The sequence below is a fragment of the Lathamus discolor genome, chromosome 1, assembly GCF_037157495.1.
Source record: "Lathamus discolor isolate bLatDis1 chromosome 1, bLatDis1.hap1, whole genome shotgun sequence".
NCBI classification, from domain to species: domain Eukaryota; kingdom Metazoa; phylum Chordata; class Aves; order Psittaciformes; family Psittacidae; genus Lathamus; species Lathamus discolor.
In genome coordinates, this window is record NC_088884.1 from 99,719,058 (window position 1) to 100,007,415 (window position 288,358).

Here is a 288,358-nt window from a genome sequence, read left to right on the forward strand (position 1 = left end):
ATAATAAAATTTATTTGGAGATTTATTTCTGGCATAGTGGGAGAGGCAGAGAGCACGAGTAGCAGAGATGTTGAATGAGTTGGGTCTTTCCCTTTTAATTGAATAGCGGTTGGGATTGCCCTGCGTGTCATTCTCCTTTTGTTTTGTTTGGGTTTGGGTATTTATACGCACGCAGACTGACCAGCAAGCCCTGCCTCGAGGGGCTCATCGCCGGGCCCTCAGCCAGAAGGGGAAGGACGGGTGAGGGAAGGCACCCCCGTACACCCCCGGCTGCCAGCGGCGGTGCCGGCTGAAGGCAATCCCCGCCGCCGTCTCCCGGCAGCCGGACCTCGCCTCGCTCGGGAGAGGCGCGTCCGCCGCCGGCGGGGCCAGCTCGGGGCCGCCCCAGTACCGGCGGCTGCGGCTGTTCCCCAGGGAAGAGCAGCGGGGGCCAGGCTCACAGCCCACCGCACCCCACTTAATACCGCAGATCAATAAGCAGGCACGAGCAGCCGAAACTTTATTATTACTTAGTAGTTTTTTCTGTAGGGACCAGTGCTGTGGAGGGATTCGGGGCGAGGGGTGGGTGCTGGTGGTTACAGAGGAAGTTTGAAATCCTTACGACCTTCCATCCTAACGAGTCCATCCTGCCGTCACAGGCCGCCCCTCATGGCACCTCTGCATTAGGGGAGCGCGGTCAAGCCCCAGCCCGTGGTCTAGCTTGGGAAGGACGGAGGACGGCCCGCCGCTGGCATTGCGTTTTTCCGCTCTCACACCCTGACTTTGTAACTCCTTTTAGTGCTAAGGCAGTTTCAGACGGCTGGAAGGAGTTTACTTCTGCCGAGTTGCTTATAACAGTTCTCACAGGGTTTTGGGGTCGCTTTTGGTGGCTTCCCCCCCTCGCCCTCCTTTCCTCCGCATCTGCAGAGAACGATTTTGCAGTGGGTTTCAGAGAACCACCACTTCAGCTGCGAGTTCGGTACCGGTTATTCAAACCGACACCCGCTCCCTCGTCCCTCGGAACCGAACAGAAAACGATCCGCCGCCCGCCCGCGCGCGGGTCGGGGTCAGTCCCTCACCCCCTCTCGCTTCCGCAAGCGCTCGGCGGTGCGGTGCGGTGCGGTCCGGTCCGGCCCGGCCCCTTTTCTCCTCCCCCCCTCCCCGCCCCGCGCCCCCCTGACGACCGCGCCGCCGCAGTCCCCGCCGCCCGCCGACTACAGCTCCCAGGATCCCTCAGGGAGGCGCCGTCCCTTCCCTCCCTTCTCCCTGCCGGCCCTTGTTGTTCGAAAGGGCTCCGGCGGAGTTTCGGGAGGAGCCGCCGCGCCGCGGCAGCTCTGCTCGGGGCGGCGCGGGGCCGACGCTGGGGGCGGGAGGGGAGGCGCTGTGGGAAAAAGTAGGCTGGGGGACAAGGGGGTGGGCACGCCGCCGCGGATACCAGGGTAAACCCCTCCCACGGTCGCCGGGAGCGAGAGAGCCCGGCCCCGGCTGCGGGGTGCGACCCAGCCGCGGCCGCCCCCCGCCCCCCTCTTGGAGGTGAAGGCGAAAGAGGCAGGAGCGCTGGGCGATCCCCTCCTCCCGGCGCAGGGGGAGGAGGGAGAAAGAGAAGGGGAAGGAGAGAGCCCGAGGAGCTGCGGCACCCGGCGCTGAGCTCGGCTCGGCCCGGCCGTGGGGCGAGTGGAGGGGACGGGAGGGGAAGCCCCCCGCGGCCCTTCCCCGGCGGGAGGGTCCCGGCGGCGCGGGGGGCGGTGCCACTGACGCGGGGCGGTGGCTGGATCCTGCCCTGGGACGCTGGATCCGAAGTTGCGGCGGGGCGGCGGCTGCCCTTGTCGTCTCTCCCGATGTTTGTGTGACTCCGCGACGGCAACAAGGAGAAGGAGGAGGAGGAGGAGGACGGGGTGAACCCCCCGCCTCAGCCCCGCTCGCCGCTCCGGCTCGTTGTTGTGCGTGAGAGACAGACACACTACACCGCTCCCCCGTCCGTCCCCTTCCCTCGCCCCGTAACCCCGGGAGGCCGGAGCGGGAGCGGTGCTGCCGCCGCGTCTCGGGGCTGTCTCGACTCGGCCCGGCCCGGGTACTGCTACTGCCGCCTGAGGAGGAGGACGAGGACTGCCCCGGCGGGCAGACGGCCCAGCCATGAGCGGCGGGGAGGTGGTCTGCTCGGGCTGGCTCCGAAAGTCCCCACCGGAGAAGAAGTTGAAACGCTATGTGAGTGCCTTCTGCTATTCGCGGTCCCCCCTCTCTTCCCCGCTTCTTCCCCGGCGGGGGCTCCCCGCTCGCTTCCCGCTCCCGCCCGTCCCGCCTCGGCCCGGCCTCCCCGCGCGGTCCCTCACGGCCGGGCCCGGTGGCGGCGCCGCGGACGAGCCGCCCTCCCGGCCGCCTCCCCTGTTAGCCAGGACTGCTGCCCGCGGCGTCCCGCGGCGCTCCCCGCTCCTTTATTTCACTTTTGTTGCCCATTATTTTCTTTACCTTCCCCTCTCCCTTTCTCCTTTTTTCCCTTCAGAAAAGGGGCGCCGGGCGGTCAAGATGTTTCTGCGCTGCTTTTATCGCCTTTCCGAGGGAGTCGGGAGAGAGAGAGGGGGGCGGAGTTTTTCCGTCTTCCCTTTGGATCCGGGCTCGGTATATATGTATTTTTAAACGTAAACACTTGCCGTCCCGGTGCTGGTGCCCGATGGAAGGGGAGGGCTCGGTGCTGCGGGCCCAAAGGCGCAGCTGGCGGGAGAGCTGTCGGAGCTGTCGGCCCGGAGCCGGTGGGCGCCGGGGATGCCCCTCGAGCCTTCCTCGCTGGGACTGGGGGGCTGTGCCCTTGGGACTGGAGTCCTCCGCATCGGGGGAAGGAGTGGGGGGTGAAGAAGAGAGTTGCAGGAGTTGCGTTTTTGTTACTTGAAGTTCAGCTTACTGTTGCTCCGAAGTAAATATGTTGGCAGAGGCAGTAGCGGAGCTGACACTGAGTTCGCAGGAAAATGGAGCGCATTTGCTGAGAGGGCAGATTTCGTGACAGGGCAGCGGCGGTGCTGGTGTGCGCCGGGGCTCTCCGGTGCCGGCGGAGACGCTGTTAAGTCACGTAGGAGGAATGGGTGATGCCAAGAGTCATCTCTGCGGAGCCCTTTCCCATGGGCACCCGGCTTCCTTCTCGGCATTTGTATCAGTGGGACAAAATGCTGTGTTTGTTTTTTATTCTTTAATCTTTATTTAGCCAGTTAGGTGGTATTTAAATACAAATGGCCTTTGCAGCTGTCAGAATTTTTATTTTTTTTTTTTTAACTGCTAAACTTTCAGACTGATTTTAGAATCTGTGCATGTGGCTCTTAACATGACCCTGTTAACTTTCATCTGTTTACTTTTAACGGCCACTTAGAATCATACAATCATAGAACAGTTAGGGTTGGAAAGGACCTTAAGATCATCTAGTTCCAACTCCTTGCCATGGGCCAGGACACCTCACACTAAACCGTGTCACTCAAGGCTCTGTCCAAGCTGGCCTTGAGCACTGCCAGTGATAGAGCATTCACAACTTCTTCCTTATATCCAATCTAAATTTCCTCTGTTTAAGTCTGAGCCCCTTGTCTCATTACTACAGTCTCTAATGAAGAGTCCCTCCCCAGCATCCTTACAGGCCCCCTTCAGATACTGAAGATACTTCTTGAAGAACTGTTGCTGCTATGGATGCTTTTTTTTTTAAATACCAGGAAGTTGGTAAAATTACATTTTTTTAATTTTTTTTTTTTTTAATTAAAAATAACATTTGGGATAGCCTGTTCTCTGGTTCCTAATGGCAAAAATCCCTTTTGTTTGAAAGACACAGGCTTAGACTTGCAAAGAGAATGTCCTGGTGGGTCATGGCAGGGCTGTGGACAGACTGTGTTTTTGGCCTATCCTCCATGTGTATGTGTATATTCACAGAATGCCTCTTCACCAGTATGTAGGAATTAAAAACAGTAATGTTTTTAAAGTTTCAATCAATTTCCCTCTCAGACTCTAAATCATGTACAGTTACACTGTCTGTTAATGGACCAAGTTGTAAGCATGAGTTTGCCCTCCTCAACTGATACCATAAATCAGTCCCCGAACATGCTTGCTTTTTTCCATGTAACTGACATTTCCAGTGTATTTATAGCTCCACTTCCATACTGGAATAACATCAGAACCTTTGAGGGGAAAACCCTGACTACAGTGTTTGTCGTGGTTCCCTGTCCTTAAGAAGTAATTCGATAATTTTCACTTGAAAGGGGTACCTGCTTTTTGAGGTGGCAGAGTATTGGAGTGATGGTACGGCGAGTTTATATGAGCATAACTTGGTTTAGCATCTTCGTGCGCTGTAGACCATAAAGCAGTAAGTTTAAATCTTGACCATTGTTTCAGACTGTTTTCTGCTTGTATAAAAGAAAGATACCATATAAAGGCAGACTTAAGGTAAAATTCCTCCTGCTTGTCAGTGGTACCTTATCAGTTGCAGGCTGAAGGTTCATGCTCGCTTCAGAGACCTAAAAGTGACCTTGACATCATGATTGCCGTCTTCAAGCAAACCAAGAGTTGATGTACTTAAGACGATGAACTTTAACTGAGTGCACTGATTGAAATGTTGGCTTATGCTCTCTGTAATTCTACGCTTAGGCACAGGCACAGAAGAGCTGTGTTTTTTAAAGCTGTATTTTATGCTGGTGATATTTCAAGAGACTGCAGCACCAGATGAAAAAATGGGAAAGTGATTTCAGTAGGAAACTGCTTTTCTGGCGCTCATACGCTCATATATGAAAAATTGTACCTTCACGCTTTATTAGTTTTTGCATGGAAGTGTTGGGGCAAACCCAGGTTACCATCTGGGAAGGGAGATAAAAAGTCTAAGATTGCAGTTAAATATGGTTTCAGTTCTTAGGAGGGGTGAAAAGGAGCACTTTGAAGCTAGTACATAGACATATGTTTCACAGGGACTTCAATTTTTAGTTTGAAACAGTTGGACATGGTATTAAAGCTAGGTTTGCAATCATTTTGAGGCTAAAAAAAGAAGAAAATAACCCCCCAACCAACTATGTCCTGCAGGTGGAAAAATCTGATATCCTTGAATACATGCCTTAATGCCATGGCTTTCTTTTCACCGCTTTAAAAGGAGTCCCATTTTCAGGTCTGGTTTGTATGACTCTCATACAGAAGTAGCTTTCTGATAACCACTGGCACCTGTTGTTGGTTCCCTGGAGCTGGTATTCAGAACAGTTTGTGTGCTGGAATAGACTGGTGGTCTCTGGGGAAAACACAAGAAACATTAGGTGTATGCTGGGCATTCAAGAGGAGGATGTGGAGTTAGTAAAGAAGGGAGCTAGGGCTAAATCCTGCTCAGGTCTCTGCAGCCTGTGCTGTGGTTGCACAAGTACATGAAAGAACTTGTTTGTGCACAGGGATGGAGCACTGCTAAACTTAACAGCTTCTGCTACCCTCTGTTGATTTCTTTCCTCAGTTCTGTTGCCTTCAACTTTGAAACATTCATGCCCATCTAAACCCTATTGTACTTTTTCTGCGGTGGTTCCCCTTACTTTTAAAGATGTAATGAGCAAGCCCCGTTCCCCCATGTGTCCTTTAAGAAGTGATAGTAAACCTTGGCTTCGTGTTTTTCTGTTACGTTGCAGTTCTGCTGTGCATGTGCCAGTTAAAATAGCTGATTCTTTGTGGTAGCAGCATAGAGGATTTTTTTTTATTGCCATTATGCTAAGAAGCCACCAGATATTTAAACACAGCTGTTCTTACTAAAGCAAGTGAGAAAAGCTTGAGGGAATGGGACAGGTCTTCTAAATTCTCTCCTAGAACTACTATCATTTGGGGGGTGGCCAGGGCTCAATATGGCAACTGGATGTGCTTAAAATCAGGCTTTTAACATTGATGGTTGGTTTATGGAACTGTTTGTAGAAAGTCTACTGATGTAATACAGTAATTCTTAGTATTCTAGCATGTCCCACTTAGACTGAAATACCTTTTATTTGATAAAAGGTAAAACTTCATCACAAACATCTCTCATAAGCTATATTGGGAAAGGAGGTTTGGGTAAGTTGGTTCAGTTTTCTTTTGTATCTGATAGGCTTCCTTGTACTTCTAACAGGTTCATAAAATGCTTTTGAATGTAAATTAGGAAACCTTCTTTTGGATGTAATTACTGTGAAAAATCCTATGGTTATTTGACTTTCATATTGATTATGCATTTAAAAAACAAGGGTTTGAAAAGGAGAAATAGGCTTGATCTTCCCAGGACATAAGGAGCACTGATATAAAAGGCTGCATATTGCATTCTCTTACTTATTCTAAATTTTTCAGTTGAAGACAGTGACTAGAAAAGTGCCAGACTATTAAGCTAGTTCTTGATATTTGAACTATACACTCAGACATACAGGTACAGAGGTAATAGAAATGGAATATTTTACTGTAGTTTTGTTTGGCAGTTGCTCTTTGGCACTAATCACATAGGTGCTCTTCTGTCTTGAGTAATACGTGAACGTGCTAAGATATGTAATGGTGTTAAGAAATGTTTTATTCAGCAGAATGGCTGTAATCAGGTAGAAGCTGTAGTGCCTGACAAAAGCCTTTTTTTCTGGAAGGCACCTGTTTGCATGAAAGCTTTTTCTTTATTTTTTTGTTTTTGCATCAGCCTAGTGAGCAAATTTAAGAAGCCAGTTGGTTTACAGAAAAAAAAAGCCCAGAACAAGATAAGCTTGTTCGACATCATTCAGTGTTGTCCCTGTAGAGCTGGGTCAAGTTAACTCAAGATAGATGAGTGTAATCAAGTAGCATTATGTGACATCTTAATATTCTGAACTTTATTGTTAAGAATAAAGTTGTGCTTCTCCAGGAGCTGCTGAAGACCTTGAAGGAATTAGTGTTTGTTCAGAAGCCTTTCCTTCTGGAAGGAAGTCTGTCCTTTCCCTTCTGCTATGCATTGTTCAGGAACCAGTATTTTGACTTTTTTGTATTTTTGAACGTGGGTTAGTAAACCCTAAACAATGAATTCAAAAGCATGACTAAACGTACTGGTTTTGTTGATTATAGAAGGAAATTGTGTTGTCTTGTGTGCCGACTGAAGATGCTGAGATGATCTCGGGTACGATTCTGGGGGTATAACTACATCCTAAGCTTGTTGTTTGGGTGTAATGCTCACTTGAGCAGGATGGAACTCATCCTACAAGTATTTAGCATCTTTGACAGGAGATTAGCAGCTGATGTTGACTTTGCTGCCAAAGCTCCAGCGCTGTCGGTGCTTAATCTATGGTATATGCTCTGAATTAACCACCAGTGGATGGTTTCAGAGGGTAAAAGCAGATGACAGTATATAAAACTGATTAAAAAGTCTAATGTACATGTATTAAGATAAGTATCTTCCAGTAGTTATTCTAAGTTTCATGTAGTATACCACACTGATGTACACTGTTAATTTAAATGTTTCTGAGTTTAGATGATTAGACAGTACCTGAACTGCTTGAATGCTTTTGTTCTTGGTGTAGATAGGAAAGCCAGAGTCTCAAGTAACAGAAATAGTCCTGTTCCTCTTGAAGTGTGGGTGACTACTGGGCATATGAAACGAGACAGGTATTCTAAAGATATTTCTTGGTGTAAACAATTCTTCTTAACAGCTATCAAGTAATAATGCTTAGTTTGGGACCAAAACAGCTGAGAGATGAGGAAATAGTCAAATTCTGACTTTGTGATCCAGAAGATCATTTTCAGTTGGATGTATAGCAGCTTGTGGATAACCTTTCACTCTGCTTGTGTCTTTTGGTAGGTGTGTTAGTAAGATTTGGTACAGCTAATTGCAGGGGATTACAAGTCAAGAAGAACTAATGAGGAGCAGGGGTAGGAACTGGAAAAACAAATTAATATCTCCCAGTTTCTTGATGCTGCATAGTAACTTCTACGTTTATGCACCAAGTCTTGCAGCATTGAACATTCAGTATAAGCAACATATGTACTAACCAGAAGAAATAATGAAATACCATGAATTTAACTTCCAATTATACGCAGATGACCTTGTTTTGCATGCCTCTTACTCACAAGCCTTATGCAGCTGTGTGAAATGTGAATTGGATGTATTGAGAAATGAATGTTTTTATTGAATAGTTTAACTTAATTTTTTTAAAAATTATACACTTTGGCTGTCAAAATGAGCATCAATTCTGGAGGCCTTTGGTTGACCACATCACTCATAAAGATGAATGAAAATGGAAGGGTTATCTCCTGGTTTTATTTTGGTATTCAACAGTCTCTTATTTGGAGAGAGAGGAAAGTGACAGACATAAAACTCTCTCTCATTAAACTTCTAAAATCTTGGAATGATGGTTTGGACACTTCAGAGGCATGGATTTTTTTTTTTAATTTTTGTTTTTTCTTTTATCATGACTTTTGGATCAGATCATTAGAATCAAATGGAAAAAAAATGGAGAAATTTAGAACACATTTCCCATTAAGTTTGGCTCATGGCTTTGACAAAAGTCTTGGCAAAGACTGAAAGGAACACCAGTGATTCAAAATACAGTAATTTTAAGGGAGAGTGTAATTTTATATATTGTGGATGGCTCTGGGTTGGGTATCTCAGACTTCTTTAGTCTTCCTCTCACCTTTTTCTAGTCTAAAAGTGGATGTCACCAACCTATGTTGGGTGAAATATTTTTTTAAATCAAGAAGGGAAGTATAACTGGTGAAGTGTAAATTTTGTTTTGACGTAGAGCAATTAAACACAAAGCAAAGATTCACCTTCTTATTCTTTGTAACTTCTTTTGTAGTGTTGCAGTGACAGACTTATTGAGGCTTTTTCAAACTGACCTTTTTGTCATTTTTTTTTTCTGTGCTCCAATGACTAATCATTTTATTGCCAATAGAAGAAATTTCAACTGTTGCAATTTCATTTCAGTATTTCAGTTGCAGCAACAGACCTTATGTCATGCAAATTACTTGAGCAAGGCATGCAGAAAGGGATAATCTTGTCAAGGCAGGTATGTGTTGTGTACAGGTGAATATTGTTAGTCCAGTGTATTTTGATGCTGTTTTGGGGACTCTAATGTGACTTCAGCTCCTCATACATGCAAACAAGTATTTCTAAGGCAGTGCTATATTTTTCTGGTTTTGAGAGGTGTCCAGTGTGTCTGCCATCTCTAGACTGAAAATGAAGTATTGTTTATTCTCAATTCCCCCTTCATCAATCCTTGGTTAGGTTATTGCGGTTGTTCTTTTGTGAATTCTCTGGCTTGTTTACTTTAGGAAAAGTGTTCATAGTTGTACAGCTAGTGTTAGCTTTGTAAATACTGCTTGGTGCAATATGTTAGTTGTATTTTGGGGCTTTTTTTAAAACAAACAACAAAATCCAACCAACCTGGCTTCCAATAAAAGGTTACATAGTCTGGGTTTTGTGCTTGCATTTGGTCTTGCTTTCAGCTGTTGACCAAAGTTTGGTTTCTCATGACTAACTTTTGGGGCTCTTTGGAACATGCCACATAGCCTTTAGTTGTAAAAAGTAATCTTGCATTCTGTAGTATGTGACTCTCTCCTTAGCAGCATCCAGTAGGGAAATGCTTATGATGTAACTTTGTGAGATGAAAGCAATTAACTATTGAACTTTTTAACCTGTTTTATTTTTTTTAACCCAGGAAGATATTTAATTGCATTTTATACACCAAAATTATAACTTTAGGACTAAACTCTGAGGTTACACTGACACATTTTTCTTCCTTCTTTTTTTTTTTTCTGGTAAATGGTGGTTATTTAGGGTAAATGACAGCATGATAGATGTCTCTCTTGGAACTGGTGGTATAACAACATGTAATTAAAAAAAGTCAGGCAGTTATGTCCATATGGTTTGTGTATTATTACACATAATATATGTTCACAATAATACAAATATTTTTGTGTAAAAGCATACCATGAAAAAGAGGTGATACTTCTTCTAGGAGATTGTATCAAGTCAGTACACAAGCTTGTCTGAATATTGTATTCTTATAAGGACTTCTGGACAGCTGAATTTAGGCCCCACATCAAGAACTGAACTAAATGAAAAGTTTTTGCTCGTTCTTATTTTGTAAACCAATTTATTGGTGGAGTGATTTAAAAAACCGCACATATATATGTATATATGTGCTTTTTCAGGAGCTGTAGGTGTTCTTTTCTCTAAGAATTGTTAGGAAGCCAGAGCAAAGCTTTGCCTTCTCGGCTTTTAAAAAGGAGGTCATTTTCGGGTTTTGCCACACACTGGCTAGCTCAGGTGGGAAATCTTGATGTGGGGCTATGTGCAGACAAGACCTGGCTGAGGATGGCGGCCAGGTATTGGGTTGACCTTGCCTGGCAGACGGAGTGCAACCTTGTCTCTTAGCCTGTTTCCCACACAAGAGTTTTCCAGTCATGGAAATGGTCACATGTGGGTTCTCCTGCTGCTTTATAAGTGAAAACAAAGCCAGATAAACCCTTCATGGCAGTGGAGATAGTGGCTGTCACATACTAAATCTGCTTCCCCACCCACTTTCCAGCACAGCCAGCCTTGGGGCAGGGTGATGGCAGATCTGCTGCCTGCCTTCCTCAGGGGTAAGCCTGTCTCCACCCCAGGAGGAATGTGATGGGTTTCAGTGGTGCAGGCCAGGATGTTCCTCCCTCTGGGGTTACAGCTACTGCCAGGTTCTTCAGTATTTCTGTCTCAAAATAAAAAGGGGTGGGGGGGAGAAAACCAACACAAAAATATAGGGACTTCAGTTTATTTTTCTACGTTGTCTGGGGCTTGGGATTTTAAAACAAACTTTCTGTAGGTGTTTCTTGCTGACAATAGGAGTTCACAGGGTTAGATTTGGGGTATGAAATAAAAATACAGGAAGCTATTCATACACAGTTAATACCCCTGCCTTCAAATAGACCTTTGATGCAATCAACACATAAGAATTACAGTACATTTGGGAGAATTATTAAAAGAGTAAATGCACACATGATATAAAATGAAAAAATGGATTTTAAGTTTCAAAATGGAGTGATACCCTTTTGTAAAAAAAAGGAGCAGTTCTGAAAATGTGTCAGTTTGTCATTTTACCTTTGTATGAAGAATAACTGCACTGAGTCACATAATGTGCTAGACAAATGCTCCTGTTCACACTTAATGCATGCTTCTTTTACAGTTTTCTGGCATTTGTATTTCCATGTAGGTTCTTAAGCAGGATCAGGTGTAGCAGTGAAGCTGTGCCTGGTTTTGGGATAGTGCAGGGGAGGACTGCCTTTTGAAACTTTTACTGTAGAGCATGTGAGCAATCATTAATCTTCATGAACTCCAACATCCGTATACAGAATCTAGCAAGCATTCATGTTGGTTTTTTTTTTTCCTTTTTCCTCTAAAATACATGTTGAAATACATGTAGGAAGTCTGACCCTTCCCAGCACACACTGAAAATAAGGAGTGTATTAGGGAAGAGAGTGATAGGGCTAACTTATCTGGTGCTCATAGTGGTTATTGTAAGGATTGGCATCAGGAAGCCAAGAGAGAAAACACTGAAGTGATGCATGGGCTTGAGGTGAATTGGGAATTTGTCCTTGCATAGTTTTATTTATTAAAAAAAAAAAAAAAAAGAGAAAGGGGGAGCATGGGAGAGAGGAGGGTATGGGGTGCAGTTTGAAATAGAAGAGGCTGGAGTTTTCCAGGATGGATGAGCCAGTACAGCACTTTGCCATGTGGTGTCCATGTCAGGAATGCAGGAGATTCCACAGGGCTTGAAGAGAATACCCAAGCTGTAAGTGTGAGTGTTTGGAGGACTGGGGTGTGATAAGAGGAGACTTCTAAAATGTAGTGTTGTAACTGGTTCCTTTGTTTTACTTACATGATCTAGTCTCTTCCTAGTTCTGCTGATGTGCTGGAAGTGTCAGAGGTAGGCTATGGGTGTGATCCCATCTGGCAGTTATGATTTCCTAGAAAATAGTGATATGTGTGGACTTGATTTGAGATTTAAAGGCACAAGCTGACAAAAACTTACCCCTTGGAATGTATCAGTTGTTTGATAATTCCATGATTTTTTGTGGTGCTCTTCATTAAAGAAGTGCTACTTTCTTCCAATTATGGGTTATACTGGGTGATGTTCTCATGATGACATTAGATGAACTTTTTCTTTACAAAATCCTTTCCTGTTGCTAAGGGAGATAACTTTAAGAAGCATAAGAGTAGGTAAAAGATATAACAGTATGTTCCCCAATCTTGCATGTTCTAATACATTCCCATTTACTGTTTCTACAGAATTATTGCTGAAATTGTTTGTATCATGCTGTGTGGATAAGTTTTGCAGTCTAATGACTTGTTACTCAGTGTGAAATAGTGCCCTTAAAGCTCACAGCTGAGGTCATGTCATACTCTTAGTTATGACCTATCTAACACAGTTGTCTGTGTGCACAAATGAAATTAAATTGTATAAGCTTGTCAGCAGTATGAAAAAATAACAAGTTACTCTTCACTGCTGAAGGTCTGTTGGCAGGCAGAACATGTACACACTCAGGAGTCAGTCATTACTAAGATAAAGCCTGTTTTTTTCCTTTCTGGAGTTTTCAGGAAGGGAAGGGAGTAAATAGGGTAGGGGGAGGCTATAAAGTGAAGAGTAGCATTGAAGTGACACATTAGCATAAATTGGGAACTTAACCCTGGTTTCCTCCAGAGTAGTTTTGTCCCAGGACAAGTAACTACAGAGTTTTCTGCTATGGTGTGTGCTTCAGTGCTGAGTTAATACACACTCCTTTGCATTTTCCTTGACCTGACATCTCTGTTTAATCTGTGAATCTCTGCAGCTTCAGGAAAGAAAAAAAGAACAAACCAACAAACAAACCAGACAGAAGGAATTTATTGTCTGACTTGTGAAGAGAGTGACAGGGAGATCTTTAAGGGAGGCACCATAATCATGACATAAATTTGATAGTGTTCTTTTGGTGACATTTTCTTGCAGTGTGGCTATAACTGACTGCAACTCAGATCTTGTTTGCTGTTTTAGCCTTGGAATGGGCATGTTAATTAGGCAGACTATTACTGCAGTTTAAGAAACTTAAGACTTTTGCTGGACATGTGCTGCTGAGAGTCAATCCAGCAAACTGTGGAGGGGAGGTGCAAAGTTGTAAGCAGCACTGCTGAAATGCTCGATTGCTTCCAACAACTGCTGGGAAGGCAGCGCTATTCCCATCGGAGTGCTTCTCCTGCTTTCTGCTTACGGGAAGAGGTTTTCCTATCAGTCTCTGCAACTAGCATCCAACAGAACTGAAATATGTTCCTACCTCCCTCAGCTGGCTGCAAAAAAGCGCTCTTTCTGTCTGTGTTTCAGTCCTTTGCTTCCGGTAGCTGTTGTTTAAAGGGAGGGCAGGTGGAGTTCTCTCTGAAATCTCTGCTTAAAGAAAATAATGAATAAGGAAGACTGTGATCTGTCTGTTCCAACTGGGAGACCAAGCTGGACAGATGTTTCTCACTCAGTGCTAAAGAGGAAAGTCCCTGGCTAGGGGCTTTAGGATGAGGGTTAAAAGGTGAAGAAGTCCTACGGGGGGCCTCTGGCTGCAATGATTGCTTTAGCCCTGCACAAACAAGGGAGAAGATCCAAAACTTCCGTGTCTCATGTTCTTTCCTCCTCTTCCTTCATCTCATTGCAAATATTTTGTGTTTATTTTCCTACTTTTAAATTGCATAATTTAGTCTTTTCTGTCACTTCCTAATGTCTGAATCATAGGTAGCTCTTCCTGCCTCCAGTAAACAAACGTTTTACTCCTGGCACCTTTCCAAAGGTTGACATTTTATTTATGGGATTGGGGGGGGGGGGTGTCCCTCTGGCAGTGTGCTTGGGAAGCTAATTCACTTGTGTACCGGTTGGATAAGCTGTTTACCACACGCCTCTGTGGCCAGCTGATTTCCTTGTCTTTCCAATCTTCTAAATTGATGCAGCTGCTTGGCTGATCAGGACAAGCAGGTGAGTGGTAGCAGATGATAAAAACAGTATAAACAGTGGGTTAGGAGCTTTGAAAGTTGGTAACGGGAGCAGCTAGGTTGTCTCAAGTCTTCCTGCTGTTGGTGTTGTTTCTTCTCTCCTTCATACCTTGCATATATGTAGTGCTGAGATACACAATGTCTGCCTTTAACCAATCACTTGTGATAAATGCTGTCTGGCCTAATGTTAGGGCTTTGCTCATTTTTTGGATTCTTTCACTGCAAGGCAGGAAGATAACACAGGGCACTTTGGGACACGTGGTCTGCCTTCATCAGTCTGTTGGACCTCTTAGGCCATATTTATAAAAGCTGTAAAGTGAGTCTGTCATCCTCAGTTTTTCTATTATTAAGCTTATTTCTAAGCTTTGATAATCCTTCATGTTATTTTTGAATTGTCTGTGACTCCAGAATGATGTATGGAAGACACAGCTAACACCCATGGGGGCTTCCCACCTTTCCCAGTGCATTCTCTTTCTACTGGTTTCTGTCCTTTCTGGGGTAAACTTGTCTTGAATTATAATAGGTTAATCTCAGAAGGTGCTGAACACTATGCTGAAACTACATGTGGAACTATTAAATGGACTTGGTAAATGGAGGCAGCAGAAGAAAGATCCAGTTCTTGTTTTGGCAATTTTGCATTTGTGCATTCCCATGAATCCGTGCATCCTGGGTTCCCTTAGTTTCTTATTGCCCCTACTAATATGAGAATAATGTGAGAATAAGTCAAATATATTTAGGACAGACTAGTTGAGGTAAGAACAGCCTGAATGTTATATTGACTTCTTCGTTGTCCTTCCTTGTAAAAGAGAGAGAGCACCTTCTTTTCAACAGTTGCAACTTAACCTTGATTTTTGAGTGTGTTGCATATAGCATGGGAAGCACATTCTCCATACAGATGATTTAAAAAATAGTAACTTAGCACGTTGTGCCAGTAGAACTAAGCAACAGGATATTGCTTTAGCCTAGTTTAATACCAATTTCAGAAAAGGCAGTTGAAGGAAAAGAACCCTGCTGTTACATGCCATAGGAATGTCTCGTGTTCCAGTTTCTTCTGGCTGAGGTTGCATATGCATGGGGGCATGGGGTTTTCCCTTGTGCTATTTGGTCTCATCTGGTCAGTAAGGAAAGGATGGAGTTCCTCCAAAAGGTGACTTTGAGAAATTCTGGACCTGGTTTCTCATCTTAGAAGTTGTGTATGGGTTGATACCTTTTCTGTTGTCATTGTCTACTTATGCTATTCGCTTGTGTGTAATGAAAGAATTTACATTTCTTTCCACAACAGTGGGAGGAGTTACTAATTCCTGTGGTTGGGTTTGAAATGAGTTTTCTGTATTTGGAGTATGAAAGTAATTTTCTTGGGTGTGCAGTTTGAATAATGAACAATGCTAGGGAATTGGAAAGAAAGAAGTGTGACAGAAGACAGTATCCTATTTATAATATATTCTAGTCTGAAATGGTCTTAATAACTCTATACCATGTTGAGTATGGATACAACCATATGAGATAATATTATCAATTTACTTAATGCATTTTGGAATTCTTGAAACCAAATAGTACATACTCAAATAAATGCCATATTAAATAAAATAGAAAATATTTTTGTGTCCTTTGTACACTGGGTGGTGAAAATTTTGCTGAATCAGAAGCAAAAATGTAAGGGTTAGGTCCTGTAATTATAGTATTACAAGACTTGTCTACTATTGCCTTTTAATTTAAGCTTGTAATATAAAGTATTTTGGTTAGAATGAAGATAGGACTGACCGAAGTATAATGAAACCCATTTTTTCAGTCATTTGCATTACTTCAAGCTGTCTTGTAATGTTCCACAATACTATTTTATCAGTTCCAGTCAATATCTCAGTGGTGTGCAAATCTTTTCATTTGAACATGAGGTTATTAAGTTATACTCTTGCATTGAATTTCTGTGATTGCATTATTGTCATTCATTTAGGGAGATGACAGTGCCTCCTCAAAGGATGTTGGGCTTTTTTTTTCTTTAAAAAGATGTAAGTTGTACTAAAGTCAAATCTGGTGGAGGGTTGAATGGTTGGGGTTTTTTTTAGCAGATAGTTAAGCAGTGCTTCTGTGAGTTGCTCATGAAATTCCAGTAAGTCTTAATTTAAAGTGCAAATATTTCTCTAGGCAATTGAATTACATAGCCTTAAGTTGCTATAAAGCACCTTTCTAATGTTAGGAAGAAAAAATCATGCTAAGCTTTATACCAAAACTTGTAACTCTGCAAGCAGGCATAAGCCAAGGGAATCATTGAGACTGTAGAAGAAATGTGCTTTCCCACGAAATAAAATCCAGGGATGTAGGCACCGTAATTGTGCAATAAATTATCATGAATGTGATGTCATAGTCTCTGCAACTTTCTGAAGGGGTAGTCTGATTTTGAAATCAACCAAGTAGTGAATAACAAGCCTCTGAATTGGCCCAGACAACAGCAGACATGTTTGCATCATTTGGGGAAAGCAGTCATCTCCTTGGAGAGTTGAACTATTTCAAAATAGAAGTTGTTGACTCAATGTGTTAATCTTGGCTTTTCACGGAGAAGTGCAGAGGCCCACACTGATTATTTTATTTTTTTTTTTTGACAACTTCCTAAACTACCCGCTACATAAGTATAAAGATACTAATTGTAAGAAAGTTCACTGAGGGCACTAAATGTAGTTCCTCTGAACTGCAGTTATTCCCTAGTAGCATTCAAACATCTTATTTTCTGTGGAAAAAGGTCCCCAGATGCAGACACGATTGAAGGATTGTAGCTTCTGATTTACGAGGATAATTTCATCCAGGTTTGCCTAAGGGTTTATCCTGAAGATTAGGCACAACCCAAACATCTTTAAGATTTCGGTAGCATAATTCAGAAACTTTGTTTCAGGTAGTCATTGTATGTGATGACAAGGATGTATTGCTTGAACCTTAGCTCTTAGTCATGTATTGTCATAACATAAAAAGACAACGTGAGAGAGTCCTCTAAGTTTGTTACTGCTCTGGAAAAAAAATCTAACTATTGTTAATTAAATGATTTGAAAGAACATGTTGAACTTCCAGTAAGTGTGGTAGAACTTATGTCAATATTCAAAAAAGTATATATACATTGTGCTTTATTATATTTAGAATATTTTTCAGCTTTTAACAAAACCTATCAGTGTGTCTATAGTAATTAAATCAATTTAAACAGCTTAGGAATTAGTGATGTGCCAACAGAAGATCTCTGTGTGCCTTCCTAGTAGGAAAATCTTCACAGCCTTGCAGTATGCCCAGAAGGTCATCTGTAAAGGGGAGGTGGGAGCAAAATTCAGATCCAAGAGCCTTACCAGAAAACTATCTACTGGTACATTTCCATGTTTGGGAAGCCTTGGCTTCTGCCTGGTTCAGTCTTTCCTCATGACTTACAGATGTCTGCAGAGGCCTAAAAGTGACTTTTTCTAAGCTGATTCTTGTGTCAATAGTTTTTTCAGTGTTTGTATTTTTTTTCCTCTTTCATCTTCATTCAGAAAGGATCAATTACTCCTTGCTTGCTCTTGTATTTAGCCTTGTGACACTATACCTTACTAGTCAGGTAGCTTGATTAATGTTTCTACTAAAAGGTAGTATTGTTGTTTGGTTGGGTTTTTTTAATATCACCCCCCACTTTTTTTTCTCCTTTTTCTTGCGGTCTCACTTTCTCTACAACTTTTGTGTTAGCTTGTATCATCCTCTTTAACCTTTTTGGTTTGTTGTTTTGGTTTTTTTTTTTGTTGTGTTTTTTTTTTTTTTGCCATTGACCTGTCCATGGATGTCTTCCCATGCTCATTTTGTGTCAGCTTTACATCAATAGCATATGCTTCAGTCTCTGTGCTCCTAAATGTCTCTTCTCTGACTTGTCTTCTGTATGCTGCTATCATTAATGTTTTGCTACTAAATAAAGCTTATCTTCTGGCTCCTTGGAAGTTGTCTTTGCCATTCACGTTCTCTGTTCCTTTAAAATATAGCAACATTTTCCACACAATTAAGTCTCTTGACCACTAGAGTTGCCTGTTCCAGGAACATGTGGATGACATGGCCCACGTTTACCATGTAGACTTTTTACAGGCAGAAACAGCTATAGCTGGTGTCATGGTTTGTTTTGCTTTTCAGGCTCACAAGCCATATTGTATATCTCTAAATGCAACAACTGTTTCCTTCTTGATGAATTTCAGACTACTTGAAGTTGTGTTTAAAGTCTTTCATAATTGCACTGTATATATCAGTATTTTTCCTGTCTGCTCTAACAGATTTATCCCTTTGGTTTTATACTCTGTGCTAAGGTTGGGGTGAACCAGTCAAACTCTTTTCTGAACTATAAGACCTTGAGTATTTTTTCATTTAGTTCCTAATTAAGGCTAATTTCTTCTGTTACGTGTACAAAGGTTTTCCAAGGTTATTGTGTTCACTTGCATATTTCTCTGAAATGCTCGTATATCTAGAAGAATAAGGTTTGGTTTTGGAAGGAGTATGTTAGCATTGAATATACTTGTTAATCTGAGCATGTTATTTTTTTATGTTATTATCTGTCAAGTTTAGAAATTACAATTATCGTTCCCTTCCCCCCCAATAAGCCCCCCCCCATGCTAAATAAACATACATATACCTTATAGAGCAAAAAGCCAACATAACTTTTCTCCTTTTTCTTGTCTTCAATCTTTTTGAGATTATACATTACCAAGGGAAGGAACTGTGGATGATGTTTTTCGGAGAGTTTCATGTTTCAGGAGAGTATGCTGAAAAATGGTTCCGTCTCCCTATCTCTGCTTGGAAAGCATGTAGCAGACTTTAAACGTAATTGCTCTCTTTTAGTCTAATCAGGGTAGAAGGAGGGATTCTTTTTTAGCTATGATTTTGCCTGTATGGAGACCCACCAGGGCCAAAATGGCTTAAATTTGTGCATAGAAACAATTGACAGAATACAGGCTGAAGAGCATGGGAATTATCTGTGCTCCCTTAGGAGTGCTGCCAAGATAAGCTGCTGTCTTCTGTATCAGCTGTAAAGTTTCTTTGTGGTCATCCTTCAATAAAGCCCCAAATAGCATACATGATTCGAATTCCATGGAGACATAAAAGCAAACACAAATATGAAAGTTGACCCTTGAAACAATGCCATTTTAGCTGTAAAGCTAAATTTTCTTTCATCTGATGATCTCACTAATAATAAATTTATATTCTTTCTAAAGAAAGAAAACAACAAACTGCCGTTTTCACCCCCAAAAACCCCCAATAACAACAACAAAAAACCCAAAACCCACCAAAAAAAGCTGAAGCCAGCAGAATTTGACATATACATTCCCTCATCTGAACAGGGTAAAAAGCTTTGGTGTCTTTGAGGGCTTCCTACAACATCAGTCTTGTCTTCCCTGGACTGAGCCTCTGTTGAGTACTGTTCCCCCAGCCTGTGTCAGGCAAGTCTGAAGGGATTTGGAGCTGGCAGATAGTTTTACAGTCGTGATAGGAGCACTGGGGGGTTTCTGCTTTTTGTTTTCACAGGTCTTTAAAGATGCTCTGAAAATGATGTGTAACAAACCAGAATTAACTGCTGTGCGCAGGAGGGAATCTCTGTATCCCGAATACCAGAATCTAATCTAAGCCTCTTGACATCCAAGAAGTAGTTGTGTGAGCCACCTCACCAGGGTCCTGCATGTCCTGATGTAGTTCAGGGTACCAGGGGCTGCTGCTGATCGAGTTAAAACTAATCAGTCTGTATGTCTGAGTTTTGCAATGGATGTGCTTAGGGAGAATAGAGCTGTATGCATACAGATGTGAAAGTAAACTGGAAGTGGTCCAGAGCTGTGTGTGCTCTCTTACAATTGTCCTGCTGCATCTCTCTGTGCAAAGTATTCCTGGAACAGGGTTGATGGAAAAGGTGATGACTTACTATTTTGTGATCGTGCTAACCTGCAGTGTTCTTAATGGGAATAACTGGAAATGAAGAGGCTACTCAGTCGTAATGAGGCTTAACTAATGTAACCAATGTTTCAACTTGTTCTACTGCATGTTTGCTCTAAGGCTTGTTTACGTATTGTATAAGCCAAACTTGCCTGTCTTGTTAGGTGAGTGTGGTTCAAGTCTGCAGAGCTGAGTGAACATACTGTAATATCTTACATAGCATTAACAAAATATGCCCCTGTGGTATGACACATAAATGGCATACTAAATCTATATGCTTTTGAGACACACCTCGTAATGGTGATACCACTTTTTTGCACATTGTAGGAAATCAGATTTACTCAAAAAAAAATCATAATCATCCTTATGAATTTAAAAAATAAATCAAAGGCAGAGGGAAGTTTAAGGAAGGTAAATGGAAGTTGAAGGGTTTCTTATTGATGGTCTTCGGGCTTGTTCTGAAATGACTGGAAAATGTTTATATTGATGGACAGCTTCTATCAAGCAAGGTGGTTTTTTCCTTTTTCATCCACCCCTCCCACATCGCCCACCAGTCCAAGCTCACTGCCTTCTTGGTATTTTGGTGAGCTTTTGGAGTTCATCACAGGAATTTTTTTGGTATTTCATATAATATAGCTACTATGAACAGCTTCTTTCTCTGAGAAGATGTAGTGTGAAAAGATTGTAATAGTCATTCAGCGCAACACTTAACAATGCTAAGGGAAACTGTTCCAGTTACAGTTTTTTTTTCTTTCCCCCTTGGACTAAGTTTAATGAGTTAATACTAAGTGAAACTTAATAAAGAATTGTTCAAGTCAGACAGTTAATTAGAGCTACTGTAAGTTGATCCATATTCTGTGAAACAGAAAACATGAAATAAGTCTGGGTTTGAACCAAGTTCTGCAGTTAATATAATTTTTTTTTGCCAGTCTTGTTCATGAGAACTGCTTCAGCTATGAAATCTTGTCTGTTGTAAAAGTTTTGGGTTTGGGTGTTTTGTGCTTACAATTGCTTTTCATTGTCCATTTTGAACGTTAGCATGTACCATCTGTGTGTCTCTAAGAACCTGATGAATTGAAATATTTCATTATAACCTTTTGATTTTATGACCTTTGTAGAAAACTGTTTTGATAAAATAGAAATATTTAACTCTTAACTTCTGTCCAAGTAAAAAAACCTGGATATTTTAATTTTAACATGAAAGCAATAATAAAATTTCTTTGTAAGGCTAAAAATACAGCTGCACTGAAACAAAGTATTTCTCAATTTATTTTTTTCCTCCTGCTCTCCTCACTCTTCCAAAAGGTTGGAAGAAAATAAAGCTTCATAATCTTGGGGTTTCCTGATTTTTTTTTTTTTTTCCTATTTTGATAGCCTTCCTAATATGCATGTCATGGTTTCCTTAGGCTACATTGTCCAGAGTTTTTCAGGGTAATTTAAAGCAGAGGTAGTATACGTATACTCATGTATATCTTACCTTGTGGCTTGTATCTCAATTTTTCCATGTGGTAATCTGACCTGCTTAATCTGTGTTATTGAAAAAAGGTTTGTGGAAAATGCTGGCTTTTATAACAGGAGAGGCCATGACCCATAGTGATTTTTATCTGGAAATAGTGGCTAGAAGGGACTTCCCAGTAGCTATGTTTTTTGTTTGGTTTTTTTTTTCTTTGTTATTTCTATTTTCAATCCAGTTGTTTTGAGTGTCAGGTAAGAAACCTGTGTTCAGAGTACACTGATATTAGCCCACTGTGTGGGTACTATAATGATGAAAATTTGGCTTTCCCATGGGATCTGGAGGTGATGGTGGGACCAACAAAGAGCTTGGAGCACTGTGAGGATACTGGACTTCATGCTGCTTTATCGCACTGTGACATCTCTGTGTGTCTTGGGTGGAGAATACTTCAAGGCTGACCTTCTGACTGTAGCAAAGGAGATTGTCACTCATAAACTTTTGTCAGGAGTAGAATAGGTTTGTTTAGCAAACTGGATGTGAACGAAGGAATTTCTTGCTCTTATTGCCTGAAATTGAGAAGATGTGGAGAACAGTTGAATAATATGGGCTGAATGTGCTATGGGTGATGGGATGGCCTTGTATATTTACATTTGACTTATTATAGTATAGTCATTCTTCTTCGTCTTCTAAAATTAGCAAAGCACAGCACAATTATAATACTTTCAAGCTTCAGGATAAGCTTTGCATTTCATTAGTTCATTGGTTCTTATTTATGCTACGTCAGTTCAGGAAGAGAAGAAAAATGTTAAACTGGAATAACTTGTTTTGAAAGTTCAGTACAAGTGTGTGCTTTCTTAATCTCTAATTTTGAATCTCCCACCTCTTCTCTTAATGTGAAAGTCTGCTTGCCTCGTCCTCTATGCTAAGTTGTAGACTTCACCATGGAGCAGCTTCAAAGCACTTTATTTGCCTTCGAATACATGTATGTATTTGATTAGAAGTTTTCAGTTGACACCCTGCTAAATCCTCCTCTTTTTTTTTTTCCTCCTCCCCCACGCAAATATTTTTAGGGCAAGGTTTACTGGTAAAAATAGTAACAAGTTAGAGGCACCTTGCTTTAGGTTGGTTACACTTTTCACACGAAGCTAGTGTTTGTGCATCTCTGAGGCATGGTGGTGGTGTTCGCGCAAAGGGACGATGCCAGGCCAGCAGTCCTGCCCTTCAGTGATGATGAAGCATGCAGGTTCCTAACTGTTTTGGGGGAAATTTGGTTGGTAATCTGAAGGTAAGTTTTCTTCTCACTAAACCCTGTCCCATGTAGGGCTGAAGGCTGCTCCCTGTTCCTCCTTCATTCCCTAAGGCCTCGGTGAAGGCCTGGCTTACCCTGGATATTGCCTTCTGAGGAGACCACTGCAGAGCTACCAAGTGCAGCCAGATGTCCAGAGCTCCCTGGGTGTGCCTGCTCACCTGCTTTGGGCTGGCAGTACTGCTTTGCTTCTGTGCTTTGTTGTGTCTGCCCCACCTGGGCTGGATTTGCCCTTTGCTGATGGGAATGGCAGGCATGGAAGATGCCCATATTCCTATGGGAAGGCAGGCTGTGGTGTTTATCTTCGTTGAGCACCACTTTAAAGGTAGCTGGCAAGGAATGCACGCTCTTTAAACATCACAGTCTTGTAGTATTTTTATGGATACTTTGAAAGGCAAAATAGTGTTCAACTGGGTTAGCGGGCAGGTAAATGTGTGTGGCCCTGGGGCCTCTTGCGCTGTTTGAGGGTTGTGCTAATGCACCTTTCAGACAAAACCAGAAGGATGAGATAGGCAGTGGTCACATTTCTCTTCCTTCGGTGACTTGTTGCAGAGACTGGAGTGAGAAACTAAACACTTGCACTTCAGACCACTCTCCAGAGTGTGGACGTGTGTGTATGTGTAATCTTAGTGTCGTTCCTTGCAGTTGATGTTAAGGGAAGTAACCTTTTTCACCACACATTTTTCTTGTCCACAGGCTTTTATGTGACCTTGTAGTGAAGTCATAAAAGCTTGAATCTTTGCTATCGCAATCCTTGCCATAGCAACATGCGTCACAGCCATATAATTATTTATTTAATGGGTTTAATTATGAAAACTGGGAAAGGCATTTATGAAAACTGGATCAGGTTGGGGGAAAAAGGCACTAGTTTAGAAGCTAAAAAAACCTCAACAGTTTCACGATAACCTGAGACAGGAAAAAGTTAAGTATTGGAGCCTTTGTTTTAAACTACATCACTTTCTTCCCTGTCTGCCTTTTCCTCCATTTTTTTAATTGTGTTTTTCTGCTGTGCAAGAACCATGCAGCTGCTTCAGTGATCCCCCCCTCCCCATTTGCAGACCTATAAATACACTTCCTTTGTCATGTTGTTTCCTAAGAGCTTTGCTTCCAGATAGCTTTGCTATTTAAAATTTTTCATCTTTGAATTTCATACTATCATGTAAAAAATAATTAGAAATCCTGAAAAACAATTGCTCTCTTTTTTTTAGTCTTTAAATTTGTCTACAGCTTTTCCTGCTTGTGTTTAGAACTCCATTTTGCTATTGACAAACTTTCGCAGAAACAACTGTCTACAGGAATAAAATTTAAAGTATCGCACTTAGAGAAACTGCGTGTTTTTTATTATAACTCTGTGTTGTGCTGTGGAGGGTTTCTTACCACTGTATACATTAAAAGTTACATTGCATGACCCACAGCGTCTTGTAGTAGTATACCAGTAGATTGATCCCTGATTAATAGTTGTTCCTTTTCCTTCATTCACGAGGGAAGAATGAAATGAAACGAATAACTTTATTGATTCCCCTTCAGACTTACTGACATGTTGTGAATCTTTCAATTTAAATCAATAGATACCTCTGTAGATGTAGCAGAAAAATACCTGGACTCCTGGTAGAAGTGCCCTTTCCTGTGTCTCTTTCTTCAAGCTGCGCTGGAGTCTTGAATGGGAGTGGGAGCATCAGAGCAGGTCTTGGCAGCTTAGGATTTTATAGACGGTTCTCGCCACAAGTACATTAAAGGCTGATTGCGAAATACAACTCGGTGACAGAGCAGTGAACTGTTAATCCAGGACAGGGATAGAATTTCAAATTTGTGAACTTTTGGCATGAAGGGAGGAGTGGGGTTTTGGAAGGAATTTCGTGATTCGGATTGTGATATAAAATGCAAAGATTTTTAACTGAATAACTCTAAAACTAACTTGGAAGAACTTTTCTGTTGAAATTATTACTTGACTCAGAAGCCTTCATTAGTGAATATTCCTGCTCAGGCCTGATGCATGGAAGCAGAATTTCCTTTTTTGTTGTGTTTGTTTGGTTTTTTTTGCAATGCTGAAATGTGAAACCTTTCCTCTTGGCATGCTGGCTGACTTAACCGCTTTCTTTGGTAGTCTTGCTGTGTAGGAAGAGGAGACATCCACTCCTCTGCTGTCTGCAGAGAGCTTTGTGGGACAATCTTTTGTTTTTTCCCTTGGAAAACTACATTTTTGCCTTTTATTCCACAGATGTGATGCAAGGCTGTGTATAGGACCCACAGACTGGTAATACTATGTTGGGAGAAAAGTCTTGCGTTTATAGTTCCATCTGTTTTGTTCCTCTTGTATCTTGGCTGCCTGTGGAAAATCTGCATTTTGTAATTGGCAGTGCTTATGAGAGAGTGCCTTGGTCCTGGGAGTCATCACTCTTCATCAGTGGAATCAGCAAACCCCTTTTGGGTTTAAAATGGGCAAAAGACCCACCAACAACTTAGTTTGAAAAGTAGGCTGTGAACTATTGCACGTTTATTGATCCAGATGCCATGACTGATGTACTTTTTAACATATGGCTGCAAATCACATGAGAACCACTTCACTTGTCCTCTGTGCTACAACAGTGGAGCCTCAGAAGTATGGTTCTGGGGCTTTGTGAGGATCCCAGGTGGACTTGTGGTGGTCCAACAAAACATGCTTTTATATTGCTAATTGATCTTTACCCCATGTTGAATCCAAGCATAAACTTAATGTTCACAGTATTACAATTTAAGTTTCTCTAGGCCTTCAAAGAAAAAAGCCATACCAAGTTAAAAATACTAAAGCAAAGGCATACAGAAGTGTGTGAAACTTGTAATGTGTGTATCTCTGCAACTGTTTTGACCTCAGCTCATACTGTCTCCCTTAGTCAAACATCCAAAACCTGGAGAAACTTGAAGTGGGAAGTTATCTGTTAGAAATAGTACGAGAACTCCTGTTGGAAATCACTACGCAGTGTTGTCAAATTGGGTAAGCAAGAGCTAAGGTCTTCTACAGCACGTTGTGGGTATTGTCACTGTTGCTGAGGAACTCAAAATATCTTGGTGGTTGGCTGTTATCTCCAGTAGATACTTCTTTGTTAGGTGCTCCTTTGTTGAACTTACCAGAGCTCAAAAGCTTATTTGGGTTGAGTGCAGCCTTTGCATTTTTAAAGGCAGACGAAGTTCTGGCAGCGTCCTTTCTTCGTAAGCTTCTCCTCCCTTTTCTGGAGCAAAGTTGTTCCTCTAGAAGTCTGTCACCGCACTGAGTTTGTAGTTGCTATGGGGAAATGTGCATATATGTATTTTTTTGCTGCAGAAGAAATGTAGCACATCTACAATGGAGCTTTTTGCTGGTCGTTGAATGACATGTGAAGAAAAAATGGTTTTTGTTGAACAAGATATGCAGACGGACTTCTTTCTCTGCTGTTGCTCATCTCCGCTGGATTCCTCTTCTCTTGATGTGATGAATGTTTCTTCTTCAGGCAGAAGCTTTTGTTCTTGGTTTGAGCTCTGAGTATAGAAACTTGGAGAGCAGCTGGCCTGCAACAGCAGAAGGGCTGTGCTTGAGATGAGAGGTGGTTTACTGGGAGGTTTAGAAGAGAACCTACACCTGTTGAGAAGGGAGTGGCGGGAATAACTTGCACCTAAGAAAACAAACAAAAAACCCCGAAAGGAATAGGAGAACTTTGTAATGTTAGTCTCTTCCATCTGCCTAAGGCAAGGTCACTAAATTTGCCCTTTGCTTCCATAAAGCTTTCACTTGGCATGAGAAGCTTCAGCCTTATAATCCAGAAACTACTGAAGAAAAACTGTTTCTTCTATTTCTTTCATTCCAGTTTTTATTTTTTTCCCTTGCCTGTATCTTGACAATTAAACTGTATTTCTTCAGAGGAAGATCAGATGTTCTTTTAATGTTGCAGCAAAACTGTACCACTTAACCATGTTTTGATGCATAATGTAATCAGCCTGATTGCTTTTTAATATGTCATTCAGACCTACACTTGCTGTCAGCTGGGTTGAATCTGTTTGCTTGGGGAATTTCAGTAATACTTTCTGGTAGAGCATAGCACCTGATGGTAACAGGGTCATTTTGAGGGGGGGCTAAACTTGTGTCCCCAGGGGTAAATGGTGACCTTAGAGGGGAATGCTGAAGCAAGTTGTGAAAAGGTGCTGGGTTCTTAATCATCTGCTGCTGCTGTAGTGGGGAGATAAGGGCTGAATGCAGTTAAGGCTTTTTGTGTCTTGTGTACCAGGCAGCACAGCTGCGCTGGGGTATGAGAGGTGTAAGTAATGCTGTTTCTTACCTTGCATCTTTTCTGAGGTGAAGCTGAGGGGCATAGATTGGCAGCTGTACTACTGAGAAGTCTTCCTTCTTAGATACTAGTTGTGCATGGCTCAGTATTGTTTGGTCATTCCCAAACTAGTATTAAGCTGTAACAGCTTTAAATGCTGTTCTGTTTACTTTGCAAATCACAGTGCCAGGTTGTATTAAGTCAGGGTTTTCCTTTTTGAGTGTTTTGAAGGACTTTCTTGGCAGTATCAAGTGTGAAAATTAGGCATGCATGTGGCTGTACTTTTATATTTTTTTCCTTCCCCATCTGAATGTGGTAGCATATCAACTTTAATATGAATGTGATCTCACTAAAACACCAGCTGGTTGAATGTGGGATTTTTTTAACGTTGTGCATGCTTGATTAATTGTGAACCAGACAGGTTTGAATAATTAAGATTTTCAGTTTGCTTATTGGTATATGCTGGTTCTAGAAGACACAGGTGCTTCCATTTTTCCTTCATTAGAAGGAAATGTAACAAGCCACCAAACACCAAATATACCCTATGTGGGCTCACTAGAAATTTGCAAGTGACATAGGTAATAAATTACATTTGGCATTTTAAAGTGTTTGCTTACTCAAGCATATTATTATAACCTATGCATTCAGAGATTTTTCTCTTAACAGCAACGTATCTAGTTTTATATTTCTGTGCAAGATGCTTGGCTACAGCTTGAATGAGTTAAAAATGGCGAGTAGCTGGTTTATATATACACTGAGGAAAAAAAAATCTGACATAATGAAGTACTTGTGAAGTGTCCTTAAGGAAAAAAAGTTCTGTGTGGGAGTGTGAGGAAGGATTAAAAGTGAGACAGTCAGTAATCCCCCTCCTCTCTTTTTAAAGAAAGAAGGCTTTCTGAGTAGCACTGGAGGATAGAATAAGTATCACTACTTGGAAAGACTTAAAGATAAGAGAAAGAATATTGGTTAAAGCAAGACTAATAACTTGCCTCTTCAAGTTGATTCTGTACTCCCTGTGACTTCATCTTATGTAAAATATAGATACTGTTTTCGTATTGTCATGTCTGCTTCTCTGGTCTGTCCTCCTCCTCTCTTTTCTCTGCAGAAAACTTCTTGGCGAGGCTATTGATGCAAATTTGACCTTTAAGTTTTTGACTGAACAGCTCGTGTATCAGGAAATAGCTCAGAATGTGCAAGAAAATGTAGTGCAGGAATTTAGTGCATTTTATCACTCTTTGAAACTTTCAAGGCCTTTTAAAAAATCAGTCTCTTTAATCTTACCCTTAACTGTGAAGTTCTGCTTGTCAAGTGTCTATGTGAGGTGCTCAGTCCTGTGGTGGGTGCACTTTGAAGTGCTTACTGCTGTGGTGAGGCTGATAAGTCTGGGTCTGATTGCCTTGTAAATACCTTGGGGTTTGAACCGTCACAGCTACCCAGCAGGGAGAGGGGCATGTGTGGATGTTTGTCTGGTTTTGTTGTTTTGAACCAAACTGTGGCCTGTGTTAGGTGGCACAGCAGGTGCTAGCATTGATAATGCTTCAGGTGCTGGTCCCACCTGAGAGAGCTGGTTTTGTGCTCAGCTGCCTCCTGGCAATGGTGGTGGCTGAGCAAAGGGTGCAGCCCCCTCCATTTTCTCTCTCTATCCCCTGCCTATTGCTTCTGCAGCCGTATTAATATGGAGCAGTTGAAGTCACTCAGTTGGCTGCAGGCCAACCTGTGCTGTATGTGCAGCTTCTGTGAAGACCACTCTAATGCGCAGACCGGTGATGTGAGTCAGAGATAGAGAGAGGGGTAGCGCCAAGGGAAAGGTATGTCTTGTCTGTCTGTCCTGCCTTCTTCAGCATATCCAAACCCTGCTCGTGCGCCTGACATTTCCTTTCTTCTCCTTAGTAGCCTCCCTTTCTATCCCATTGGGATAATTTTACTTTCTTTCTGGTTAGACAAACCGACGCTGTTTTGTAAGCTAATGGTCTGTCTCCATAAAGTCATTAAGCAACTGCGTTTCATTGATGAAAGTCTCATTCAACAGACTTGGCGTTTAAGGTCGGCAGACTATCTCTGTGTAACAAAAGGGCAGGTGTGCAGCTATAAGCATATCATACAAGCCAGATTTTTTTTTAAAACTATAGCAGGGGTTCTTTGCATATCCCAGTTACTGGTATGATAAATAGAAATAGCAACTCGGTTTGTCATGGCAGTTTTTACCTTTTCTTTTTGGAAACAGTCAAGCTTTTGCAGTCAAGCCTTTTACCCAAAATATTGCAGAGGTTACTAAACTGATGAAAAAATACTTTGTAAACTGAAGTAATATTGACAGGGATTTTATGTCAATTTGAGAAACCAAATTCAGAACCTTAGAACTTGGTGTTTCTCTTTGCTTGTAATCTCAGTGACTTTTTACTTGAATGTGAAGAGACTCCAAACGTATGTTTACATGGTGTTTAATATGCTTTTGCGTGAAACTGTGTTGGTAAGCTTTTAGAGAAAACAGGTCCTTGTAACCTTTTTATGAGCTCTCCTCAAGAACTATAATAATGAAAGAGAATGTCTGAAAACATACCACAGAAAGCTAATGAAAAACCCTAATAGGTGATGCTTCCTTAGAACATTCAGCTTGGAGGGAAAAAAAAATCCTTCTGGGGGTTTGCTAACCACCCAGATTCTCCTAACTATCTGAAAAAGCCTGATAAACAGTTGAAATAGAGTTTTTGCTAGTAAAATAAGTTAAAAAAAAAAAAACTTCTGTGATACTGCAGTGATTTGTGATTGTGTTTAAATCTGTGGCTACCAGATCGAGGCTGCTGGAAAAATGTATCTGACAAGTGACTGACTCAGTGCTTTTAAGAAAAACTGTGATAGGCAAAGAGAAAAGAGGAAGGAAAGTGTGTTTTGGAGATACCCTATACACTTTGTCTTTCTCCTTGTGAAGAACAGACTTCTTCCCTAGAAGGCTTGAACACACACTTTTCTCTGGCAGCATTTTAACTATCCAGTTAAAAGCGTAGGAGAATAATTCGAGAAGTATTGTTCTGAGTATCAGGTCTTTATAACAGTCCGTATGAAATGCAACTAGGCTTTCTGATTAACTTGTCAGGATCTGATTGTAATAGGAGAATAGCTGTAGAGTGAAGTGAAATAGTTTCCAGTCATTTATTTCAATGTGACTTAGTCTTTCTGTATGCTTAATAAAAAGTAATACAGAATATGAAATGGCAAAGCAGAGGAGTCTGGGGAGATGGCAAGGCGTTTCATGTTCTCTGTCAAGCTAGATAGCATAAAACTGAGTGAGCTCTTTTGTGGGTTTTAAACCTTTTCTGTGTTCATGCTTCTCATTTTTGTGCATAAATACATATTATAATAGCTATTATGAGTACCAGGAGTATCCCATGATCTTTATTACGAATAGTCTGTGTACTCTTGGCATAAATACCAGGCTCGTTGCTTCATATCAATATGGATTTGTCATCGAGAGAGATTTCTGTTTATATTCTGCTCTTATCCATAGTTCTTTATTATTTGTAGCTCTCTGATTATAATTTCCTGTTAAAACACTTAAACCACATCATTCCTATTGAAATATTTCTTCCTATTGAAATATCTAAAGACAAAGGAAATGTGATGCATAACAGGAGTTGGTGCCTTCTCCTCAGGAACCAGTGCTTTCTCTGTGTGTTGACTCCTTTCAGTTGCTTGATCTACAAACCTGGTTTTATTCTGCATTAACAGCATTGCAGTGACAGGGTAGGTTCCGTCTTTTGTAATGCATCCCTTGTAAGTAAGATGTGTGTTTCGTAGAGAAATTAGGCCAATTGGCTAATTGGCCAATACCATGACAGCTGAGAAGTATCTATCCAAGTGTGAGAGTTTGGACTCTGTGTGTCACCTTTTCTTTTCTCTGTTGATACGCATGTACACCCAAAGCCAGTGTGGCAAATCCGTAGTAAAAGCAATAGCCTATAACCAAAATTTTGGAGTTTGCAGGTATGGGCATTCAGAAGGTACTTGCAAAAAATTCCTTGCATTTGACACAAAAGGGAATGAACAGTGTATAAAACAGTTGCTTGAATGTTTTTGCATGTGTATTGCCCATTGAAGAGTTGTCAACACTTTCCCAAATGTATAAACTTGTTCAAGTTATTAGAGCTTGTTTTTGGATAAGCTATTTGTGGAACTCCTGGTTGTACTGCACAGAAACCGAGAGGGGTTCTGAAAACTCAAATGGCAAATAAACCCCAACCAGACATTCACAGTTAGTCCAACCCCTTTATCATAGCAAGAAGTATTTTCTATGCTTACTAAAAAAAAAGGATCCTTAACTTTTATATGTGGCTTAATTTTTAACTCCTTGAAGCATTCTTGGTTTTATCCAAGACCAAGATTGTAACTGGAAAAAAGGAATGCGGTGCTCTACTGTCACTAGCACATACTGTTGTAAGCCTCAGCAGCACTGAATTGCTGAGTGTAATTCTGATCATTTTGATTAGTTATTCACCATTTTTAGAGGACATCACTCCTGGACTGTTTCCTTCTTCTAAATTCTTCTTCCGTTATCATTTAGTCTGAGGAAAACAGTCATCCTTACTGGCATGAAACTGAGATAATTTTGATTCCATTCTTCAGAAAGAATTCAAATTTCTTTCTAACGGGACACTACTGTGAAAAATTACTTTTTAAGTACTCTTTTTGTATTGCAGTTTCAGCTGGGCCTTTTAATCAAAGGTGGTTTACTGAAGTCTGTATCAGCTTTAGTCCATGAAACTTGCCTTTGTCTTCCTGAATAGTTGGGACTGTGTGATAAATTTTTCTATGACTTTTTACTACCATTATTATTAGAATACTGAGGGGATGAACAATTGGGGCAGTTGCCAAAAGTAGCAGTTGGTTTCTTCTGTAAATGATAGTCACAGTGCTAAAGTACTCCAAAAGCAGTCCAAAAGAAACACATCAGTAACAAATTAAAGTCACAGTACCACATCTTGATGGCTTCTTGTTTTCTTAATGGAAGAAGTGTCATCAGCATCTTACTGGACCAATCTATTCACTCACTTTTACAAAATGGTAGCAGAAGACTTCTAAGATTCCTTTGTTGGCTCTGAGATGTAGGACACAGCTAATTCGCAAGATCCTTCATTTGAAGCTTCTTCATTAGAGATAATGCATAATCATGGTTAATGACAGTATTTATTATAATAGTGTATAGCCTAGAACTGCATCACATAGTGATTTGTTACTCAATTCTGCTGGATAATTGGGTTGTTCCAGTAATCACCCTGTCCATGGTTATTTTCTTGCAAGAATGTCTTGTATTGGAATAGTTCTGTCTGGCTTGTCATCTGTGCACTGATAAAGCTATAACTTGATCCTTTCTTGGACACATGAGAGGCCTAGATGATACAAACCATCACCCTGTTTCCTGGCTCTTGCAATTCAACTGTTGAATATTTTCTGAACCATGCCAGGAGATAGGACCAGTCTTAAAGAGTTCAGCCATTCTGTCTTGCCAGATCTGTAAAGTTGAGGTAACATGTGCTTTATTTTCCTTTACAAAGGATTTGTGCTATCTCCAAGCAGGACTAAGCTTAGGCTTGTGTGACTCTGTAATGGTAAAACTTACTGTGCAGAATTTAGCCACTTCTTTTTCTATACACACCCAATCATTACTAGTGTTTTGTTCAGTTTACACAATTATCTTATGTAGATAAAACGAATTACTTTTTATAAGTATAATTTAATAAGCATTTACACAATATGGTTTAGCTTAGATGACCCTTAATCACTTGTGATTCAGCTTCTTGCATGAGCAAATTTGACAGTACTTATTTTACGGAAAACACAGAAATGAAACTTTAAAATTAGAGTGTATGTTAGCACAACTGCCTAACTCAGACAACTGTGCGTCATATTGAGCAATGCCGGGAGGACAGTTGATTGCAGGAAGTCTAAAAATACTTTGTATAAGTTCGTTGCCTCATACACACTTGAAGTGGCTGGAAACTCACTCAAATGTATGCTTGTTAATGTCCTACAGCTTTCAATTCCAGGATTTTTAACAGAGAGCCCATATAGAAAAAGCAGCAAAGCTTTGAATTTTCATTTACAATAATGTGCTTAGGCAGTCGACTGTCTCATCCTATGCAATGTTACTACAGTTTCTCTTTCCCCTTGTAAGCATCTGGGATTGTAATAATTCTCTAGATCACCTCAGAAAAATAACAGGACATTACAGTTGAAGGAAATCAATTATTGTTCTCCTCCTTTCAAAATACGTGTTTGCAAGTGTATGTGCACCCATGCACAGCTGTTGGGAGATTCTTGAAGGGTAAGCAAGAGTTGTTTTCTTTATGATCTTAAGAGGTGCTTCTGATCAAGTATAAATAAATAGCACTAGGTTTCGCTCTAGAGACAGAATCGTGATCAAAGATACAGCCACATGCTGTCTATACAGAGAGCTTTCCTACAGATGGCCTCTGAAAACTGCAGCCCTTGAAGTATGTTTAGTAGGTGGCAAGGTGTGTGCTGCAGCACATCTCCCTCCAGAGCAGGAGAGGGCACAAAACTGGTCTTGTGTAGGCAGGGCTTTGCACAAATCCCCAATGGTAATACTACTTGTTAATGCTAAGTTATTTCATCAGGTCATCTGGGGCTGAGTAATCAGTTTTCCCCTCTTCTTGCAGGTCTGTTTCTTCCACCTGGAACAGCTTACCATCGCTATGTCTTGTCTCTTGTTTCATGCCTACACTTTAGTACTTTGCTCTCTTCCATAAAACCCACTGTAATTCATGGAAATATTTCAAGTGTGCTTTTAATCAAGTTAAATTAATGAGAGTCTTCTGTTTTGCTTTTTGACTATAAATTTATACCATAAAAGCTTATGTAGTTTCAATTCATATGTTAATGAACAACTGCTTGGGAGTCTTGGACCAATGGTTGAAATCACTGTCTTGCCAAATGTTGGTAATTTATAATTGTAAATCGTGTTGTTTCTGATGTATGCATACCATATCTCTGTACGTAATAATGTATAACAGAAATTAGGGGCAGGAGGCAGAGTCCGAAAAAAGATGTTATCCTTATTTTCAGACCTGAATCTGTACTACAGAGATTAGAAGATATCGCAGGTTGCTTGTTAGCAACTTCTTAGGTCTGTGGTTCATTCTGCCGGAGCTCTGCTGCCTCTGAAGACTTGTCTAGGCCAGCTTTTTATTTTGACTATTAGTAAGACAACGCCCTGGAGCTTGTTACTCTTCAGATGGTCTGTCCCTTGATAATGGTTGTTCACTGCTTGCCTGTCTGAGAGACTTGGTTGGGGGGATAATATCAGAAGTAGTGATCAGGCTTCCTTGCTCTGAGCTGTTCAAATACGGTATGTTTATCAGCCTGTATATATATTCATGTGCGTGTGTGTGTGTATCTTGTCTAGTGCTGTTCACTTAGTTTTTTCGGTATACTAGACAGGAACTGCAAGGGCAGGCTGAGATATGCCTTTTTACAGCCGTGGTCTTGGAGGTGCCATACAGCATATATGTTGAGGTTTGTGGTTCTGAACTGTATCCATTGCAAATCCTGTAGGTGAGGTTTGAAAGCATGCTGGCCTAAGGAGCACCTGCATTTTCCCAGGACAGGCTCTTTTAAATATGCAAAATTACAAAAACACCCGAACAATCCAAGTCCCATACGTAATGTGGTCAAATGTCCATCTCCAGAAGCATTTTCTCATCTTTAAAGTTTTCTGTGGGTGTAAGTTCCAGTACAGCTTCACACTCTGCTTCATCATAATGGAGTCAGAAAGAAATTACTGTCAGGTGGGAAGATATTTCTTAAAACCTTCTTTCAACATTTGTACCTATTGCAGTGCCTTAGTTAGAAATGGAGCAATCTGTAGGTTCTGACCAACAAGAAGCTGTTAGAAATACCATGTTTTCATGACCCCAAATGACTGTCAGACATCAAACATCATTACAGTCTTATATGCCAAGCTTGAGATAATAATTTCTTGATATATGGCAGTAATTGGAAAATTTTTTAAATTATTTGTAAAACTGCAGTTCACAAATCCCTGTTTCCTGCTCATCCCGTGCTGCAAATCAGTTTCTTCCTGTTTTTCACTCTTTTCAGTTCACTGTTTGCTTATGTGCTTGTACAGTTTTAACGTGTTTATAGAATACCGTGCACTTGGAGGAGTATTTTAGGAACTACGAGATCAATAAAAATAAGCAAATTCAGGGATGGAATGAATCTCTTACTTAGTTTCTATCAGAAAGAAGACTATTTCTTAGTTTAGTCTTAGTCTATCCTGAATTATGTCACCTGCACAAGTGAGTTCTTGTCCCCATACCTCCTGGCCTTCCAAATCTTCAAAGAGAAGGAGCAGAAAGGTGAGTGATGGCTTGATGTATGTTTAAAAAAAAATAAATATATTTATATTTTTTATTTTTTTTTTTATATTTTTATTTTTTTTTTTTTTTTTATTTTTTTTTTTCAGGGCAACATATTTTTCTTTTCCTTTTTTATCCTTTGAGCACTCCTGGTGATTCACTGGTGTTTTGCCTTTATGAACAAGTACTGGGATATCTGTATGATGCTCAGACTGGATTTAGTCAGCAATATAGTGTGCTTGTTTATATGCCTTTCTGTTGTGAATAGCAAAAACAATTGTGGGAAAATAATGGTGGACTGATAAATGAATGACGGAAACCCAATGAAGTCTGCACTCTACTACTAGAAATGAATTCTTGCATCCTAATGCAGCTTCTCTAGGCTTAATGTGAATCTCCTACCTGGACTTAGAATTACTTTAATCTAAATGACAATACTATAGAACATCAAACAGAGACATTAAGCAAACTTGGGATCCACGGTAAAACAAACTTCATATGAAGTTGATCTCTGTTTAGTATTTTTTTCCACACTGAGAGTGCAACTCATACTTTTTTGACTTTCCATTTAATTAGCATTTTGGATCCCTATGGAAACTAACATAATAACATCAGGAATCTTATTACAGATAGACCAACCAATGAATTTCAAGGTTTTAGGTTGCCTAACATCTCCCATTATAGTATTGTCTTAGTTAAATCATGTTTTAACTGGTTGTGTTAATGAGTTTTTGTCCTGGATATCTGTTGTAAGCTGACTGTGTGTGAGAAAAGGAATGAAAATGAGATAATTATTGGTTTGTTTAAGGAAGATGTCCTTCCCTGTCCTCCCCTCTTCCCTCCCCTTTTCCCCCTCTGAAAGAAGGCAAGGCTAACCTTTTGTGGGGATTGGGAAGAAATGTCTTGGTTTCAGAAGGCTGTTAGTGGACTTACGGAATATTGTTCAAATTTGGAAGCTATGTAAAGTTGCTGGGTGAAACAGAATTCAATATTCTGGTCTATTAAAAGTGTAGAAGTTTAAAAACAGACACTTGTGCATTGCCAGTGTCCCATGATTACAGAGACTATGTTGATTTTTCTAGGTAGATCTCAGCGCTATGCTAGCGGCAGAATAATAATGCTACTTTTAATGTCAGAATTTGATACTTTAGATGGAGTAAAACATTATTAGGTATTTATTTTTTTCCCCTACTCTTATTTCTCTTTGAAGCTAAGACAAATGTATTTTCCCTCCTCTGTCCTGTCTCCTTTCTATAAGCACAGTTATTTTGACAGAATTGTGTCAAATAGACATTAGACAGAAGCAATGCTGATTTGTATCTAGAGTTTTGATTTTATGCATTTCTTAAACTCTATTAACAGTTTAACCACCAAACAGGGAGAGATCAGTTTGTGTAGCAGCTTGTCTATCTGTCTTGTTTCAGCTGTATTCCCTGTTTGGGATGTCTCACAGAACATTCAAAATTCCTTTATAAACAGCAAGTGAATTTATTGTTTCCAGAAAACTCTTGCTCAGTAGATGGTGTTTCAAATGGGAAGGCGTTTGTAGGTCTTTGCTTATGCAAGCTGCCCTTTGGTTTGTGTGTTTGTGGTAAATATGAAACTTCAAAACAGTCAACAAATACAGTGTTTGACAGTTGCTTCATTGATTATATATTCACAGAATTACTGAGAATGGAAGGCACATCTGGAGATGTACTTCAGCTCCCTTGCTTAGAGCAAAGGCAGTTACTCAGCGCCATGTCCATTTGGGTTTTGAGCACCTCCAGGGATGGAGACCTCTCTAGGCATCCTTCTCCAGTGTTCAATCATCTTCACAGTATAAAGGCTTTTCTTATGTTTAATGAAATTTCTTGTATTCCAGTTTGTACCCATTGTCTCGTATTCTCTTACTGGGCACAGCTGAGAAGAGTCAGATACCGCTGTCTTTACTTCCACCCACCAGGTATTTATATGCATGGATAAGATCCTCTAGGCTAAGCAGTCCAAGCTTTCCTGCCCTCTCCTCATGTAAAAGATGCTCCACCCCCTAATTATATAGTCATTCTTTCACTGCATCTTCTCCAGAATGTCCATGTCTCTCTTGCAGAGCTCAGAACTGGACTCAGAGTTCCAGATGTGTCTTACCAGACCGACTAGAAAAGAAGGATTACCTCTCTTGATGTGCTGGCAGTGCTCTCTGTAATTCAGCCTAAGAAGCCATTGGCTGCCTTTGCTGTGAAGGCACATTTTTAACTTATGGACAGTTTATCTGCCTTGGCCTTCCCTACAAAGCTGCTGTCTAGCTGGCTGTCCCCCAGCCTGCACTGATGTCTGGTGGTATTCTTCCTAGGTGCAGGACTTTATTTCCCTTTGTTGAACTTCATGAAGTTCTCATTGTCCCATTTTTCCAGCTTGTTGAGGTCCCTCTGAGTGCCAGCACAGCTTTCTAGTGTATCAATTGCTCATCTCAGTTTTCTATTGTCCTCAAACTTGCTGAGGGTGCACTCTGTGCCATTATCTGACCTCCACCTGGACTTCATGCTGCTGACTGCAAGCCTGAGTCTAGAAGTTAAATTCAGCCACTCTTCAGTCCACCTTTCAGTCCACTTCTCTAGCCCATATTTCACTGGGTTTCTGTGTGAGAATGACATAGGAGGCAGTGCTGAAAGTATTCCTGAAGTCAAGATAATTAAAATTCACTGCTCATCCATACTCTCTTAAACCAGTCGTTTCATCAGGTTGGACAGGCATGATTTTCCTTTCATAAATTCATGCTGACTGCTCTTGATCATAGTCTTGTCCTTCATTTATTTGAATGTTTGAGAAATCAAAAGTGTTAACTCAGTATGAAAGTAATCAGGTCTGGGTGAGAGAATCAGCATGACTCAGTTTCATACTCTATTCTGGAGCTTATTATGCAGTTTGGGTAGCAAGGGTAAGTTATTTGCAAGTCTGTTTTCTTCTTTGTAAGAGAGAGCTATATGCCTTCACTTGGGATTTGCAAAGATTATATCCTATAAAAATGTGAAGTTATCAAATTGTTTTGGTTGAGTATGCTTGCAAAAAAGCATAGGAGAAATGTAGGTTGTTTTTAAAATATGATGTGTTTCATCTGGAATGTCAAATTGCACAGGGTTACCTTTTGGTATCTCTTCAGCAAGGCAAGAGTCCCAAGTCAGATCCTGGCTTCAGCTGGGCCAGCCAAGCCAGTGGCTTACAAGGCAGTTAATTTTTGGATAACAAGATCAAAAGACTTTTTTCCCCCTGTGATTGCTGTGCTGGTTTTCCGTTTTTACATTCCCATTTTAAATGAAAATCCTGGAAGTGGATTGAGATGCTTTCAGAAGAGTTTAGGGATACTTGGTCTAGCAGAACGGGCTGATGAGCAATAGGGTTGTAAAGGCCTAAAGCTGCTTCATCAGTTGTGTGTGTTTGGTTTTTGGCTTGGGTCTTTTGGTTGGGTTTTTTATTTTTTGCTTTTTACAGGTTGTGTCAAGTTTTAAGTGGTTCTGTATATTTTCAACCTAAATATGAGAAAATTATAGCCTTATGTGCTCGTTTTGTCTCCTTTATTTAATTTCACTTCCCTTTCTTGCATGTTACTGAAAGCAGCTAATGGCAAAAGGATACACTAGAGATGGTGCTTTGGGTTAGGGAGGCCTGTTTCAGAGTCTGCGGTCTAGTCTAGATATGTGTAGCCTTTAAAAAAAATCATAATCTAAAATGTTTAATACCTGTGCTTGTACTTGTGTGGTTTTTTCTTCCACCAAATGAAGATGTGTTGAAATTCTGGTTACACTAATGTTTTCGAGTTGTTTTGGAAAAGTGTAAGAGATAAAGCCGGTGTGATAAAGCAGTGCTAATTTCACAATTGTGTCTTAGGTTTTTGCCTAAGCACAATTCTTGTGCTGATTTGGACAGGCTGCTTAATCTCTCTTGTATAAAACATTGATACTAGAGGGGCTTGTTTTGTTAGTTTTTCCATCTGTGCAGTGTGCTTACCCTTTTTAACTGTGTGTACAACAGCTGGATCCCTGTGTTACCTAGGAAGAATCTGAAAGCAGGGCTGTTTTTTCCCTTGCAAACAATAAAGAAAATAAGGCTATGTTTAGTTTAATATTTAGATTTTCTCATTAGCCTCAGCTGTCAAATAGAATTAATTTTATTGTTACTTTGAGGTTGGATGCTACTTGCTTCGGTAAATGGATGGCATTAATTACTATAACATTTTCATGTTGGTGACAGTAAAACAGTCAGTGTGCTGTGCTTTGTGAGCTCCGTTTGATACCTGGGGAAGCTTGTGTTTCAGAAAAGGCAGCTACTGATGTTCTATGAAACATTATGATTTTTCTAATGTGGAATTTATTAGCTGTAAATTGTTATACATAAACTTCATGTTCCCCATAAGGGAGCTGTTGTACTTTGTTATGATTGAGCAGAAAATTTATGTAAAACTTAAAAATGGAACATGGCTCATAAGTTGTTTGAGTAGAAGTGACGTTAATTTTGAGATCGGAGCTAGCAATGCTGTCTGTACTGTTGTGGCAGTACTTTGTTCACAATTTCTTTTTATCCTGTGAGGTAGAAACTCTTCATGGGTTTGGTTTCTGTGCATGGCAGTCATCTAGCTGCAGGAGAGATAGAGTAAGCCGATTAGCATGATTGATACTGCATGTCAGGGGACTGGCATAATGGGCTGCCATTGAGACTGCATTGTGAAACCACACACGGATGAGGTAATCTCATTAGATGATTAAAACCTTCATTGCGTATACCAGATTGCAGAGCTTTTTGTTGTATTGCTGTTGGGAACTGATGCTAAATAAGTGTAGTGCTCTCCTGAAATGGAGATCTTGCTGGGTTTTTTGCCTGGATAAGTGTCGCAGCAGCTGGAGGCTGGTGAAGGATGTTCCATCTTTCTGTGTTTTAAAGTAAGATTTTAAAGTAAAATTTTATTTTAAAGTCAGTGACAGGCTTGTGGTAGTTTAGTTTTTACCATGCTTTGTTGTTCTGTGTGAAAATCTGTAGTATTAGTGTTAAGGATATGTTTCTGCTTTGTGTAACTTATGGTCCCTATAGCAAAGGGGAGTATCACAGTGCATTTCTCAGCTCTGTTTTTATAAAGTAACTATGTTTTTTTTTCTGGAGGTTGGCTTTGGCTTGACCTGGAGTGAGGTGTAGTCTCAGTGGCAGATCTAATCCTCTTGTCTGTCCTCTTTACAAGTAGCATGGCAGGCAACACATGCTCAAGCTAGAACTGGTTGTATACAGAACTCTTACCTGACTTGGTCACATGCTACTTGTTTTAAGAAGCTCACTGAAACGCACTGAGTTTCTAAAGAAAGTTAGGATACTTGACTGGTCCCCTACTGGAACCTTGTTTTCGCTAGCAAGGTAAAATGAAAAACAAATGTTACTAATTCTGGATCTGTTACAGTATTTATAATGCAAGGGTTACTAGAACACAGTTTTTGGAAGGTCAAGGCTACTACTCTGAGACTGGCAGTAACTATGGCTGCTGCATAGACAGATTTTTTTGTATTAAATAGCCCAGTTAATCTTTTTTTGGGGGGGAGGGTGGGGGTGGTGTTGGTGTGTTGGAGGGGTTGGAATGGGACAATCGATAGAAACATTTCTAACTTCCGTTGTGTGTTGTGAACAGTTGGTCTATTTCTGTTCCTTAGGGAAAGCGCTATATGACAATAATAACACCTGTGTGTATCCAGTGGTACAAGCCCAGATACACTGTTGTTTTGGCAAGAAGCCCCAGCAATGTAGTGTCTTCTGAACTCTGTCAAATGTGGTCTATTTATTCAGCAGTTCTGCAAGGAAGTGATCTTTGTCTAAGAGCTGTTCAGGATCTGGTGTCGAAAACCCTCCAACCAAGCAAAATATAACAAAAAAACCCCAAACCCCAAACAACAGAAAAACGAACCCAGAAACCAAAGCCCACAACAACAACCTGTTCCGGCATGTTGAAGAACTGGGGAAATATGCACACTGTGAGAAGAATGCTCTTTCATGTGTATTTGACAAAAAAAGCAACCAAACGAAGTTGCACAAGTTACTAGGGGGTTATGCACAACAGTATTCTGTAAAATGTGATCAGCAGAGCAAGCACAAAACAAGTTTTCAGGTTTAATTTTTCAAGTTTAGTAAAAATGGCGTAACTTGGTGGTAGAAGACATCATCTCATGAGGCTGATTTTAAAATTCAAGGCTACGCTGGATATCAGTGATACGCAAATAAGAGGCAGGCCAATAATTTATATACAAAGTAAAGCTGAATCTCATCAAAAACTAAATGCTTAAGGAAATAAATGAACTGTCAAGTATTACAAATTCGTTTATTGCCTTTTTTTCCCATTTAAACTGTTAACAAAGCATTACTTTTGTGTAGCTAACTATATCTTTCTGTGTAGCAGACTGAAGTAAATTATTTGACTATTATGCTGTTATGTATAGGTACGGAAATGCTTTCCATTCCAACTTTAACTTGCTCAACCAAGTGTGCTGGTTGAGCTGAAGTACCTCAGGATCTGCTATTAGGAGACCTGGGTGGAGTCCTGACATTTCAAGATGTTTGAGGGTACTCAGTTAATGGCACTTCTCAGCAGTTACTTTTTATTTTATGGGCTAAGTAAATCCTTGGTACACAGCTGTATTTTTGCTGGTGAAGGACCCGTTCCTCCAAATAGAATTAAAAATACATTGGAGTATTTCCAGTGAAACAAGGCAAGTATTTTGATAATGAAAATAGACACCTCCTTTGTTGGTATGACTGCAACCCATCTTAGTCTTTCCAGAGTGTCTGCCGTGAACAGAGGAGAGCAAATCATAAATGGGAAATCTCACAAGGCCCTTTTCAAAGAGACCAAGTGACTGGCTTTACTTCTTCACATGGTTTTCTTCTCTCTGCGTGTTGAGTGTACTTAAAAAATGAACTTGCAGGGTGATATCCCAGCCCTGTTGGCAGTTGGAAAAGATAAATTACTTCAGCTTCACTAAGGTGGAGAGTAAGCTGGGGAGATAAATTGTATGATTGTATGTTACTCTGCATTTCTTACTTGAAAGTTGTAGCTCTTTTTCTGCTTGCATAGGCTGGTTGTAATAGCTGAAAAATCCATAATATCTGGTTCATATATACTTGCTTTCAACTCATATCTGTAAACTGAGTGCCCCGGTACAAAACTTTAAATAACCTGTCTCAAAACGTTTCTGCTTTGATTGAAATGAGAAAAAATATATCATCTGTTTAAATCTAATTTTTTAGAGACATGTTGGGTGGAATGAAAAGTTAGGGTCAAGTGCTTAAGCTGTTGCAGAAGAGAGAGGGGTAAGACTGAGCCCTTCTCATTAGTGGCAAAGTGGGAGATCTGGACTATTCAGATCTTTGTTCATAAAGAAAACAAATAGTTTTCTCTACTGAGTAAACTTTTGCTGATGGGTGATTTGTGCTTTGAGCACTAATTTTCTTTTTACTCTAAGAAATCTATATCCAGTGCTTCTTTGTTGCTTTTGCCTTGAGTGAAGCACACTGATTGATACTGCTTGATGTATCTGTCTCTGTAGGAACTATTCAGGAGGTATTTTGCTGAGTATAAACCAACTCTTGAGCCTTTTTTGAAGAAACCTTCTACACTTCTTAAAATAGCATTTTCACAAAATATTTTGCTCAACTGTTGTTCTGCACTGTTTTCTTCCTTCCCACCCCCTGCTTCCCTCTTCTTAACAGCCTAGTGAGTGAACCTGAGCAGCAGCTCTTTGCTGTTCCTTTTGTAATCTGTTGTTTGAGCTGGCTGGCCTGCCTCCAAAAGCACATGAGTATGTTTATACATCTAGCCTAACAATAGTATCATAACACCAATTTGTTTAACCTGGGCTGGAAATAACAATCTAAATATTGTGAATCAAAGAGAAAGCAGTCATTTGTATATGCTTCTCTACCCTGCCAGCTCATGTCTGATAAAATCACTGAAACTTCTTTTACGTTCTGTGGGAATTCTATCAATTCTGTTGGTATGATGTGATACCTCTTTTAAATACTCAGAGAAGTTCAGCTATAGCTTTTCCTCCAAACAGTGTCACATACTGTCGTCACCTTGCTCAGGCAGAAGGTGTTTAGTTTGTATGTGTAGTTCAAGCACACATTACTGCAGAAAATCATCTATCCCTGCCGCTGTGGGGTGGGCATTCATACTATAGTGAGTGAATCAACTGTTTGCTTATGCTGTTTATGCTTATTTGTTAGTCACAAAGTGACTAACAAATTGATCAATTGGTATATTTTGGTTAAGGTGCCAAGACTTTGGTGTAAGTACTCTTTATTGTTACTTTGATTCAGTGACTTTGTTCACCAGAATAACTTTCCACTGGATTGAAACAATTTAGGATGGTGTCCATCAGTAGCTGATGTGAGCGGTCCTGGCAGTATTTAGACTCCTAGCATGCCGTGGGGCCTCATACTTCAAAGTTTATAGCTTCTGAAAGAACAACAGCAGAAAAAAGCAGTGCATGTTTTTGAATCGGAATGAAATTATACTAAACTTTAAACGCTCTGGCTTTATCATCCCATCCTCATAATCTTCTGATCTTCACTGTGAAGTGATATGATTTTTCTTTAGTAAAATTTGAGTTGACTTTCCCAATCTGCTGAAATCTGTCTTTTCCTCTGAAAAAAATTTATAATGGAGAGTAAGAATGGATGTTATCACTGCTCTGACACATCAGCCTGTTATCAAAAGTGAGAATTATTTGTTTCTATATTGCTCAGTCTCTGGCCTCCCTGCCTGTCAAGAGCAGTAATAAGTGCTCTCAAATCATGTAGCTTCAGTGAAGTGGCACCTGCCTGATAGGCAGCTGACTGCAGCAGTACAAATAACATGACGTTAGTAGGTGTCTTGTGTTCGCAGTCAGTGATAGTGAAGATGTAATCATTCTAAATCAGTGACTACGAAAATTGTCATTTGACATTATTATTGGTCTCACCAGTTCTTCTGTCATGATTCACGTACTGAATAAGCAGCTTCAGCTCTGCAGCTTTCTAGAAGGAAGGGGCTTGCAGCAGAGGCAAACTCAACATGTTTGAATATGAAGGTCATCTGAGTATTGCTTAGGGTAGCCATTTAATTTATTACACACACACACACACACACACACACACACACACACACCGTATTTTTGTGAGCCTTTCAGGTCTGAAAGGAGGGTGGATGAGTTGCATTAGGGGAGCCATCCACTTGTAGACTTCAATATGTGCTTTACATTTATCTAGTTTTGGGGGTAAACAACAGCTTAGGAAACCTATGTGAGACCTGATGTTGGATGTACAAGTGTGCTTCTCTGCCGAATCTCACCTACTTGAAACAGAACACTGGCCTCTCTTACATCAGCACTGTTGGAAGTGCTGGTGAGCAGGAGGAGGTGTGCTCAGAGGATCTGGTGAGTGACACCTGGCCTAGCTAGCAGCACCCCTCTCACTTTGCTGTCCCCCATAGATAAGGGGATCCTTGTCACACCACCTAGTGCAGGTGCACTAGAATTCCCTAGGGGAGGAAAGACTTCGATGCTGCTTTAAGTGATGGGGAAAATGAGACAACTCCTTTTTATGCTTGAAGTTTGGTATATTATTATAGTGGCTTTTTTTTTTTTTTTTTTACATCTGTGTTTAAAATCAAGTAAATTGTGTATCTTACTGGGTTCATGTAAATGGTGCTGTGAGATACGTATATGAAGAGCTGGAAAATTCTGTACAAGATATTAAATCTTGTTTCTGATTTCAGGGTTCTTGCAGTTGCCCCAAAGCTCTTTTCATTTTAAGGACTGAAAAATGGTAATCTTTAGAAATAGCATGCGCTTCTTCAGTGTTATTATGATACAGATACTGAACAACAATCAGCATTGTAGAAAATCTTGTGGTCACTATTACTTAAAAATAGCTCCAGAATGAAAAGGGTTAAGTTATGAGTTCAGATGAAATACCTGCTGAATAGGTTGTTTTGTCCATTTGAGGTTACCAGCTATTAAAAATGTTTTCAAACTCGTAATGTGTACCTTATAGTTCTGTGAGATGACAAACAATGTAGAAAAACATGTTTTCCCTTTTCTACAGTCATTGTTCTGAAGTGCTGGCAGTAGTAAGAGCTCCTAGTCAGTAAACAAAATAGATGTTGTTTAGATGTATAGAGAGCCAATAAGTAAAGTAACAAGGTGTCCAGTTTTAGAGTTCCTTTGCTGCCTGTGAGTTAAAAATTAAACATTTTCATAGTAAGTGAAACTAGTTATGAAACTCTCGCAAAAAGGTGTAAAAGCAGTTGGATAACGCATTGCTTGCTTTTCATGTCGAGCAAAGCTTAAAAATGTGAAGTACTTTTCAAGCCAGGTAAGGTAAATGTACTTGAATATGCTCAAAACTACAAAATGAATAATAAAAATCTGATTGGGTTTAAGTTCTCATAGCTGTGTTGGTGGTTTAATAATATATTAATTTTTTTATTTAATTTTTTTTTTCATGTTTTTCTCTATTCCATGCTGTGATCTGGTACAAATGAAGGCATGAACAGTCTCACTGGACAGAGCAAACAGCAGGCTAATTGTTCACTTTTTATCTAGTGCACAAAGGAGGAGGGGAATAGTTTGTGATGAGATCAGAAGTTCTAGGCCATTTTTGTTTTACATGATTCTGTTAGTTATTCATCAGAAGGATGCTGTTATTAAAAACAACAACAAAAAACCCTCCAGAAGGATAAATGCTCATATGAAGAAATCCTTCTTAGCACTGAAGGGTGGAGATGAATGGTAATATTTAAAACTTCTCAAGTTTCTGGGCATTTCTTAGATTAAAATGGTGATTTTTAAAAGGTCTTTTGCCTCATATTGTTCTTTATCCAAAGAAATGACTGGCATGAGATCTGCATTTTCAGTGCATTTAATATTGAAATGATGCCATTTAAATTATTTACCCATAGATGATAAAAAGGTGTTTGTATTTATCATCTACCCAGAGGCACAAAGTAGGACTTTGCTTATCATGCTTAGATGAAGCCTTAGATGTGGGATGCTTTTAACTGAGCTAAATGTGAAACACTGGCCATTTGGTAAACTAAATGCTCTTTGTCTGTTAGGTGGTGAGATGTAGGGAGCCGTTCAGCTGGGAGCTGCAGCACAGCTGTGATAGCCAGTCTTGGAAATTCAGTCTGAGAAAGAAGTTCTGTCTTTCATGATACATTTACATAAAGATATTATTCTTTTAATGTTTATTTACTTTTTGTCATATGATACAGCAGAGGTGTATTAGTCAAAATGACAAGAGCTGTAAAGTAGGTTTTCTCCCAGCAGTTGTTGAAGGAAATGCTTCATTTTTAGTGAAAACAACACAAAGCTTTCTCTCTTCACTTACTTTTCTCTCTTTACACATACTTAAACTAAACATACAAACTTTATTCAAGGTGAATCTGGGAAGAAGCATGATTGTATCTGCCACCTTCTCATTCTTTTGTTCCCCCCTGCCTTTTTTCTTTCTCCCTCAAATATGCTAACTCCTTAATTATTTTTTTTTTTAATACTTTTTTTAAATGAAGGCTTCATGGACCCTGGGGGTTGGCCATTAATTTTAGGCTATTGTGTGAGTGCTAACTACTTAAAAATAGTTGTGGAGCCAACCTTGCTTCCTCTCAGGGTTTATCAGTTGGAAGCATCTTCTTTTTATCCTATGTGCAAGAAAAGACCTCTCTGGATTGATGATTTGATCTGTATAATGGAAAATCTAGGCAGGATATCCTTTCTCTGTTACTCCTTGGTGTGATGGCATCAGGTTGTGTTTTAAAATGGGGGAAGGGAAAAGGAGGATCCTATTGGCAGACAAAGTGGTTTCAAGGGACTCTTAAACTGCAGGCTTGCAGAGAACCTTGTACTTAGTATCCTTGTTGAACCATTTGTACTTCAAGCTCCTGTTACAGTGTGTCGGTGATGGCTTCTGCTGATGTGCACAGAAGCTTGCTCATATGCAGTATGAATGTCCGTATATTTGGAAGTTGTTGTGAATACCATGCTGATGTATATTATGAAGGCTTTTCTGTAGTCATTTTGAGCACTTGCAGATCTTAATGAAATACTTCATTGACAAGGTAGATCTGGTTTTATCCTGCAGAAATGCAGTGCCTGAGCTTCCCTTGCCAAGAAAAGAATATTTCTACTGTAATTCCATGATGGAAATGCCTCTAAAAAGAAACCCAAGCAGCACCGAATGTGCCGTAGATGGACAGTGGATGCTTAATAAAAGTGTGCTTGGGCTAGCAAACATACTCAAAATTTTGCTTGGCGTTTACAAGGCGAAGGACATTGCCAGCTTTTGTGATTGTGAAAGGACCTTTGATTTAGTCATCTTGTGTTAGGGATAATTAATCTGTGTAAAAATGACACTGACTCGTTATCCCCTCCATTCCCTTCTCCAGATGACACAGTATAGCTCTTAGACAAGAGGTGAGTCCCTCTGAGGTAGTTCATTCTGCTCTTATCGCCATGGCCCGTATCTGTTGTGGTGTAACCGCAAAGGAGGAACCTGAGGGCTCTGGGGAGGGATGACAGAAGCAGGATGTGATTGTGGGCTTTCAAAATAATAACCAGCTGGTACTTGGGGTACAAGACAAAAAAACCCCACCAAAAACACTTAATAAAAAGAAGCACTCTTAATTGCCTATCTGGACTTTGGAATCTGTAACCTTCACGTGTTCAGGCCAAGATGTTAGTGTAATTTAAAGCATGTGAATTTTTAACTGGTAATGAAGCTATCTTTGGGTTCATTGCTTTGGGCTTTTATGTGAGAAGATAAAAAGTCCTTTCGTCTACACCACAGAGTGTACCTCAGCTACTTAGAATCAGCAGATATTCTTTTGTATTAGCAAGTTGTTCTGTGGCTTTCCATCACCATGTATTTTTTTTTTTTAATTAACAGCTTTAACTGCAGTGTTGAAATGGACTGGTGGCTATATTTCTTACCAGAACATCATATTATTCTATGGGACGTAGTTACCGGTTACTGATCTAAAAGCTCGGATAAATGAAAATATTTGGAAAAAACCCAACCCCACCAAAAAAAAACGCAAAACCATAACGCTGCAAGAAACTTCTATTGCTGTTTACACTGTCAGAAAATGTAGTTGCATATAATAACATAGTAATAATAAATATATATGTGTAAATATGTATATAATAGCCTAATAGATGCAGAATCTGAACATATACCAGAATTTGTACCTGTGTGCTCTTAATTGTAAGTTTCAGTCTTTAGCCTGGTTCTCAAGCTGGGATCTCTAACAAACGTAAGCCTGTGTAGATAACGTGTTTCAAGCAACTGTTAAAAAACCAAAGCAGGGGAAGTTTTCAAAATCTTAAGCCCACCCCTTGTGTATTAAATCATTTGAAATCTTACAATTGCTGTTATTTTCAGTCCATTGTGTCTGCTTCCTGTTGGTCAAAGGTTGTGAGGATAGGGTGGTGTAGAGTGAGGTGGGAAGCCAGCAGGAAAAAGAAAGCTTTGCTTATTTTGGGGTAGACACAACTACAGAAATGGCCAGGACATTGCTTAAATTTTTTGAAGACTTGAAGAGGTAAACTAGAAAAAAACCCTGTTCTTGTTTACTTTTCTGCTTTGTAGCTTATGCCTATGGAAAATGAATTGGAGTAAGTAAACAGGGGCTTCCTTAAAGAAAGTTATCTTTTTGCTTGAAACTGTTTAGGTTTTGGGGTGGGTTTTTTTTTTTTTTTTTAATTTAAAAAGAGGTATAGCTTTTGTTTTGACAGATTGACTGGGTAAACTGTGTTTCTGAAGCACGAGTGTAAACCTCTGTCTGCTTGTTATCTTGTGTCACTAACTCAAGAAAAAAAGGAAAAAAAAAAAAAAAAAGAAGCATACCATGAAGTAAGTAGAAGCTCTGCAATGTATTGCTTCAGTTTGTTACGAGCATACATGGGCATGCATAGGTGTGTTAATACAACCTTCTAAAACACTTAGTTTATCTTAACATTTGTATGGTTATTGAAGAACCATCTGTGCTTTCTTGGCTGTTAAGACCCCGCTGTGAGGACTTCACTTTTGTCATCAGGGAGGCTTCCAGGGAGTTGCTGTGAGCAGACCAGGGCTTGGTCCTAGTACTCAGGTTCCTCTGTGTTTGTGGTGAGCAATTGCGGCAATGCTGTGTGAAGGATTTGGTTTCAGAGCAAATCCCGATTCAGAGATTGTGTTGGGGCGGGGAGGAAAAAAAAGATAAATTAATTGGTTGCGGTGGTTAAACTCTACAAAGCTGTTGACCTTAATAATATACAGCATGAGGGTACTGTTACAGTCTAGGAAACAGTAGAAAACTTAATGTGAGTTGATGAGAGCAAGAGGAGTCTTTTGTAAGCTAATCCAAGTAATTATACCAAAGCATCTTAATTTTGCAGCGTGCTGGTATGTAGGTAAATATGCTATTGGTGTGTGATGGCACAGGTTTTTTTTGAGTCCTTAACCATTTTGCTACTACTCAGTGAGTTACTTGAATCTAGAAGTGTATTTGCCCTGTTGGAAAAACCATTTTTGTTATAATGGACTCAGTTTAATTAGCATAATATAAGCAATTTATATATTGTAATGTCTTGCAAAGAAGTCTGATTTTGTGCTTGCTTGGTTTGAAATCAGTTTTTCTCTGTAGTTCTTCAGGTCAGTTTTGTTCAGAAAAAACTCTGAGCCTAGTTGGCAAATATTTTCAGTGATGTAAAGTGAGGATGCGTGTATCAGATACAGTGCTGACTTTTGCTTTACCTTAGCTTTTACTTTTTTTTTTAGCAGCTCTTCTAGCCATATCTAGTCATTTGGTTCATGCACATTGCTGATCTGTATATTTGTAATTGAAAAGCTAGTAATTTTAGTCCTAAAATATAAACACTAAGCATGCCTTTCCTTAGTTCATCCCCTTTCTCACAATAAGGAATTCCTTCCAATGCCTTACAGTATTTTAAAAGTACTGTGTTGATTCTCCCTGTAATACCTTGTCAGAACAATAGATTTCCTTTAGCTTTACTGTGTCTGAGTAAAGAGGCTTGAGTAAGTGTCAGTCCTTTCATTGCTGTAACAGTGGCTGGCTCATTTACAAGAGAGGCTCCTGCTTTGGTCTACAGGTCCTCAATTTGCAAATATGTCAGCTGGTTTACAGCCTTTCTCGCACAAGGAATGGATAAGGATGGAGTGTCAACATGTCCTAAATTTAATTTGTAGGGATTATTTAAAACATTGTCTGGAATTTCCTTTGGAGACTTTTCCCTGTGTGTTTGATGGATGTGTAGGAGATTCTTTCATTATGCATACAACTAGTAGGTTAAACCAGGCTGGTTAGTTGGGAGGCGATTTGTAGAAATTAAGGGGTATCTTTGCTCTGTCCTCCTTAATTCACTACTAAATACCCCTTTATTCATCATTCCCTATTGAAGCTGGAGACACTACTGCTTCTGTAGCTCAAATCCCCTTTCTTTTATGGGGAGTACAAAACAAAGTATTTAAGCCTATGAATATTTTGTTGAAGAGGTGATGTGCAGAATGCCTGGCCACTGTCATCTGTAGAAGTCTCTATTTTGCATGCAGCATGAGCACGCTTGAGTCATCCAAACATGAAACACTGAAGTGTGTGTTATATGTTTGTTGAAACTGCGTGTGCTTTAAAAGATCCACAATAGTGTCAGGATTGAATGTTTTTGCTTTTCCTTCTTTATAAGTGTTTTGCAGGTGATAGATACCTACATGGGCAAGTAAGAAGGGGGTGGGGGAGGAAAATTGCAAATCTGTACAAAATACTATAAAAAGCGCTGGGCTTGTTATCTGGAAGAATGGGTTTTTTTTTTTTCACACTTTGGTACAAGCACGACTTCAAAATGACTGTCCTCCTAGGGAACGAGAAATGAGTAGACAGAAATTTATGGTAGAGTGTTTCATCCCTGACCATTAGTGGGAAAGATGTTGGTATCCATAGAGTGTAGGCTTGACCTCTCAGCTTTAGATTTATTGTGTCTTTTAAATCCTGAAGTTTTTATTTTTCTGTGCGTTGCTCTAATGCCGCTTGTCAAAACGTACACCATGAGCTCGCAATAGTGGAACCTGACTCAAAACAGCACAGCTGGTGTTTTCTCTGGTTGCCTTGTTAAGGGGGTTTTGTCAGCGCTGTAGCAATCCTTGTGATAGCTAATGTTAAAAAACAAATTTTAACACATTAAAATAAAAAGGGCATAACCTGTCATGAATGTTTTGCTTTCTTAGGCTAAGACTTGTGGGGGAGGAGTGACTTCTAATTAAGAGCTGATGAGCAGACTGAAGCAACTTTAAAACAAAACAACAAACTGAACTTTGTCTGATGAAGACACAAAAGCATTACCTTTTAAATAAATCCATCTCATGCAAGGCTAAATTGCAATTTGGTTTGGGTGATTGTAAGTACTATCAAAGAGGTTGTTCTTTAGGAGGAATCTGACAGAAGGAGGTGTCATGCTCTTGCTTATTGATTTGGGGAGCCTTCAGAAGTTGAAGAAAGATGAGAGGAGTGGGAGAGAAGTTAAACCAAATCTTGTATTGGTGGTAAAGCAAAGCAATAGGAGGTGACTTGCAAGAGGGAGGCAATCAAGTAAGTGCATTGACTTTGCTAGCAAGAAAAAGCGTAAAAGTGGGAAAAGAGGCTCAAAACTGCAGTAAAGCAAGTCAATAAATTGAGAACTTTAAAATGGAAGGTAATGTGATCAGGATGAGAGAAAGGAAATTGTCCTGGCAGTATTTTAAATAGGATGCATACAGGAGAGACTAGAGAGGGAGATGATCAAAACACATTTGTGATCAGGGAGGAAAAGACCAAAGTTTGGAAATATTCTGAGAAACAGGGCAGCAAACCAAAGAGCATGTAGATGTGTGGGTAAGGGACCTGCAACAGATACACTTCTCCTTATGCCGTGACAAGTGTTATATTTTCATTGCTGACAAAGCAGTGAGAAGGGATGGCAAAGCTAATATCTGGGAACATGTTGCTAGCAAAACTGTTAGGGAGATATGTTTTAGCCACATAGGGTGGGTGGTGTGAAACAGAGCAACTAGAAGTGAAAAGGTAAGTTTGCAAATGACCAGAAACAGCATAATGTTATAGGCAGAAGTAGATGAGATAATAAAGGGAGATTTGGTATAGGATCCTAACTTGGAGTTAGTGAAATGAAGGCTCAGGGTCCTGGCTCTGCTGCAGATCTGCTTTATTGTTCTGTGTAACTCTCTAAATTCTGGTTCTGTTTTGACAAAAAAAGGATAATAATTCTCTGCTGTGCACAGTATGACAGAGAAAAATTTGTGTTTGCCATTAGAAAATCTCTAACATACTGCAGAAAAAGTAGGTATTTATTAAAGTGACTGATGCTACCAGACTGAATAAGGATCAGTTCAATGTGAATTAGGTGATGCAGACCTGGCAGCACAATTACACTGGGAATAGGCATAAGGCTTTAAAAAAACCTAAAGAAACAAAAAACAAGGCAGAAAATAAAGGCAAGAAGCCCCATGGAAAATGGAAAATAGTTAGTTTTAGATTCACAAAATAAAGCAGCAGGTAGCCCTACACTGTCTTAATTGTGTTTTGCACCTTGACACTTTAATTGGTGGCGTAACGCTGGGAGACTAATTCACATGCTGAAACGTTGGTTATGAAACAGTGCTCACAATGAATCTGTGTGGAAGTATCATTCTGCTGTATTTTCAGTGTTTTGTTTATTTGACAAGCTAAAGTTAGAATCAACAGCACAAGACTAGAAAATGGTGACAATAGTTTGAAAACAGGAAATTTTGGCCTTGTGTGTATTCGGAACAGATGATCAGGATGATGGCCAGGAGAGTGGAAACTTCCATTGAAACTGTTTTTTCCTTATTTTGCTCAGTGAGAAAAGATGGTGCTTCCTGGAAAAACAAGTCTTAAGTATTTAAAGAAAGTCATAATGTATTCAGTGTTTTCCTCGTATCACATTTGTTTTGCAGTAATCTGTTTATGCTTCATAGTATTTATGCTGCTAAAAGTAGAATGTTTAGACTATTGTCAAATCTTTAAACAGCAGAAACTGCATTTCCAATTAAGACACTAAACATGCTTTTTTTTGGTGCTCAATTTAGTTCTGTCTTATGTTCAGGAAAGAAATAAAAGAAGGAAAAAAAGACATAATTTTTAGGGAAGAGGAGGATGGCAGATGCCAGTAAGTGCTATGACAATGGCTTTCAGAAGTAAGTAGTAATTATGTATTTTTCAGTTCAGGTGCTCATGATATGGCCTTTGGGGAAGTGGGGTGTGAGAGGGTTTTAAAAAGATTTGCAGAAAATGCTTTCTGAAAAACAACCCTTTATTTATTTCCATGTAGAAATACCCAAGTGTCAATTTCTCAGGTGAAACTTTGAAATCTCACAATGTTGGAGTTAGTTCTGCAAACCACAAGAGTAGCAAGTGGGAAAAGTTAAGTTCTGTACTTGAAGCACTGTTACCTAATGTGACCTCTTTTGGCTTCTTTCTGGCAGTCCTCCCAAGTACGTGCCTTGTGGGATGAAGCTCATCAGTGACAGTTGTCACCGGTCTATGCCTACCACAAACAGGATTTAAAAAGAAGCATAGTGTGAAAGAACACTTATTTTTATTTTGTTTGAGCTTCTAATGGGATGCTGAGCACAGGTCAAACGTATGAGTCAGTGAAGCTGTGCCAGAGCTGTGTTTGACTCCTGCGATGAACAAAACACAGGACACTAGAAATCAGGAGGCAAAAAGAAGAAATGCTCGCCTTCTGTTGTGATCCTTTCCCCTGTTTGTCAGAGACATCTAGCAATTTCACTATTGTTTAACCTTTGCACTGGAAAGAAAGTGAAAGCAGAGGGATAGATGAAATAGATAGGAGCAAAAAGCATTAAGAAATTAAGTCTTGATCCCAGCAGACATGTGAAAAACACCTCAGCAGTAGATTCGGGACTTAAATGTCCAGGAGAGCATCCTGAAGTGACCTTGGACTGCCTTGTTTATTTTCCTCTGCTTTTCTATGGTTCATGCTATGCATGTCTTCTACTTACTTCGTACATTCTTTTGGAGCAAGGAAATGTTTTGTTGTGTGCTTGTAAAACATCGCATGTTCTTTTCAATCCTTCCCTGTGCCCCTTGGTAAGTCACTTCTTTCTTCAAAGTCTTTTTTGACTTCTCTGGGGAAGAAGTATGCCAAATACTGCCCTTTCAAAGTAGTCTGTGGAGTACAGAGATGAAAACCTAAGCACAAAATGTTTGCACACTTAAGAGATCAGAAGGCCCGAGATATGTAGTTTTCTCCTGATCGTTCATTAGGGATATCACCAGAGTGGGATATAAATGATACCCTCTTTGCCTTAGCTCAAGAATTTTGTAGGTTTTTGACTGGATGCTACCCAAGAGAAGAAAGGTTGTAAATGTGATAGAGGAAAACAAGCTTTAAGTGACATGAGGACTGTGGCTAATAATACTTTGTAAACCAAAGAAGGATGGTTGACTAGTTTATCAGTAAGTAGAGTTACTTGACCACATGGGAGCAAATGCTGGAAAAAAAAAAAAAGGGAAAAAAAAAAAAAGAGGAAAAAGTTGTCTTTGATTTAACCTTTCTAAGCTTTTATTTAAACATTTAATGTAATTTTTTTGGCGTCTTGAGCAACAGCTTGAGGGGATCCAAATGGAAGGTTAAATCTTTCTTAAAATATAAACTATCCATTTTCCTGCCCCTTCCTCCTTCCTTTCTTTCTCCATTTAAACATACATCCCCTATTTCCTGCATCTTTGAGCTACAGCCACCAGCTGAATGAGGTACATCTTGTATATATATGACAAGGGAAGAAACAATCCATAAATGTAAAGATTAAGGGAGGTATAGCAACAACTTCAACCTCCTTGTAAGGAAGTTACGTTGTAAATCCTGTGTACTGCATACAGGTTTAGTGACAGTACGGGTTTTGTTTTGTTTTGTTTTTTGTGGGTTTTTTTGTTTGTTTTTTAATAAAAAAGCCAAAAAAACCCAACAGACCCCTTTACTGCTAAATGCCGCTTTCTGACAATTTCTTAGCTGATTCACTCACTTTTAAATCAGCAGATTGCATATATGTGAGTGGAAAAACTAATAACTTGAGTTTCTTGGGCTTAGTTTGTAAGCTACTCAAAATTCTGTGTGAAAAAAAGAAAATTCCACTATTCCTTTGAGCATTTGATGCTCTGTGGGTGAGCAGCTTGTCACATTTTAGCCTACCTCAAAAACAAGCAAACAAGCTTGTTTCTGTAGTTATGATGGTCTCATGATACAATGGTCTCATGATACAAACAGGACAATGTTTGGCAAGAATGGTGATGTCCTATGTTAGGCCAGCTGATATGCTTTGTAGCTCAAAGCAGAAAACAAGCCGAGAGGCACACAAGGCCTTTATAGTCTGAAACAAAAGCAGCAAACCTCGTTAAACCTTGTTTTGTAAGAATTCACAAAGCCTGCACAGGCATTTGGTGAACTTGATTCCCGTGACATTTGCTGTACTACAGTACTACAGTTTTACAAGGAAAAATTTTACTTTTGAGTTAGGTATTTGATCTGCATGCAGTGTTTTCTAACTAGGTGTTAGCATATTTATAAAACATGTTTTTAAAACTCTATTTATATTGGTAACACATTTTATATGTATTTCTAAATCTTTCATTAAAAAAACCTACCCTTTCTCTATTTGCTCAAATATCTTTCCATAATTAAATGATAATGGCATTGGAACAAAACGTTTAAATCACATACTGGCTATTCTTTTACTTCTCAAACTTAACGCAGTTGACCTTTGAGCACAGAAAACCAGTATTTGATACTGTATGGCTGATAACATCGCTAATGTGACAGATAGTTAGTGCCTGTAATTTTCTTGTGACTTAAACCGGTCACAACATTTTAGTGATCATGAGGAGTAGTCTGTGACAGGGTCTGTCAAAGCAAATGCATAATTTTCAAACAAAAATGGCTAAGGGTGGTCGTGGGTATTAAATTTATGGCAATACATATTTGCACGTATGCATGCTTTCTGTTAGAGATTTCTTTCTTGGAAAGCCATTATAGAAGAAGCTGTCTTGCTTACACATATAGCACAGTATTGTATGCTTCAGTGAGGCAGTATACAGCTTTCGTTACAATGACAAATACTGAAATGTTAAAAATAGATCAAGCTTTAAGAATCCCAGATATTTTCAAATAACAAAGAGTGATTTATGTGGGCTCATTTTGCACGTTGAGAAAATATAGAGGCGCTTTTGTACTATGATTAGCAAGGGTGCTGATGTCAGTTCGCTTGTCTAGCTTTAAGCTTTATTCTGCTGCTAAATTGTGCTTTGTACTGTAATCCAGAGAACCTTTGTATCTGCCTTATTAGTGTGTAGTTTATGGAATTGCTTTTGTTTTTGAATATAATCTGTGCCAGTTTCAGTGAGTGTGACTCATTATATGACTGAAATAAATGTTCACATACGCACTATGTGAAAACTCTTCAAAAATAGTAGCAGGTGCTGGTAGGCTAAATGCAGTGTTTTAAGTACTTTGTAGTTCCTATTTTGTAGCCCGAAGGGCTGAAAACAAATTGTGTTTAGCTGGTTGATTTTTCTGATTTTTTTTTTTTTTAAGAGACTTATTTATTCATTAATGCTCCACAGGGACTGTCAGGAATGCTAAGAATCTTTCATTCCTTAACAGTACTAGAAATAAACTTGTAGAAGAGGGATGCTTGGTTTATACAGAGTTTATTATTTTTTTGTTACATGAATTGTGAGACAAAGTGCATTGTGCTTCTCAATTCCTCTTGTTCCTCTCATCTCTCTAATCAATTTCATCTGAATGACTGAAGGCTAGCTTCAGAAACCTGCTTTATCTTTAACCTCACAGAGTTTTGTGTGGTTTGGTTCATAACAGTTATCTGTGATCGACCTTGTGTGGAGAGAGAGCCTCCGATACTGAAATTTCCTGTTATCCTAGCATCTAGGTTGTCACTTGATTTGGAAACAGGAAACAAAACAAACTTTGCTAGTGTTTTTTGGGTTGCTGTTGAAGAGTGCTTATCAGCTGTGCTACTAGAAGGTATTCACATTTGAAATGTAAATTAGAGGGGTTCCTACTGAGTTTTATTGCTCACCCACTTAAACTTACTGATACGTGGAAATAGTTACATGAGACCTCGACTTGATTCATGGAATTCAGTATTTAAAAGCAGATACTGTACTCACAACTGCAATAAATATACTTGGTTTATAAAGCATAGAAGTTACCTTAAAATCACGTAACTTTTAGAGGTGTGATAGTTGGAGAATGGATCACAAATCCTAATGGAGCTGTCTGGCATTTTTCGCGTTCTCCTGTTTTCTGTATTATCTTTCCATAACAGCTTCCTAAGCTTGGTACCCAAAAAAGGCATGCCCAATTGACAATGAGGGGTTTGTGAGTCTCTAGCACAAAGCTGATGGTGCTGATTCAGAGCTGGAAGATGGTGGTGTAGTTCTCACTCTTTGTCCTTTATGTCTTTTCTCCAGTAGCTTGTTTGAAGGGCTACATGAAAATGAAATTGAAATACTCTTGTGCCTCAAGAAAATGTGATGTCCTTTACACACTGGGATGTAGCTTTGAAAACAAGAGTTTCTCACTACGTATTAGGAAAAGATTCAGACACGTCTTAATGTCTTCTAGGACCAACCTTGCTGATTTTATTCCTTCCCTTGGTTTCATGTAGCTGGGACTGGCCAAAAGGAGATCTCATTCACCTGTGTTTGGTTTTGGTTTTTTTTTTGTTTATTCTGTTGGGGCTTTTTGTCCTTCAAAGGACTTGCTGGCAACCATGTCTGAGTATTCTAAAGAAGCCTTAAACAGGGTGCTTTGGGGCACGGTGTGAGTCTGCATTGTAACGCACAGTGGCTTGGCTACTGCATTGATTTGCCTTGGTCTCCAACTTTGCTGTAAAGCATAAAAACAAATGGATAAAACAGTGGTGTCTCCCCACTGTGTCCAGGCTCTAATTTCACATTTCTGATTGTGTGTGCAGTACAGTTCTTCTAGGGGGCAATGGCAGTACATCTGGTTTCTTCTGTTGTGCCTGTTATCTGGACTTTTGGTGTATACGGAAGCTTATAGCATAGAATGCTGTATTGCTGATAGAGTGGAGGAGCCAAAATGCAGTTAAGTTGGGCAATCAAGATGCTGTTGGTAGTGCCAGGGCAGTTGTATGCAAACCTTGGTTTCTTGTTTTGAGTTACCATTGGCAAGAATTATGCCAGGAGACAGAGAATGAAATGGAAAATGAGGCATTTTAGTTGTGCTTTTCTCTTGGACCAGTTTCTTTCTCTCTGCAGTAACAAGAAGGCTGGTAAAACAAGAACATGCCAGATTGTGAAATATATTTCTTCTGTGGATATACCTTTCATAGAAACTGTGTTTATGTGGTAGAACTATAGTGCTTGGTCATTCTTTCTATTCCCATCAATAGTTTCCAAAATAATAATGTAGCTTTTTCTGTAAGAAGTGCTATTGTAGAATATTATAAGTGCAGAGGTCCCCTAACAGAGGGAAGCATATGATATGCACATTGTCTGTTCTCTAAATACAGACTGCTGTCACTGATCAACCCGAAGTAGCAGATATCAGAAACAAGATGCTGTGGAGCACTTAAAGATATGTTTCTTTTTTTTTTTTTTTTTTTTTTTTTTTTCCCATGTCTACATTGGCTTCTTTCAGAAGCGTTTTGTGTGTATGTTTGGGATTTTTTTCCCTCTCTTGGTCCCTTCCCTCCTTTTTACTTTACTAGATTCATCCTTTCTCATTTTGTAAACAGTGATTTAAGTCTGTGTGTTCTCTTTTTTAAAAGACAGCTCAGATACAGAAGAAATAAACTTTAAAATACAAATTCACTAATCCTCTAGTCCACTGCTCTAACAGTATGTAAATACATTGTGTTAAATGTAGGTAACTGGTGTGTAATTTCTTAGAATTCTTATTGATCTTTTACTCAGCTCACCGCAGGTTGAAACAGTGCAGAAAAGGTAACAATCTTTAAAGTATAATTTCTTCTTAGTAATTTTTCTCCCCTTTTTTCTCTCCAATTTTCAGGCATGGAAGAGGAGATGGTTTGTACTTCGCAGTGGCCGTTTAACAGGTGATCCAGATGTATTGGAATACTACAAAAATGACCATGCCAAGAAGCCTATCCGTATTATTGACTTAAATCTGTGTCAACAAGTGGATGCTGGATTAACGTTCAACAAAAAAGAGTTTGAAAACAGTTATATTTTTGATATCAACACCATAGACAGAGTTTTCTATTTGGTAGCAGACAGCGAGGAGGAGATGAATAAGTGGGTTCGATGCATCTGTGATATCTGTGGGTTCAACCCTACAGATGAGGGTAAGTTCTATTGTTGGAGTTTGGTTTATTTTTCTGAGAAAGTGTGAAGTGTGTATGGGAAGAATGTTTAAATGATCACATGATTACCTTTAGTGGGTATGTGTTTTTAAACTTGTATGCATTGGCTACGAAACCTCCTTGTGACTCTGAAAAAAGTAAGCATAACAGAGGGAGGTACTAAAAATTTGTTACAGATTAAGTGCCTTGAGAGTTTCCTCAGTATAGGAAAAATCTTTAGGTAAAATCATACAAAACAGAAGATCATCATAATCATCAAAGGATTTCCATTTGGTATAAAAAGTATGGTTATGCAAGCAGGAATGAGTGCAAAATGTCAGGTTTCTAATATTACCGTTTCTCTGTCTGCTGTGCAACTGGGAGAAAAAAAATTCTGCCTCCCACCGTCTGAAACAAACAAAAAACCCCAAAAAACTTTTAGCTTTGCACTACCCAGCTTCTAATCCTACCAAAATAGACACTGTGTGAAAGCAGCTTGTATAAAACAGGATGTGTGTTTAATTCCTACAAATACCTTGTGGCCATTGCTTGTCCTGAATACATCTTTAGTTATTTACTTATTCCTGCATTCTTTGTGAAGATTAGTGGGTTGCATGACTTGCTGTAGCTCTGTGCACAGTCCCAAGAAAAGAGTAAATAGGAGTGGTAAGAGGGTTATAAATGAAGCATGCCTGAGTGAAGGGGCTAAAATTAAATATCTGGTTTTTGTAGGTTTGTGGGCTGAGGGAGGTGGGGAAGAAGAAAAGGGCTTGTGTCTCTTCTACTCCAGCCAGATCTTCAAAAGTATCTGGAAAATACTGTTGCTTTCTGAAGAGGGTCCCTTTTCTTTCTCTTTATTGCAGTTTTGAGACAAAAGATTGTCGTAAAACTCTATTAATTATGGTTCTGATAGTAAATTCAGTGAAAGGTACTTGTTTTGACAGTTCCAATGTGTTTTCATGACATACTGAACATAACCGGGAAAGCCCACAGCACGTTTCTGTGAGCAGTTGCCATGCGATTAGTATTCAATCTGCTAAGCATCTGTTAGGTATGGGAGAGTGGTTGTTCTTTTGTGGGTAAAGTGCACCACTGGTGCAGCCATGGGCAGGAGGTACTCAGAAATCATTGGTTCTGGGGACAGAGTAGGACCCTGGCAAATAAGGAGGAAATGTGTGTACCTCATAGCTCTTGTGTGTATGTGAGAGCGTAAAGGAGCATGTGTCCATTGCGTGTAATGGAGAGGTAGGGTCCCCTCAAGGCTTATGAGGCCTTCCCTTGCTGAAAGTACTACTAAACCTTAATTTTCTGTTAATGTTATATGTGTTGAACTGAAGGTGAAACATATGGATATCAAGAGAACTAACTATGCCCTCACTGGCTGTTTGGACCAAAACCGGTTTTCGCTTCTGTCAATTTTGTCAGTAACTTATCCCCATTATACTCTGATTGCATGTTTCACTGTTGGCTTTTTAGCTTTGTCTGAATTATCCCAGTGTCGTTACTTAACTGGGAGCTGACAGTATTGTCTGTTTTATGGGTTTAGTTATGTCATGCAATGTGTTGAGGAGGAATTTAAAAAGGAAAATGGAAAAATCAGTTGCTGGGTGTCTGTTTATTCCCAAGTTCTTATTTTTAAAAGATAATGGAAGAGCAAGTCATAAACATACTTCATAAAAATCTGTGTTAACCTGCTGTTTATTTTGAGAAGTTAAAGAATAGGTGAAGCTCACTGCAGAACTTCCCAATGGAAGCTGTAAAATGCTTATTTCTGTAGCACCTTTCTTTTTAAAATGCATATGCAGAGGTGGGGGGGAGCTAAACATGAGCATGGGTTTTAGGTCTACCACCAAGTTTCATACTTCACTTTTAATAGTCATATTTTCCCTCTAAAGTCATAATATAATAGGTCATATAGAGGTTAAAATGTTCAGTGTTCAGTTTTGTGCCTTTTGAACTTAAGTGGTAGACATTCTGGGATGGAGAGACTAAACGGACATGGGAAGTGACTCTTCTTCTCTGCCTGGTGCTGTGGAGACCTCAGCTGAAATACTGTGGCCCGAGCTTTCATAAAGATGAGGATAAATGTTCAAAGAATGGTAGGAAATAGAGAAAATGGATTTTTAAGTGATCAATGAGAACAAAAGTTGAAGGAGTTGTGTTTTTTTTTTTTTCTCTCAGGAAGAAAATACTGAGGGAAGAGTTGACTTTCAAAGTATAAAAAGCTGCGATACGCAGGATATAGATCAGTTCTCTGAAGAGAGAAGTAACTTGTTTCAGCAAGTGATGTAAGAAAAACCTTCTAAGGATAGTTAAGCACAGGCTGTGAAAGCCGTTGCTTAGAACTCTGTAGACATCTGTGCTGAATGTTTTATACGTGATCCAGCTGCATGCTTCTGTAATTTAGTGAATTGCGTGCTTGGCAAAGCAGGGGAAGAAGGAAATAATCTTATTATATGCAAACATGTTACTTGCATGTATTCATTTGAATAAAGATAGCAATAACAAAGTAAACCAGAAGAAATAACAAAGTGTAAAGCAAAAGAAAGAAAAGGGAAGAACAAGATGTTGAAATCTACAATTACATTTACACGAATAATTGCATGTGCTAAAGAAAGCTTTTCTCTTCATAAAGACCATACTTTTAAAGAGCTACAGCTTGCTTCACACGCAAAGCTATCAAAGTTAGCAGTATTTCTGTTCAAGCAGCTGCTATCTGGTATGTGCCTCTCATGCCTTCTGCATTTTTAACAGGAAAATTATTTTCAGATAACCTTTTTTTTTTTTAAATTGTGTTCTGATAATACATGCATAGCAGGTTTATCATAGTTTGGGTGCAATATTGCTGACTAGCAGGATGAACATAAGTCTGACTCCTTGTGTTCTCTGTGATGCTGCTATGCTGTGTTGGAGATCCTGTATCAGATCAGGGTACCCCTGTGCTGCCTGTAACAAGTGTGTAACAGAAAACAGGCTTTGCCACTGAGAATTTAGTATCTGCAGTGAAAGGCATCAATATAGGAGCAGAGGCATGAGAAAAAGCGAAAGCAAATAAGGTGGTTTGACCATTGTGACAGATAAGTGGTCCTAGTGGACCACTGTTGGATTGTTGTTGAACTCTGGGATGTTTTGAGAAGAAATTTTCAGGCGGTCTTTGATAAATAGTGGACATGAGAGGCGCTTAGGGTGCCTTTCCTGCATAGTCTGCCTGTAAGACATAAATAATGTTTTCCTTTGACAGCTTTAACAAGCAGATGACAGAGGCTGGCACACTTACCAGATCAAAATCACCCTCTTAATAACACATGACAATTATTAGAGACCTTGGTCATGAAAGGGCTCAAAAGTGAGGAGAAATAGTATGAGCTTTTAGATAAAGGAAGGGAGGCTCTGGAGGGGTGTGAAGTGCAATGACAGGGTAAATAAGCTTAGAAAAAGTCTTTGCAATGAAGTTGTGCTGTAGAGATTATGTACTTAAATAAAAAAAATCTCAACTTGTCATTGTCTCTTGAATATAATTAACTAGAAGGTAAGTCAGCTCAAAGTTGACTTGCCAGGAGGATGTATGACTGTGACCTGGAGTGCGCAAGACTAGCATCACAGGACCAAGTTAAGCATTAGGAGAGGGACTCTGTGGATAAAGGCTGTTATCTTAGAAGTGAGGCAGTAGGTTTAGAGGGAATAGTGGCACAAAGGCATCTCTTATTGTGGAGGATGTTTTGGTTGGTTGCTGTGAGGAAATGAAGGTGGGAGATGATAGCTAATGAGCTGTATAGACAAGATTATTTTTTTGAGGGTGGAATTGCTCAGAGGAAGGTGAGGATAGGCTGTGAAAGGACGCTGTCAGAGCTGCAAGATTTCATCTGGCAAAACTGAAGAGGAATAAGAAAATTAGAACAAAAGGGACCAGAGAAAAACCTGAGGTTTGGCATAGCAGGTTTGGCAGAGGTGATAGCTGGTGGCTAAAGAGCTGAGTCAAGGGAGGGAAAGCTGGGGTAATTGTTGCCTGTTATTCAAAGGAGAAGAAGAAGACAGCAGAGAAGATTAAGATATCTTTTGACTTCAGACGATGTGGTTAAAAGATGGATGAGTGAGGTGGTGATGAATAGAGCACAAAATCTGCAACAGTAGGTCTTCCCTTACAAGTGTGTGAGGAAAAAATACATATATTAAAAAGATATAACTTACTGTCATGAGTGTTTAGGGTTATTAACTGAAGCTGCCAGCTGCATGTGACAAGGACTCATATAGGAGGTGATTCTCCTCTTCTCTGAGGAAAACTAAACTTACATACCTAGGCAATTAACTTGATTTTTCCCTGGTTCCTGCTGGACACCTTTTGTGGCGTTAACATCACCTGATAAGTTGCTAGGAGAAGAGGTTTGCAAGAGGGTGGGTTGGAAAGCAGTTCGGCAGATTGCTGGCTCTCAAGTCGTGAGGTGCTGTGAAGCAGTACGTGCAGCACTGAAAACTTCTCTGAAGTGCAGCCTTATGGTTCCAGACAGTGTGCTGCAGCCCCAGCTGGGTAAGCTCACTGTGTGGCTACAGCAGCCTGTTCAGTAAGGAGAGCTCTGGGCCTTTTTAAAGAAGGAACCCCCCTGAACATTTTAATGTGGTGTGCTGCACTGTTTTTCTTCATAAGCACCTACAGAAGTTTGTCTATGACAGGACTCCTTAATTATTTTTTCCTGCATTACCCAGCCTGTGTACCATCTGAAGACGGAGAGAACAGGCTACAGATGTTTCCTTTTTTTCCCCACATTTGAATGAACTGTCTTCAAAAGAAAATTGCAGGTGGAGAGGGGGATGAAATTCTGAGTGGAAATGCTTTTGGTAATTTCAAATTTAAAATGGGTAACAAAAAGTGTAGCTTAAAATTACATATGAACTGCAGATAGTAAGTATTAAGTTTTAGATGCGAGCTCTGGAAGCCAGAAACTTCAGCATGTGATGGGAACTTGAAATAGTCAGCCACATTTCTGGTTTGGATGTGGGAGGGAGGCTTGTCCTGAGCATAATATACAACAAGCAACTGCTGAATTCTTTGTTAGTGTTCTTTAAATAGGCTGTCTTGTATGTCTTCAAAAAAAAAAAAAGATACTTTTGAGAATATATTAAACTAAGAAACGAACTTGCAAAATGCACAGATGTTTATTAAAGTAATTAGAAGTATTTTCTGTGGGTATAGCAGAAAGGTTCAGAACTGAGGTCACTGCATGAATTTCAGATTGATTGTAAGCTTATCACTGGTGCTGAAAACCAAACCCAGACTAATGTGTCCATGCATCTTGAGTTAAGTGTGTGAATGAATCAAGTGCCTGTTTGTCTTTGCCTGTCAGTGTACACATTGTCATGCTCTGTGTGTGCACATGCAGACGTGGCCCTTTGATTCCAGGATCTTTTACTTGAGATCATGTAGAAGCTGACACTAGAGAAAACTCCAGCAGTTATTTCAGGATGTATCTCATTACATGAAGCAGCACAGATAATGCCTTAAAAGACTTGCATCTTTATAGAAAAAGTCGTTTTAAGGATTAAAGTGAAGAAGTTGTGGTGGTGTGGTTTTTTGGTTTTTTGTTTTTTTTTTTTTAATGGCTTCCACTGTTGTATCTGTAAATTTTTGTTCTAATACTTTGTTGGCCCTTGGTTGTTTTAATGAATAGTAAGAGCATGCTATTGCATATCAGTTGCCGATTCACAGTTAGAATGGGGAAAATCCCATTTCTATTTTAGTCTTTCTACCTACAATCTGCAAAGAAGGTGTGGAGTTTTGGGTGGGATTTTTTTGTTTGGTTGGTTGGTTTTTGGTTGTTTTTTTATTTTACTCGGATTCCCATTTTGACATTTGAAGAAATGCTTGCTCTAATGAGGTTTCTGTGTTTTGGTCACTGTGAGAATATTTAAAGTACTAACGTAATTAGAATATTAAGGAACTATTTATAATTAGAAATTATTATAATTAGAAAACAATTAGATTTTGCTCTCATAAGAAAACACAAAACCAACCCTTAATGCAAACTCCCACACTTAAATCTTCTGGATTTTTCATAAAGCATATATATAGGAGCATGTGGAATAAAGAAGCTTTTTATAGTTAAGGAGGAAGAGAGGGGAGCCTTTTATTGTTCTCGTTCAGAAAATATTCTTTTTGCTTCATTAATCCTATAATTGTTTTATTAGCGAGGCAAATACCAAAATGGCTATGAGGAAAAAGCGAAGGATGATACCTGTATCTGCTCTTAACAAACCAACTGAGAAAAGATAAAACTCTTGCCCTGTTTTGAGAAATCTGTTTGTTCTAGCTGTACTGAATGCGGGAATTATAAAAACAAAATAGGATTCTTGTTGTGCTCGTTTGCATGGTAAATATTCTGAATGTTTTTCCAGCTCCCAGTTATTTCAAAGCAGTCCGAGTGTCTGAGCTCTGGGAACAAACCAAATGACTTGTAACACTCTTTGGTGTGCAGATGACCCCTTCCCTAAAAATCTGCTAGTCCAAAGTGGAGCAAGTTGATGATTATGCTCTTTGAAATCATAATAATATGCTGGGAGAAACATTCCTTCATATCAGCTTCTGAAGTACGTGGCTAAAGAGAATATTTGAGAGGGTACAGATAAGCAAACAACATTCATTTGCTCAGTGATGAAAGTCATTAACAGTGCTGTTTTCTTCATAGTCAAATTTGAAATAGCTGGAATGTGTAAAGCAAATAAGAAGTAGCCTAGCAGTGAAATGCTTTGCTCTTTAAATCAGGCATTAGCCTACATTATTTAACATGTATAAGATGCCTGTTTCAGGATGAATTTCAGATCAGAACTTTGGTATTTTAATAGTTTAGTGCTTTATCCACTGCAAAAAAATGTCTACATACAAAAATACCCCACAGCAGATATGTAGGAGGACTTGGGGATTTTGTCAAGTGGTATCTGTGTCAAAATAAATGAGGCTGCTCATCACAAGAGAAGTATCCCTAATGATCCATTAACATTCACGGGCCCTGAATCCTTGCTCGGAGAACAGATCGTGAACTTTCTGGACACTGGGACAGTGTCACCTTCAATACTCGGTAACAATCAAGGGTAAATGGTTAGGATAGGAATAGAATGAGTTGGTTTTGTGTCTTTGTAAATAATCAGTGAGTGTCCCAGGCTTGCTTTTTTTTTTTTTTTTTTGCACATTTTATGCAATCGTTAGTTTCCCTTTTCAGAAAGGAATTGGTAGAGCTAGGAAAGGTGAAGAGAAACCAGATCTGCAATGAAATGGCTCTGTACCAAGAAAAATTGAGCAGAACCAACTCAGTAAAGCAGTGACAAAATTATGTAAAGTTGGGAATGGGGATTATGAATAGGAGGCAGATGTTCTCTGTTCCTCTGAAGATCGGAGCTGAAGGGTATCAAGTGAAACTCTCAGGTACCAAGTTTACAATAAAGGAAGGGTTTTTTTCATGCCACACATAATAAGGTGTGGAGTTCACTGCCACAGGATGGTAGAGGTCAAAAATATAAATGTGCTCAAAAGAGGTAGGATGAATTTAGAGAGGTTGGACAGCATAGACTATGGATGCAGCCCCTGCCCTGAGGAGCCCCAGAAGCAGAAGGCAGTGTGGCATGCTTGCCTTGCTGCTTCTGCTCAACCTGTCCGCAACAGGCTACAGTCGGAGATGGCATTGTGGGCTTCAGAGGCTACAGATCTGAGCCAGTATAATTAGCCTAATGGTCTTTGCCACCTTGCCTCCTTTCAGCAGTTACAGGTTATATCCAGTGTTTAATGTCTTTCACACATTCACACACTTTTTTCTTACTTCCCCAAGAAAGTAACTCTTTCTTTCTCCAAACATGGTGGGTACATCAGTTCTTTTTCAAGCATCTTGATTTTATTTTTCCCTGGAAAGTTACCTTTGGGTCTTCTTACTCTTCCTGGGAATGCTAGTGTGTGATCTGTTTAAATGCATCAGCCTCATGTAGGCATGCATCTTACTATGTACCTGTCGAGTTCTCCTGACTACGTGTGGTCTAATTGACACACCCATCTTCCCTGGAAGCTGCAGGGACATCCTCTTTGATTTCTTTTTTTCCCCTTGTGCGAACTTGGCACCGAGCAGATCTAGTGATGTGAAGACAAGGAACAGGTGTAGGGATTGTGGTACACCAGAGCTCTTGAGGATCTTGTAAGTGTGGCCAAAGAATGATAGGTTTCCTTCTGAATATACTATCTGCTCCACTTTTGCTCATGAATAACTTTACTTGCTTTTCTCAGTTCTGGAGGGGACAGGACAGAAAGCTGCTTGCCCTTTCTCCCACTACCTCTTTTCCAGGAGCAAGAAATCCATGCCTAGTAGGTCCATTCAGCCACCTCTCTGTTCCAGTTTTTAAGCCCCATTGTTAGGGGCATGAAGAAATATCTGTAGGTGCCTCAAATGGTCTCCTCCAAGCCCTTTAAATTCCTAAATGATAGAAAATTGTCCATATTTTAATATTTTTAGCATGTAATGAAGAAACCATTTTATTTTTGTATGTGGGTGCAGTCTGGTTTTGCCTTTGTTCTTCTAAGTAGTTTGATGGATAGGTCAGGCACAAGCTTTTAAAAACTTTTTTAGGTTATCCTACCTTTTCAGGTAGGTTGAGTTGAGGAATTTTCATACACCTAGACTTCTTCCACCCACATGGGTGTGGTGGGATTTAATTTCTGAGCCTGTGTAAGTACCATGGGAGTTCAAAGCAAGTACTGCTGTGCCTATTTCCACGTTTAAATCACTTGTACCTAGCGTACACAGAACTGGAAGCAGGAGGGCTGTGTTCTGGTCTGCTCATCTGGTTCTTCCAAGGATAGTCCTGGGAAGGAGAAGCTGGATGAAGTTAATTGGTTAGGGCATAGCTAGCCTGTAAGTCTAACAGGAGCAGCTTGCATTGGATAATAATATGTTCATTTAAACAATGCTAATAAGAAGTGTCCATTCTTGGGATGTGCGAATTGGAATGTACAGTGAGTTGCAAGTACAAGGGAGCCTTGATAATTGAGGAACAATTTGCTTAATGATGTTGGTCTTAGTCAATGCATCATTACAACAATGAAAAAGTTAAATGATCATTTAATGTTTGTCAGTCAATATTTTCCAGTCTCCCAGGTAATTTAATAGTCAGGATACATATATTTGTAAGGAAAAAATGAAGTACTGTAGAATACAGATAAGTAGGAATTGGGTAAGAATTTTAAAGACTATTTAAAAAACAAAACACCTTCTCTCTCCTTCCCCTCTCTCCCCCCTATCCCACAGACCAAACCAAACAACCACAACTACTTCATTTGTTGCACTAAAGTAAAAATCTGGGGTACTTAGTGGAACATGGTACCTCTATTGTATCTCTGCATTATTTTTATAGTTGTGAGGGCTCTTCCATTGCAAAAGCAGCTTTTTTCCCTGTTGTTTTTTAGATCTTGAGAGAGGCCAGTTCTTAACTGGTGACTAATCTGAAATGCTGAAGTGACCTTGGTCAAAAAGGGATGAATACGTGCAAGTGCTGACTCAGGTTACCATATTCAAGTAATAACCTATGGGCCTTTGTCTGCCCTTGATTAAAACAGATTTGTGTTCTTAGCTGTCTCACTGCAGCTGTCAGCATCTTTCTTCTTTCTGTGTCTGGAAAACAGTCATTATATAAGGCATAACCTCTATTTCCAAGGTATACTTAAGAAATTGATTACAGTTTGAAAAAATATAAAGGTATTATAATATATATGATATATATAAGTATAAATACTCTGAAAAATATTAATATCCAAATGTTCTTATAGCCACTGATTTTACAGTTTTGAATTAAACCCCTGACTTTTCTCATCCTCTGTTAATAACTTTTTATGTAGCAATGTAAGACTCCATTCTTCACTCTAAAAAGAATGCTTTGCTTACATGTTTGCAGATGCTGTGAAGCCACCAGTCAGTTCTTTACAACCATCGGCTGAGTTACCCTTGCCCATCAACACTTCACCACCTTCCATGCAAGCAGAATCTTCCCTACCTCCTCCCTATCAGCTTATTAACATCCCTCCATTGGAGTCCTCCTCTGGTCAAGAAGATCCTCAAGACTACCTACTGCTAATAAACTGTCAAAGTAAAAAACCTGAACCTATGAGGTAAGTGACTTTTTTTTTTTTTTCCTGAAAACACTTATTTGTATTACAGGCCAAGAATATCTGGTTAAAAGCACTTTTTTTGTTGCTGAGTCATTGAGCGTTTGGGTGCATATTTCTGGGGGGAGTGTTTGGGGGCGAAGCTGCCTGTAGCTCCTTGCTTTGTTTCTTTCTATGCTTGAACTCTTTGCAGCAATAGTAAGTTGTTTGATCAGTGCTAGACCCATGCTGCATTATTGAAAAGTGCAGACAGAAGTTGCCAATATGAAATGTCAGATAAATGCAGTGATTCCAAGAATTTCATTGTAGTGGTACGTGGCACAGAACAGATAAGTGCCCTTTCTTTAACACAATCTGGTGTTTTTAGTCCAGCCAAGGACTAGAAGAAGCTGGAGAAATTTAGCCTTTCTCCCTTCTGTGATTTAGTGCTCCAGTTTTGCCAGTTAAAGCTTTCATGGAAGGGATTCAGTTAAAACATGCTGGTATTTATCATCACCTGCCAGATTACCACATCTGAAAATAGCAGTCCTCAAATGGTATTTGTTGACTATTACTGACATGGTCCAGATGCTCACGCATGAGTTAAAAGACAATTATTTTATGACATTTTAGAATGTATGAGACTTAAACCACTCAATTTCTGTTTCCTGAATTTTAACTTATTCCAAACAACAGAGATTTAGAAACAAGCTTCAATAAACCTTATTTCTTACTGAATGAAGAGTAACCATACAGTCAGTTCTTCAGAGAAGTGTGCAATAGGAAATTTTAAGGAAAGAATTGAGAACTTCCACTGAATTAAAAGTATATTTATTCCTCCAGCTAATGCTTCTAAACTAAATAGACATACAGCATTTTCTGCATCAGAGGGTATTACTTCTATGGTAGCTACCTGGGAAATATCGATATGGTTTTTCAGAATAGTGTCTATCCCTGAAGCAGGCTGTCCAGGGACTTGGTGGAATCTTCATCCTCTGAGATTTACCAAAAAAAACCCAGCACACAAAACAACCACAAATGAGCTTGGCTGTACAAGCTCCTGAGGAGCCTCACCTGACTCTGAAGTTGGCTTTGCTTAGATGTATTGGAAGAGCTGGACCAGATAATGTCCAGAGGTCTTTCTTCCAACCTTAAATTTTCTGTGGGAGAACCTTATACATCTGTCTGGCAAGCTTCTTTCCTGCAGTAATTTAAAATAAAATCTGCTGGAATATTTCCAGGAAATTAAACATAAAATGTCATATTGTTTTTGCAGTTGCAGACAAGTACATGGGACACTGAGGAAAGCTTCCTTTGAAAGAGTTTGCATGAGTACTTCACGTACTGCCTCAGGGCCATACCTTTTAGTGGTGGTGCCTTCCTCATCAACACCTTGATGCTTTTCCAGTTTTACTTGTGCCATGTGCTCTTCGTTCTCTTGGCGTTTTTATCTTGCTCTGTTGTGCCTAAGGAGTTTCCTGCTCTGTTTACTGATGATTGCATGGTAGAAAAGTATCCACCCTTTAAAATCTTTCTTATAAAATGGAGAAATGAGCCTCCAGTTTCCGCAGAGTATGAAATGTGCAGGTTATAGGCAGGACAGCATGCCCCAAAGTGTCCTGCAAGAGAAGGAGAAACCCAGTAGCTGCTTTTTCAGTGTTAAAAGTTCAAGTGATTAGTGATGTTTAGAAGCTGATGGTGCCTGAAAGGTATGTTCACTGTTCCTGCCAGTAGTATTGTTTCCTGAATGGCTTGGCAGAGAAATCTTGACTTTCCATTTTGGCACCCTTGCTCATGAGAAATGTGTCCGCCTGTTTGCTTCTGCAAGGGGTGGGCACAGAATGGATTTGTAACACCAGCACATGAAGCATGTTTTTTGCAATGATTAAGGCTGGGATGTGTAACTGATCTTCTCACATGAGTTTGACAGTTGTGTGACATATGGGTTAAGTAGGAGGAGTAAATAAGGGTTAAGTGGAAGGGGTCCCCTTTCATGGTCTCCTTACACAAAACATGGCAAAATATAGCGTCCGGGTAGCCTGCAAGGTTTCTTGAGGAAGACACTGGTGACACAGGAGAGAAGGTATTTTGGTGTTGGGGAAGGCATAAGGTCCAGGAGACATAAAATGCCAAGGGAACTGAGAAAAAACTGAACAAAGCCTTTGGGAGTGTAGAGGTTGTTTAAATAAATGATGTTTTTTATAGGAATATTTGAAAACAGTGCAACATTGGCATTGTGATTACTGGGAAATTGTGTGGGCTTAATGTATTATATTTAACTAAATTCACTAAATAGCTATGTCCCTTTATTAAGAAGGCTGTAATAATGAAAATTCAGAATAATAGTTACGCTGGAGTTTCAGTTCCACCTAAAAGGACTACTTATGTTTCATGGTACAGTAGGTGTTCTGCTGGATCTGGGACAGAGTATAGGGGATATAGACCTTTTCCTAAGGAATTAGAGCTTTGTGTATCTGTGTAGCGATGTTACTAAGATGATCAGTTAGAGGGCACACTATGTACTACCCCAGTCCACATCCTTACAAGTGAATTAAAAATTAAATGGTTGCATCACTTTCCTGTTAATTTTCAGACTTGGTACAATTTATCTGTATTTCTTACAACCTCTTTTCCTTAGTGTAAAGTGCAAAGCTTAATAAATGTAATGAAATAGGCAAGTATTGTTACTCAAGTAGTAACAATACCTGAAATAAACGATAGTTTATTTCAATGACTTTTCCCTTTAGACTTCAAAGTTGCCAAGAGGAAACTCTTCTGTTCTAATTTTGCATGTTGCTTCATAAGTAATCTGGGATTTTTATTTCAAGGCTTTGTGGTTCTTTGCCGGGTGAGGCAGGGAACTGTGGAATGTAAGGGAAGTATCCAAACTGCCTCTCTAGAAATCTTTAAGAATTGTGGTGTTTCAGAACTAAGACATAATTTGAAATGCTTCATTAATGGTGTCATGGAACACAGCATGTGCTGTTGTGAGAGTATCTTGGACACAGCACTTTACAGCTGTAATAATCGTGCTGTATTTTGTCTAAAATAGTTTTGTGCTCTGATCACTGTTGACTTGAGAAAAAGTATTGTTGGACTGCAGCGTTTAGTGAGATTTGAAGGTTTGTATTTGAATTCTAAATAAAAAAATGCAGCCAAAGACTATTTCCAAACCCCTTAATGTTCTGGCTTATTTGAGAGGTGTATTGAAATACTAAATGCTGTCTTCCTCATCTTTCCTGTGTTTATGAACCAGCCAAGGGTCACCCTTTCTCTCAGAAGAAGGGCAGGAATACCTACTATTAGAAGATTTTGAAAGTAAAAAGATTCCACTGCAGTGAGTGAACAGTAGCCGTTCTTGGAATGCGTGTGAGAAATTAATCACAGAGCCATTAACTTGCCTGAAAATATTGTTTGTTTGAGATGCATCTTGCATGGTGTTCTGTGAGTTTTAACAGAAAAACTGTGTAACTTCGACATCCATGGAAATAGAGCTGGCTTCTTATTTATTTATCTATCTAGTCACATTTTTACTATGTTACTTGTTGCTGCCCCAGGTTGTTGGCTCGCACGAGCAGTTCTGCTGCCACTTTCTTCACAGTATTCTGTTTAATTGGTCATATCGATTCCTGCAAATGGGATGAGTGGTTAAGCCAGACTGAACTACAGCATAATCAAAAATGGGATGATTACTTCTTGGGCTAAAACACTTTAAAAACTTTCTTCCCTGAGTCCTTGTCAGTGAGTAGATTTTGGTATGTGGAGACGGGCTTCTTATTGGGCTCCCTCTGCCTCAATATCCCACCTCTTCTCAGTCCTTGTAGCTCAGCAGGCTCTACAGTCATCTCAATGTGTGTAAAGAGGTATCCAGTCCTAGCACTGAGTAAGGAATAGTTGGGTCACTTAGCAGAATTTGCAGTCGTATGATGCCAGCATGAGATAACGCTGAATTCATGTCACAGTCATCCTCTGCTTATAAATAGTGAGGTGTTCAGTGAGTTATATCCAACTTTGCCATTATTTTAAACTGAGGTGTAAAAAACAATCCTTAATAACCAATTGTTAATGGAATATTGAAAACAGTTGATTTTTTTGTGTTGAGCTCTTCTGAAGTATGTGTGGAAAATTAAGTTAGCTGAAGCTTTGTGCAGAAGTCACCAAGCATCTTGTATCTGAAATCCTTCTTTTAAAAAATATCAGGAGTCAAGTCAGTCCCTGAACTCTAGTCCCAACCTTGAGGTAGCAGGAATCAGCTACGCGTTGTACGTCTTCAAAATTGTGCATGGTGTTCCCATCACCATCAGCGGTTAATACTGACTTTTGAAAACCAGTTAAACTTCAGATGCTGAATTCCCTGTCTTTATTTGGCATACATAGCTTTCTTGGTCTGTGTTTCAGACTGCCTTCAAATTTTTGGCCTTTCAAACTCAGGTTGGTTACAGCCCATTCATATTTTGATAACTGTTTCAACAGACCAAGAAGTTGATTCCAAAAGATTAATTTTAAAATAATGAATTACATCAGAAATGCTGTCTTATAATGAGAAATTTAAGTTGTTGCCAAATAACAGGCCTGGCTGCCTTGTGTGTCATGGTTTTTGAAAGTCTTCTGCTTTTGCAAGTGCTTGTGGCCAAGAGAGAAGCAGCAGCATTTGCTTAGACCCAGGAAAACTCCTAAATTTAAAAATGTCAGCATTTGTTGCTTACATATCATGGGTAATCCCTGAGTACTGGCATTGTACATGTGCTGTTGTTGCATTTTGAACTTTGGTTATAGCCTCTGCATGTTTTTGTAAGATAATTATAGTGTTTATATTTTATTTCTGTAGTTTTGAAAGTTTTCTCATTTCCAAGTATATCCTAGTCAACTGGAACTAACAATTTTGATCCTACAATTGACTGACAGTGTCCAGCTTCTCTAGACTGCCCAGTTTATTTTTATAGTATATAAAATGCAGATCACAATCCTTGCCACACTTGCTCATATAAAACACACGTGACTTTTGATGAGACTTTGGTCTGAATGAATACCACAGAACCAGAAGAGTACATCTAAAAAGCGAGGAACTACTGAATGAACCCTTCAAGTAAAGAGCAAAGGCTACAGCAGGGGCTAAGCTCGGTGTGTTACTAGTCACATGGTATGTTCACAATTTATTATGTGCTCTGTAATCTCATGTAGTCCCTCCTGTACTATGTGTTCTATTTTTGCAAGTGTGCTAAGCTTCCAGTGGCTCAATAGTGAGGCAAAAGAAGTAAACTGTTAGCAAACAAGATATATTTCATGGTCAGCATCATAAGGAATGTAGGAACTCTCACTTCCTCAGTTGTGCCAAGGATAAATACTTAATGAGAACAATCCATTCTTTTTTGGGGTCTGGTAAACTAAATGCAGATCCATATTCAGAGTCACCTAGAAACCAATTCCAACCAGTGAGAGACAGAACTCAAATCAATGTAGAAAATAATAACCACAGCAAAATTGTTGTACTTTTTCTAGTGAAAGTAAACCAAACCACACACACACAAAGCAAAGAAATAAAACCAAACAGCAACAAAATGCAAAAAAAAAAAAAAAAAAACAACAACAAAACACAACTGAAAAAACCCTAATAACAAGCCAGTAAAAAAAGATGATATAATTAAAGCTGGAGAAGAACTGTCATAAGCCATTTGGACTGATAGAGATTGTATATCTGCTATTGAATAGAACAAAAACCAGTTGGTTAGGTGAATGACATTTTTCTTTATTGCAGATGTCCAGTCTAAGCTAATCACATGGGCTCCCTTGATAGCTGTCAGAGAGGCACTTTGGGAGTGATTCGTCAGGTTTAGATGGATATCTAGGAAGAACAGATTGTGTTTCACACGGTCTCCATTTTTCCAGTAACTGCCAAGGAAACCTAAATGAATAGCTAAACTGGATTCCTTTCTCCTCAGGTTACCAGAACCCATGGAGACAAATCCAGCTGTCCCCTGAGAAGTAAAGTTTTGTGTGATCTTGTTGCCAAATTGAAATTTGAATAATAAATTCTGGTTGTGATCACTTTGAGGTAGAGAGCCTCTTAAGAGGAAAAAGTACTTCTTGTGGCAGTCATGCTGTTGAATTTTACGTGTCTTATTCCTCAGAAGTTCTGTGAACTGCATGGTCCATTTGCTTAATAGAGCCTGTTAAGAGCTGTATAGCAGCTATTCATTGATGCACACGCATGCTAAAATATTTACACGTGTGTCTGAATTAACACATTGGTATTGTGCTGTGGTAATGAAAACAGGAAGTATGGTATGATTGATCAACAAGTGTATGGACTGCATTAACCACTGTGTTAGTATTTTGCCACTGTCTTGACTTTCATTTAAGCAAGGAGTCAGACTGGTAACAGAATTTCTTGAATTTCCCTGCCTGGAGCAAGGTAACTGGGGAAGTTAGGGAGGGGGGGAAAGTGCAACGTGTTTACTTTCCATGGAAGTTTACTGGTACTAGTTAGTGCCAGTATTGCAGTGCTATTCTCATAAAAGAGAATTTCCAGAGAAATCAAAGTATTAACTGCTGTGCAGTTTCATCTAACAACACTGCCTTAATTTACATTTAAGGAAAAAAACACTCTTTTGCCCATAGATCCTGTGAATTACACACACCCCAAAGAACATGCTATCGTTCTCCTATTTCTGTTCTTATCTCTTACTTTTCTCTCCTTTAAGTATTTCAACCCTGGATTTTTTATGGCCAGTAGGTAACTTCAAGTATGAACGTAAGGGTGTTGCAGCGGTATTTTTTTCCTCTAACATTTTTGCATACTGATTAGAACTAGCAAGTTCTGTAAACCCAAGGTTTGTGTATTATTTTTGCCTTTAGCAGTGCCATTAAAGTACTGCTAGTTTGCAACATGGGTTAAAAAAAATACAGAATCCCCCAGCCTCAAACAAACTCTGCTGCAAATTGGCATTGTGGAAGTCACTTGCTTTATGAAACATAAACTTGTTGTTTAACTGCTTCTAAAGCTCCACGATTGTGTTATGTGTTTCATGTGCATGGATTTATGTGTATATAGTTACTTAGGTTCCTTAAAAAAAAGAACTGGAAGAGACTGATAGACTTAATTGTTTACATTTTCAATGTTATTTTATTATTTGTAATGTTTGTTTTTCTTTGTATGTTCATCAACATTTTAATCTTACAATCTTATTTATGTGTAGATCTCATGCTGACTCGGCAAAATCCAGCTCTTCTGAAACAGACTGCAATGATAACGTGCCCTCCCACAAAAATCCCGCTCCATCAGCGAGCAAGCATGCTGTGAATGGCTTTTTTCAGCAGCAAGGTGTCTACGACTCTCCTCCTTCTCGTACTGGACTGACACTGGCAGACTGCAGCCTTTATAACCTGCCTAGGAGTTATTCACAGGATGTTTTACCGAAGGCAGCGTCTCCATCTGGGACTGATGCAGAAGGAGAGCAACATGTTTTCAATACCCCATCAGCAACATCTTCATTAGATGCACAGTTGAGACACATCTCCATTAGCTATGACATTCCCCCCACACCTGGAGGTACTTACCAGATTCCACGAACTTTTCCAGAGGGAACATTGTCTCAGACTTCAAAACTGGAGACTATTCCAGATATTCCTCCACCTCGGCCACCAAAACCTCACCACGCTGCAGATCGATCTCCTGTGGAAACATGTAGCATCAGTCGCACTGCTTCAGACACTGACAGTAGTTATTGCATCCCTACAGCAGGAATGCCGCCCTCACGCAGTAATACCATTTCAACTGTAGATTTGAATATCTTCCGCAAAGGTTAGTATTCTATATTTTATCCTGCTCTTCCAGAATTTTGTGTTAAATAATGTGATCTTGTGATGAATGATGTGATAAGAATTATATGAATGGGCTGAATGGTATGGGAGGCATTTCTAGCCTTTAAAAACAAGTGTGTAGCCCTTTGCAAAACAGTCTGTGGTTGCGGTGCTTTAAGTATGTGAGAAGAAAAGACTATTAAAATAAACCATCAAAACAGCAAAGCATAGAATGTTGATAAGGGATGTGTATTGTATTGTGGCATTCAGTCTTAGCTACGAATGTTTGAAGACCTAGCAATACTTAAGGTGTTACTTGTCTTTAGAAAACAGCAATGAAGAACACATAATCTTACTTTTTTTATTTTTTTTTTCTAACAAACTCATAGAGCTAAATTCAATATTTCTGTTCCAAGTCTTTCAGAATAACCAGAGTAATGTTGGCAGGTAGTGGTCCAAATGTGCAGAAGCTGAAAACGTTTCACGAAGGTTAATGGCACTTGGTGTATGCTCAGAGCTTTGAGATCAACCGTCATCTGGTGATCATTGCCACCAACCTTTATTTCCCTCCTTGTAACAGATGTGCATATGGCAGCTTTTAAGTAAAGTTATTCCTTATAGTCACCTAAATGCTTGTATTCCAGATGTGCTAATGCATTTTTTTAGTGTTCTTCCTTTAGCAGATGGGTGTATTTCAGGTCATAGCAAATTTGGTGGAGCTACTTTTACTTGGAGAGTTTGGCATTTCTTGTGGTTTTTCCTTTTTTCATTCCTGTTCTTAACTCTCTCAGGTGCAAATTCAAGAAATGCAGCATACAGGTTGGAAAGCAGATATTTATTGTTATATAGAGCGGTTATTATAGTATTGCTAACTGCTCTTGGGCTAGGAGTTTAAATTTTTTCAGGTCCCTGAGGCAGGTGGGCATTACAGTGTTATTTCTCAAGTGACATTTTAAACTGGTTAGAGTTGATGCTAAATGTTAGAGGGGATTTTAAAGGAGAATTGTCTGAGTTGTGCTAAGTACGGGATGGGAGGATGAAATGTGGAAGGGGATGGGGACAGGGCTTTTAGAGGAGGCGATACACATAATGGATATGATCATACAGGCACTCAGTAATATCCTGTTTGCCAGTCATTATGTAGGCTAAGCATAATAATATTGGCGGTTGTTAGTGTTTTAAAATGACAGAGTAACACCCTGAAAGAGCCTTATTTGCTCTGTTTATCTTCTCTCACTTCGCTAAGTTTATAAGTGACTACTCCTACATTCTGGCTGATATTGTTGGCCTCAGGAAGAGTAGCCTTTCTGAAAATACTGTTTTGATTTGGCTCTTAATAGCAAAGTGTTTATTGTTTGGTTTGTTTTGTTGTTTTGTTTTGGTTTTTTCTCTGAGGTGGAAATGTCAAAAAAGACCCCAAATGTTTCTGTCTTTTCTTTTGGGAAAAGGCAGTGTTAAACCCCAGAGTTAGCCCACAGTCTGTTTTGGCACCAGGAGGAGGAAGGGCATGCCTGCTGCAGGGAAAGGCAGCCTGTCTCCTACATGGGTGAGCAGGACCTGGGAGACAGATGTCTCATAAACATCACTGTGCAGCAGAGAAACAGTCACAAAGCTGAGGACTTTCTTAATGGGGACTGCCAAGACCCAGGCATCTGAAAATGGAGAGACGTATGTTTGTGTAGTAGTTTGTTCAAACTGAAAGCCCCTGGAGACCGTACTGAAGAACTGAGAGCAGGGATTCACCTGTTCCTGCAACAGATCAAATGCTGTTGAGTCAACACCTTCAAAGGGAAGGCTGTTCAGTCAGAAGACCTTTCTCCCAAACCTGAAGTACATCTGCTGTTTATTTTAGAATAGGTTTTTCATGAGGGCCCTATATCTCAAATTAATTTTACACTTAATTCTTGCACCTGCGTATTTGAAATTAAGACTTAGCTGCTGCTTTAAAAGGAGAAATTACTTTTTTTTTTTTCTCACATTTCTTTTCTTGCTATGGAAAAAAGCCACTGTAAGATCTTCGGGTTGTGACTGATAAGTGCTAAGTTTGTTTGTGAACACAGTCCTCTCAAGTATATAGATAAAATCTATATACTTCAGGAGGAGTATTTGGATGCTCTCAGAAGCAAACAGTAAATAATAACAGACTCTGGATGCCTGGTGCCAAGTGACAGGAACAGGGTTGATAAATAGCCATTTTCTCTTCTTGTTTCTTTAGAAATTAGTTCTCAAGACTGTTATGATATTCCACGAACGTTTCCGAATGACAGATCTAATTCATTGGAGGGCTTCCATAACCACTTCGTAAGTATGACTTGATCTGATGAGAGGCAACAGTGACACTGCTTGAATGCTTTTTGTTCCCATGCTAAAAAGCGAGCTGTACAGCATTTGTGATGTTTCAGTTTCAGTAGAATGTATTAATCTGAGCAGATTAGGTTAAAAAACTCATATGATTCACAGCTGATTGCATAACTTATTTTGTTAAAGGAAATGTATGTTAATTCTAGAAAAACAGAAGCATGTTGACAGTGGGAAGTGTTTCAAGTGAAGAACTAGATGAAAATTATGTCCCAATGAATCCCAACTCTCCTCCACGACAGCATTCCAGCAGCTTCACTGAACCCATCCAGGAAACAAACTATGTACCCATGACACCAGGCACGTTTGATTTTCCATTATTTGGAAAGCAAGTCCCTCCTCCTGCTCACATGGGTTTCAGGTCCAGTCCAAAGACACCTCCCAGACGATCAGTACCTGTTGCGGAATGTGAGCCACCACCAGTGGATCGGAACCTCAAACCAGACAGAAAAGGTGAGGAAAATCTCCAATAGACATTGATTTTTATCATCTAAAAGCATAACATAGCTCTCCTGACTTCTGGTTGGTGAGAATTATCTACTTTTAAAAATTCTAACAAAATAATTTTTATCCTATGAGATAACCATGACACAAAGGAATCCTAGCATTATTTTTAACCATATTAAAGCATCACAATAACAATGCCACATCCAAGCATAGGTTTAAAGTTTATTACTGTACCTACTAATGCAAAAATGGCACAGAATTACTAACTCTCAGAAGTGTGAGGTTTAGTCTTTCTATGTAGAAGACAGCCTGACTTGTGATGAAGGGAGCACACAAGGCGTTGGATAGAATACAAATTGATAGCCATAACAGTGCTTGGGACAGGATCAGTACATGTTTTCATTGTATGAAGTAAAAGTTTTAAATAACTTAGTTAAGTCTCTGAGGTATTTGCTTTTGATGTAAACATGCTTAGAAGAATCATTACTACAAGAATGAACTGTATTTTGTGCTGCTTTTTTAGTCCTAAGCAAAAGTATGCAATAGTCTCACAAATTCTTACCTAGAATAATTCTTACAAATGAAGGAAGAATTATATGGAAGAGATAGCGTTTACTACTAAGTATGTTAAGTTCTCATTTCGGTCTGTGAAAGCAAGGAAAATCACTTGTTGGAGCTGCTTAGCTTAAGTGTTAGTGGCCACATGGGCAGTCACAGGAAGATGTTTAGTATGTGGGCTGTGAGGTTACCACGTAAATCTTTTCCTTGGGATCTGAATGGGAGGAGGGAACTGCTAATTCAAGCCTGCTCTAAAGATATGTTTACTTTATCACAGCAGCTGGGTGCCATGCTTATATTGAAATTTGTATAAACTGTAGTAGGTGATAATTTCCTTGACTTCATAGAGTGTGGTAGATTAAACAAAGTCATACAGCAAAAGGAAAACTAGCCTTATGTGGAAATATTTTAAACTGCTGAGTATGTGTAAGATGACTGTTATGAGTCTGAGGAAACTGCAACAACTGCAGTGGCAAACTTGAAAAAACAAAACAAAACCCAAACAAGTCTTAGGGGGCCCCCTCAAAGCTGTCCTAAAAAATCTCTTAAATATTGTGTGTACTGGGTTTACTTTTACATAAAATAAGGATTATTTGGGTGACAGCTGTTCTTAAGAAACAAAGAAGATACTGTTGTGATGTGTCTGTAAAATATATTTATCTAGAAAATCACTAATAAATAGCTTAGACTTTCCAGTTTATCTAAAATGTTTTATCAGCCAGCCTATCAGAAATACAGGCAAATGCTTAACTTATTTCTCTACCATGCAGTTTTTCAGACAAGATAACTTTCTTCTAGAAGTGAGAACCAAAGAACATTAGGTCAAATGTCTGTACTATTCTATATTCAAGTAATCCAAAATAATATGCTTGAACAAATAGGATTTACACTGAGAACTGATGAGTTCATTTCGGAGAAGACTAGATGGCATAAATTCAGATGACCTAAAATATCTACTAATTAAACCTTTAATTTAGTATTCTTACCACTAAGTGAAAACAGCCTGTAATTAAGTGAAATAGATAGTATCACTGTGATATAGATGAGCTCAGTGTGAAATGGGAAGTATGACATCTCATTTTGGCTGTCTATCTTCAGAAAACAAGGCATGGCCTTTTTCAAGACCTTGGCTTTCTGCTTGTGTCTAATTGCTTCTGTGTTACCAGACAGTAGTTTTGTTTAGTTCTTAAGAAATAATGGACAGTAACAGATTAATGAAAGCTGATACTGGAAAATATTCTTAAGATAAACACTGGACTGCTTTAAAATGTTTTCCTCAACTGGCCAGTTTGTGTACTTTACCAATAAAATGTTTGACCCTCAAAAGTAGTAAACCTACATGTTGAAAAGCTGCTTACTTTTGCTGAGGGCAGTGCAAAGCAGTCACAAAGATGTCTGCTGGGGCAGCATTGTTGTTCTTGCATCTCTCTTTCGAAACGAATTCACGTTCCACGTTCTAAAAGCCCCTTACCTAACTGAAACAAGTGCATGCTTTGTATTCTACCATATGGCTTTTTCAGCTTTCAGATTCTTGTAGCAACTTCTATTATCAGGTTGTTTTTGATTATATAAATGTACTACAGTGGTCTTCTGCTATGAGTTAGTGCATAGAAAAAAATCAAGTTGGCTAGTAGATTCATTAAAACTTGGGCAGAAATGGGAAAGGAGGAAATGGTACATACAACAGTTACCTTCTTAGTCTTGCTCCTTTAAATATTGGGAGGATTTTAATATGCTATTAGTTCAAGAATTTCTGTTTCACACCACTGTGGCTTCTCTAAAAGATGGTGTTACAGCAGAGGTCAGGTGTGTTGGTGATAAGGCCTTCAGGTAGATTGAGGGCCCATCTCATCTTCTGTCTGAAGAAGCTGCTGTTATCTTTCTTATTTGTTAGATTGCTGCAAAAATACTGTTTGCACTGCCTCCAAGTGACAATTCCTTATTGGTGGCCAGCCTTGCTAGTGAGAAACATCATTATCATCTTCCACAGGAGCATTAGCTGCAGCTCAATAATGTTTCTGTGTGGACCAGTGAAGTTTGTTACATTCAGTGTTAAAAATGCATTTGACAGAGAAATAATGCAGTGTAACTAGCACATAAAGAAATAATTCACTGCTTTTTTTGTGGTCAAATTGCTTAGCATCTCCTCTATTTTTCTCTGCTTTAAGGGCTAACTGCTTACAGGCAGTATAGTTTGCCCAGGGTAGAAAATGGAGGACTGGGTGATGGCAGTGCCTGTTGTTGCATATAGCCTGCTCTCCCCTCTGCTGTTTCTGTTTTGTAAACCTGAGATGAAACAGATACTCCATTACTTCTGGTTCTGCTGTCTTTGAAGAGTAATGTGTCAGGCAGCAAGGATCTTGGCAATCTGTCTATCAGTAGTAGTGACTATAATGTATATGTCTTCAGAGCTCTGATATAAGCACTTGATGTTCTGGATAAGTTGTAAGACTGTTAAAGTTCTCCAGACTTTTCAGAAATAGGTATGGTTATATAGAAATGAGTTATGAACATCAGTAATATGGGTAAACTAAATGTAGGTAATAGGTCTAAAATTCACTGAAGTACATGGACAGTCTTCTGAGGAGGGTACTTGTACTGCCCTGCTGTGAGAGCCTGAGGCTCTTCAGTCTAACCACCTGCAGGAGTAGCCTGGGCCAGGAGCCATAGTGAACTATGAGATACCCAGTGTTTTTTCCCCACCTGTTTCTAGAAGAGCTTTGCTTTAGAAAATGGATAAAAATAATAACAAATGAAAGAAAATATTTATAGCCTTGAAATTACACTACATTTTCATGTAGTTTCGTTTTTCTAGCTCACAGCTGCTTCTGTAAATGCTTACAGTACTTTCTGGAAGTCTTGAAAATCATTTCAAAACATGGTGTTGGCTTCCTGCCCTTGTAACTTTAATTCAAGTGCTTTACTATTTCTTTAGGGAAGCGTACCAAAAGGTAAGTGATCTATTGCAGGTGCTTTTTCTGCATTCACCTGTAATTGAATGAAAAAGATGTTTTTTTTTTCCTTTGTTTTATTCAAGGTGCTATGTATTTATGATAAAGAACCATTGTCTATATTGATTTTGTATTTCTGCTTTTTGGCTGCTTTAGCTTGCCACGGTTGCATGTAGTCGTAATGCTAAATTGGAAGCATTGTTGCTGCAAAAGGCTCCAAGTGGAAGAAATATTGCATCCATCCATGCAGTTGGGTCTTGTTCTCTTAATTGTTCAAAGACACTCACTGGTTCTGAGACAGAACAATCATGTGACATTTGTTTGACAGTCACATGTTGCTTCCTCAAAAAAACCATTTATCCAAGAAGGAGCAATAGAATTAAAGGTGCCCCAGTGCACCCAGTGTACCAGTGTCTAGGGAAGTGAAGACCCCCTGGACAGGGAGGGGCAGCAAAGAAGAGCCATGTTCTCTTGTGCTCCACCTTGTACTTTCCCTGAAGCTCTTCAGACTGTTTGAAAAGGGTTGTGACATGAGGCAGTGTATCCTGTGATCTCCATCCTGCTGACAGTTTGTAAGACTGTAGTGAGCGTTTCAGTGCACTACAGGGAACTGCTCTGTGTAGGAAGGCAAGTCCCCGGTGCCTGTGCTGGCAGTCCATGAGAAGGCTTTACGGCCTGACAGAGGTCTGTGGGTCTAGACAGCTTTAATTTTCAGGGCAAATGTGACGTAAGTCAGAGATCAAAGAAAGCGCATGGTCAAAAATAAAAGGGGTAGGGTGTGAGTTGGTTTTTCTAGGTCAGGAGGAAGCATTTGAGTGATGCAGCATTTGGGAGATTGGAGGGTGTTTGTACAACTCATCTGCAAAGTTCAAAGCTCTTAAGAAGTACTTGCTTGCCATCTCAATTGAAAAAACATAGTTTTTTCTATCTCTGAATCAAACAGTTAAGTCAGTGATGAAATTGGTGGAGGAATTTAGTTCTTCAAAGTCTTGGTTTGATGCTTTTTGCTTTCTGTAACTTTATAGCCTCTATTTCCTAAGAGGCAGCAAGCATGTGTCTGTACCAAAGTCGTTCTTTAACGTTTTGCAAAGAAATATATGAACTGTGGGCATGTGGCTGAGTTAACAATTCACTACCATGATGGAATGAAAAATCAAAAGCTAAATCTCGTTCATTTGAATGTAGTGTAACACTGCCATTTTTGTAATGCATTTGACCAATAGTACTTGAACTCTCTGGTAAAATGTTTTTAGTTTAGCACAGGTCCTAGTTCAGGGTCGCAGGAAGCTGTGATAAAACTCAGGATCACCAGGTGGATCACAAACAGACACAGTAAAGAACTTAAAATTCCCAGTTTATAACTTGGTACTGGATTTTGCTCCACTTGTCTTGAGTAATAATTGTATTTGTTTAATTGCATTTAAGATTATTTTAAGCAATTCTGTCCTAGTTTTGCATTGGATTGCACAGGTTATTTAGCAATGCACTAGTGTAGTGCATTTTCACCTTTATTTTTTTACAGGAGGCTTACCTTTCAACAAAACATATTAGCTTTTAGCATGAGATGCTTCCTGCAACTTGAGTCCATACAATTGCTTTTACAAGAGACTTCTGCTTGGCCTCGGTAATTGTCGGCCCAGCAAGTGGTAAGCTAGGATTTAGAGATAGTGAATGACACAAACATTTCTTTTCATGCCAACAAAATACCCTGTTGAACCTTGAAAAAGAAAAAAAACAACAAAGTAAATCAAGGGAGAGGAATAAACTTCTCATGGTGCTGGGACTTGTGATTGTTTTAAAAAAAAAGTTTAAAAAAAAAAAGAAAAAGAAATCGGGTTGGTTTTTCTATAGATTTTTCTCATTTAAGATGTTATAAGACATAATTTGTGTTGTTAAACCACAAATACATGGCTTGCCTATAAAATGTGTCTGTATCTTTGCCGTGGCTACTCACGAGCATCTCCCAAACAGGTTAACTTCATGGAAAATTACAATTTTCCTTATGTAAGAGCATAGGCCCACTTTGAATAGGTAATTGTGTACAGGGCTTTCACGTGGCCGCATCCTGAAATGCGTCTGGATGACCAGCATAATCACCTGTTGTTGCAGTATAGTATGATGCTGTAAGAAATCCAAGCAAAGTAGGTAGTTAAGGAAATAAAGACCCCTCACTAATTATGGCATTAGTTACAAATAGCCTAGTGAACAGTTTCCTTCTTAAATATTTACATGTTTGAATGTCTGTAGTTGGACAGCGTGAATATATATTGCATGTCCTGATACAGCAGGAGCACCACACCATCCTGAAATAAAACTAGAGAGAAACAGTTAAGGCACTTGTGTCAACAGGAGCTGACATTTCTTTAAAAGTAATAATAATTAGAAGTTGGCAGCACTGCAGTGTTCTGTGCTATCATGATTGTCTTGCATATTCTTAAACAAAGGATCACTCATTTGCTCAGGCTTTAAGGACAAGTAGGCATTGAAAAACTGAGTGGTGATTTTAATCAGCCGCAAGAACTGAACTGAAGATCTGCTGAAAAAGAAACTAATTTTCATTATGACTTCTCTGAGCAGAAGTACTGTTCATTTTGCTGTTAAGAAATCCATGCATTTCATCCTTCCATTTACTCTTGGAAGTTACACCTCCTGTTCATTTCGCTTAGGAATAAAAAAAAAAAAAAAGATTTTGGGGGCTCTTTTGTTGCTTCCTCAGAGTTCTGAAAGCAGGCTGAGTACTAAATTATTTTTTTTTTTTCCTTCTTTTTCCCTCCCCACCCCGAGCTCCAGAGACTTCCATTTAGCTGAAAGTTACACTTCCTCCATGGCTATACTGAATTACTTCTGCAAGGCTAGTTTTTACTTAATAGCTTTAAAGGAAATTTATATAGCTCCTTGCTATGATACACCAGTCCTTAACCTGCAGCTGTGATTTGTCTTACAAAGCTTTGAAACAACAAATAATTTCAAGTAAAGATTTCTTTTGGATGGCTGTATCACAGCTGCAAAGGAAGCTATGGTTTACTGGACAGAATGGTTTTAAAATTAAACATGAGTTTTCTGAACATCAACTGCCAGACTTGCTCCGATACTAGCAGTGGAGATGGTAGTGTTGAACTCCAAAGGTGCTAGAGAAAGCAGGAATAAACGAACATGGATAACAATGGCCTATTTGGGGTTTTTTTTAATCCATACAATTTTTCTTTCCTTCCCTGTGTGCATTAAGCACATTAAGCAGGTTTTGATGCACATATTGTCATGCTAGTCCATTGGCTTTTTCATAGAGTTAATGTTAAGCTTGATTTGTCCAGTGAACAAGTTAAGCTCTATTAATTTTCTGTGTTTTGTTCAGATAAATAAAAACCAAACCAAAAACAAACAAAAAAGGGTGGAGGAAGTAGCATCCCTTGGACTTCATGAATATTAGTGCAGCTTTAAACTACTAATCAATAAACACTTCAGAATACTGCTTTTGTCTTGAAACACTGGTTTTGCTACTAAATGCTTTTAGTTCATCATGCTTTGATGGCTTTTTAAATACAGACTTGTAGAGTTACTCACAAATTAGAGCAGTCAAATAGTATTTGTATGATTAATAGTTTTGGTATTCTCTGAATAGTTTTTATGGCATTTGGCAAATATATTTTGAATACCAGTGAACCTCAGCTGTCAGATGCTGTTGGACTTCTTTATAATCAGATACTTTTTCCAATTAATTCTTAATTTCTGGAGCAGTCAAAGTACCAGTGCTCTGAGGAAGTACTTCTGAGAAGTTAAAGATGTGTAAGAAAACTGAAGAGTCTCTCTTTAGATGACTGATTCTTATATTTCAGAATATTAAAAGACTAAGTTTATTTCAGTTTGGTTTTACTGTCCTGTCCTGGGTTGAGCATCAGCAGTCATTTTTCTCCTTCTTAGGAGCTAGTACAGTGCTGTGTTTTGATCTTTTGGCCTTGGAACAGTGGTGATAACGCCGATGTTTTCAGTTGCTGCTCGAATGTTTGGTCTGGCCAAGGACTTTCTGAGCCTCATGCTCTGCCAGGGAGGAGGGGAGGCCGGGAGGAAGCAGAGACAGGACACCTGACCCAAACTAGCCAAAGAGGTATTCCATACCACAGCACGTCATGCCCGGAGAGGGAACTGGAGTTACCCGGACGGGTTGGGACTGCAGGGTTGGAGGAGGTATGGGTCGGTGCTCGGCTGGGGGGAGTGGGGTGAGTTATTGGTCAGCTGGTATTGAGGTGTTGTATTCTTTCCTCTTGTTATTTCCTTTAGCACTATTATTATTGGTGGTAGCAGTAGTGATTTGTGTTATACCTTAGTTACTGGGCTGTTCTTATCTCAACCCGTGGGAGTTGCATTCTTTTTTTGATTCTCCTCTCCGTCCCTCCAGGAGCAGGGGGAGGGCAAGAAGGGGGGGAGTGAGTGAACGAGGTTTGTGGTTGGGTTTAAACCACGACATGTCCTTAAGATACCATCCACATGGTATCACTGGCCAGAACCAAGCATATTCTTGATATTCCTATTTGTTGCTGGGTACTAGTATGGAAATGGATATGGATGTTGTATAACTAAATACATGTTTCTAATTAGAAGTACCTTGGCAGGAAATAGTAGTAATAAAAACAGAGATGAAAAAGCAATTCAGGATATTTCTAGAGCTCTTGTGCTGAAGACCGTGTACTCCGGAATCAGAGCTCACTGAGGTGAGGAAGAGAAGGAAAGAGGGAGGTTATTCTGCAAAATTGAAAACCAAATAATAAACCTTGTGGGAATGAAACCATGAGGTTTAACCTTGTTTTTTAAGGAAAAAATTTACAGTGGTTCTGAGTACTGGAATTTTGGGACCTCGGTGCTAATTTCAGTTTCCTCTGATTATGGAGAAGGTGGGAAAACTTGCATATTTTTTAGATGGAAACAAGAAACTGCTGTTAGTTATGTCTGTCTGAAAGTACTTCTGTGGATGCAGGACACTTGGGTGGCTGGTTTTGCTTTTTACTCTCCCCTTCCCATTCCAAGTAAAGCACTGCTCTAGCATTCCTGTGTCTGATCTCCTTGTTTCATGAGGATTAATCCTGTTGGCCAGGAAACAGCATTAACAGATTGCACATGTCTTAAGTTTCGTATCACATTAGTAGATTTACCTTAAAATTGTAAGTCCTAAATAGCTGGTATTTAAATAGAGCATTGGTCTCTTTTGTTGAGGATATTTGCAGTTTCCTGACATAAAATCCCTTGCCAGCAAGCAGCTAGTCAGAAAAGAAGTGTTCTGAACAGAAATCTTGCTTAGCACTAGTGCTTTAAGGCCAAAACCTGAAAACAAATGAGCCTCTTCAGCAAGTGGCTTACGTTTTCAAACCCAAAAATGTTAGGACCCACCTACTCTGATGCAGGAATTTGCTGTGGTGGAGCTCCCTTTCCCCCTATCATTATATTCCAAGTCTTTTATGGAAAACAAAAAGAGAGAATACATTAGCTGATAGAAAAACCAAAAGGATTCTCAGTTTAAACCACTATTTGAAACAAAATCAAACCATGTGAAATGGACTCTTCTCCTGATGACTCCTCAGACAAAGGCAGCATTGACACACACCAAGATGCCAGGAGCAGAATTCATGCCATCTGAGTGCACTCTAGTGCTAGATCCGTAATCGCTTGTTCTGCTTGGCAGTTTTTACAAGCAGCCATTTGTTAGAAAAATAGACTTCATTAGTGATTTTTCAGCTCAGAGTGCCCTTGACAGAACGTGCAGAAGCTGAGCTTCTCTCTCTCCTGGCTGTAGTGCTTTGCATTTCACAGGTGGTAACTTGACTGAATGGTGAAAACATCTAATTTTCACTACTTGTTTGGTTAGTTTCACTTGGCATAACTTATTTGGGGTTTTTTCTTTTCCCTTGTAGGTTTGCATCCAGTGGTATTACAACACAGTATATTTCCTTTTCAGTTAAAACAAAAAAAAAAAAAACAAAGCACAAACATTCATTTTACATTTTATTTTAAACCCAGATTTATCTTTCCCAGAATAGGTAAATTAATACTGTTATCTTATGTGAATGCCTAAATATTAGATGAGGTGGATTTGGGCCTATGGGCCTAAACCACAGGAAATGCGTTCCACAGTATTTCTGGCGTTGGGATGCCAGCTTTCCAGTTGGAGCCAGGCTTTCCATAGAGATCTACTGTCCTTCCACCTTTACTAAGCTGATTTGAAGAACAGCCTATGACACTTACTTCTAGTGATTATTTCTGAATAGAATAGATGTTGGAGAGCTGACTGCTGTTCAGGTGTGAGGCATTTTCTCCTCCATCTTACATTCAGCTTGTTGCTTCTCAGAGGTATGAGAACATGCTCTTGGTGAAAATTAGTGAGGTTACTTGGGAGCCTCAGGAATTTCAGTCACAGTGCTTAAGTTATAAAGTTCTACAGAATGTGTTTTTCTGTTCACAAGTCTGGCTTAAGTTAGTGATGGAACTGTAAATTTTTAGATAATGATACTTCTAAAATTTCTGATGGATTTATTAAAGTATGTGTTCTGAGGGGGAAAGGGATATTATTAAGGGCTTTCTGTGCCCTAGCTTCTGTTACTTTATCTTCTTAAATGGGTAAAAATGGGGCGCGGGAATTCTGTACTGCAGACACAAATAAGTAACCTCAGTTTTGTGATTATGATCTCCCCTAGCCTTTTCCTTTACCTGTTGTCAGGTCTTCTCTGTTGCATGGTATAAGGTTCTTAACAGAGATTGGGACTTTTGGTTTTTGTTTTGTAGCGAGGAGGGGAAAAAATAACCCTATGCAAACATTTTAAGTCTGTGTGACATACTAAACTAGAGAAATTTCATTATCCTGGCTGGTTGGTAGCAGCAAGCTGTTTTGACACCAAATTTATTTAGGTTGAACAGTCTTTCAGCAGCAACAGAGGAAAGCTTAGTGAGTTTATTTTATACTGGAACATCTTGTATGTTCTTGTTTGGTGCAGAAGAGAAATATTATAGGGACCTGCACTTACTTTAATAGCTCTTCTGAAAGTCTCAGAACAGTTTGTAAGTGCTAAATTAAGTATGGTGTAGGCAGTTATATAATGTCCACATTTTACAAATGGGGGATAATCATAGTTTATGAAGGTTAGCTGCACGAGACCACATAGCATCATTAACAAAAGTAGAAATAATGAATCATAGCCCTGAGTTCCTTATGCTTATCTTCTCTATTGTGGGTTTCAGGCACTTCAGTGTATGTTTGGCTGTAAGAGCAGAGAGGTTGTAAAGTACACACTGGTTAAATAATTTCATTGACCCTGTTACCTGCTGGATTTCTCACTGTACTTACGAACTGTGCTCACAGGTCAATGCATTGATTGGAATTTTAAATTGAGTTGTATTGGGCCAAATTTCTTTCATATCAGATAGTTTTGTATTCCACAGTTCTATAAGTATGATTAGGTAATGATATTCATCATCAAATTGTTTTTATAAGAGGTGTTTGAATTTCAATTTCTACATTTGTTCAATCACTTTTTAAGATCATGGCCTTTTTATACAGGCAAGCTTTTATCACAGTATTGTAGGCAAGGTACTTAAGAATATCGGATCAGCTCAGAATGAACTATACCAACACGCTGGGTCGTGCTTTTGACTTGGCTCCAGTCAGCAGCATGCTTTATAGAAATGCTCTGTGTACCACTTCACAATCTGGGTCTTTGGTCAGCATTGCCCAACTGCTTGGCCTTGTCATCAGCACTTCAAGCCATCTGATTTGGAAATTGGAAAAGAACTGTCTGTGTGAAAATCATTTCATGCCCTTTTCTTTTTAAGGAAGTTGCTATGCAGCACTACTAGTCAATTAATACATTTTGTCTTAACTGCATGTTCTCTTAGTAGCACTGTGTGTAGAAGTGAAGATACCATACCAAACCTTTCTTTTTATCTATCTTGTTGTTACTTGATTATTCCCAATACTTCAGCGATAACATTAACAGAGCACTTCATATGCAAAACCCTTGGGGTAGAGATTTGCAAACTTCTGGTGTTTGTTGCCAAGTCTGTGAAGTATATTTCTTACAAAGCATTCTCACTCAGTGCTGTTAACACCAGCCCACGTCTGGGTCTGTACCAGTCTTTTACCATTTTGTGCTGTAGGGCAACTTTCTAACATAATCAGACTTAAACTTTTCATTTGGTTTATTGTAAAGATTTACCTTTCACATGGCTTCTTGGTGTACCTCTTGAAGGCACTCGCCTTTTCCAATATTAACTATTTGTTAGACTTTCATGAAAGGTTAGGGTTATTATGATTTACTGATCTTATTAATTTAAAATAGACAGCGTGACCTGAAACACTTGCAGAGTTTGGTCAACTAGGCTAAGAATTTCCTTGTTGGAAGAGGGGTTGTATTACTGCCTATGGGCAGCTTATTAACTCTCATGTTCTCTTAGTTTGTACTCTCACCTTGTTACCAAATTCAGCTGAAGTGTTTCATTGTGTAGTAGCACAACACAGGAGAATGTTATGCTAAAACATGATAGCATCAAAGTGTATGATAGTATTACATGCTGGGGAATTATTAGTGCCTCTACTGTACTTGCATATAATTATATACAATTAAAAAGTTTAGAGATGCCATTTTATGACAGGGTTGTTTGTGGTGGAGGTTGGGTTGTGCTGTCGTATGGGGACAGTATATAGGGGGAGCTTGGAAAGAAAGTCCCCCTGTGTCTGCAGGGTTGGAGATCTTTTGGTACAAACAAATGTAGTCCTCTGGGAACAAGTACAATGAATTCAGTGCAGGAAAAGATTCTTGGGGCTTCTCAAATGGGAAATGCATGGTGGATAGAAGATGTCCCAAGGGTATCACTATTTCCAAACTAATACAGTGACTAAAGAGGATTTAATTTCTTTGAGGGTACCTCAACTTGCATCTGAAACATGACTGTTCTCCTGTCATGCTAGGTATTTTTAAAATATGATTTTTTTTAATGTAATGCAACTTGAAAGTAGGTAATAGTAGTAATCAGTTATGATATTTGTAGAAGGACTATTTAGCTTTTTTGCATACCTTTTATGCTTGCCTCCAACAAATTACTTGCTTGCAGTGTTTTCTTTGTTTCTGGTTTGGTGCTTAAGCCGTCAGTGTGAGACCTAGCTCTAGACTGTAAAACTCTCCTTCAGCAGCTTGCTTATGCTTGTGGTGTTAACCTTTTCTGCAGGGGGTTGTGCTGTTTATTTACAAAATTCAATTTTCCAGTTACAAACAGAATATTATTAAGAGAGTCTTCTTTTTACCAATTAGGTCAAAGTCCTAAAATTTTAAGACCTAAACCACATGGTTTAGAGCGAACTGATTCACAAACCATAGGTGACTTTACTGCAAGAAGAAAGGGTATGTACTTTAGCACTGTATGTATATGGAGCTTTATAAAAATAAGTAAAGCAAAAAATAAGAAAACTGTTATTCTAGAATAACTTAAACTCTCGTATAGTCTTTTTTTTTTTTTTTTTTTTTACTTCTGTTGTAATCTAAGATCATGGATGCACTTTTCTTACTAAGCAAAAACGCTTCCTATATAAGAAATTAAAGTCTTTCTGGCTTGAACAGCACATGGAAACGTTTCCTTGACATTAACATGGGTGTTCTGATCTTTTAAGTTATAGCTGTTCATATTTTGGATTTGCTTTTGTCTGTTTAGAAGCAAGTATGTATGATTTACCTGTAAGTTGCTTGAAATAACTTGTTTTAGGCAATAACTTGAAAGCACAGTTTACTTGGGTCTCCTGCTGTTGGGTAGACACTGAAATAAGGGGAAAATATTGATCCTCTAAGCATTTACTAGTAGATTTATATGCATCTTAATGAGCATTGCAATTAGCACCTTCAGTAAAGCCCATCAGACTAAATTGGTGCCTTATATAGTCACAAGAAGTAGAGGAGATTACAAATAATGGTAAAAATCTCACAGATGTGTCACTGGTCATAAGTTTTGGTTGCTAAAGCCCATTGCAACTGGATGAACTATTTCTCCTGTTTTCAGTGGGCTTTGGACAAAGTCCTCACTATTTCTTCTGGAGCAGTACCTTGCCTGCTGTTTATACCTGGCCAGGTAGTCTTAGGCCTTTACAGAGGACTTGAGCCAAGCTGATCATTTTTGTGTCACTCATGCTTTAATATCATCTTTCCTACATCAAGGTCAGTTCTGCCACTCTTATCTCACATGGTACCTTATATCTTGAGATAGATAAGTTGTAGTTCTTCTGAGTCCGTGGTGACAGCTTTTTATGAGCAAATAAGTTTAAAGTGGCAGAATTGCTGGAGTAGGCTTGATGTGCGTAATTGTGACTTCTTAACAGAGAAAAGGAGAAAACTGTTAGGGGTAAGGACTGATACTTACCCAGAAAATTTGAATCAGGAGTCCTTATGTTCAATATATGATAACTGACTTTTTAATAAACTCAATCTTGAAGAGTGACTATAATGAAAGTATGAGTACAGTTCTGCTTTTTCCTTGTAAGACAACCACACTGATTAAGCAACTGATTTCTCTCAGTTCCTCATGTGGTCACATCTGACAGCTGTTACTCCACATGAACTACATGCCTGACACTTGATCTTAGTAAATCTGCTGATAAAAATGATGGGGGGGGGGCAAGGAGAGGAAGGCGCATTATTATAATGACATTGCATTTTATCTTCTAAAAACAGTTGTAGGGAGGATGAGGTTGAGATTCAAATTGTGACATCAGTTTGACTGTGTGATTTTTATATTATTTTGATTTTTTTATTATTTTTTTTCCCTCATAAGAAATTTAATAATTCCCCCCCGCATTTAAGAGGGGTGAAACATACAAGCTGCAGGGGGTTATAATGTGTTTCTCACTAATACTCTGTTCTTAAGTACTCTATTGGTGGTTCTGTTCTGAAAATGGAATTTAAAAGTGGCATCTCTTCTAGAATAACGTGAGGTGTCAAGGGTGGCACAAACACACCGCTTCACTGTTTGACTATTAAAAGTACGGAAGCAAGCCAAGCACCTCTTGGAATTGAATCTTGGTGTTGGTTTATGTCTTTCTTTTGCAAACGTAGTCTTAGCTGCAGATTTTGCCCACACTCTGAGCAGTGAAACCTCATCAGAAAGGGCACATGCATGCAGTGAGGACAGAGATTGCATAATAATTGTCCGTGAGCCAAAAAAAGTACCTAGAGTTGGCTCTACTTAAATAGTCCATCAGCCCTATGTCAGTTCAACAAGTCAACAGGGCAGAGTAAAGATAGAACATGATCCTGCCATTTTCAGAGTCTCTTTTCAAAACAGAATTACTATGTATGTCTAGAAAAATTTTTAAATTGTCGGGGGGTTTCTAATTATATTGCTTTTCAGTACCTGGAAAGATTAAAAATGTAAGTTAATATGTCATGGCTTTCTAAGAGCTGAACAGTGTCTTCTTTTCCTAAATAGCATTTACTATTTAAAAAATAGCAATTTTTCTTATTTATTTAGGCTTTGAAAAGTTATTAAATGTATGTTTGTTTAGTAATGTTCTGTGGTTTAAGATTATCTGTTTCTTGTGTAGCAAAACCAGCTCCTCTAGAAATAAAACCTCTGCCTGAATGGGAAGAACTACAAGCTCCAGTTAGATCTCCCATCACCAGAAGCTTTGCACGAGAGTAAGTTTCTTGGCTTTTCCTCATTTGGAGTAATTGTTTTCATTGACTAGAGTGTTAATAAATGTATGTACATCTGTATTATATTTTTGGCCTGTGTAATACAAATTGAGGTTTCCTTTGGAAGTATGTGTGTATATGTGTGTGTATATGTATATATGCTCACGTGCATTGAAACAAAAATTGTCCATATGAACTTCTATTTTGTAATATTAAATAAGGTGTTGTGTATAACCAAAGAACATGATGCTCTAGTAAACTTGAATGAAACTTTCAGCTCTAATATGCTTATTTTTGTTGTTTACCAGGAGGTTTAAGTTATTAAAGATGTATTGTTTGTAAAATAATTCCTGGTAATTAGCTCCTCCAGGTTTCCCATGTCTCCCAGACCGGATTCAGTTCATAGCACAACTTCCAGCAGTGACTCGCACGACAGTGAAGAGAATTATGTATCCATGAATCCAAATCAGTCCACTGAAGACCCAGTATGTAACATCTACATCTTAACTACTCTCTTCCTGTGCAGTCCTTATCTTTAAATCATGCAAACACAGATCCTTCTACTCAACATCGCTCCCTTCATACTTCTAGATCAAAATAATAAAATGTCTCTAGAAAAACTGTAGAAAAAATCTTTTAATAAGATTTCACTGAAGAGGAGCACAATAATATATAAAGAGAATGGTTAGTGTACGTATCTATTGTACAAAGCAGTTCAATGTGTGACTTTTGTTCCTCTTCCTCTTTGTAATTGCTTGTCCTGGTCTATGCACCAGTTAAGTATTATGACATGAAGGGAAATAAACTGTCTCAGGATCTCTTGAGACATGCTTAAAAGCCTTTATTAAAAGGACATCTTCCAAGAAACGTGGAAGGAACAGAGGGGAAAAAGGGTTTATATTTCTTTTTACTTTCTATAAAACCTGAGCAATATATACTTTTATTAGGCTTCTTTCAGAAAAGAGGATAGAAGGGGTTTTTTTGTATTGAATATCTGTATTCCCCTTTGTGGGAGAATTTTCTCAGACAATAAAGTTTCAGATATTCAGCTTAAAGTGCAGTAAGTGAAGAGCTAGCTAGGAAAAGTTAATGATGTGTCCTGTTGGTTTTGGTTGGTGGGGGGGGAAGGAGAGAGAGAAGAACAAGCAATAATAGTATTTTAAATTGAGAGAGTAACAGTAGGTCTAGACTTAAACTTAAGGTGTGGTCCAGAAGACCCATAAAGCACTGGAGAAAAAACGGTACTTGAGTTCAGCTTTTTGTTCAGTATAGTCCAATGCATTCACCACATTTTTAAGGCTTGGACTCTTATTAGGGAATACAGCAGCATTTCTCATCTTTAAAGCATTATGAAAGACCTTCTTTGGGGAGGGCCTGCCTAGCACCTCTTTTGTTCTGTTCCTTTGTCTGCTGCCTTATATGGCATGTGCTAGCCCATTTCACTACACCCTGGACTCTCCTCCTCTAGCAGTGCTGCTTGCTTCCCCATCCCCTGCTGCTATGGATACCCTCCCTCCCTGTTCTCCTCCAGTCTCTCTCCTCTCCAGCTCACCACTGCTGCCTCTGGAATGCTGCCTTTTAGGGTCTCCCTGAGCAGCCCCCTCCTGCTGACTCCTCTGTGGCAGCTCTGACTTGGTGCAAGCTCAGGGCCTTGCAGAGCATCCTGGCTGGTGCTTTGTATGATGTCCAACCCGCCAGCAGTACAGGCATGCTTTCAGGTGAAGTGTGCTTCAGCAGTGGGGAACTGATGATGTAAAAACTTAGACCTTGTCTTGCAAGGGGCATTGGTAAGTAATGGTAACAGATGCAAGAAACATCCTATTTGACCCAAAGGTTTAGAATTGCCTGTGCCCCCAGTTCTCCCTGCAGCAGAATCAGAGTTCAAATTGGGGATTTCTGTTGATTCTTACAGTGCCGTCTCAGGGGGTTAACTTCAGTGGCAAGGTAGTATAATTAATATCACAGCTCAGACAACCTGTCATTAATATCTTTTGTTTGCTTGCACTGTTCATTCTTTAAGGTCGTTCTACAGATTTTCTTTCATTTTCATTTATGTATAAAGTTTCTGTTTTCTAATGCCTATGTTCTGCCTGTCTAATTTGTTTGAAATGACAGATTATTTTTTATTTTAAGAGTAATAGCTTTTTTTAGTTATGCAGGAAACTTTGATACGGAACCTGATTTTGTATGTTAAATATGCAGAAATCTTGTTAGAGAATTTGGGCAACAAATGAACTTTGTCTCAGTTGTTTGTGTTTGTCCTTGTTAACACTTGCAAGTAAAAGAGTTGGACGATACAGATCTAATGAATAACTATAATTTAAAAATCCCAGTCCATTGAGCTTTAACCCATAAAATATTTTGCTTCCTAGAGAACCTGAACATTTCCAGATATCTCAAGTCCTTTGTTTTAAAATGTGACAATTACATAGATGCTTTAGAAATTTGTATTGGTTCCAACTGCATCTTAGAATGGAGGCCATACATTTGCATCTTCTGTCATCAGCTTTGAAGCGTCTGGTTTGGACATGTCATACTTCTGTTTTATTTAATAAAAATCAGCAATATTCTGCTTTTTTATTCTGCTTTTTCTTTCAAGTTGCTGTCAGCCTTGCCCTTCTGTCTTTCCTTCTTCCTTCCTCTTCATTTTTTGCTGACTGCTGCCCTCTGTCTTCCTTTTTTTTTTTCTTTATCTTTTAGAGAAGAGTCCTTCTATTGTACTGTTCCTATAACACCTGTTAAGAGGGAGGGATCAGGCTGGGAGAGGACAGAGGAGGTGAGGTTGTAAAAGTCTGGGCTAATTGAAACTTAGGTATATATAATGCAACTTCAGTTCAGGCAGCCGTACACAAGAATTCCAAAGCTTTAATCTTTTGGTCTTACCAGTTGACAGATACTTTCTGATTTTCAGCTTAATCATGGTCTTTGAATTAAATGTAAAGGCTTCATTTGAAGTTTTGCCACTATTTAACAGCAGTTTAAAGAAGAGTTTGTAATTAAGTAATGCTAAATTTGAGATGTAACAACTTCACTAAAAAAGAACGAAACACACTCCATTCTTATTTCATGATATCAAAGGGACATTAATGTGGAAGGCACAGATTGGTTTGGTGGCAACCTTAAATTTCGGGGGGTTGGTTTGGGGGTTTTTCCCTCCTTTTGGCTTTCAATTCTGTCCCATTTTTGGCTTAAAATATATCCCTTTGTTATACAATGTCAGTGAAATTTGCATGGTTTAACTGATTGCAAGACCTCTCAGTTCTTTAACCTTTATTATTTTGGCAGTTTATAATAAGCCTGTTTGATACTGTTAACCATTAGCATGTACATTTGTAGCTGAAGTTATTTGTATTATAATTTCAGAATTTGTTTGGAAGCAATAGTCTTGATGGAGGAAGTAGCCCTATGGTAAAACCTAAAGGAGATAAACAAGTAGAGTATTTAGATCTGGACCTAGATTCGGGAAAATCTACCCCACCTCGTAAGGTAAGCAAATCTTCAACTCTTGCATTTCTGCTATCAAGAGTTTAAAACTTCTTCACAGGTAGTTAATGGGAAGGAGGGAGCCTCCAGCAAGATCATCTTAACTGGTTTGTCAAATAGTCAATCAGAGAGCCTGTGTTGGACCTTTTAGAGAAACTTGTGCTTGTTCTTCATCTGTTTGGGACATCTACTCACTTTTTATTGTTCATTTATTATATGTTTTTTTCTCTCTTGCCTTTTCCAGAAAAAGAGCAGTGGTTCAGGCAGCAGCGTGGCAGATGAGAGAGTCGATTACGTTGTAGTCGACCAGCAGAAAACGCTAGCACTGAAGAGCACACGAGAAGCATGGACTGACGGGAGACAGTCTACAGAATCTGAAACACCTACGAAGAGCGTGAAATGAAAATACTGCTTTTTCTTCAAAGAACAGAAAGGAGTGAATTTTGAAGAATTGCAGAACCACAGTGGCAGTGTTGTTCGACTTGTACGGGACCTGATTCACTGGTGTGTGAATAGGTTCTTGACTGAATAGGATGGAAGCCAAAGGACACTTTGAATATATCAAAGGAATTTTAAGATCATAAATTGGCTCTGTGGTTTCTGGAAAAATGGCAACTTGTAAATAACATGTAAAATAGCATCACTTAGTTTTCAGAAAGCCTTTTGTTCTGTAGTTAACACATTTTTTTGTAGTATTACTATGTTTATGCACTTTTTCAGTTACAATGTTGGTTCAGGTATTCCCAGTTAGTGTACCTTAATGCCTAATTCATCTGGAGAATTATTTTTTTCCTTACACTACTATTCCTTGCAATTTTAGGTTAATTAAGCTACATGTAGATACAGAAATTAATATTTGAACTTCGTTTTAACAACTTAAAGTCGATTTTGCAGAAATACTTTCACAAATGAATAATCTACTTGAAATGCCAAGAGACGACCGTTAGTTATGTACTTGTTTCTATTTAATACACGCAAGATTATTGGAAGTCTACAGGTTACCTTCCTAACAAAAATTGCTGTGAGTTAATAATAATGAACTGTACTGGGTTTAGACCTACAATCCTGGCTTATATGTTAGTTGTTAGCGGTGGAACTTCCATTGTATTTTATTAATGACAGTGTTCTGTGTTCAATAGGTGAAGATTCTGCAGGGTGGGATCTTACACTTTTAAAGACTGAATAATTAAATATCAAGTAAGCCTGCAAACCACTGATGGCATGCAGTAATATTGTGATCTCACACTTATTAACAAGAAATAACCTTTATATTATTTACAGAAGGTAGAGTATATAAATCAGGTACGTACCAAGCACTGTTGTGCTAATACACTGATCAGGTTTAGACAATGAGCTTTAGTTTTGTACTATTTAGAAGTTCTAATGTCAGTTTTCAGTTCAAGATTAATGGGACAGTTTGACATTCACTGTTTGTAGTACTAGCAAAATACTGTGATTTTTTGAATTAGACATTAATTCAAATGGAAAAACTATGTTTTGACACCATAGTGCCCTTCTTATGATCTCTATTTTACTTTAATCTCCTGCTTGGCCTTATATTTAAATCCCTATGCAACTGATATTTTATATCTCTGTTTTTAAAATTAGATAATATACTTAAATGATCCCCTTGTAAACCACTTGTTCCTCTTTCCTGGTACAGGATTTTAAGCTCTGTATACTGTGATCCTTTATTTTACTATGCCAGTTCCAAATAATAATCTGCCTTGGTTTAGAAACACTTGTTTGTTATTTGGAAGAAGATAGAGGTCTTTGAATACGTGAATGAGTTAGGTCTAGATAGAAAACTTACTAACACTATTCTTTTTTTCTTCTTTTTTTTTTTTTTTTTTTTTTTTTAACAAAAACATCCTCAAGTAAGTGGTTGGTTTTATTTTCCTGCCCAGGTGTTATATTTTGTCCAGATGATTTAAAAGTTGAGCATAGAGCTGTGTTGTTTTCTGGCATGTTGGCCTTTAGTACTGTGCCTAATCTACCACTGGTTGTTTCTCTCCCCTCACAGCCACAATCTACAGTTTGTAAATTACCTTATTCTTAACAAAGGTTCTTTCTAAATTAGTAATATTTTGATGCTTTGAATGTGCATTTTAAAAAAGAAACTAAACACAATGCCTTTTGAAGTGAATTTTAAATAAATCATGTTGTTCAGTTTTGATGTGTAAACTCTGTCCTGTGAAACACAAACTGACATTAATGCACCTATGAAGGTGCCTGGACACTAACCACACTTTTCAAAATGATAGATTACCTCTTAGTACCTCTCAAAAAATATCTACAGCTAAAACAGTGTTCCTAATGAAAGTCTGATTTAAAACCTTGCACTGGACAGCTAAATAATCTGAATTCCCAGTCTTCTGGGAGCCAGAAGTAATGTGAGCCAGGGGCCTTTATGGCCCAATCAGAAGTAGCTCAAATCTGTAGAGATTCTGGAGTTGTAACTCAACTCTGCTTTGACGGTCTTCCTGTCCAATAACAAACTCTTCTTCGGTGGTGCTACCATTGAAGCACCCATTAAGCATGGTGAGTAGTAGTAACTAATGTCATGACAGTTCTGTTTTAAGACTCTGGCTTTATGCATGTTACCAGTGTAATGACAGCACTGATGAGATGCCTGCAATTGATTAGCAGATGTGGTTAGATAATCACTTTGCTGTTTATTATACATAATTGTTTTGGTGCTTGCCATTGAGAAGAAGCATCCATACTGTGGACTCCTGTGCTCATGTGTGCACCCATGGAGTAAAATTATCTTGGAATATTTCAAACTCGTGTTTCTTCACGCTCTCAAGCTTGATTACTGTTAGCGCTGTGTAACCTCCAGTTACTACCTTTGTGCGGACACTGTAGTTGATGGTGGGATGGGTGCTGGTGGAAACTCCAGTAGGTATCAGTGCAGAAGTGGTTTGTGAGTGTTGTTTGTCAGGTGTTCTTTTTCAAACAGGTAAGTTCTTGTTTCACTAAAACAGGATGTTACCAGTATGTTAGTCTTGTCACGAACAAGAGTAATTTTAAATTGCAGATATATGTGTAATAAGTCTTTTACAAATACACAAAATCTTGTTCACAAAAATCAAAAGAAAAACTTAGTTCCTTGTGCACTAAGATGGATTCTAAAGATGGTTTGATATCACTTCATGCCATAACTGGAATAACATGTTATCTGGTAGCTGCTAATGGCCACACTTTCACACACTGTAGCTTCATGAAGTGCAGGTGTAAACACAGCTGTTTGTTCTGCTAAGGATTTGTAAAGTGCCACTGAAAATGATGAAAAGATAAAAATGTTATTGTTAGTCTTTTTTTACTTTACTGAGATTTGTAATGAGGTAAAAAAGAAATTAATCTGTCCACATATGGGACACACATCTGTACAATCTGTACACACATGGGGTGTACAGGCCCACTGCTGTCTTGCTGTTTTAATTAAGTAATTTGGAATACATTCCTCTATGTAGCTAAATAGGGAGTGATGGGCAGCTCTATAGCTTTCACACTGCACTGTGAGTTAAGCAAGATTTTTACCACAATGAAATTTTAGCTTACTGTTACTGACTGCGGCAGGCAATCTATATATATAGATATAGTTGTCTTGCAAAATTACTTTGGAAACTCAGTGGCCCTGGGCACACCTTGTATTCCCTCCTTTACTGTAGAGCTTTATGTCATAAAAAGCCAGAGGATATTTATTTGTTCAAGGAAAAGGTGTTGCCATACCACATCAGCGTGCAATTTAAGAAAGAAAGAACATCCCTTCATCTGTTTGGATATTTCACACTTGTAGCTCTTAAGCTGAGCACTATCCACAAGTGAACTTAAGTTTGGAGATTGTCCTCTGTATTTCTTGCAGCTGCTTCTGTTTGTCCAGCAGTTAGTGTAATCAGTGTTTCACAAAAGCCTGTCTTGATTGGTTGTAGATGGACCAAGTACCAAGTTGTGAGGGGTTTGACTGGCTTTTTGTTCTATCTGAACAAGTGTGGGTCTCAACCTCAGGAGGTGCAGATAGAGACAAAAGAGAAAAGGTGCTTGAGATGTATATGAATAATGTCTTTGACACTGAAAGTTTCCTAGTATATGTTTATGGTTCTTGATGTTAATTTTCAGTAACAAAAGTGGGAGAATAGCAGGTACTGCATGCATGACTAGTTGAAAGGCTTTTCAAATCTTGTTAGGTAGAGACTATTCTGATGCCAATAGTTTTCTTTTAAAATGGTCTTTAAATTTTTCATGTTTTATTTGAAGGGGGCAATCTTTGCTTCATCATCTTTGTAAGAAACAAATCAGCTGAAGTGTACAGTTTTGTACTCTGCAGTGTACACACACATAACATCAGAAGCGCTAAACATTTCGATAAATGCAAAATATGTATCTTGCTGTGATGCCTAATTTAGTAAACCAGTAGAATTATTTTCCAGTTTCTAAACCACAAGACATGGGCTACTGCTGTTTACTTTTGTGTTGAAGAACAAAAAGTAAATGTTAGAAATACTTATTAATTTTTAAATGGTTTAGTTTACTATGGTAAAAGAGAATAAGAAAAAAACTACACATTTTAAAACATAAAATACCACGTTAAAATGGAGACTCTCAAAATTTTCTTGCCATTACAAGGTCAGCATTTGTAGTAATCATCATCATTCACTTTTGAAGATTCTTACAGGATCCATCATTGTTGCCAAGCTTTGTCCTGGTAGGTCTTACCTGCAATGAGACAATAAGAAAATGTCTCTCGTCAATTTTCAGAGGTTAATCCTACTATTATGAGTTTATTAAATGCTGTTTGAGGTTCTCTTTGGATGGTGCTAGGTGCTAGTGTGTGTATGTGGGGCTTGCACAGGATACCAAGACTTGATTGCACTTCAGGAGAGGGTGTGGAAATTCAGTCTTCTGAAGATACTTAAAAGGTGCAGTACAAAGTGGAACCAGAATAGACTGAACATTTTCAAGTATGAAATAAAATGCTTTTGATTTGAAAAAAGTAAAAGTTTTGCAGTAAGGCATCTCAACATTTTATTCTAGTTTAGCTGTAGACATTGCAGGATTGCTGAGCTGTTTTTGACCTAGGTGTAGTGTCCAGTGACTACCTAGCAACTACTTGTATAATCTAACAGTGTCACTAACTAGATACCCAAGCAACAATACTTAAAGCTACGGGTAAAGTACAGATTTGTACTCTAAAACCCTATTTACAAAAAATATGTTGGTATCTGGAAATCATTGATACTGAATGCGAGTAAATACGACTGGGCAGCTTGAAAGTTGTCTTTACTACATTTTTAATCAGGTGGCCAGAATAGGAGAAAAGTACAGTTACGCATTATGTTTCCTGAGTTCCTACCAGACTTTAAATTATGTAAGATTTTGTATTTTTATATTTTTTTTCACGGAATATAGAGGAAGGAATCACTACTTGTTGCTCTGCACTTATGCTGTGGAATTGCTTGTAAGCAGCGCAGGCTGACTGAAATGTTTGTTTAGGATTCCCCCCCATCCCCACCCCTGTTACCTGTTAGTGGTGTATGATGCTGGCCTGGGAGCTTTGGAGATGCCTCAGACTAGCCTGCTGGAGTACCTCATTTTGTGTTTAGAGTTAATTGCATTAAAATTGTGATTCAACCCTCTGCTGAGGTTGATTTCATAATAATACATATAAATCATGATGTACATACTTAGGTTTGGTTGTTTTTTTAATTAATCACAGTTGAGACCAGAATGTTGAAACAAACGGTGTTCAGAGTGAGGCTCCATAATCTCTAGTCAGGCGTGGGGCAGCATTTTTAAAAGGCATTCAGTGTAACAGGGTTGCGAGTTCCACAAGCATGCAAATCCATTGTCTGATCTTCTGAGGAGCAGACTTTAATATTCAAGGCACTGATGTATCCTGTTTAAATAAGTAAAGTTCCAAGAACTTTTTCAGAATAATCTCATTTCTACTCAGGTATGTAAATATAAGTTTAAGATCTAAATTCTAAAAATACTCTTTGTTTTAACTATTTTTTTTCCCTGCATAAATGAAATTATGATCCTGAAGACGTGTTTACCATTAGCTCTGTTCACTGACAGCTTAATATTAAGGAGGAAGGAATAGACTTGGCCCTCAGAGAACTTTGGAAAATAAGGAAAAAAATAAAGGAGCTGACAAAGCCCAGGTTTTAGCCTCTGATCTGCCTTGCAGTAAGCTCCCTTCCCCTTGTTACATGATGGAGTGCAGCTACCCCTGATTTCAGTGCTCAGTTTAGAATAGAAGTGGGGACAGAAATTTTGTGGACAATGTCAGAGGTGCCAACAAGCTCTGGGAAAACACTGTGCTTAAAAATTAGTTGGTGTTATGGTTTAAACCCAGCCACATAGCTCGTTCACTCACTCTCCCCATTCCTTCCCCCACTCCCGGAGGGATGGGGAGGAGAATCAAAAGAATGCAACTCCCACGGGTTGAGATAAGAACAGCCCAATAACTAAGGTATAACACAAACCACTACTGCTACCACCAATGATAATACCGATAAGGGAAGTAACAAGGGAAGAGAATACAACACTTCACCACCCACCAACCAATAACTTGCCCCAGCCCGACCGACCACAGACCGGTACCTAGTCCAACCCCACAGTGCCCTAGCCCGTCCGGGTAACTCTCCGTTACATCCTGGGCATGATGGAATACCTCTTTGGTCAGTTTGGGTCAGGTGTCCTGCCTCTGCTTCCTCCCGGCCTCCCCTCCTCCCTGGCAGAGCATGAGGCTCAGAAAATCCTTGGTCAGACTAAAACATTTGTGTTACCAGCTCTGTACCCAGGCCGAAAGTCAAAACACAGCGCTGCACCATCTACTAAGAAGGAGAAAAATGACTGCTACTGCTGAGCCCAGGACAGTTGGTGAGCCAGCCATTCAAGCTGCCCTGGGATACAGTCCCCTTGGAAGTCTTTGGCCAAGAAGGTGAACTGGTGCTGGTTTATGGTCCAGTCTGGTCTTCAACCTGTTTTTGTGGAAGCTTATTCTGGACCTGCTTTTGTGATATTGCCCCTTGTAGTATGTGACAGGGCACACAGATTCATTAACAGTTTCAACCTTTTTTTTTGTCAAGGTGTACTGGTATAAAAGTTTAGGGATAAATTTCCATTTGATAGTTCTAAAATCTTTCTTTAGGTTCTCTTTTAGTACATGCATTGTGTAGGAAGATGGAAACTTTAAATGAAGCAAGCAGTAGCAGTTCCGTAAGATGGGATGAAATTTTGCTTAAACAAAACATAAAATACCCCCTCAGCTCTTTAAAAACAAAAACAAACAAACAAAAAAATCCCCACAACTTTATTTCAACTGTGTATCTTTAGTTAGTATTTTCTATTTATAAGTGACTATCTTCAGGTGAACCACAACCATGCAGACCTTTTCTGTTTCCTTCAGAAAGCATCCTTTCAGATCACTGTCAATTACGTTGGCTGGGGATTTCTGCTCAGGGCTGCTGAAATAACCCTGGCTGACTCCCTTCTGGTCAGGTGCTTCTCTAAAACTATCGGTTCTGGGCACACAGTCTCAGATTTTTTTCTTCTTTTAATAGCTTCTATTTTCCCTGCATCATGACGATCTGAATAGAAGCTCTTGTATTTTCCATGAGACACTTAGTTCTTTGGTGAAGTATTACTATGATTTCCTGTGTTTTTCTGGCATTCCCCCCCCCCCCCCAATATTCTGTTTCATTAAAGGAGGTTTGAAAACTAATTTATAATAGATGCTCTGTTTTTCATAAGTGAGCAGAAGTTTTCTTGCCAAATAATCTGTGTTATTCAGAATAATCACTAATGCAGAAAGGAATTCAGATGATGTGTACAAACTAGTAACTCAAAAGAAGTGAATAATACAAAATGTATATTCATGTCTAATACCAAGGACTTGGAAGATACGTGGCACAAAGCAACCACAGTCTACAGCACACATAAGGATACACTCTTTTTGCAATAACAACTGTATTGGAAGCCCCTGTATGTCCTATGTATTCTGATCTATAGAATATAGATACAGTTACAAAAAAGTAGGGGTAGATATTGCATTTTTTCATAGGAAAAAAACAACCCAACATATTACTGCATTTTGATTGAGCCTTTCATTCACAGCAGCATGCAAATAAAACCTAAAAGTGTGTTTTGTTTTGTTTTTTTTTTTATTTTATTCTGAGTTTCTTCTCTGAGAGTGCTGCTTGTTAAAGAATCTCCAATCTGAAAATTTCTATAACAACTATCAGCAGTTGGCACTATATGTGGTACGTTTTTTGCATGGGTAAATTTTATTGACCAAAAGGCTTGCTTTAAACTGGGCACAAGCAGAGTCTGACATGCTATCTGGATGTGTTGCTGTTACTAAATGTACACTGGTCTGTGGTTGTGCAAAAAATGAAAGATTTCTTATCTTTACATACCACTATTTTTGTAGACTGCTTTTTGAAGAGAGACCTAAAACATGGTAGGCTTACAAATGTTCATTACAGTTTGTTAAAACACTGCAGGTGCTGTTTATTTTGTATGGAGTTGTAACTTTGCTAGGATGGTTACACTGTAATCTGAATAATGTCATCTCCACAGTACACAACATTTAAAGAACACATGGATAGAAATTTATACAGTTACGTGGTAAACTCTAAAATGTTTTGTTGCATTAACGAATCTACTGAAATTAATATATGGCCTCTTTTTCAAGTGTTGATATTTTGTGTGAGGTTTTTGGTTGTTTTTATAGTGAAAATCAATGATTTTCAATTATGATGAAGCTATACCTTTGCTGATAGGCACAGATTTTTTTGGTTTTGTTAGTTTTTTTGTTTGGATTTTTTTTTTTTGTTTTTAACCAGACATCGCATGATTTTGGTGGCTGATTTGAGTCTGTGTGTATATATACACCACCTGTTGCCATATACACCACCTGTTGCCTGCAGCACCATTAATCTAAGACTGGAAGAAAAATGATGGTGACAGAAAAGAGATAGCTTTCACGTAGGCCTGATGGTAATTCCCTTTGGATAGTCAAGCTCAATGTCAGCATTGTGAGGGGCTAACAGAAAAACTGTCAGTATCGAATTTCACCTCTGTAGTATTTTACTTTTGTGTTTTAAGCTAAACTTTAAAGAACAACACAACCCGCCAAGATCTGAGGGCAAACCAGGCTCTCTCCCCTCTTGGACCTTCTTGAATCCAAATGACTGCCATATGTCTAATGGTGTGACCACAAACAACTCTATTTCATTCCTTCCATTTCCCAAACTTTGGGAAGATTTATAGTGTTGATACATGTGCAGCAATGCCTATTAGTGTGATTGACGCACAACTAATAGTATCATTTAGAGTTGCTCCTACTTGTGGTGTTTTCAATTTCTTGTTTAACAAGAAGTCATCTAAAGAATATTAATTGAAGTTATGATTACACAACTGAGCAACAAAATTGAATTAAAAGACTTGTTGCCTGAGAGATTTGACAAAACTCTGTAATTAAGCTGTTCTTTACTAACTTCATAAGCATGCTAATAATTAGTTGTCTCTACAATTTAGTACTGGCTGAGGGAGGATTTTTTTTCCTTACAGTGTATTTGACCATATGTTCTTGTTTAGCATATTAGTAACCTCTGTCACAAGCTGCTTTATGCTGCCAATTGCTTTTAATTTAAGATCTCCGTATTTGGGCTCTGTATGGACTGTTTCATGTGTTCATGAGCATCTTCATGTTAACTTGAAAAGTCCTCGTTCCTGTTTTGGCTGGGGTTTCTTATTTGGTTTGGGGAATTTGTTTGTTTGTTTGTTTGTTGGGCTTTTTTTTTTGTTTGTTTGTTTTTGTTTGTCTGTTTGTTTCTTGGTTTCAGGGTTTGGGTTTTTCTTGGCATAGTCATCTGCCCTGCTGTTAGGACTTCAAGAAATTTATAACCTTTAGTCTCAGTTTCCACCTTTGGCAAGATTTTTTTTTTTTTTTTTTTTTTTTTTACTGTTATTATTCCTGCCCCTGTCCTTGTTAGAAGTGTAACAGTTTGGGGTTTTTTGCCTCTAGCTGAGCCTTGTCCTCTGTGCATGGTGGAGATTTTGGTAACTTTCTGCTGTTCCATAGCATGATTCTCTTCACTTGAAAATAACTTGTCCAAAACTGCTGTAGGAGTTGACTCCTAGTGATACTGCTTGCTTGCAGTGATACAGGGTTCATGGCAACTTCAAGTTCTGGTTTTGGCTGGGACAGATTTTCTTCACAGTAGCTGGTATGGAACTATGTTTTGGATGAGTGCTGGAAACAGTGTTGGTAACACAGGGATATTTTTGTGGCTGCTGAGCAGGGCTTACACAGGGTCAAGACCTTCTCAAACTACCCCACTAGTGAGTATGCTGGGGGTGCACACAAAGTTGGGAGGGGAGGCAGCCAGAACAGTTGACCCCAACTGACCAAAGGGATATGTCAGACCATATAGCATCATGCTCAGCATATGAAGTAGAGGGAAAGTTGGCCAAGGATTAGTGAGATTTGGATGAAGCTGGTGCTTTCCTCCCTTCCTCCCTTATTAACTTGTCTCACCTTCTCCACTAAGCCGTATCTTACCTGGCAATTTTATTCTGATTATAAAAGATGGTGTCAAGGTGCTGAATCATCCTCGCCTGTCTTCCAAAATTCCTGACTCCTTCCCAAGGAACCTTACCCCAGTCTTCTTCACCAGCGATCTCCCATATGTGGTTTTGTTTGAGTGAAGGGAAACAAGGGTGCAAAATGGGGGGAGAACGAGGAGGGTGTAACTTGCTTCCCACCTTCACCTACACTCCACACCACACACACAGCACTGCATCATCTGAAGCGACTCCAGAAGAGGAGACGGGGCAGAAGCCAAGGCAGAGCAGATCACAACTGGACACAAGACTATGCTGGAATAGTATAGGCAGCTAAATTAATGCAATTTAGTGTAATTTGTTGCTGCATATCTTTAAAAGTTGAAGCTGTCTCCCTGAATACAGAGAATAGCCTTCAAGAAAGTTCATGGACTGTGTTTTCATGGGTGATAAGAAATTGAAACTAGTGGGAAAATACGTCAGTAAATTTGTTACTAGTTGAGAAATCCTGTTCTAGGAAAATTGAGATTTTTCTGGAAAGTTACTGTTCTGAGTAGTTTTGGCAGAAATTAAGTGACACAATCTTCTGGAAATGTCAAAGCTAATAATTATCATTTCAAAGAAATTTTAAAGGAAGTCGATTAAAAAAACCAACAACCCACACTATAATGGAATGAAGAGCTGTAATAATCATCACGGAGATGGTCTCCGTTTAGCTGTACCTTCATGATTACAATAATTAATCAAGGTGCTGAAGATGCAGCTTCACCAACCTGTGGAGTATACTTACTGGGTGCATCTACATTAACACCACTTCTGAATGCAGACATACCTAGAAATGTAACGTGCTCTGGTACTTGGTGGCTGATAAGGTAAGCGGGGGGGATCAGTGAGGATCACTCCCCACCTGAGCAGAGGTCGATATATTCAGATGTGCTGTAATGGCTTCAAGTCAAGTGCAGGCACCATACTCTTTATTCAGCAGCTCTATAAAACCCTTCAAATTTTGTCTGGCTCCCTCAACCAGGCGACATGAAGGAAAGTAACTGGAGTGGTCCGCTCTGGCTATCTTCAGGGTGAATGTTAAAGTTCCACTCAAAATTCACTCGTTCCTGATGGAAAAATGGTCTATTAGATGACCTGAAATGGCTCTGTTTTCATGGAGGCATGCTATTTTGTGGGTTCACAGAATGGTTTGGGTCGGAAAGGACCTTAAGCCAACCCCCCGCAACGGGCAGGGGCACCTTCCACTAGACCAGGTTGCTCAAAGCACTAACATCCTTGCGTTTTATTTTGAAGAGCACACCATGAGGCCACCACGTACATTTTGTTAACAAGCCTTCATGACTTTGCTGGGATAGCAGTCTTGTGACGTTAACTTCAGCCCACCTCTTGCTTTTAACAGTTACAAGCTGTACCGAGGAACCGCTGCACTAACCTGCCCAATTTTCAAGGAGACTGCTTTATTAATGTTACTTTGGACCTGTTTTAATTACTAACTACAGCCGCTCAAACACGCCCGTACCAGCGTACGGACTGCCGCCACGGCTGCAGCGGGCTTCAGCTGTGTTGCGACCCCTCAGCAACCTCCCTTCGCGCAGGCGTTAAGGGCTGCCTCCGGGCAGCAACTCCCTCACGGCGCCCCCAGGACGCGGAGCCGGGCGCTGCCGGCCTCTTCCCGTTCAGCCTGCGCGACGCGGCGGTTGGCGGCACCAACGGCCCGGCCCCGCCCCGCCCGGCAGCTGAGCCGTTGCCCGTCGGCGCGCTCCCGAGGGGGCTGACGTCACAGCCTCCCCCTCCCTGAGGCGGCTGCGGGCGCCGCGAGCGCTCCTCCTCCTCCTCCTCCTCCACTCTGGGCCGAAGGGGCGGCTCGCGCCCGCGTACTGGCTCCCGCCGCGCCGCACGCCGGCGGCCGGGCTCTCGCGAGAGCGGGGAGCCGGCTCGGTTCCTGGTTGGTGGGCGCCCGCCCGCCGGGAGGAAAAGCCGGGGCGGCAGCGGGGACGGGCCTACGCCGGCGGCCGCGCACTGGCCTCGGAACTTCTGTTCTCCTCGAGCCAACCCGTCGCCGGCGGCCGTTCCCCCGCTCCCCTCGGTGCGCAGCCAGCCGGGCGCGAGCCCGGGTCCCGGCGGAGCATTGTCCGCTGCGGGGAACATGTCCGCCGGGCAGCAGCCACCGCTGCCGCCGTCGCAACCGGACGAGGTGCCCGCGCCGCCGCCGCCACCGGGCGCCAACAGCAGCGAGGCCGCAGGGATAGTTCCCTCTGCCACCGGTCAGGCCGGTGGCGACACCGAGATGGAGGTCAGCCGCTTTCCCCGGGTGGGACAGCCCCGCCGCACACATACCCTACCCCCGCTGCTCCGCGGGGCTCGGCAGACGGCCCCAGGGCACCGCAGCGGGGGCGCGCCGAGCTGCGCTGCGGCAGGTGCCCGCCATGAGGACGGCGCCGGCGGGGCGTCCCCGGGCCGCGTGGGGCCGCGTGAGACAATGGAGGGGCGGGCGCCGTGCCGGGCCGTGTGCCGCGGCGCCTCTGGGGCGCTGCCGGGCCCCGGCGGGGTGGGGGGGGAAGGTACGGCGGGGCCGGGAAGGGCCCGGTAGCGGTGGATGCTGCGGGCGGTGTGCGTACAGTGTGTGTGCGTACAGTCCCTCCGCTTCCCCCCCCCGCCCGCCGCCGGCCGCCACACAGGTGTCCCGAGCGCAGTGTTCCTCCGCCGGGCCGCTGCCGCGGAGACAAGGGGAGGGCAGGCCTTGCGGCCGGTCACTGCGTGTATTTGCGGGGTCAAGGGAGGACGGGGATGACCCTCACCTCGCGTCCTGCCGGTCGGGAGCGGGTTCGCTATCCTTCTTACCCCACCCCCCGCATACATCTCACTAGATTCGCTAACCTCTTCTTGCAAGTAGTCTTTCTTCTTCTCCTCTCTCTTTCGTCCCCGAGAAGCCTTCCCATCGTTTGTGCTTCCTGCTTCAGCGAGCAAGTCCGCGTTTTAAAAAGCAGTACCGTGTTGTGTCCGCTGAAGTGCTTCAGAACTTTTTTAGGGGGGAGAGGGGCTGTTGATGTGCTTGTTTTGGCAGCAGGTGCTTATTCCAGAAATTTCAAGGGGTTTGAGTGAAGATTGCCTGGAGACGATAATTTTATCGTGGCATTGTTCCTTTAATGATATGAGGAAACTGGTTGGCCCTGCTCTCGGCACAGGGTGTTTTGTACTCTGAGTCATGCTATACAGGCCAGCCTACTTGATCTAAATAAATTTGTAAATGCCATATTTTTCGGATGAGCAAGTAGCCAAAGCACTGTGGGTAATAAGTCCTGCTCGAACCTGCAGAAATAGGGCAATTCCAAGCTGGGGCTTAGCGTGAGGAGGCTGTGAGAAGTCTGCTCTTCAGGTGCCTGTGTACAGCGGCTCTCTCCGGTCTGGCCAAGTTTGTTCCTTTTCTCATTGGGAAGGGATTTCTTTGCAGTTTCATTTTAGATAGCTTCCTGATAGTACTGATCGTCTGACAAACTGCTTGCTTTTCTTACTCTCCAGCTAAATCGCCAGGTTTTGTCATATTTGTTGCACATGAAGAGATCAGATGGCACGCTGCTGTGTTTCTGCGTTTTGTGTGTTCAGTATTTCAGGAGAGGCGTGAATTTAATACAGGAGTTCAGATGGTTCCACAACTGTGCTCCCTAGTGTATGGGTGCAGGCTAAACCCAGTGGGAGATGAGTAAGAAGATGTGGGCATGAGTTAAGAAGATCTGTAACCATCGCTTTTTATGCTCAGTTCTTTGTATTTTGACTGGTGAATGAAACATTTTTGTTGGGATTTTTCTGTTTCCACACACCTTCTTACCTGCCAGAGTTTTGTGAGGAAACAACCGCCCACAAGCTTGCCTTTGTTTCATGTTTCTTACTTTTGTGTTCCTTTGTTCTACATTGGTTAGTAAAGATTGAGTTTGGCTCAATTCTCGTTTGGCTCAATTAAACGGATGGCTAATAATGATTTTGAAAGCATTTGGCTTGTTTCCTTTTCTTACCCTTTCAAGAATTATTTTGCAATATACTGCCTTAGTGTGGCTTATGAGGAAAGGGTGATCCTATTGTATTCGTTTTAAGAACGGGAGATGAAATTACTCCTGGGAGATGGAGGGGAAAGAGTTAACCTAATAACAGGATAAAAGAGCCTTGATCTGAAAGAATAACTGAAGGCAGTATGAGAAGGACTTGGCAGGAAGGGGATGAGGGAGGACTCACACACACATACAATTTGTTTTTCTGTTAGTAATGGTACCATTGGTGATAACCATTATTTGATTTAATAAACTAACTAAGCGGAAAAGGCAGTTTGTCTGAATTCTTATTCTACTTCCAGGACAAAACTGCAGTCCAGGTTCTTATTTAGACTTGTTCCCTTGATATGGAATGATCAGGGATCAGGGTACTCTGGAAAAAGGAAGAAAACCAACTTTGAAACTACTTTTGCACTGGGACCAGAGCTAGTTCTTTGGCAGTACTCTTGGAGCCAGCTTTAGGAGAGTTTTGGCTCAGCACCGCAGAGGCGCCATGCTGAGCTCCTGAACCACAGCTGTCTCGCTCATTCGCATTGATGTGATGCTTTAATGATGGAGCTAAATCGGATTACAGAGATCTAGCTCTGTCCCTCACCCTGTGGCAGGGATCTTTGATCCACCTCCAGGTAATTTTATAGTAAGTAATAGAAAGCTGACTATATCAAAGCAGTGAAAGATGGCTGTGCCATCTGATGTGGATAGATAGTAATTTGAAACAAGCTTATCCTCCTTTACGTGGCTGTCTTTCCTTGTTCAGAAAATAAATTTTTTCTAATTCTTTTTCATCTCAGGAATCTTTTGATGATGCATCACCAGGAAAACAAAAAGAAATCCAGGAAGCAGATCCTACATATGAAGAGAAAATGGTATGTGATATTTGTGACTGTGTACAGCTATCCAGTACTTACGCAGCTGCTTTAAACAGGCTGAGTTTTCTGCGTGTTTGAAATATCCTAACTGGCTTTATAAAATTTTGTCTAGGTATTAAAAATACTGAAGTAACTTGAAGCAAACAAACAATCCCCCAAAACCCCTCAGACCCTTTGTTCTAGAACTTTTGTTCACTGGTCTTCTGCTCTCTCTCCATTTCCTTGCAGTAATTTGTGGGAATAACTGTTAACATGTTTTGCTTTTCTAGGAAGTATAGTTCTAGTAACTTTGAGGTGCTCTAGATCTAGAAGAGTGTGATATAGTGGGAAATATTCAAATGTCTTAGGGGGAGAATGCATTAAAAAGTTGTCAAGTTGCGTTTGAAAGTATCTGTGGGAGTTGCCCTTCCTGCAGGCAAGGGGGATTATGAAGAGTTGGGAATTCACTTTCTCAGTGAGAAATAAATCATGTAGAAAACATCCATAAGCATTTGCATGGCTGCTGCTTTGCTTTCTCAATGTATGGAATCAGCTGCAGTCCAGGACCTTTCTTGTATCACTGTTGAATACAGAAAAACAATTCCAAACTTATTTCTGAACTGCACGAGTAGCAGTCCTCCGTAGGAAAAGTACATTAATTTCTATCTGGGAGTTGAGCAGTAAAAAGAAAGGTTTGGCACAGGGCTTTCAATAGGCACTGCATTAATTTTCAGTTGAAATGCGCTTTATTAGGAGGACTTTAAAATAGAGAGTTCTTTCAAACAGTATAGTTTATGGGGCAAAGTAAATAAAAGTTAGCTTTCAAAATTCACAGGAGGCTGGGGAAGGGTTTGCTGTTTAGGACAAGTGCTGACTTTAAGTCTTGGCTAACTTTTCAGCCCTTTAACTTTGTTTGGATTGAAAGAGAATTTTGTTAGCTTTTTCTGAAATTTTTTTTTTTGTAAACGTCTAGTTAGAGTCCTTGAACTTTGGAAGGTGAGTGATTCTGTGCTTTCAGGTTAGATAGCAGAAAACTTACCATTTTCCTTATTTTTTAGTGTTCATATACTCTGAATGTAAGAGGGGAAGCCATCCACTCCTCACCAACGCATTGTGTTTTCTTTCTCTGGTTCTCCCTGTTTTCCCTTCTTCCTGTTTGTAATTCCGGTGTCTGTGGCTGCTTTGGTATTTCTTCATGGGAAAGTGAAACTGATTGTTATAATTTGCTGCATCCTGTGTTGTTTCTTCTTGCCACTGAAAATAACCCAGTCTTCTTCTGCTAATTTCTTTTTGCTGCTTCCTGACAAACTGAAGAAAGTGAACTTAGAGTTGTCTCTTGTAATCTCTAGACAGGCACAGTTGCGAGGAGGGTTGTGTTTTATAATCGCAATAGTCAGAGGATGCTCTGGAAAAGAAAATGGAAGTTTCTCTGTTGGTAGGATAGCTCAGGTTGCTGAGTACAGCCTGCTCATGTCTGTGTCCTATCTGAAAGATATACATAATGTTTGTTAGTCTCTTAAAGAAATAACCATAAGTGCAGTGAAACCAAGTCGTGGGGATGTGTGTGCAGTGCCAAAACTCGCAGAAAATTCCTTACTAAAATTTTAGACTGAGGAAACATCTGCAATGCTATCTGTATCTCTGCTTCTCTTTTGCACAGCTGGTGAAGCAAGTACAACTTCTTAAGTGTCAGCAATTTGGATAGGTGTAAGATGTTTCCTAGTTTAAACTTCAGAAACTATGGTGAAGCAAACAAAAAACCCCTCAAAACCATGAAGAATAAACAGGAAAACTTTAATTCAGTGGATGTGGATTGCATCTGTGTCAGTCAAGCTTAAACTGTAGTCAGAGTGAGTCTGACTCTTCAGTGGTAGGATCTCTGTCTCTTTAACCCCCTGTTTTTCTGTTGTATACATAGTGCAGGAACTGCTTGTTTGAAAGAGGAGAGCACCCACAGAGCTGGCGTTGCTCTTGCAGAAGCCTGGAACATGTATTCCTTTTGACTGAGAGAACTGACTTCCTGTAGCTGTGCAAGTTGCTAAATACCAGGTTAAGTTGTGGCAGCTGGCAGAATGTCAGTGGTTGCTGTTAAGCTTGGAGCTGTTTTCTGTCTTGATTGTCTGTTATAAAGTTTTGATGTGGCCTTGGGAAAATGTGTTGATTTCAACATGGAGCCTGTCTCAAAGGAAGTGAACCTTTTAGATACTAATGTTGTCTCCTGTAATCTTTTTTTGCACAGCAGAAACAGTGGCTAAGTGGGGAGTCTGACAGGTTAGGCTGAGCATATCTAAGAGGGCTGTGCTACTGAAATAGTTGTTCTGGCTTCTAGCTCTGTGCTCTTCTGCCTCCTCCACCCCCTTTTATGCCAGCTCATTTGCTTATCTGACAGCACAGTGAGCTGTTGTATCTCACTGTGCAGGCAGAAAACTAATGTGGTAGAAAATAGTTGTTGCCAGGTTGGCAAGATGAACAAGTTCATTGAAGAATCATGTACATGCTGGGTGGAGTCAATTTCTAGGAGTGGGACTACCATTTTTGATAGGAGAAGGTTGTGAAGAGGATGCTGGCCTCGTCTAGTGACACTCATGCAATCTTTATGCCAAAGTCAAATTTCAGTCTTAGCACAGGTCTTTCTTGCAACCTTGATCCTATTTCTCAGCAAATACTAAGTCTTGATCCAGTAAAAGAATATTTAATCTGTCATCAGCAGTTAGATAGTTGATATTAATCATCTCTTGTTTGTTATTGTATCTATGCATATAAAGAAATGTGAATCTATATTGTTTGAAAAGTATTTGTTAGCTTTTTCTTTTGAATGAATACATACTGTATGTCTCACTTGTTCCACTTAATTTTCCTTGTCAACAGCAAACAGACAGAGCAAACAGATTTGAGTATCTGTTGAAGCAGACTGAGCTGTTTGCTCATTTCATTCAGCCTGCTGCTCAGAAAACTCCAACTTCACCTTTGAAAATGAAGCCTGGACGTCCACGAATAAAGAAAGATGAGAAACAGAATTTACTGTCAGTTGGCGAGTGAGTGATGACATGTAGGCCAGCTTGTACTGTAATTAATGGATTTTATTGTACTTTAGAAGCGTAAGTTAAACTTGCTAGTCTTTAGTCCTATTTCAGTGTGTGTTTTATGCTGTATAACTGTGGTCTTTTTCAGCTGTCCACCTGCAGGCTGAGGGCTGTTTAGAAATTCTAGGAGTTACAATAATTTTGTGTTGATAGTAAAACACGTGATTTAAAGTATTCCAGCATGAAGCAGGGCAGAAAAGTAGAGCATTCATGGCTGTAAGTTGTAATAGTCCATGGACAACATCAGTATGCAACATCTTACAGGCAGCTTGAAAATCAGTAGTCTAGAAATTCAGATTGCCTTCATTCTTGCTTGAAGGACTATAGTATATCTAGTGTTTGGCAGATGTTCCGGAACTCTTAAATATAGTGTCATTCCCTATCTTCTAGTTAAAGGCCAGTACTGATGCACACAGTCGCAGTCACTTTGCTGTAATATTTGAGCCTGCTAACAAGATGGGCATATTATCTTACTAAAAAGCTTGTGGCTCTGAAAGAGTTAAAAACAGCATTTCAGTTGATCAGCTAAACTAGTTCTGAAGAATCTTGCTAGAATCTTCTTTGGTGTTTGCATTTCATACTGCAGTGATTAGATTTAATTTTGGAACAGCTTCATGTCTTTTTTGTTTAGCCAGAAACTCACTTCTTCCTTTGCTCTTTCTCAGCTACCGCCATCGTAGAACAGAGCAAGAAGAAGATGAGGAGCTGTTAACAGAAAGCTCCAAGGCAACTAACGTCTGCACTCGATTTGAAGAATCTCCATCATGTGTGTTTCCTCTTCTTCTGTTTGGGGTTGTTTTTTTGTTTGTTTATTTTGGGTTATTTTGGTGTTTATTTGTTTGCAGTCTCCCCCTACCCCCTTCTTTTCCTTCAAAATGTTGTTTTAAAATGAAGTTATTTTCATCCTTCCCAAGGACAATGAATCAATTCTGTGGGTCAGGAGAAAGACTTAAAAAATCCAGCACTGGTCTGATGAGACAAAATGTGTTAGTGGGGGACTGCTTATTTTCCGTTAGGCTGGAAAGATGCTCCAGTGAGTCTTGTCCTTTAGAAATCCAGCTGCTATAGATCAGTTGCTAGGAAAGAGCAAGCTGGTTTTAAGGTGAGTGCTCCATCCCTGGCAGTGTTCAAGGCCAGGTTGGATGAAGCCTTGGGTGAGATGGTTTAGTGTGAAGTGTCCCTGTCTATGGCAGGGGGGTTGGAACTAGATCTTGAGGTCCTTTCCAACCCTAACTATTTTATGATTGTATGATTCTATAAGTCTGTCATTGTACAGGTTTTATATATTTTTAGATGTTTTCTGATACAATTTAAAGTACCTAACCGCTTCCAGTTCCTTAAACAGAATTCAGTATTCTGTTGTTTTGACTGTATTCTGTTTTGGGGGGTGGTGATAAAGCTAGAATTCCTGTGTATTTTGGGTTTTTGCAGAAAACAAAGCTGTTGGAGCAGTTTGCAGAAACAAAAGTAACCTGTTGTCATCTCCAATCTGCATTGTTTTGAGATTTACTGCACTAAGTTTATTAGTTTTTGTTTTGTAGCTTAGATAACCAATGTCAATTGGCAGGCAAGGGACGGTGACATGCTTTGGTAAGTTTTTACAGATCTTTTAGTCTAATCTTCCATGTCTTTTAGATGTTAAATGGGGAAAGCTGCGTGATTATCAGGTCCGAGGATTGAACTGGCTCATCTCTTTGTATGAAAATGGCATCAATGGTATCCTGGCTGATGAAATGGTAAGCATATAGCCTGTGTTTCTGGGAACTTGTGGTGAACACAATGGAATACAATAAAATTTTTGTTCAGCTATATGTATATGTTGTTTTAATAGCACCAAATGCGCAATTTAATTTGCCAAATCTTATTTTTCTAGCATGTTTTCAGTCACTGATGTTAAAAGTGTCACAGGTACCTTAATTTAAATAAATTGTGCAGGCAGTTTTAGAAATAGGCATATGTAAAGGGAAGCTGTCAACCTTTAGGAAAATAAAGTTCAGTGGAGTTATTCTATAGAATGATGTGACCTCTGTTTTCTCTAAATTGCAGCTATTTTGCAATAGGGCAATAATAAGGGCAGCATTCTCAAGCTGCCCTTGTGAAGAGAGTGCATGTATGAAAAGAGCAACAAATGTGGGAACGCTTCCTGTTGTTGTTAGGGTTAAATGCAGATAGCAGGATATGAGTGTGCTGTATGGACTGATTCCAGCAGTAAGAGCTGCACCAGTGGGACAAGTGATGCAAAGACAGATGTAGCTATGGGCACACTATGACCAGTTCAGTCAGCACTGTCCATAGTAGCTTTTGCTTCTGTTTCTGTTCTTCTTCCCTGTAAGACAAAGGATGAATGCAGAAGAAATTGTAATGGTTTTATAGGCAGATATGTTTTTGTCCTCTCAGTCATTTTAGTTGTATCTGTTTTTCATAAGGAGCAGATAAGGAATAATAAAAAATTAGTTATATTTCAGTATACTGCATTTCTTATACCGTCTGGTAATTCTTTTCTCTGTAATAGAATGTCTTCAAGATAGACTAGAGACAAATTAAATTATCATTTAGTAACACGTATAATTTTGAAATATATTGAGGATTTTCTTCACCATACGTGCTTGTGGATAGAGTATTTATTTCAATGTTTTCTTAGCTGAGTACTGTTCCAAGTGGAGGAGGCTTGTTTTAACGAAAACAACTGGGAAATATAAGTCCATGGATTTGTGGTATTCCAAAATCCATCTTGTGTAGAGGCTTTAAATATTTATTATTAAATATGTTTGGGTTCATTCTTGAGTATTAATCCTTTTGAACTCAATGCCTTTCACACAGCTTGTAAACACTTTTCCAAATCTTACACCAGGTGGAATGTGGTTATTTTTCAAAGAATTGAATTTTAGAAGCAAAAATAACTTGCATCGATGGTTTTAGTTTGGTTTTGTTTGGTTTGGTTTTATTTGTTGCGGGTTTTTTAATCCCACGTGTTTGATTTGTAATCTTTTTGACTTACTTAAGTTATATGAATGATCTGGGTTTTGCCTGTCTTCCTCAGTTTTGTTTTAATTAAAATTATATGCTGAAGAAGAAGATTTTAAACATTTATGTTGAATAAAGAACAGAATGCTTAGAAAAGTACCTCTAAAGAAGCTCAGTATTTGTTTCCTTCTTTGACATATGCAGCTGTTTACGTTTATGTTTGGCTTTCTTCTCACATGAACTGACATGTCACGGCCTGTAAAAGCCTCCTTACAGAATTCTTTCCAAGTTTAAGAGAATACATACATCCAGTTTGTAAAGTCCATTAACCTCTAAATAAATAACATGAGTACACCCTAGTCTGCCAAATAAAATGTTATAAAATAATGTTTTCTTGAAAAGCTTACTTGTATTACTTAATTAAATGTGGGAAGCCGTACAGGTTTTTCCTAAGCAAGATTTTGATGTCTTTGAGCAGCACTGTCTTCAGTACATCTCAGTCTTTCATTCAGGCTGCAATGTCTTCCGTGTTCTACTCTGAGCTCACTCTTGGGTTTTTTTAAAGCTGTTTCCTGAAAGATCTGTTTTTCTGACATGTTAATGTCTCCTACAGGGTCTGGGGAAGACACTGCAAACAATTTCTCTTCTTGGGTATATGAAACACTACAGAAATATTCCTGGTCCTCATATGGTGTTAGTTCCTAAGTCCACCCTACATAACTGGATGAATGAATTCAAGAGATGGGTCCCTACGCTTCGAGCAGTTTGTTTGATAGGTGACAAAGACCAGCGTGTAAGTTTTGATGCAGTTTTTTTTAATTGTGTAAATCGAGCATGTGATCTCGCTGTCCTTTACCTTCAGTTCACACAGAAGGATATTACTTGGATTTGTAGTGGTTAAACGGCAAGACCCACAAGTGCTACCTAATTAAAATATAACCAGCTTAGATTTCGCATGTATGTTGACCAGCTATCGCTTCATCACTTTTTCATGACTTCATTCAATTTCTTGCTCAGAGATCCTCTCCTTTTGTGAAGGCAATACACAGTGTAGACTAAGAAAACCCAATAAAGCAGGAAAATAAAGTGTTTCTTCTAAAGTGCTATTATTTGTATGAATATATAAATCTGTAAAAAAGTAATTCCTGCTTTACATAGTCTAGTGCATTGTATTGGCTATGACAGCAGCTCTTCAAAGGATTATGTGGTCTGTCACTAAGGGTCTGCTTTCTGAAAACAGTTGTCAACCAGTTGTTCGAGGGGGCAAGGTGGGGTGGTTGGTGAAAGTGAAATCCAAATGGACCTTATTTGGCTTGAATTTTGCCAATTAAAAGAGACAATACTGTTCAGCCTCTTGTGGCCTTATGATTTCAGTTATTCTTTTTTTGTTAACTTCAATAGCAGCTCTTTGCTGCTATTTTATTTTCTTTTTAGCACAGCAAAGAAAACAAAAACCATAGAATATGGTGGTACATACGTGGATTTGTCAGCTGGAGGTGGCCATTTATTTGTGCAGGAGTTATTACTGGTGCCATTAAACTTCTGCTTTTGTCAGCAGTTTTTTTTTATTCTAAAGGCATCCAGCTCTGTTTTCAGAGTTTGTTGGGCTAGAAATTACAAAAATATTGATGAAACTTGAAACTTATTGATGAAGTAGTTTTGGAGGTCATTGATGCAGTTCTGATACCTTGTGATTTTTTTGAGGGCATCTTTTTTGAACCTGAAAGTTCTTGTTCTTTCTTCAGTATATCTCTTGATTGTATGACTTAAATTCTTGACGTTTATACATCTCTATTTTGAATTCTGACTAATTACTGTGGTCTGCTTTTAACCCTGGATATCAGCCTTCTTGAAATTTTTCAGTTAGCCACATAAAGCTCTGCTTGGGGTTATTTTTTTATTTTCAAAACTACTGTTTTCTAGACTTCAAACTTAAAACACCAACAAAGCAGACCTACAGAAAATTAATTTTGAGTTATGATCTTATAGCTCAGTTATTGAAAACCTTATGCATATAGGTAGTCATCTGGAGTTTCAAAGCCAAAAGTTAGAGAAGTCCCTTCTCTGCTCTGCTCTAAGGGTTTTAGCAGCTTTAGCACTAACAAAATTGTCAAGCTTTACAATGCTTGGATGTTACACTGCCTACAATTTTATATTATAAATTTATAATTAATTTTATCTGTTCTTTCAAATTTAGAGCAGTGTTGTGTTAAAATTGGAAGTGTTAGTGTGTTCTTCTTGCTTTAGATTTGACAAAACCTCAGTAACTAACTCACATTGTCATCTAGGCTGCCTTTGTCAGAGATGTGTTGCTGCCTGGAGAATGGGATGTCTGTGTAACATCATACGAAATGCTTATCAAAGAGAAATCAGTATTCAAAAAATTTAACTGGAGATACCTAGTTATAGATGAAGCCCACAGGATTAAAAATGAAAAATCAAAGGTAATTTATACCTTCACTGAGAGATATTTGTGTGGGTTACTGGGTGGTGGTGTGGGGACTAGTAATATTTGTATATTTGCTCATGTCTCAATGTCCTTCAGTTATCAGAAATTGTGAGGGAATTCAAGACTACAAATCGGCTGCTGTTAACTGGAACTCCACTGCAGAACAACTTACATGAACTCTGGGCACTTCTTAACTTCCTTTTGCCAGATGTCTTTAACTCATCTGAGGTACGCCTTCATTTCTGCTAGTCAAATTAAATGAACTTTGCTAGGTTTCTAGCTATGACAACAGACGTGAATATATATTTGGGAATATCAATTAGATTGACGGTTAGAAATGTTCCAGAATTGTGAAGTTTTGGTGAAGTGTGAGTGTTATACCTGTAAAAAGGGAAATCTCATGGTGCATCACACCAGAATTTAACAACTTCTTGTTTTCCATCAAATGCTGCAGTGGTACTGTTATTCCAGGTGGCATTTGTCCAGTGAAGTGATAAAAGTGAACCTTTGTCAAGAGAAAAGGACTCACATATTAATTTATTTTTTTTCTCCCCCTCTCTTTTATCTTCCAATAATGTGGAACGTTTGGTTTGGTTTGGAAGATGTTGTGTAATAGAGTTTTCTGTAAAATGAGACCAAAGAGGATAATTTGTTCTTTTACTTACTGCCTCTGTAAGAGAATCACTTGAGTTTTATTTATTCACTATTGTAATGATATTGCACCTTGAAGGACACCCCTTATATACCAATGCTTTTGTTGATACAGGACTTTGATTCATGGTTTGATACGAACAACTGTCTAGGAGATCAAAAGTTGGTGGAACGTCTCCATATGGTGAGTCTTCCTACTTTTTGTAGAAGTGTTAGATTTACATAAGTTAGATTCTAAATAATTCTTCTAATGTTTATTGTGACAGAATATTAGGGTGAGAGAGCTTATCCCAGAAACTATGGTACACTGTCAGAACAGGTTGGTGAAGCTAAAAGATGATCTGTTTCTTCAAAAGGAAATTATTTTGGAGAGGAGAGAAGAGTCTGTAGTTCTGGCTTTCAGGGTTCTGAAGTGCTTACATTAAAACTATTAGCTATGAAGAGACTATAAATGTTTTAGTCAAGCAAAACTAAAGAAGAATCATGGGGGCATAGAACCATCTGAAATATTTTGGCCTTGTTTTTGACTCTTCCAAAGAAAGTACATATACATTCCCATGTATGATAACCTGTCCATATCGTTTGCTATTTCACATGATCTAGTAATAGGTCTGATGTTTGAGCATTTATGACAGAGTATCTGCACTGCTTTTGTCTGTTGGCCTGCCCGGTGTTTCAGTTTCCAAAATATGTTTAATGACAAAATGTCTTTCAGGTGCTACGACCATTCCTTCTACGTCGCATTAAGGCTGATGTAGAGAAAAGCTTGCCTCCAAAGAAGGAAGTTAAAATTTATGTGGGTCTCAGCAAAATGCAGCGAGAATGGTAATTCGCATACTTATCTGTGCTGTAGTTAAGGCTCAGAAACAATGTGCTGCTTGTGGCTTGATTATCATGGGGAACTTGGTTTAATTGCTTCTGATGTACTCACAACTCATACATACTTCCTTGTGACACTTCAGTGATGGCAAACCCATGCATGTCAGGGACAGTTACCTGATTAAATGAGGGGGAGATTTTCACTGTGCTTATAATTTAAATAAAAGTTAACTTTGTTTTAGAGTTACCAAAATTTTTTCTCTCTTTAATTTAGGTATACACGAATCTTAATGAAGGATATAGATATACTGAATTCTGCTGGGAAGCTGGACAAAATGAGACTGCTGAATATCCTTATGCAGCTGCGAAAATGTTGCAACCATCCATATCTCTTTGATGGAGCAGAACCTGGTCCGCCTTATACCACAGATATGCATTTGGTCACCAACAGTGGCAAAATGGTAGTATTGGACAAATTGCTCCCTAAGTTGAAAGAACAAGGTATGTGTCTCGTTGTTGTTGTTTGGTTTGACAATAAAAATGAAAGTCGTTGCTGTTTAATGTTTTTTTGTATACTGAGCAAAAAACACCACACTTTAGTCAGGATTGTAGTTGGTTTCTCGCATTACAGCAGCTTGTCATGCACGTATCTTAAATAGCTGAAACAAAAGCAGTTTGTGAGGTGCCTTCATAAAAAATGGGATCGACACTCTATTATGGCTTTTTGTGATGGTGAAGTAATCTGATACTTTTTTCCTTGGTTTCTTTTTTTCACCCCAGCTAAATTAAGACTGCTGAAACAGTGGTTGGGCTGGGCTCTATGTTTTCTTTCTTTTAGCATTATTAGCTGTTTGAATTATAATGATGTAGTATTTTAGCTACTGCTTTGATTTGCCATGAAGAACCACTTCAGATTCAAAGTCTTCATGCAGAGTTAAAAGTCAAATCCTTTGTGAAAGGTTGGTCTTCCTTGCTGGACATGAATTTGAGCAGCACCTGAGTTTTTTCAGTGCATTCTTTAAGGCATGCAAACATGGGGGAAGGCTCAGTTATTTTGAAGTTATTTGTTAGTAGGGACAAAGCTCTGGAATGCGTTACTGTAAACCCCACTCCCCACAGAATTACTGACTCTGGAACAAATTTTACTCATTATTTCACGAATCTGCTTACTGGAATAATTTGGCTAAAGGGGTGGAGGAAAGTTTGTGACTGGGGAGAAGATATTGCAAAAAAAGAAAAGCAAGTCAGGCCCCAGCCTTAGGTAATAAAACAAGTCATCATTACTTCGTACGCAGGTATCATCCAAGCTACTGTGGCAGTGTAACTATTCAGTAGTTACTGTGCTTTTTTAAAAGCCTTGGTTTCTTTCTTGTATAAGGCCACATCTTACAGAGATGTGGCAATTAAAATTGACCTGGTCTTAGATGATCATTGTCAGAGTTCATTATTAGACCTTGAGTCCAAAGGACAAAACCCCCTCAAATCATACAAGGAGAATGAAGATAGGGGAAAGTAGAACCTTTGTAATATTCTGTGGTTTACTTAAATCTCTTAAGTAGGTTGGAAAGGGTTGTATGTGTATGCATAAATTACTGTACATTTACGTTTTTGGGAGGTTGTTCTTGGCAGGTAAGTAAACCAAAAGTCTTTTAAGAGCAACTTAATTTCTGGATATCGATCTTAAATCTAAAACAAACACTTCAGTATTTCATTCATTGTACTCCTTGCTGATTTTGTATTTGTTATTATCTTATTCTGCTGTGTTTGGGAACATTTGCAGGTTCAAGAGTCTTAATCTTCAGTCAGATGACCAGAGTCCTAGATATCTTGGAAGATTACTGTATGTGGCGGAACTATGAATATTGTAGGCTGGATGGACAAACACCACATGATGAGAGACAGGTATTTAAAATTTTAGGTGATTTATTTAAGTAAAACCAGTACTTGTAAAACATTTGATTCAACTGACATGTTCCTTTTATTTATTTAGGCATCTATTAATGCGTATAATGAACCTGGTAGCTCAAAATTTGTGTTCATGTTGAGTACACGGGCAGGAGGACTTGGAATCAATTTGGCTACTGCTGATGTTGTAATTCTGTATGATTCAGATTGGAATCCGCAAGTAGATCTTCAGGCTATGGTAAGAAAGAATCCAGATTCTTCTCTTTGTTAAGGAACTTTCATAGAAATCTGTGGCATGATGTAGTATTTCCAAAATACATTGATACTTCTCCTGTCTTACCACAGCAGTAGTATTTGTAAGACCGACTTCAGTTCCAATGTAGTTTCCACCATGTGGAACCCCTAGTGACGTTTGGGCTGTACAGTGTTTTATGCAGGAATGTGCTACAGTGCTCTAAGTAGTATTTAATGAAAATAGCCTAGTTTAAAATTAAAATAAATAGTTTTAAAAAAACCCTATCTAGCATATTAGTCCCCAGACTATAAAACTTCTGTGGAGAGTGGAGGCAAATGTGTTTCAACTGTCTTCCCTGAAACCTTGGAAAAGAGACAAAGAAAGAATTAAACTTCTCAAAACCTGATTTTATGGTGGTGTTAAGTAACCAAGCTCCTTCTAGCAACCTTTTTTTTTTTAAGTAGATTTGCACGTGTCTCCAAACTCAGGACATGCCGAGAACACTACTGACCAAAGAAGAAAGTAAAGCTATTTAAAAACTACAACTATTTTTTTTTTTTTTTTTGACAAATGAGGCTTCTCAATGACTAATTTTGGAATTAATTTCTCATTATATCAGTTAAGGTGTAGGTTCTCAAGTGTTCTGGCAAATAAATAAGATAAAAGGAATGGTGGAACTGGTGTCTGGAAACTAAAGTAAGATAGTTCGAACTACCTTTGGAGATGTATGTATGTATCTTCAGACTACTAATGCTCACAGTGGTTAATGATCTGCCAGTCAGGTGAGGGAAGTGTATTGTCTTTTTCATTAAATATGGCACAGCTCAAGGATTTCAAGAAATGTAGCTTTTGTTCAGTACAGAGTTCATGTCTTAAATACTTCTATTTTACAGAAGGTTACATAAGAGCAGGAGCATCCAGTCTTATCCCTTGCAGGGGGGTTGGACTAGATGATCTTTTTAGGTCCCTTCCAACCCTTGGGATTCTGTGATTCTGTGATTCTGTGATTCTGTGATTTAACAAAGGAAGAACCCAAACACTGCTGTTTTTAGGGATGACATCTAGAGCCAGACTCGTTACTGACAGTATTGAAAAAGCCATCCCAAAACTTGCAGTGCAGGCAAGAAGGTGCTATAAAGCTATAATAATGCATCTGTAAAGGTTTAACTAACCTCTGCTATTCTGTTCTGTAAATTACTATGTTGAAACCAATAAATGGAAGAGTGATTTTAAAGTCATGCTGGAAACCAAGTACTGAATTTTTTATTACTTTGGGTTTTTGCCTAGGATCGAGCACACAGAATTGGCCAAACAAAGACTGTTCGGGTGTTCAGGTTTATCACAGACAATACAGTGGAAGAAAGAATAGTGGAACGTGCAGAAATGAAGCTCCGGCTAGATTCCATAGTCATTCAGCAAGGCAAGTATATGAAGGCCATTTTTTTTGTATACATGATGTAACTTTCCTCTTGTTTTTCACAACTTGGAAACTGGTGAAATCAGCTGGTAAGAATCAAGGGGAATGTTGCTTTTGCCTCAGCTGGACTGTGAAGGCAGATTGCAAAAGCCAGATGCACTTGAAAATGTATTTTACTCTAGGGGTTGGCTTTCCCTCACTCACTTTTTGGTTAGCTCCCCTAGTAATATATTATGTATCCATACAAGTGGATATAGTCAGATTTAATTTTAAGCACTCAACTTCTCCTTTGGAGAAATTAGTATCTTGCCTTTTTTTCCTAGGCAAGTTACTAATTTTAATAAAGATTTTAATAAAGATGGGCAGAAGCAATGGCAGTGTCACCTTCTCAGTTGACTTGATTGGAATTAGTAACTTTATTTCTGAAAAAGTGATTCAATAATGTTTAGTCTGGAACTTGTGAAAACACGCACCATAACAAAGCTTATGTAACAAAGCTTATATGGAACACGTCACACCTCGCATTGTGTTTGCTGAATACAGTTCATGTATTAAAAAGCAAATGTATGTGATTCCTGGCTAGATTTCACTGCTTCTCTCTTTCCCCTTCCACACACCACACCACCCCCACCCCCCCCCCTTTTTTTTTTTTTCTTTTAATCTTCATCTGGAATTTCTTTCACTGAGCAAAAATGCAAAGGAGGGAAAGATCATGGACTGCTCCTTCCACAATGTAAACTCACTTCTTAGTTGTTATCCTCCAATGCTTTTATCTTCAGGAAGACTGGTGGATCAAAACCTGAATAAACTTGGGAAGGATGAAATGCTGCAAATGATTAGGCATGGAGCAACACACGTGTTTGCCTCAAAGGAAAGCGAGATTACAGATGAAGATATTGACCACATTTTGGAAAGAGGTGCAAAGAAGGTGAGATAAAGTTCAAAAGAACAGAAGCCCACTTTAAATTTGATGGTGAGATAGTGTGTCCCTAGATGATAGCTTGGTTGTAAGCCAGAGAGAATAAGGGGGTTTGCTACTGAGGGTTACATATTGGGCTTTTGAGCAACCTTGTCTAGTGGGAGGTGTCCCTGCCCATGGCAGGGGGTTGGAACTAGATGAGCTTTAAGGTTCCTTCCAACCCAAACCACTCTCTGAGGCTGCGTTTGTTTTTTCTACATGAACATGGAATGTTTTACAATGAAAATACCTTTCAAAATTACTACTGCTCTTTTCTCTTCTCCCTCCAAGACTGCGGAAATGAACGAAAAACTTTCAAAGATGGGTGAAAGCTCACTCAGGAATTTCACAATGGATACAGAGTCCAGTGTGTATAATTTTGAAGGGGAAGACTACAGGGAAAAACAGAAGGTAACATCTAGATATCTTTGGGAGGAAAGCACTAAGTTGTATGATTCAACCATATTTACTTAAGAAGTGTTGGTTAAAATACAGCATAGGCTTAGTCTTAATATTACTTTGGACGGTGGGATTTTTTCTTATAGATGGCCTTTACAGAGTGGATTGAACCACCAAAAAGAGAAAGAAAAGCCAATTATGCTGTGGATGCTTACTTCAGAGAGGCTCTTCGAGTCAGTGAGCCAAAAGCACCCAAGGTGAGTTGGATTAACTCCTCCCCTCCCGTAATCAATTGTTACTGTTAGAAGCAAAACAAGTTCTGGATGTGGAAGCGAGTCACATACGAACTTTGTATTTCAGGCACCACGGCCTCCGAAACAGCCAAATGTACAGGACTTCCAGTTCTTTCCTCCACGCTTGTTTGAACTATTAGAAAAAGAGATTCTCTACTACAGGAAAACAATTGGGTACAAGGTAATTGTGGAATTCACACATTGCAACAGTAGAATACATACTTCTCCTGCCTTTCACACTAATGTAAATGAAATAAATGTTGAACTGCACAAATGAATAGGTTATATTAACAAGAAAGTGGCAATTAGCTGTAAAATATTAATCAAATTTCACAAAACCATTCAGGTACCTCGTAATCCTGATCTGCCAAATGCAGCCCAAGCACAAAAAGAAGAGCAGCTTAAGATTGATGAGGCTGAACCACTTAATGATGAAGAACTAGAAGAAAAGGAGAAGCTCCTAACCCAGGTATGGTTGAGTCTTTAGTGAGACTGAGATCAGCTGAAGTTTGCTTTGTGGTTTACAGTGTTTGTTACAGGAACATTTCTTGGTTGTTGATTGACGTGCTGTAGTTAACAGAGCTGCAAATTTTGGTTCTGACTGACAAGAGGTTTAGCATTGTTTGTTGTGGGCCTGGATACCTTTGAAGGTGGTGCACCTAATTAGTGTACTTGCATTCTACTGAATCTGACTGGAGCTGGAACTAGATACTTTTTAAGGTCCCTTTCACCCCAAACCACTGTATGATTTTATGATCTACATCCTGTGTATTTTAAGCTTGAAGAGTAAGAACTAGCCCGGTATCAGAGTCTGGCTTCCCAAGTTTACATTGACAGTTGCCGTGACATTTTTCCTCAGCTGTCTTGCAGACTTGCTGCAGGGCTGGAGGTGCTACGTCCCACATTATGCCAAAGTATCACTCCCATGTGGAAATTAATGCTACAGAATGAATGGTCAGTTTTCCTAAACTATTACTGGTAGTGGAGAACATCCCTCTTAAAGTGGATATGAGCTAAACAGGAATATAATTTGATAGCATATGCATTTAAATGATTTAAAAGAGGTTAATGCCTGTTATGCCTTATTTGGGTATTGCATTTTCACATTCTATTTTGGTGGAGAGGAAGCAGAATTACAGGACAAGATCATTATTACAATCAGTGCAGTCAATTAAAGCTGTGGTTAAATCGAAACATGGCTGGCAGAACTGCCAGCTGCTTTTAGAGGTTACTGCTAATATGAAATGAGCCTATTTGGGCAGCTGATAACTTCAGCAGTACTGTTTTTGTCCCTACTGAATATCATCACAAGACTGCTTTAGACCTTCTGAGAGAGGGCAACTAGAAAATGGCTGATGGTATCTGTGGGGCATGTGGTGGGCCTTTTTGACAAAACAAAACCAATATGGACTCTTACTTGCTTCACTAAAAAGTGATCCCATGTACTCTTTCAAAAAAGAGGAGGGATTAGTTTATGAGGTAGAGACTCTTACCTAGAACCAGCAGGTAGTTAAGAGAGTACAATGACTGCAGTATAAAACAATTTTTCTGCTAACATTAAACTGCAGGGAAAGCAGAGGTTTAGTACTGTTGGAATGATGGAGGTGTTTGTTATGGGAGTTTTAAAGAAATCTATTGAGTTTGGAGACAGACAAATCCTAAACTTCTGTGTGATGTTTCCTTTTGATTGCTCTAAAGGGATTCACTAACTGGAATAAGAGAGATTTTAACCAGTTCATCAAAGCTAATGAAAAATGGGGCCGTGATGACATTGAAAATATAGCACGAGAAGTGGAAGGAAAAACCCCAGAGGAAGTAATTGAGTATTCAGGTAACTTTCCTTGTTAAGCAGTCATCTTTGAGATCCCATATCTAATGCTGCTTATTTTGCCATGTTAAGCCACTGCATAATTAAAGCCGCACAAAATGGGGGTCTAACAACCTTAATACATCCTAAATCTATGCCGACTGGACAGTGCTGGCTTCAATACATACTTGTTAATTTTTGCAAAAGGAAATGTGGACAAACAGTGCTCAGCTGGAGAGATTTTACTTTTCCTTGTATATACTTATCAGTAGTTTTCTTGAATCTCTACCCCTGTATTACCTCATCCCCATCAAGAGTGGGATACAGTAAACATTTTGTGACCAAATATATAATGCCCATCAGGCTTTGTAACCTAGGCCATTTGGCTATTTACCTCTGATGTCTTGGGAGTGTTTTCTGCTGTACTGCAGCTGCAAGGTCCTGGGGCTGAATTTCTGAGGGTACATAGCAGGTTACAGAGATGAACAATGCTTTAAGGAAAACTTATTTAAGCATCTCTCTGTCCTTTTTTTTAGCACTTATTTGCTTCTGTCTTTGGCCACTCGCCTTCCTGCTTCTCTCTGTAAAAACTTAGTGCTGTTATATCAGTTTCTATTTTAAGAAGCATTTTTTTTCTTTGAGAAGAAGGTTGGCTGAAAAAAACCATCCTGGTCTGTATTGCCCCTCATTTAAACTGAGGACTCCTGTATCTACCCCCTTCAAAACAGCATTTGTAATACTGCAGAACATGGTACCAGGAGGGGAAGGTTTCTTAATGATTAAAGACATGTCTGCTTTTATATAGCAGTAAGTTCTGGTAAAGGGCTAACATCTTTTTTTAAGGTACAAAACCCCTAAGTTTGAAGATGTGTGATTAAGCAATTGTTCTTTTCTTAGCTGTGTTTTGGGAAAGATGCAATGAACTCCAGGACATAGAGAAGATCATGGCTCAGATAGAAAGAGGAGAAGCCAGAATCCAGAGACGAATCAGCATTAAAAAAGCACTTGATACAAAGGTACCTCTGCTGTGTTCCCTGTTTCCTTTCTTTCCCTGTGCCAGTGAGGTTTGATGAGGGACTCTGGTTAGCCGATGAATGATGACAACTAATGAATGAAAACAACACATTAGGCTTGGGATTTGCCTCTTTTGCATATTCTGTTCCTATAGCTTTTCCACTCTTTAGAAGTGCTGTCCTGGCTATGATGATAACTTCACGAATGGCCTCCCTTGTTGTCTGCAACACTTATCTTTATCATAGGACAAATAGGTCATAGTGCTATATGTCAAACTGCTTATGAACAACATGCTTTTTGAAGTAGCAGAATTTCTTTTGGACCCATGTAATTGAAAATGCTATATATATACACACATTTAGAGCTCTTAAAAACAGAAGACATGCATAACAAGCAGAGGAGGCTTTCTTCGGATCTGTTTCACCAACCAGGTTTGGTAATGACCAGACTTGTATTAAATTAAGACAATGTATCAGAATTTCCCTTCCACTTCAGGTATGACCAGTTATTTCTCTCTAGGAAAGTCAGGGGAAGAACAGTCTCTGACTCAAGTAACTAGAATTCAGCTGAACCATGGGCCACAGTCTCAGTAGGAACACTGAGACTTTCTTACTCTTACTGTGATTTTGACCATTCGTGGTTAAAAAGGATCACTGGCAGATTGTGACTGTTTTCAAACGTAGTTAGTGGTAGGCCTGAAGTCTGCCCTTAATCAAATGATCACAGACAAAACTCTTGCCTACCAATGCAGACAGTGTTGACAAATGCACTGTCTAGAACCCACAGTTCCTTAGCTGTGGTTAGCACCAGAGATCACAAAAGCCAGTTCTCTAACTTGTTATTGTTCACTTGCCTGTCTTCAGTTGATGTATTGCTTTCACATAAAATAGTTCCATACTAATTCTCAGCCATTTCTTAGTTTTATATGATCTTACTTGTTTTGTTTAGATTGGCAGATACAAAGCCCCTTTCCACCAGCTAAGAATATCTTATGGTACCAATAAAGGGAAGAATTACACTGAAGAGGAAGATCGCTTTCTAATCTGTATGCTTCACAAGCTAGGATTTGATAAAGAAAATGTCTATGATGAATTAAGACAGTGCATCCGGAACTCCCCACAGTTCAGATTTGACTGGTTTCTGAAGTCCAGAACTGCAATGGTAAGTATTAATCTGTTCTGCTTTTTGATCATGAGTGCCTGTGACCACACAGTTATGCACCAGCCTAATTACATAGCTTCTGAAACACTGAGGTATGTGCACGTGTACAGTACATTATATTCTTACAGACTTCTCAACAACTGTAGTGGATGGCAAATGCAGTAAACTAAAAAGTCTTATGGGAAGAGTAGTATAAAATCCCAAGGCATGGTTTTTCAAAATCAGCATGAATTTGAGTTAAAATACAAACATGTTTTAAAAAGCAAACATCTGCATCAAAGCCATTCCTGTAAAGCCAGTCAATAACTAATGCAAAATATTTTATTCCCTTTTCACTCTGCCAAGATACAGCGAAAAGTGACCTACTTAAAGGCATTTCTAATAGTATACTATGATTTCTACCTTAAGTGGCTGCCTAATGTAGTGAGTGAATATGTTGTGCAATTTAGGAGCTGCAAAGGAGATGCAATACCTTAATCACCCTGATTGAAAGAGAAAACATGGAACTGGAAGAAAAGGAAAAGGCAGAAAAGAAGAAACGTGGACCAAAACCATCTTCGGTAGGATTTTAAAAAGGCATTTCTGTGGAAAGCTCATTTGAAGACAGGGCACTTTTCCAGTTGTCTGAGACAACAACCAAAAACCTTCTAAGTCAATAGTAAGAGCTGGATTAGCTAGTACTGTCATGGATGTCAAATAAAGAAAAATAAGTTTAGGTTTTAAATTGTAGTTCGCATGCCTTGGAGCAGATAAACCTATTATGTTTTGGATCACTGACTTGGTACACTGCATAGGTTTACCCTGGTAAAATAACCCTGAGATTTATTTGGCTTTTTGATTAATTTTTATCCCTAAAAAAATAGTGCTTACCACTAAGGGATACACAGGCAGTACACACCATTTCTTCCTCTTTGGGAATGCCGAGTGTTCCAGTGCAGACTCTGCTCTCTGCCATTAATGTCCTTATATGGGGATTGGTCATGAAATGGGCTTTTAGAGCTAGATTTGGGAAAACAGCTTGTATGCTTGACTGCTCTCTTTGCTGACTATATTCAAAGTACTGCTAAATACACGAAGGAAATATCAACTTTCTTTACCCATTTCTTGCCTGGATTTGTTGTTCAGGTAGTTGTCACGTAGAGCTGCTGTATAAAAAACTTAGAAGCACAACTGACGTTGCAGATGTGCAGAAATGAGTGAAGAGTGGAGGATTAATAAGTTTCTTAGAACTGTTCACAGACTATTTAAGTAGGTATTTAGAAATACCATTTCATAAACAGGAAGCTTTATAACAGCCTTATTTCCTTCTATACACTTCTTGCCTGTATGAAATCATACTCTTCCAGAACTGGAAGAATACAAAGCAACAGCTATCCTGAGGAGGATGTACGTGTTTGCCGTATTACATCATCTGTAATTTATCACTTTTTTAAAGCTGCCAGAGTGTAAATCATCTCCATCTCCTTTGACTAGAAAGGCGTTGCTTGCTTACAATCCTTTTGTATCACAATAACTTATTAAAATCTTACCTTCCAGGCACAGAAGCGCAAAATGGATGGTACTCCTGATGGTCGTGGAAGAAAAAAGAAGCTAAAGCTGTGAATGCAGAATTTTTATAATCACTAAATTTAAAAAGTAGTTCTTTAATTTACGGGTCTTCATAAGATGTACTGTATAATGCTCAACTATTATGTCATTAAAGGACATCGGGTTCATCTGTTTACTGAACTAGAAACATAGTACTTAATGTAGTTTCACTTTTTTAAATGCAACAGCTGTGCTGAATTTTTTTTACCATTAACACTTGAAGTAATAAAATAGGCTTCATTTATTAATAAGGCTTCACGTGGCTTTTTTTTTTTTCATTAATGTTTCCACTTGAATACCCATTTAAAAATCATCCCCAATTTTTTTATCTCTTAGGTTGTGGTGAACACTTACTCCATTATGATCAAGAGAAGTATTTAATTGGGGGTTTGTGTCATGAGCCACCACCAGTCAAACCCCATTCCTGGAAATTCCATGTCTCTGACCTTACTTACCTTTGTGCAGTGAAGTTAAATTCAATATACTCTGTTCTTTGATATTACCTCAAGAACTAATAAGCAACATAACATACATACAGATTGGAATAAACAGTAATATTTTCTGCTTAAAATTTGTGACAGAAGAGAGGTAAGTCAATCACACTGAGGTTTGTATTTAATTAGAATGGCCTAAGAATGGTGGAACTGTTTTTATTGGCAAACAGCAACAAGTCAGAACAGAAAACATAACGAAATGTAAACCAACCCCCTGTCGTGGTTTAAGAACCCTGACCTCAGGACACCCCCTTCTCTTAAATGACTGTGGTAAAATGTTTGCTGGTTACTGTGAAAAGAGCCAGTGCTTGACTAGTCACTGCCTGGCAAGTCACACTGTTCACAGCTGCTCAGACAGTACTGGGCCTGAGCATTTCCTATGCCACCCATTATTTTTTAGGTATCTAGCACATAAAGGCTGAAATGAAATCTTGTGTTCCCCAATACCATCACCTAATGGAGCATAACTTTGGAATTTACTGGGGGCGGAACCCACACAAAAAACCCAAACCCAAACAAAACAAAAATACAAAAAACCCCAACAGACTGAATGCTCAGTTTGCATTGAGTAACCTTTGTTCAATTTTGGCCTGTTTAAGAACACATATCAAAAGGCATCACTGTTGTGTAAATGGGGAGAAATGCATCCCTATAAAAAGCAGCTTTTTAGATCTTCAGCACTTAAGCAAAACTAAACCTAAAGAAAAAGGTGAAAATTCATTCACCCATATAGACTGCAGACATAGCAGCACAGTCCTTATTAGTATATTAGATGAGTTTCTATTTCAGGTGACAGTCACAGGCACCAGCTGTGAAAACAGGTTGCTAACCACACTTTGCCCTTGGTACATACAGGAGAGTTAACAGCCACTCCACACCACTTTACAGGTTGAATTGTTGGCAGCCCTAGAAGAAATCAGTTTAAGTAAGTGCTTACACAGCGTACCCAAAACAAAAATGTTGCAATGCTGAAGCCTTCCTTTAAAAGTATCCCTCCTCACAAAAAAAAAACCCAAAAAAACAAAGCCCACCACCACCATCAAAAACCCAAACCAAGCCATGACCATTTGTTTACAACTAGCCTAAATAAAAACCTTGAAGCAGAAGGGAAAGCTTTATTGCATAGTTAAGCAGCACTTCATTTGTGTTAACAATTCTCAAGTGCCAGCATCCAGAAAGCGAAAGGAACTAAGCCTTCATCTCCCAAATGGCATCCTACTAGCTATACAAAATCTGTTTTCTTCTAAGTAGTTAAAAAAGAAGTAAAAAATTACTTGCTTTAGCTGGTACAAGTGATTCCCCATTGCCATCTGTCAAAACAAGCTGCCTTTAGAAGTACTTGCTTGTGTTTTGTTGCTCTAATCAAGCAGAGAAAGGTAGGTGATTATCTGTGCAGTAGGGGAATTGGTATTATTCTGGAATACTAGAATCTGGTTAAGGATGCTTGAAAGCACTAAGGTCAGCCAGCACCTACCTAAACACTAACATACTATTTTTCTGGTGTGGCTTTATGAGAGTTCTAATTCTCATTGATCCCATGTAATGCTCTCCTTACAGGTAACCACAATTACAGCCTTACCTGTGTGTCTCCTGTCCATATGTCTGAGGTCCTCATTAGAATTTAAGACAAAACTTGATACCACTCATAGATGAACACTGTCATCTACTACATAGCTCCTATTCTCGTACACCTTCTTCTTTTCCTTGCAATAATCAGTACAAAAACAACAAACCACAAACAGTTGCATGAAAGCTAGATACTGTACATGTAATCAAAACCAGCATACATCTAAGCACCAACCTTCCATGGTGGATATAAGGCACGTTCGCAGCTGCACGTTCAACTTGGAACTGTCACTGCTGCTGGAGTGGTTGATGGGTGCTTTGCTTTTCCAAGCAGAGCACTGTTTCCTCTGCTTCAACAAGAACAGAGTTAGGATCACAGTGCAGAGCAGGAGCATCAGTCCTGCCACGCCTCCAGTAACAGGCACACCACCATTTCCAGAGTCCCTGCTTGTTATTTCCAGAGTGGGCCTGTGGTGTGGTGTGCCAGCTGGGATCATGTCTTTCTGGACGATGACAGCTTTGTCAGAATGATCAAGTGCAATATGCTGAACATTTGTGCCCCTGTTCTTATCTGCTCCAATGTCTTGCATGAAGACCGTGGTGTCTGGGTTGGCTCTTCTACTGCAATTAAAGGCTGTGGTGCCAATGCTTCCTTTAGCAGGGGACATGTGGCAGTAGTCAAGACTTCTTTTGCCATTGTGCCTGTGTGCATTCTCCTTTGATGGGACTCTGTAGATAGTGTGAATGTACCATTCTCAGCCAGCTGCCACCTTAAAAAAAACCACAAGCATGAAACCCCAGCAAGCCAGAACCACCCCTTCATGCACATTTACTATATGCTGGGAAACACCAAGCCTCAGGTTCATCCAGACATGCCCCAAGCTTGCTGCCAAATAAGTCTTATTAAAGTCAACGGCAGAAATAGGCAAATGGACACAGGATTAATCTTAATGCAGACTGCTGAAGTAGGTCAGATAAACTATGTTCTAAAAGAGAGTCTACTTCTTTCTAGTGTTAATGAAGAAAGGCCACTGTATTTAGCTAACAAAACACTGGTCTTAATTTAAGCAAGCATCACCCACTCCAGGAGAGCAAAAAAAGACTTCAGGAATTTGAATTAATTTGACTTAAAGCAGGATGCAGAGTTCTCTCTTCTTATTTCACAAACCAACTACGTTATTTTTTCCCCCAGCTGCAGGAAAATCCAATTAATTTCTTAGTTTTCTCCCTTGTAAAAGGCTCCCTTGGTAAGCTAAACCAGTGACTTCTGCTTGCAGCCACAGGTGTACGTGTCTGCACCAAAAGGCTGCAAGAGAGTAGCTCAGGGTTATGAAGCAATGCTGTCATTATTCCTGCACTACTGGGAAGAAAGAACAAAGCAAATGTGTTGCTCAAGTCTGTCACTAGCAGTGCCCATGAATACCTGCATGCTCTGGTCTCCATCCTCAGCCATCTAAGCAGGAAAGAATTTTTGTGCTGTACATATCAGACAACATACCTGGAAGAATGGAGTGGATAGCAGGCTGAAACCCTCAGAGCCAGGCTCTTTTGCCAGAGGAAAAGCATCTGTGTGATCAGCTGCTAGTATAGCACAAAACTCCAGGTTTCTAAAGACTCTTGCTTGTGTCTCTGAGGGACCTTTTTCCTAAAGAAAGTAAGTCTAGTATTTCCAGATTCATATGGAAATCTGGGATCTAAAAAATGCCTGCTAGTGTAACTCTTCATTACATACCGGATCTTGAATCTGTACAAGAGGGAGAGTGAGTCAGTCAGACATCTGTATTCCTGGTTGGGCTGTACTTGGGCATGTACCCACCAGCTTCAGTGCAAAGGAACACCTTCTCAATGGTACAGCTGAAGGAGTCACCAAGATTCTGAACTGGATCCACCATCACTTGGCCATGGATTTCAGATCCTAATAAAGCAAATTAATACATTTTAAATTATACCAGTCAATTTTAAATTATTAGATCAAGTTATAACCAACCACTGTTCTTTAAAATCCTCAGGACATGAATTATATAGCTTCCGGTGTGCCCTTGGCACATGAGCACACTCTGTTCCATGACTATTACTATTAATTTATCATGGGCTTTAGTCTTATTTTCTGTTACAATTGGTATTGATGTGTGGTTCTTACAGTGCAGCTCATTTTTAAGCAAGCTTTTCCCTTCTCTTCACTAGATGGCAACCCATATTCATGTATAAGAAACTACACAGCATGATAGAATGATATCAAGCCAAACAAAGTTCTTAACTGGACGTTTGGGTTTCAGATTGATAACTCAAATAAGGGACCAATTAAATACAAAATAATTTCTGGCCCAATACTGCCATTACCAGGACTTTCCCTGGAACTTGATAACAGCTCCAGTGAGTAAGTACAGAGTGTGAGAGCACTGGGCCAGGACTCCAAAAAAATCAAGAATGACTGAGCATCTTGGCTGAAGCCAGCTGCAGTTACTGTGCATCCAGTCTGTAACTGAGAACAGGCTCATGACCAAGTCGAGGATCCTCAAGTGTACAAGTATTCGATTCCTGCATTTCTAACTAGAGTAATTTCAGGCTAGAAATTATTTAGTCCCCTCAAAATGGGGCAGAAAGTTCTATTCTTGACAACTTGGAAGCAAAGCAACCAGAGTGAGGGAATTACAGACGAGTCAGTCTCACCTCTGTGCCTGGCAAAATCTTGGAGCACATTCTCCTGGAAGGCATGCTAAGGCACATGAAAAACAACAAGGTGCTTGGTGACAGCCAGCATGGCTTCACTAAGGGGAAATCCTGCCTGATCAATTTGGTGGCCTTCTATGATGGGGCTACGGAATTGATGGACAAGGGTAAAGCAGTTGATGTCATTTACCTGGACTTGTGCAAAGCGTTCGACACTGTCCCATACAACATCCTTCTCTCTAAATTGGAGAGATATCAATTTGATGGATGGACCACTCGGTGGATAAAGAACTGGCTGGATGGCCGCACACAAAGAGTTGTGGTCAATGGCTCGATGTCCGGCTGGAGACCAGAAACGAGTGGTGTCCCTCAGGGATCAGTGTTGGGACCAGTCTTGTTTAACATCTTCATCGCTGACATGGACAGTGGGATTGAGTGCGCCCTCAGCAAGTTTGCCAATGACACCAAGCTGTGTGGTCCGGTTGATACGCTGGAGGGAAGGGATGCCATCCAGAGGGACCTTGACACGCTTGTGAGGTGGGCTGATGCCAATCTCATGAAGTTCAACCACGACAAGTGCAAGGTCCTACACCTGGGTCAGAGCAATCCCAGGCACGGCTACAGACTGGGCAAAGAAGAGATTCAGAGCAGCCCTGTGGAGAAGGACTTGGGGGTGCTGGTCGATGAGAAAATGAACATGAGCAGGCAGTGCGCGCTCGCAGCCCAGAAAGCCAACCGTATCCTGGGCTGCATCAAAAGGAGCGTGACCAGCAGGTTGAAGGAGGTGATCCTGCCCCTCTACTCTGCTCTTGTGAGACCTCACCTGGAGTATTGTGTGCAGTTCTGGTGTCCTCAACATAAAAAGGACATGGAACTGCTGGAACAAGTCCAGAGGAGGCCACGAGGATGATCAGGGGACTGGAGCACCTCCTGTATGAAGACAGGCTGAGAAAGTTGGGGCTGTTCAGCCTGGAGAAGAGAAGGCTGCGTGGAGACCTCATAGCAGCCTTCCAGTATCTGAAGGGGGCCTATAGGGATGCTGGGGAGGGACTCTTCGTCAGGGACTGTAGTGACAGGACAAGGGGCAATGGGTTAAAACTTAAACAGGGGAAGTTTAGGTTGGATATAAGGAGGAAATTCTTTCCTGTTAGGGTGGTGAGGCACTGGAATGGGTTGCCCAGGGAGGTTGTGAGTGCTCCATCCCTGGCAGTGTTCAAGGCCAGGTTGGATGAAGCCTTGTGTGGGATGGTTTAGTTTGAGGTGTCCCTGCCTATGGCAGGGGGGTTGGAACTAGATGATCTTGAGGTCCTTTCCAACCCTAACTATTCTATGTTTCTATGTTTCTATGTAGTAGCTAAGCAACAGTTTTCAGAGCTGTGGTTTCAGATCTATGTACCTAAATACTATACCTACCTTTGGAATGCTTTTCCCCTCCGAGCCCATAAACAGAACCAAAGCCCGTTTCAATTACACTAAATTACATCATATTTTAGTGCTTCCGTATTCTTCTTTTCTGCAGTGCAAATACGTAGACCATACAGGGGTTATAAAACTAGTAAAATACATACTCAGGTCTTGTTAAAAGTGGTTCTGTTTTAGCTTTCCTAATATGCTGAATGCACAATTGACTTTTTTTACCTTTACTAAAGCCTACATCAGGGCCTCCTCCAAATCCCATTGATCTGTCAGAGACAGAAGGGTCCTTACTGGACAGCAGAAACATTTGAGTGCCTAGACTGAACTCTATTCCCACTGGGTCACTGACCTGTGGGGAAAAGTGAAATTAAATGGTCAAGAAAATGCCTTTGGCTGTAGCTTTACAATGATCATTGTACACCACTGCCCCCGTAGTGATGTGTGGATCAAACCTTTCAGCAGTACACAGCATTTGTAAGAATCCCTCCTACATACATAAACCTCCTGTTGTGCTTCTCATCATGACCCATTAAAATACACAATTGTAGCACTTTATTTCAACTTTGCCAAGTAAAATAGCAAAAGTTTATCTGTTTCCTCAGGTACGGGACAGCAATGTGTCTTTTCAGTGACACTTGCAAAAGTTACTGGGAGAACAGGTCTCTGGTCAAGGGGCTAATAAAACCAGATCAAGACTAGAACCTAGCTCAAGACTAACTGATTTCCCCTGCTCTAAACAATTCCTATATTCAAAGCAATGAGCACAGGATCAGAAACCTTGTCTGCCCCTACCAGCACTGTACATGTTCCACTTTCAACCTAGAGGCTGCCCAGAAAAGTAACTCTCCCAGAAGGCCATGCTTGGAGACCACACTGGAGTTTCCTGAGAGAAGGTTAACTCCTCAGGTGCCGTGGTAGGACCCTCCCAGTCACCACCCTCCTGCCTTCCCCACTGCAAACACCTTGTGGCTGCAGGAGCCCAACAGTGCCCGGCATATTTGGATGGAGGAAGCTGGCTCCAGGCCACCGGTCTGTGGCTGCCCCATGAATGCAACTTTTTGGGAGACCTACCACACGTGTAATGTCAGCGAGATACAAACAGGAACAGAAGGTGAATGGCTCTCCAGCGCAGAAATAAGGTAAAGAACTAAACAGTCTCACACCACTATTTAATCTTGTTGGCCACAATAAATCTAGGGATAACAGTCATAAGGATGCAATGATAAACACAGAACTGCAAAATTAACCTAATATGCAGATACCACCACAACTCCAGTTATTTCCTCACTCATAAAATCATCTTCCTGTGTATCATTAACATCCTGTGTTAAAAGGTGGCATCATGAAGTCCGTTGCTGAAACAGTGTCGTTAGAGTAATATTTCTATTCAACACCCATGAAGTGCTTCCCACTGCTTGATAAAAAGACCCTCTTGCTACAATTCTATTAAATTGAATCTCAGTTTTAAAAATCAACCTTAGAACTACATGTTATTTTTGACAAAAATGGCACTTAGAACTAAAATTCCCTCCCTCTTCAGCCCCTGCCTTCCTGAGGAAAAGCATACAAGTACTCCGGAATGAGCCGGACTGTGAGATAAATAAATGGATAAACAATATTTTAACCACTAGAAAAAATATTTTAGTTTGCTTTTATCTCATGTGACAAGATGAGATCTTGAGCAATCTACAAGAACTTTAAAACTCCTTCTGAACCCATCGGAAATACTCCCCAGTTTTCTCTTGACAGTTGGTACTGGATGGCTTATGTCAGACATCTCTTTCAGTGGTTACAGAACACCTGCCTTGCAGCCTAAATTTGCCTTTGGCTGGTTTTACCCATGTGGCTTCATAGAAAACCATGTAAGTTCTAAGTAAATTGATGTACCTGTAGGAACCTGATGTCCATATCAAATGCAATTGGGTCCCCTGGGTTGTAGATGGTGGGAAGGGCAGGTTGCTGACAAGGCGCAGCAATGCAAAGGATGAAAATCACAGCGTAAGTACCTGAATAATCTTGTACCTGTGAAAAGATTAGAGAAATGAGCGTCTCCACAGGCTCTGAACAGTCACTCTTCCAGCTTACATTGCCCCTGAGGTGAAGCCAAATTCCCAGCAGCAGCCTAAAACACTTTCATAAACTCAGACCAAAACATTTTCATAAACTGTTTACGATCATGGTGCTTTACCTCACACAGGAAGTGTATGCACCAACACTGCCAACACGCTTCAGCAGCATAGGCAAAGCACTGACACACACCGTTTCTCCTCCACTCTGCAAAATGAGGACTAATATGGAAGCAGTATCAGGCCTTAGAGGGATTGATCTTGCTGTGATGGTGAGAATCAAATATGTCAATGTCCAAATCTAAAACACTAAATCTCTCTGAAGAGAAGGTGATTTTGTGAATGTGTCTCCTTTCCTGCCAGCTCAGCCAGAGCTGAGTAACTGGCTGAGTCCCTCTCAGCAAAGCAAGACACTTTCACGCAAGCCTCTTCTACCCTCTCAGAGGCACAGGCCTTGGGGCCACAGTAGTTCCCATTGACTTCCAAGCTCAGCAGGAGTTAAGCAGCTTTGCCTCATGCAGGGAAAAGATCTAGCTTCTCACAACCTCAGCAGTAACTCCTGGATCAGAGTTTCCTGCCAATGCCAAGTGAGATAACATTAAGGTGAATTCTTCAGGAGAGTGCTCCGGCACTGGCCTGCTCAGTAAATGGTGCCAGCCAATACTAGCAGGAGCACAGGTTCAGGCTTCTGAAGTCAAGCTCCAGGGATACTACGGACTTCTGACTGCTCGTTATGTAATGAAAATACATAATTGTAACCATAACTGTAACCAAACGTGTTGATCCACACTGACTGGATAGTGCTGATGACTGCACGGAGAGCATGTTAAAAGCTGACAGTTCCTTTGCTTTCCTAAACTCAAGTCTGAATGCAAACTCACAGCAAAGCCGGAGATAAAATTCTGCTGGTGGAAGGTTGACTTGCTTTGTAGGAGACTTGAGAGGAAATGTGAGGTCAGGGTGGTCAGCAGACATCACCACTGATGCCAGAGATGTTCCTGAAAGAGTTAAAGGGAAACTATAATTTCCCATAATTAATACTGATGCCTGCCATGGTATTAATCAGCACACAAGAGCAAAGAAGCAAGAGAATTGAAAGAAATTAACTTGCACCCCAGAAAAGAAAGTGACTGAGTGACATATTCTCCCTTCTGCACTGAGACAGACCCTTTCCTGTGGTACCTTTCTCCTCTGCCAGGTAGACAGCACTACAAATATTACAGGTGGACAGGTTGGGTATGCACCTGGGTAGGACATCACCAGCTGGTCCTGGAAATGAATCTCTCTTCAGACATTCACCACTAGTCGTCCTTCATCATTGATCCGCATACTTGTGGGATAGAGGGAGTCTAGGGAGGAAGAAGCCAATGATTTTACCACCAGCATTTCCCAAATACATTTTTAAAGGAAGGCTCTTCCCATATTTTGTGCATCTGAAGATTTAAAACACTTACCTAAACCCTGGTGCTCCACCTAGATATTAAACCCTGTCACACTGATTGTTCTGTGTCAGATCTCCAAACCCACCAACATCAGAAGAAATGCATTCATTTACGCCTGCTAATGGTTCGATCCATTAAGGCAGATATTTTTCTTCTGCCTTTCACTGACATAAGACCAGACTCATCTGAAGGATACTCACATATGCTGATACAACACAGTGCAGGCAGGAGAAAGAAAGGGTCTGGGATTTTTTGTCACACAGATACCAAGGTTAAGATACTCCAGTACCTTATGTACTTCAGTAAGGTCCTTTTATCAGGCACTTCTTCTGCACAGGGCTATCTACAGTGTTTCTGATGCCCTGTAACTCTGTAAAAATTCATTCTCTCAGTGAGAACATCTGCTTTAGAGTTGGGTCTGTACATTAATTTATCTAATTTTTTATGGATTCAAAGCCGCATGCAATTGAGGGAAGATTCAAAACATCTAGGCTAGTAACATACAGCATTAAAAACCAAACATAACTGTGCTTTGGGGTGGGTGTTTTAACTAAGGAAGTGAGCATGCTGGTTCTGCTTTTGAGATTCTCAAAAATGAAAAGCATTGAGCTACTGACCACACTTTCCCATCATCAGAATGTTGAAGAAAGTGGAGTTTAGAAATGATGGTATCTGAAACAGCTCACCTTGGAGCTCTGATTCAGGAGGGCTACCTATCCCGTCTTTCCACAGGATAGCCATGTCATATACAAAGGTGAGTCTCAGTTCAGACTGCAAATCAAAATGTTGCCAGCCACTAATGGCAGCAAGGGAGTGGAAGACACAGGAGACAGAGAGAGATACCTGCAGAGTTACATATGACTGCACCACCCCGTTTAAGACCCGAAAAACATCGAGGTACCAGGTTACTGCATGAATCCTGAAAAAAACTGCTTCCAATTTTCTTGCCAATCTTACATTCTCATGAGTTGTACTCTTCAAACCTAGGGAAAAAAATCCTGCATGGAAACACTGTTCATCTGGTACTGACATCACTATTATTTCAGGTGCTGCAAACCACCTCACTTGATAGTGTCCCCAGATCTTTGCCAATTTAACATTAACAGGGTTCATGCCTCTCCAAAATGAAATAAAATACAAATATAGAATTAGTCCTGTAAGTAACACTTTCCTTTACAATAGATTGAACTCTATAGAATATAGCCCCCTGAAACACGGCATTTTAAAACTATGGTCTGAAGTATAGAGGTCTATCTACAACCAAGCAACCAGAATGGGCAGCCAAGCACATTAGTAAATAAATCTTCTTTGGCCACAGAGCACCAGTTGAGCACCTATGGAACGGGAAAGCGTCAAGCTGCTGAGCCAAGGCTATATAAACGTGGGCCTACAGCCCCCTGCAATATTAGTGCAATTGCTGTAGGGTGCTTATGCCTTCGGTCATTTTACAAATAAACGCAATCTGCTCTGCACACAGGAGACACCTACCTGTTCTGTGATCAATGTTTGATGTAATTCAAATCAAATACCTGGAACAACAGCCTGTTTTACTCAGGGATATTAATTAAAAAAAAAATCGTATTTTGGGTAAATTTCTTTTTGCTTGTTTCTTATCATGCAAGCTTCTTTGCGTGGTTTAAACAAAGTCAGCCATAAATCACGCAGTCGCTCTCTCACTCCCCCCCACCCCCTTCTTGCCCTCGCTGTACTTCTGGAGGGACGGAGAGGAGAATCGAAAAGAATGCAACTCCCATGGGCTGAGATAAGAACAGTTCGGTAACTAAGGTATAACACAAATCACTACTGCTACCACCAATGATAATAATAAGGGAAATAACAAGGGAAGAGAATCAACTGCTCACCACCCGCCGACGGATAACTCCCCCAACCCCACCCGACCAAGCACCAGCCGATAGCTTGTCCAACCCCGCAGTGCCCTGTCCCTTCCGGGTAACTCTCAGTTACATCCTGGGCATGACGTGCTGTGGTATGGAATACCTCTTTGGCTAGTTTGAGTCAGGTGTCCTCTCTCTGCTTCCTCCTGCCTTTCCCTCCTCCCTGGCAGAGCATGAGGCTCAGAAAGTCCTTGGTCAGACTAAAACATTGGTGTTATCAGCTCTTTTCCCAGGCCAAAAGTCAAAACGCAGCGCTGCACCAGCTACTAAGAAAGAGAAAAATGACTGCTACTGCTGAACCCAGGACACTTCTGTTTATAAAATCTCGCCTATGTGACAGCTCTACTTAAAGCCAGAATACTGTAAGCATAAACTAGAGCTTCTAATTAAGACTGTTTTGGGGGTTTTTGTAAAGAATTTTTTTTTTTTTTTTCCTGCAGCCTTAAAATACATTTGCAGGGTTAGTGACATACTTTACTTCTATAAGACAACAAAACTATAGGTCTTTAGGTGATGGCACAAAGTACATACAGAGTTTGGAAAAGCTCTTTTGACTCAAAAAAGCAAAGTTTCTAAAATCTAGAGTAGAAGCAACAGCAATGCAGTAAACTGTGCTCAATTTACCAGGAAGATTAATCATGGCTGTGCACAGAAATACAGAGCAAATGAACAAATATTTGCTTCTAAAAACATTTATGCTAAGGGAACATACACCAAACTGCCTGCATAGTGACTAAATCCTTCCTCATGCAATCCTTAGTAACAGTTTACGTTAGACTCATGCTTCCAAAATCTCCTGTAGAGAGAGGAAGGCACTTCACTGTCACATACCTGCCCATCTGTGCCAATGGAGCCAGTGCAGTAAGTCAGCAGTTCAGACATTTTGTAGTAACTGTTGAACTCCCAAAGGCAAGCCTCAGATTTGAGGTTCTGGTAGAAACACAAGGCTTTGGCAGACCGCAGAGTACTGCTGTACTGGTAAGGTGACATTTCTCCAGTCACTTTGGGGTTTTGAGTTTCCTCTGTGACAAACTCATGTTTGGTCTGAATCTCATTATAGTCCAGTAGGTTGGAGCACTTGTGGCGTCCCACACGAGTGCCGTCTGGGCTAAGTGTTAACTCAAAGTTGGATAAGGGGCGTGTGAAGATGACTGGCAGCATTCCTGAAACATAAATGTCACATGACCCATTTAACATCTTGAATGGAAAAGAGCAAATGAAGTATTCATTAACTGCTTGTGAAAATATATTTAGAGCTGTAGTCTGGAAACAGGAGCTAGGGATACCCAATGTTTCATCCATAAATTAACTTGCAACTGGCAAGTTGCTCATGAAAAACTGATTATTCATGGTTCTGCCACAGTGCAGCAAACAACTATGGAGACAAACCCATGGGGGAGGAAAAATGCAAAGCAGCATTTGTTAATTAACACTCACCACTTGATGCTTACCATCCATATGGGGCATTGTGACTATTAGTCAGATCAGATTGGGATGGTCAGGATCATCTGGACCTGCATAGCGAATTTTAGCTGAGAAAGGTTCTGCTCCTACTGCTCCTGTGATGCAAGGCTGGCAAAGACCTGAAGAAAGGGAAAAGACAGGTTGTGAGATGCCTGCTAAACTTTTGTGTCGGTGTTAAGCAGCTTGAATATGTCTGTCCGTAGAGACAGGTCAGAAAAACGCAGAAACATTGACATGCTAGTTAGGGAGTTCCTCACGACCCTGCCCATGCTGCTCAGTCTAAACCCTAGGGAAAGTAAGAATTAACTAACATATGAGCATTAATTCCCTAGAACAAAACACTGCATAGCAGACCTCCATCAGCTGCAAACACTACCTCATCTTTTCCCAATAAAGGCTACCTAACTCCCAGCATTAAAAACTTTCCTTCCACTCTTACTGTATAAATTGGACTTAGCAGCTCCAGACCTGCATCACCTTTGGCATTCACAGCTCAAGCTGCACAATGAAGGCTGAAACCTGCCTGGAAATATAGAGAGTCCAAGGAGATGGATTTGGTGCTGGTAAAAAAAATCACATTGGAGTCCACTTCCCTCATTGGGCTGGTAACACCATCACTCCCACTTGAAGCACTGATCAGCCAGCGGTAGACGGTCAGGGTGTCATTGATGTTTTCCATGGCACAGATGGATCCAGTTTTATCGAAGTCTGAATACTTGGGATTGCATGCCTATGGGTTAGCATTTACACAAAATGAAGGGGGTTATCTATTCTTCCCTGCACCTGCTCCAGGAAAGCAAACTGCTAAGCATCATTCTATCAGAACCATGCTTATTACTAAAAGTGTATCAGCAAAATAAAACCTTCGTGCAGGCATACTTAATAAGAGGGGATATGAATGAATGCCATGTGGCTTTTTTTACTTGAAAACAAGAACAAATAAAACCACAAACCCCAGGTAGTAGGGAGTTGCTACAATTCATGTGTCACCTCTGACCATGCAAACTTGGAAAATGCCAGTGCTAACTCCATGACCCGTACTCTTATTTCACAACAACAAAGTCAGTTCTCCCAAATTCAGACACACTACATTGAAAAATCCCAGAGTGAAACCACTCAAATTGATTAAAACCTGGTAGAAACATAAAATGAATGGCCTGAATTCATACATCCCCGGCAAAGTGCTGCCAAGTTACAACTGCACCCTTCCCAGCAGTTTGTTGCTGTTCCCCACAACAGAATCAAGCAGGAATGAAGCATATGTGCCTTTTGCTAGTGCCAAATTCACCTTTCTTTCCTTCCCCCCATCCCCCCCCCCCCCCCCAAAAAAAAAAATCATGCTTGATCAACAGTTTAGAACACCTGACTTCACACAAGAACAGCAGATGCACAAGTCTGTGTCCCTCTGCCAGCTCTGTCTGGGACAGCAGCCTCCTGCAGGTGGGACAGATGGCTGATACCGGAGGCTGTTCAGTCAACACTGGTAAAATCTGCTGCTCAGCTGCTCATGGCACAGCTCTACTCACGAAACCCAGGATGCAAACTGTTTCTGGAAAGCTCTGTGAGGCCTAGTCAGGGCCCTTGTTTGGCAGCATTTAGCTTCTCCTCACCTTCCTGCCTGCTTAGTTCTGGGTTTAGAAATTTCTATATATTTCTGGCCCTTATTCCATGTGTCCAACTCATCATCTGGAACCGGTTATTAGTTTGAACAGCACAGCCCAGTACCAAAGACCTATTTATATCAGCAAGATATACTCATTGCAGAAACAGCTGTCATATGTTAGGGGTATTTAGTGACCATCCCTTAGAAGTTCTCCTGAATTAGGTCAGCAGAAAGACCTCTGTGCCTCCAACACAGTAACAGCCTGCTGCTTTTAGTTGTCATTTTCCAGAACTGAGCACTTTTTCAGTGTTCCAGAGCACAGAATGAGTAAGCTGGACAAAAGCATGTAGAAACAAGCCGTACCGTTACACACACAACAGGATACCCAGTTGCAGGGCGCTTTTAGCAGTATCATTATACATCAGAAGCGAGACAACCTGAGGCACTGCTGGAAATGTCACATCTGCAATGCTGTCTATTTCTTCAATGCATGCAGTAGCTTTACTGAATTGAGAGAGACAAAAGGTTGTGTATACTGCTGACAATAAGGACTGGAAAGGGAAGAAGTAGTGCTTGCAATTTAATTCTGCCACCAAGCTCATTCTGGTTTAATTCAGGATTCTTTGATGAAATGGTGACTTGTATTAAGGAAGATTCACTCTTCAGAGGTTTTTACATGTTTTCCACTTAAAACCTGTTCACCAGAAACTAGCTAAAACTTAAGGAGAATGAATTCTTTAAACATTAGGAAAAATAAATAAAAATATTCCAATTTAAAAAAACACCCAAACAAACAAACAAACAAAAAACCAAAACAAAACAACAGAAAAAAAAAACCCCACAACAAAAAGTCCCCACATCCTTGACACACAGTCAAACACACAACCAGTTCCTCACCTTCAGCTTGGCAGGAGGAGGAAATAGGATGAGAAATCTCACGATCCAGCTAAAACCAGGGAGACCGCTTACCGATAACTCACTCAAAACACACTCAACTTGGGAAAAAATGATTTATTGCTAATTAAAGTAGATTTGGGTAGTAAGAAACAAAGGAAACATTAAAACATTATGTTTCCTCATCATTTTCTCATTTTCCTGAACTTCACTCCTGACTTACCTCTCCTCTTAAAACCTTGCCACAAGCATAAGATACAAAAACAAACCCCAAAACTCTCCTAAACTAATTCCAGAGACTATGCAGTAGCTTCAGCCTACACATCAATTCTATCTCACTTGACAGCCACTTTAAGCTTTTACCAGCTTAAGTATAAAGACTGTGTTAACTTTAGAGCCTCTGCTTTTAAAATAGGGGCCTATGCCCACAGACCTCCTACCATGAGAATGGGAAAGAAGGCCTCATGGAGCTGTACTTGAGCCCACGAGGTGGTGCACAGCACTGGTCAAAGCACCACAGCATGACTTGGCTTCTTGCTTTCTTTTTTTACATTTTTAAGTTTTCTTATACTTTCTGCCATCTGTACTCAAAACCGGTTTCTACAGGCCAGCTAGTGCGCTATGCTTTCATAAGATGGACACCAGTAACTTGGAAAGAATTAGAGTGCTTTCCACTGCCAAACACTCTGTTAAGTATATAGTAGTTCATGCATAAAATTTGTAATTAAAGGCTTTTAGACTCTGTTCAAAGCATGTGGATTTGCAGCTATACCTGTATTTAGATAGGCATGCACCAAACTAGCCACAGGAGCAGGAATAGCAGGCTGTCATACGTGCTGTGAGTACATGGGTTCTTAGATGTTTTTATACAAACAAACAAAAAATTGCTACAAATGGCAACTTTTGTTGTCAGCAGTGGTTACCTGTGTTTCTGCTACCATATTCTCATCAGCCTTGAAGTGGGCAGTAAATGTTTCTCTCACTTCTCTTATGCCATCGCACAGAATCTCTATGTCAACAGAATGCTCAGTTTCTCCTTCTCTGAATTCAGCATGTGATTAAAAATAGCCATCAAATTAATGCAAAATCAAGAGTAAAAAATTGTTTTGTCAATTGTGCTCAAGTAATGTATTCCACAGCAATAACATGGCTTTGCTCCAAGTATAGTGGTCTGGGCTGTTAGTATCTGTTCTTCAGCACATTTACCAAGTAAAACTAACCCACTTTTGCTGGGCAGAAAAGATACATACAAGCTAATATCGGTAACTTGTTGGAAAACTTCAAATAATATCTAAGCATAGTACCCTGACATGATTTTGTGCCAAGCTAACTAGCCCTCTTCCGAACAACTCCTGGACACAAGTCAGAATTAGTGTGGACTAGGGAGGCAGCTTGCATGCAGAGATCTTAATTCAGTGGCAAAGTTCAACAGAGTGGGTCTGCATGGCAAGGAATGGTCCCAGATACATTATTATGCCAGTATGGGTATAGCCTCCGGCTCCATTTGCAGTGCATATTTAAGCAGGATCCAAAACACCTGCACTTTGAGCTGAGAAGTCTACATACTTGTCATTAGGTCTTTAGGAGACATGTTCATCTACACGATATCCCAAGACAAGAACGATCTATTACAAATAGGCTCCTGTGGTCCTTCATCCAGGAGCCAAGTGGGGACTGTTATTTCTTGCCAAAAGTCAGGAGAAAGTGGTACCCATTTCTGACACCAGCTCAGTCAATAGCAAAAAAACCCCACAAGAAATGAAAGACCTTGTTTGCTCATTTTACTTCAATTGTATTCAGGGTCATACCTCCCTGGGAGAACACTGTAGAAAAGTTACTCCCCTGGGGAGTCTGCATAACCACCATGCTATAAACTACTCTTGTGAGAGTGACACTCCATCAAAACCATGCCACTATGAAGAAAGCAAACCAAAATGCAGTGGGTCACAGAAAGAGAACATGGGTCTGTAACCTTGAAGTTGGACTCTTTCTTGGGAGACGGGGGACCTGGGTGCCAGCTCCCAAGAATGGGCTTTTTTATGAAAAGTATCCCACCACTCCTTACTGTAGGTCCTTAGGGCAGATCTCTCTTCCATACTGCAGGATGTTGAAAGCAGAATAAACTAGACAACTGCACTAAAATAAGAGAACCAGAAATTTCAGCCTATTCATCTTAAGTTACCATAACAATATCCCAACCCTCTTGCCACCCCAGGGGAACTGAAGGAAAAGCGTAAGAACCAATTTCTGCTCAAACACATAACTGGGGTAGATAACAACCTAAGCTAGGCTGACATTTCATTTGTATGAATAAAAAATCATGAGTTTGCATTCCAGGTTAGGAAATTCAAAGTAGCCCAGAGCAAACAGGATCTCATGTCCAATCCAGTGCTAATACAGTCACCAAAATTAATTTGGAGAAAATCAAAAATAGACAACACTCAAATCAGGGACTCTGCCTAAAGTACAGTACTTGCTGTTTGGTTATCAAAAGAAGAATTCAGCTCCCTGTCCAGAATTCATTTGCAGGAAGGTACATTGCAAACTAACATCTCTCATCCCCACACCCAATGAAACCCTTACGTTCTGACATTGGGTTGTAGTCTTCCCCTGAGGTGGCTATGGCTGAGCCATCCTTTGTGTGCACTCTGACAACAGATACTTTGAAGCTATCACCAAGGTGTAGAACATTAGAAATGAAAAAACATAAATACATAAATAAATAAAAAGGGTAATAATTTACTCACGTCAACCAGACCAAGTGCAAACACCTTATCTGAGAGTAGATAGTCCAAAGAAAATGAGAAGGTCATAATAAACCTGAAAATTCAAAGTGATTTGCTATCAATTTATTTGGTTTATTGATTGCTCTGTGGAATGATCAAAGTGAAATGTTTTGGAAACTGGAATTTAGAAAGAAATTTGTAGCCATTATTAAACGAAGAATATCTGGTCCCCTGGTGTTTGTTTTAGTGGAGTCTAGAGTGGAATATTTAGAGATAAAATACGTTTGGCTTTTGGAGGAAGCAGTTACTTTTGTGAGTTATGTATTCTAGTGCCTTGTTAAAGGTATGGGATAAATGTGAATTTCTCTACAAGTCCATTTTGCTTCATTATGGATTATATTATGGGGGTTTGTTTGGTTGGGTTTTTCGTTTTAATTTGGGTTTTTTTACACGTCGTTTGACATGTTCAGATTCATAATTTTTACAATCTCCATATAAAAGTCCCTATTACATTCCTGAAAGTTTTGTGAATTTGACCGAAGGCATCCATGATTCTTTCAACTTAGTCAGATCTACAATACACTTACAAAAGCAACACATATAGAGCAATAAATGGAATGGAAACAAGCAAGAGAATTTCTCTTTCCATTATCTCACAAAAGGCAGAGCCAGTAACGCATTCAGAGTAGATTAAAAAGGTGCAAATTCAAAACATAAAAATAAAATATTTGACAGCTTTTTGAAAAACATGATACTGGGTACTTTGCAGACTGCTGAACTAAGCAGTAGATGGGATTAGTTCCATTTTCCCATTTGCAGCTACGTATAAAATCAACAATTAATATAAAAACTCACTGTCTTCTTCATTCTTAATCTTGATCACGGTATCTTTCTGATTGCCAATGCAAGCACCGAAAGTAGAATTACTTTTTGTTGTTCCAAGCACCAATTTGAATTCCTCCTCTTCCTCATAAATTTCATCATCCTCCAGAGTTACCACACAGGGCTTCTCAGTTTCTCCTACACAAAGGCATGAAGTGAGAATAAGACATTATTCTTCATAGGAGCACAAAAGACCAGGATTAAAAAAAACCCCAAAACCTCACACTTTTTCAGGCTTGTAATAGTCCTGAGCACCCTTCTTCACCCATAGAAGCTCAACTTGTATAACAACTCCCAGGATGTCTTGAAGGTCTAGCTCTTATTTAGCATCGGATTACTTATTGGACAAAAGTAACACTTTCAAATTCCAATGGGAGCAGCTTACCTGGGAGAAACACCACTACAGAATCACCTGCATTTGGTCTCTCCTTGTAGTCCATCGTAACTTGGGCAGAACCCTGGCAAGTATAGCAGCGCACTGTGGATTTATGGTTAACACCACCACTTTGATAAATGAGGACCAACAGCTGTTCATCTTTTTCATTTGCCAGGCACATTGTTTCTTTGAACTGTACCTTGGGTACTGTCAACAGACAAGGACCCTCACACCTGGGCAGAAAATATTAACCACTTTGCCTGATTAAAACAAACAAAGAAAGTAGTAATTTTCTTTATCTCAGTATTTTATTTGTTAAGCTTTCACAATAAAGAAGGTTTAAATTTACACACGCTTTTTAAACACAGATTTTGAATCTAGATGAATTCAAATACTTTACTGGTCTACAGCAAATAATTGCCAACTTAGCACTGTCATCAGTCTTCTTATAGTAGCTAATTCTTGGTGATATTTTTGCACAGAGCATTTAAGCCATTTCTGAGCTGCAGGATTATTTTCTATAACACATTCACTTGATACAGAGAGGAAGTAGGTGCATAATACTACAAGGGCAAAAAGGGAAGATGACCACAACTGAAGTCTTCACCATATTTCACACTTACTTTAACAACTGAATATTTCACACTAAAATTGTAACTGATCTTCAGAGTCCTATTTGAGAACAAGCTTTCTAAAAACAATATAGCTACTTTAAGTCTTTGAAGTGCAGTGAATTTGCAGAAACCTGAGACTGCTGAAAGTCAGCCTGGTTTATTTACCTAGTACTGGAGAACCTCTAAATGGTGCTGTGTCAAGTGTTGCTTACTTTTAAAGTTTTACACCTACATTCACCTCCCCCCTTAATGCTTCCCTAGAAAAGTCTATATAGTCACAGCTTTATGCAACAGCATGAGCATCAGTAGCCACATCATTATTATGTAGCCACATCATTAATATTTGAAAAACTGCAGCACACAGCTGTTAATCTTTACAGTGTAGTTGGGGTAAATGATCTATCACAGCACTTACACAACAGTAATTCATGCCAAAAAAGCTCTTCCACCTCCTAAGTGCACTTAAAACAGTAAAAGGAGAAACCCTTAAAAAGACTCTCCCTGGCCCCCTTTATACTCACAGTCAGAGATGGTGTTGTTAATAATGACGGTAGTTTTGCTAGGCTCCCTCGGCACTGCATTCATGTCCATGCAGAAAGCTTGTTCAAAATTCTCTGGACCCTCCAGAATAGGTTGGCCCGAATTATCGAGGGTAATCACTCAAAACACTTGCATGTTGACTCCTGGTGTAAAATCCAGGTTACAGCTGATGCCCACATAGTCAACTGCAGCTGTTTGGGAAGAAACAAAACTCATATAGTCAGTGACTGTAATATGTTAATGTTCACTTGTACGTTTGTGAAATATGTTTGCAACTGTTTCTATTCCTGTCTTGGAGAAAATTTCATCTAGATTTGTCACACGCAAATAAATTTGGAAACAATGTACATGCAGTATGACATATACGCCAATACATATCTGGATCATCATTTACTTTTTATGCCATCAAGCACAATTAAAACTTGTATGAGATCCCTTAAACTGCAGTAACTGGCTACAGCCTCAACAACACACAACAGACTTGACCACAGCAATTTAACACTTTTGCTCAGCTCTGGACTACATACATGAGGTTTTACTAAACTATTTAACTTTAAAGGAGCTGATGTCTGCCCCAGAATAATTCCAGCTGTACCCTAAGAAAAAGTGTCTTGCCACTGGGTTAGACCACTGAGCTTGAAAATCATGCTGTTACCACTGCCTCATCACCAAAAGAAGCAGGCAGCTTCTTTTGCAGGTGAAAACACCTTGAATGACCTTTGTGTGCTATGAGACTATTAAATCTAAACTGGAAGATAAATAACTTCACTTCTTCCTTCCACTCAGGTCTCATTGTTTCACTGAGATTCTGACTATTTCCATAATTTTGCATTCTTTTTAACCAGAACATTCCTCCTTATCTCCCCTTTTAAATGTCTTACTTGTTGCTTGTAATGACAGCAATCCTTCCCCTTCTTTGTCACGGAATGCTGAAATTCGCATACTTAAAAGCAACTGTACCTTTTATTTTTACACATCACTCTGCAGCCTCTGGATTAGAGGCAAGGAACACTCGCCTGCATAAAAGCTGACCTCCCTGGTCAGATCTGTGCATTATGAAGACCACAATTCTTGCACAGGTTTTACTCTTTCCATAATCAAATATTGTGTGCATAGGCATTTCATACATAACCATATTCATTTTTTTGTGTATATCTATAAATACTTGAAATTAGCAAAATACTGAGTGAAAGAGATTTTCTTTTTTCAGATCTCATAACCAGGCTTGAACAGAAGTGATTTCTAAAACCCCTATAGGTACAAGATCAGAAACGCAACATTAGTTCGCTATTTTATAACCAACACCAAAAATCCTGTTAGACCAAATCATATTTTTTCACCTGAATGGTGAGTCTTCACATATTCATCACATACATTAACTCTCATTAATGCAACTGATCTCTTTGACACTCAGCAGATATAACTGCACCTTAAAATTCATTTAACAGCAAGCAACATGTTTAAACAGCACCACAAAATTTTGGCCAACCTAAGCATTCCCAAAGTTTGATAGGGAAAATGGCTTTTTGCTGGGACTGAGAAATGAAAAAAAAGGTTTTTACAGAGACAGTCATCAGATTCAGGGTATTTTGGGTCAGTGTTGGACAGAGAAAAATCACTGGAGGGCAACACCAAGGTCCCAAATTTCCCTCCACCATAACTCAGAGATCTTAAAAGCTTCCTTGGCTAATGTCCTGAAATGGTGCTGTCAGTACAACTGCAGATTTATGCGGTAATTTCTGTTTTATTCTGGGGAAACTCAGTGGTATAAAGACCATACTCTCACTCCAACTGTATCTCCCAACCTCTGCCCTCAGTTAAGGTGCAAGTAAATTAACAATCATTTTATTTACATCCATTCTGAAGTCTGCATCAGAAAGTCAGTAAGTTTAGCCAAGCTGTCCTTGCCACACACAACAGGGATAAAATACCATGTTTTCTACCTGACAAATCCACGTCTGATGTCTTTTAACTTTTCCATCCCATATGTACACTGAAGATAAATGAAAGCAAACTACAGATATCCAATTTTCATGCTCATATACTCTAAAGCAATCTGTGTGACAATTTTACAGGTAACTCACCCTCTGCTGACACTGGTTCTGTTTTTCTGGAATGCACCATGACAGAAGCTGCTTTGGACAAATCTGTTCCAGTCCCCCAGATATTAATCTCCACGTAACCAGCACTGTCATCCACTCAATATTCAGTATTACCAAAGTACAAAGCAGGTTCTAAATACAGACAGAAATGCACATATTTTTGAGAGACTTTCTTTTGGCCTGCTCTTGTGTACTTGCTTAAACTGGCACTTAGTCTGACTTTTAATGCCCAGACTCTGCAGTTTGGCTTTTAATATGTTAGCAGCTGCAACAACAACAACAAAAAAAAAAAAACACCAAAAAGAAAAGGCATTCCCAATTTCTCCTGCAAATTCTCCTGCAAGTAATATTTACTGTCCATTTACATGAGTATTATCATTCACCTGCCTACCACTTCATGTAAGTGAAGTCACTCAGTGAATTAAGTAAATAAAGGACTACATATTTTTCATCTTATCTTCAGCCGACAGAGACCTTCCGCAGCTGGCTGTGGCTGTTCACCATTTGAAGTAAAAGAGCCATTTCAAAAATAGTAACTACATATATAGTGTAACACAGACATAAGCTTAGAGCAAAACGTCGTGGTCCATAGAGATTTATTTTTTTTTTTAATTTTTGGCTACCTGGTATTTTCCAGAACTCAGTTTATTACTGAGCTTAAAGCCAGTTTTACAGAAGGGACGGTTCTTCCAATGATTCAGTGCGCCAAAGACAGCACAGAAAAATACACAAGCTTTCCTATATAATGCAAAACAACTCAATAATGAAAGTGCTAGTAATATTTTTTATATCCTAGTAATAATTTTCTACATTCAGGGTCTCATCTTCCCAAAACTAAATAAATGTTCTTTTGTGAATGGGGGAGAATATCTAGCTAAGTTCTTTTTTCAACAAGGACAGACAGACTGTTCAGCTAATTGAGAATTTTATATTTGCCTAAGGGCACTATCTACTTCTTCCATGTATATATAAAACCACCAGAACACCATCTGACCCATATCTATATAAACATTACCACTGCAGCTTGCAGGCATCTTTGGACACTTACTGTAACTTTCTCGAGGTACTAAACTGTGAACCTTCGCATTACTTTGCCATCAGAGCAAACCCCGGTTATCACAGACTTCAAGCTGCAGAGGTAGATGAGATCTTCAGCACCCAGTATTAAGGAAGGTACAAGTGTTGCAAGAGGACTGCATTAATATTCATTTTCAACCTTTTGCAACAGACTGAAACAATTCCTTTCTTACTCAGCCCAGAAGGATGACTGACAAAGCCAAGCTTTTTCATGCAAAACTGAAGAACAAGGTTAGACAATGAAACCAGACACTTGATGAAGGGTTAAGTAGCTTAACGAAACACAAAGCTCTTTGAAAACATTTGGTTTTGAGGGACAGATCCATTCATCAGGACTGCAGGACTTACTTCTAACTAAAAATTAGCAGCCTTTGGGGGACTGAAGATATCGGCTTTCTTCTTGAAAAATTGTTTTTTAATTCTTGAAGTATTTCTGTGTTTTAAGAAAAGGGTATCACAAGTCAAAGTCAAACTAAATCTCCCATTTTATGTCAATTAAATACTTCAAGCTGTTTTCAAAGAAAATTTGCTTTGCCTAAAGCAGTACCCCAACACAACTTTTTCTCCCCACCTTCCTCCCACCCCTCCAATCACCATTTTAAACAACCAGTTATTTGCCAGTTTTGGCACTTTTCCTGGTGCTGTGACAGGTAACAGTTTGAAGATCATCACATTCCCTTCCCACTGGCTATGCACTTTTTCCATATTGAAGTCTTCCCCACACAGTGGGGAGAAGAGTAGTAGTCTATATATCCAAATTTACATGTCTTCTTGTCACAGCTAATGGATTATTAAGTGACTAATGATTCCCTACAAGCTGATACTGATGGTTGGTTTTGTTTAACCAACTTGTGTAGAGCACAGAAACTCTGCACAAGACAATGGCAACACTACAGGTTGATTATATTGGTGTCACTGGGATCAGGATCCTATTTCAACTGAGTGGGCAGAAAAATTATTTGGGTCCTCCACCAAGAATGGACAAACAATTTCAGAAACTACAACATGACAAAAACTGTTAAAATTTTGACCACATTTCATGAAGGCAATTACTGCAAACTATCTGCTCTGGCGAGAGTAATCAAGAGTCTCTGTTATTAAAACAAAATTATTATTCATATTTAAAAAAAATTAAATACATTTGTAATATAGTATCATCTGTTCTTCCCCATTCCTTCTTCCCCGCATCAAGGACTGCCCAAGATTCCAGATTTAGTATAAAAGTTAGACTGTTTGATTTTCTATATTTACATAGGAATCTGCTTTCAAATACCAAAAGTCCATTCAATTTCCCTTAGGCACAGATTAATGGATTTTCAAGTACACGTTGTAAATTCTTTTGAAATTCTAAGAGATCAAGCAGTTCAGCTTCTTGCAGTTCATGATAACTGTCCTGAATTGGCCTTTAAATACCAGCCTCCTTAACAGGGAGAGTAGCTTTCCCCCCACCCATTGAATGTGCATACTATACCTATCACTGCATGGACTGTAACTTTATAACTTCAGACATCAGTGCTGCTCCTTTCAATAACAAGATTTTTGTTTTGAAATATGGATTAAGGAAATGTAATAATCAGTCATATTATTCTTTCCAATTTCTGTTATACTCACCCTAATTTGTCACCTTAAATTGTGCTAAGCTTTTTCTAATTCTCCTAATGAGAGGACTTTAAATGGTTTCTGCAATGATCCAAAGTCTCTCAATCACATTATCAATGAAAAATACTGAGCAAGCAAATACTTTTGTTAATTTCCAACACAAGCAGATGAAAATAAGATTGAAGAATTAGTATCTCTACAACTGTATCTCTTTTCGTATACATACAGATCCAACCCTCAATGAAGATGATACTTCTGACTCAATCACTGCAGCAAATCAATCCCTTCTCTCTGAAACATAATCCATCCTTATTATGGAGCCCAAAGATAACCTCAGTACGCTTTAAATTCTACCAAGACAAGATGTTAAGACACATACCTTTTTTTTGTTTTCAAAAACTGATCACCAGGTTTAAAAAAAAGTAGGGGAAAAAAAAAAAAAGCAGTTTTAAAAGTGGAGGTCATTTATTTATTTATGCTCTTCTTTTCTTTCCCTTTTAGGATGATCAGTGAAGAAATCATTGCATTAATTACCAAAGATTTAACTAAGAAAGCAGAACAGCATCTGAGCTAACTGGTAATCTTTAGTAAACAACAGTGATTTCAATTATGAAATGCCATAAACGATTGATATAAAATCAATTTTCCTTCATACATTAATAGCTCTCAGTGTTAGCTTGGTCTGGAAAACCAGCCAATTTTCTATTTTCTTCTTTTTTTCAAGCTATAGTCCTGAAACCTGTTCTACCTGTGATGTCACTTGAATAACATGGATGTCCACTTGCTTAGGAAATCATAAGCTGTTTGCACCTATTTCTTCAAAGCCATTTACTGAACAACCAGACTCTTTGTTCAGCTAGACATGACAGCGTACTCCCAGCCACATTACTGAAAAATGATACGCAACTCGAAGCTTACTGGGTTTAGGAAAATGGATCTACCAAAAAACCTGAATTGTTCTCCATATTGGAGAGACTCTAGATTAAAGGATAACATTATGTCCTGACTACTAACTTGCTGTTTCTTTTTCTTTTCAGTTCTTGAATTAACAGTTTAGTTTGATGCTACTGTGATGCTATGAGAAAGTGGAGTAATAATTAGTTATACAGATACTTAGGTTTTAAATTTTTTGATGTACTAAGCTGTATGCAACTGGTCACTGAAGAGTCTTGAGACCCAATAATGAGTTATTTCTGGCTCTTATGTGCTTGTAACATGACTCTGTGAGAAGCTATGGATCTTCACTTGAGGGAGTCTGAAGCAGGCACCTCCTTATGATACTGACAACAAAATTTTAGGATTCTTTTCTTTATAAAGTCTGCTTTCCCTTTAAGGACTTCTCTGGGCATTTGCCTCTCAAACTGTACTTCAAGCTTTGATCAATGCCTTCCTCCAGATAAAACACAAAACATATCACACCTGAGTAGAGGTGGTGAAAATCTCAATCATTCAGATGCTAAATAGGGGTAAGTTTCTACAGTTGTAATCTGAGATGAAAATAAGCCTGTTCAAAGAATACTGAAAATTTTAATGCATTTCACAGAAAAAAAAGTCACTGTAATGTGTGCTGCTTTCCAATACAAGGCCATTATACAGTACCACTTATTTAAAATGCAGCAAGATAGTGCCCTTCAAAGAGAGACACCTAAGCTGAATATGTGTAGGAAACCTCAACCCTGAAACAGTAAAACCAAAGAACTGCTTTCTCCTCCATCCTCACACAGACACAGCACTGTGGATACCACTGATCTCACAAGGTTTATGAAGCTTGCAGGAGATATCTCAACAGAACTACCAGGAAGATAAAATAATTTCCACTCCTGCCTGTGCTTTGGTATCAGACTTTCAAAATGCGAATAGTAACTAAGAGAATGCAATAACGTTTGAAATGTTTTTTATCTATCTCACTTTATGGTGACATTATCTTTACTGATAGAATATTTTTTCTGAAATATGTCATATACTTTGTGAACCACTCTGTATAAATATTTAAACAGCAGTAATTCCAGTAAGAGAAACAACATACTTGACTGCTTTCCTTCATGACGCTTTAAGTGGCTTTCTTTCTCACTGTAGTGACTTAATGTGACTAAAAGCATTTCAGATCACTTAATATACCTGATTCTTCAACTTTCAATGACATGTGACAGCACCAAAATGACTGACAATAAAGTTGTGGCATTTACCTACAGCTTTCTTTGACCTAAGAAACTCAAGCATTTTCTCTCCAAAATTTCTTCTTTTTTTTTTTTTTTTAATTGTTGACAAGAAATATGTTTGTTATTTCAAATCTTACTAATGCTAAGCAATACTAATACTAACACCAACCAATAACCTGCTTCTTTGTATTTGATCATTGTCAGATGTGAAATGCTGCAAATAAAATTAGCACCAGGTATTTGCTTTTACATGTATGACAGGGAGTGTCAAGAGAATCTCACAATGGGTGAACAAAACAGTAAAGTAATTGTTCTCAAATTCCTTTTAATTAGAAACAGTGTGAGAAGTATTTTCTGTGTTGCTTGTTATAGCAAGGAACACACTCATACTGCATATACATATATACCTGTATGTATATACTTATATCTGCATGTGGTCAACAACTGCACACTTCTCTGTGCTGCCAAAAATGCTGTACCGTGCTGTTGACAAAATCTCCATTGACTGTACTGGGGTGCTACTGAGGTAATCTAACACCCCTGTAGATATTTAAACTCTTATGGGATAATTATTCAAGCTTATCTGATATATTGCCCTTTAATCAATCTCAGTTATATTTTGACCATCTGCACTTACAAATAAAGGGGTTCTAAACCTCATTACACATGAAGGACTACGCCTAGCACTTTGCAGTAAGGTTATCTACTTTTTATTAGAACTGCTAAGCAGTTCCTAGAAGTGTAAAATTCTGGATCTGGTGACAATATTATAGACATTTCTGTAAAAATTTGTAATATAAAAAAGCCCACAAATGAGAAAAATGTGTATCGTGTTCCAGGTTAATTTATATTACAGCTAATCCTGCCCTGAATCAATGCTAACTTATGCTTTGTGTGGTCAATTATCCATTACAAATAGTTTTGGAACACTATCAGGTCTTAATAATAAAATTCCTATTTTCCTTTTTCTTGGGCAGGCTAAAACAGGTGTACTATTATCCCTTAAAGCTGCAAATAATTCTATAACATGTATTTTAAAGTCTTTGTCTGTCAATTTTGTTCTCTTTCTCAATGTAGGGTTCCTTGGTTCTTGTTATTAGAGGCACGCAGTGCCCCATCATGACTAACGTGACCAAAGGATTGTGCGGATACAGTCATATCCAGTATCAAAGCCGTGTTCAGCTTTTCGCCAGTTGGAAAGAGGCACATTCAGGCTTACAATAACCTCAACAAAGGCTTATTGCTTTGCTAAGTTTAACAATCATTCCAAGTTTAGTCTGCATACTTCAGCTGTTAACACACTGCACTTTACAATGGGAAATTTTATCTGTTTAAACAACCTGTTTTTCCCAGTTCTAACAAAAATCCCAAAGCATTCATCTTTCAGGCATAACCAGGCACATTCCTATGAAATCATCTATTTCTCTTTAACAGATTGTCAGACTATCCACTGTAGGAGTGGTAAGTACATATGCTTAGCCAGTGTACAGACACTTACAGTACACTGTGTAAGTATTAGAAACGTTTGGTGTACCCAGGTATCATTCTGCAGTAAAACAGAACTGCTGAAACTCCACTCTTTGAAACTCAAATATCACACATTTGAGAAAGAAGGTTGTCCAGTTTCCTATAAATCAAATGCCAGCAGTCCATTTCCAGGTCAGATCAAGAGTGGCAGCCTGTTTCTTGTCTGTTTATTCAAAATGGAGATAGTCCTATAAAGTGGTGTATCCTTAGGAGAATTTTCATTTCAGAGCACAGTTTTTAACAAATAAAGTTTAAACTTTAGCTATCTTTCCATATGATATAGGCATATGGAAAGATTTAGACAGGGACTAAAAGAATGAACAAAGTATGACAATCAGTATACGGCTTTTCTTCTGCTTCTGTCTAATAGTATAAATTCTTTATTTCTCTGTCTCCAACTTTAGAATAAAAAAGGAAGATTTGCATTTCTACCTTAGAAGTGCACTAATCTTGACACACTGGTAATTACTGCACATGACAAATTAACCTCTATTAACTGCTTCTACTCTTTATCTAATAGTATACAAATTCTTTCATCTATAATATTTTCACAAAGATAACCCTATACCTGTGTAAACTTTTGTATTCACAGACTCTGCTGTACTAACAGCCATCTAGTCCTATGCGAGTAAAGAAAATCTAATCCTCAACTCCTATGGCAATAACAGGGTAAGCCAAAGTGCATGATACATATTTACACTCTATCTTCAACCTAGTTCATGTCTGTTCTGCTAATTTTTCTACTGAGTAAGCAAATCCTAGACTCATGTTTTCACATGTTTAAAAACCCAAAAACTCAGTGGAAAAGATTTTTAATCAGTAAAACTTCCAAAGAGGAAAGTGCCAGCAAAACAAAATTGCTTCTTCATACTCACCATCATCTGCATCAGCTAAGATTATTACTTTAGTGCTTGGGAATTCACTGCCAGTTTGGCTGCCCACTGGTATGCTCAGCAAAATATTGAAGGTCTCATCTTCCTCACAGAGTTATCAATAATGATAATATGACAGATTTTCTCGGTCTCATTGAAATGAACAATGCTGCTATGATCTTCAGGACATAAGACACAGTCAGAGTAAGACAAGACAGTGAATGGTACTGTGCTGGCAGCAGAACCTATGAGGAGAGAGGGCAAAAAATGAATTACAGGAACTCAGGACTTTAAAGAAGCAGAGGAACAACATCTCTTTAAATGAAACAAACACAGAAGAAGTGTTTTGTGCTGAACTGACTAATAAATGTGTTTTAGTAACAAGTTATACACAAGAAATTCTTACTGCTTCTAACCTAACCAAAACCCCAAAAATGTAATTTGATTTTAGAAATGGTTTAGTTCCAAATCTAGATCTTGTCTCTGTGGTTCACAATGAACTCTACACATTGCCCTCTTTAATAACACAGATTCAAAAATGAAATCAAAAGTATTAGGACAGAACATGCAACCTTCTGCATCAGTTATGCTTAAGCAAGAAGTGATACTCAACGCCTGTAGCCTGTCAATTTTGAAATTCTAGTTCTTGCTGAATCAACTGAAGCCCTGTCACAGCTTCTTCCAGCTTTATAATCAAAAGGTAAAACGGGGATGGTAGGAAAACCCTCCCACTGGGGACCTCAGTTGTCATTCAGGGTATATAAAAACATGCAATGATCAGTCAGATCCTCAAAACCAGGAGAGTTATGGGACGTAACTGGAACAGTATTTTTTTCTCCTCTAAACATTCACTGCAGTGACAGGAATTTCCTCTTCAGCAGGAAAAGCTGCAGAGAAAAAAAAGGTGCCTCTTCAAAAGAAGGTATACATATAAGTATAAATACACAATACACATACGTATGTTTACATGCATGTATACACACACACATTCTTATATTTTGGGCTTTAAAACATTCTTTAAGCAGAGAACCAAAAGCACCTAAGTTGCCTGAAAAAATCACTTGTTCTAGCTACTGAAGTTCCTGGCAATACTTGCTGATTAACTGTACTTGCTCTCTTACTTATCTAAATGTGAATATTACGCTGAATAATCAGTTACCTAGCTAGATAACATACCTTGGTGAGTAGAAGAAATGACCATCAGTTCTTGACTAACATCTCCAGATCTTCTAACAGGAATCAGCAGTTCACCTATATCTTCCTCTACTCGACATTCCAGCTGAAGAATATACACTGGAGATACTGAAGAAAAACATGACGACAGAAGGGGGGGAACTAAGGCAGAACACCTGTATGACAGTACATACAGAATGTGAATGTACCCAGAGAAGAGATTTAATGAGAAAAAAGAATTCCTTGTTCAACCAGGTGAAACTTTAAGACAAGGCTGAACCACAACAGACCATAGACAGATGAAATATACAGGTACACACAGCACTTGCAAGTGACCAACACTGCACCTAATCACAAATTCTTGGGGAATGAGAAGTGATAAATACTATCACCAGCATCCACAATTTCAATCATTGCTATTGCTGGAATCTCAAGGGCAGCCATTACTGGATCGGACAGAATAATCTGGAATGTTTCAAGTGCCTCATATTTGCTGTCTGCAAATATTCTCACTTGCCAGATAGCTGAAGCCTGTCCTGGATTGAACTGGACCTGTTTCTGCGGTTTCCCCTTGAAGTCTTTATCTTTTACTGTTGTACCATCTTTGGTTCCAATACCTGCATAAAAATTCAGAAGAACTGTTCTACATGCATGTCAATATTTTAATAAAATCAAAACAATCACAAAAAATAATTTTAAAATGCTAACCTGGCAGATACTAACCTTAAGGGAAAGATAAGGATGGTTATATCACACTTTGGCTAATTTTGTTATATAGCCCACAAAAAAAAATAGGCAATTAGGGTAGGGTCCTGCCAACATTTGTGTGCATAAAGAATTGTATTGGCATGAAATATTCCCTTTACTTCACCCACTGAGCACTTAAACCTACACAGCTATCAACAAAATTTCTGATGTGTGAGGTTATCTATCAAACATGACTGAACAGAACTGTTCAACTGAGACACAGAAACATAGAATAGTCAGGGTTGGAAAGGACCTCAAGGTCATCTAGTTCCAACCCCCCTGCCATGGGCAGGGACACCTCACACTAAACCATGTCACCAAAGGCTCTGTCCAGCCTGGCCTTGAACACCACCAGGGATAGAGCACTCACAACCTCCCTGGGCAACCCGTTCCAGTGCCTCATCATGCTTACAGTAAAGAACTTCTTCCCTATATCCAATCTAAACTTCCCCTGTTTAAGTTTTAAGCCGTTACCCCTTGTCCTACCATTACAGTCCCTAATGAAGAGACCCTCCCCAGTATCCTTATAGGCCCCCTTCAGACACTGGAAGACTGCTATGAAAAAAAAAGAAAAAAAAAAAAAAAAAAGAGGAATTATATAAAATACTGTGGAACAAGTTTTCCACTTACGCCTTCAGAAAAGACGTATCAGTCTGTTAAGAAATTTATGTCAATTAAGGTGTTGAAGGTTTCACTGAGGTATAATTTAGTCACCCACAGTACACAAAAACAAAACAAACCAAAAAACCTCACTGCTTATCTCTTTCAAAGATAAATTAATCATGCATTTAATACTCTGTGCTTCCAGTTTCTGCTACTGTTCAATATCTGTGCTGTACTTACACACATTCAAGAACTGTGAAGTACTTTTATCACTTTCACTTTTACACTAGATAGCCCCTAAAGGCTTCTGTACCTGTTCAAGTCTTGCTTCCACCGATGCTCTCCTAGCTGGGTGAGTAAATAACTGGACATTTGATGTGGAATTGCAGCTCAATATGACAGAACAATAAAAACTCAGGATTTATTTAGTCCAGCAACCTATGCAAATTTGCTGCTTCATTCCTACCCCTTGTTTCTTCTTTGTGTAACTATAAACTGCAATACTTAGTCAGATATGAATCCCCCGTGCTGTTAATCTTTTACTGTACAGGTTTAAAATGCTACACATTCTTATCTTAATAAAAAACAGGTGCATAGAGATTCTACAGCTAGAGGTGAATTTGTTTAGTTCAAAGTAAAGCAGCAGATGAAGTTTTAACTCAAAGTAGCTTTTGCTTGCTATTTATATCCGATGGCTTTTGCTGTAGCATGAGAAAATGATAAACCATGTACGTTTTGAAAGAGCAAAACAATATCCAGAAACACAAATGTGCTTTATTGGAAACTGATATGCAGGGTGTTACAACTGACATAGTGATTTATACAGCTTTTACTGCTTAATGCAGCACAAGGACTCAAATCTTTGTTGTTGTATTGTTGTAGGTTTTTTGTTTGGTTGTTTTTTTGGGGGTTTTGTCTTGTTTTTTTAAGTGAGAGTGTACCATACATAAAAATAGCTCCAGAAAATATTTTTTCAAATACAAGGAATTGTTACACATTTTTAAGCCTGCATAGTTATACAGCTAGGCTTCTTGTTTGGTTTAATCAAAGATGTACACCTACTGACAGAATCCGACTGTGGACATAATGAAGCAAAGATCTGTAATTCACCATGGGGTCCTGAAATTCATTACTGCCCTTGGGTTTCAATCCAACATTAGTTCAAATATATGAAAATCTTTTTACTAAGGTTCAACAACAGCAATTACATGTCATTTTACCTCCCCAGTTGAGAATGATGAATCCTTCTCAAGTCAATATCATGTCTTTGTGGGAGCTATGTCTAGCAAACAGCTTCTGAAGGCTGTGGAATATGAAATTATTCGCCAACTATTCAATTCCTAAATCATTCCCAACAGTTTTTCTATTCTACAACTGCTTAGGTTTTAAATGCCTGACCTACTTAATACTCCGATAATAGCTTGATTGATTTTCGTTGTGCAAAGCAGAAATTGTCACTCATGGGTTCAAATGATAAAAACCTCAAACTTTAAACCTTTTGCCTTTTTGTTTGCTTTTAAATCAGGGAGAAAAGACCTTTCTGCTCAGTGCTCCTTGAGTTGCTCCATTGGTGCAAAGATTTCTGTGATTCCTGTTTACTTTGCAGAGCTGTCATGATTGGATACCCTGCTATTCCATGACAGCACACTCTTAAAGTCAGTGCACCCTACACTGGCCACCTCTGCTAGCAGATGACCCTTTGAGAATTTCTAGTAGCTTTTTGGATTTTCTCATAGCACAAAGACAAGCATAACACTGCCCTTGTAAAGTGAGGAGCTGTAACTAACTACTCCACAACTTGGTTTGCAGACAAAGACCAGGTACCTCAAGAACTTCTTTGCTTACTTATAGCTAATGTGTTTGAAATGTATCCTCCTGCCAAAATAAACAAAGCAGAGTATTCCAATTTCTGTTTTGTGTCTTTGGGAAAAATACACTAGGTAAAGAGCAGAAGTTTCAATTTACTGATTTGTTCTTACATCTAATAATATCAATACTTAGATTTCTGGTTGGCAGCAGTGGAAAATGAAACACATAGCCACATCTGAACAATAATATTCTATACCACTGTTATTATTTGGAATTTATTATATAGACAGAGGAACAAACAATTATGGAGCAGGTCCTTAGCAGCTGCCTTTTCTGGTGCAAGAAACTACAAATGTTAAAAGTTTACTTACTAATAAAAGAGGTTTCCTGCAGATACCCTCTGCATCTGATGGCCACCTCTAGAAATTTGGAGTTCTCATCTATGATGTAGTTCTCCAGTGAAATCCAAGCCCAGTTCATTCAGAACAGCTGCCTCTTTAAAATGCTCCCTGCTCTGTCAACAGAAAAAGTATCCTGAATACTACATTTAGTCTGCAAAGCACAACTAGAATTCCCTGTGGTCATTGCTTAAGTATATTAAAGCTAGCCTGTTTTTTCACCTGCAGGTATGAGGGACAGAGGTGCATCACATGAACTGCAATAGTCCACTCTCCCAGATCTTCCAGAGTTAACTGATACATGTCTTCCAAGAGGTTGGAGGACAGTTCACAGGTCAAAGCCTGTGCCTTAGCACACCAGCCCGCTAATTAAGCTACCTATTAACTCTCAAAGATTACTTTTGAAAAGATTATTTCTGTCAGGAGTGGGATTAAGCTGTGAAAAGAAGGGTCTATGTGGTCACACTGTAGTCTTGCATTACTGACTCTAAAAATACTAGTATGGGCCTGTCAACATCAGAAAAGAGGACAAAACGAATTCAGCATTTCCTAGTAAATGCAGGCAACATGTAGTATCAGATAAGGAAGATATTATATAATGAATTGTACTGATTAATGGTGCAAAAATATTTGGAAATTGTGACTAAGCTTCTATTCTTTGCTTTTGAGAAAATAATTTATTAAAACCAGTAGTTATTTTGTATTGCACAAAGTAAAACTGGAAAAACATATCAAATTATGAATTTATTGCTATTTAAAATGTACAAGGCCACAAAAATTCAGGTTGTCATTTTCTTCTGGTTTGGAAAATGAACTCTTTAAAAGTATTCTGTAAAATTATTATGTGAGCTGGCAAATCCTGTTTCCATGAAGCAAAGGTAATTATGTAACAACTGGTCTTGAAGCCAAACTTCAAGCTCATGATTTTTTCTAACTGAATTAGGCCTTGTGGTGCATGCAGTATGCACTGTAATTCAAGATTATAACATTCAATTTGCAAACATTTTCATTGCTCATAATTGACAAAGTATAGACGAGATAAGAAGAGACAAGGAAAAAGTTGCTGTCATCAAGAACTATTAAGACTCTGCCCTCCATTTGTCTGATGATCTTCTACATAATAAATAGAAAGTTTCAAAAAGGGTACTTAAGAAGCCTCTACTTACTGAAACAGGTAATTTCATAACAGGTAATTGTATCCTGCTAGCATTTTTTGTTAAAAATTGTGTTGTTTGACATTTTTCTTTTAAAATAAAAGTCAGTTTCATTCTATAATTATGTACTTCTATTACAGAAGGATGATGACATGAAATCAACTAGTTCAGCACTGGATGAAACACTTAAACTTTTAGATTACAGGATCTAATTCTCTACGAGTGCCCCGTTGACCTCTAATCAAAATCACCACATAATTCTAATTTGTTTTAATGTTGAGAATTCTTATACTAACATTATCCCTATGGGAACTGCCTCATGCTCTTAAAAATTGTAGGGCAAAGTCCAGCATAGGATTCTCCTGCTAACTAGAAGCAACTCTAGATTATACATGGCAAATAATTCCAGTAATAACTGAGGTTATAGCTATGCAAAGTCTATGAGCTTTGGAATCTGAAGATGTTTTAAGTAGCTACAGCTTAGACTTATTTGTGTCTTTGAACAAAAATACAAGTCATTTAGCAACAGCAAAAAAAGTGTTGAAGGAAACAGATTTCTGAAAAACTGCCTTAGTTGCAAGCTGAAACCTAAGCCTATTTACCAACTGGAATAGTTTAAAAACCCCTCCACTTAGCTGTTTGGCTGACACTCTATTGCTGCATGTAGGCTGGAAAAAGACATATCCTGACGAATTACATCATTTCTGCTGAAAAAATGCATGAAAAATGATCAGCGTGATCACTGTATTTCTGCTAGATGTATTTCCTGGTGACTGTTTCACAGCCTGTATCCCTTCACAGACCTCAGTGCTTTGGAGGTTTTTTTCCCCTTTGTTTAACAAATAAGACTGAATGCAGCATGCTCCAAATTAACAATCAGTTTAGAAAGAAGGTCTGGAAACGAAGGGAAACTGAGGCTTAAGGCTAGACTAAAACCAAAACCAACCAAAAGGCTTGTAATGTGGAAAAACTAATTCAATAATAAATTAATGATAGACTAGTCAATTTCCTACTAGTCAACAACTGCAGTATAAAGCTAGTTCTCAGGTGTGAAATTACTGACAAACGGCTACACAGATCTACGCAGAGCTAAACCCCAGATATGGTGAGACCAAGGTTTCCAGTCACAAGTACCAACACCCCTGCCATCTGTTTGCACTGTAAAGCCCTCCTCCATCCGTACAAAACATACTTATATGTGTAGATAAATATACTACTATACATGGCTGCTTAGCAAAAACATATTCATCATTCTTCAGTTATTCTACAGATATTTTCTTTTAGAAATGTCTGCATCTACTGCCAGAATGGAGAGGTTTTTAGGAAGGCCAGATAACTATCCCCAGACTACTTATTTACAACATAATGTTATGGAAAAAAGTAAAGCAAAATGCCCCCAAAAATTATAGGGAAAAAACATAGCATATTGTACATGTTTACCTATAGCACTGGCAATCTGAGCCCAGTGTGTAGCACAGGATCTGATGACAGGCTGCTGCAGCTGATGATACAAAGCAGCCACCATGAATTGTTAGGAAATGTCTTTTACTTTCATCATCAGTAGGAAAGATCAGAGAGCAAGAGAGCTAAATATGCACATCTCTTTTCAGTGTGTGTATCACGCCCAACTGAACTCAATACCTGGCTTTTTGTGAACTCCTGCATTAAATAAAATGATCCTAAAAGCAGTGCCTAAACACTCAGTAGGCTTAAAGCAGAGTCAAAGTAGATTCATATAATTTCCTGTTTCTGGGAATTTTGCAGAACTCAGCATCCTACAAGATAGGTGTCTGGAACTCCCATTGGCCCTGTCTCTTAACATGCAAATAGTAAAATACCCATTCATATTCATAGACAAGTTTTCTACCTTTTCAAACAGACATCTCATTTTGTAGGTGCACTTCCAACAGCAGGTTCCCATCTTGGGTTGTTCAACTTCACTGAAAATCAGGGTAACTGAGGAACTCGTACTGTGCACAATACTAATGTGAGGTTCAACAGTTGTTTACCACCTCACATCACCTTCTCCCATTCCTTATTTCAGAACTGCGAAAAGGCCAGAGCAGGAGGTAGCTAAATTTTGAAGGTAATACATTTTCTGCAGTTTTTAAGAGATACTAAAATGGAGTCTATGGACTCATTCTGTAAGTTGAGGATTTAGTACTTCTATGTGTAAAAAAAAAAAAAGCAAAGAGAAGAATGTTATTCTGTAAATGTGTTCCAAATATCCAAATATATGCTTAAATATCTCTATTTTCTAACTAAACCATAAATTTATTAGATCACTTGCATATGCATCACAAGCTGTAAAATCTCATTTCCTCATTAGGAATAACATATATGCAGGTGCAACTGCTTGAAAAATTACACATTCATATTAATTATTTTACATTGGCATTTTTCAGAGAAACAGGGAGTACCGAAAATGACAATAAAACGTACCTTAAGAACAGGCCAGTATGAAATTAGATGGTTGCCAGTTCTACAGTTATGACAAACGGAGGCATTCCAACAAGATATTATAATTTGTAAGACCTATAACTCTTTCACTATACAGTCCATCAGCTTTTTCCTGGCCAAAGAGAGAAGCCTTCAAGGGATGTCTCATACCATCAGCTTCATAAATTTAACAAAGAAAATTACATAAAAACCTCTCAAGTGTCATGAAAGAGTAGCCTCCATTTCCAGTATTTTCCTAAAAATACTATTATAGTTACTGCTGTCTTGGTTTTATTATCCCTAAGCAAGGGTTGATATCTTGCCAAGTGTTATTAGATATTGGGGAATAAAGACTAGATTAATACAAGGAGGTAAAAGCTGGCCATGTGCTTGGCATATGGGTCTTGCACACCATGAAACATAGATTTTCTATTACCCTCACAGACTGCATGAATATCTAAGTTCTAAAATTAGTAAAAAATAATACATTAATAACCCACCCAAATGGCAGGACACTTTCTTTCTTTTTGCTCTGGCAAAGATTCCACCCTGCCACCATCTCAGATTTTGGTTGATCTTGGGTGGTTGGCAGTGTTTCTATCAACTCCTTCAAGAGAAGTTATGTTCCTTTACAACAGCTGCTCTATGGATGCAAGCATCCTTGCAGTTGGCTTTGATTTGCTGGATAGCTAAAATTTACTGAAAGGGATCAGAAAGACAGAAAGCAGCCCAGGGAAATAAACAGAGAAGGAAATAAAAGGAAGAAGTTGGAGAAGCACAGAAAGAAGAAAGAACAAAACCTACCAGCTCAGCTAAAAGAAAGTAAATTTACGTATGAGTGAAAAAGAAACAGTTCCAAATGTTGAAAAACTTAAAAAGGGAGACAAGATAGAGAGGAAAATCTAAATTACTTTGTAACTTTAGCTAAAAAATTAAGGGGTGGCAAAGCCACAAATGGGCTCTCATCCCCCAACCAGCCAAAAGTCTTAAATTCTTGGGCAAGGGAAAAATAACAGGTCAGGAAATGAAGAGTTTGTTGGGAATTAGGCATTTTTTTCTTTCTGTCTTTATTTTGGACAAAGATGAACTTAGAAAGGGGTTTGGTAATTTTTTTTATTTGGTGGGGTTTTGTTCGTTTGTATCAGGCTGTATTTTAACAAATGAATATTCTCAGTCTGGTATTTGTAATGAGCAACCATTCTGGTACAGAAGGAAAAAGTGACTGTTCTGAGCAGACTAATATTTAGCTTTTCTCTTCCTTCTTTGCTGGCATGCACAAAAGCAGAATGCAGGCATAATATTTTTTTTTTTTAATATTTTAAATCTTTCCTTTTTAATATCTAAATGCAAAGTACAGAATATGTGTCAAAAGTGGCTGCTGCAGAGTATCACGCTTTTCCTTTCAGTCTAAGAAAGTCAAAACCAGGAAACAATTGTAGGTGTTGGAAAAGAGCACTAGCTTAAGAAGAGCAAATATTAGTGGCCAGAATATACATTTGATTCCTCTGAGTGCACAAACCTGACTGCACATAGTCAAGACCTTTAAAGCCGTATTTAACTGTCTTTCAAAATTCCTGCCAGATTTCAGTTATCATCAAGAAATTTTGAGGCCTTAATGAATCTACATAGGCTGCATATACTCAAGGTTCTTTTTTCCTGTTTGATGTGGTTGGACAGCAGGGTTAGAGGAACAGGTACACTGCTGTTGATACTTCACTGGACCCAGTTTCACGATTGCAGCTTGTGGTGGAGGGCTAGTGTGCACAGGTTGAATTACCTTGTCTCACGCTTTTAAATCTAACCCAATTATGAGGATTTTGTCTTTTCATCCTCCTGAATTCCAAGAGACCTGGAAGTTGACTAAAAGATTTGTAATTTGAGAATGATGAGCCAGTGCCTACAGTGAAACATGAGGAAAGTCTGGGCAGCAGGTGGCCGGAAGACATATTCCTTATTTGCCTTAATTTGCCCATCCTTCCCCACTCCAGCTCCAGGACTGGAGGGTCGCATTGTATTGTTGATACAAAATGTACATCCATTTCATAAAAATAATAAAAAAAGATATGCTGCCATATTCTCAATCAGGAAAGAACATTACTTCATTTGTGACTCCAGTGTTTTTACTCGTGTTCTTTGCCTTAGTTCCTTTGCTTTGGCCTGTTTTTATCATTAAAAAATAATGATAATAATGATAAGAATCTTTACCAAGACCCAGTCATCCTCCACCTAAATTAAGCATTGCATCCTTTTTTAAAAATTTGCCATTTACACTATATCTTTATAGCCTTTGTCTTTCTGGAAGCCATTACCTGAAGAGTTTGAAATGTCATTAAAGCCTCACAATAATATGCTTTGCTGCACTATGATTCTATAGTATTTACCCAGTGAAAGTCATCATAACACACTGTTCATCCACACCAGCATAGCCCACTGGAACACAGAAGCCATGCTCCAATTTGCTGCAAGTATTAGCATGAAGGAACATGGTTTAGTCTGCATGGCTGGGAAGATGTTTTCCATCAACTAGGCCTTCCAAATTCTTGGAGTTTTCCCATATATGCAACAGATCATACCGTAAAAGCAGCTCTCAAACAAACTTTATGCTGCTCCAGAGACTAAACGTTTTCAAGTATAAGAATTCACAAGAAGACCAAGGATTTTTGTTCTGGCAAAAGGTAATTTGGTATTTGCAACAAACCATCATCACTGTGTTTCTAAATAAACCATTTTTGTTGGTAGAGGGGAGTTTCACTTAATAGTACAATTAGGATTAAAATAAGGAGAAAAGAAGTTTTGTATTACAGGCTTGTCTAATTTCTGTCTGTTCTTTTCTAACAGCCTCAGTCACAGATAACTGCAGTCTAGCCATGACATGTTCTATTTAGAAACATTCCCCCCTTTAGAAAGAGATGGAAAAATTGAAAGTGGAGGGTTCGAGAAGGGGAGATGGAGCAGGGACTGAGACAGAGCTACTGTAGAAAGATGTGTGTTATGAAGGTACAAAGACACTCCTTACCACCATCCAAGGAATTCCAATTATTCCCAATAGGAACTTTATATCATCACAGAGATACAACAAAATTTATTAGAGGTCACGCACATACATAGTCGTACATACTCTGCTTGGTAGGAGTTAAGTCTAACTCCTGCTCCTCATTTAATTTAAGAATAAATTAATCTTCTTCATGTAACCAGGCAGCTCAAAGAACAATACACTACCCTGAAACCAGGTGATGGTCCGACATACATATATACAAGACAGATGGGAAATAGAAGTTTGCTAGCTATTATTTCACAAAGTCTCTTTGGAAAGACTCAGAGAAAAAAAAAAAAAAGGAAAAGGAGAAAGAATAGACAGAATAAAGGAACATCAGAATAGTGAAGTTAACAACAACAAATTAAATACTTGGAGCATATCCTGAGGGAAGCTGGAGTGAGCTCTCCAGTCCTTTATCACATTAATTTGAACAAGCAGAAAAGTGAATTTTTGGCTAACCAGTTCTATGCCAGGAAAAAAGAAATTTTCATCAAAAAAAGGAACTGAACTTCCTTGTTGCTCGTTTGCTCTGGATAGTTTTTTGGCTTTTGTTAGGCAGAAGACTGTTAAGGAAGTACCCTGTCTGCAGAAAGTGGTGAATGTTCCTTGAAAAATGTTTGTAGGTAAAGCTAATAGTGAAGCCTCTGCTTTTCTGGACTGTATTGGCCTGAAATAAGTCACAATAACATTGGGAATTTGTTTTTCCATCACCATCCTTTTTTGTATTAATTACATCAAAAACTATGTTCCAAGAAATCATCTTCATTGACACATCTAGGTTAATTACAGAAACGACGTGCCACTGTAGAAGCAGCATCAACCAATTCATTTAATTAGCCTAAATTGTGCAGTAATCAGCTTACAAGCTATCCATACACTAAAGACTACCAGAGAATTCTACCAGAGCTTCACAATAACAAACATATTCAAGAATTACGCAAGTCTTTTAAGCTGATAAACTAGCAAAACTTATATGACAAATTCTTCATTAGACATTTCCTCATCCACTAATCAACTTGCATACACTTACGGCCTGCCTAGTCTGGTCCTAATCCAACGTAATGCATCTGATCTAGTTTAGGCTTCCTCAGTATCAGTTTTTTCAAACAGCTATCAATCTGTTTGCAAGCTGTCATGTCTGATTACCTATACAAATGGTTTGCCAAATTGCTAAAATACCACAAGAACAATATACAGAGTATGATTTTTAACGATGATCCTTTTATCGTGAGAATGTAAGTGCCTTACAGACTCTACTTTAAGCTTTTGAAAAGGCAGTACAATAAACATGCTTTATGGGTGGTAGCACAGTGAAACCAAGGGAAATTAATACAGGAAGTAACAGACCATAAACAGAAATAGAAAGACTGATTGCCAGGCTCCAGAGACACCTGTCTAAATTCTGGAGAGATGCCAAGAGGTACCACAGAAATATGTTTCTTTCATGCTTCAGAGCCTTCCCTTTCACCCCCTGATGAAATGTCTGCTCAGCCTTACAGATCATTGCCACATGCCTATTTTGCAGAGCCATAGTAAGACTAGTAGGTGAGGGTGGCTGATGACAAAAATCTTCCCTGAACCATCCAGCCACTTGACACTGGCATAAGTTCTGCAACAACGTAATTACCTGGAGCCTCTCCAGGAGTCTAACAGAAATCTAACAAGGATCAGCATTACAGTAAGTGATGAGTACCTCTGCACCCCTTTCTCTTGACTTTCTGACCCTGTAACTTCATGACTGTCTTGATTACTTCACACATTAAGGCTGCTTGCCCAACACCTTGTCCTCAAAAAATAGTGCCTGAAGGAGTGTGCTTCTTGTGTCTCAAGAGAAGGATAATCTTTTTTACGCTTAGATTTTGCAGACCATAAAGAGAAGCACTAGCTCATGTTATTACACTTGGCCAGGACATTCTCTAGGTAAGCATGCATAAAGGAAGGTGAAGCCCCCAAAACAGAAATGAAAGCTTCTGAATATGACCTCACTCACTTCTACTCAAAGAGCTCATGAAGGTAAGCAGTCCTGGGTAAAAACTGTGTCATTATACACTATATTACAGTGAAGAAAGCTTGGTAGCAATTTAGGACGTGGAAAATGAGTGATGCCAATGGTATTTAGTCATGGTGCAGGTTGAAATTAGGAGCTAACTGCTGAAAATCTAAGAGCCAAACCACACAAGTTGACTGAAGAAAAATTGATGACTGAGTTATTGAGTGTGATACACAAAGGAGAAGAAGGATTCTTCTACCTATGGATCTAGTGATTTGGCAAATATTTACTTCAGCTAATCCTTGAATCTGTAGAAAAGATCACAACCTAATTAAGTAACTGCAGATAGATTAACTGGTGCACATTTGGGCTTTTTTAAAATACTCTGTAAACTTCTATCCTACAAACCACATTACTTGGCAGAAGAAAATCTTTGGATCTGATCTTAAACTATCCCCTAACCTTTTTGCTAACATGAACTGAATCCAAAAGGAATCTCTAACCTGTCAGTGACAGACTAGAGTAAGGGCTATCAGCTGTTTCCTTTGCAACAGCTCAGCCACTGCCTATAACATGTCTGATTACATGAAGAAGCTTAATTTGTTCAGTATGCTAGGACAAGATCAAAGTGATGTAGATGGATACATACATAGATCTGAGTGGATACACATGACAAACTCTGCTTGTGTGTTTGCTCTTCAAATGGTATTTGTAGCACAGTTACAAATGAAATCCCTGTATCAGAGAACAGTAATTCTCTGAATCTCTCTGGCTCCTTAAGGAGAAAGCAGGAGGAAAGATCAATGGATGCATTCACTTTATCCAATACTCCTGCATACTCCATCCTGAACAAAATATAATTTCAGTTACTCTGTTAAATGGTCAGTGCCAAAATTTGTTAATATTTTGTAACAGTCCAATTAAACAGAGAAGAAAAATATACTACCAAGTTTATCATTCTCTGTGCAAAAATAACATCATGACTGACACCATATATGCTCTATGCACAAAGGATGCAACTATCTTATTTTATTATCTAATTGTAACTCAGAAGTACAAAGCTTTCATTAGAACCAGAAAGCTTCTGCATTTTCCAAAAGGTAACTTTCCATGTATGCTAACATGAGATAAAAGTACTCACCCATAATGCAATCAGCTTTAATCATAAATTCAGTTCCTCCCTTGAATCAATACTCTTTTGCAACGTACTTTAATATGCTTGGCATTTCAGGTCCCTGAAGAAATAGAGCCTTCACAGTGAGACCTTGGATATGTTGTGAGGCAGGGATCAGTGCAAGAGATTTTATGTTACTTTAAAGTGCTCCAGCAAGAGGCAGCCAGCTGATCCATAGTTTGAGTCTGCATGGTTCATAAGCATGATGGTTATTGTGGGAAGTTATGGCCTTCATAATTTCCCAAATTAGATCAACATGTCAAATCTGGGCAACACAGTTGATGCTACGGACACTCATTAGGGAAGGCTTCTTAAAGGGCCATACTAGCTAGAGGTTGAACAATGGACACAATACCTTTACGTGCCTGGGAATGGTAAGATTATATTTTTAATTTCTTATCTGTGATCACAAAGAAATGTCGTACACCTCTATAACACCAGGAAAAGTAGCTGTCTAACTTCAGAGATATTTCTTTCCTAGATAAGGCTAAGTGATTGTTGCTGACCTTTGGAGCCATTTCCCACGTAACAAAGCAAAATACACACTGGGTAAGAAGGGCACAAACTAGAACAATGAACAGGAACGTGGCTGACCATGGAAAGTTTGGTCTTTTCACTGGTGACAGTTAAATTTAAATGACATGTGAGAAGTCAAATACCTTAAGAAGTATTTTCCTGGTCACAGCACTGGAAGTAGAAAACCCTGTACTCTTCATGCCCATCCTACAATTATTAGCCAGTCAGGGCGAGGCAGTTTCCCCTGCCTTGGGAAAAGCACAATGGCTCTTCCCCTGGTCTACACAGCAGCTGAAGCTAACAAGAAAGAATCCAGGACCACTTCATCAAGATGAGTTCTATCAATGCAGCAGCTGTGCCTCTCATGAGTTCTGAAGACTCAGAGATCTGCCTCCTGGGACACAACCTGTTTATAACCTCCTTTGGAAGACACTGCTTTGGAGAACATCTGGTCTGCATATTCTGTCCATTAAAGTATCTTCCCTTAATTTTTCACAGATGAATAACAACACTGAAATGCATTTTGTGGTGTTTCAGAATAGCTGACTTATAAGAACTGATAACAGGCTGAAACAAATGGAAAATATTAGACTCAGATATCAAAGAGGTTAATACTGAGAAGCTCTGGGCTGATACTGTCAATGAACTTACAAGAATTCTAGGTGAAACCAGTTAACAAGTTTGCAGCTTGTTGCTATTTCAATTTACATTTTGCATAATTCAGCCTGAGTTCCAAACATCTGAAACTGAATCCCATAGCATCCTAAAAACATTGAGTACTATGGGAGATGCATGATGAACAGAACAAATAAATTTGCATTGTTTGATACAGGCACGTTATATGGACAGCTTTATATGTTCCTTTATTCCCCTAACTTCTGGATAGCAACAGAGAAAGGAATAACCACTTTCCTGAATTTATCACACATATAAATGGGATTATCAATACCCAATAGAAAAGCCACATAAAAATAAATTAAGATAACTATCCCTGTTTTTTATGAATACCTTCTAGATTCAGATTTGAAACCATGCTTCAATTCCTAATTGCCCATCTATGTATTCAGATGATTCACCAGATGTTAAGGGAATTACAGGAGAATCTCTGCCCCTCTAATTATAAGACATTAAACTAGGAGCCATTCCATACCATTTTAAAAGCACATTTAATCCTCATGATTAAAATTCTCATCACTGACAACACTTATAGAAAAGAAATATTTTCCTTTTAATAATACTTTAAAAAAAATTACCTACTTATGCTATCCAAGACATTAGAAAGATAAAGCACAGGCTGTCCTGGGTTCAGCAGTAGCAGTCATTTTTTGCCTTCTTAGTAGCTGGTGCAGTGCTGTGTTTTTGACTTTCAGCTTGAGAACAGTGCTGATAACACCAGTGTTTTTAGTTGCTGCTCAGTAATGTTTACTCTGACCAAGGACTTTCTGAGTCTCATGCTCTGCCAAGGAGGAGGGGAAGCCAAGAGGAAGCAGAGACAGGACACCTGACCCAAACTAGCCAAAGAGGTATTCCATACCGCAGCATATCATGCCCAGTATACGAACTGGTGGCAGTTACCCGGAAGGGCTAGACCACTGCTTGGGTCAGGCTGGGTATCGGTCGGTGGGTGGTGAGCTATTGTATTGTCTTCCCTTGTTATTTCCTTCATCAGTATTATTATTGGTGGTAGCAGCAGTGGTTTGTGTTATACCTTAGTTACTGGGCTGTTCTTATCTCAACCCGTGGGAGTTACATTCTTTCAATTCTTCTCCCCATCCCTCTGGGAGCGGGGAGAGGAAGGGGAGGGAGTGAGCGAGTGGTTGCATGGTTCTGGGTTGCTGGCTGGGCTTAAACCATGACACAGGCCCACATGAACCCTGAACACAGAGACAGTAGTTGAGCTTACTGATACATAACACAGGAAAAAAAGGAAGGAGATAAAAAGGAATTGCGGAAAAACATGTAGAAGAAAAAAAAATCTGGTATTTGAAAGACTCAGAGGACAGAAGACAGCCCAAGGCATATCAGGTCTTCAGGAAAAACATAAAGGACCATCAAGTCATCATTTTCAGCAGCGCTAGCAAACAGCATCCTTTAATTAAGTATGTCCTGGTCTGGAAAACAATTCTACTTCAGTGATAGACTTGAGAAATACTTACTCTGTATTTGGGGATCTAAAATCCAGTATTACCAAAGATGCCAGGTAAGCAGACAACAGGAAGCTAACTTTACCTGTTGTCCAAGGCTGACCTACATCAGCCCTCCTAAAACCAAAAAATCTTACCATGCCATTTAGGAAGAACTTACCTGCTGCCACACATTCACAACACAACTGACTGACTGACATAACTGTGTTTTGCTTTAGTTTCCATTCAACTTCTGTTCCCATTTTGAAGTAGTGACAAATATGACAAGTGTCTGCTGTACAAAACCTTCCTGATATGCTTTACATATCTCATAACAATGGGTTGAATACATCAGAGACTAAAACGTGCAAGCCTGTTTACCCACATTTAAGTAAAACCAAAATAATCCTATTTATTATAGTTAAAATGTCTATGGAACATAGAAAAAAAGAAGATGGTTTGAAGATAGGTTAATTTCAGGAGTAGGTCTTAGAAGTTCCTAAATGTCTGTTACTGTTATCTTTTAAATCTCTCAAGCTAAAATTGTCAAATGAAGATGTAAACAGACTGAGACATGAAGAAATTCTAATCTGTGTTCATGGGCAAATTGCATGAGACATGCATCCCACAGACTCCTTTCATATAATTTTCCTTCTTTCTCACTCCTGCACTTTCTCGCGTTCTTTCAGATTTTGCCTTATGGCTAAAAGGACATAGAAAAAGCCTTGTAGTACAAATAAGAGAACTAAGAAAAATTATGCCTTGCTGCAGGCAAGGCACTCTGAATTTAATAATTTAGAGGAAAAGGAAGATTTTGCTTTGCGGCTTTTATCATTCTTGGTGAACCCTTCTATTGCAAGCACTGAACCAAACAACCAATGAAAAGAATAAAACAGACTAGCTGAATTTTCTGTAGGAACTGCCAAATTAGTCAGGCCTATCAAAGAAGTGTGATTTTTTTTTTTTTTTTTTTTGTCCAGGAGTGGTGAAATTGTACCACTGCAGCAGCTTTTGCAAGTTCTGCAAACTATTTTCAGAGTTGTGGATGTGAGAAGATAGATGTGCAAAACCTGACTACTAAAAAGGAGAACTGTTTAGCAAGAGAATAATACGCTGACTTGTGTATGGTAACACAAAGTTGATTTGTAAAATTACAGGAAATAGTACCTTCATGTAAAAGTAAACAGTTGTGTTAGATAAACAGTCATTAACACACACAAACTTCACTAGATAGTAAATTTGACCAGTAGCTACATGCTGCCAGTTTAGGTAATCAAATTCAAACCAAGGATTGCTAACAAGCTGCTGGAATTGCAGTATTTCGATTTGTGTTAGAAAAGGAAACAACAAAATATCATTTAATTCTACCGAGAGATGAATTTTTCACTAGTACATTGTGCCTTAACAAAAACAGCTATTCTTATGTGTCCATAGAATCATAGAATAGTTAGGGTTGGAAAGGACCTCAAGATCATCTAGTTCCAATCCCGCTGACATGGGCAGGAACACCTCACACTAAACCATCCCACACAAGGCTTCATCCAACCTGGCCTTGAACACTGCCAGGGATGGAGCACTCACAACCTCCCTGGGCAACCCATTCCAGTGCCTCACTACCCTAACAAGAAAGAATTTCCTCTTTATAGCCAATCTAAACTTCCCCTGTTTAAGTTTTAACCCGTTACCCCTTGTCCTGTCACTACAGTCCCTGACGAAGAGTCCCTCCCCAACATCCCTATAGGCCCCCTTCAGATACTGGAAGGCTGCTATTAGGTCCCCATGCTGCCTTCTCTTCTCCAGGCTGAACAGCCCCAACTTTCTCAGCCTATTTTCATACGGGAGGTGCTCCAGTCCCCTGATCATCCTCATAGCCCTCCTCTGGACTTGTTCCAGCAGCTCCATGTCCTTTTTATGTTGAGGACACCAGAACTGCACACAATACTCCAGGTGAGGTCTCACAAGAGCAGAGTAGAGGGGCAGGATCACCTCCTTCAACCTGCTGGTCACGCTCCTTTTGATGCAGCCCAGGATACGGTTGGCTTTCTGGGCTGCAAGTGCACACTGCAGACGGCTCATGTTCATTTCCTCATCGACCAGCACCCCAAGTCCTTCTCTGCAGGGCCGCTCTGAATCTCTTATTTGCCCAACCTGTAGCTGTGCCTGGGATTGCTCCAAACCAGGTGTAGGACCTTGCACTTGTCATGGTTGAACTTCATGAGATTGGCATCAGCCCACCTTACAAGCGCGTCAAGGTCCCTCTGGATGGCATCCCTTCCCTCCAGCATATCAACCGGACCACACAGCTTGGTGTCACTGGCAAACTTGCTGAGGGCGCACTAAATCCCACTGTCCATGTCAGCAATGAAGATGTTAAACAAGACTGGTCCCAACACTGATCCCTGAGGGACACCACTCGTTTCTGGTCTCCAGCCGGACATCGAGCCATTGACCGCAACTCTTTGTGTGCGGCCACCCAGCCAGTTCTTTATCCAGCGAGTGGTCCATCCATCAAATTGATATCTCTCCAATTTAGAGAGAAGGAAGTCGTGTGTGACAGTGTCGAACACTTTGCACAAGTCCAGGTAGATGACATCAACGTCCAGATACCTTAATGTTTCTAGATTGTATAAGCATGTGATTTAGTTTAATATTGTATTAGAATCTGTGATAACTGCTGCTCATGGAATTATGAAGGGTATTCTTGCACCTTCTTAGGATCCAGCTTCAAGAAAAACCCTGGGAAAAACATTAATAAGCTTGAAAATATAAGACTGAAGCTCCTTATATCATCCTCTGATCAACAGAGTCTAAGACTGGCTGAACAGTCTAAGTCTTTAGAAAGTAAAAGCCAAGAAAAAAGATGGAAAACTCACATACTACCAGGAAACTGCTAGGTTTCCCTTAGGATTTTCACCCAACTACACTCCCCCATGCAACTGTTTTGCAGTAGCACCAATCAAATACAGGTGAGAAAGCCTCTGAGTGAAATTCTAGGCCAACTAGAAGTAGTAGCAAAGCTCCCACTAACTTTAGCAGGGTCAGATGTTCACCCCATGGACCTGGGACCACATCAAGCAAAATGCACAGAACAAATTCATACTTTAGATCATATTCTAAATTTTTCTTTCAGAAAAAAAATTCTCAGAGATATTTAATAGCTAGAAGTTCATAATATAATATTTTCTTTAATATTTTATGGAAAGCAAATACTTCTAAGTGTATTTCAGTAGGATTCATTTATCCAAAGGGACAATCTAACTTCTAAAATTGCATTCCACGCAATGCTTGAAAGAAACCCGAAGTGGTCCCACAGAGTTGACATCAGCAAAACATTGTAGCTGTCAGTAACAGCAAGCTGTCATTCTTTCAGCAGCAGTAATTGAAAGTCAGGTCTAATGGACACCAATGACAGCAATGTCAAGAAGTGTACTAAAAGACTACAAAATAAAAAAGGTGAACTCCACAGGTAAATAAGAGTTACGTACATAAAGTATCACAGAACATAAACCAGGTGGAGAGGCACTGGACAAACCAAGTCTAACTAGGCTGATCTTGCATAAAAATCACCAAGGAAAAATAACAAATGCTTCTGAAATCAAATATGCTAAAGTGAAAAATAACCACTGCAGGTTTACTGCATTGCTCCATTATAAATCTTTGAACAAACTTAACATTATGCTATCTGTCAGTTCATCACAGGAAAAGTCATTAAAACCAGATGAACTTTACTTACTTTGCATTCAATTTGTACCAACATTCATTCTGTGAAATTAACTACAGGCTCAACAAACTGAACACTCATAAATCAGAGCTGTCAATGTGAACCATAATCAGTAGGTTAACATTTTAGTACTTCTGCCCAAATCTTCAGTTTAATGGCAGGAATGGGAAGAGTTTCCTCAAGTTAGATGGATCAACTTTTCTGAAAGCTGCCACCCATCCTTTCTCATATGTCACTGATAAAGGTTTCCCAGCAGCACTCTTGAACAGCAGAACAAGTAGTTACCCAGAAAAGAACCTAAAGGTTTTTTTCCTGCCCTCAGGTTAGACAAAATGCTATTATCCAAGAGGCATACTCTCCTATTAAAGTCTGAAAATTCTGTTTGGAAGAACCTGATTGTGTTACTGCAAGGCCAGTGAAGAGAGAGAAAAATGCATGCATTTTCTTCATGTATTTTATACACACAGACATACATTTATTTTATTGCGCAGAGTTTCTTTTGTACGTACTGACACAAAATTAATGCTTTTAAGAGGACTTCAGAAGCTAGAACATAAACCCATAGAAAATAGCAGGCTCCTTCGTGAGTGTTGGTGAAGCAGTTGCAAACTGTACTAAAGCAGTGTACATGCTCTGTTGGCCTTTAGGTACTTTGTCCCAAGCTGTACAACAGCTATTACAGTTGTGCCTTATTTCAAGCACTCCCCTGGGACGTAAATGTCCCCGAGAGAATGTTGAATGTATTTCTAAGCACCAAAGCCATCAAAAGACTAATCAAAATAGAAATTTTTAAAAGCATTTCCTTGTGCTATAGTAGTAATGATAGCATTGACTTTTCAACCTTCTTTCCCACACCAAGCAAGTTTTAAGTGATTTTCCAGATGTTACTCACTCAGAACACCTTCCTGTAGCCATGTACTCTTCCTGCAGTTGTGCCAGTCACATCAGTATACACCAGCCCTTCAGTCAGTACATACTTTAGTTACAAGCGTAGCTGCACACATTTACTGCCACAGCTTTCCTTACTTTGTTGATGTCTGGAACAGACAGATGATCAAGTAATCTAGCTGAAAGAATCACTCCATTTAGCAGAGACTGGAAGTGCTGTTAATGAAAACATCTAGTAACTGACTCCCTTTGTACCCCTGGGTGTATAGAGAATAAGAATTACCATCTGTTGAGTCAGGTATTCCTTTTCCCCATTATTTCTCCTCTCTATTATATTACTGCACTTAGTCATGCCACAAAGACCTTTATATTGATTAAGTGAAAGCAAAATAAGATCTCTGTAAGAAACACAGGTAGCAGTTCACAGCACCTTCTCCTGCGTGCCAAGTGAAATGTAAAGAAAAGTAGCCAAAGAATGCATCTCCAATCTTTCTTAAATTAATAGCCCCATTTGATTTTAATTGCATTGGTTGCACCCTACTTCAAAAAAGAGCTGGAAAATAATTGGCTCGTGAAAACTACCTCGTTTTTTCCATCCCCCTCAGCTGGCCAGCACTCAACCTTCTTCTTTCAGCATAACCAGCAGAAGCACAAACCAAAAGCCATTTTCGGCCTGTCATAGGTTTGTTTCCCAGTTACTCTACTGGCTTCTAAAAGAGAAGCTCTTTCCAGCTGTAAAGTTGCCAAGGATATGAAGTGCCAGCCATGGGGAATGTCTTCTATATAAGTAAGAGCAAAATGGACTTAACCAGCCTATCCTAGCATTTCGCTTGGCTCTCAGCCATGATCTAGATCAACTGAACTCTGCTTCTTTAACAAAGGTTAATATTATTTTTCTTTTTTGATTCAGTACTTGGCTATAATTCCAAAATTATCATCAATCCATCAATGCTCCACCTTGCATGGTTCAATTTTTGTAACATGCACAGTTGACCATAAGGAACTGTCACTGCCAATAGCCCTCTATAAAGGTCCCTTAACAAAGTGTTGTGACAGCAGTATATCCCACTAAGAGTTCACAGCTTGCCACAGGACTTTGCGGTAGTTGTAGCATTTCAACATTAAAATTTATAAAATATTCTGATTTGTGTACCCTAGGTATTCATGGCACTTTTAGATATTACTTATAAAGAAGTAACAGTTTACTTGTTTATTTAATGTGATCAATCTTCCAGATGCTGTAATTCCAAGATACGTATAATTAAGCATCTTAATCTTACTATTGTCTTCAATGAAGAAATAGAACGTGTCACTGCTAGCATTACCACCTTCTTTCAGGATGTAGCTGATCTTCATTTCATCAATATTGGCTAAGAAAAGAATATGCTAAATGAGTCATCATAGAATTTCTAGAGCATATAGTACCTAGTTCATTTCACCTTTACTATTTGATTACCTACTAGCAAGTTGGCTAATTTGCAGACAAAGCATTTCAGCAACCAAACTTGTATAATGTGGCATGGCTTCTTACACTGGTCTATACTCAGCAACACAGCAAAAGTTTAGTTACTAGCTCAAAGAACAACGGCAGAGAAAAGGGGAAAACCATCTAGGCATTTCTATTACCCTAAAGCTGCAGGTGTATTGTGCCACATTTCATCAACACAAAGATTTCAGAGACATCTACTTTTGCTTTTATTGCAGTTATTTATATAACCATTTCATTTGATATAAAAATGTTTGGGATATACCTAAATGTTCTTTATACTCCAGTCAGCATTAAGCTGCTCCCTAGAGCTAATTCTGATCTACTAGGAGACCTCCTCTCCCAGGGTTACCATTTTCTTTTGTTCTGGCATGTCAGATTTGGATGCTTTCTGACAACTGAAAATGTATTACACATTCTCAAATGAACAGCAAGTGATTTTTCACAAGACTGTAGCTTGACAGGTGAAACGACTTCTAAAAATAAATGGTGTTATCAGTATCTTAAAGCTACAACTTGTCTGGAAGTTATAGGTACATACATAAAATGGAGATAAACAATCTTACTCTCCTCAAATTATTTTCTCTTGCCAAAGAAAAGTAACACACCTGAGCACAGAAAAATAGCCAAGACCTCTAATCCTCTTACACTGTCTAATGAGAATTTTGGTAAATGTTGTTCCCCTCTGCTGATTGTCAAAGCACACTGAAGAGTAGGCAAAGTCTAGGCTGTAAATTTCCCTGTGAAAGCTTTCAACATACTCTTCTACCCAGAACTGATGAATGACAATCCTAACCCAGCAAACTCCCTAAGATCAGCTGGAGTACAGGGACATTTATAGTCAGGCTGCTCTCACAGTGTCTCACCATCCTTTAAGGCTCTTCCCTCCACATAGGTTTGGTGGAGCTGACCTAAAGGATGCCTGCTTACCTACTGAGCTTTCTCTGTGGAACAGAATCACACAAAATACCACCCAAAATACTGAGGCTACACTGGGTGTCCCCTCCCCAATTTTTTTTTTTTTTTTAAGTACTAGATGCAGTGATGTGCAGAAATGTTAAGCACCTTTCTAGATTTTCTCTGAAGACAATAGTGATTTTTTAAGCCTGGATTTAATTTCCAGGCAGGCAAACAGGTACTTACTTCAGTCTTTGAAAAGAAACTGGTGTGGGTTCTGCAAATCACCATTTCAGACTTTTTTCTCATCTTCTTATGAGTAATACTATGCTATGTACATGGTAAGATGCATACACGTACATTTAACACACATTAGGTAATACATTAATGCATGTACGTACAAACCAGAACTTATGTCTTCACAGATAAAATTACATTTCATTTCTAAAATGCATGTATTATAATTCTGATAATTTGCATAAGCTTCATAGCTTAAAAGACATTATGTCCTAAATCCCCTGGAACAAAGGGGATATAACATAGCACAAAATAACAACTCGTTGAGCCCAATGTTTATAAACAAACACAGCCATCAGCACCAACCTTGCATAAAAGTCCTAACAGTTTCATTTTCAAGGCCAGTATTAATGAAGAAGCCATGCTCTAGCCCATCTGTTATTTTGTATTTCAACAGCTTGCGTGGACTGTCTTGATCCTCTGCCTTCAGTGCCTTACTTGTGATCAGGAAGCCTAGATGCCCAGCTGGAAGTCTTTTTAGAGTAGGGGCATCCCTGTTCACCACTGACTGTGGCGCTCTGTTGTCCAGTGAACTGGTCTGAATCCTTATCATCTGGGGTTGATGTATTCCTATGCTAGTGACAGGGAAAACATAAAAGATCGTGTGGGTCCCATCAGTCACAGGGAAGGAGAAACTACCCTGGTTGGTTTCTGTACCATTATATCTGTAGCTGATGAGATTCTCATTCAAGTCTTGTTTGGTGAAGCAAGTATGAAGCAGTATGAACATAGCGGATAAATCCCTGGTCTAAATCATCTTGTGTTAAGTTCGTGTCTTGTGCAATGTTGAACAGCACTTCCTCTTGTCTGTTCTGATGCTGTAAGAAACCCTGCACAGGTGCCAAACAGATAACATAACAAGGCCTCTTATCCTCTGAATCTGTATCTGTGGCTTTAAGGTCTTGACTAGAGATGACCTTTGACTTGCCCATCTCTACTTACAGACTGTTGTTGATTGCCATCTTAGGGGTCTCATCATCTACCAGTTTCACTGTAATAAGCACGTTCTGCTCTGCTGTGTGATATCCATCAATCAGGTGAATTTGGAAGCTATCTTCTTTTGTCTCCGAGTCATCATGTTCACATACAAAGCTGGAAGCCTCCTGTATCTCCTCCAGGATGAAGCTATGAACAGGCACAGTTCCTGTGGACAGCTGCTGCACAATCTGCCCATGCTTAGGAGGGACAGCAATAACAAAACTGAGTTCATCTGGAGGCATGTCTGCATCGGTTCCATTGAGGATGAGGGTGTCAATCACCAAGCTCATCCCCTCAAGCACCATGAATTCACACACAAACAAATCTGGCTTTTCCTTATTGGTGGGGATGATGACAATGGGGAAGAACTGGTGAGGTGAGAAGTTAACACCATCAGAGCACTGGAAAGTGAATCTGTTCTCCACAGGCTCCACCCCTTTGTGAATGCTCTACACACAGATTACTTGGCCCAGACAAACATCTTTGATGGAGAAAGCACTAATGGCAGCACCAGCTCTAGATTTCTCAGACTGTGGGGCTGGAGAGACATTCTCCAAATATCCTGAAGAGAACTGAACTGTGACAATGCACAGGATGTCATCTGTAGGAGTACCCACATACTCCACATCTAGCTGATCCAGAGTTAGAGTTCTCATCCCTCCCTTGAGGACAGGGAGGGAACTGAGCGGCTGTGCCGCAACCACCACTTCAGATGCAATGCTGACCGCTGGCCATATAGTTACAACCACATGCACCCTTTGTACTGTGATGCCTCCCACCACCCATTCGCTGCAGAGGTCAGAAATGGTGAGATTGAAGGAATCATACCTCTTTCTCAAGCCAGTCTGCTGGTGTGAGTGTAGGCTACTGCTCCACTGATGAGGTCACGCTGGGTAAACTTTTCTGATTGCATTCCATCTGCTACGATGTCACCCAGCTTGGGTGGATCCTGCACAGCAAAGTTAAGTACAGAATCACAGAATCACAGAATCCCAAGGGTTGGAAGGGACCTAAAAAGATCATCTAGTCCAACCCCCCTGCAAGAGCAGGGTAACCTACAGTACATCACACAGGAACTTGTCCAGGCGGGCCTTGAATATCTCCAGTGTAGGAGACTCCACAACCCCCCTGGGCAGCCTGTTCCAGTGCTCTGTCACTCTTACAGTAAAGAAGTTCTTCCTGATGTTAACGTGGAACTTCCTATGTTCCAGTTTACACCCATTGCCCCTTGTCCTATCACTGGATATCACTGAAAAAAGCCTAGCTCCATCATCCTGACACCTACCCTTCACATATTTGTAAACATTGATGAGGTCACCCCTCAGTCTCCTCTTTTGCAAGCTAAAGAGACACAGCTCCCTCAGCCTCTCCTCATAAGGGAGATGTTCCACTCCCTTAATCATCTTTGTGGCTCTGCGCTGGACTCCTTCAAGCAATTCCCTGTCCTTCTTGAACAGAGGGGCCCAGAACTGGACGCAATATTCCAGATGCGGCCTCACCAAGGCTGAGTAGAGGGGGAGGAGAACCTCTCTTGACCTACTAACCACTCCCTTTCTAATGCACCCTAGGATGCCATTTGCCTTCTTGGCCACAAGAGCACATTGCTGGCTCATGGTCATCCTCCTATCCACCAGGACCCCCAGGTCCCTTTCCCCTTCACTACTTTCCAGCAGGTCAACCCCCAACCTGTACTGGTACATGGGGTTGTTCTTCCCCAGATGCAAGACTCTACACTTGCCCTTGTTAAATTTCATCAAGTTTCTCCCCGCCCAACTCTCCAGCCTGTCCAGGTCTCGCTGAATGGCAGCACAGTCCTCTGGTGTGTCAGCCACTCCTCCCAGTTTTGTGTCATCAGCAAACTTGCTGAGGGTGCACTCAGTTCCCTCATCCAGGTCATTGATGAAAATATTAAACAGCACCGGTCCCAGCACCGACCCCTGAGGAACTCCACTAGTCACAGACCTCCAGCTAGATTCTGCGCCATTGACCACAACTCTCTGCCTTCTTCCTTTCAACCAGTTCTCGATCCACCTCACTACTTGATCGTCAAGCCCACACTTCCTCAGCTTATCTATGAGGATGCTGTGGGAGACAGTATCAAATGCCTTACTGAAATCAAGAAAAACCACATCTACCGCTCTACCATCATCCCTCCACCTAGTCACTTCCTCATAGAAGGCTATAAGGTTGGTCATACATGACTTCCCCCTCATAAAACCATGTTGGCTGTTCTTAATGACCCCCTCATCCTTGATATGCCTAGTGATGGAGTCAAGAATAAGTTGTTCCATCATCTTTCCAGGGATGGAGGTAAGGCTGACCGGTCTATAATTACCCGGGTCCTCCTTCTTGCCCTTCTTATAGATTGGTGTGACCTTTGCCATCCGCCAATCCTCAGGCACCTCGCCCGTTTCCCACGACTTACCAAAGATGATGGAAAGTGGCCTAGCAATGACCTCCGCCAGCTCCCTCAGCACCCGTGGGTGCATTCCATCCGGACCCATCGATTTACAGATGTCCAGTTTGCATAGCTGATCCCTAACCCAATCCTCATCTACCAAAGCAAACTCCTCCTTTGTCCTGACTCCTTCTGGGGCTATAGAAATCCGGGGCCCTCGGGGAGAGTCTGCAGGAGTAAAGACAGAGGCAAAGAAGGCATTCAGCACCTCTGCCTTCTTTATATCCTCTGTCTCCAGGGTACCCACTTCGTTCAGCAGTGGGCCTATATTGCCTCTTGTTTTAGTTTTATTTGCTATGTATTTGAAGAAGCCCTTTCTATTGTCTTTAACCCGACTAGCAAGATTGAGTTCCAAGGAGGCCTTAGCTGTCCTAATTGCCTCCCTACATCCTCTAACAACTGTCCTATATTCCTCCCAAGCGGCCAGCCCCTCCTTCCATAATCCATAGATTCTCCTTTTCCACTTGAGCTTAGGTCCACTTGACCAAGTCACCTGTATCCTCTTCTGTACCCTGGATAAGTGACATAGTAATTCGAGTAGCACCATTTTCCAGAATATCAATGTCTGCTCCCCTCAACCTGTGACCACCAAGGAGAACAATACTTAGGTTTTCATCATCCCCAGGCTGCACTGCAATCTTGGCTGTGATTGGCACATGATCGACTCCATCATTCACTTCCAACTGGTAAGAATCACTGGCAAGCTCATCACCGTTGTGCTTGTAGGAGATGCGCCCACCTGCAATTTCATCTAGCAGGAAAGATTCCCCTTCCACCATCTGACTGTCCTCTCAATAAGATAGATGTTCATGCACTGGATCTTGAGTTACAGTGAAGATGATGTGGTCTGGAGATGTGTCCTTGTCTCTGGCATCCAGTTGATTGCTGTGGAGAAGGAAGCTGTTTCCCTTAAGCACAGTAAAGCCTGTATTGGTGATGTGGGGAAGCTGGTTTTCCACAGGCTGCAAGAAGAAAGTAAAGGTATCTTGTAGAAAATTGCCAGCTGAATCCTCTACAAGGCATGTGAACTGAACCACCCATGGTGTGATTCCCAGCTCCTGATCTGGGGGCTGATATGCCACCTCGTGATGGTTGACTTGGGCTTGCTGAAATGTGCAATGGACGTCTCAGGATGGTCAGCCAACACAATCTGCCCAGTGACCACAGAGTGGTTCTCATCTGTGTCAGCTGGGAGTGTCAGTAAAGCGCACTTCAGCTGCCAGTCAACTGTATCCAGGTCAGTGTACCATAAGTAGTGCTTCTTACAGAAGCTGGTATTCCTGCACTGTCATCTGCAGGCTAGTACCTGGGTACAGTGCAGGTGACAGGTTATCTGCTAGTTGGACTTTGATAGTGAGCACATGTTTCCTGGACAGAATTTCAAAGCCAAAAACTTCGTGCTCTAGAAGGGGCTGTTGATACTTCCATCTTTTCTTACAGGTAGAAGTTTCCTCCCTTCACCCCAAACTTGGCATACAGCTCATGCTGCGTGGAGACAGCAAGAGGGCGAAGAGTGAATTTGACTAAACGGCAGTGACTTCAGGCTGTTCGCTTACTGCTAAGTGATTCCTCACAGCTAGGAAAATAAAAGCAGCCTAAGCGGTTTGCGCTTTGCTCGTGACCATTCCTATTCAGTTTGCCTTGCAGGTGCTCAGTCGTTGCTTGGACTTCTGGCTGAGACCAGAAGATAAAAATGCTTATAAAACATGATTATATGCATTATAAGTGCTTATAAAAATGATTATAAAACAAAACCAAACAAAACCAACACCAAACCAAAACCACCCAAGGTTTCTGTTGAAATCATCACTGTACTTTTTTATAGAATCATAGAATCATAGAATAGTTAGGGTTGGAAAGGACCTCAAGATCATCTAGTTCCAACCCCCCTGCCATGGGCAGGGACACCTCACACTAAACCATCCCACACAAGGCTTCGTCCAACCTGGCCTTGAGCACTGCCAGGGATGGAGCACTCACAACCTCCCTGGGCAACCCATTCCAGTGCCTCACTACCCTAACAGGAAAGAATTTCCTCCTTATCTCAATCTAAACTTCCCCTGTTTAAGTTTTAACCCATTACCCCTTGTCCTGTCACCACAATCTCTGACGAAGAGTCCCTCCCCAGCATCCCTATAGGCCCCCTTCAGACACTGGAAGGCTGCTATTAGGTCCCCACGCAGCCTTCTCTTCTCCAGGCTGAACAGCCCCAACTTTCTCAGCCTGTCTTCATACGGGAGGTGCTCCAGTCCCCTGATCATCCTCATAGCCCTCCTCTGGACTTGTTCCAGCAGTTCCATGTCCTTTTTATGTTGAGGACACCAGAACTGCACACAATACTCCAGGTGAGGTTTCACAAGAGCAGAGTAGAGGGACAGGATCACCTCTTTCGACCTGCTGGTCACGCTCCTTCTGATGCAGCCCAGGATACGGTTGGCTTTCTGGGCTGCGAGTGCACACTGCTGGCTCACGTCCATTTTCTCATCGACCAGCACCCCAAGTCCTTCCCCGCAAGGCTGCTCTGAATCTCTTCTTTGCTCAACCTGTAGCTGTGCCTGGGATTGCTTCGACCCAGGTGTAGGACCTTGCACTTGTCATGGTTGAACTTCATGAGGTTGGCGTCAGCCCACCTCACAAGCGTGTCGAGGTCCCTCTGGATGGCATCCCTTCCCTCCAGCATATCAACCAGACCACACAGCTTGGTGTCATCAGCAAACTTGCTGAGGGTGCACTCAATCCTTATATTTTGGACTTTGAGCCCATTACTTCATTAAAGGGACAAGTTGCTTACAGCTTTATTTACTGTTTACAATTTCCCCCCCAAAATTCTTCAGGAAAACATCAGCAACTTATTGAGTCCCCCTGTGCAGGAGGACTGTTTACACACTCTTAACTACCACAAAATAGGACAGGGCTTTTTTGTCTTTAATATCAGTACTTTTTTTTTGAAAGCAAAGTGCGTAGGGAGACCAAGTATACTTCTCTGGTTCAGTACCAGGTTTATATAAATATTTGCTAACAGACACTAATAAAGTTCTATGGGACTTGTCCTTTCAGGAATCTAAATATGTTCAGCTCATTTTTCTCAAGCCAATAGGATATCTCTGGGCAAATATAACTGGACTAATCAATAACAAAGATGTTGCTGAATAGTCACTTCCAGATAGAAGAGGGTTTCATATAGCTGATAGATTCAAGCCCACTATGCTAAGTTCTGTTCTTTGGTAGAACAATGTAACCAGTAACCCAGGTTACCTATTGAAACCTGTCTGTACATCTACATATATACACAAAAATGCAAAGTTAAAAAAAACTTGTATTTTTTCTATCTTTAATCAAATCTAGGCATTTGTTTTATAATGAATAGGTGCCAGTACACAAGGTCTGTGCAAAATTTAAAGATTTTATGTTGTCTCCAGCAAGTTTGCTGGAAGGTAAAACAAATTTTCCCATTAAAATAAGTGGAATGAGAAAAGTATTCAATTACAATTTTTATCTCAAGATAAAAATTGGGTAGGAAAAATTGAGGAATTGCTTTTCCATGTGCTTGTGCTCAGCTTGCTTCTGTCTTTCAGTTTGTTCTGAGGTAGTACAGTTGATCAGAAATATCAGTATACAACTGAAAAAAGGTAGATGATGTATTATGAGGTTATGCAAACTTAACATATAGTGATATTAAGTATATTCTACAATAGTGTTGACAATCTAAATCCAAACCACATGCAATGCTTCTGACTACCTTGCTCATATCCTCCTCTTTCTGTTTCACTTACTTTTGAAATATTTAATCTTTATGTCAGTAAAGCCCAGTCCTGTAAGCATGCAGACATAGATGTTCATATTAATTAAAATTAAATTAAATCGGTGGAAATGCTTTTATATATATTTGCGGAAAAGGAATATTTGTTTTCCCAGCTCTCAGGACCTCATTCAAAGCCGTTTAAGTCCTGCAATCACCTTTCAGTTGGTTTGGCGGACTTTGGATCAATGTTAGTTATACAAGATACTTAGAATCAAGTTCAAAGAACTGTTACATAAAAACAAAGTTTTACTTGCTCAGGTAGCTTCACTTTGCCTCAAACACAGCCAAGTGGCTTCCTTCCTATAGTCACATTCCAGTTAAAAATAAACCAACAAGAACCCCAACCACGGTATTGCAATATTGAAGCTAGTTGTGACTAATGGGAGAGATGAGACAGTCAATAAAACAAGGATGCTTAATATCAGTGAAAGATTCTAGAGATCTTTATCTATCACCATGTTAGTCCAATGTTATGGAAGCATAAATAGACCTTAAAAAAAAAAAAAAAAGCCCATTTTTCCTCTGTGCTCTACATATCTTTCACTAATACTCCTAATCCCAAATTACACTTGAGACCATTTCTGCTCCTCATTCATGTAAGAGCATAAGGTATTCATAGCTAAGAGACAGTCCAAACCTTGGTGAAGCATAGAGGATTCATTAAGCTGGAAAAGAGATTCTCCACCTGTTCCACTAAAATCCAGTAAACCTTAGTTTAAGAGTTACACTGACAAATTGTGTTTAAAAAAAGTGAAGTTAAAGGAACTCCTTGAAAGTGAGGAGTTCTGAATCAAATGTTTTTTCTTATAATCACACAACTATAATTAATTTTGGATACACAAGCCCTGATGCACATGTTAACCTCTAGTAACCAAGAAGAGTGCAGCCAGTCTGACAGTTCACTGTGGCAATCATCTGATTGAGTTGAGAGTTAAGATTTCAAAGCCAATTACCATAGAAATTATGACCTGCAACCCAAAACAGCTGACAGATTTTGTACAGAACTAAACTTAAGAAATCACACAAAGATCTTTTTTTTATGGTCACACAAATATATGTAAAATTGCAACTAGAAAAATGTTTGAGTGACTATTTGCTACTTAAGTGATGTGTGAGCACTTTAAAAGCAGACAATATGTCTTCCAAAACCTGTTTATGAGGGTTATTTCTCACACTTAACAATGAGCATTTTAAGCAAATCTTAACAAGCATCAGTTATGTATGTGAAAAATATAGCGACACAATAAAAAGAATGATATTTTTGCTTATCTTGGAATTTAAACGAGTGAGCAGTCAGGGGCTTAAGCAGAACTGGCTGTCCCTGGTACACCAGCGAACACAAAGTATCTGATACATAGCCAAGGTTAACATAAATGGCTAAGAGACTCTTGGGAGGTAAAAAGCACTGCTACTGAACTGTAAACAAAATAACTAATTTAGAATACCTTACTGTTTCTGTCCTTTTGCCAGCCTCACATGTCCTCAGGCATTCAGACCCCAAACCCTGCAATTTACTTGTATAATCCTGCAGTTATTATGGCCACTCAGAAGCAATTACCCCACTCACACAATAGCAGAGTTAGAAAAAAAGAAGTCATTCACAGCTTAAGTCTTTGAAAGCTGTTTCCTTAAAACTTTTTTTTTAATAGTTACATATAACTTGTAGTTTTTATTTTAAAAGTAACATACAGACTTACCCATTTTGACTGCAAATTATAAATACTGCCTTAACCCTGATAATAGCTTCCATCATTAAGAGATAACAGCTATACTGATTTATTTTGTGATATAAAGTCAGCATATGGCTGCCGTAGTTTAAAGCAAGTTTGAACATCACATGGCATTTTAGTTTCAACCGTTTATATTGCATACCCTAGAGCACACAAGGGACTTCGGTGGTACCAATACAGGAGACTTTTATTCTCCATTCACAAACACCGCAACTCTCACTGTTCATAGAAGCAGAAAGCTTTTCCCAGAGTCAGAAATAGGACATCTCATGGTGTCCTCTCTAAGGGTTCAGCATCTAGGAAGTTGCTGGTTTCAGCTGCCAAAACAAAACTTCGCTGTGCCACTATCATGACAGCTTTTGGCTGGAAGCACAACCACAACATGGTAGGAGAATTAGTGAAAACAATCTTGGGTTTCAGATCAGAAAAACAATCTCCTAAGAAATGTAATGCTACAGAGCTTTTACTTGTTCTTAGAATCATAGAATAGTTAGGGTTGGAAAGGACCTCAAGATCATCTAGTTCCAACCCCCCCCACCATGGGCAGGGACACCTCACACTAAACCATCCCACACAAGGCTTCATCCAACCTGGCCTTGAACACTGCCAGGGATGGAGCACTCACAACCTCCCTGGGCAACCCATTCCAGTGCCTCACCACCCTAACAGGAAAGAATTTCCTCCTTATATCCAATCTAAACTTCCCCTGTTTAAGTTTTAACCCATTACCCCTTGTCCTGTCACCACAGTCCCTGACGAAGAGTCCCTCCCCAGCATCCCTATAGGCCCCCTTCAGATACTGGAAGGCTGCTATGAGGTCCCTCTTCTGGACTTGTTGCAACAGCTCCATGTCCTTTTTATGTTGAGGACACCAGAACTGCACACAATACTCTAGGTGAGGTCTCACAAGAGCAGAGTAGAGGGGCAGGATCACCTCCTTTGACCTCCTGGTCACGCTCCTTTTGATGCAGCCCAGGATACGGTTGGCTTTCTGGGCTGCGAGCGCACTGAAGCCGGCTTGTGTTCATTTTCTCATCGATCAACACCCCCAAGTCCTTCTCCACAGGGCCGCTCTGAATCTCTTCTTTGCTCAACCTGTAGCTGTGCCTGGGATTGCTTCGACCCAGGTGTAGGACCTTGCACTTGTCATGGTTGAACTTCATGAAGTTGGCATCAGCCCACCTCACAAGTGTGTCAAGGTCCCTCTGGATGGCATCCCTTCCCTCCAGCGTATCAGACTGTCGTGGTTTAAACTGATCCACACAGCTCGTCCACTCACCACCCCCCCACCCCCCCCGACCCTCCCCACTCCTGGAGGGATGGGGAGGAGAATCAGGAGAATGTAACTCCCATGGGTTGAGATAAGAACAGCCCAGTAACTAAGGTATAACACAAACCACTGCTGCTACCACCAATGATAATATTGATAAGGGAAAATAACAAGAGAATACGATACCACCGCCGAACGAGTTCGGCCCCCCCGAAGAGAGAGTTTGCCCTTCTGGGTAACTCCCAGTTACCTTCCTGGGCATGACGTGCTGTGGTATGGAATACCTCTTTGGCTAGCTTGGGTCAGGTGTCCTGGCTCTGCTTCCTCCCAGCCACCCCTCGTCCGCAGCAGAGCATGAGACTCACAAAGTCCTTGGCCAGAATAAACATTACTTAACAACAATTAAAAACAATCGGTGTTATCAGCTCTCTGCCCAGGCTGGATGTCAAAACACAGAGCTTGCATCAGCTACTAAGAAGGAGAAAAACGGCTCCTGGTAAACCCAGGACACAGAGTATCCTTCCCCTTGATAAAACAGCATTATATCATCTCTGCCTCCTACTGTTTCTCAGTAGTCACACTTTGGCTAGTCATATGGTTTAAAAAGTAAACACACACCCACAACCAGGAAACAAACAGAACCTAACTGTAATATGGAACAGAAGCTAAGCAAGGAACAAAATTTTTAAGAGTAATTTAAGGGACGTTCAGTTGGGTTATCAGCAAGACAGACCTTCCCAAGTTTAGAAATGCAAAAAACCTGAGAGAAGACTTGGTAAAAATCATCCAAGCCCATAGAAAGAAGAGCTGCCTACCTTTACAGCTGATGACAAACACTCACTTTCACATACTTGCTAGTGCTCTTTTAAAACTTCTGTACTCCAAAGTTAGCTTTGACTACTGAACTGCTGACCACTGCAAACCACTTCTGTAAGGTCTGATTCTCCTGCGAGGTGTTACAAGCAGGTGTTACAAGCAGGTGTTACTCAGCTGACCTGATTGGCACCAGCCTTCATGTACACCTGTGGAAGGTGCTGCACAGCACCCCCCAGAAGCTGACATCAATGGAGTCATCACATACATAAAACTGCCCCCCTTGATCTGAGTTTGGCTAAATAAGAAAAGAAACAGATTTTGGGTCTAAACTATGTAATTTCTGTGCATTTTCTCCCTCCCCTCCCATCCACCCCTTTCAAGCTTATAGCTTTTGAGAGGAAAATGTTTTACAGCAAAACCTTCCATAATCTGTAGATGCTTTGAAGGCAGAAAGGGAAGTTTTAGATCACAGAATAATTGCATTACCACAAACAGCCCACCACATAAGAGTCTAGTGTAAGTCTCCCATTACAAATATTTAAGTCCTTTATTTAAAAGGACAAACCCCCACCCCCCACCCTGCGACACTCTGAAGTAACTCCCTCATCAAAACTTCTTCTTTCCCCACCCTGATAGCATGTTTGGAAACACCGAACAAGGATAGTTATTCTTTACAGACTGCATGCAGTGTGTGTACAAGCCCATGGCATAACTTTTATCTGTTATTCTACATTCATAGCATTGAGGTTCACAACAGGGAGATGAGTTCATTAAGTGAATTGCTTTGATAAGCCAAGGTGCAAACCATTGTCACTGTTGTGACTTAGTTCCTCTAGCAATTTTTTTCATCTTTGATTTGAACAACCACCCAGAGGTTATATGGCTCATCTGAAGAAACCATTTCTGTACTACAGGTGTACTTATCTATTTAGTTAGCTTTAAGAGCATGATAAAGTTTATTACAAACAAAAAACAAGCCATAGCATGGCAGTTTCTCAAAGCCTTTACACTCCTCATTTTCTAAACTCTCCCTAAATTGAATGCCTTTCTTATCATAAATAATAAAAATCTGCACTGCCAGTATCTGTGCTTGCCATCACCAAAGCTACAAAAAGGTAGGATCATCTTCCTACTTCTGCTAGTTACTGCTTTGGTTATACATCCAACATGCGCATTAACCTTCTTAATCACACTTGAAAACTCAGCTCAAAACACACTTGGGCTCTGGGTCTCCCTCTCTGCCAGGATGCGGGCCTGAATTCCCTGATCTTAAATGCATAATTCATGGTCTTTTTTTCTCCCATAATACTAGAAATGGTGGTGCCCATATGCCTAAGACTGGATCCACACATCTTTACAGGGAATACTACACACTCTTAGGTTGATGTTATGATTTTCTACATGCTTTTCTTAAGTAAAAATATTATTCTGTAAGTAGCAAGGGCTGTACATCAGTTTTTGCATGTCTAGTCTAATTTGTGCCTCAGTAGTTTGCTAGGTAGGATTTCTGATTTCTTATGGATTAATTTTCAGAGAAGGCATGAAAAACCCCATAGATAGTGTTTCTTACCTAAAAGCACACACTTTTACACATTTTCTTCATGAATATATGAAATAGCAAGGGCATCAAAAGAGCTTGGAATTCCTACCTAAACTATTTTTGAAAACAAAGTCCACCATCATGTTCAGGGCAAAACCCCCAAATAAAACAAACTCCCAGAACAAAAAAAAAATGCATTTCTAGGTCTCAATAAACATTCTCTTTTTTTCAACTATGTCTTAAATAAAAGATCTACCATGAAATGAGATGCAATTTAGCACATTTTGGTAGTAGGCAAGAAGCTTACAGCTGGCTGTTGGCATTCCTTTGTTAGTTTTTGCTCTGTCTGCTTTGGAATAATATGATACTTTAAACTGAGTGCACCAAACACTAATTGAGTAGTAAAAAGCAGGCAGAGGATATTTCCTGGACATTAGCAAGTGACTGAGAGAATGTGATACCCATGGGATTAACTCTGGGTGCTTATTAACAGTTGCTCTGGTTTTTTGCTTTGGACAATTATAAAGAAAAATCTCTAGTTAAGGTATTTTATAATTAACAGTGGTTTTGATCAATACAACACCGTATTTCTAAATACCACTTGTATTTAAAACAATGTGGATTTTTTTGTATTGCCTCAGTATCAAGTTCAGCAAATATCTCTCAATGTAATCAATTTCATGTAGTTTACTACCTGTGAGAGAATTCTTCTGTTCCTGTAGCATTATACATAGCATTACTTCAAGAACTTTTAGAATATAAAGGATGACAATTGCCTGTAAGATTATAAAACCTGAAGACTTACAAAATACAGGGATTTCCATCCTGCTTATGTTTCTGACAAGTAGCCTTCTTATTTTTGTATAGCAACAAAAAGGTATCTGTCACTAGAAACAGAATTTACTGTTAGCTGGCTTTAGAAAGCTATTCTTTAGAGGTGTTTGTTCTGTACGTTAAACTTAAGGTCTGTCAAATGTAAGGATGGTATAATCTTTAAGCACAGTCCCATGATCCTGGACACACAAACCTAATAATAGTGAAACCCAGGTTTCTCTGAAGGCAATAGGAGCTTTGCAGCCAGGTTGCACAAGAACTTGATTCATTAGTATCAAACTTTCATATTTCGTCCGTTTCTCTGACCAACCATTCGGCCTAAAGTCTTTAAAATATCTTTGCAGGCTTCAGATATCTTCATGCTTATCAGCCAGCAAACACCTCTGGAGTAGCAGGTCTTGAAAAATGAAGAACACTGCAAAGCTTCACAGAAAGGTATTTTGTTATGTTTAGCCCACCATGTGTTGCAAGCAAGGTGAGCAAAGGCCCTTCTTTTGGGCAAGTTCCCATTCCCTAGAACACTTTCTAGAAATGATTGAACTTTTAATCAAATAAAATGTCTAAAAATAAGTAACCACAGTATGAAATACTGTTTTGCCTTTTAAAAGAGCAAGACTTCGGACAGCAGTCATTTGTTTCATTTATTCCTGTTCATTCATTTCTATTTGACGGAAAACAGACAAAGGGAAGAGACACAGGCACTTACGTTGAAACCAATAGTACCTCTCCTACTGTTTTTGTCTAAGTCATCTTCCCTGACACATAGAGATACCAACTATATTACTGTAGGTGTACACATCCCAACATTTCTGTGCAAGTTTTTGCCTGTACAACTTTGATCCCATTCTACCCCCATGTTCTGCTATAACTGAACTTGGATCTGCTTTCAAAGTCCTCTCAAGGCGTTTCTGTAGCGTTCCCCCGAACTACATAGGTTGCTGCAAACCTCCTTTAAGCCCCTCATAATCCACATTTATCGAGGAGGAGCTTGGCAGGGGAGGGGGCGCTAAATAGTTTTGCTTTTCCTCCCAATTAGCACAAATTCTTGCAACTCTGCTCCCCCAGATTTCCTTATGGCTGGCCAGCTTGTTTGCCTTTTATAAGACAGATCTGAAACCAGTAATATCACTAAATTCTTCAACAGGGGAAAGTGAGCCAGAGCAAACAGAGGTGCAACTCAGTTCCAGTGCCCTCCCAGGGCCAATCCACCATGTGATGGAACCAGCAGTCCAGAAAATAGAGACTCAGACTCTTGTCATTAGTTCCAAGGCAAGGAAGACCACCAAAATTACCCAGAAAAAAAACCCACCAGAAATCACTAATTGGTTATTAATCATGTTTGGGTTATGGTGTTTTTTTTTTTTTTGTTTTTTTTTTTTTTTTTTTTTCCTGAAGGTATCTTAGGGGTTTTAATTGCCTTTATGTGTAAGAAGTATTGAAGTTCAGATCCGGCTCCAGTATACTGCACATTGTTTGAGAATAAAGTTGGTCTTTGAATGAAAAACTATACCAACACATAACAACAATACAATGAAATAGTTTTCCTCTACAAACTAAAATTATCAACAGGAAAAATAAACAGGCAAACAAAAAAGAAGGTACTAGAATTTGACTTACACATATGATCAATATAGTCTATAATTTTGGAAGTATGATAGTGTGATATAAAGTATTTTGCTGCAAGGACAATATTGTTTAAAATGAAAGATTTTTATTTTCTCATCCTCAGAGAGTGATTGCTTTTTGTCTTTAAATTTAAGTGAATTTTTAGTATTCATAAATAATTCATTGTTGTTAGTTAACACCATACCACCAATACAAGAGAAAACAGTTGTAGAAACCATAAATAGTGTGTGCCTAAGTGAAGATACTCTCCCTTTATAAACCCTCAAAAAAAAATATAAACCCCTTTCCTTCTTTTCCATTTGCTCATAGAAAATGCTCAAAACCTGAGACAGGTAACTGATCCTGAGCTGTCCACTCTGTAATCTTTTACATGTGAGCAATGACAATGGTTTGTTTTAAATCAGCCTCACTCAAAAGGATCAGTGATTTACACCAGTAGGGAGAACCAGCTGACAGATTCAGGTAACATTACTTCATTAAGAGTAACATTCTATCAGCAATGAGACCTAAAAGCATTTGATTTATCTCATTCTCCTTGACATGCTCTCTTTATGGGGGCAACACATGATCTCCTGTTTTCAGAGGTTTCCTAGATGTCCAGCTACTTCACCTGAACAATTGACTGACAGTCTTTTATCTTTAATAGCTGGTTTTAACAAATCCTACTTGTCTCTAATCAGTTCCTCTCAGACAGCCAGTGGGTCCAATTATATAACTTGAAAATTTCTGCAAAAGAGATAAAACTCCAAATTCCTATCCTCCTATCTGAAATCCTGCCATTCATCTGTCTCCTGGCTTTAAAACAAAGCTGTAATCCATGGTCATGGCACTCAGGACAAGAAGACTTATCGATTACAGCAAGGGAACAATTATCAAGTTACTTCAAACTTAATGACAATTCCATATGAAGCATAATGGCATTTGGTTGCCTTGAAAACCTATCGTTACAGCTAATGAAACAGGTAAGTAAAGCAAGGCCCAACCAATTCAGTAAAACTCTGGAAGGTAGCAGAATAACTCACAGGCACTTCTGCATTCAGTCTACCAGCCAGATACAAGAATAGAGAAATATAGCTCATGTACTATACAAATAAGGGCAGAGACAGCAGGACAGGCCTGTTTCCATGCCCTTGCAAAGCAGCAGATGGAGATAAACAGTGCTGGATGCATGGGGAGAAAGTCTTGTTTCATTCCCAGTACAGTAACACATCCCAGATGGGTCACTCTGTTCCACTATCCATGTGAGACCTCTCTCCCAGTGCCACTGACTGACTTAGCTCTGCTTTTCCATGCTCCCAATAATTTCTTCTGAGGAGTTGAAGGCATAGCCATACAAAACAGGATAAACAAAGCCTGCTTGAAGTAGCCTGCCGTTTGAAACAGAAAGAAAGATTTTGCCTGCTTCTCAAACAGGTAAGAGTAATTTAGGAAACAAACTAATCAGATTTCTGCACCACTGGACACTGGGCAGGAAGGACATGATTCTGCTAAGAAGTGTTCATGCTTTTAACCTTCGCAGTTTGGGGGAGACTTACAAAATATGACAGTTGTGGGTAGTGAAGATTATCTTTGAAAATTCAGCTTTCCCCTTCTTGTGAAAATGTCTCCAAATGCAAAATGATTTTGTTAGTGTTTTGTTTATTTAATTTGTATCATCAATATCTTGTTTGCTTAAATATGGCACAGTGAAGCACATTCCTGAATTCTGTGGGTTGGTCTCATGTCTAAAATAAAACAACAAAACCACCAACCAGAAAACCCAAAGAACAAAACCAACCACCAAAAACCAAACCAAAAAGGGATGTTGGATATAAGTCTTCCCATGCACAAATTCTTGCAATAGCATTACATAGCCTCCTTACGCTTAAACTCTCTTGTAAGGACGACTCTTCAAACTTCACTGTCCGGAGCACCCCAAGCACAGTATTATTCAAAGGTGTTTCACAACCTTCTTACAGATCTTTAAAATAATGTCACAGGTCTGATTTTGAAATAACACAAAAGGCAGGAGACAGAGTAAAGGCTGAAACAGAAGTCCTAAACTTCCTCCTTTTGTCTGTGGCTAAGCATAATGACACATTCAACTGCAGACATGCTCCTGAAATATACAAACACCATGAAGTAAATTGAGGATAAGTTTTCAGTCCTGATCCTAATTTCATGTTGCTCCTTTTTTTCTTTTTTTTTTTTTTTTTCCCCAATTTAAGGCAGACTTCTAAACCCGTTTTTCCTCATAGTCCTTTGTAGCAATAAAATTGACGTAAGGTACACAGAAGAAAGCAATTGTATTGAAAATTGACAGAAGGTCCTACTCTATTCACTGATAAGATTACCAGGGATAGATCTCCTCATTTAGTAGGTAACCGGTCTTTAACATACTGATCATCCATTTAAATGAAAGGTGAACTCCTTTAACGACATTTACAGAAGCATTTATCAAAACAAGGGTCTTTCAGACAGTCCTTCATTTATTATATACTCACAAGAAAAACAAAATAGTTCCCCTAAATAACCTGTCTGCTCAAGTGGCAACAGGATAACAGATGCTTCAGAGCTGTGTTTGAAAAATTCAAACATGAAAACCAGAAAGGAAGTAAGTTTTTTTGACTTTTTTTTTTCAATGACTTGGACAAAAGTCGAACCCAAATCCTTCTGGTTATTGCTTGTGAAACCAATTAAAGCTTCTGCAAAATAAAAGTTTGGCTGCCTTTCAACTAACAGCTGATGAGACTCTCCTGCTCCTCAGTCAGTTTAATCAATTGCACCAGACAATTCAAAACACTTGAATTTTAAGGTGTTTGGTCTCTTTCTTCACTTCCTCCCTCCCCCTCCCTTTTATTTTCTTTATCTTCCCTCACCCTTCAAGAATCTCAGACTAAAGACTACGCCCTTGCATGAAGGAGTGACACTGTACTACCTTCCATAAATGTAATTTCCTGACAGCAGGTTTACAGTTTCTTGTAATTGTCAGTGACCATAATCTCATGGAATTTGTTCAGCAGCTGGTTCTCATTTAGGTTTATCTGCATTACTGTTCCAAAATGGTAGCTGAAGATCTGAAGTCATTCCCTGCTAGATTCTTACTCTTTACCAGATCCCTTGATGCCTTGGGAAAAATACATGTATTTTCTCACTTGTGATACATTTTACTTCGTTCCCACCCCTGCCTTCCTTCCCTCCTCCCCAGTGACAGAGGTTTGACTAGTTTTCCTGTCTCACATCTGAAGTTGTTTCAGGTTCTGCTTGAAATCAGAGTGATACTTCATGCCTCTTCCTTCTGACCCTTTGGACATACATGCTATCAACACTCTTTCACAGCCTAACATCCCATGTAGGTTTCTGGAGGTTTCTGGGAGCATACCAATAGCTTTCCTTTTCCCAGCATTTTTTCTTTTTTCTTTTTTTTTTTTTTTTTTTTTAAGGTTAGTTTTTAGAGGATGAAATTCTGACCAGTAGTGATTAACGGGTATCAGCTATACATGACATATTTTCTGAACTGGAAAGCATCCAAGCTTCATACATTACAGAAACTGAAGCACATACTTTACAGCATGCTCTAAAAATTAAATGCTCTGGCTGAAAAAGAGCCAGTAAGCACCAAGAATCTAACCCTGTCTGCATAAGTATATTCTATATCATGATCACAAAAATATTACTCTCTAAAAAGACATAATACTTCTTTGTTTATCTTGAGGCACTAGACAACAGACTCATTTTTTAATGTGCAATAATAAACTCGTATAATTAACATACAAACTGAAAGTTTATTTACATTTTCCCCCAAGGTAATGTTTCTCTCATAATAAAAAATAGCATAAGATCTAAACTACAGTGTGTAGCAGTGCTACCTCAAACTAATATGAAGAGACAGTTGCACCTTCAGGATATTCTCATGACTTCTTGTGGTGGGAAATTTTTAATTCATTAGATATGCATACTAGTTATTAGTTTTTGCACTTTGTTGATTTCTCCTCCCACTCAGTTCCCTTTACTTATATCCAGGTTAAACTCTTTTCTTCAGATCTGTTTGTAAGAAGTAAAAGACTATTATATGCTGCATGTGGCTACATTAGAGTGATAAGGATGGAACACTTCTACTGTTTACACCAGATCAAAATCAACTATTTAAAACCACCTGTTTATGGAAGTAACTGGTTCCAGGTTCTTCTTTATGCAAACATTCTTTAACAGAGAATTAGGAGATCATTTAGCCACGGTGAAACATGTTTCTAGATACAGATTGGTTCCAAGCAAAAAAACCAAACAAATAAAAAAGAAGAAAAAGTCCAAGCCCATCGGGCTGAGGAAATGTTGATCACTTTTGTGTGGTTAGAATACTATAAAAGATATCCAAAAGTCCTGTTTCACAGTAGGACAAGGTATTCCCTAATCAAGAAAGAGATCTTCCAAGCCTGTTAGCATATTGTCTAAGGCCTGCAGTGGTATGGCCTCACTGGCTTTCACCCAGTTATGCTCTATAAATTGGAAATGAGATCAGCATCTGTCTCTGTGCTCATAGGCAAATGTTGTGGGCCTTTTGCTTGCCTCCCAGCCACATAACCATGCAGGTTTAGGCTTGTGGAACAGTACATTCCAACACCACAACCACATGGACATCTTCACCAAACCCTGGATAGTCTTCCTGGGAATTCCCATATTTTTCAGTGAAGCATAAGCGTCTTAGCAAACATAGAGTCAGGGTGATACACTGGACCAAGGTCACTAGAGTAGCTTGCTTCATGTAATTGATCCTAGGTTAGCAATTAAATTATTTCAGGAAATCTCCACGGCTTCTGCACTGTTACTTTTACTGTTTACAGTGCATCTCCTTTTAAGCCACTGACTATTTGCTTTCATGGAAACACCAGGACTTCATCATAATGGAAATAAAAAAAACCCAAACCAAACATAAAACAAAACTTAAGACCACACACATCTCTTTCACCAAACTTCACAGAATAAGAAACATCTCCTTTTTCCAGCCTCGTCCAATTCTCAAATTTATATCTGATCTTATCTTCACGAATTGTCAATTTACACCACTTCCATCACTCTGTAACAACCAGTATTTCCCCCTGTGTGGTGCATACACGTGTCCACACTTCCCGAGCACCAGCCACTGCTTCCCATGCAGAAGGTTCCTTCTACCTTACAAAGGGTTAATTGTTACTTGGATCTGCCTACATCTTTGGTAAATTGAGTTATGGACTTGGCAAATTATAACAACCCTCCTGAGAAAACTGAAAATAGTCTTCTGGCAATGATGGATGTACACTTGTAAAAATTTTGCAGCCTAAGTGCCTCCAACCCAAAACATATCAGTGATTCCTGAAGAGAAATACTATTTTAGTTGTGAGATGTATTTCAGTTCTTTGCTAACAGGGCCTCCACTACCACCACTTTTCCCTTGCAGAACCCTGGTCTCTAATTCAGAGTTGTAAAGAATGTTGTGGTATATTTCTTTAGTTCATTAGTAATTAATGAAATGCAAAGAGGAAGGATTACTACTCTACATTGCCACACAGCAGCAACCACCCAGGCAGACATAAACACACCTTCCATGTGATAATTACATAGCAGCTTTGGTTCCCAGTTTTCTATATTACTTCACCATATATCATCCTGATTTAGGCTTTTCTGGGTGCAAAGCAATTGTTCTAAAATGAAGGCAAATGCTTCAAAGTTCTATATTGTTTTAGAAGAAAGAGATGCTCCTGCTGTATGCAAGCAGAGTTTACGGAATATACTGTGTTATGACCAATCAGGAAGATCAAACTCTTCCAATGTTGACAGGTACTGGTGGCACAGGCTGCTTGAAAAGGAAGTGCCTTTTCAAACATACTCTTTCTGCATATCTGTAATCTCTTTTCTGGCTAAATTCGATTCCTCTCCCATACTGTCACTACTGTCAAGTGTTTTAAAACCTGAAGTGTATCACATTCATTCAGTCATAAGCTTCACCAGGACTCCTGCCCCAAAAGACCTGGCTTGGGAACATGCAATGTCATAATAACTTTGTTGTTATCACCTTGACACAGTTCCTCCTTGTCACTGAAAATGTCTGATAAGAAAAATTCCCATCAATAGATCTACATAATTGGATAGGAAACATTCTTCTGATCTAAAAAATGTTTGAGTCTAAAGGAGTGTTTTCTCAGCTGCGGAATTTGCCATCTTCTGTACCTAAAGAACATACAGACAAAATGACTAACATATTAGGAATGATTACATCAACTGACAATCAAATTACTGCATTTCTTCCACTGGCTTGGGAAATACAGCTCAAATACAAATACAAATCAACGTAGAGTACAGTCTCACTGGCAGCAAGGATTCTGAGAGTGCCTTCTCTGAACCACAGCAAGATTGTTTAAAACCTGACGCACCCAAACCCCTCAAAACCCTGAACAACAAAACATCTCTTCACAGCTCCTACCTCCGCTGTCTTTATCTCACTAACAGTAAGACTAGCCAGCTTAAATACTGCTTTTCTGTCTTCCTATTTACACACACACACACACACACACACACCCCATTTGGAGACAAGGCAGTGCACTCATGGAGAACAAGGCTGCTTCTCTAATCACCAGAAGATAGCAGAAAAATGGTTAGAAGTGAAATATCTTTAGTCTGAAGCTAACAACACAACAATGGGGTTTCTGGAATGAATGAATAGGTGCAAGATTAACAACAACCCTGCAGCAGGACTTAGCCAAAAATGTAAGCTGTTATGCAGCCTCTAGATATTGCTTGTTGAAGGAGTGATGATTTTTAAAATTTAAATATGTGGAGCCCCCTTGGAGGGAGCACCTGTACTTATGTTTTGCTCCATGGAACACCAGGATGGGAACACAGTAGGCATGTTATAGACAACGTGCCTTTGGGTGGTGGTTAATGGTAGGCTTGTACTTGCCTGATAAGCTAAAACTAGCATCGAAAACCTAGATTTTCTCTAGTTAGTCATAACAAAACAGCTTTCCCAGACTTCATGGGAAACTTTAAGGATATGTTCATAGGACTTAAAGAAAAATGCATGTTCTATTTTGGTTTTGCTTCAGGCTTAGGCTGGGCTTGGTGTGGTCTGTTGATAGATGCTTCCAGCAGGGGTTTCTGGCTTGCATTTTGCTTGCTTGTTACTTTTTGTAATAACTGTTGTTTTGGTTGCTATGGAACACTGCCTAGCACCACACAGCTCAGATATAAAATTAGTAAACTTACAGTAGCAATGCTCTTAGCTCTTTCTTCAAAAGGCAGTCTACAAAGCACTCCCTGGTAATCCAGGGCTGACTAAATAGCTCTAGATCTTTATTTTTACCCCGTTGCATAACGAAAGCAGTTGAAAATGTGAAATATCTGGCTGATTTCTAAACAAGCTGCTCATGTGTTCAAAATTAGAACTCTGATCTCTGTGTCAAGGAGCACAGAGTGAAAGCAGTGCTTTTGCCATCTCTGTACCACACTCACCATCTCATTAGGGAAATTTTGAGCATTTGTGGGTGACAATCCTACAAACACTTTGCTACCCTTCAACAGTTAGCTTCAACACAAAGCTGAAAACTACCTTGGCACAGAACAGAAGGGTAGGTGAGAAGACAGCTAATCACTAGCTCATTTCACAGGTCCATTTCCACACTCACCTCCTTAGCCACTTCAACATAAATCATTAACGTATCTTGAGACTCTTACTTTCTGGCTGAGCTAGAGTTGCCTCAACTCAACTATACTTGTCTTGCACTGTCCAGTCATCTCCCCTCCGCTCCTTCATTCTTGACTGGACTTTTGTCACAGAGCTTAGTCCATGAGGTGGAACAACACACAGCCATGCATGAGCCACAGGGCAAGATACTGTCTAACCCCAACCCAGTCCCGTGACAAGTGCCCTAGGACCGCTACAGCTGTACCAGCTGGACATGGATCACTATTCAGAGGTTTCCTAGCCTCTCTGTAGTACAGAGAAAGAAAAAATTCTGGCATGAAAATCTCTGTGAGATAAGAGTCTGAATGGGCATTAACAAGGCTTTCTACACTGCAAGAAATATTTCTCATGATTAGAAAGTGTGAAGGTTAGACATAGTGAGCTACCTATTTGGAGGCTGCTTGCCCAACTGGTGCTTAGAAGAACATGTTTTTTAGTTTGTAAGCGTTCCATACATGCATGATAACCACATTGTCTATATGGCAGGATAAGAGCACAGGACTAAATGAAGCTTTATTCTTGCAGAAATTTGTTACTTATTGCCACAGCTACAGTGCAGCCATCAAACAGTGGGAGTTTACTATATAAGAACATAGGTGTTGTATCTGAAGATCTCTCAATTAGTTTTCTGATTTAAGAGGACAATAGCAAGTATTTTATTCTCTAAGAGATGTAGATTTCTAGCCATATGAATAGTTGTTCAACTGTATGATTACTCAGATTTTAATTTCACTGTACTGTAATGTGGGGTTCTTCATAGCTAATAGCTACACAATTCCATTGTCTAGCTGCAAATACAGATCGATCATTGTTACTAATCCAATTCAGGAAGCAGTTAAATGACTTACTGTTATAATAAGCTCCATAAATGTTCTCAATGCTTTTCAAAGCAAGTACTTTTGCCCAAAGTCGCTGCAAAGATAGTTGCCAGGCCAACCTGATGCTTCAAAAATCTGGTTTGGATTTTGTTCTGTTTACCTATCTGCCATCAACCTCCATTCTCAATTTGAGTGAATTTAGGTTACTCTGTCACAAGGTTTTCCACTCTTGCACTTCCTACTCCCCTTAGGTTTAAGTGTAGCACAGATTTTTTTCATTTCCCTTAAGAAGTTTCTAACAGCTGCAACAAACATCTTGAGGACATCCTAACTTCCAAGAAAGAGGAAAACAAGTATCTTCTCTTTTGGCAAATCACCTGTGAAGTCAAGTATTTCTGCCTCCACAAGAGCTTTGCTACATTAACAGTAAAACTCTGAGTTTCATGATCAATTCTTAAACTTCATAACTCTTCCTACCAAATGTATTTTATCCCTTCCCATATCCTACAGGTTAGAAGTAATGTTTACATGTGCCCAAGGAACAGGCTTGGATCAAAAGTTCAGCTTCTTAATCAGTGCTATGTTTCATAAGCAGTTCTACCCAAGAAAGAATCTGATGCAATAGACATTTCTGATGGCACTTGCCCTAAAGCATGTTAACTGGCACCTTAACTCAGAAGCCTCCAGAGAACAAGAAAGAGGCCTGTTAAAAACTTCCTGACAATTTAATAGAACTTGTAAATGATCTTATAGAGAGTAGAATAACGGACTTTTCTAAGTGACTCAAGAAGGGGCATTGTATTGAGTGATGGACAACATTTATATTTATTGGAATGTAGTTTTCACAGCACAGAATCACAGAATCACAGAATCCCAAGGGTTGGAAGGGACCTAAAAAGATCATCTAGTCCAACCCCCCTGCAAGAGCAGGGTAACCTACAGTACATCACACAGGAACTTGTCCAGGCGGGCCTTGAATATCTCCAGTGTAGGAGACTCCACAACCCCCCTGGGCAACCTGTTCCAGTGCTCTGTCACTCTTACAGTAAAGAAGTTCTTCCTGATGTTAACGTGGAACTTCCTATGCTCCAGTTTACACCCATTGCCCCTTGTCCTATCACTGGATATCACTGAAAACAGCCTAGCTCCATCATCCTGACACCTACCCTTTACATATTTGTAAACATTGATGAGGTCACCCCTCAGTCTCCTCTTCTCCAAGCTAAAGAGACCCAGCTCCCTCAGCCTCTCCTCATAAGGGAGATGTTCCACTCCCTTAATCATCTTTGTGGCTCTGCGCTGGACTCCTTCAAGCAATTCCCGGTCCTTCTTGAACAGAGGGGCCCAGAACTGGATGCAATATTCCAGATGCGGCCTCACCAAGGCTGAGTAGAGGGGGAGGAGAACCTCTCTTGACCTACTAACCACACCCTTTCTAATGCACCCTAAGATGCCATTTGCCTTCTTGGCCACAAGAGCACATTGCTGGCTCATGGTCATCCTCCTATCCACCAGGACCCCCAGGTCCCTTTCCCCTTCACTACTTTCCAGCAGGTCAACCCCCAACCTGTACTGGTACATGGGGTTGTTCTTCCCCAGATGCAAGACTCTACACTTGCCCTTGTTAAATTTCATCAAGTTTCTCCCCGCCCAACTCTCCAGCCTGTCCAGGTCTCGCTGAATGGCAGCACAGTCCTCTGGTGTGTCAGCCACTCCTCCCAGTTTTGTGTCATCAGCAAACTTGCTGAGGGTGCACTCAGTTCCCTCATCCAGGTCATTGATGAAAATATTAAACAGCACCGGTCCCAGCACCGACCCCTGAGGAACTCCACTAGTCACAGACCTCCAGCTAGATTCTGCGCCATTGACCACAGCAGTCTCTACACTTCCTCTGGGACTTCCAGCTTCAGTGACTGTCTGCATTTTGGACTTTCAAACTCCAGAGTAAAACTTGCATTAAGTTTAGTTCAGCTGCACTGAAGGTCTGACAACACTACTGTAATCTCCTAAGACTGAAAGGTTTTTGTATTTCACCTTTTTTTTGAAGCCTATACTACCAACTTGATTAAATTTTGATTAATGAAGATGGTTTGGTAAAAATGACAGAATAGGAACATTACATTGTCATGTCCTTTTTATGTACTCTGAGACTATGTCTGCAAGACTTCACACTCCAAAGTACATGTCAAAGTGATCCTTGAAAGACTGAGCTAATATTTGAAACCACTCCTGTCAGTGGTATCACACTTGGTCTCATGCCAGATCCAGTAACATACGGCTCCATACTGACCTCTATGGCTACTGAGGTATGAAAAGCAAGTCACATGAAAAAATGCAGGATTGAACATTTCAACAGCACTTCACAATGTGTTCAATTTATTATTTTTTTTTTTTTCAAGAGTTTAGCCACTATGCAAATTGTCACCTACTATCTCTTTAAGCAAACAACATTTCAGACCAGGTCCGACAAATGCCAGGTGTTACAGAACAAGAAGTATTGTAGGGCAAAGGGACAGATGCCCTTCTGCTTAGATTCTGCTTAACAGGGAAAGGAAGATTTTAATCCAGTGACCCTCATCAATGGTCTTAGACTACAGCATAGGCGTTCCCCAGCTCTGCTCCATACTTTGTGAATGTATCACAAAACTGCAGAGATGAATGAGATGTTCTCACTTGGAGATGCTAGGAAGCCTTTGCACCGGGAGAGACAAACCTTGAAATACTGATACTGAGCTCTTTTCTTCTCACGTCAGCTAACCTGTTCCTACAAATGTAATAATCTTGCTAAAAGCTGAGGTTTTTCATAGAAACAATTTCCATTGGCTATAAGTTCAAGTTGATTTGAATTAGAAATTACTTCAAGGCCATGGCTGAACCTAAGGGGATCCCTTCCTTCAAAAGGAATTTATATAAATCAAGATGCTGTCTATTCCCATGCTGATTTTCCTCCTCCTCCTCTTGCTTCTGCAAAACATATGTTCTCCAGCTTATCTAAAGGAAAAATGTTCATTTTCTTTTAGCTGTACAAGTCAGCAAGCCAGTGCTCTGCATCTTCCCCTGATCACCATAAAAGAAGAAAGATTTCTGGCACCCCATTAGGAACACCCAGTATTATGATGTTCCCAATGGTTCCTATAGCAATATACAAAGCAGGGTTTCAATTGTTACTTTTCTGGTGCACACTCATTCTGTGTCGGCTGGCTCAGAAGTATTTAGCAATTGGTCCTTGCTTACGTAGAAATATTTCTTGGATTAGAATATGGTCTCTCTATGCAGCTTATTTGTTGAACTACGCAGTAACAGAAACATTATCTTGCCCTCAATCATTGTTAACAGAAATATAATCATGACTGAACTATCTTGAATATATACATGATATACAGTATCACGTATAACAAAAGACATTGTATTAAAAAATTCTATTGAGTGTCAATGGTTTTAGGTGTAACCTATAAAATTACACTTAATGACTCCCCTAACATTTCACTTACTAGCATTTCTGTCTGTAACAAATCCTGAACTGGGAACCGCAAAAGTACCACCACGCTGAATTCTCACAATAAAAGGGTTCATTGCAGTCATTCTACATAATCCTACATAACTTACTGTTTCCAAGTTTGCCATCATTTGATGCTTATTTGGCTACAAAAAGAAAGACGTGTCTCCAGATAATGAAGGAAAGGAAGGCTGTCTTGGACCATTTGAAGTCTGAGAATATTTCACTCTTTCATTGCTTACAGCTAGGCTTTTAAAGGATCAAAAAGATTTTTGCAAGACTAGCTTAGTGTAAAGGCTTATTTCTGATCTGTAGCACAACCAGTGGCCACAAAGAAGGCATCATCTTTGAGAAGCAATTGCACACAGTAATTATAAAGCAGACTACAGAACACTTCATACAGCTGCGAGAGGGTGTGGAGAGCCACTTCAATTTGTAAACAACTTCTGTATGTACACGCTTAATTTTAGCCAGGATGCTTGAATTCACCTAGAAGCGAAGATCTGTGTTTAATGAAATCTTCAATTTCTTCTTATGCGTTGTCACTTGTTTGGAAATCAGCACTCACTGACTACACCTGATTTCCTGCGTGAAGCCATGCCTAATTATCCATAAGATACAATAGAGTAAAATAGATTAAAAAGAGTTTGCAGCTTTGTTCGCCATTGAAATTTATCTCCATGGGAATAAAAATTTCCCCCTCCTAGTATCTGAAGCAGGTGTTATAGTATACAGAAATGGAAAAGAATCCCACTAAACAGTCTTCTAACAATCCCTACTATATTTTCTTATTTTCAAAGACGAGTTAGTGCAGAGCAGCAGGCTGCCTAGGCAGCTAAGCCCGAAATTTCAAACACTGTTGGAAGAAGGGCATTTGGATTGCATACAAGAAAACAAGAGAGGGAGCGGCAGACTAGAAATACATGATGAGTCCTGTTTATGATGGATTAGTATCTATGCAGCTGAACTAAAAACAGTATTGGAACCAGGACAATGATAAGGCACCTAAAGCATACTGCTTCAGAAGAATTCAGATGTATTTTGTGTCTCATTAAAGTGAAAGCAGTTTGTATTTCCTGATCAGCCTTCAGGATCAAGGCTATGTTCTACCTGAGTCAATGGCCTTGGGAAAGATGTAAACAGGCTGACAACAGGTTACACCAAGGCCAAGGGAACCTGCCCCTTCTGACCCAGGGAAGGGAAGAGGGCTTGTGCTGAGCTAAGGGTAAATCAAACTTAGTAAGGAAATTCAAGCACAGGATCCTCTTGTGAACATGATTTTCTTTTGGTAAAGAAATTAATCTTCACTCTGGATGGGATCTCCTTGAATCATGATTGAAAAGTGTGTTTTCCAAAGACAAAAGTGCTGGACTTAAGGGATCATGAAGAGATAAGTCAGAGATCCCTTCTGAGACTAGGACCAGGGTTCATGTGAAGAGAATAGAAAGGATTTCCAAACAAGCATAAGTGATCGCCTGAAATGCAGCTTTATATACAGAAGACAGAGAGCACCTCCTTCATATCAGGGGAAGACAGCGCACTTCCACACAAAACAGGGAATAACCTACCAGTGTACTCTGCTGTTTCAGGTCTGAGCTATGCGTATTACATCTCCTAGGTATAGTACCTACACGTTCCATTTTCTGGATGAGCACTTAAACAGCTGAAAAAAGATAAACGTCTACATCAGCACCATCATTTTCACTTTTGCTTTAAAAGAAGGTCTGTACACACATTCATTGAGGGACCTGATCCTGCATGAAAGTTGAGCATAATTTAAATAGATCTACTAGACTGGGACAGATAAGAATTTTTAAATTATCATATGTTACTCCCCCCTTCTTTCTCTCCTTCCCCCAATTAACGTGTTAACACTTATTAAACGCTACTAATTATGGTCTTGCTATTTCCCTTTTGAGCTGTTTACATTGTAGATTCAATTTGTACTCTGCCATCTCCAGTGAAATTGGTATTTTAGGTCCAAAGCTACAGAAGCTTTCTATTTTAGACTGTACTCTCTGAAGCACTGTGTGGATGCCTATTCAAATTACATGAGCAACATACCTAGACATCAAGGTAACTGCACGAGGTTTTACCTAGCCCTTAAAAAGTGGTCCAGTCTGTGCAATTTGAATATCAAATATCTACAACACAGCAGGCTTAGAGAAGTGGGCTCTATTTAAGTATTGCCAGATCTTAAGTGGTAACACCTAGATCTAACAGACTCTGTGACTGCAAGCCAGCCTTACCTCACATAGAGATAGCTCTAGACAAGGTATGGCACTACAATGATGCAAAGAACCACTAGAAACAGCCCAATAGACAGACCTGTACCTCATATGGCTACCAAAAATCCTGCCCACTAACAGCATGTGAAGTGCTACCTAGAAAATCTTCATGATTTCTTCACTGCTCACTTGATAGCTCTTGAAATATTCTGACTTAGCAAAGGGTAGAAAAAACATTATCAGAGAAATGGTTTCTAAAGAAAACCTTGACTAATGACTATGTTTAATTCTGTTCACAGAGAATCCTGCTGATGGGAGAAATGGAAATTGTCACTGACATTAATGTAATGCTACCAAGAGTGAAAAATGAACCATCAACATCACAGCTATGAAAATGTGCAAGTAGCACTGGCTGCTAGGTTTATATGTAGATGTGGATATTACTATATCACAACTACTCCCAGTGATGCAAAATGTTTGTAGGAAGAGTTATTATTGCTACTGAGAATGCTCTTCTCTACCTAACCTCTTTACATAAATAATAAAAATGCTTAAAAATAATAAAAAGTTGCTTTTTACGACTATCATTTTCTGCTAATTATTGGGTAATACATGTTGAGCTTTGGATATTTTAAAAGCTGGAGAATGCAAAATATATGAACACTTCTTAATAAGAAATATTCTGATTTTTAAGGTGCTTTAAGGTATAAGATGCTGATGGGTTTCAGAGTTTGTGTGGGTATTGGTCTGCAGCTACTCTGCTCCACACAAAGGTCAGGCACAATAGAATAAGTTTAACCATCTCTCCATCCTGGGCTTATTATTTAGTGAGACTATAAGAGGGGAAATGAAGAAAATGCTTAGCCCTACAGTAGTCAGCACAAATGTTAAGTGAATTTGTTTCTTTGATGTCTGAATCTTTTAAGTGCTTACTAATATCCACAAACGTTAATTCCTCCTTTGCTGAACGGCTTGTTGTGATACAATACAGCATCCCCAGTCCCTGAAATAGTTACAAGCAGTTGGACTGGATCTCAGAACCACACAATATTGAGAGATTCACGGGATGACAGGAAAATCCCGTGTTAAAGTCAATATAGTCATTAACATATATCAACACTTCCTTTGGTTCCCCACCAGCCACCTCTCCCTCCTGCTTTCTGTTCTCCAACCACAGGCTATAGAAGCGTCCAACTCTTCACTGGGCAGCACAAGATGGCTTTGGTTTTGCATTCCCAGGGGCAAATCTTAACCCTGCAAAAGCTACATTGGGCCTTTAGAAGCTAGAAATACCCTTTTCGTCTTGTTGGTAGAAATAGGCAAGTCATCTTCTAACAGTTTAATTACAAGTTCAGTGAGAGACTTTCACCGACCAAGACCAATTCATGTGCGGTATGTCTAGGAAGGAGGAACTCAATCACTTGCTCTGCGGCTTTATCAACTCATGACAAGGTTTTTTTCCTCCAGGTTTGGTTTTCTTTTTGTTTGTTTCTTTCTGCTTTATTCTTTTACTCTGAGAGTAGCCACTTCTGCAACAATGTTTGCTCAATAAACCACCACGCTGCCTAGCTGCGAAGGTTTGTTGCCTTTTCACCCTCCTCCCCCTCCCCCCCAAAAAAGGCATTTATTTTTCCAAATTTTTATTTCCCTTTCTCCTAAACACTGATGTTCCCATTTAAACATACCCTTATATATTAAGGATATATATATACACACATATATATATAAGGAGCAGCGGCGGCAGATTTAAACCGGGCATCACCAACGGTTGCCGGTCAATTGCTGAGGTGAGTAGCTTGAAAGAGGACGCCTTCAACACCGGAGCGGGGGAAGCTCAGCGTCCAGGAGCCTCAACTCAGAGCAGCCACAGCCACCGAGGGAGCCTCAAGCCCTCGACAGGACCTGCCCAGGAGCCGGCAGCTCCGCGGACGGGAGCAGGGACTCACAGGGGGCGGAGGCAGGAGGAGCGGCACCAGCCCTGGCTGGGTAAAACCTGCCCCAGGGAGCGCAGCGACCAGCGCGGGTCGAGGCAGTTTGCGAGGGCAGGCGAGCGGGATGGTGAGCGCTCGCCTCATGACCAGGGCCCGCTCTGGGAGCTCTGCTCTGGCTGCCCCGGCGGTGCCAGCGTAGGCACCCAGACAGAGCCGATGAGAGGGGAGGCTGCAGCGCAGAGCTCGGGGTGTGGAGAGTGCCTGCACTGGTCTGGTGAGGGGAGGCTGCACAACTGGCAGGGCTGCACCCGCTGCTCCCTGGTGGAGGTCCTCCTGCAGCAGGGGCTGAGCTGCGGGGCACTGTCAATAGGCTGAAAGATGTCAGGGAAGCTGAGAGGAAGCAGGGCTGCTTGTTGCAGGCCCAAACTGTGCAGGGGCCTCAAGCTTCCCCTCCAGCTCATGAAAGAACAAAGGAGGCCACCAACCCGGGAAGTTGGGAATTAGTGACAAAGAAAAATAACAAAAGAAGGAGGAAAAAGGACAATTAAAGGCAAGGGGCTTCCTCCTAAATCTGTTGTCCCCACCCAGAACCGCTTTGCTGTCCTGCAGGAGACTAACCAGGAAACACACTTGCACCACAACCAACCAGCTGATGCACTGGTAAAGATCTCTACTGGCGCTACCAAGAAAAAGCGGCGGGTCATAGTAATAGGGGAACTCTACTTTGAAAGGGATGGAAGCACTCGTCTGTCAGCCTGACACCGTCTTGAGGGAGGTGTGCTGCCCACCAGGGGCACGGATCAGGGATGTTACAGAGAGGCTGCCTGCTCTAGTAAGTCCCGCTGACTATTACCCGCTCCTGGTGATCCATGTGGGTGCTAGGGATACAGATAGTAGTAGACTGGGGACCATAAAGGAAGACTACAGAGCCCTGGGAGAGGTGGTTAGGGGCTCTAGAGCTCAGATTGTCTTTTCGCCAACTCTCCAGGACACAGGGGAGGACCAAAAAAAGCCTAGGAGGATTGGCCACGTTAATAAATGGTTAAAAGAGTGGTGCCATAGTCAGGGGTTTGGGTGTCTTGAACACGGGACTGAAGTTTGTAGGCCGGGTCTACTGGGGGCTGGTGGAGCTGCTCTGATGATAAAGAAGGGGAAGAGCAGTTTTGGTAGGAGGCTTGCCAGACTGGTCAAGGAGGCTTTAAACTAGATGTGTTGGGGGAGGGGGGCATCATTCCATCCCAATATACTCAGTCAGTTGCCAACACCTATAATAAATGCTCAGAACAATGTAGATACATTCCAGCTGCTCCAGCCAACGAGCCGGCTTCATTTGGAGCTTGGCTCAGATGCAAACGCCCATAGCATGGGGAACAAGCAAGAGGAATTAGAGATGTGTGCATGCCTACGGGGGTATGATATAATAGGCATCACAGAAACATGGTGGGATGGCTCCTATGACTGGAGTGATGGAATGGAAGGTTACAGGCTCTTTAGAAAAGACGGGCCCAGCAGGAGGGGAGGGGAATTTGCTGTTTATGTTAGGGATAGGCTGGAGAGTATGGACCTCTGTCTGGGGACAGGTGAGCAGTCAACAGAGAGTTTGTGGGTCAGGGTTAAAGGGAGAACAGCCGTGGGAGACATTACTGTGGGGATCTGTTACAGGCCGCCTGATCAAGAGGAATCTGTGGATGAAGCACTCTACAGACAGACAGAAACAGCCCCACGCTCGCAGGCCCTTGTTCTCATGGGGGACTTCAACCACCCTGATACCTGTTGGAGTGACAGTATGGCCTGGCACAAACAATCCAGGAGGCTCCTCGATTGTGTGGAAGACAGCTTCCTTCTGCAAGTAATAGAGCAGCCGAGAAGGAGAGGTGCCATGCTTGACCTCGTGCTCACCAACAGGGAAGGGCTGGTTGAGAATGTGGTACTCCAGGGCAGCCTTGGATGCAGCGATCACGACATGGTCGAATTTGAGATCCCCAGGACAGTGAGAAGAGCGTGTAGCAAGCTCACTGCCCTGGACTTCAAAAGAGCAGACTTTGGCCTCTTCGGGAACCTGCTTAGTAAGGTTCCATGGGATATAGCCCTGGAGGGCAGGGGGGCCCAAGACTGTTGGTTGATACTCAAGGATCACCTACTACAAGCTCAGGAGTGTTGCATCCCAAGTAGAAGAAAGTGCAGCAGGAGGGCCAGGAGACCTCCTTGGATGGGTAAGGAGCTGCTGAGGAAAATTCAAAGGAAAAAAAAAAGGCTTATAAAAGGTAGAAGCAAGGACAGGCGGCCTGGGTAGAGTACAGGGATGTTGTCTGGGAATCTAGGGACCAGGTTAGGAAAGCTAAGGCCCAGTTAGAATTAAACTTGGCTAGGGATGTGAAAGATGACAGGAAGGGATTCTATAGATACGTAGCAAAGAAAAAACAGATTAGGGACAATGTAGGCCCCCTCCAGAAGCTATCGGGAGACCTGGCTACCCTGGATTTTGAGAAGGCTGAGGTTCTGAATGACTTCTTTGTCTCAGTCTTCACTGGCAACTGCTCTGACCACACCATCCAAGTCTTGGAAGGCAGACGCAGGGACTGTGAGAATGAAAACCCTAGGCCCACTGTAGGAGAGGAGCTGGTTCGAGACCATCTTCAAAATCTGAACGCGCACAAGTACGTGGGACCTGATGAAATCCATCTGCAGGTCCTGAAGGAGCAGGCAAATGAAGTTGCTAAGCCACTGGCCATCATATTTGAAAAATCACGGCAGTCAGTTGAAGTTCCTGATGACTGGAAAAAGGGAAATATAACCCCCATTTTCAAGAAGGGGAAAATGGATGACCCAGGGAATTACAGACCAGTCAGTCTCACCTCTGTGCCTGGCAAAATCTTTGAACAGATTCTCCTGGAAGACATGCTAAGGCACATGAAAAACAACAAGGTGCTTGGTGACAGCCAGCATGGCTTCACTAAGGGGAAATCCTGCCTGATCAGTTTGGTGGCCTTCTATGATGGGGCTACAGAACTGATGGACAAGGGTAAAGCAGTTGATGTCATCTACCTGGACTTGTGCAAAGCGTTCGACACTGTCCCACACGACATCCTTCTCTCTAAATTGGAGAGATATCAATTTGATGAATGGACCACTCGCTGGATAAAGAACAAGCTGGATGGCCTCACAGAAAGAGTTGTGTTCAATGGCTCAATGTCCGGCTGGAGACCAGAAACGAGTGGTGTCCCTCAGGGATCGGTGTTGGGACTGGTCTTGTTCAACATCTTCATTGCTGACATGGACAGTGGGATTTAGTGCGCCCTCAGCAAGTTTGCCAATGACACCAAGCTGTGTGGTCCGGTTGATATGCTGGAGGGAAGGGATGCCATCCAGAGGGACCTTGACGCGCTTGTAAGGTGGGCTGATGCCAATCTCATGAAGTTCAACCATGACAAGTGCAAGGTCCTACACCTGGTTTGGAGCAATCCCAGGCACAGCTACAGGTTGAGCAAAGAAGAGATTCAGAGCGGCCCTGCAGAGAAGGACTTGGGGGTGCTGGTCAATGAGAAAATGAACATGAGCCTGCTTCAGTGTGCACTCGCAGCCCAGAAAGCCAACCGTATCCTGGGCTGCATCAAAAGGAGCGTGACCAGCAGGTTGAAGGAGGTGATCCTGCCCCTCTACTCTGCTCTTGTGAGACCTCACCTGGAGTATTGTGTGCAGTTCTGGTGTCCTCAACATAAAAAGGACATGGAGCTGCTGGAACAAGTCCAGAGGAGGGCTACGAGAATGATCAGGGGACTGGAGCACCTCCCGTATGAAGACAGGCTGAGAAAGTTGGGGCTGTTCAGCCTGGAAAAGAGAAGGCTGCGTGGAGACCTCATAGCAGCCTTCCAGTATCTGAAGGGGGCCTATAGGGATGCTGGGGAGGGACTCTTCGTCAGAGATTGTGGTGACAGGACAAGGGGTAATGGGTTAAAACTTAAACAGGGGAAGTTTAGATTGGAGATAAGGAGGAAATTCTTTCTTGTTAGGGTAGTGAGGCACTGGAATGGGTTGCCCAGGGAGGTTGTGAGTGCTCCATCCCTGGCAGTGTTCAAGGCCAGGTTGGACGAAGCCTTGTGTGGGATGGTTTAGTGTGAGGTGTCCCTGCCCATGGCGGGGGGGGGGTTGGAACTAGATGATCTTGAGGTCCTTTCCAACCCTAACTATTCTATGATTCTATTAAGACAATGGCTTGGTTTGTATACCCTTCTAGCTCACACTGAAGGTAGAAATTTTAAAAACTTTGGAACTAAGCTAGAAGTTATCTGTTTTGGGAACATGATGATAGAACAAGATTTTAAGACAGTTAAGTGTGAACATGATATGTGTTACATTTTGGTCTCAGAAGGAAAAATGATAAGGAAGAACACTTAGCCGATATTACCATTATTAGTCTTGCTTTTGTGAAGATTCTTTTTAGACATTTGATGTTTACCAAACTATTTCAGCTAGAACAAACAATAGCTTTTCCTTTTTACTTGCGATTGTATTATTACAATCCACCTAGTTCTTCATACGTGGTGAAATGCTCCCTCAAATAATCTGCAAATGGAAGCATGCTATTTATGCCATATGTGAGTAATATTAAAAATATGCTGAAGCAGATAAGAGAAACTACAAGATAAATAGGATATGCTATATTTCACCAAAAAAATCTTTTATATACTGACTTTAACAAATGCAATGCTCACACTGCAAGTTCCTCCTGAAGGTGGGAGAGGAGGGGGGAAGTCTTATATATGAGGTCTAAGCATGTGAAGCTTATGTGTGTATATTTAGCTTTCCTAAAATGAAACGATACTATGCCACACCCAGCCTTTCCAAAACCCAGGCTGTAGAAACCCTTCTTGGTTAACAAGGATTTACAGTGATTCCAGCAGCCAACACTGCCCTCCAGTGTGGGCTGATTCTACCTCATTATGCAATTGCTTCCCTTTTAAAGGGTAATAACATTTGGAGTTAATTGTTGAGCATTTCATTCCATGACCTGATTTAACTTAAAATTATTTTCTTCAAATACAGTTAAATGCTGCTATTACTCTTCTTAGTTTTATGAATCACTGCAAAAATCTAAAGTAATGTGTATACATACAAATATTGGGTTTATCACTTGTGTTTGCTTTATGTTGTGTTTAGTATTTTTTAGAAGTTCTACAGGCCCAGTGGATCAGCTTCACATATGATGTGTAATATGGTGGCAGAACATAACTCATTTAAGCATATACCTGTCTCCTCAATGTATACCATGAGCATGTGCACGAGAAGAAGAGATGCATTTACATATAAGGATCTAATCCAAAATACACTGACATCAACAGGATGGACTTTGTGAGTGTCCACTTTTCAGCAGAAAAGTGAAGAGAGACTTTGTCTCTCTTTGTGAGAGGCTAGATGAAAGACTTCATATTTTCATATACTGAGCACTCAAACTACACTCTTAACACAAAACACACACAGTTCACACAAAATACATCCAGAAAGTGTTAATCTTAACAGGAGCAGCTCTGCTGAAACCAGGAGTCTTCTGAAGGCAGTGTTATGAGCCTGGGAGCATCTGCCCTACCTGACACCTCTAAACTGTTCTACTACCCCAGCATCCCTGTACAGTCAGTCTATGGGCCACCACACTATCATGCTAGTTAGCATTACCCCAGCTGGGCAAGCAAAACCATTGTGAGGTTAGCAACAGAGAAATTTTTTTAAGAACCTTTGCAGATCTTTAAAAGACAGTGAAGAAAATCAAAAAATTGTTACATTATCATACAGCAGATTTCTGATAGTCCATATAGTATAAAAACCCCAAAACCCCTCTCAAATCAATGAGCCCCTGCGCACCAGCCTCATAGCATTAGAAGCTGTTAATGTCTAACTATATAATTCATCTCATAAGTCAACACACCGCATGTATATACACACACATCTCAATTTCATTTAGAAATAACTGGCATCATTATAGACATAGCCGATTTTAATTGATCACTGACTTATCTTTTTCTAATCACACATCTAGAATTTACTACTGAATCTCAATCTTGAATTGCATTAAAATATAACATTAATGCAACACTAAGCATACTCAAATATGCCCAATCAACAAGAAAAGGTTGCAGAAAGGTTAATTTAACGACATATTATAGTGTATATTATATTAACATATTGAATAATTACTGAAGTTTGCATTTCATAAGGAAAAGAAGGGTTTCCCAAGTAGTTTTGCTGCTAGCAATTGAAAGAAGGTTTCCATACATTTTGATCATAATTCAAGATAATCTACATGTGCCTGCAAGATTTCAGTATTTCTACCATTGCAGAAAGTACTGTAGAGAATAATTTCCACAGTCCAAAACGAACAGAGCTCTGTGCATGAACCCATACCTTGAGGATCAAGGAAATAGAGCTGGCCAAAACTGTCCACCTCAGGGACTCTTTTTTTGTGCAAACACTACACTACACTTCTGTGTGAAGAGTGTGTTGCATTCCTGTGCACACAGGACATTCTTTTAATATAAAGTACCATGTATTTTTCCAAATGTCCTGGGTTTACCAGTAGCTGTTTTTCTCCTTCTTAGTAGCTGATGCAAGCTCTGTGTTTTGACTTCCAGCCTGGGCAGAGAGCTGATAACACCGATTGTTTTTAATTGTTGCTAAGTAATGTTTATTCTGGCCAAGGACTTTGTGAGCCTCATGCTCTGCCGGGGATGAGGGGAGGCCGGGAGGAAGCAGAGACAGGACACCTGACTCAGGCTGGCCAAGGAGGTATTCCATGCCACAGCACGTCATGCCCAGGGAGGTAACTGGGAGTTACCCAGAAGGGCACGGTCTCTCTTCGGGGGGGGGGGGGGGGGGGGGGGGGTGGTGGGGGGGGTGGAGTCGAACTCGTTTTCTCTTATCATTGTTACCATTGGTGGTAGCAGTAGTGATTTGTGTTATACCTTAGTTACTGGGCTGTTTTTATCTCAACCCGTGGGAGTTACATTCTCTCAATTCCCCTCCCCATCCCTCCAGGAGTGGGGAGGGTTGAGGCAGGGGGAAGGAAACAAAGAGGGAGAAAAAAAAAAAAAGGGTGGGGAGTGAGTGAACAAGCATTGTGGCTGGGTTTAAACCACAACACCAAATTAAGACACTTCCCAGAATTATTTGAGAAAATGGTATTGTGATTAAAAAGGTGAGCACCAAGAGCACTGTGGTCCAAGTATAAACTATAGTATAGCAACTCCAGTGTAAAACTGAATTGTATCTTGATAAAAATTATTCTGATATTAGTTTTACTAATAGTACCAGTTACAGCACATACATTGGAGAACTGGAAGTATTATGGAAATGCAATGTTTTGCTGGTCTAGGGGGGATAAATAATACATTTTTGACCTGTGCATGTGGAGCTGAAAATTCATACTGAGACTGGGAAAGGGGGGCAAGGACAAACCCCAAGCTACTAATGACTAATCATTAAATAGCATAAGACAGTTAAAGTGCTGTAATTCTCTACCAAAACATACCATAGAGATTAAGGCTGAGAAGCACTATCAAGAAGAACAGTAGGTAGGCTGTGATTTCATCTTCAATTCAGTGCTGGTGTTTGTAGCCGTACTTGGCCAGCAGGCTGGGAAGCAGCCATCTTCTCAAACAGGCTCCTCTCATACATGACATGGTGCAAACTCCTCAGACCTGGTGCACACTACCACACAGAGATCCCTGGATCAGTTTTCATTTCATCCAATTTTTGAGTAAATAAATTCTGATGGCATTGCAGCTCAGCTTGGCTTCTCCTCAACCCCCTGCTGGCACCACAGTTGCTCCCAGTCTATTGCCAGCAGTATGGGAAGTTTCATGCCAAACAATTGCAACTGCTAGTGTGAAGGGTCAGCTCCACAGCCTCTTGTCTTTGTCACCAGCTCTCACAGCTGGCTGGCATCAATTTATTCCATTCTTTCAGTTTACAATCAGCATGAGACTTTCTTCCACACAAAGTTCGCTTCCCCACGTTACCCTAGTAACCTTCACTTGAAATAACTTATATTGCTATATACTGAGGTAGTTTGGTTGTGGCCCTGGGCATCCATTCAGTTTCTTTGTCCTTTCAACAACCTTGTGTATGTATATGCAGTTGTTCTGCCACTTGGTGGCATCTGACAAGTTTCACGGTTTTCTATTCTGCATTGGCACAGCCCCAGTATTGACCCCTCGGGTATCCCACTAATGACTGGCCTCCAGCTGGACTTCATGGTGCTGATCACAATCCTCTGAGACCAGCAGCTCAGCCAGTTTTCAATCCACCCTACTGTCCACTTATTTAGTCTGCACTTAATCAGCTCGGCCATGAGGATGTCATGGGAGACAGTGTCAATAGCTTTGCTAGGGTCAAGGTAAACAGCATCATCCACTGCTCTCATCTCCTCCACCAAGCCAATCATCACATTGGAGAAGGCTATCTGGTTGGCGAAGGATGACTTCATAAATTCTTTTTGACTGCTACTAACCATCTCGTCCTTCTTAAGTTTGGAAACTGTTTCCATGATTAGTTGTTCCCTCACCAGAGCATCAAAGTGAGACTAACCCAAGCTGCTGTTCCCCAGATCCTTCTTCTTCCCCCTTCGGAATGCAGGGGTGACATTTCTTTATTCTAGTCCTCAGGAATCTCATGTGATTGCCATAACCACTTGAAGATTATTGGGAACTCTCTCCTAGTCACTCTTCACACAACCTTAGCAGCATCTCTGCTCTGGATTTATTACTTGTGGGCTCCTCATTCCTCATTGTTAAACATGCTATAATAGTGGTGTAGAAAGCAATCCCCATTTTTAATTTTTTCAAAGATAAGCCTTTTCACTGAAGCACCAATGGAATAAATACTGATTTACAGATTACTACTCCCAAGGTGTTAACAAAAAGTCAGTAAAGAGCATAAAACAATCAAACTTGCATCGCTCCATCTGGTGGAGGCAAAAGCTGAATGCCTACTTCAACAATAACCATGACACAGAAATGCTTTGCTATTGTTTTACATGTTCCCTAAGAAAAAGATCTGAAGGAAAAAATACTGGGTTTGTACTTGACCGTTCTCCAGAGGCCATTTTTGGATTTGAAATCTGAGGCCAGTTTTCTGATCACTATCTTCCAAAACAATCTCATTGATCCATTGATCTCATTCCTGTGGGTAACTAGAAACCTCTACAAACTTGGAAATTCACGTGTTCAGGAATGATGATGAAAGTACATCAATAGACAGTACTGTAAGAACTTCAGTGAAACTGCAGTAATGATATGGTATAGTTCTATATCTCTTACACGAATGAGTTCTTTAATAAAAAAGTAAGATGTTAATTTATAAGCCTTGTGTCTCCTCCATTTTTCCTCAGGAAATTCTAAATCTTCAAGATGATAAATCACTTTGCCCTTCAGTTCTTTGAAGTAAAAATGCTGGAGTCCTATTATGCTTTCCTAAGGCTCAAGCTCCATACAAAACCTCAGAAAGCTCTATTTCCCACAGTAAGCCTGCAGTGAGCCTGTGGGGAGGCAGTTTATGGCAGGAGAAACACGGTACTACAGACCCAGTCAGAGCGCCCTCAAGTAGGCTGTTCTTCCCTTTGAAATATTTTTTCTTTCCTCCCACTTTAGTCTATGTTTGCATAATATCTTTAATTTCATTCACGTGAAGCAGCAAGAAATCCCCCCCACCACCTTTTCTTATTTTTTTTTTTTTTTAATTAAGAAAAACTGCTGGTACTCAGCCTCCAGTGGGAATAAGAACAGACTGAGGCACAGTCCTGACTCACTTCTATTTTATTCACCCTTATACAGTTAGGAGCCAATATGCACTAACTTCTGTGATCTCTCCATTTGGCTTTTAACTTAAATAGCCATCTGTAGGCGAATTCCCAGCTGCTTTCAGCAGCCAGAAGCACTTGAAAACAGCAGCCCTCTAACATTGTTAAATTTTCACGACTTTGAGGTCACAAAAGAGACCACTAACTGTTTCAATGAAACTCCATAGGATGGGCTTGGTCGGATGATTTTTTTCTGCTTTAGGATTTAATTTGAACAATATGGACTTTTCCCCATTAGCATAAAATAAATCAGCACTTTGCACTAGTTTCCCACGCATCACTTTCATCAGGCTGCCAACACTAGGATCATGTGGGTAGATGACAAGCACTCAAACTACTTACATCTATTAGAATCCATTGGTCACAAAAGCTCTTGGTTTTGACCATTCTTTAAGTTGTACATCACTGTTACTTACTTCCCACAGTCACCAGATTCAATATACACATATGCCTTGTAATTCAGCCACAGAGCATATTCAGACAGTTATAAATTCAAATCAGGTAGCAAGGATTTGAATAATATAAGACATTTTTCCTCAGCAAGGCAGTCATTTGAAATACACCAGAGCTATACTTGCAGGATTTCAAGGAGATCAAGTATCAGAATTCAAATTTTCCTTCCCCAACTTTCCATATTCATGTTAGCACACAAAATGGTGCTATATATAGAAATGATTTTGTTGCATAAATCTGAGATAAGTTTAAGGTTTACTGAACTAAAGTCCAGTTATGTCAGTTCATCTCCAAAACCAATGTGGGATGAAACAAATGATCTAAGTTAACAAAGGTTAGCTACAGAGTTAGCTGGAAAGAACAGTGTAATTTTCCACAAAAGACTTTCAGGTTTCTTCTTCCCCACCCTTGCCTTATTGCACTGTGCCATAGGGGACATCACAAAGAGACAAGGAAACGCACTGACACCCCTACCCCTTATCAGCTGTACCATCTCATACCCTTACCAGCCATGAGGCACACAAGGCTGCATACAAACTCGGTTTGCAGGGAGGAGGTCAACACTTCATGGACAGTTTGGTTTCATACAGGCAGCATCGGGCAATGCAACATTGCCACAACCCCAGCATTCTCTTCCAAAGCTGCCCTCACCCCTTCCCCATAACCATACCCTGCTAGGAGCTTTCTGTTTGGCCACACAACACATCCCTCACACTCAGGAGGACAAGCAGCGTCAAGTCTGGCTCTCCCCGTAATGGCAGACATTCTACCTCCTCCCCATATTGACTGGCCTCCTGTCTTCCCCCAGGGCTGCCTGCCTGACCCATTCCAGCCTATTCCTGACGAGATTTTAACAATTTTTTGCAAAATAGAACAGGAGCAACAACTTACCCCATACTGTGGAATGTAGCAGCAAACTCCAACAAGCCAACTGGCTTTTCTGAGCCAAAGTGCCCAGTCCCACAGCTGGCACCAATCAAGCTGATTACCAAGAGGGCTGTTTCCTCAGCAGAGGCCAGCAGCAGCCTTTTTAAATGTTTCTCAACTGCCACCAAGGAAAGTCCAAATAAGACACGCTTCTTATCTACAATAATTAGTATAGTGCCATGTAAAATGCCATGCTTCTCCATATCAATGAATGGCTCACTGTTACAAAAATTAAAAGTTTTCCCAGTCTTTTTCATTATGCCTATGCCTATTTCTGCCCCACACCTGATACCAAGAAGGGGTCAGTACTGCTCGAGAAGACTTGCTGGTTGGGACAGTGGCAGGAGCAGCACGTTGTCAGTGGGGCGAGAAGAACACAGCCAGGGGTGTTTCAGCTGCCAGCCTGGTGATGTACAGAGGTGATATCTTTGATGCAGCAAACCCAGTCTTTCGTAGTTGCCTTCATAACATGGAGGAGCCCCACAGGGGATCCCGTGACTGTTTTCTGTAAGACGGATACAATGATCGATGCTGAATACGTGCTGCAGTGGGAACTCTGGAAGCCTGGGGAGCTCACGTCAGAGAAGTGCCCAAAAGCTCCGACTGAGCTGCTTCTGTGACGAGGAGCGAGCACAGGAATTACTGTGCCTGTAGAGATTGTCTCAAACAGCCCATGCTTTCTTCTCTGGCCTGGCTGTGTCAGGTAGGATGCTGCTGGTGATCACCCTTCCCACAGTCTGCTTTTAAATACCCAAGCCCCCTGGACTCTGCCATCCAGTCCTGCACCAAAGGAGGCATCATGAAAAGTGGGTTCACTCTGAAGAAGCGTGACAGGATCCGCAAGCACCTCTGCAGTCAGTCTCACAGTTACTGCTTGGTACATTTCCTCACGTGCAAAACAAAATGCAGTTTTCAGTTGTGTAACCGTGAGCTCTGCACACCAAGAAGCCACATGAGGATAACCATATCTTATGGATATTTTGTGATGTGGGTATGTCCTAAACTATCTATGAACTAAGGCACAGAATACAAAGGTTTGGGGAGATTAAAAAAAAAGAAAAAACAAAAAGAAAGATAAAGCTAATCAGAAACCACGATAGGGCACAGGCAGAAAAAGCATGTGATTCCTGGCTCTGAGTCTAGGAGACAGTGCTTGTAATCTTCTGGGTGTATCTGTTGTGAAGAGAGTTTCTACAAACAGATTTGCAAACTACAGCAGAGGTCCAAAATGTTTACAAAACATCCAGAAACAGACTGCCATTCAGCTTCCCACACCAAGTTAAAACATGTATCCTATCCCTCTTAAGGGGCTTTACCTATACCTAGGCATTCCTACAATCATCTTTTCAGATCCAGTTATCTCCGGTCCAAATCATCCGTAATACTTCTTGTCTGGACCAGTCTGTATATTGTAACTGTAAACTTATATGCCAGTTCTAAAATTCATCTTTGGACTAGCTGAAGAAAGAAGTTGAATATGTATCTAAATTCTACAATAAAACAAACTGCAGATGCTTCTCTGAAAACCATGACAAATTAAGTATGCACATTTTTCTAAACACTTCATGTTTCAATTGGCAGCTATAAGACAAATTACTCTGCCTAACCCCAAAACACCACTTACATAGAAGCATCAAAATCTCATGCAGAAATGTTTTTGTTTTTTCTTTTTTAAATTAGGGGATTTTTTCCTTAAGACTCTACATGGATAGACTAAACATTTCTAGATGTTTTTAAATACACAAAAATCAGATGCTGTCCACCTGCTAATCACAAAGGTCACATAGAAAACAAACCCAAAATGTTCCACATTCACATAAGATTTTTTGTGTATGTATAAAAACTGCACATTGTACAACTGTTAGAGCAGTTTGGATTGAACCAAATATTAACTAAAGAAGTAACTTCAGGTTTTGTATTAACAAATGATCATTTTCCCTGTACTGCCAGACAATTCCAGCACAGCTGCAACGAGCCTCCTTGGATACAAAGTCTTCCTTTCTTGCATTTGCTCGAGATCCCAGTGCTGTAATAGCAAAAAGATGTTTTGTGTTTTGGTTTTATTTGTTTGGTTTTTTTATTACCTTGGTAGGGTTGCAGTAAGTCTTCAAAATGTGCATATGTTTGTATTTGCAGAGTAGGTTACAGAAGGAAAAAAAAAATTTTTGTTTTATGGGAGGAAAGGAGAAAGATCGGTGCTGTAGTCAAGGATTTCACTAAGATGAGGAAATCTCAGTTCTCCAAAGGGGGAAAAAAAATAAGCTTTGCTTGAAGATCTTCCATGAAGCAATTTGGGTGGTCTCTATCATTTCAGTCTCTCAATGAGTGATAGCTCCAGATTTACATGATTGTCTGACCTGGCCTTGAAAACTGAGTTTTTCTTCAGCCTATTTAAGCCCTAAATTCCATTCCAACCAAGTAAAGACAATTTTGATCAAAAAGCTGTTGCACCAGTATGTAATCTTCCAGAGAAATCTATCAAAACCACAGCAGTAGGTCTAAACTAGGACACTAAAACTTGACAACCAAAAAAATTAGCTGTAATTACGTATCATTGTCTTATCCTCACTGCATTTGATAAAGTAGTCATCCTTTACAGCACATATAGAGCATGTTTTCGCATGTCTGCAAATATCATCATGATGATAAAGTATGACCAAATAGTCTCCCAGTGATGTTAAACTGTGGGAGCAGCAGAAGAAAGCAAGACATTTCTGTATTAGAAAGTAAAACAACCTGAATTAATAAAATTAAATGAAAAAATGGTTAAGATGGAACAAACCCAATTTATTATTACTTTCCATAATTTTAAAGCCTTTTATGTAGTCGGTTTATAGCATCTTTCACTTTCCTTTTCCAGACCAGAAGTGAAAGGTTATGGTTAAAAATAAAGAAATATAGAAATGAAACCTTTTATAACATTTTCAAAGTGTCTGTTTCATGTAAAAGATTAAATGTTTTGCTGTCTTCAGCACCCCCTTTTCTCTCTATTGTGGTTGAATCTATGTGCCAAAATAGGCATTGGTTTTATAGGGGTATTATTTATGCTTACTGGTAAGGCTATGAAGAGAGAAGGAGTCACTGTCTGAGAGCACATATAAATGGATTATTTTTCAGGCAAAGATTCTAACACATAAACCCAGTATTATGTAGTTATTATTTATATATTTATTATTATTGTGTTTTTCTCACTTGTATCCCTTAAAGGGAGTCACGGTCTTTAGGACAAGCCCCACTATTATATTCTAAATAAGAAACATCTACAAAGAGCATAAATACCAACAATGGAGAGTAATTATAAATAAACTCACACTTGTCATACCTTCTTAAAGCAAGATTGGAATAATCTGAAACAATTCTAATATCTCACTGGAACAACAATGGAAACATTGAGAAAATCTCTTTCATTTTACTGAAGCAGAATGCAAGCATCTGAAGATCAGAATATTTGTATGTATGGCTGCACACCAAGATTAGGTATTTTTAAACCCAGCCTAATACTCATATGTCTAGTTGAACAGCTGCATGTCCCAACACCCCAATTTTTGACACAGTTATTTAAATACCTGAGACATGGATGTTTTTTCCAATTTCTATTCTAATCTGTTTTTACTAGAAGAAACTTAATGACCTAGTAGATATTATTTCACATTTAATTAAGGTACAAAGACAGGACATGGGTGAAGGATGAGTAAAAAGGACAGAAAATGTCATTATAAACTACCTGGCCTTATTTACAAAAATTTGTTTAGACAAAAATTGTCTTTTCTGAAAATTTCCAGGGGCTCCTCCACTGATTGTGCAGGAATGCTTTAAGAAATACTAGGTGATTTCTAGAAGATCCAGACTGTTTAACTTCCTGAAGATAGATGTCCTGTGGAGTGAGAATAGCTCTTAAAAATAATAAAAATGTACTGTCATGGTTGCAGCCATACCAGTCCAAACATTGTCTTGCTTTTCTGGTAATAGCCTAGTCGGTAATGCTGTTGTCTGTGAGGTGGAAAATCTATGTTCTAGGTTTTCTTAACCTCAAAGGTTCTGAACCTTCCAACTTGCGGAAGTGTATCTTAACCAGCAATTGAAGGTCCTTTTGAGCAGGTCAAAATGGAAGAGGGGCTACTTTAGACTGATGCAGACTTGAAATACAGCCCTGCCCTCCTACTGCTTAGGCAGGTGCTATACTAACTGTCACGGTAAAAGGTGGGCAGACATCAATTAAACTGTTGTTGTGGTTTAAATAAAGTCAGCCATAAATCACGCAGTCGCTCTCTCACTCCCCCCCCCCCCCCCCCCCGCCCTTGCCCTCCCCCTACTTCCGGAGGGACGGATAGGAGAATCGAAAAGAATGCAACTCCCATGGGTTGAGATAAGAACAGTTTAGTAACTAAGGTATAACACAAACCACTACTGCTACAACCAATAATAATAATGATAAAGGAAATAACAAGGGAAGAAAATAGAGCACCTCACCACCTGCTGACCGATAACTTGCCCCACCCCGCCCGAGCGATCACTGACCGATACCTAGTCCAACCCTGCAGTGAACTACCCCTTCTGAGTAACTCTCAGTTACATTCTGGGCATGACGTGCTGTGGTATGGAATACCTCTTTAGTCAGTTTGGGTCAGGTGTCCTGTCTCTGCTTCCTCCCAGCTTTCCCTTCTCCCTGGCAGATCATGAGGCTCAGAAAGTCCTTGGTCAGGCTAAACATTTGAGCAGCAATTAAAATCATCAGTGTTATCTGCTCTGTTCCCAGGCCGAGAGCCTGGGTAGAGTACAGGGATGCTGTCTGGGAAGCTAGGGACCAGGTTAGAAGGCTAAGGCCCAGTTAGAATTAAACCTAGCCAGGGATGTTAAAGATAATAGGAAGGGATTCTACAAGTATGTAGCAAACAAAAAAACAGACTAGGGACAAAATAGGCCCCCTGAGGAAGCTTTCGGGAGAACTGGCTACGCAGGATTTAGAGAAGGCTGAGGTTCTGAATGACTTCTTTGCCTCAGTCTTCACTGACAAAGGCTGTGACTGCACCACCCAGTTCTTAGAAAGTAGATGCAGGGGCTGTGAGAATGAAGACCTTGGGCCCACTGTAGGAAAGGACCTGGTTCAAGACCATCTTCAAAATCTGAACGCGCACAAGTACGTGGGACCTGATGGAATCCATCCGCGGGTCCTGAAGGAGCTGGCGAATGAAGTTGCTAAGCCACTGGCCATCGTATTTGAAAAATCATGGCAGTCAGACGAAGTTCCCGACGACTGGAAAAAGGGAAATACAACCCCCATTTTCAAGAAGGGGAAAATGGATGACCCAGGGAATTACAGACCAGTCAGTCTCACCTCTGTGCCTGGCAAAATCTTGGAGCACATTCTCCTGGAAGGCATGCTAAGGCACATGAAAAACAACAAGGTGCTTGGTGACAGCCAGCATGGCTTCACTAAGGGGAAATCCTGCCTGACCAATTTGGTGGCCTTCTATGATGGGGCTACAGAACTGATGGATACAGGTAAAGCAGTTGATGTCATCTACCTGGACTTGTGCAAAGCGTTCGACACTGTCCCACATGACATCCTTCTCTCTAAATTGGAGAGATATCAATTTGATGAATGGACCACTCTCTGGATAAAGAACTGGCTGGATGGCCACACACAAAGAGTTGTGGTCAATGGCTCGATGTCTGGCTGGAGACTGGTAACGAGTGGTGTCCCTCAGGGATCGGTGTTGGGACCAGTCTTGTTTAACATCTTCATTGCTGACATGGACAGTGGGATTGAGTGCACCCTCAGCAAGTTTGCCGATGACACCAAGCTGTGTGCTCCGGTTGATACACTGCAGGGAAGGGATGCCATCCAGAGGGACCTTGACACGCGAGGTGAGGTGGGCTGATGCCAACCTTATGAAGTTCAACCATGACAAGTGCAAGGTCCTACACCTGGTTTGGAGCAATCCCAGGCACAGCTACAGGTTGGGCAAAGAAGAGATTCAGAGCAGCCCTGCAGAGAAGGACTTGGGGGTGCTGGTCAACGAGAAAATGAACATGAGCCGGCTTCAGTGTGCGCTCGCAGCCCAGAAAGCCAACCGTATCCTGGGCTGCATCAAAAGGAGCGTGACCAGCAGGTCGAAGGAGGTGATCCTGCCCCTCTACTCTGCTCTTGTGAGACCTCACCTGGAGTATTGTGTGCAGTTCTGGTGTCCTCAACATAAAAAGGACATGGAGCTGCTGGAACAAGTCCAGAGGAGGGCTATGAGGATGATCAGGGGACTGGAGCACCTCCCGTATGAAGACAGGCTGAGAGAGTTGGGGCTGTTCAGCCTGGAGAAGAGAAGGCTGCGTGGAGACCTCATAGCAGCCTTCCAGTATCTGAAGGGGGCCTATAGGGATGCTGGGGAGGGACTCTTCGTCAGGGACTGTAGTGACAGGACAAGGGGTAACGGGTTAAAACTTAAACAGGGGAAGTTTAAATTGGATATAAGGAGGAAATTCTTTCCTGTTAGGGTGGTGAGACACTGGAATGGGTTGCCCAGGGAGGTTGTGAGTGCTCCATCCCTGGCGGTGTTCAAGGCCAGGTTGGATGAAGCCTTGTGTGGGATGGTTTAGTTTGAGGTGTCCCTGCCTATGGCAGGGGGGTTGGAACTAGATGATCTTGAGGTCCTTTCCAACCCTAACTATTCTATTCTAGTCTATTCTATTCTAAGTCAAAACCACAGCACTGCACCAGCTACTAAGAAGGAGAAAAATGACTGCTACTGCTAAACCCAGGACAGTATCCATCCCTTATTCCATACCATTCACATCATGCTCAGATCCCACATTTTCAATATACCATCACTCTTATCTCAGTGCACTCTTAGTGCATGGACCAGTCCCTATAAAGCTGCTGAGTCCATCTGATCCATGATGTCAGGCTCCATCTCTTGTAACAGTCTCTCAGAGCAGGAGAGGCTGTGTGCAGTGTTCACACTCGTGAATCACCTGGGCAATAGTGTCCATTGCTAAGTCCACCGTCGATCGTGAGTCCATCTCTATGTTGCATCTCTGCCCTGATGGCCTGAAGTGTCATGGGCCCACCAGGCTCAAAATAATTCACCCTCCCCTTCAGCAGTTTCTGCAGCTTGTTGCTGGGGATTCCATACAGCTGCCTTCCATCTCTGATGCTTCCAAAGCACTGGAGGGGCTCAGTGGACTAGCACTCATACTGTCCCACACACCCTGCCACTCATGACTGTCCAGCCTCAGGGAAAATTTCTTGGTCCTCCCATATTGTCATCAAACCCCAGACAAGACCCAAACCCAACTCTGCTTAACTTCCGAGATCAGACAAAATGGTCATGGGTAGAACACACTCTGTGTGTGTGCCAACATGCTGATCCCCATCACAATCAGCAGGCAGGTCCCAAGGGTACCCAAAGGCCATTCAGAAGCTTCAGAACTCTCAAATGATGCTGCTGTACTTGTCACTGGGGCTGGTGTAGCTGCTGCGCTTGCCAGCTCTTCAACCACCAGCTTCTCTGCCTTGCTGGGAAATGCTGTGTGGTCTCCTGCGTCCTCCACTTGTCCCAGGTGCCTGAGGATGGACCCAGTGGAGGCTCCCAAATGTGGTATCTTGCTCTCCTCATTCTCCTGGGGCTCGGGCTCGCAGGGCTTGGGGGGTATCTGCCGGGGGATGCTCTTGGCCACTGCTCCTCCGCCACCTCCTCCTGTTGCTTGGCAGCCACCTCCTTCCTGGCCTCCAGCCCAGTTCCCGCTGCCGCTTGGCCCCTGAGGCCACTCTCCCGGGCCTCTTCGGCTGCCACTGGCTCCTGGGGCAGATCTCCCTCGGCTCCCTGCAGCCTCATGAAGATGGAGGCGAGGACAAGGGCCAGGACGCTGAAGAGCAGTGGGATGGTCAGGTACAAGTCCACGGCCACGTCCATCCTGCCCTGCTGCCGTAGCCCGCCTGTATTACAAGTCATTGCCAGAAAGTACAGTGAAACAAGAACCTTAGCCCAAGCCCCACACTTGATAAACACTAACACAGCAAATACCAGCTCTAAGTAATGTACAGCATTCTGAAACTGTGAGATCAAGAGAAACAACTTTGAGAGCCAATAAATCAGAATTCTGACAAGTGACTATTAATCCAGTCAGAACTGTCATTATCTTAACCCTCTGTGCCCCACGTTGGGCACCAAAAAGAACTGTCGTGGTTTAAATAAAGTCAGCCATAAATCACACAGTCGCTCTCTCACTCCCGCCCCCCACTTCTTGCCCTCCCCCTACTTCTGGAGGGACAGACAGGAAAACTGAAAAGAATGCGACTCCCATGGGCTGAGATAAGAACAATTTAGTAACTAAGGTATAACACAAACCACTACTGCTACCACCAATAATAATAATGATAAGGGAAATAACAAGGGAAGAGAATACAGCACCTCACCACCCGCCGACTGATAATTCACCCCACCCCGCCCAAACAAGCACTGACTGATACCTAGTCCAACCCTGCAGTGAACTAGCCCTTCTGGGTAACCCTCAGTTGCATCCTGGGCATGACGTGCTGTGGTATGGAATACCTCTTTAGTCAGTTTGGGTCAGGTGTCCTGTCTCTGCTTCCTCCCAGCTTCCCCTCCTCCCTGGCAGAGCATGAGGCTCATAAAGTCCTTGGTCAGGCTAAACATTTGAGCAGTAACTAAAAACATCGGTGTTATCTGCTCTGTTCCCAGGCCGAAAGTCAAAACCACAGCACTGCACCAGCTACTAAGAAGGAGAAAAATGACTGCTACTGCTAAACCCAAGACAACTGTGTACTAGGGAAACCAGTCTTGGGTGACTTTGGACAAGCCACTTCACCTTAGTTTGTTTCATCTCATTAGTTTAAATTTTGAAAATAACAACAAAATCAATAATAACAACCACAAATAAACCAACTAAAGCTTACTGGTTTTAGCTACACTAAATTATATTTTCTGCTTAGCCCCATTTTTTACTTTCACCCCACTACTTAGAAACCACAGATGAAGTTAACTAGACACAAGGGCTTTGTGTTCTACAGCCACAGGAAGGCAGGGGCAAAAGGCAGACTATTATATATGAAAAAACAGGAATAATTTGGATATTTATATTTTTTAAAAAGAATAGGTTTTGTATCAAATTGCAAGCTAAAAATATATACTTCTTAATCATTGAAAGCCTCTGGAAATTTTCACTGAAGTCTATATCAGGCTGATTGGAAGAACTCCTATAATCAAAGAAACAGTGTTTTGCCTGAACATACAATCAGTTTTTTCTGGAGAAATAGTCATCTGAATTCTTCCTCTTAGTAGCATATCACCTTCATGTAATGTGCACCACCACCACTCCCTACCCTATAAATAATTACATATTCACACACTGGTGTATAAAACTAGATTTCCCTAGAAATTTCCAGGTGTCCATCAGTTTCATTTTGGTTTTGTGAAGAGAAATGTTCATCTTCCTAACTACTGTCTGAAAAGACCATGGTGCTTCAGCTGCCAATGCAAATGTGCATGTGCTGTAGCATAGTATTCAAGCACATTTTTCTTTAGATACTTCTATTATGGAGTCTCCAACAGGTGAAATAGAAATATCTGTTAAAATAGAATTTTGTATTTTTAGAGTATCTTATCAGTTATTTCACGAAGTAAAGGAAGTAATCTGTATGAACACCATCCATATTGGAATTGTTCAGGAAATGAACCATTCTAGAGTTTAATTTTTTTCACTGGAAGGGATTTAAGTTAGTTTAACATAAAATGAGTAATGAAGCAGAAATTGGCTCCTGAAAAAAAACCCCACAACCTAAACATGAAACCCAACATCACCCCCTTCCCCTCAACCCACAAATATGAAGATTGAGCAAGAATTCTCCTGAAGAGAAGAAAAATCACTACTAACCTTTCACTTAGGAATATAGTGTGCATCACTACCTTACATTGCATTTGGTTGTTGAAAGCCATGTGTGCTCACACATACATCAGGACTGTTGTGTAGAAATTACTATAGAAAGGGCTTCTACCATTAAGAAAAAAAATAAGACTTGTGTTTAGAAATATCCAGTCCTTTGGACAAAATTCCTATCTCCTTATTCACTATGAGATTTTCTGTTCCATCTTGGGACAAAACATTGTAAAGGAAACTGTTTTATTGAGTTGATTTCAATCTATGCTGGAAATACCAGTTCATTTGGATGTTTCTGTTAATTAAAAGGCTTCCAAAGAAAAAAATTAAAAACTGGCAGGCATTCTATAACCAGCAAGCTGGTACCAATACACTGACTTACATATAGTTGAAGCCTGTGCTCAACAGCTGTGTTTACAAAGCTGCTGAAAGTAAAAAATATATATTTTTTTTTAAAGGAGAATGCTTACCTCATTGATATTTGGGCCAAAACACCCTGAATTTGGGATTACTTCAAACTCCAGTTTTGTTTTTCCCATCATAAAGCCAGTCCTTGCTTCCAGCTCTGATTCTGAAACACACTGGTCCTTTCTAACATTTGGACACTTCAAATCAAAACTTGTGACTTTGGTTTGCACTCATCTTTAGTTTTCCAAAGATAAATGTTGAGTTGATTGATTTCACTGATTCTCAGCAATTCCTTTCCACTTCTTTCTATCTTATGCCTTCAGCCTTCCAAGCCTCCACATCCAGTTGTCTTGCCTTACTTCAGAGATCTTTACTTCTCAAGACTTCCATCATCGTTGGTTGCTTACTATCTTGGCTGCTTTCAGCCTTCAAATTTCAATTCCCCATCTGTTCTTCTTGTTACCGGTCTTCTTGTACTCCTTTCACTATTCCATCCTTTACACTCTTCTGGACTTTTTAGACTTATTTCTCTCTTTTATGTAAATTATTTCTGTGATCTCCATCCTTGCTTCATTCTTGTCCCCCAGCATCTGACATTGTCACTAAAGCCTTTACATCTGAACCAGAATACATATCCCATAGTCTTGCTTAATCTCTCAATCTCATTTACTCTTCACATGCTCCCAGCTCTCACTTCAAACTGAAAACACATCTTTTTGCTGCAGCATTTGAGAATGGCACTTTTTGATTTCTTACATCTTAACAAAGGGGGGCATCAGTATCTATTATTTATATGCAGAAAGCATTTTAGCCATGCAGTTTGTATGACTACATAAAAATTGCATTGTTCTGTGTCTCCACACCACCTCTGAGGGTTCCAGGATTCTGTGTGGTAAAAAAGCACAAGGGAATTTCTGAAGATCATATTTTCCACTGATAGCTCATTCTGAGCTGAAGTGAGTACACACGGCAGTGACATTTTCAGCTGTGAATCCAAATGAATTTCTTTTTTGTGGTAAAAGCCAAGCTAACCCTAATATTCAAAGGCTTGCTCCTATTTCCACTCTCTTCAGTTAATTCTTGGCCCAACCACATCGACCTCTAACCTGACATTCAGCTTCGGGCTTGTGTTTTTTTTTAATTTGGCATAATCTACATGGCTGCAAAATGCTTAGCGCCAGCCTCTACAAGTCTGGAGTTGTCATTAAAACATACCTAATATGTCTTACAGACAGGAAACTGAAGATTCTGTGAAAAGCAGATATGTTCCCATACAGACAGACTCTACACCACCAGGTGTTGCCATAGGAGGAGCCAGGACTGATCCTCAGCACCTCATACAGCACACAAATCTCTCACCCATGTGCAATGCAACCCCCAAGGCAGAAGAAGGGATGTTGACACATTACTGCCTGGGTAGAAAAAAACCAAAACAAAACCAGCAGGAGAAAGTTCCTGGTGTTCTTCTCCCACCTGCACCAATGTAAAGGGCAGAGAATGAAGTGCTTTAATAGGAGAAAATGTAAAGATTCAGAAGAGCCATCCTTGATGAATACAGATGAACTCCCTGGTGTATTTTTTCCTTAATTGTCTGGATTTTGTCCAGAACAGAGCAATGAATGGAACTCATTAACTGTTAAGATTAATGAAGGCCATGGAGGTTGGGCTAGGACCAAGTAGTCAGAGCACCTGAATCCAATACAAACATTTTTGAGAAGAGCAGAGACAGGGATTACAATGTTGTCCTAGCATTCACGACTTTCTTCCAAGACCTTTCGGCTAGGCCCCCTTCACACTTACATATAATTTTTGGCATTCTCTGTAAACGCCCTTCAATGCCCACGAAATAACAGTGCATAAAAGAAAGTTTTAAGACTCTGGAGACAGGAAGATGGAAAGTACAGCTTTTTCTTCCTTGCTCGCAGTAGTTGTTTTCTCCTCTAAATCCCAGCTGTTATTTTTGCACAGTCATATCCTGAGCTGCTGATTCAAGCTGGTTTATGACATAGGGACAACTGTGCCATAATCTCTCAAACACACTTCATTGCTCTGATTTACCTGTATTAAAGCAAAGGGCTTTGCTGCAACCCCCCACAAGTACTTTGAGGACTGGCAAAAATTAATGCAACTACCTTTATTTTTGATTCCAGATACCTTTCCATTACTCATCTACGGCTGTTGGTTATGTTTGTATGGGCAAGCAGATTATTTAGGTAGATGAGAGGTGCACTCACAAGACAGGATTTTTGTGCATTTCGCAACTCTGCTGACAAGAAGAGCTGAATGGCATACAACTTGCAGTTTCACCATGAATTCATTATTGCTGAGAAACTGGTGGCCTTAGCTGGCACTGGAACAGCAACAAACCGAAAGCTGTAACTGAGCTGGGGAGCTGAACCGGTAATCCATAAAAAGGTCACAGATCATCCACCAATGTTCTGGATGATTTCCACCTCAAGTCAGAAATTTAATTATTTTCCCTACAAGCACACAATCCAATTTGTTGCCAATCATATTTATAATTAGCACATGTAAACCTGCTTCATTTCCTCAGTTGGCTTCCTAGCCAATGCATGCCTACAGGGAAAACAATCCCATGTCCTTTACTGGTACTAACCAAAATCATAGAACGGTTTGGGTTGGAAAGGATCTTCAAAGGTTACCTAGTCCAACCCCCCTGCAATGAGCAGGGACATCTTCAACTAGACCAGATGATGCAGAGCCACATCCAGCATGGCCTTGAATATCCCCAGGAATGCACATGCACCACCTCTCTTGGCAACCTTCTCCACTATTTTACCACCCTCATTGTAAAGAATTTCTTCTGTGCATCCGGCCTGAATCTCTTCTCTTTGACTTCAAAATCATTACCCCCATCCTATTGCAACAGGTCCTACTAAAAACTCTCTTCCCATCTTTCTTATAGGCTCCTTTTAAGTACTAAAAGGGTTGTTAAAGTACTGTACTGAAAATGGTTAATAAAATGTTTGAATGGGAACCAAAATTAAGATTTCCAAAGGTACTGAAACACTTGTGAACATTTCTAGAATCAGTTTAAGCTTCCTGATAAATAAGTAACTTGTGACAGGATTAATATTTCTTTTTCGCTTAATTAGCATAAAATGAGTAGAAGAAAGTTTCTTCATCTTGGCTCCACCAACACAAGCTCAATGGGAGCTTATTGGAAAGAAGCCATTTTGGATTTCCAGGGGAAATTTGTGCAATTCTAAGGATCTGGCAAATTCAGATTGCTAAATTTCATTTCAATAGCACACAAAGAAATTCCAATTTAGTATCTTGAACATCTAAATGGGTTTCAAAAATTATATGTACTGATATGTATCTACCCAAGACCTTTATTAACTCCAATGGTGAGTCAAGCAACATTAAAATACATTTTTAAATCTGGGGCTGAATTAGAGCACTGATTAAGGCATTCTCTCTCCCTAAAAGGAAGTCCCATAAGAAATTATTTAAACCTAGGAACAGGCAACCCCTTGTAAGTCCTAGAATTCTGACTTAGACATCCATGGTAATTACATATAAATGACAACAGAATGCTGGCAATTTTGTAAATGGCGGTGTAAATACATAATTTAGTATAATGGCATCTAGTTAAGCAGCACCACAACCACCAAGTGAAAAGCAGGACGGAAGCAAAAAGGCCAAAAAACGGAACACCAAACCAAACCCCACAACAACAACAACAACAAATATAGTTCTGTTTAAATGGAAATGGAGAAATGGAAATGACCAAGCACTGGCACGAGTTACCCAGAGAGGTTGTGGGATCTTCATCCTTGGAGATTGTTCATAACATGTCTGGACACAATCCTCAGCAACTGGCTCTAGATGGCCCTGCTTGAGCAGGAAGTTTGGACCAGATGCCCTCCAGAAATCCCTTCCAGCCTCAATGACCTTGTGATTCCATGAAAAGTACAGATGCTTCCAAATATATGTCAGAATTGAGCAAAATAAAGTAAGCGTAGCTGCTTTGTCCAACCTTAAACAGTAAATCAGCAGAACAAAGAATTTCTTGTGAAGCTGTCTGCTTGAATGGCCAGGCTGCTTTTTGATAGTTCTAAGAGGTACGCAGATCAAGGACATCTATGCCAAGATATGTAACAGGAACCACCTCAGTAGTTCTCTCTGCTGAACAATGTGGCTCAAATGTTTAGCATTCCTACCATTTAATCACGCCTACTTTGTCCTGTCACTACTAAGATACTGTTGAATTTGCTTTCTCTTCCTCATTAGTTTCATGCCCTGGTTTCTGCTGGGATAGAGTTAATTTTCTTCCTAGTAGCTGGTGTAGTGCTGTATTTTGGACAAACCATGACACCTCACCAGCAAGTATTTTCTTCTTGGTGTGCTTACAAATTTGTGAGCTTTACTCTGATATGAGCCATGTGTGATCCCCTCCCTGTCTTTTTAAGTCTCTCCTGACTTGCTCCCCTATTCCAGTCCTCTCAAGTCAGTGCCTTTCTGAGCTTTGAGTTTTACAATTATGAATATCTGTATGTGCATATACAAGTATTTATTTTAGATTTTGTACTCACCAATCAAAACTGGGTTTTGATATATATCGCATGTTCTCTTCGAGTACACCATAGCCACTGAGGTAAATAGTCCTGGCTCCACTTACTGCAGTTGGTGACCACCTTCTACCTTCTGGCACAGCAACCCACCCCTCAGTCCTTCTCTATATTCCTGATTTATTTGTTGCTTTCATTCCATACGTTCCAGAAAATGCATATCTGAAAGCAAACACTTCGTAATTTCAGTCACTATAAATCCCAGAAACTGATCCAGCTTCTTAAACAAAAGTATTACAGATGTGTTTTGAATACATATTAAAAGGATTTACTAACATCTAAAAATAGCAGGTAGGCACCTTTAAAAAGGCAGCTTCCCCACCAACACTACCTCCTGCTCTGTATCTTGCCTGATTGTATAACAATCCTCAACAAAATATATCCTGAACAGAATACATTTTTAATCTTCTTTGAAAACCTTAAACATGCTATGTCCTAACTCCAGTTGTGTATGTCCCCTATTTCCATTTAAGTTCAGTTACTAAATTAAAGCTATCCAAAACCTCCTCTAATACTGAATCTATGTGCTTCAAAGAAGTTGACACTTCTTTTTTGCTTTTAAAGCTTTTTGCAATGTCATTATTTTAATGAGAATCTTTCTGATGATTACGGACTATTTTTCTGTCATCAAGGTCTATCACTGGTCTTGAAATTTAATATGCAGATAAGAAAGCAAACCCAGCCTTCTGAGTCCCTAGAATGTCTCAAGGTGCTAAGATTCAAAATGCAGTGGCGATGAATACATTCTTCTTCTAATCACAGTAGGATCAGAAATCGGAATGCCATGTTAATCATCCTTACAATAATCTCATTTGAAAATGTACTTATTTAATGCCAGGATTATACATCCTGATCAAACTGTATTCTCAGGTTACAATAAGATGCCTATAACAGGGCACAGACAAACTGCCTAGGTGTAATGAGGCTGAGGGATGAATAACAATGCCACTATTCATACAGCCAGACTCTGCTGTATCTGAGCCACCTGCTATTGAAATTGCAAATCTGTACTGAAGAGTGGTAGATTATTTTTTCTCTTCTATTATTCAGACAGAACTTTCCATTTGGTATAACTTTCAGGCACTAGATCTATGCTTACTTGTTTAAGTGAGAATCTGAGATCAACTTTTTACTGTCAGAAGGCACTTTGCAAGCTCAGAATAACATGAAACTGTGAAATTGCATTCCTTAAAAGAATATGTTTAACTGGATGAACCTTTAAAAGGATTTACTTTGTTATCACAAATGAGATTAAAAAACGGAGTTTTAGTTGTAATGAAGTTATAAGGGAGAAAAGAGCAGAGCTATATCTGTAGCATAGAGCAAGGGAAATGAAGCTTAGTAAATTGTCACACAAATGATCTTGATGACTCCAGAGGATTACTGATGTGAGAAAATATTGCAGTTTGGCCCACAGTTACAAAGAAAATAAATTTGTTTTAGAAATCTTTGGCAATGCTTCTCCTGAAACCTCCTGAATGCTCTGGGCTTGACCCCTGAGAGGCACAAGCAGTAGGGATGACTTCTAGAAAGAGGACAGCCTCTTAACACCAGTCAGTGTCAGACACTAGTACCTCATTCCATGACAAAACCTGTGCTAGATGAAGCAGTGGTCTTTGTGCAAAGATTATATTTCTGCCAACTAGTACAAATGAGGGAAGAAACAACTTCAAAATATATTTTCCCTAGAAAACAATTGATAGCTTACACTTTCTGATTCACATTTAAAATACTGTATGACTACTTAACTACTATTACAACTTACACTGTATAGGTACTTGCTGTTTGTTAATACTGGACTACTGTAGTTTACTGCTATCCCAGAATGCCCTGTTAGTAATATCTGAAAGCTATTATAGTTACTTAGCGACTAAACAAATTTGATTCCTCTGCACATTTTTAGTCACTGCTAAGGGCAGTGATTATTCTATATTCTGTACAGAAGAGAAGCAGCTGGACTTTGTTTTGTTTCAGAGTTGACTTCTTACTGATGTTGTCTTTCTTAAAGAAAATCACAGGATGTTTGCACAAGTTCAGCCTCCAGAGGTCCTTTCAAACCTCAACCATTCTGCAGTTTTGTGATTCCTTGTGTTCCTGTTTATGTGTACAAAAGTGCCCAATCCTAACACAGTGCATGTGATTCTACCCTGATGGGGAATCTTTTACTGAATAAGCAGCAAATTCCATTGCCCCCAATCACTCTGCAACAGCAACAGGAGAAAACGCCAAAGCATTCTTGATACACGTACAGTGCCTTATCAGGACAGAGCTTTTTTCATGCACCCACCATATTTTTCCTGAGGATAGTTATCAGAACCCAGGGTTTCCCAGACTTGGATAACAACACAGCCTCCAGTGCCTCACAGCACCTTTACTGGCACCATCTGCAGTTCCACACAACAGTAGCGTTCTACAACTCATCTCCAATGTTTTATGAGATCTGAAATAATCAATTTTTTCACTCAGAGAGCAACTGCTGAGATACAGCATCACCCCTGGTAATGTCTGTTGTGGAACAGAGTTTATTAAGTTAGGCAAAATTCATGTCCCACAGCTCAGCTCAGAAGAATTCTGACAACTGGATGGGAGCCTACCTCCTCAGTAAATTCAGGCCAGCATTCATATACTCAAGGACTATGTCAACCACAGGACATGAAACAAATTATTCTACATTACCTGAACATGTTTACCCAATCTGTACTAAAACTTTCAGAATTCCTACTGGAGGTAGCTACAAAATATAGTAGTCAGCCTGTTGAAAATTTTAAGTAAAGGGTCCTTAAAAAATTTCCCTTTGTTTAAATGGAGGTACAAAACTGCTGCCATATACCTAAGACACATACAAAATAGTTCCACTAAAATTAGCCCAGGCATTCCACTTATTAAGGCTACATCTATGCAAAATGACCTCTCAACAGCTGTAGATTTCAGGATAAATTCTCCTTGTCTGGCATTCTTTTGGTGGCACAAACCTGGCAGAAGCACCTCTGCTGCTTCTTGTTCAAAACACTCTTTGTATGCAAAAAAATTATTATGTCCAGCATGAAGTGAAAAACAGGGCGTTCACTGGTTAACTGAGGCAAGGGAGGGGCACAGGAGAACTTATCTCTACAAGGGGATCTCACACAAACCCTATCAATAGCATACATTAGAATACACCCCTTCCTGCTCTTGTACAAAACTGGAGTCCCCAAATCAGACAGCACAGATGTCTTATTCTGGCACTTCTCTCTACAGTACTTAAGCACACATAGGAGAGAATAGAAAGCCACAATTATTTGACTAGTATTAAAACATGATTATAAAGTGATGCCTGAGAGCAAAACTTTCTGAAAGTTCTGAAAGTTCTGAAAACAACTGGTTTGAAATTGTCTGTCAATGGACCATGTCTTTCTATCAAAAGAACAAGTGCTATCAACAAAAAGCATCCAGTTTATCTCCAACATGGCTACTTCCAGCTGTCTAGCCTGGTTCAAAGCTCGCTAGCAGGAATGTCTATGAGACAGAAAGATATTTCGTGTGTGTGTGTGCATTTAGGTAACACTTTGATTCTTGGCAAGGACTGCTGAAGAACAGAAGCAATCTTACTGATTTTTGACAGCTCCCTGCAAGATGCTTTCCCAGCCTTCTTTGAGGTAGTGTGCAATTTACCATCTACAGTTTACCATCTACAATATTCTGTGGGGTTTCATTTAAAGGTTAGACCTCCATAGACAGGAAAACAGGCTGGCTGCTGCTGAGCCTACTTCTAGCATGGACAAGAAGACCAGGAACAGAAAACACAAGTGGATACAAATAAAATTTTTAAGGCCTGAAGGATAAATATGCATAAGAAAGGGGCTTAAGGGTTAAAAATGCTTAATTTTTTACTGCCAGACATTAGATTTTAATCATACAGAAAATGTTTTTCTCTGTTTATGACCTAGAGGTTAATGCAATTTGTGGGTGAATCTCTAATGTGTGATCATCTTTATATTAAGTCATTTGGTTTGATTGAGATGGCTAATAAACATCCCTGTTATATACACAATTAATATCAGTGACTATATAAAACAGTCAGTTTTTTAGCAAAACGTATTCAAACTGAAGCAGCATACTTTTTGCCCCTAACTTGTGTTCCACACTGTAAGTGCAGATGCTAACTTCAAAATCATAGAATCATAGAATAGTTAGGGTTGGAATGGACCTTAAAATCATCAAGTTCCAGCCCCCTGCCATGGACAGGGACACCTCACACTAAGCCATGCCATAGAATCATAGAATAGTTAAGGTTGGAAAGGACCTTAAGATCATCTAGTTCCAACCCCCCTCCCCGCCCCCCCCCCGTCATAGGCAGGGCCACCTCACACTAAACCATGTCACCCAAAGCTCTGTTCAGCCTGGCCTTGAACGTTGCCAGGAAAGGAGCATTCACAGCTTCCCTGGGCAACCCATTCCAGTGCCTCACCACCCTAACAGGAAAGAACTTCCTCCTTATATCCAATCTAAACTTCCCCTGTTTTAACCCATTACCCCTTCTCCTATGACTACAGTACATGATGAAGAGTCCCTCCCCAGAATCCTTATAGGCCCCCTTCAGATAATGGAATGTTGCTACGAGGTCTCCATGCCGCCTTCTCTTCTCCAGGCTGAACAGCCCCAACTTTCTCAGCCTATTTTCATACGGGAGGTGCTCCAGTCCCCTGATCATCCTCATAGCCCTCCTCTGGACTTGTTCCAGCAGCTCCATGTCCTTTTTATGTTGAGGACACCAGAACTGCACACAATACTCCAGGTGAGGTCTCACAAGAGCAGAGTAGAGGGACAGGATCACCTCCTTCGACCTGCTGGTTACGCTCCTTTTGATGCAGCCCAGGATACGGTTGGCTTTCTGGGCTGTGAGCACACACTGCCTGCTCGTGTTCATTTTCTCATCAACCAACACCCCCAAGTCCTTCTCCACAGGGCCGCTCTGAATCTCTTCTCTGCCCAACCTGTAGCTGTGCCTGGGATTGCTCTGACCCAGGTGTAGGACCTTGCACTTGTCATGGTTGAACTTCATAAGGCTGGCATCAGCCCACCTTACAAGCACATCAAGGTCCCTCTGGATGGCATTACTTCCCTCCAGCGTATCAACTGAACCACACAGCTTGGTGTCATCAGCAAACTTGCTGAGGGCGCACTCAATCCCACTGTCCATGTCACCAACAAAGATGCTGAACAAGACTGGTCCCAACACCAATCCCTTAGGGACACCACTCATTTCTGGTCTCCAGCCGGACATTCAGCCATTGACCACAATCCTTTGCATGCGGCCATCCAGCCTGTTCTTTATCCACCGAGTGGTCCATCCATCAAATTGATATCTCTCCAATTTAGAGAGAAGGATGTCGTGTGGGACAATGTCGAACGCTTTGCACAAATCCAGGTAGATGACATCAGCTGCTCTACCCTTGTCCATGAGTTCTGTAGCCCCATCATAGAAGGCCACCAAACTGCTCAGGCAGGATTTCCCCTTAGTGAAGCCATGCTGGCTGTCACCAAGCACCTTGTTTTTTATGTGCCTTAGCACGTCTTCCAGGAGAATCTGTTCAAAGATTTTGCCAGGCACAGAGGTGAGACTGACTGGTCTGTAATTCCCTGGGTCATCCATTTTCCCCTTCTTGAAAATGGGGGTTATATTTCCCTTTTTCCAGTTGTCGGGAACTTCAACTGACTGCCATGATTTTCCAAATATGATGGCCAGTGGCTTAGCAACTTCATTTGCAAGCTCCTTCAAGACCCGCAGATGGATTTCATCAGGTCCCACGTACTTGTGCGCGTTCAGATTTTGAAGATGGTCTCGAACCAGCTCCTCTCCTACAGTGGTCCTAGGGTTTTCATTCTCACAGTCCCTGCGTCTGCCTTCCAAGAATTGGGTGGTGTGGTCAGAGCATTTGCCAGTGAAGACTGAGACAAAGAAGTCATTCAGAACCTCAGCCTTCTCCAAATCCAGGGTAGCCAGGTCTCCCGATAGCTTCCAGAGGGGGCCTACGTTGTCCCTTGTCTGTCTTTTCTTTGCTACGTATATATAGAATCCCTTCCTGTCATCTTTCACATCCCCAGCCAAGTTTAATTCTAACTGGGCCTTAGCTTTCCTAACCTGGTCCCTAGATTCCCAGACAACATCCCTGTATTCTTCCCAGGCCGCCTGTCCTTGCTTCCACCTTTTATAAGCCTTTTTTCCTTCAAATTTTCCTCAGCAGCTCCTTACCCATCCAAGGAGGTCTCCTGGGACTCCTGCTGCACTTTCTTCTAGTTCGGATGCAACACTCCTGAGCTTGTAGTAGGTGATCCTTGAGTATCAACCAACAGTCTTGGGCCCCCCTGCCCTCTAGGGCTATATCCCATGGAACTTTACTAAGCAGGTTCCCGAAGAGGCCAAAGTCTGCTCTCTGGAAGTCCAGGGCAGTGAGTTTGCTGCACACCCTTCTCACTGTCCTGAGGATCTCGAATTCAACCATCTCATGATCGCTGCAACCAAAGCTGCCCTGGAGCGTCACATTTCCAACCAGCCCTTCCCTGTTGGTGAGCACGAGGTCAAGCATGGCACCTCTCCTTCTCGGCTGCTCTATTACTTGCAGAAGGAAGCTGTCTTCCACACAATCGAGGAGCCTCCTGGATTGCTTGTGCCAGGCCATACTGTCGCTCCAACAGATATCAGGGTGGTTGAAGTCCCCCATGAGAACAAGGGCCTGTGAGCGTGAGGCTGTTTCTGTCTGTCTGTAGAGTGCTTCATCCACAGGTTCTCCTTGATCAGGAGGTCTGTAACAGATTCCCACACTAATGTCCCCCATCGCTGTTCTCCCTTTAACCCTGACCCACAAACTCTCTGTTGACTGCTCACCTGTCCCCAGACAGAGGTCCATACTCTCCAGCCTATCCCTAACATAAACATTAAATTCCCCTCCCCACCTGCAGAGCCTCTCTTTTCTAAGGAGCCTGTAACCTTCCATTCCAACACTCCAGTCATAGGAGCCATCCCACCATGTTTCTGTGATGCCTATTATATCATACCCCTGTAGACGTGCACACATCTCTAATTCCTCTTGCTTGTTCCCCATGCTATGGGCGTTTGCATCTGAGCCAAGCTCCAAATGAAGCCGGCTTGTTGGCTGGAGCAGCTGGAATGTATCTACATTGTTCTGAGCATTTATTATAGGTGCTGGCAACTGACTGAGTATATTGGGATGGAATGATGCCCCCCTCCCCCAACACATCTAGTTTAAAGCCTCCTTGACCAGTCTGGCAAGCCTCCTACCAAAACTGCTCTTCCCCTTCTTTATCATCAGAGCAGCTCCACCAGCCCCCAGTAGACCCGGCCTACAAACTTCAGTCCCGTGTTCAAGACACCCAAACCCCTGACTATGGCACCACCCTTCTAACCATTTATTAACGTGGTCAATCCTCCTAGGCTTCTTTTAGGTCCTCCCCTGTATCCTGGAGAATTGATGAGAAGACAATCTGAGCTCCAGAGCCCCTAGCCACCTCTCCCAGGGCTCTGTAGTCCTTCCTTATGTTCTTCAGGCTACTGCTATCTATATCGCTAGAACCCACATGGATCACTAGAAGTGGGTAATAGTCAGTGGGATTTACTAGAGCAGGCAGCCTCTTTGTAACATCCCTGATCCGTGCCCCTGGTAGGCAACACACCTCCCTTGAGACTGGGTCAGGCTGACAGACGGGTACCTCTGCTCCTTTTGATACAGGGTTAATGAAATGTACAATGTATATCAAAATCACTTTGTAAATCGATAGAAAGAAGATGGATAGCTCTGTCATAAATAATATAGTAAAAGAATTTACTTACTTTATAGAAAAGGGGGGATTGATACAGGGTTAATGAAATGTACAAAGGAAAATACAGGGGATTGTATAAGAGAGTTGGGAGAATCCCTTGCTTAAACAAAAGTATTGTCTGCTGTAAACACCTATCATGCTTACCAAGTGAACAAGGCACAGACTACTGATAAGGGGAGGAGACAGAGGCCTGATCCTACTGATAAGCAACTATTGACAAGGAAATGCGAATGTCTGGGTCTATTGATAAGGGGGAGAAGCTGATGATTTGTGGATGAGGTACGACTAAACCTTAAAGCCATGTGTGAAGATTAAAAGGTGAAAAGTTTAAGAAGAGGAAGACTCATTTACTTCATCTTGAGGACCCCTGCCCACAGGAGGAAGACTCATTTACTTCACCTTGAGAACCCTGCCCATGACCAGAGGGGGCACTGCGCAGGCGCAAAGGACCTTCTAGCTCATTATAATACGAAACGGGGACAGATACTAAATATGTATAGGCGTATCAGTAATCTAATGCATATGTATGCCTTAAGGGAATAAATGTAAAGGAAAAATGACCCTGGGTGTGCATGCTTTGGAGGAGCTATCCCCATGCACCTCAGCGCTGAATAAAGCATACCTACTTTACAACTTTAACGAGTTGTGGAGTCAATCTGCGTATCACTTTCAGAGTAAGATCCCCTACTACCACAACCCGCGGCCTTTTCCTGCCAGCACCAGTAGTGTTCTTTACCAGTGCATCAGTCAGCTGTTGCTGGTGCTAGGGTGTTTGCTCATCAGCCCCCTGCAGGACAGCAAAGCGGTTCTGGGTGGGGACAACAGATTTAGGAGGAAGCCCCTTGCTTTTAAGGGTCCTCTTCCTCCTTTTTGTGCTGGGTTTTTTTGTTTTGTTTTGTTTTGTTGCTGTCCCCCAGCTCCCTGGGTTAACGGCCTCCTTCTTTCCCCCATGAGGCCCCTGCACGGTTTGGGCCTGCAGCAAGCAGCCCTGCTTCCTCTCAGCTTCCCTGACATCTTTCAGCCTATTGACAGTGCCCCGCAGCTCAGCCCCTGCTGCAGGAGGACCTCCACCAGGGAGCAGCGGGTGCAGCCCTGCCCGTTGTGCAGCCTCCCCTCACCAGACCAGTGCAGGCGCTCTCCACACCCCGAGCTCTGCGCTGCAGCCTCCCCTCTCATCGGCTCTGTCTGGGTGCCTACGCTGGCACCGCCGGGGCAGCCAGAGCAGAGCTCCCAGAGCGGGCCCTGGTCATGAGGCGAGCGCTCACCATCCCGCTCGCCTGCCCGCGCAAACTGCCTCGACCCGCCCTGGTCGCCGCGCTCCCTGGGGCAGGTTTTACCCAGCCAGGGCTGGTGCCGCTCCTCCTGCCTCCGCCCCTGTGAGTCCCTGCTCCCGTCCGCGGAGCTGCCGGCTCCTGGGCAGTTCCTGTCGAGGGCTTGAGGCTCTCTCGGTGGCTGTGGCTGCTCTGAGTTGAGGCTCCTGGACGCTGAGCTTCCTCCTCTCAGGTGCTGAAGGAGTCCTCTCCCGAGCTGCTCACCTCAGCAACTGACCCCACCTCAGCAGCTGACCCAGTCATTCAACTGGTTTTCCTTGGACACTGTTGTGATGTCTACATATCTCCTAGACTTTAATATGCAGCTCTGTGAAGCAGGGAGGAATGATCTCCAATGGGCTGACAGGTCCTAGCAGCACATACAGGCCTAGTGATTTCCCGAAGATCAAGCAGCTTTGTGGCAGAGCAGCGATGATTATAACTGGGGCTTTCCAGAAGAGATAGGTACAAGCAGGAATCCCTGCTTGTCGCTTTTCGAGGCACTTCCATGTCACTGCTTCAGGAAATCTGGAATCACAGGATCCCATCAAAACTCGCCAATCAACCAGTATTAAGCTGTTCTTCCCCGGGGCTCAGCAGATGCCAGAAGATACTCTCTGAAACATAGCATTATTAAAAAAAAAAAATTGGATTTTTCCCAAAGAAACATCCGCCTGATGAAAATTGTCAGGGTACCAGCGATGAGGGAATACCATGTTGGGAGCACAGGCTCATAAAACCCTTTCAGAAAAGACTCCTTATACTTTCAAAAATCACATTGAATTGACACCCGCTAGTCCGGAAAAGCTTGGTATCAAGCAACATTTTAACTGGAGTCTAAAGGGCAGAGCTCGTTGCTGCAGAAAACTTGCTGGTTACCATCCAGAGAAACAGAGTATTTTCAAAATCTAGATGAAGCTTTTGGTAGTTATTTTCGTGCTAAAAATGCAGCCTAATCATTGCTTTTTTGTAACTGAAAAACAGAAAAAGCAAGTGAAAAAAATTTGCTTTAGAATTTTTTCTCTTTCAGTTTAACACACGTTAAAGTGAATCGTGCGCGTGCAGTTCTACTCATGGTCTTTTGGAGACCTCTTGACTAGTCTGGCTGTGAACATCAGGACACATGCCGGTTGTCTTGCCATAACAAGGCTCCATACGACATGAGCGAAGCACGGGGCTCAGGCCACCCCAAGGGGACTCAAGCGACCGGGGGAGCACAGGCCTTGTGCCCCTCACAGGAATACCCTGTCCCTCATGGTCTGAGTGGTGGGTTACCATGGTGCCCTCTGTGACCAGACCTTTGTGACGTGCCCTTCGTGACCCACCACGGTGCCCTTTGTGACGTGCCCTGTGTGACGTGCCCTTGGTGACCCCCCAGGCCACTGTATAAAAGGCAACGGGTCATACCCCTGATGCCAGTGTCCGGCAGGACGGTGACGGGACAGAGCGGGAGCGCAAGGCTGGCACAGATCCCTGAGCACAGCCCACGTTGTTCCCCGCTGCCCCAGCAGCCCTGCGGTGCCGAGACACTTCTTGGAATATTCTTCGTTCCCCACCCTCTACCTTTGTCTGACGAGGATGGTGGAGGGACACGCTGCATCCATGCAGTTCATCCAGACTTTTCTGGAGAGCTCAGTGAAGGTAATTGCACCATTTCCAGGGCAGCAGTGCCCACGTCTCCTGACGGGGCCACCGGCTCTGCTGCCAGGGCTGCTGGGGGCTGCTGACTGGGCAAGGCTGCTCCCCGAGTTCCTGCACAGCACTGCAGCCCCAGTGCTCCAGTCCTGCTGGCCCCTTCTCACACTGCCCGTTCCTGTCTCTGCTCCCCGGCTGCCCAGGAGGAGGCTCAGAAGGTGCAGTTCCTGCAGACCATCTCCACCCTGAGCAGCGCTGCCAGAGATGAGGGCTTCTCAGAGGAACTGACGGAGTTCTACCACCGATTTCAGGTGGCAAAGAACATCGAGGTGAGGGGACACCCGGCTGCTCTGGGGAAGGGGGCAAGTTGCCAGGCGCCGGCACACTGTGAGGACACACAGGGCCCATGCAGGGGGAGGGCAGGGACCAGCATGCGCGGACAGACACTGAGCTGCCCGAGGGGATGCGGGCGGCGCTGTGCAGCCCTGCAGCAGGGCCATGCTGGGGGGCCAGTGCTGGGCTGGGGGCAGAGGGTCTCCGCCAGCCCTGCCGCCTGGTGCTGGCACTGGGTGCTGGCGGCCACCAGGTCCCATCCCGGTTGTGTTCTGCAGGCGCTGGTGGAAGAGGAGCCCATGGACCACCTGCACACGCGCGTGCGGCAGCAAGCCATGCTCGCCCTCGCCCATATGAGGTATGTGCCCAGCCCCCGGTTTGGCTGACACCTCTGCACAGTCCATGGCCCTGGGCCTGCCCACGGGCATCTCTCATCCAGGCAGAGTCCAGTGGTGCCCTCAGAGGGCCTGCTCTTTGCCCTGCTCGCGGCTTGTGGAGAGATGGAGGGGAGAGCAGAGGGATCCTGCAGGTCCCCTCCATGTCTTGGCTGCTTCCGAAAGAGGGAGGCGGGAGGCTTTCCCTGCCAGGACTGTCCTTTGGCCTGGGCCATGTCAAGGAGGGAGGAGGTGCCTCCCGGCAATGCTGCCCGCACACCAGGGCTCCATCCCTCTTGGGGGCCTCTGCTCCAGAGGTCTGTGTCCACCTGCCCAAGGCACGGAGGCAGCGCTCCCAGCGCCCGTGTCTCACAGGTCCCTCTCTCTCTCTTTTCAGCAAAGTGGAGATGGCACTGGAGGGCAATAAGAAAAGCCTTTTAGAGGCCTGTTTCAGGAGTGTCTTCTTGCTTCCTCCTACAACAGACATGCAGGGGCTAGACAATTTCCTCTACTTTGATGTAAGTGCTGTTGTGCTGCCAGGAGCACTCAGAGCTGCTCCCTGGCTGCCACGTGCTGAGACACAGCCAGAGATGCAAGGCACGGCAGGGTGTCAGCTTTGCCTTCCCGCCCTCATCCCTTTATCTCCTTCCCCTGGGCCTCGCCATCTCCAGTGCCTCTGGACTGGCTCCTCTGCCCACCACAGCTTGTCTGCCCCAAGGCCTCCCTTGGCAAACCAGAGGTGGCAGGGGTGTCCTCCCGTGGCGTGGGGAGTTAGATCCGTCCCCAGGGAGAGAGGGACTGCAGAAAGACTGACACAACCTTTCTCCTCCTTGCAGACCCTGGATGCCATGGACATCCTGCTGAAGAGCTTGGTGCTCAGCTCCCCTGGCTGCGGAGACCTGAGGATTATCTTGCAGGTGCGACACTGGCAGAGAGCAGGGTTCGCAGGGACTGTTCCTCACCCTGGAGGGACAGGAGTGTCCACCCTGGAGTGGACGGTGTCCTCCCCAGCACCATGCACACAGCACACCGCAGGGAGGGTGCTCAGTTCCCTCGGGGGACTCTTCCAGGAGCAGCGTGTCCCCTGGCTACAGTCAACGTCACTTCCCCTCTGCAGCCTCTTTCTGCGCCATGGCAAAGCACGGCCCATGGCACTTTTGGGCCAGCTCCATCCCCAGAGCTTTCCTTGCACCAAAGGTGTGGGAAGCAATGACTCCTCTCCTCAGGCACAGCAGCAGTGGCTGCGGGTGCTGTCCTTCTTCCCCTGCCTCGCAGTTCCTCCTGCTTTTTCGCCCAGGTCTGACCAAGGCAGAGACCCACTGGAACCTGCCTCTCCTGCACAGGGAGCTCAGCCCTGAAGCTCTGCACTCCTGGCTTCCCGGAGAGCCGTACGCCCATTCCCCCAGTGCAGCCCCACCGCCCCCTGGCAGGGTGCTGCCCAAAAGCCCAGCCTTCATGGAGGGGGGACAGAGGCCTGTGCTTTCGGGGAGGGCACAGAAAGAAGCAGACGCTACCCTGGGGTGGCATCTGCCTGCTTTCAGGGCCACGAAGACTGCATGGGTCCAGTTGGGATTTGAGCAGTGCTGCTGCTGCTCCTGGCACAGGCACCAGTTCCCAGGGCACAGCAGAACTTTCTCTCCTTCCAGATGCTGCTGCCTTTCACCGACACTAAGAACGCAGCTGCGTGTGAAAGGGCCGTGGTGAGGATCGGGAAGCTGGCCGATTTGATGGACAGCTCTTCCTCAGTGCAGGTAAGGAGGCAGGCACCCTCCAGCCGGGCTGTCTCCCATTCCCTGCCCACCCTGGGCTGCAGCGTGCAGCTCGAGATGCCTGAGGCATTCAGCACGGCTCTGCCCTGGGCGAGGCTCTCGGCTTCCTTCTTTTTCCCACGGTCTTCCCTCCCCAGCGCCCTTTCTGCCAGGAGCCATCTCGGTCCCCAGTCCCGTGCAGGACAGCACTGCCCAAGGAGCATGGCGGGAGGCCAGGCCTGGCAGCTCTCCCTGCCCTGCTGCCCAGCTCGCTGCTTTGGGAGGGCCCTGCAGAGCTCTGACCAGCCAGGATCCTGCCCCGGGGCAGACTCTTGGGTTCAGGGCTTTGGTCGCAGCTGCTGCCTCTCAGACCTTCTACCCGTCCTGCCTCCCTTGCCCAGGTCTGGAGCTTGCTTGCAGATGACAACAGCTCTTCCCACAACGACACTATCCATGGCCGCCTCCTGGGACGGCTGCTGGGACATCTCATTGTTTGCTGGACTAGCAGGATCTGGGAGATCCAGCAGCAGGCTTTGGATACTCTTCATTACCTCTGCAGATTCATCCAGCAGCAAAAATGTAAGAGAAGCTGTGTCGGGCTGCATCCCTCCACACACAGACATCTCCTCATAGGCCTGCTTGTTTCCCCAAGCATTGCAGTGGATTCTTTTTGTACTTGCTGGAAGCTGTCCAGGAAAGCCTGACCTCTTCCCTCATCTCCTTTGCCCCTCACGGCTGCTTTCCCACAGCATCCCGGCTATCGTTCTGCTGCAGAGGCTGAATGCTTACCCCAAGTCCAGCACTGTGCTGCTCTCCTTCCCACTCAGGACCCCTCAGAACCCAGCTGTTCCACGGTCCCCCTAGCCAAAGCCGTCATTGATGGTAATCAATGCTGTGTCCTAATGACTCTTCTGTGATCCCCTCTTGTTTAGGCGTGACATCACCAGAGTATAATGTAAAGCATCCTCAGTATGGAGGCAAAAGGGAAGCTGGGAAACCCTCCTGGCTTTCCCTGTGCAGCACCAGGAGCATTGTAAAGGTAAGAGACTGGTGTGAGCAAAGGGGTCCAGAACCAGCGGGCTTGGCATGGTCTCACTGTCCCTGGTGAGAGGGTTGCTGCTGGTCTGGAGCGGGGACTCCAGAGGGCTGCACTCCGGTGTCCCAGCTGCAGCTCCAGCTCTCCTGGCCACCAGGAAGCCCTGCTTCTCTGCAGGGCCAGCACACCGTGCCCACGGCCCCAACCCTCCTCCATCATCCTGGGCCCCTCTCTTCTCATCCTCCACCCCGCAACGACTGCAGCCCCTGCTGCCAGCTTGCCTGTGGGCACTCTCACCAGAGCTGCTCTCACTGCTCAGCTGAGCAGCACTATCAGGGCACTCGGTGTGAGACGTCTTCCCTGCCTTCCTTCCTCCCGCAGGCATTTGGGGAATACCTCCACCCCCCTGATAAGACGGTCATCATTCTCAAGGCCATCAAGGCCATGAGAGACTCATGCGTTTGTGACAAGGAGGAACTGATCAGCATTGTGGATGTGGCCATGACAGAACCCGACTCCTGGCTGACGGAGGTAAGCAGCCTTTGGCTGCCCTGCCCTTGAGCCCTTTCAGGCACTGTTCCTCCCTACATCGGGCCTTCCCTCACCCAGGTGCCTCAGGCACCTTGAAGCCATTTCATGCCAGCAGAGTAGGATGGGAAGGGTGGCCGTGTCAGTGGCAGCTGAGGGAATGGCTGCAGTCTGGTGGCAGCACCACCCTCACTCGTGGTGCCAGTCGTTGTTAGCTGCATCTACAACAACCTGGAACACATCAACGCAGCGTCAACCCGGCACACCCTGAATGTGCTGCTTCAAATAATGGCAGAGCTGCGGCCAGAAGATGTGATCCTGAGACTTGGGAGTCTCTCTCCACCATGTGAGAGGTACTGACCCCCACAGCCCTTGTGGGTTTGTTCCATGTGGAGAGAGGGGCCTGGAGGCCCACAGAAATCTACAGGGCACCCTTGAGGAGCAGGGCCCTGCACCCCACCACTCTCTCCAGCCCTGCTGGGTCAGCCAGGCCTGCAGTAGCCAAAGATGGCCAAGCCAGACCCGAGTCCCTGCACGAGGTTCCTCCCTACCCCATGGGGAACACTATCTCAGCCCCCTCCTGCCTGCCCAGGCTGGGACCCGGGCACTCCAAACAAGGGGTCGGGAAGGGCCAGGACTGCAGGACAGCCTGGCTGCTGCAGGACTGGCTCAGGCACCGCGCGGTAGCTGAGGTGGCCCTGCTGACAAGAGTGCTCTGCGTCTGCAGTGCTGCTATGGCCATGTGGGAAGTGCTGCTGTCCCAGCGCCTCATCTTGGAGAACATCCTGAGGGAGCTGAGCAACGATTTCCACTACCTGAGTGTGCGACGGAGATACAGCTCCTACAAAGTGGAGGCCTGCCTCCAGTTCTTGGCTGTGAGTAACCAGCCCAGTCCTTGCTTGTGCTCAGGGCCATGCCTATCTCTCCAGGAAAACAGGCACGGTCCTCTCCCCTGCCACCTGCCCCAAACGGTCACCTCCTCTGTGTCACACAGCCCCTTAGGGCCAGCCCAGCACCAGGTTCCCCTGCGCCAGCCACTCAGGGCCACGCTGTCTGGGTGCGGGTGCACAAAGCCCCTGTCTGCCCAGGTAGTGCTCTGCTTGCACAGGCGGAGCCGGCACAGACAAGCGTGTGGTGTGTCCCGCAAGTGCTGAGTGTCCCCCAGAGTGGGCTCTCTTTCCCCGGTGCCCTTGCCCTGAGCCGCCAGTGGGACCCAGGGGCTGTACTGTGCGGAGAGCCCTGCAGGCTTGGCTGGTCTCTCACTGCCATCTTTGTTTCAGCTGCTGGCCTCCAGCCATGTGACACCAAAAATATTTGCTTTGGACTACAAGTTCCAGAAGCAGCTGATGCAACCAAGGCTGTTCTCGCTGGTGCTCCAAGGCCTCGTCACACTGTCACAGTCACCTGACTTGGTGAGCAGGGCATAGTCAAGTGAAGCTGTGCTGGCCGCCTGGTGCTGGGCAATGGGGAAAGCGGTGGCTTGACCTGGGCTGGGAGTCGGGAGCTGGGGTGACGGCTCCAATGCCCTCAAAGTCCCCTCACGTGCCCTGATCCCCTCAGTGCACCCACGGGCAAGGCCTGCCAGGAGGCTGCTGCAGGAATTCCTGTGCCACCGTCTATGCAGCCGGATGGGAGGCTGGTGCTTAACGGCCAGAGCAGTTTGGCCTGGGTGGTCTTTCACCACTTCACAAGAAAGAAATTCTGTGCTTCTTACAGGCGAGGAAAATATGGGTCATGCTGCCAGACTTGAAGAAGACCCTGCAGAGTGCCCACAGCGAGAACAAGATGAGGACCCTGCTCATATTCAGAAACGTGATGGGTCATTTGAAGAAGAAGGCCAGCTCCACTGCTCTGGAGCTGGCCGAGATGCTCCCGGAACTCTTTGATGATGTAAGGATGCTGTGGAAACCTGAGTCCCACTGATGGGCCCTTTGCAAGAACAACTGCCCAGCAGCACAGCCTGGCGGCAGCGCTTGCCCAGGCCTATGCCCCTCCTCATGCCCCCGCGCTGTCGTGGGGATGGCTTCTGGTCTCGGCAGCCCAGCCCAGCTTCTCCCTGACAGCCTGATGGCTCTGGGAGACCTGAGGCCTCTCCCCTCAGCCACGCTGATGCCCTGGCTCAGGGAGCAGCTGTTACTGAAGTCCTCCTGTCCTCCTCTCTACCAGGAGTCCAGCCAGGTGCAAGAGCTCTCCATCTGCCTCTTCAAAGACATAATACAGATGGCGGATTGGAAGGACAAGTGGCAGATGCAGAAGAAGGTGCGGAGGAGCCTGGTCCCACTCCTGTTGCACATGAGTGACGAGATCGAGAGCGTGGCCAAGGTACAGATTCCAAACCTAAGCAGTGCTGAGCCCGCAGGGGTGGCCTGGGCATCAGGGAGGGCAGGAGCAGCTGACACGGACATTTCCCACACCTGCCTACGTGGTCCAGCAGGACTCAGCAGCAGTCCATGGCCACCGACGCCTGAAGAGCAGGGTCCGCAGGGGCTTCCCAGCTGTCCCTGCAAGAGCTGGGGGCCAGCTCTTTGGCTTCCAAGCCCTGTCCAAAATCTCTCCCATCCTTGTCCCCCTCTGCAGGCCTCTGAGGAAGCCCTCTGTGCAGCTGGGAAGGTGCTCAAATGGAAGTGGCTCCGTCACCACGTGGAGACAGGGGAGAGATGGAGAACTGTGGAGCGCTTGGTGAGGACAAGTTCCAGGCTGGACACGGGGTGCTCCTCTCACCTCCCCACCCTCAGGATGTTGCAGGAGGCCCATCTGGGCCCTGGCAGTGGCACAGGGGGCTCGCAGGAGCTCCAGACCCTGCTCTGGCTGTGGCTGTCTCCGAACCTCAGCCCCACAGGGCTCCTGGCTTGGAGACGCACATGCTCTGAGGAACAAGGGGAGGTCTGGGGTGCTGGTAGGAGGGACCGGCCCAGGCGACTGGGGAAGGTCTGTGTCAGCCCTGTGCCTTTGTGCTCTTTCCAGCTGGAGCAGGAGCAGAGCAGAGCTGAAGAATATATGCGTCAGAGCCTGCTTTACCTGCAGCACGCTCGGATCAGCATGCGAATAGCAGCCGTGAGGTTCATCGGTAAGCCGCGGCCCCTGGAGTCCCTCTTTTGGCAGCCTGGCCCCAGTCCCATCTGCTGCTCTGGCAGCGAGGAGCAGCCCTGTGGCTGCAGAGCATCGACCGCCCCGTGCAGGGCCTGTGCAGCCAGGGGCTCTGTGCTTCCCGCTCCCCGCCCTGCCCTCGCACCGGGGCTCAGTGGCACCTCCCCCTGGGTCCTGTCCTTCCCTGGGGTCACCCTGCTGAGGGGAGGAAGGGGTGCAGCCAAACCGGCAGAGGCGGGGCCGTGCTGCCGGGAGCGTGCTGGGCAGCTGCAGGTCTGACGGAGCTCTCTGGACAGGGCTGGCCACTCGGTACCTGAAGGACACCAGCGCGGACACGCTCATGGAGGTCTGCGAGGGTAAGCAGGGACAGTGCTGTGTGTGCTGGGGCTGGTGGGGCAGGGGACAGAGCCTGGGCAGCGTGCTGCCATGCCCTGTCCTGCTCCAGGGAACATCCCGGGGGCATTTGTTGCATTCCTGAGCAGCAGCTTCCAGGTGATCCGTTTGCTCAGCCTGCACCTCCTGACCAGGGAAAGGGATGGCTGGGGCTGGCATGGTTTGGAAGGGATGCCTGCGGGTCTCTGCAGATTGGTGGGTTTCAGCTCTGCACTCTTTCCTTCTGTTGCAGCCCTCCATCATTTGGCAAGAGAAGAGGAATCCCAGGTCTTATCCCTGGCATCTCAGACAATACACATCCTCACCTGTTTACACTTGCGGCCAAGACGGGGATGGATCCTGGAGGTGCTGTGCTGCTGCCTCTGAAAAGCCAGGCAGCAGTTAAGCGCTGCTTAAGAAAACGGGTCTTTCGGATTAAAGTTCTAACCACAATTTCAAGGCCATGGTGTCCTTCACACGCAGCACGGAAAGGCCAGTCAGGAGCCACCAGGCGGCGGTTGCGCCCCAGCCACCCTTGTCGGCCCGGCCATGGTCACTGGGAGCACGGCTGCCAAAGTGAACAAAAGTCAGGGCCACACATCCACAGTTTCTCTGGGCATCCTGTTCCAGTGCCTCACACCCTCCTCCACTGCAGGCACCCCCTTCAGCCGCTCCATCTGAGCAAAGGCATTGGCCACCAGCAACAGAGATGGTGCAGGTCCCCTCGCCGGAGCTGCAGTCTGCTCTCTGATAAGTGCCCACCTTTCTTCCTTGAGGGTTACCTGGCACGTGTGCCCTGAGCTGTGTAGGCGGCCTTGGAACCTCTCTCCTTCCAAGAGGTGCCTGCCCTCCCTGCACGCTCTTCTACGCCCTGTTCTCCCTGCTCCCAGCGCTGCCTTTTGCGGGAGCTTGGGGTGGCCCCACCTGGTTCCCAGCAGGTCTAGGTGCTCGCCTGGGTTTCCCCAGCTCGAGAAAACTCCACTGTATGCCACTGTCTACCGTGAGCCCCTGATCCACTGAGGAATGTGCCTTCCCTGGAGATGTTCGCTTAGGCAGATCTTGTTCAAGAGGCTCTCAGATGCTTAGGCACCTTTTCAGTTCTTCTGTGTGCTTTCAGTGCTTCTGTGTGCTTCCATCTCTACATTCGCATCAAAATACACGCTCTTACGGGCGCCAGCTTTCCCTTTGCTACAGAAAATCCTTTTTTTTTTTTTTTGCGGGGAGGGTAGAGATGCAGGGTTGGTTACTCTTTGCCATACGCTTTTGAGACATTTGGAGGAAAGCGTTTAAAAATGCTAAGTATTATTAATTATTTTCTTAGTTATTGTAATATTTTCCTTTCACTTTGAAAAAGGCACACTTCCCTCTGAAAGCTGCCATACTAAAGTTACCTATTCTATCTTTTAAAAGTGTCTAGCATCCCAGGAAAAAAAGAACAGAAATGTCACAGCATAAAGTACAATCTCTTCTTTGTGGAAAATTTTGTCATATTTTATCCGCATGCTGAATTTGCATGTGAAGGGACAAGTTCTCTTGGTGAAACCATTAAGCCCTCACTGGGTGAAAGGAAATACAAATAGTTTGAAAAATGAATACAAATACACATGCAAGCCGTGTTGTTTTCCCAGCATGATATATGGGGGTTTTCTCCTCTGTATTAGTCCAAAATTGAATAAATTAGGGGCTGAAAGAGCTGGAAGCATTCAAAAATATTCTGACTGGAACCAGGACCAGATCAGAAAGGTGAGTAGGCTTTGATGTACTGTACCTTAACTCTAGCCAAACTCAAGGGGTCCTTTGTGAGATCTCTTAACATGCAAGTGTAAGTCCTTGCTTGCCTTGAGACAGTCCTGAGTAGCCAGAATTGTAGATCCCCTATCTGCTTGTCTTGTCCGGACCAACTATTTAGTGCTCTTTCACAGAAAAATATTATTTTCCTTACCCCACATCTTCACACTGTGATTTAAGTGTCTCCTCCCCTTTAAGTTGTAGCCCTGTTGTCACACCACAGTTGTGATGCAGAAGTGATTGTGTGATTGTATTGAAATATCATCACTATAACTTATTTAACAGAATGATATCAGTCTCATCTTGTCCTGAACTTTAAACAAAATCTATTAATCCTGCTGAAAGCTTTAGGTCAGCTCTCCTGTTGCAAAAGCCTTTTAGAATTATTTGTAGCAGTGGGAAGGTGTAAGGAGCTCACGTGGACAAGAATGCCACCTTTTAGTTGCTGTTATATTAAAAGTTTAGAGACAGTCATCCTCATCATCTGCAAAAGGTAAGAAATGTGTAGATTATCCTCTAAACCATACTGCCAGTTGTATGAAAATGAGATTCACTGTGGTCTTTTTGCAACTAAAGGTTTTAACTACCTATCTTAATACGCCATCTGATCTTACGAAGGAACATATGTCAATCACTGTTGGCGTTCATGTTAAGATTTTCTAATTAATACTTGCATATTATTAAAATCTCCTACTTTCCTTAAGGGGCATTCAAAATCCAAGCTTGGAATTAGCTTGAACTTCGGTATAAACTATCAGGCTGACTTTGCTGGCTGCCTCTTCTCTGTAAATATTGCAAAGGGCTTGTCTGCTCTTGCCCCGCACCTGATGCTCTCCTCTGAAAGATTAGACATGTACACGCACTTCTTACGCTTACGTTTCCTATGGGAAGCAATACACCTATGAGATAATGAACTAGAAATCAAAGCCCGGTAGGGGATTGTTATTCTCAGCTCTGCAGCGTTGAAAATACCCACTGGAACCTATGGTTATTCGATGATTCTGGGTGTCCAGTTTAAGATACCTTGAAGATTCCTATTTTCTGGACAATGTGTGCTCAGAACTTTCTGGTAAATTAGCTAAGGGCAGGTCTGCAAGACTGCGGACATCTGTCTACTTATCAGTCAAGGACATGCAGGTGCTAAATACAGCAAATGCTTATTTCACTCACATCATGAGACAAAGAATGGTTCTTTACATGTTTCGCCTGTTAGCAGCAGAAAGCAAGTTCTGTTTCAAATGTACTATTGTGTATGTATGTGTTTCTGGTTCCTTGGGATGGGAGAAGTCAAGTACTGGCAGACGACTCCTTTGTTCACATCCATAAGCTTCTTATTTGGGATCCTTGAAACATATACCATTATTTGTCTCATTGTTGCAACTTCTCTCAGATGTGTTTCTCAGAGCCATGCAGTTCACACCTCAGCAGCTGGGAGATTTACCCTGTTCTGAGCAGCTGGTTACACAGCAGAGAGCTCATGAACAGAGCTGCTTTCTGTTATTCCTTGGTGAAAAATAACTCTTAGACTTCCCAGCTCCACCAAGGTCTGTCTCATCACACCGAGAACATAGACTGCAGCCCTTGCACACAAAGAATGAAAACCAAGTGTCAAGGGATGTCTTAAAAGGAGTTTTCTGGGACCCAAGTGCCCTGCACCAGTAAGCTCCATCTGCCCTGAAGAGCCTCACCTGGGCCTTCCACACACATACTTTAGCCCTGGGCCCGTGAGCTCCAATGGAGGTACAGTTCCTGGTCTCTAAGCCTGAACTGAACTTTGCTGTAGCTGGCTCTATACCTGCTCTTGCTCTGAGAGCTCATAGAGCCACTGAGCGTGGGTTGCTCATTATCCTTTCCGAGTTTTTCCTAGACCTGCCATTTCACAGCTTGTGTTTTTCTGAACACCACTATCTGTTCCTGTCACTTACTCTGCGTAAGGCCTATGGGATTTTAGAATCATAGAATAGTTAGGGTTGGAAAGGACCTGGAGATCATCTAGTTCCAAGCCCCCTGCCATGGGCAGGGACACCTCCCTCTAAACCATGCCACCCAAGGCTCTGTCCAACCTGGCCTTGAATACCGCCAGGGACGAAGCAGTCACAAATTCCTTGGACAACCCATTCCAGTGCCTCACCACCCTCACAATAAAGAACTTCTTCCTTATGTCTAACCTAAATTTCTCCTGTTCAAGTTTTAACCCGTTACCCCTTGTCCTGTCACTACAGTCCCTATGATGTTTTATAGAAACTCAAAATTGCAATTACCGCCCCAAAAAGTACAGTAAGCTTCCAATTTGCAGCCTCTAGCTATTAAAAGCAGATGTACTTTCACATTTTTAAGGTGTTAAACTTTAAAACAGTGTAGTATGGGGGACAAAGCGGTTACGCTAGAGCTCTAGAACACCACGAAAGGCATGAAAGAATAACTGTCCACTGGTTTTGTTCATAGTAAAAAGATGAAGAATACAATGAATAAGCTTATTAGCAAATTAAGAAGAAAAATACAGAGAAAAGAAATCCTGAGCTATGGAACTCCTGTCTTCAGTGTGTTGTACAGGTCGAGCTTGCTCTCCTGAAAAGGCTGCAGAGTTTTGGAGTTCAGGAGGAAGATTACATTTGCCCTACAAACCTTTTTCCTGAGGCACCTGTTATTAGTGCTCCTGGCTCAGTGGGCTCTCAGCATTTTCACTTTTTGCAAGTTATTCACAGATGGAATTGGCTATTGCACAAACACAAGTAGCTAGCCAGGGTATTTGCTAGAAATTGGAAATTCAGAACTTGAAGGGACCTGCAGAGACTATTTAATACAACCTTCCCTGCACCGTGCCAGGAATAGGGGTATTTTGCGTAATCGTTTTTCAAAAGTAGTCTCCACCGAGCAATATCCCAACACCAGCTGTGTAGTTTGCCTTTCTCATACTCAAAAAGATTTTTCGCTGTCACATCTAAAACTTCCTGTAAATTAAGGCAATCCTTTCTCATCCTTCCTACACTGGAAAAAAGTCTGAATAGACTAAGTTAAAAAATGGGCTTACCATTCAAATGGGGCCATCGAACCGTACCATAGCATGTACTCCTGGTCTGACTTCTATGCCACCAGCTTCTGTAGATCAGGCCTTTCCTTAGTTCCATGCACTTTTCTCTTTCCATTTCAATAAACACTTCACTCTCCTGTCTCGTGCCAACCCCCTCAATCTTCTGTAACACACATCCCCTTTACAAATCAGAGCCAAAGAGCATAGTTCTTTTCAGTTTTCTGTTGCCTTCCTGTCTAAGCCTGCTTTTCCCGACTGCCTCCCAGCAAACTGCTACTGCCATCTACCCCATCAGTATGTAGAGCCTATCAGCCCCCTCTGCCGATCAGCCTGCAGTGAAACCGCCGAGCAGGGAGCCAAACCAACCCCTTTGTGAGTGCATGTGTCAGACCGTATGTTGCACAGACTTCATTTACACAAATAATCCCAAGTTCACAGGTAGTTTAAATGCCAGAGTAGTCAGTATCCACTCTTGTGGGCCTGGTCACCCATGCTAGAGGAAATTCTTTCGATTACGTCAGCAATCACAAACATTTTAAACAGTGCAATAACAACATATGAACACCAAATAACAAATTGTAAATATTATTTCTAGTACACAAATTCTGTAAATGTTCAGGTAAAATACGACCACTCTGAAAACATTTCCAAAGGCAGAATCATTCACACAGAAGCTTGCAAACATCGGTTAAAAAATTACTGTACACATATGGTTTATACGAATTATTCCTGGCAGAATATGTTTGTCATTTTTACTTCCTCTGCATTCAACCAACACAGTTGTGTTGCCCAGTGTAGTTTTGAGCTAGAATTTAGAAAAGCATTTAACGAACTTCTCCTTAAATGAAGGAAAACTGAAGACGCACATTAAAAAAAAAAAGAGCATAGGAAGCAGGTATAGGACAACTCTGCCACCCCAAGTAACACTGCTGCAGATATAATCCTTACAACCAGCCTCATTCTTAAACTCAGAATAAGCACACGGAAATGAGAGATCTACATCTACCAAGCAGACGGAAAGTGAACTTTCAAATATTCCTTTGCATTTTCACTCAAGTCAACAGAAAATCTCTCTTTGGCTTTCATGAAGTGCAGACGCTGGCAAGAAACTGCTTTTATTTGGAGAGAATGGCATTCGGTATCTGAAATTGAAAGCTGACATAATATTCTTCTCTACTGTTACTGCAAAAAATAATACTGGCTTGAGAAGTTTTACAGACAAACAGAATCCATGATTTCCTGCAAATTTACAGCCTATGGGATAGCTTCATTACTGTGGGACTTACTCCACATTCTTATATGTATTTATCTTCACAGACAAATACGAGGTAGGGACCTATTACTAGATTTGGCCTATAGACCAGGATCTCAGTCTCAGAAATAAAGGTCATTTCCTTATGCAGGAATACTTTGGTACAGCCAAATCAGAGGATCCCCTCACCCCTGTGGTGTTCCTTCCCCTACCATGTTACCAGAGGGCAGCCCTTCAGGTGAGTCTTCTGCCTCCTTCTCCCCAGCTCCACAGCAGTCTCTTGATGCTGAGAGAACCTGACACCAGTTAGTAAGTGCTGTTCAATCAGGGGAAGAAGTAGTGGAATAATGACAGTATCATCCAATAAAATCCAGGTTTGCAGCCATAACTGAATCCTGATTATTATTACCATCATCATCAAGGGTTAGAACTAGAGGAAAGAGGGTCTGCCAGCTCACACCAACAGAGGAGTTAACCTTTTAGCCACACAGCTGCTGATTTTAATGAATGTAAATTTATCAATGCATTATCTTATTTTTTACATTCTATAAATCAGTTTTTCCTCAAACTCCCTTATTTCCTCTCTTATGAAATGGGATCATATGCTGAAAATTGAACTGCATGCCTTGCTCAGGCTATGGTATTTCTGTGGGTACTAGTGGCAGCCTTGTCACAACATGGGGTTTCAGAGATTAATTTACACAGCCTTGCAGAGCCATAGACCAGGATGTGACTTTACACTGCACTAGTGAGTTCTGCATTCCCTCACTGAGGATGCCAAAGCTCTGGCCTAATGCCAGGGTGGGAGACTATTCTGCTATTCTGTTCTATGCCAGTGTCCAGCCAGTGAGAGAGTACAACACAGTTCAACTCCATAAATTCATATTCCAGTCTAAGGAACCATAATAAGCTTTTAGCAACAAGCCTTTAGCAACAAGCAACTGCCTTTTAAGAGAGATACAATGCAGCAGAAAAACAGCACAGTGGGTAAATGAAAGTTTGCAGTGGCCAGCAATTTATCACTGCTAATGAGCAAGTAGGTACATCAAATATGTCATTTAAAGATAACGTTAAATAGTAACACTATAGGTCTGGGCTAGTAAACTGAACAATGCATAGGAAGCTCCCAGACACTGGAATAGTACTGCTTAAGCTGTTAAGCTGGTTTTGGCCCAAGCCAAGTTTTGGAAGGTAGAGCCTTCTAGGAGCCGTTTCCAATAGGTAGCTCACACACATACAAACATAAACGAGGGCTATTCCAGCTAGTCTCACCAGTAGCAATGTTCCTGTGCAGGGTTAGTTTATTAGAACAGACATAGCCCTAGCGTGCTGTTTGCTGCAACTAGGTTCTCGATGATTTCAGGAATTTAACTTTTTTGAAGATTACAGCTCTTTTGAGAGGACTTTCCTTCTTTCCTCCTGAAAAGGATGAAAGAAAAGAAAAACATGAAAAATACCACTGAAATCAGAGTAGGATGGAAACGTACCTCATTGCAACATCTAACAGATTAAATACACAGCAAAGGCCACGCATACAAATGACTAAGTTGCCCAGAGTCCCTAGTATCACGCTCAATTTAGTTACGGTACTGATGAGGAAAGAGATTATAAGGCTTGAGGTTCTGCAACAGTTTGACCTTTCTCTTGTTATGCTACAGGCAACGCATGCCACACCAGGTGGCATTTAAGAACCTCCCTCGTTTTAATGTTTCTCCTGGGTTTAACGCTTTACTTAATAGCATTGACTGGGATTCTTTTGGTAACAGGATTTTCTTGTTAACTGACATTCCAAATTATTTTGGAGTGATTTGAAGTGCCCACTGAAAAAGGAAGAATTACTGACTCCAAGTCCCACGGTATGCACAGCGCTGCCGCACAGGTGCACAGACCAAAGGGTCATGCAACAGCTCTCCCGCTGTCATTGTAATGCTCCTTCGAAAGGCCACTCGCATTGGTCCTCATGCATTGAAATTCTTTTCAAGAGCACTCCAGGTTCACTACAGGCGACACAATTAATTCCGGCTGAACTTTCCTGTGCAAGAAATACAAATGTTCTTACCACTGCAGTATGTATCTGAACTACATAAATACAAAACCTATAATGTCACTATTAGTACTAGCTCTGATGCTATTTTTCCTTGTATGGTTTCGTTAATACAGTAACTGGTTTTGCATACCTGAATCTATAGCAAGTCTTACTGCATTTATCCTTACTATTAGATAACTTCCCTCATATTTTAAATTTTAGCAATATAAAACTTATCACATAGAAGACTGTGACTGCAAAACAGTTACAGCATCCAAAGTAACTCAGACAGATAAAGCTTACTTGAACTGTCCTACTGTCATCTCTGATGCAGGATCTTTAACGACAAAAGCTGTCATTAAAAGGAGAATAAAACTGCAAACCAGGAACCATTCCTGCCAAAATGTGCACAGATACTGCCCAGGAATGGAGGTCAGCTGAGGTAAATGAAACCTTGATTATAAGATGACTAAATTTAAGAATGCCATCCAGTGGCCAAACCCTCCCTGCTTCCCCACCCCCCAACCCCCCCAAAAAAAAACAACAACCCACAACAAAACCCAAAAACTTGGGAGGCTGACACTTCCTGTGCTGTAATATATACAGATAAATATACATACATAAATATCCAAAGGTAAAAACTTGGACTTACTTTTGATTTTTTCCTTGCATAGCGGACACCAGCAATCGCAAGAAGAAAAATGAACGCAGAGGAAATGCTGATTCCTGCCACTAGAAGAGCAAAAATAAAGACACCCATGACTCTAAACCATTAAGGAAAAAAGAACCCAAACCAATACCCACATTTGTGGAGGATAATTAACCATCAAATGGTTACATGCAATACTAAAATCTAGGCCTTCATTTTTCCTACAAATAAAAATCTCATTCACGTCTGGATTTGTACAGGAATTAACCAAGACTATTACAGCTCATTACAGTCAATGACTTTTTTTGGCAAGGACAAATACGGCCTATATTCATCTCCAGTCTTAATATAGCAACAGCGACTGCTGCTCACAATGCTATTTGTGCCACAGATTTTACGGAAAATCCCAAAACGGTAATTATGGTAATAAGTAAGTAATTTACTATGGTTTAGTCTAGTAGAGTGAGATTATTACCCAAATCAGAGAAATATCATGACTTGCAATTAAGTAATGACTTCAATACTATTTTATAAAATCAGAGTTTTTCAGACTAATACAGACAAGTCCACACAGAGCTTCTGTTTTCTATAACTAATTGCAGTAAAAGAAGTTAAAAGCTCGAAATCCAGGGTAGCCAGGTCTCCCGATAGCTTCTGGAGGAGGCCTACGTTGTCCCTAGTCTGTCTTTTCTTTGCTACGTATCTATAGAATCCCTTCCTGTCATCTTTCACATCCCCAGCCAAGTTTAATTCTAACTGGGCCTTAGCTTTCCTAACCTGGTCCCTAGCTTCCCAGACAACATCCCTATATTCTTCCCAGGCCGCCTGTCCTTGCTTCCACCTTTTATAAGCCTCTTTTTTTCCTTCAAATTTTCCTCAGCAGCTCCTTACCCATCCAAGGAGGTCTCCTGGCCCTCCTGCTGCACTTTCTTCTAGTTGGGATGCAACACTGCTGAGCTTGTAGTAGGTGATCCTTGAGTATCAACCAACAGTCTTGGGCGCCCCTGCCCTCTAGGGCTATATCCCATGGAACTTTACTAAGCAGGTTCCTGAAGAGGCCAAAGTCTGCTCTCTGGAAGTCCAGGGCAGTGAGTTTGCTGCACACCCTTCTCACTGTCCTGAGGATCTCGAATTCAACCATCTCATGATCGCTGCAACCAAAGCTGCCCTGGAGCATCACATTTCCAACCAGCCCTTCCCTGTTGGTGAGCACGAGGTCAAGCATGGCACCTCTCCTTCTCGGCTGCTCTATTACTTGCAGAAGCAAGCTGTCTTCCACACAATCGAGGAGCCTCCTGGATTGCTTGTGCCAGGCCATACTGTCGCTCCAACAGATATCAGGGTGGTTGAAGTCCCCCATGAGAACAAGGGCCTGTGAGCGTGGGGCTGTTTCTGTCTGTCTGTAGAGTGCTTCATCCACAGGTTCTCCTTGATCAGGAGGTCTGTAACAGATTCCCACACTAATGTCCCCCATCGCTGTTCTCCCTTTAACCCTGACCCACAAACTCTCTGTTGACTGCTCACCTGTGCCCAGACAGAGGTCCATACTCTCCAGCCTATCCCTAACATAAACATTAAATTCCCCTCCCCACCTGCAGAGCCTCTCTTTTCTAAGGAGCCTGTAACCTTCCATTCCAACACTCCAGTCATAGGAGCCATCCCACCATGTTTCTGTGATGCCTATTATATCATACCCCTGTAGACGTGCACACATCTCTAATTCCTCTTGCTTGTTCCCCATGCTATGGGCGTTTGCATCTGAGCCAAGCTCCAAATGAAGCCAGCTTGTTGGCTGGAGCAGCTGGAATGTATCTACATTGTTCTGAGCATTTATTATAGGTGTTGGCAACTGACTGAGTATATTGGGATGGAATGATGCCCCCCTCCCCCAACACATCTAGTTTAAAGCCTCCTTGACCAGTCTGGCAAGCCTCCTACCAAAACTGCTCTTCCCCTTCTTTATCATCAGAGCAGCTCCACCAGCCCCCAGTAGACCCGGCCTACAAACTTCAGTCCCGTGTTCAAGACACCCAAACCCCTGACTATGGCACCACCCTTCTAACCATTTATTAACGTGGTCAATCCTCCTAGGCTTCTTTTAGGTCCTCCCCTGTATCCTGGAGAATTGATGAGAAGACAATCTGAGCTCCAGAGCCCCTAACCACCTCTCCCAGGGCTCTGTAGTCCTTCCTTATGTTCTTCAGGCTACTGCTATCTATATCGCTAGAACCCACATGGATCACTAGAAGTGGGTAATAGTCAGTGGGATTTACTAGAGCAGGCAGCCTCTCTGTAACATCCCTGATCCGTGCCCCTGGTAGGCAACACACCCCCCTTGAGACTGGGTCAGGCTGACAGACGGGTGCCTCTGCTCCTTTTGATACAGGGTTAATGAAATGTACAATGTATATCAAAATCACTTTGTAAATCGATAGAAAGAACATGGATAGCTCTGTCATAAATAATATAGTAAAAGAATTTACTTACTTTATAGAAAAGGGGGGATTGATACAGGGTTAATGAAATGTACAAAGGAAAATACAGGGGATTGTATAAGAGAGTTGGGAGAATCCCTTGCTTAAACAAAAGTATTGTCTGCTGTAAACACCTATCATGCTTACCAAGTGAACAAGGCACAGACTACTGATAAGGGGAGGAGACAGAGGCCTGATCCTACTGATAAGCAACTATTGACAAGGAAATGCGAATGTCTGGGTCTATTGATAAGGGGGAGAAGCTGATGATTTATGGATGAGGTACCGACTAAACCTTAAAGCCATGTGTGAAGATTAAAAGGTGAAAAGTTTAAGAAGAGGAAGACTCATTTACTTCATCTTGAGGACCCCTGCCCACAGGAGGAAGACTCATTTACTTCACCTTGAGACCCCTGCCCATGACCAGAGGGGGCACTGCGCAGGCGCAAAGGACCTTCTAGCTCATTATAATACGAAACGGGGACAGATACTAAATATGTATAGGCGTATCAGTAATCTAATGCATATGTATGCCTTAAGGGAATAAATGTAAAGGAAAAATGACCCTGGGTGTGCATGCTTTGGAGGAGCTATCCCCATGCACCTCAGCGCTGAATAAAGCATACCTACTTTACAACTTTAACGAGTTGTGGAGTCAATCTGCGTATCACTTTCAGAGTAAGGTCCCCTACTACCACAACCCGCGGCCTTTTCCTGCCAGCACCAGTAGTGTTCTTTACCAGTGCATCAGTTAGCTGTTGCTGGTGCTAGGGTGTTTGCTCATCAGCCCCCTGCAGGACAGCAAAGCGGTTCTGGGTGGGGACAACAGATTTAGGAGGAAGCCCCTTGCTTTTAAGGGTCCTCTTCCTCCTTTTTGTGCTGGGTTTTTTTGTTTTGTTTTGTTTTGTTGCTGTCCCCCAGCTCCCTGGGTTAACGGCCTCCTTCTTTCCCCCATGAGGCCCCTGCACGGTTTGGGCCTGCAGCAAGCAGCCCTGCTTCCTCTCAGCTTCCCTGACATCTTTCAGCCTATTGACAGTGCCCCGCAGCTCAGCCCCTGCTGCAGGAGGGCCTCCACCAGGGAGCAGCGGGTGCAGCCCTGCCCGTTGTGCAGCCTCCCCTCACCAGACCAGTGCAGGCGCTCTCCACACCCCGAGCTCTGCGCTGCAGCCTCCCCTCTCATCGGCTCTGTCTGGGTGCCTACGCTGGCACCGCCGGGGCAGCCAGAGCAGAGCTCCCAGAGCGGGCCCTGGTCATGAGGCGAGCGCTCACCATCCCGCTCGCCTGCCCGCGCAAACTGTCTCGACCCGCCCTGGTCGCCGCGCTCCCTGGGGCAGGTTTTACCCAGCCAGGGCTGGTGCCGCTCCTCCTGCCTCCGCCCCTGTGAGTCCCTGCTCCCGTCCGCGGAGCTGCCGGCTCCTGGGCAGTCCTGTCGAGGGCTTGAGGCTCCCTCGGTGGCTGTGGCTGCTCTGAGTTGAGGCTCCTGGACGCTGAGCTTCCTCCTCTCAGGTGCTGAAGGAGTCCTCTCCCGAGCTGCTCACCTCAGCAACTGACCCCACCTCAGCAGCTGACCCAGTCATTCAACTGGTTTTCCTTGGACACTGTTGTGATGTCTACATATCTCCTAGACTTTAATATGCAGCTCTGTGAAGCAGGGAGGAATGATCTCCAATGGGCTGACAGGTCCTAGCAGCACATACAGGCCTAGTGATTTCCCGAAGATCAAGCAGCTTTGTGGCAGAGCAGCGATGATTATAACTGGGGCTTTCCAGAAGAGATAGGTACAAGCAGGAATCCCTGCTTGTCGCTTTTCGAGGCACTTCCATGTCACTGCTTCAGGAAATCTGGAATCACAGGATCCCATCAAAACTCGCCAATCAACCAGTATTAAGCTGTTCTTCCCCGGGGCTCAGCAGATGCCAGAAGATACTCTCTGAAACATAGCATTATTAAAAAAAAAAAATTGGATTTTTCCCAAAGAAACATCCGCCTGATGAAAATTGTCAGGGTACCAGCGATGAGGGAATACCATGTTGGGAGCACAGGCTCATAAAACCCTTTCAGAAAAGACTCCTTATACTTTCAAAAATCACATTGAATTGACACCCGCTAGTCCGGAAAAGCTTGGTATCAAGCAACATTTTAACTGGAGTCTAAAGGGCAGAGCTCGTTGCTGCAGAAAACTTGCTGGTTACCATCCAGAGAAACAGAGTATTTTCAAAATCTAGATGAAGCTTTTGGTAGTTATTTTCGTGCTAAAAATGCAGCCTAATCATTGCTTTTTTGTAACTGAAAAACAGAAAAAGCAAGTGAAAAAAATTTGCTTTAGAATTTTTTCTCTTTCAGTTTAACACACGTTAAAGTGAATCGTGCGCGTGCAGTTCTACTCATGGTCTTTTGGAGACCTCTTGACTAGTCTGGCTGTGAACATCAGGACACATGCCGGTTGTCTTGCCATAACAAGGCTCCATACGACATGAGCGAAGCACGGGGCTCAGGCCACCCCAAGGGGACTCAAGCGACCGGGGGAGCACAGGCCTTGTGCCCCTCACAGGAATACCCTGTCCCTCATGGTCTGAGTGGTGGGTTACCATGGTGCCCTCTGTGACCAGACCTTTGTGACGTGCCCTTCGTGACCCACCACGGTGCCCTTTGTGACGTGCCCTGTGTGACGTGCCCTTGGTGACCCCCCAGGCCACTGTATAAAAGGCAACGGGTCATACCCCTGATGCCAGTGTCCGGCAGGACGGTGACGGGACAGAGCGGGAGCGCAAGGCTGGCACAGATCCCTGAGCGCAGCCCACGTTGTTCCCCACTGCCCCAGCAGCCCCGCGGTTCCGAGACACTTCTTGGAATATTCTTCGTTCCCCACCCTCTACCTTTGTCTGACGAGGATGGTGGAGGGACACGCTGCATCCATGCAGTTCATCCAGACTTTTCTGGAGAGCTCAGTGAAGGTAATTGCACCATTTCCAGGGCAGCAGTGCCCACGTCTCCTGACGGGGCCACCGGCTCTGCTGCCAGGGCTGCTGGGGGCTGCTGACTGGGCAAGGCTGCTCCCCGAGTTCCTGCACAGCACTGCAGCCCCAGTGCTCCAGTCCTGCTGGCCCCTTCTCACACTGCCCGTTCCTGTCTCTGCTCCCCGGCTGCCCAGGAGGAGGCTCAGAAGGTGCAGTTCCTGCAGACCATCTCCACCCTGAGCAGCGCTGCCAGAGATGAGGGCTTCTCAGAGGAACTGACGGAGTTCTACCACCGATTTCAGGTGGCAAAGAACATCGAGGTGAGGGGACACCCGGCTGCTCTGGGGAAGGGGGCAAGTTGCCAGGCGCCGGCACACTGTGAGGACACACAGGGCCCATGCAGAGGGAGGGCAGGGACCAGCATGCGCGGACAGACACTGAGCTGCCCGAGGGGATGCGGGCGGCGCTGTGCAGCCCTGCAGCAGGGCCATGCTGGGGGGCCAGTGCTGGGCTGGGGGCAGAGGGTCTCCGCCAGCCCTGCCGCCTGGTGCTGGCACTGGGTGCTGGCGGCCACCAGGTCCCATCCCGGTTGTGTTCTGCAGGCGCTGGTGGAAGAGGAGCCCATGGACCACCTGCACACGCGCGTGCGGCAGCAAGCCATGCTCGCCCTCGCCCATATGAGGTATGTGCCCAGCCCCCGGTTTGGCTGACACCTCTGCACAGTCCATGGCCCTGGGCCTGCCCACGGGCATCTCTCATCCAGGCAGAGTCCAGTGGTGCCCTCAGAGGGCCTGCTCTTTGCCCTGCTCGCGGCTTGTGGAGAGATGGAGGGGAGAGCAGAGGGATCCTGCAGGTCCCCTCCATGTCTTGGCTGCTTCCGAAAGAGGGAGGCGGGAGGCTTTCCCTGCCAGGACTGTCCTTTGGCCTGGGCCATGTCAAGGAGGGAGGAGGTGCCTCCCGGCAATGCTGCCCGCACACCAGGGCTCCATCCCTCTTGGGGGCCTCTGCTCCAGAGGTCTGTGTCCACCTGCCCAAGGCACGGAGGCAGCGCTCCCAGCGCCCGTGTCTCACAGGTCCCTCTCTCTCTCTTTTCAGCAAAGTGGAGATGGCACTGGAGGGCAATAAGAAAAGCCTTTTAGAGGCCTGTTTCAGGAGTGTCTTCTTGCTTCCTCCTACAACAGACATGCAGGGGCTAGACAATTTCCTCTACTTTGATGTAAGTGCTGTTGTGCTGCCAGGAGCACTCAGAGCTGCTCCCTGGCTGCCACGTGCTGAGACACAGCCAGAGATGCAAGGCACGGCAGGGTGTCAGCTTTGCCTTCCCGCCCTCATCCCTTTATCTCCTTCCCCTGGGCCTCGCCATCTCCAGTGCCTCTGGACTGGCTCCTCTGCCCACCACAGCTTGTCTGCCCCAAGGCCTCCCTTGGCAAACCAGAGGTGGCAGGGGTGTCCTCCCGTGGCGTGGGGAGTTAGATCCGTCCCCAGGGAGAGAGGGACTGCAGAAAGACTGACACAACCTTTCTCCTCCTTGCAGACCCTGGATGCCATGGACATCCTGCTGAAGAGCTTGGTGCTCAGCTCCCCTGGCTGCGGAGACCTGAGGATTATCTTGCAGGTGCGACACTGGCAGAGAGCAGGGTTCGCAGGGACTGTTCCTCACCCTGGAGGGACAGGAGTGTCCACCCTGGAGTGGACGGCGTCCTCCCCAGCACCATGCACACAGCACACCGCAGGGAGGGTGCTCAGTTCCCTCGGGGGACTCTTCCAGGAGCAGCGTGTCCCCTGGCTACAGTCAACGTCACTTCCCCTCTGCAGCCTCTTTCTGCGCCATGGCAAAGCACGGCCCATGGCACTTTTGGGCCAGCTCCATCCCCAGAGCTTTCCTTGCACCAAAGGTGTGGGAAGCAATGACTCCTCTCCTCAGGCACAGCAGCAGTGGCTGCGGGTGCTGTCCTTCTTCCCCTGCCTCGCAGTTCCTCCTGCTTTTTCGCCCAGGACTGACCAAGGCAGAGACCCACTGGAACCTGCCTCTCCTGCACAGGGAGCTCAGCCCTGAAGCTCTGCACTCCTGGCTTCCCGGAGAGCCGTACGCCCATTCCCCCAGTGCAGCCCCACCGCCCCCTGGCAGGGTGCTGCCCAAAAGCCCAGCCTTCATGGAGGGGGGACAGAGGCCTGTGCTTTCGGGGAGGGCACAGAAAGAAGCAGACGCTACCCTGGGGTGGCATCTGCCTGCTTTCAGGGCCACGAAGACTGCATGGGTCCAGTTGGGATTTGAGCAGTGCTGCTGCTGCTCCTGGCACAGGCACCAGTTCCCAGGGCACAGCAGAACTTTCTCTCCTTCCAGATGCTGCTGCCTTTCACCGACACTAAGAACGCAGCTGCGTGTGAAAGGGCCGTGGTGAGGATCAGGAAGCTGGCCGATTTGATGGACAGCTCTTCCTCAGTGCAGGTAAGGAGGCAGGCACCCTCCAGCCGGGCTGTCTCCCATTCCCTGCCCACCCTGGGCTGCAGCGTGCAGCTCGAGATGCCTGAGGCATTCAGCACGGCTCTGCCCTGGGCGAGGCTCTCGGCTTCCTTCTTTTTCCCACGGTCTTCCCTCCCCAGCGCCCTTTCTGCCAGGAGCCATCTCGGTCCCCAGTCCCGTGCAGGACAGCACTGCCCAAGGAGCATGGCGGGAGGCCAGGCCTGGCAGCTCTCCCTGCCCTGCTGCCCAGCTCGCTGCTTTGGGAGGGCCCTGCAGAGCTCTGACCAGCCAGGATCCTGCCCCGGGGCAGACTCTTGGGTTCAGGGCTTTGGTCGCAGCTGCTGCCTCTCAGACCTTCTACCCGTCCTGCCTCCCTTGCCCAGGTCTGGAGCTTGCTTGCAGATGACAACAGCTCTTCCCACAACGACACTATCCATGGCCGCCTCCTGGGACGGCTGCTGGGACATCTCATTGTTTGCTGGACTAGCAGGATCTGGGAGATCCAGCAGCAGGCTTTGGATACTCTTCATTACCTCTGCAGATTCATCCAGCAGCAAAAATGTAAGAGAAGCTGTGTCGGGCTGCATCCCTCCACACACAGACATCTCCTCATAGGCCTGCTTGTTTCCCCAAGCATTGCAGTGGATTCTTTTTGTACTTGCTGGAAGCTGTCCAGGAAAGCCTGACCTCTTCCCTCATCTCCTTTGCCCCTCACGGCTGCTTTCCCACAGCATCCCGGCTATCGTTCTGCTGCAGAGGCTGAATGCTCACCCCAAGTCCAGCACTGTGCTGCTCTCCTTCCCACTCAGGACCCCTCAGAACCCAGCTGTTCCACGGTCCCCCTAGCCAAAGCCGTCATTGATGGTAATCAATGCTGTGTCCTAATGACTCTTCTGTGATCCCCTCTTGTTTAGGCGTGACATCACCAGAGTATAATGTAAAGCATCCTCAGTATGGAGGCAAAAGGGAAGCTGGGAAACCCTCCTGGCTTTCCCTGTGCAGCACCAGGAGCATTGTAAAGGTAAGAGACTGGTGTGAGCAAAGGGGTCCAGAACCAGCGGGCTTGGCATGGTCTCACTGTCCCTGGTGAGAGGGTTGCTGCTGGTCTGGAGCGGGGACTCCAGAGGGCTGCACTCCGGTGTCCCAGCTGCAGCTCCAGCTCTCCTGGCCACCAGGAAGCCCTGCTTCTCTGCAGGGCCAGCACACCGTGCCCACGGCCCCAACCCTCCTCCATCACCCTGGGCCCCTCTCTTCTCATCCTCCACCCCGCAACGACTGCAGCCCCTGCTGCCAGCTTGCCTGTGGGCACTCTCACCAGAGCTGCTCTCACTGCTCAGCTGAGCAGCACTATCAGGGCACTCAGTGTGAGACGTCTTCCCTGCCTTCCTTCCTCCCGCAGGCATTTGGGGAATACCTCCACCCCCCTGATAAGACGGTCATCATTCTCAAGGCCATCAAGGCCATGAGAGACTCATGCGTTTGTGACAAGGAGGAACTGATCAGCATTGTGGATGTGGCCATGACAGAACCCGACTCCTGGCTGACGGAGGTAAGCAGCCTTTGGCTGCCCTGCCCTTGAGCCCTTTCAGGCACTGTTCCTCCCTACATCGGGCCTTCCCTCACCCTGGTGCCTCAGGCACCTTGAAGCCATTTCATGCCAGCAGAGTAGGATGGGAAGGGTGGCCGTGTCAGTGGCAGCTGAGGGAATGGCTGCAGTCTGGTGGCAGCACCACCCTCACTCGTGTGCCCTCCAGGTGCCAGTCGTTGTTAGCTGCATCTACAACAACCTGGAACACATCAACGCAGCGTCAACCCGGCACACCCTGAATGTGCTGCTTCAAATAATGGCAGAGCTGCGGCCAGAAGATGTGATCCTGAGACTTGGGAGTCTCTCTCCACCATGTGAGAGGTACTGACCCCCACAGCCCTTGTGGGTTTGTTCCATGTGGAGAGAGGGGCCTGGAGGCCCACAGAAATCTACAGGGCACCCTTGAGGAGCAGGGCCCTGCACCCCACCACTCTCTCCAGCCCTGCTGGGTCAGCCAGGCCTGCAGTAGCCAAAGATGGCCAAGCCAGACCCGAGTCCCTGCACGAGGTTCCTCCCTACCCCATGGGGAACACTATCTCAGCCCCCTCCTGCCTGCCCAGGCTGGGACCCGGGCACTCCAAACAAGGGGTCGGGAAGGGCCAGGGCTGCAGGACAGCCTGGCTGCTGCAGGACTGGCTCAGGCACCGCGCGGTAGCTGAGGTGGCCCTGCTGACAAGAGTGCTCTGCGTCTGCAGTGCTGCTATGGCCATGTGGGAAGTGCTGCTGTCCCAGCGCCTCATCTTGGAGAACATCCTGAGGGAGCTGAGCAACGATTTCCACTACCTGAGTGTGCGACGGAGATACAGCTCCTACAAAGTGGAGGCCTGCCTCCAGTTCTTGGCTGTGAGTAACCAGCCCAGTCCTTGCTTGTGCTCAGGGCCATGCCTATCTCTCCAGGAAAACAGGCACGGTCCTCTCCCCTGCCACCTGCCCCAAACGGTCACCTCCTCTGTGTCACACAGCCCCTTAGGGCCAGCCCAGCACCAGGTTCCCCTGCGCCAGCCACTCAGGGCCACGCTGTCTGGGTGCGGGTGCACAAAGCCCCTGTCTGCCCAGGTAGTGCTCTGCTTGCACAGGCGGAGCCGGCACAGACAAGCGTGTGGTGTGTCCCGCAAGTGCTGAGTGTCCCCCAGAGTGGGCTCTCTTTCCCCGGTGCCCTTGCCCTGAGCCGCCAGTGGGACCCAGGGGCTGTACTGTGCGGAGAGCCCTGCAGGCTTGGCTGGTCTCTCACTGCCATCTTTGTTTCAGCTGCTGGCCTCCAGCCATGTGACACCAAAAATATTTGCTTTGGACTACAAGTTCCAGAAGCAGCTGATGCAACCAAGGCTGTTCTCGCTGGTGCTCCAAGGCCTCGTCACACTGTCACAGTCACCTGACTTGGTGAGCAGGGCATAGTCAAGTGAAGCTGTGCTGGCCGCCTGGTGCTGGGCAATGGGGAAAGCGGTGGCTTGACCTGGGCTGGGAGTCGGGAGCTGGGGTGACGGCTCCAATGCCCTCAAAGTCCCCTCACGTGCCCTGATCCCCTCAGTGCACCCACGGGCAAGGCCTGCCAGGAGGCTGCTGCAGGAATTCCTGTGCCACCGTCTATGCAGCCGGATGGGAGGCTGGTGCTTAACGGCCAGAGCAGTTTGGCCTGGGTGGTCTTTCACCACTTCACAAGAAAGAAATTCTGTGCTTCTTACAGGCGAGGAAAATATGGGTCATGCTGCCAGACTTGAAGAAGACCCTGCAGAGTGCCCACAGCGAGAACAAGATGAGGACCCTGCTCATATTCAGAAACGTGATGGGTCATTTGAAGAAGAAGGCCAGCTCCACTGCTCTGGAGCTGGCCGAGATGCTCCCGGAACTCTTTGATGATGTAAGGATGCTGTGGAAACCTGAGTCCCACTGATGGGCCCTTTGCAAGAACAACTGCCCAGCAGCACAGCCTGGCGGCAGCGCTTGCCCAGGCCTATGCCCCTCCTCATGCCCCCGCGCTGTCGTGGGGATGGCTTCTGGTCTCGGCAGCCCAGCCCAGCTTCTCCCTGACAGCCTGATGGCTCTGGGAGACCTGAGGCCTCTCCCCTCAGCCACGCTGATGCCCTGGCTCAGGGAGCAGCTGTTACTGAAGTCCTCCTGTCCTCCTCTCTACCAGGAGTCCAGCCAGGTGCAAGAGCTCTCCATCTGCCTCTTCAAAGACATAATACAGATGGCGGATTGGAAGGACAAGTGGCAGATGCAGAAGAAGGTGCGGAGGAGCCTGGTCCCACTCCTGTTGCACATGAGTGACGAGATCGAGAGCGTGGCCAAGGTACAGATTCCAAACCTAAGCAGTGCTGAGCCCGCAGGGGTGGCCTGGGCATCAGGGAGGGCAGGAGCAGCTGACACGGACATTTCCCACACCTGCCTACGTGGTCCAGCAGGACTCAGCAGCAGTCCATGGCCACCGACGCCTGAAGAGCAGGGTCCGCAGGGGCTTCCCAGCTGTCCCTGCAAGAGCTGGGGGCCAGCTCTTTGGCTTCCAAGCCCTGTCCAAAATCTCTCCCATCCTTGTCCCCCTCTGCAGGCCTCTGAGGAAGCCCTCTGTGCAGCTGGGAAGGTGCTCAAATGGAAGTGGCTCCGTCACCACGTGGAGACAGGGGAGAGATGGAGAACTGTGGAGCGCTTGGTGAGGACAAGTCCCAGGCTGGACACGGGGTGCTCCTCTCACCTCCCCACCCTCAGGATGTTGCAGGAGGCCCATCTGGGCCCTGGCAGTGGCACAGGGGGCTCGCAGGAGCTCCAGACCCTGCTCTGGCTGTGGCTGTCTCCGAACCTCAGCCCCACAGGGCTCCTGGCTTGGAGACGCACATGCTCTGAGGAACAAGGGGAGGTCTGGGGTGCTGGTAGGAGGGACCGGCCCAGGCGACTGGGGAAGGTCTGTGTCAGCCCTGTGCCTTTGTGCTCTTTCCAGCTGGAGCAGGAGCAGAGCAGAGCTGAAGAATATATGCGTCAGAGCCTGCTTTACCTGCAGCACGCTCGGATCAGCATGCGAATAGCAGCCGTGAGGTTCATCGGTAAGCCGCGGCCCCTGGAGTCCCTCTTTTGGCAGCCTGGCCCCAGTCCCATCTGCTGCGCTGGCAGCGAGGAGCAGCCCTGTGGCTGCAGAGCATCGACCGCCCCGTGCAGGGCCTGTGCAGCCAGGGGCTCTGTGCTTCCCGCTCCCCGCCCTGCCCTCGCACCGGGGCTCAGTGGCACCTCCCCCTGGGTCCTGTCCTTCCCTGGGGTCACCCTGCTGAGGGGAGGAAGGGGTGCAGCCAAACCGGCAGAGGCGGGGCCGTGCTGCCGGGAGCGTGCTGGGCAGCTGCAGGTCTGACGGAGCTCTCTGGACAGGGCTGGCCACTCGGTACCTGAAGGACACCAGCGCGGACACGCTCATGGAGGTCTGCGAGGGTAAGCAGGGACAGTGCTGTGTGTGCTGGGGCTGGTGGGGCAGGGGACAGAGCCTGGGCAGCGTGCTGCCATGCCCTGTCCTGCTCCAGGGAACATCCCGGGGGCATTTGTTGCATTCCTGAGCAGCAGCTTCCAGGTGATCCGTTTGCTCAGCCTGCACCTCCTGACCAGGGAAAGGGATGGCTGGGGCTGGCATGGTTTGGAAGGGATGCCTGCGGGTCTCTGCAGATTGGTGGGTTTCAGCTCTGCACTCTTTCCTTCTGTTGCAGCCCTCCATCATTTGGCAAGAGAAGAGGAATCCCAGGTCTTATCCCTGGCATCTCAGACAATACACATCCTCACCTGTTTACACTTGCGGCCAAGACGGGGATGGATCCTGGAGGTGCTGTGCTGCTGCCTCTGAAAAGCCAGGCAGCAGTTAAGCGCTGCTTAAGAAAACGGGTCTTTCGGATTAAAGTTCTAACCACAATTTCAAGGCCATGGTGTCCTTCACACGCAGCACGGAAAGGCCAGTCAGGAGCCACCAGGCGGCGGTTGCGCCCCAGCCACCCTTGTCGGCCCGGCCATGGTCACTGGGAGCACGGCTGCCAAAGTGAACAAAAGTCAGGGCCACACATCCACAGTTTCTCTGGGCATCCTGTTCCAGTGCCTCACACCCTCCTCCACTGCAGGCACCCCCTTCAGCCGCTCCATCTGAGCAAAGGCATTGGCCACCAGCAACAGAGATGGTGCAGGTCCCCTCGCCGGAGCTGCAGTCTGCTCTCTGATAAGTGCCCACCTTTCTTCCTTGAGGGTTACCTGGCACGTGTGCCCTGAGCTGTGTAGGCGGCCTTGGAACCTCTCTCCTTCCAAGAGGTGCCTGCCCTCCCTGCACGCTCTTCTACGCCCTGTTCTCCCTGCTCCCAGCGCTGCCTTTTGCGGGAGCTTGGGGTGGCCCCACCTGGTTCCCAGCAGGTCTAGGTGCTCGCCTGGGTTTCCCCAGCTCGAGAAAACTCCACTGTATGCCACTGTCTACCGTGAGCCCCTGATCCACTGAGGAATGTGCCTTCCCTGGAGATGTTCGCTTAGGCAGATCTTGTTCAAGAGGCTCTCAGATGCTTAGGCACCTTTTCAGTTCTTCTGTGTGCTTTCAGTGCTTCTGTGTGCTTCCATCTCTACATTCGCATCAAAGTACACGCTCTTACGGGCGCCAGCTTTCCCTTTGCTACAGAAAATCCTTTTCTTTTTTTTTGCGGGGAGGGTAGAGATGCAGGGTTGGTTACTCTTTGCCATACGCTTTTGAGACATTTGGAGGAAAGCGTTTAAAAATGCTAAGTATTATTAATTATTTTCTTAGTTATTGTAATATTTTCCTTTCACTTTGAAAAAGGCACACTTCCCTCTGAAAGCTGCCATACTAAAGTTACCTATTCTATCTTTTAAAAGTGTCTAGCATCCCAGGAAAAAAAGAACAGAAATGTCA

The 288,358-nt window shown here is 41.7% G+C and overlaps 2 protein-coding genes, 2 long non-coding RNA genes and 1 pseudogene across 7 annotated transcripts; 2 read left to right on the top strand and 3 right to left on the bottom strand.

The window, feature by feature from the left end:
* The first annotated feature begins 1,860 nt into the window (after positions 1-1,860).
* Positions 1,861-101,187, top strand: GAB1 (GRB2 associated binding protein 1). Of its 4 annotated transcripts, XR_010614484.1 has the most exons (12): positions 1,861-2,184; positions 59,365-59,659; positions 69,575-69,788; positions 76,961-77,565; positions 79,780-79,865; positions 80,072-80,375; positions 93,166-93,255; positions 95,442-95,535; positions 95,894-96,017; positions 98,896-99,018; positions 99,260-99,519; positions 100,155-101,187. XR_010614484.1 is itself a non-coding variant. In XM_065687900.1 (11 exons), exons 1-11 carry the CDS (start codon positions 2,113-2,115, stop codon positions 99,416-99,418), a joined length of 2,166 nt encoding a protein of 721 aa, XP_065543972.1. In that variant the 5' UTR covers positions 1,861-2,112; the 3' UTR covers positions 99,419-101,187. The 4 variants fall into 4 exon arrangements, 3 of the variants coding, with proteins under 3 accessions (XP_065543972.1, XP_065543994.1, XP_065543984.1); XM_065687900.1 differs by having other exon boundaries at positions 99,260-101,187; XM_065687922.1 differs by having other exon boundaries at positions 80,165-80,375; positions 99,260-101,187.
* Positions 101,188-103,378: 2,191 nt separating this feature from the next.
* On the bottom strand, positions 103,379-112,788 carry LOC136018591 (uncharacterized). The gene is made up of 2 exons (XR_010614492.1): positions 112,477-112,788; positions 103,379-103,734 (listed from the first exon to the last, which is right to left on the bottom strand). It is a non-coding gene; the product is annotated as an uncharacterized LOC136018591 (long non-coding RNA).
* SMARCA5 (SWI/SNF related, matrix associated, actin dependent regulator of chromatin, subfamily a, member 5) lies at positions 111,731-135,483 on the top strand. Its single transcript, XM_065687929.1, has 24 exons — positions 111,731-111,892; positions 114,434-114,508; positions 117,359-117,525; positions 118,239-118,339; positions 119,209-119,309; positions 121,151-121,330; positions 122,826-122,981; positions 123,083-123,214; positions 123,753-123,821; positions 124,353-124,462; positions 124,731-124,957; positions 126,237-126,358; positions 126,447-126,599; positions 127,884-128,020; positions 128,797-128,941; positions 129,263-129,382; positions 129,517-129,627; positions 129,731-129,844; positions 130,010-130,132; positions 131,362-131,494; positions 132,368-132,486; positions 133,433-133,645; positions 134,095-134,205; positions 135,182-135,483. The coding sequence occupies exons 1-24, from the start codon at positions 111,746-111,748 to the stop codon at positions 135,245-135,247; spliced, it is 3,132 nt and encodes a 1,043-aa protein (XP_065544001.1). The 5' UTR covers positions 111,731-111,745; the 3' UTR covers positions 135,248-135,483.
* A 362-nt stretch (positions 135,484-135,845) lies between these two features.
* On the bottom strand, positions 135,846-229,394 carry LOC136006275 (FRAS1-related extracellular matrix protein 2-like; annotated as a pseudogene).
* A 41,239-nt stretch (positions 229,395-270,633) lies between these two features.
* On the bottom strand, positions 270,634-273,265 carry LOC136007282 (uncharacterized). The gene is made up of 2 exons (XR_010609581.1): positions 273,171-273,265; positions 270,634-272,746 (listed from the first exon to the last, which is right to left on the bottom strand). It is a non-coding gene; the product is annotated as an uncharacterized LOC136007282 (long non-coding RNA).
* Positions 273,266-288,358: the final 15,093 nt, after the last annotated feature.

Bases quoted from the DNA above. Each gene is read 5' to 3' on its own strand.
- GAB1 (XM_065687900.1), top strand. From the start codon at position 2,113: ATGAGCGGCGGGGAGGTGGTCTGCTCGGGCTGGCTCCGAAAGTCCCCA. The intron at 69,789-76,960 runs GTAAGTGACTTT...ATTTATGTGTAG, and splicing joins AAAAAACCTGAACCTATGAG to ATCTCATGCTGACTCGGCAA. The intron at 95,536-95,893 runs GTAAGTTTCTTG...CCTGGTAATTAG, and splicing joins ACCAGAAGCTTTGCACGAGA to CTCCTCCAGGTTTCCCATGT.
- SMARCA5 (XM_065687929.1), top strand. From the start codon at position 111,746: ATGTCCGCCGGGCAGCAGCCACCGCTGCCGCCGTCGCAACCGGACGAG. The intron at 121,331-122,825 runs GTAAGTTTTGAT...ATTGTCATCTAG, and splicing joins TAGGTGACAAAGACCAGCGT to GCTGCCTTTGTCAGAGATGT. The intron at 129,628-129,730 runs GTGAGTTGGATT...TTTGTATTTCAG, and splicing joins GTGAGCCAAAAGCACCCAAG to GCACCACGGCCTCCGAAACA.